The sequence below is a fragment of the Tenrec ecaudatus genome, chromosome X (assembly GCF_050624435.1).
Source record: "Tenrec ecaudatus isolate mTenEca1 chromosome X, mTenEca1.hap1, whole genome shotgun sequence".
Lineage (NCBI taxonomy): Eukaryota > Metazoa > Chordata > Mammalia > Afrosoricida > Tenrecidae > Tenrec > Tenrec ecaudatus.
This window is the reverse complement of record NC_134548.1, coordinates 132,191,671-132,480,028: the sequence shown is the minus strand read 5'-3', so window position 1 is coordinate 132,480,028 and position 288,358 is coordinate 132,191,671. Positions and strand designations below refer to the sequence as shown.

The window sequence follows — 288,358 nt, the reverse complement described above, 5'->3', positions numbered from 1 at the left end:
AATGATTAACTCCAAATGTAACCTCTAACCTTTCAGTTGTCAATACAACCCAGTCCCCCTATATCACCTCAGATTTAGGAAGGCATCAATCTCTTACCTGTGTCTATGCATTTGCCAGGTGGGCTATTTCTGACAAATGAACTCAACTTGTAATTGAGACAGACCTGGACCATGTGCATTGGCCTGAAGTTGACCCCTTGTGGTTGATGACTTCTTCACAGATGGCTAAGACCTAGCTCAAAACGCCCAGGCACCAAACTCAAATCCTGACACATGCAATTGCTTATTATTAGGATCCATAGAAACACATTCTCAGCCATGTACAGCCAACCTCCTTAACCAACTCTGTGAAATTACGCTTTGTCTCTCCTAACGCCATTTACATCTCCCACATAAACCTTTAGCTAGATCAGGCTCTAAAACTGCTGCTCCATTTCACAGTTCCCTGACCCAGAGACTCCTGGTCTACCAGCTGAGTGAGCTCACCAGACACCTAAGCTCCCTCTCTCATTTCTTCTCTCGCTTGTTCCCATGGAGAAATCTGGGGTTCCCTCTCTGACAAGGATGGCCTCACACAGGTTGTCACTTTTGCAGCTTTCACTGCACCACACTCCGAGTCCTCAGGTGGTGACAAAGGTTAAGTGGTAGGCTACTGTAGAAAGACTGGTGGTCCAAGTATACCCAGACGCAATGCAAACGAATAGGCCTGGTGGTGGGTCAGGACAGACTGTAGAAATCTGATTGTTTTCATTTCTTATTTATATACATCCTGTTTTATGGTGAATTGAAGTAGCCTTGGTGGTGCACTGGTTACAGCACTTGACAACTAACATACATGTCAACATGGAATTCACCAGCAGCTCAACAGACTTTTTGGAAACAGTGTGTTTGAAGAAGGCAATGGTGGATCACAGCTAGATGCTTAACCCCTCACGTCACCAGGACTAGATTGTAACCTGGAAATACCCTGAGGGGCCCTGGTGCTCTCGCACAAAGGGTCAGTTTGCACTGTAAAGCACTCCGCGGCAGTGGGTTCAGTTTGCGTTCAGACAATTTACCCGAGAAGATCCCCCTGGGTCCTGGCGCATCTGCTTTGTGGTTTGAAGTCTGGGTGGTAAGCATGGCGGCCTGGGGGCAGAGAAATTAGGGGACCCTGTCCATGGGACCATGGAGGGACTCCCTCCCGCCCTTGCTCCCGGAAGGCACCATCTCACGCTTCCGCTGAGCGGCAGGTTGGAGCCCCCGTCCTGTACTTGCGCGCTCCCACCAGCCCCTTCTCTGTGCCTGTAGCATTCCGAGTCACGGTGCCCTCAATGGACAGACGGGGCGCGGCTGCCCCCATTGAATTCCAGGGCTGTGATTCTGTCCCAACGCTGACTGCCACACCAGTTTTCCACAAAGAAAAAGAAACCCCCACCCCCACCCTACTAAACCAGAAGCAGGGAGGATGGAAACAGTGAGCTCCCTGGACCCAGAACCTGTGTGAGGACATGGCAGCAGGCACGCCGGCTCCGCAGGGAGCCCAGCAGCAGGGTCCCCTGTATTGGGGCAGCCTCAGACACCCGACCTTCCAGGCTGAAGGAGCCTCCAGGGCTCACCCTAGGTGAGCAACAGGGCAGGTCCACACCCCGAGGGAACTAAAGTGTTTTCATGGAGTGTTTGACTTGATGGTTAAAGACTCAGCTGAGAACCTCGTCGTTGGCAGCTCAATCCTCCATAGCGGGCGCACAAAATCAAGACTGATCTGCTCTGGTAAAGAAAGAAAACTAGCACAGTCTTCTACGGGAATCCGACGCGCTGCATCCCTGTACGGGGTTTCTGTGATTGTTTATCTTTATGCGGTCAGACAGGGTCACCGACGGTTCACTTAGCCCGTCAGGCTTGGCTCACAACTCCAAACTATAAGCAAACCTATAGGTTCACTCTGGAGCAGAAACAACCAGAGAGCGCTACTCCAATTATGGTAACTTCGTGTTTCTCCTTTGAGGCAACTCCAGGCTGTTTTCCAAACCTGTCTGTTCCACTTTGCATTCCTCCCAGCCTCGCACGAAACGTCCTGGCTCAGAACACGTTCTGCCCAACCTCCAGTGACTGGTCTGTTCACTTACAACCCCGAGTGGATGGGAGAGGCCGTTGGGGATTGTGGGATAAAGGCTCAATTTGGCAGACTTTCCTGCTTACTAGGATCCACAGACGTCTGGGGATCTACTGCCAAAAACCCCCAAACCCAAACCGAATGGCAGTCATTGAGTCAGTTCAGAAACATAGCATCCCTATCAGGGCAATGTAGGAGTGCGCCTTAGGGTTTCAGAGACTGCAATGCTTCATAGAGAAAAAGAGCTGGTGCGTTTGTACGAAGGAAATGGCGATTAACTGCCACCGTCTTAGCCTACTGCGCTGCCCGTACAGGATCCCACCCTAGAAATACACCATGGGCCATTTGAATCTGGTAGATGGGGTCACGATGAGTTGGAACGGACACGATGGCAGTTGATTTGGAATCTCTCTGGGAGCGAATCACCATGCCTTTCTCCTGTGCGTCTCTTTTTTGCTTTGAAGTGGTGGTGGGGGCGGGGGGGGGGGAGCATGGAGCCCTGGACAGAGAGAAGTTTGGGGACCTAGTTAGAGGGCCTCACGCTCCGACTCAACACAGGAGGACATGATCCCGCCCTCCCTGTGTCCCAGACACACCTACCTCACAGGTTAGCTAAGCTGCAAGTTGGAGCCATTTCTCTGCACACACACACACACACACACACACACACACACACACAAGATGCTTTTCATACTTCCAGCAAAGCTTCCTAGAAGCCTGTGGTCACATGTTTCCTCCATGTGGCCAAAGAAATGCCACCCACCTTCATGAGAAGTGGTGAGAATAGAAATCGTGTGCTCTAACCCAGAGCCTCTGTGACGGGCGGCAGCAGACACACAGGGTTCCAGAGTTACAGGCCGGGATGCTTGCCTTAGTACAGTCTCAGTGACACCCACTCCCAACTCGATGGAGCCTCTAGAACTCACCCAGCTTGGTCTTCTAGGTGAGTCCATACCTCGTGGAACCCAAACATTTTCATGGAGCATTTGATTTGGTCAAGGCTAGGCTAACAACCTAAACATTGGCAGCTGGAACCCCATGGTGTGGTGGAAGGAAAGAAGGAAGGAAGGAAGGAGGGAAGGAAGGAAGACTCAGTCAATTCTGACTCATATCGAGCCTAAATCGGATTTCTGGGACTGTGAATCTTTGTGGAGTCCCACAGGGTCACCTCTCCCAGCCCAGTGACTTGGGTTTGAACTATCGATCATTCCATTAGCACCGCAAGCTTGTCCCTCAGCACCAACAACACATACAGCCACTTTTCTTACTCTCCCCCCACCCACGGGCAGGCATGCACAAGTTCAAACATGGATTTTCACTCTTTCTAGCACTGGTATCCCTTAGCAAGGCTGTTTCAAAAACAAACACTAATCGCCATGTGCCTTGGTGTCTTGAGCTCCATGTCTTTGGCTCCATGGAAATTAAAGTAGACTCACGGGCTCTCATCTTTTGAAAGTAGAGTGCCAGGCCCGTCTTCTGAAGGACTTCGGAGTGGATTGGACTGCTACTAATTTTGTTTGGCAGTAAAGTGCATAACCATGTGCTTCATCGTGCATACCACCGAGGAGCATCCAGGGCGCTGATTCCAATCACAACCCAGACCCACTGATGGCGAGTGCATTCAGAGTCACAGCGACCTTGTTGGTTTTCTGACACTCATTCTGGATGGGAGCAGATAGCCTCAGTGCTCTCCCTGAGAGACTTGCTGTGGACATGGGGATTGGCGTCCTGATACTGCCACCTTGGGCTTCCCTCCCTAAAGGAAGACTTTTCTCCTTGCTGTGGCAGAGTGATGGCGAGGCTCACTGGGACAGGGAAACATTCAAATCAGGACAGGACCTGGACTACATGCGATGGCTCTTTCGGTACACGCATGTGGCTCTGAACTAAAATGGAAAATGTAAATAAAATCATCATAGTTTCATGTAAAGGATATCATTCAGATAATGGGCATTCAATGATTTGTAAAATTATATTTATAGCTGTTTAATAATTTTTAAATGATTATGAGGGACAAGATTGTGTCTTTTGTCTCAAAGTTTGTGGACCCCTAGTTAACCTATTGAAACCCCAACTGAAGTTCTGAGGAAAAGGAGTGATTTTGAAAATGTCCAGGCCCTGGAGTGAGGGGCAGTTTCACCACAGGCCTGTCTGTCTGTCCATCTGGGAATGTGTTTACCTGTCCAGGAAGGCAGTTGAAAATCCAAGAACCTGGTCTCCCTGAGGTCTTTTTACATGTTGGTAATGTGGGGTAGAGAGGGGCAGCCCTGAGTTAAAATGCCTGGAATCCTTTGGAGTGTCAGCCTGAAACATTGCTAAAAGATTGACGTTGTGGAGGAGATAGGGGGAAGTTTTCCCACCATTGGAAATTACTCCTTTAAAAAGCAACAAACAAAGGAATGTTTTTAGTGGACATTTCCCTCCAACCTCATGGTTAGCATCCTAGCGCCTAAACCACAGCACCGCCAAGGCTCCGTAGGAGATCCATAGAGCAGCTCCCGTCTGTCTGTCCAGTAAGTTCACTGGGGGTCAGAATCAATTTGAAAGTGCACAGCAATGACAGTACCTTTTTGTTTCCTTTGAGGACTCGCTGGACTGGTTTCCAAACGTGGCTGGGTCATTTCACATTCCTTCCTGCCCTGTATGAAATGCCTGGCTTCTGCACTGTGATTGGTAGGTTTATTATGCCAACCTGGCCAATAAGAACGTGTGGGATTAATAAGGTTGCAGTTTGATTGGAAGCAAAAAGATAAATTGATCGGCAAGCCCAGACTAACTCTTTCTTGCTCTCTGGTGACCAGACCAAGTGTGGCTGTCTTAGCTATTTCTCTGCCTCCACTTTCAAACGACACTACCTGTGGGACACCCAACCCATGGACCCTGTGGCTAGAACTAGAGGTTCCTTTGACATCTCTTTCACCACACTGTTGCTGTATATATCACTTGAGCTGGGGACTATCGAATATTGTCATCTGGTTGATTCTTGGTGACCCACTCTGCTATTTGCTGCCTATGGCCAGGCTGCCTGTAGCTAGACTGCCTGCATTGCTCTATGGAAGACTCAGCTGTCTGCTTCCTTGACCTTGGTCCCAGCAGCCCTCATGAGTTGAAGGACTTCCAGTACATTAACTGTTTCATGGAAGTGAGTTGAACTGTGTCCTCTGTACTGCTGTGTGGAATAATTAGCTGTTATATTCCTTAGTGCTGTATGTATCTATCAATATATATATATATATATATTTAAAATCATAAGTGTCCTGGTTTTGTTTCTGTAGAGAAGCCTGTCTAATACAGTTGATACAGGAGTGGTTCTAGAGAAACAAGATCATAAATATAGGCTTCTTAAATTGGCTCTCCAGCCTGATTAGGCTTAAAAACACAGAAAATATGATCTCTACTCCTAAAGGCATGGATACATCTGGCACTCTTACTAGAGGGGGTGGTGTTAATCCATGGTGTGAAGTAGCAAAGCTAATATCCACAACATCACCACCAATAGATGAAGTCCTGGCTCTGGGTCATCATGTTTGATATATTCCAGAAGTTTTTTCAGGATGAGAGGTATAGGGAAGCTCGTTGGCTGGCCTTCCTTACAATAGAAATGTGATCAAGGAAAGGGATAATCTCAGAACCTTAGGAGCACATCTCAAGTGCTGAATAACAGACCTAAAAGCTTGTGCATGTGCTGCAAAGGAGAGTCTTCTGTCCTCTAGTAATAGAGCTGACATTGCTGAAAACCAAATCCAGAGTCTCATCATACAAGTAGCTGATTTACAGCGTCAGCTGAATAGAAGGTCTATAATAGTGTCTGATATTAAAGTAAGGGCATTAATCATAAAGAATTGGCACCTGGAAACATGGGATGGGAACATATGGGCTGATGATCCAGAAGAGGATGACATTGAGCCTCTAGAGAAGATTGAGCGACCGCAGTACCACGTGAGGGAATTAATCCACTATCAGTAAAACAACCCACACCTGAGCAGATTAACCAAACAGTTCAAGCTGAAATGCCAGGTGGGGCTGCATCTGTAGCATTGCTTGAGGGAGATGCCTTAAAAGATATTGCTAAGAGCCCCCAGAAAACACCCTCCCCACCCACTATTTCCTCTAGACTTGTAACTAGAATTAAGTCTCAGAAATTTCCTAAAGGTGAGGTTGAGATGAGGATTCACTAAGAAGTGCGCTATACTCATACAAATCTGCTCGAGTTTTCTAATACGTATAAGAAGAAGCCTAAAAAATTATCCCCTGGGAATGGTTACTAAGGGTGTGGAATACTGGTGCAAGTAATGTAACATTACACCAGTGTGAGTTTCTTCATATGGTGCCCCTAAGCACAGATTCTTCCTTTAATGTCTCAGCAAGAGGGGTTAAGAGAGGATCTAATTGCTTATATGATCGGTTCACTGAAGCATGGACTGCCAGATGGCCTAGATTAGACCAATTTGTGGTACCTCACTTAGCTTGGTACACTGTAGCAGAAGGCTTCCAAAAGCTTAGGAAAATTTATATGTTGGAATGGATCTATCGGGATAATCCCATAGACCCCAAAAGGGAGTGTGCCAAGAACATACCTTTCACCACAACCATAAGGAACAAGTTTGTGAAGTGGGCCCCAGCATCTCTGAAGACTCCTTTGATTGCTATTTTATGTACACCAGGATTAAAAGTGGGAACTGCCTTAAGTGAACTCCAACATTTGCCTACAATGGGGTTGGTTGGGGCCCACAGTGGTAGAAGGCAGGTGTCAGCACTGAATCAACAGAGACAGGGTGGACATGGTTATCGTAACGGACAGCAATTCCGTAGTAATCAAAACAACCTGTTTCATGTGGACTTATGGCATTGGCTACTTAGCCACGCTGTCCCTTAGGAGTGAAATGCACGGGAAACCTACTGAATATTTACATGATCTATATAGGTGAAAGAATGCTAGATCAGGTGAACTTCAGAATAGAGAGTCACTACCACTCAATCAATTACCAGACCTGGGCCATTTTACAGACCCACAGTCCCTTGATTGAGGGGGAGGTCGGGTTCCTTTGAAGAAGGACCCTGCTACATCACTGAAGATTTATACTGTTAGTCTTTCTTCTAGCCTTCCCCAAAAGGACCTGCAGCCTTCCACAAGAGTGACTGTTCATTGGGGGCAAGGAAATAATAAATATTTGAGGGGGATTACTGGACACTGGCTCTGAACTGACACTAATTTCAGGAGGCCCAAAGTGTTTTGAAGGCCCACCAGTCAGAGTGGGGGCTTATGGAGGTCAAGTTGTCTATGAGTTTTTAGCTCAGGTACGCCTCACAGTGGGTTCCGTGGGTCCCCGAACCCATCCTGTCATTTCCCCAGTTTCAGAATGCATCATTGGAATAGACATACTTAGTAACTGGCAGAGCCCCCATATTGGATCCCTGAAATGTGGAATAAGGGTTATTATGATAAGAAATGCCAAGTGGACACCATTAGAACTGCCATTGACAAGAAAAATAGTTAACCAAAAGCAATACTGCATTCCTGGAGGGAATGCAGAGATCAGTGCCACCATCAAAGACTTGAAGGATGCAGGGGTGGTGATTCCTACCACATACCTGTTTAACTCACCTCTCTGGCCTGTAAAAATAAGGACAGGTGGATCCTGGAGAATGACTGTGGATTATCATAAACTTAACCAGGTGGTGATTCCAATTGCAGCTGCCATTCCAGATGTGATTTCATTGCTTAAGCAAATTACAACTTCTGGTACTTGGTATGCAGCTATTGATCTTGCTAATGTCTTCTTCTCAATACTAATCTCAAAGGACCACCAGAAGCACTTTGCCTTCAGCTGGGAGGAGCAATAATACATTTTCACAACTGTCCCCCAAGGGTACATCAGACACTTGGTCACTGGACTCAGCTCAGGGCAGAGACCCCACCATGACCACCGGTGGTGAAACCAGATTACCAGGCCAATAGAGCTTCTAGAACCCACTGGACATTGTCTACATCATGTGGCCATTCCTAGTGTGATCTAAATGTATGTTCAAGCTGCTTTTTGACTTAATGGTCAAGTGCTTGTCTTGTAACCTAAGTGTTGGCAACTAGAACACACAAGGACTAGCATGTGGGAGAGCTAAGGCTGGTGACCTGCTCCTGTAATGATTCAAGTCCCCCCCCACCCCTAAAAGAAACCAAAAAGAAAACCAACCCACTGCCATCCAGCTTATTCGGACTCAAATTGACACTATTATAGGGTTTCTGAGACTGTCAATCTTAAGGGAGCACACAACATCCTCTCTCCGCAGCTGAGTGGCAAGTGCGTTTACCTCTGGCCAAAGTTATCCCACAGCTACAAGAAAGACTCAAACCACATCTCCTATGGCCATGCATATATGTATACATGAACATATGTACTTAATAAACTTCAACTCTTTCTAACGAGTGTCCATTAACAGAGAATATTCTTTAAAAAACAGATAAAATCAGTTGCCATAGAGACTACATGGACTCATGGTGACTTCAAGTGTTTCAGAATAGAGTTGCCCAGATATCGACTTAGGGTTGTTCTGTACTGCATAGGGTTTTAATAGTTTCGTGGGGTTTCAGTGCTTGCCATTTTTTGGAAGTAGACTGCCAGGCCTTTCTTCTGCAGCACCTCTGCTTTAATTTGAACTGCTAATCTTTGGTTATTAGTCAAGTGTATGACCATTGGGTTGATGATGTGTGCTACCTGGGCCTGCTAGGGAAGAAGTGAACCCTCTCTAAAGGAATACTTCTGTCCTCTCTGACACTGAGGCTTACTCTGAGCTGCTGCTCTGTTACTGAGTTCTCTGTCTGACCCAGATATTCCTGGCCTTGCTGTTAAATGACCTCACTAGACCATCATAAACTCCCTCTCCAATTTCTCCTCCTCTGAGATGTCCTTGTCCTAATCCCCTGCTATACTCCACCCCTCTCTCTGGAAGAGCTGTGAATGCAAAGGGTTTCACTCCTCATTCAAGCCAGTCTGAACACTGAAACCAAACCAAATCTAACTAACTCCTCAGCCTCCCAAACGCACAGACATAGAGTTCATTCTGACTCATAGTGCCTCTGTAGGTCAGAGTACAATTGCTCCTTAGGGTTTCACAGACTGTACATCTTAGGAGTAGACTGCATCACCTGAACAGTGGCCGATGGGTTGTAAATGCTGACCTAGGAGTTAGCAGTCCAAGACTTAAGCAATTCCACCTCCAGGGCTCCTTATTCAAAGCAAGCATTGCCTAATGAAATGTGTGTGTGACTGCCTCTGGTGGTCCTACCCTTCCTACATTAATCTGAAAATTCTTGACCTTATCGTAAATGGTCTTTCATAACAGGCTTTATTACTTAGCATAATGTTTTCTAGATTCATCCATTTTTTTGTTGTTGTTCATAGGTACCATGGAGTTGATTCCAGCCCATAGGGACCCTGTGCACAACAGAAAGGAAAACTGCCAGGTCCTGAGTCATCCTCACAATTGTTCGAGCCCATTGTTGTAGCCATGATGTCAGTCCATCTTGTGAGGGTTTTCCGCTTCCGTGCTACCCCTCTCCATTACCAAGCATGGTGTCCTTCTCCAAGACCTGGAGACAAAGTTTTGCCACACTTGGCCTAAAGAGCATTCTGGTTATCCATCTTCTGGGACAGATTTGTTTGTTCTTTTGGCAATCCATAATACTTTCAATATTCTTTACCAGCACCATAATTCAAATGTATCAATTCTTCTTAGGGTTTCCTTATGCAAAATTCACATTTCCCATGCATATGAAGTGATATAAATACCATGACTTGAATGATCTCCGTGTTTTTCAACACTCTAAAGAAGTCTTGTGCTGCAGATTTACCCAAAGCAATGTGCCCATTAATCTCTTGGCTGCTGCATCCATGAGCATTGATTGTGGATCTAAGCAAGGCAAAGTCCTTGACAACTTCAATCTTTTCTCCATTTATCATGTTATTAACTATTGGTTTAGCTGTGAGAATTTGGTTCTTCACATTGAGTTGTAATCCAAACTGAATGCTGGAATCTTAGATCTTCATCAGCAAGTGCTTCCTTTCTTTCTCACTTTCAGGAGGTGAGATGTTGTCTTCTACATAGCACAGGATTTCAGTAAACCTTCCTCCAATTCTTATTTTACAATCTTCTTTATAAAATCCAGCTTCTACATGGCAGTGCAGCAACGCACAAAATTATCCATTTTGGATCCTTGTATATTAAAGAGAAGGACTCTGTAAAGGAAATTAAAAGAACAATAGCATTTACAATAAATATTCAAAAGATGAAATACTTAGGAATGAATCTACCCCCCAAAACAATAAATTATGAAACACTTCTACAACAAATAAAACATGCACAAATGTAAGACTATCCCATGCCTACAGGCTTGAAGACAATACAGTGAAAATATCCATATTACTTAAAGCACTCTATAAATGTAAAGGAAATTCTGATACAAATCCAGGCGCAATTCTTAAAAGATATGAAGAAAAGAAAAACTAATCACCAATTGCATATGAAAAGGAAAGAAACTCAGGATATAGAAAACACTTAAAAAAAATCAAGTACAAAGCAGCAGATTGTTCATGTCCAGATTTCAAATCCTATTATACAGTCATGATAATTAAAACAGCTTAGTATTGGGACAAAAATTATATATACAACAGTGGCTCAAAACCTAGAAATCCAATCAAGCATCAACCAAACCAAACCCACTGCCTTCAAATCTATGCAGACACATAGGGGACCCTGTAGGTGAGTGTAGAAATGCCCTGTGGGTTTCTACCCACAGGACGAGTAAGCCTCTTCTTTTTTTATTTTAATTTTTTTAATTAAAACATTTTTAGGGGCTCATACAACTCTCATCACAATCCATACATATACATACATCAATTGTATAAAGCACATCTGTACATTCTTTGCCCTAATCATTTTCTTTTCTTTTCTTTTTTTAAATTTTATTAGGGGCTCATACAACTCTTATCACAATCCATTCATATACATACATCAACTGTATAAAGCACATCTGTACATTCTTTGCCCTAATCATTTTCTTTTTTTTTCCTCCTCTTTTCTTTTTTACATTTTATTAGGGGCGCATACAGCTCTTATCACAATCCATACATATACATATATCAATTGTATAAAGCACATCCATACATTCCCTGCCCCAATCATTCTCAAAGCATTTGCTCTCCACTTAAGCCCTTTGCATCAGGTCCTCTTTTTTCCCCTCCCTACCCGCTCCCTCATTCCTCATGTGCCCCTGGTAATTTATACATCGTTATTTTTTCATATCTTGCCCTATCCAGAGTCTCCCTTCCTCCCCTTCTCTGCCGTCCATCTCCCAGGGAGGAGGTCACATGTGAATCCTTGTAATAAGTTCCCCCTTTCCAACCCACTCACCCTCCACTCTCCCAGCATCGCCCCTCACACCCTTGGTCCTGAAGGTATCATCCACCCTGGATTCCCTGTGCCTCCAGCCCCCATATGCACCAGTGTACAACCTCTGCCCTATCCAGTCCTGCAAGGTAGAATTCGGATCATGGTAGTTGGGGGGAGGAAGCGTCCAGGATCTGGGGGAAAGCTGTGTTCTTCATCGGTACTACCTCGCACCCTGACTGACCCATCTCCTCTCTTAAACCCCTCTATGAGGGGATCTCCAGTGGCTGACACTTGGGCCTTGGGTCTCCACTCTGCACTTCCCCCTTCATTCAATATGGTATATATATATACATATATCTTCTTTTTTTTATTTTTTGCATGATGCCTTATACCTGGTCCCTTTGGCACCTCGTGATCTCACTGGCTGGTGTGCTTCTTCCATGTGGGCTTTTTTTGCTTCTGAGCTAGATGGCCGCTTGTTCACCTTCAAGCCTTTAAGACCCCAGACACTATCGCCTTGGATAGCCAGTCACCATCCGCTTTCTTCGCCACATTTTCTTATGCACCCATTTGTCTTCAGCGATCCTATCATGGAGGTATGCACAAATGATATGATTTTGTGTTCTTTGATGCCTGATAACTGATCCCTTCGGGACCACTGGATCACACAACCTGGTGTGTTCTTCGATGTGGCTTTGTTGCCTCTGAGCTAGATGGCCGCGTGTTCATCTTCAAGCCTTTAAGACCCCAGTCACTATCTCTTTTGATAGCCGGGCACCATCAGCTTTCTTCACCATATTTATTGGTTCACCCACTTTGGCTTCAGCAGTTGTGTCGGGAGAGTGAGCATCATAGAGTTCCAATTTAATAAAAGAAAGTATTCATGCATTGAGGGAGTGTTTGAGTAGAGGCCCAAGGTCCTTCCGCCACCTTAATACTTAACCTATAAATATAGACACATAGATCTATTTCCACATCCTCATGTATATATTTGCATGTATATGCCTTTGTCTAGACCTCCATAAATGCCCTTTGACTCCTAGCTCTTTCCTCCATCTCCCTTGACTTTCCTCCTGCCCTACTACCATGCTCCGTCACCACCTCGGCTACAGCTATACCTCTTCTCTACGCAACCTTACCCTTGATCATTCCCCACCAGGCCTGCCACTCCCCCCTCTCTACCATTTTGGGTCCCATGTTGTTCCCTTGTCCCTGTGTTTGTTGACACCCCTCCCTTACCCCCTTACCCCACCCCCACCCTAAATCCCCCCCGGAACTGTCGGTCTGATTGTTTTTCCTCCAGATAGTTCATCCAGCCTGTCCTATTCAGACAGACCTGTGGAGACACTAACATGCACGAAAACAAGACAGAGGAAAACAAAGCAACAGCATACAACCAGACAACAAAAACAAACCACTGACAAAGAATAAAACAAAACACTTCACAAAATAAAAGCTTGTAGTTAGTTCAGGGATCGTTTGCTGGCCCTTAGGAGCGTTTTCCAGTCCAGTCTGTTGGAGCACCACGCCCTGGCCCCAAAGTCCACTTTCAGCATTCCCTGGGGACCTTGCCACTCTATTCCCTTGCTCTTCGGCTGCACTCCCCCAGTGCTTTGTCTCGGTGTGGTGGGATCAGGTCAGGTTCAATTCCCACAGTGTCTCCGGTGCTGTCCCCTGTATCGCCCTTAGTCACTGAGGGGCATCATGTCTCATAGTAGGGCCAGCCATGTTGTTCTCTCTGTGGACTGGCTGCTCTACTCAGGAACATCATCCTTACGGCCTGGTGGGCCAGGCTGTGTTCCACTCTCTCCTCCTGCCCCTTCATCTGATCCCATGTGCTCTGATCAGACATGTCCATCTCCCGGAGCTGCAGAGTCAATGTCGTTCTTTGGAACAAATTCTTTTCGGGGGAGGGGCAGGAATCCACTTAATTTATGGTACTGGGCCAGCCTCCCAGACCTCTCCACTGGTTCCCTACTCCATGCTGGGATATTGCATTCACACCTTGCGGCACTGGGTTGAAGTCTGGTCCCACTTTCCCTGTGGAGATATAAACAATACCCTCCCCTTGGGTGGATTAGTGCCCCATGCCCCCACTCCCCCTTTCTTCCTTATATTCATCCTTTTGTTTTCCTTTCCCCCCTCCTCCCCAGTTGTCTACCATGTGCATCCCTGCTTTTGGTCTGGTCTCTGCCATACTACACAGTCTTCACCCCAAAAATGTTTTTGTACAGTAGCTTTTTCCCTTATGCTTTTTTAAAAATTCTTACCTCTGCAGGCTCAGGTTGTACTTGTCCTTTTGTGCCTGACTTACTTCGCTTAGCATGATTTCCTCCAGTTCTTCCCATGCAGCTATGTGCCTCATACGTTCATCACTGCTTTTTAGTGATGCGTAGTACTCCATTGTATGTATATACCACAGGTTTATAATCCAATCGTCAGTTGATGGAAATTTGGGTTGCTTCCAACTCCTTGCAATTGTGAACTGTGCCTCAATGATCATTGGAGCACAGATGTCTGTGCTTGGTTTCTTTCTTGCCTCTTCTGGGTATATGCCCTGTAGGGGGATTGCTGGGTCATATGGTAACTCTATTTCCATCTGTTTTAGGTATCGCCAGATGATTGATTTCCATAGTGGCTATACGTACTTACAGGCCCACCAGAAGTGGATTATAGTTCCTGTCTCCCCACAGCCCCTCCAACACTTGTTGCTTTCTGATTTTTTGAATTGGGCTACCTGTGAGAGTGTCAGGTGGTACCTCATTGTTGTTTTAATTTGCATTTCTCTATGGCTAAAGATCGGGAACATTTTCTCATATGTTTGTTGGCCATTCGGATTTCTGCCCCTATGAAACTTCTTTTGAGGTCCTTTGCCCACCTTTCAAGTGGGCTCTTGGTTTTTTTCTTTTTGGAAGCTAGCAGAGTATTGTAGATTTTAGCAATAAGGCCTTTGTCTGATGTGTCATTGCTAAAGATGTTTTCCCAGTCTGTGGACTCTCTTATTACTCTCTTGGTGAATTCTTTAAATGTATACAAGTGTTTTATCTTCAGTATATCCCATTTGTCAATTTGTGCTTCCTCTGTGTTTGTGTCCTTCCCTATTTCTGATAGCCTGTGTATTCCCTGCTCCAAAGTTCTCAAATTGGTCCCAATTCCCTCATTGATGGCCCTAATAGTTTGGGGTTTAACTTCAAGGTCTGTGATCCACCTTGAGTTTATTCTTGTGCATGGTGTGAGATAAGAGTCTTGCTTCATTTTTCTGCATGTTGATATCCATTTTTTTCCAGCACCAGTTGTTAAAGAGGGCATCGGCTTCCCATTTGATATTTTTTGGGGCCCTTATCAAAGATCAGCTGAGTGTATGCTGATGCTTTTATTTCTGGGTTTTCAGTTCTTTTCCATTGGTCTGAGTATCTGTCATTGTACCAATACCATGCAGTTTTGAGAACTGTGTAAGCCTCTTCTTATGCAAATCAAATGGTGATTTCAAACTGCAGACCTTCTAGATAACAGCCCAATGCATAACCACTATGCCATCAAGCACCTACAGACACCTGATTTTTTAATAAAAGGCAAAAAGAAAACCCACATTAAGTGGGGAAGAGATCACCTCTTCAACAAATGATGCTGGAAAAAATTGTAACTCCAACTTCAAAACAATGAAAAAAGGCCCATACCTCACTCAAGATGGATTAAAGACCTAAATGCAAACCCTAGAACCATAAGATCATCAGTGAAAAAACGGGGACAAAGCTAAGGGCCTGATACAAAGCATAAATACACTACTAAGAATGATGGGAACCACCTGCCCTGGAAGAGAGAAAATTGAAGACTAGGCCTTCTGAAAAGATGAGATTTCTGCACATCCAAAGACTTCATCAAAAGACTAAAAATAACCCACAGACTGGGAAAATATTTGGCAGTGATTCATCAGATAGAGGACTAATATAAAAAAATCTGTAGAAAACTATAACGCCTTGAGAAAAAGAGCACAAATGCCCAATAAAAAACATGGGCACAAAGCATGAAGTTAATTTACTAAAGATGACATCCAGGTGGTCAATGCTCACATGGGAAAAAAAGATGCTAATAATCATTAGCTAGTAATAAAATACAATTTTACAAGGATGAAATATCACATCACACTGACTCTCTTAGCAAAATTCAGGAAAACAGAAAATAATAAATGCGGGAGAGAATGTGGAGAGATTAAGTTGCTCATATTTTGTTGTTGGAATTGGAGCACGGTTTTACAGCCACTGTGGAAAATAGTATAAACCCAAACAAACCAAACTCACTGCCATTGAATTCATGTCTACTCACAAGATCCCTGGTGGCATAGTGCTTCCGTGCTGGGCTGGGATCCACAAGGTGAGCAGTTCAAAGCCACCACCCAGTCCACAAGAGAAAGATGGGGCTTTCCACTCCCTTGAAGATTTATAATCTCACAAACTCACAATCTCAGAGACCTGTCCTGCTGGGTCTCCATGATAAGGAAAGCAGTATGGAACTTCTTTGAACAAATGTAGAAATATTTTAAGATGCTTCAATGTCTCTTATTGTGATACAGCAGACTAAAATACAGAACAAAACACGAACAGATGTATGCACACCTATGTCTACACCAGAAATTTCTATAATAGCAAAAAGATGTAAATAATCAAAAGCCCATCTAGAGGAATGGATAAACTCTGGTATATGTAAACAATAGATTATTATGTGTCGACAACAACAAAAAAGACAAATCTGTCAAACACCTTACAATATGGATAAAATTGGAGGTCATTATGCTCAGCAAAGTAGGACAATCTCATAAATATAGATAAAATATGAAATATAAATTAAAAATTAAAAACGGGCTTTCACACCACAGTAAATGACTTGAAGACTAAGAGCAGGCTAGTGGGGGACAGGGAGGAGAGGAGAGAGGTTGAGTGAAGAACGAAGAAAGAGAAGATAGAATCCTATACACGGGAAGTTTACTGGAATACTGTCACTGTTCTGATGTGATCAGCTGTCCCACTACATATGTTATGTTTTCCTTTGTATGTGTTAGATTTCACAAGTAAATGGAAAATAATAAGTTTTTTAAAGAGAGAGAACCGTAACAGCTTAGAAACACTTCAAATCCCTTCCCTATCTGATCTAAACACAGATCTGAGTGGGTATGAAAAGAGGAAAAGTAAAATTGAAACTGACTCAGATACTCTTGTGACACAGAAGCTAATTTCAAATCCATAATATAAAAAAAGAAATATTCTATATCCTTTTATAAAACTTTGTATTGTAAATTAGGTGAATTTAAGATCAGATTATCGATATTACATGGAACAATTCATAGATATTATATCCCAACTCATTCATTGCAATCCCGTAAGGTAATGCCACTTATATCATTCCCTTATGTGCTTACTGTTTCCGTGCCTCCTCCTTTCCTAACCCTTGGAGGAAATGACATGGGTGTCACATCTGAGCGCCTCTGACTTCAGTAAACAGAAGGGGAATCCAGCTCCACACCAGCTCAAAGCCAATTGTCACAAGGCACAGGACACACTTGCTTCTATTCTTGACTCTCTTTGGACAGCAACCACGGCACTCTACTTCTCTGAAGGGATACATACTCCACTGCAACAGCTACAGAGAATTTACAGACTATTTGGGTCATCATGAGGTTTATTAAAGAGGGTAATGTGTTACCACAAGTCAGGATCAGAAAACATTGAGGAGACAGTCTTTTGTCCATAGTCGTGTCTCTTTGTGGCCAAAGGCCAAATCTCCCTCTGCAGTCTCCCAGCCACGTGGTCCCTTAGCCTCAGCTTTGCTGTGGGGGACTAGAAGCCCTCATCCCTCACTGCTTCATGATCCAGGCATGTTGGCCCCTAACTTTCTGTCTTGCGGCTCCTCTCATATCTCTGCGACCTCAGCCACTTCACACAGGGACTTCCAAGGCACTCCTTGGTGTCTCGTATATCTTGCTTGCTAAGGAGATCTCTGTTCGTTTTCCTGAAATGCCTGTCTTAAAATTTGGGGAATGGAAAACAGACCACACTGAGTTAAAGTCCTCTACAGTTGATTTGCATGGCCCCATCCACTCATTGTGGGGCCAAGATGGCATAGTGGGTTAGAAGTTGGGCTGCTAACCTTAAAGTCAGCAGATCAAAAGTGCGGCAGTTCTACCCTGTCTTCTAAGGTCTCTAAGAATCAGAATTCGTTAGATGATGGCGAGTCTTTTGTTTTCCCCAATCATTTAGTAGGAGTTATTGAGAAATGGCTAGAAGATTCATAAGGCATAATTGATTGCTTCACCAAACCCTCTGAACTTTGTTCTTAAGTAAAATATGCCTTCTTAGTCTTTAATTTTTTAAAAAATAAATCATTTGATTCGGCACTCTTACAGATCTTATAACAATCCATACTATTTAGCATAGAGTTTAGTTCGAGTTCTAGTCCTAAAGGGTGAATAAGGGCCATTTCCCTGGGTGGTACACCAGCCTCTGTACATAAGCCTGGTCTCTTGGACAACTTTGAGTTCTATTCTACATTTGTATCTTTCTCTATGTAGGATTCTGTCATCAGATCATCTTCAGAGAAGCTGGGAGTGAGAACTGGGCACCATGCAGATCTTCTGGCCTCAGGATTGTGGAGACCCATGTTCATTTTTTTCATTAACCCATTAGACTTATTCTTTCTATTTGTCTTTTAACTTACATCACACATCTTGCCTATAAAACCAATAATAGTGACTTAAATGGCTCCTGATGAGTTTTTAAGGCCCCAGTCATAACTCACCCAAGAGGAATGTTGAACATTGTCATATTGATCTGTTATGTGAATTGATCTTCGTGTCCCTGAAATAATCTCTTAATATCCCAGGTACAAAGTGTTTGGGTAGGTCTAAAAAGTTTCCATAACTTTGGCCCAAGTATGTTCCACTCTAAGACCAATTTCATGAATGTATTTGTAAACAGCTAAATAGACATATACTCATATCCTTTATCAAATATTTGTATATTTGTGGGGATATGACCACTCTTCCTCCCACACCTCCTCTGAGTATCTAGCCTAGTATCTACTCAAATATAACCACTCTTCAGAATAAAAATGGAACAGTATTTGATTTTGATACCTTTAACGCTTATTAACCTTCCAGTGTCTTCCCTTGCCTCCATCTGTTTCTGGCCACCTCCTTCTTAGTGAGTATTGCCTTCCCTATAACTGTTACATGTGTTTGAAGCCCAAGATAATTATCTCTTTATCAATAAAAGCTGCATAGACAGTGAAACCTGGGAGATTCAAACATTGATGTCACTTCTAGGGTTTCTGGAACTGGTAAGATTTCCACCTCAGACAGGTGCAGATCCAAAACCTCTGGCTTGTTTTCATGGAGATATTTGAGTTTTCCTTCTCTGAGAGGTTTTTCCCAGCACAGGTTGCAGATTCAGTAAGTGGTACTGTACCATGCTCCTATGCCCTGGGTGGTGCCTATGGTTAAGTGCTGCGCTAAAACTAAAAGTTGGCACTACAAAGCAACCCAGAGGCACGGCAGAAGAAAGGGCAGGGACTCTGCTTCAAGAAAGTCACAGACACTGAAACACAATGGGGTGGTGTTCTATTCTTACAGATGAGGTTGTCATGAATCTAAATAGACGGAATGGTAGCTGGCTTGCCTGTTTAGTTTGGATTCTTCAGTATAGATCAAGATACATGACAATGTGAAGGAACACTGGTGGTGTTCTGGCTATGTGTTGGTCTGCTTAACACAGGGTCTGTGGGTTAGCCAGAGAAATATGAGAGTATCTGCTTTCATAAAGATTTACAGCCTTGAATTTTGGGAAGATGGCGACAGAGTGACACATACCAGAGGGACTCCGCAGAATTCAGCTCAGGAGAGTAGCTTAGAGGGAAATTCAATGCTGCTAGAACACAGGAGGAGCATCATAAAGATAAGCAGGCACAGACACGTAGGGTTTTGAGGGGTTGGAGGCTTTAGGCTTACCTCAGTGGAAGGCAGCTGGGGCTTGACCTTGGGCCCGCCACTGTCTCTGCCAGAGCTGGGACCTATTTGAACCCGTAGGGGAGCTTGGTACAAACCCAGCCACAGTTTGCCCCCACCTGCCTTGGGGCAGGGACTGGACCCTTGAAGCTCCACAGGCATGGATTGGGGTTCAGCTACATAGTTGCTTCTATTTCCATCTCTGCTCTCTGTCCCCCAGAAATCATGGAGGTCTGTGCAGGGGCTTTTTCTTGGCACAGCCACAGCTTGCCACTGCCACCTTGGGGTGGGCACTAAACCCTCACAGCTTGGTAGCAAGGATCAGGGTTCAACTACATTGTTGCTTTTGTTTCCATCTCTCCTCTCTGTCACTCCACGGTCATGGAGAGCTGCGCAGGGGCTTTTTCTGGGCTCAGCTGTGCCTTGCCGCCACCTCCTCGGGGCAGGGACTAAATCCTTGCAGCTCAATGGGCAGGGATCGGTGTTAAGGAGTTGCGCCCAACATAGACCACTGACCCACAAGCAGTTGTGAAGTAACAAAGCACAAAACTTTATTACAGAAAGACAAAAAGACAAATCCGGATTGGGGCTACAGCATGGCCACGCAGGGCCCAACACTGCAGCGTCCGGCCAAATTTTTCTTTCCCTTTTATACACTTAAAACCAGCAAGGCGAGCGGGTAGAGCAAGGAATGGGAAAGGGTGTTTACTCAAGATAACAGGGATGCGGGCAGTTCAGCACGTCCTGCTCAGCTTATCTTGGACCAGATGATTTTGCAAAACTTCTTGCTCACATTTACGAGTAGATAGTTGTAAGGTCACAGTGACTTGCTTTTCCAAGATAACATACCTCTCTGAGAATGGGGGTGGCACTTAAGCTTTTCAAAATGGAGTAACTTAAGACAAATTACTTTATTCTATTAAGCCGTAACAATCGGGACTCACCTACATTGTTGCTTTTGTTTCCCTCTTCTCTATATCCTCACACAGTCTAAGCTGTCTTACTTGTAAATTTTTTTCTCCTCTTTGTCTCTTTCCTGTTTTCTCACACTCCACTGCTGACCTCCAGACCACTCCCCTTAGCCTAGGGCATTTACGTCTGCACCACACCCAGCTAGTTGAGCTCCTCCTTGTGCAGCTAGCCTGAGATCCAGATACATGGAGAAGGAAATCTTCTCAGACAAGGAAAAAGTCAAAGAATACGTTAGAAGAAATCCAGCCCTACAAAAGACCCTTCCCAACCCAGTATGGCAGAAGAACAACACTCACCAAGCATAAATAAGAGGCTGCCACATAGAACAACCTCACCCAGAGGGCAACAATGAGAAAACAGACTCCAAGATAGCATTGACTTAAGGATGGAAAAAACCCAAAAATGGTACACACACATGCACAACAAGCTAATGAGAAAGGAAACTAGGAAAACACCCAACAAAAAGGTATAAGATGACATCACAGAGTCCGCAGATGGAGATAATAACCCTGAATATCGTTGGCCTGAACTCAGGCATTAAAAGACTGAGACTAGCAGACTGACTTAGAAAACACAACCCATCACTCTGCTGCCTACAGGAGACACATCTCAAGGCTATACATATCAGTTAAGACCACAAAAGAGGAGATAAAAAAGATGGTACCCTTCACAATAGTCAAACACAAATGGAAATATCTAGGGATATACCTGACTAAAAGAACAAAAGATCTATATGGGGAAAACTACAGAACACTATTACAAGAAACCAAGAGTGACCTCAATAAATGGAAGAATATCCCTTGTTCATGGATTGGAAGACTCAATATAGTCAAGATGTCAGTTCTGCCAAAGGCACTATATAAGGTTAATGCAGTTCTGATACAATTGCCCTCATCTTTCTTCAAAAATGTAAAAACTGATTAACAACTTCTTATGGATTGGGAAGAAACCAAGAATTAGCAGAGAATTCCTCAAGAAAATGGACACAATGGGAGGGCTTGCTTTACTTGACTTTAGTACATACTATACAGCCACAGTTGTCAAAACCGCATGGTATTGGTAAAATGCCAGATACTCAGACCAATGTAAAAGAGCTGAAAACCAAGAAATAAAATCATCAGCATACAGACATCTGATCTTTGATAAGGGCCCCCAAAATATATCAAATGGGAAGGAGATGCCCTCTTTAACAAGTGGTGCTGGAAAAAAAGGATATCAACATGCAGAAAAATGAAGCAAGCCCCTTATATCACTCCATGCACAAGAATAAACTCAAGGTGGATCACAGACCTTGAAGTTAAACCCCAAACTATTAGGGCCATCAATGAGGGAATTGGGACCAACTTGAGAACTCTGGCAAGGGAATACATAGGCTATCAGAAATAGGGAAGGACACAAACACAGAGTAGGCACAAATTGACAAATGGGAAATATTGAAGATAAAACACCTGTGTACATCGAAAGAACTCACCAAGAGAGTAATAAGAGAGTCCACAGACTGGGAAAACATCTTTAGAAAACACATCAGACAAAGGCCTTATTACTAAAATCTACATTACTCTCTAGCTTCAAAAAAGAAAAGAACTAATTGCCCACCTGAGAGGTGGGCAAAGGACCTCAAAAGAAGTTTCACAGGGGCAGAAATCCGAACGGCCAACAAACATATGAGAAAATGTTCCCGATCTTTAGCCATAAGAGAAATGCAAATTAAATCAACAATGAAGAGCTACCTTGCACCCTCAAAAATAGCCCAATTCAAAAAAACAGAAAGCAACAAGTGTTGGAGGGGCTGTGGGGAGACAGGAACTCTCATCCACTGCTGGTGGACTTGCAAGTATGTACGACCACTATGGAAATCGATCTCGTGATATCTAAAACAGATGGAAATCGAGTTAACATATGACCCAGCCATCCCTCTACTGGCCATGTATACCCAGAAGAGGCAAGAAACAAACCAAGGCTAGACATCTGTGCTCCAATGTTTATTGTGACACAGTTCACAATTGCAAGGATTTGGAACCAACCCAAATTCCTGTCAACTGATGATTGAATTAAAAAATCGTGGTATGTACATACAATGGAGTACTACGCATCGCTAAAACCCAGTGATGAACATATGAAGCATGTCGCTGCATGAGAAGAACTGGAGGAAATCATGCTAAGTGAATTAAGTCAAGCACAAAGGAACATGTACAACATGAGTCTGCTGAGGTAAGCTTTAAAAAAAATTTCAAAAGGGGCATAGGGAAAAAGCTACCGTATACAAACGTTTATGGGGTGAGGACCATGTAATATGGTAGAGACCAGACCAAATACAGGGTACACATGGTAGACAACTAAAAAGGATGTGGGGAAAGGGAAAAATAATAATAAAAATGGGTAATGGGGGCACAGGGCACTAACCCACCCAAGAGGAGGCTATTGTTTATATCTCCACAGGGACAGAGGGACCAGATTTCAACCCGGTGCTCCAAGGTGTGAATGAAACAGGCTGACCTGGAGTAGGGAACCAGTGGAGAGGTCTGGGGGTCGGCCCCAATCCCAAATATTAAGTGGACACCTGCCCCTCCCCGCAGAAGAATTTATTTCAAAAGTCGGCATTGAATCTACAGCGCCAGGAGAGGGACCTATCTGATCAGAGCACACGGTAGCAGATGAAGGGGGAGGAGGAGAGAGTAGAGAAAATCCTGGCCCACCAGGCCTTGAGGACGATGATCCCTATTAGAGCAGCCACTCCACAGAGAGGACCACATGGCCATCCCCACTATGTGACATGACACCCCTGACTGACCCATAGCCCTACAGGGCACAACACAGGGGACACAGTGTGGGAATTTCACCAGATCTGATCCTGCCACACTGAGCCAAAACACTAAGGGGGTGCAACAGAACAGCAAGGGAATGGAGTGGCGAGGTATCCAGGGTATGCTGATGGTGGATTTGGGGGCCAGGGCGTGGTGCTCCAACAGACTACACTGGAAAACACTCCTAAAGGCCAGCAAATGATCCTTAAATTAACTACAAGCTTTTCTTTCTTGTTGTGTTTTATTTTTTTGTGATTGGTTTGTTGTATATTGTTGCTTGATTTTGCTGTCTTCATTTTGTGCGTGTTCTTATCTCCGCAGGTCAGTCTAAATAAGATAGGCTGGAAAAACAATCGGGAGGAGAAAACAACAGAACCGACAGTTCTGGGGAAACATGGGAGAGGGGAAGGTGTGGGGAAACGAAGTGGTGTTAACAAACTCAGGGACTAGGGAACAACAAGTGATCCAACTTGGTGGTAAGGAGTATGTGGGAGACCTGGTAGGGCATGATCATGGGTAATGTAACAAAGAGGAATTGCTGAAACCCTGGTGGGGACTGAGCATGATAGTGGGACAGGAAGAAAGTCAAGGGAAATAAAGGAAACAGCTGGGAGGCTAAGAGCATTTATAGAGGTTTAGCTAAAGTCATGCACATTTTCAAATATATTTATATGTGAGGGTGGGGAATTAGATCTATGTCCATACATTTATAGGTTTAGTATTAAGGTAACAGAAGGACATTGGGCCTCCATTCAAGTACTCCCTCAACGCAAGACAACATTCTTCTATTAAATTGACATTCTATGATGCCCACCTTCCCGACACAACTGCTAAAGACAAAGTGGGTGAATAAGCAAATATGGTGAAGAAAGTTGATGGTGCCCGGCTATCAAAAGATATAGAGTCTGGGGTCTTAAAGGCTTGAAGGTAAACAACCGGCCATTTAGCTCAGAAGCAACAAAGCCCACATGGAAGAAGCACACCAGCCTGTGCTATCACTAGGTGTCAAAGGGATCAGGTATCAGGCATCATCAGAACAAAAAAATCTTACCATAGTGAATGAGTGAGGGAGTGCCGAGTAGAGACCCAAAGCCCATTTGTAGGCCACTGGAGATCCCTTGCAGAAGGGTCTCAGGGAGGAAATGAGCCAGTCAGGGTGCGATTTAGCAAAGATGAAAAATATAACTTTCCTCTAGTTCCTAAATGCTCCCCCCTGCCACTCCCCCCACATTATCATGATCCGAATCCTCCTTTGCAAGTCTGGCTAAACCAGAGGATGTACACTGGTACAGATAGGAACTGGAAACACAGGGAATCCATGGTGGATGATCCCTTCAGGACCAGTGGTGGGAGTGGCAATACTGGGAGGGTAGAGGGAGGGTGTGTTGGAAAGGGGGAACCGATTTCAAGGATCTACATGTGACCTCCTCCCTAGAGGATGGAGAACAGAAAAGTGAGTGCAGGAAGACATCAGACAGGGCAATATATGACAAAATAATAATTTATAAATTTTCAAGGGTTCATGAGGGAGGGGGGAGCGGGGGTGAGAGAGGGAAAAATGAGGACCTGATGCTAGGGGCTTAAGTGGAGAGCAAATGTTTTGAGAATGATGAGGGCAATGAATGTACAAATGTGCTTTACACAACTGATGTATGTGTGGATTGTGATAAAGTTGTATGAGCCCCTAATAAAATGATTTAATATAAAAGGTTTACAGTCTTGAGTAAAAGACAGCCTCTTCAAGAAATCATGTGGGACATATAGGTTTCCATATGCAGTAGAATGAAACAAGACACATACCTTTCCTATGCACAAAAACAAACTCAAGATGGATTAAAAACCAAAAAGTTAACCCCAAAGCTCTCAGGATTATCAGTGCGAAGGCTCAAACAGACTTCTGGATCCTATTGCAGAGCATCCATAGAATACCAAGTATAATGGAGGAGGCACACACGGCAGAAGAGAAGACTGTCGATTGGGAAATGCTGAAATTACATCACTTATGCTCATCAAAAGACTTCATCAGGAGAGTGAAAAGAGAGTGCACAGATTGAGGGGGGAAATTTTTTTACCAATGACACATCAGACAAAGGGCTAATTACCAAAATATACAGAACTCTAGAGTAGCTCAATAAGAAAGTAACAAGAGACTCAATAAAGAAATGGGAAAAGGACATGAACTGAAGAGTTCACTAAAACTAAAGTATAAATGGCTAACAAATGTATGAAAAATGCTCATGATCACTAGCCATCAGGGAGATGCAAAATAAAACCACAATGAGATATCACTTTACACCTACAATGCTAGGCCACATCACAACAACTGAGAGCAACAAATGCTGGAGAGGATGTAGAGAGATTGGTACTCATACACAATACTGGTGGACTTGTAAATACACACTGCCATTGTGGAAAATGATATGGCAATACTTAAAGCAACTGGAAATTGAAATCCACTAAGATCCAGCAATGCCACTGCTAGGCATAAACCCTAGGGAAATAAGAGCTACACCTTGAGTGGAGGTGTGCTCCCCCATGTTCATAGCAGCATGGTTCACAATACTGAGAAACTGGAAGCAGCCCAGATTCCCAATTGTGGAAGAATGGATAAAGAAACTATGGTAAATACACACAGTGGAATACTATGCATCCCTTAAAAAACAGCGATGGAAGCATGAAACACTGCATGACATGGAAAGACTTATTATGCTGATGTGGGAAACAGAAAGATTTCTCCCAAGTAGTCTCCCCCAAATATATGTTAGACTTAGGACACTGCTTGCAGCTAATGGTAAATGAGTGTCAAGTTACCTCTCTGAAGGCAGTCAGCTGCCAGACTACTGTATGGTCCCACTACAAGAGGGGCCCACCCCTGCTGTTAAGGACAATGGGCTACTTCTCCCTAAAGGCTTGCAGTCATTGATTTGTTTCCTGTAGGTGGGGTTTACACCCTACTGATAATGGTTTCTATAGGGAGCCAGAGAACAGGTCAAACTGGTTCAGTGATATCCAAAATTAAGGTATCTCTCTGAATCTAGGATCCATCCTTGTCACATATATACCCCAATCCCCCCCTTCCTATTGCATGTATTTCCCTAGATTGTCCCGCTCCCATTACTGTATAACCATAGCACAACCCTTTCCTGTGACATATGTCTTCACCTGTAATTAGGGGACTTGCGCGTCCCTACAGAACATAAAAGCCTTGATTAGCATTAAATATCTCTCTCTCTCTCCACGTGGACCAAGTGAGGCTGAGGTGGGCATGCTACCATGAAATGTGTCTGACTCCATTATTTCAATCTCTCTTCTATCTCTCATGCTTTCCATGACTTTACTATAATCTTTACTTATTATCGCTGTACATTTGCACCTACCAGACTCGTGATGATCTGTGGGGGCCCTTTTCCCCACATGCTGAGTGAAATAAGTCAATCCCCAAAGGATAAGTATTGAGTCCGCTACTGTAAGAAGAAACACCAACTAAACAAATCTTAAGAACCATTTCCCAGACAAAAGGAGAGAAGATTACCTCCCGGCCATGAACCATACAACATGTCCCTTTTGCGCACTCACAAGAGCCAATGTGAAGGAGCAGACCCACATTGTCTGGGGTCACTCCTTCAAGATGGGTAATCGGGAAATGACCATCCACTTGCAACTATACAGCACCGACACAAGGCTGGGGTTGTGGGAAACAGAAAGATTTCTCCCAAGTTGTCTCCCCCAAATATATGTTAGACTTAGGACACTGCTTGCAGCTAATGGTAAATGCGTGCCAAGTTACCTCTCTGAAGTCAGTCAGCTGCCAGACTACTGTCTGGTCCCACCACAACAGGGGCCCTCTCTCTGCTGTTAAGGACAATGGGCTTCTCCCTAAGGGCTTGTGACCATTAGTAGGTGGGGTTTACACCCTACTAATAAAGGTTGCTATAGTGAGTCAGCAAACAGGTCAAACTGGCTCAGTGACATCCAAAGATAGGCTGCCATCATGAATCTAGGATCCACCATCTAGTCACATGTGTACCCCCATACCTCCCCTTCCTATTGCATGGATACCACTAGATCACCCCCTTCCATTACTGTATTATTATAGGTACAATTGTGCCTACCGTACCCATACCCTGACATGGGGCAAATCAATGCCTGCCCCCACAGAAATGGAAAGAGAAGTTTTCTGGAAATTCAAGCCAGGACCAGGAGAGGGGACCATCTATCTTGTGGAAGAGACACTGATCGTTGTTGGTGAGTATGGTGGGTGATTGGGGAGAACCTATCACATAGTGGAAAGGGATGCTAAACAATGTATATAGAGAATCTAGGAAGGCAATGGACCAGACTTTAGACCATGGGTAGACACTACCAATTTGTTTCCATCCAACCTTCTGTGAACCACAGCATGGACTAAGCACCATGATGATAATGTAAGATGACCTGACAGGCAGCATAGCATAATGCAGGGGTTCCACCAGAAGGACTTAACATAGAGGCCCTGCTAAATGAACTGAACTTTACCTCAAACCTGCTAGCACCCTGGGGCTGAGGGCTGGGGTACTTGGATGAGTGAGGAAGCAGAGTGGCTACCCCAGTAATGTGGAAGTGTTGGTTATGGGACCTTGGAAGGAACCATGGGCTCGGTAGGTGTCCAATTGAAAGGGACCCATGATCACCAAATATGTAGTATCTCAACGCCCACTTTGCAGTGACACAACAGGTGGTAATCTGTTGAGCAGGGATCTTTACTTGAAAGAATTGATCCAGAAAGGTCCCCCTGCCATCAACCCCCATACTTAGGGTCAACAGAGACCAATCTAATGAGAGATCAAGCTGTGTGGAACCAAAACTCGTGGGTTGCAGGTCACGATGGAACTGTACTCACATAGACTCCTCATACTGATAAGTGTTTGGAGTGCTGGGTCATGGGGAAATTGATGATGACAATAGTGCAATCAACTGGTACCCCAAGGGGGGTGATTGACACTGTTGTACTTCTTTTTTATATTGGGTTTTGCTTTCCTCCTTGTAGCTTGTTTTTGTTTGTTTATGTTTTGCTTCATTTCTTTTGGGGTGTGTGTTCTGTTTGTTTGATTGCTGATTGGTTTGTGGATGCTATTGATGCAGTTAGTCTAATAGGGTTGTGATTGTGTCATATTATGACCATCAAAGTAATTCTGCAAAGTAAACGTGTAAACTCCATGGACAAGCAGGTGGAGACTGGGCTCCTACTTAACCCTGGCCCTAATTCACGAACACTTAGTTCTGATAACATGGTCCTGCTCAATACTCACCTTTTTGCAATGATCACTGAAGAAAAGCGTGATACAGAAAAATGCGGTAAAGAAAATAGATGGTTCTCAGCTATCAAACAGAGTAGTGTCTTGGGTCTTAAAGGCTTGTATTAAAAAAGCAGCCATCTCAGCAAGGAGTCAACTAAGTCCACACAGAAGAAGCACACCAAGTTATGTGATCAATTACAAAATGACAATGATAAAATTCAATTATGGCAAAGTGAAATGTGTCAGAGCTAAATTTATGAACACCAATGTGTAGAAGGCTATGGAAGACAGTGAGAGCCCAAAATCAATCTGCAGAATATTTAGTCAGACTGAGCTTTAACGACAGGTAAGAGTACCGTCATCCTTACTATCAGGCAGAGGCCACTGTAATCTTTATTATGCTGGATCAAACTCCATACTTGGCCAGTTGACCTCCCTATATACCCAACCTGAATTTGGTCTGAGTGCAAGTATTTCTTACTTGTTCCATGACAGAATCTTATTCCCTATTGTGGTAGTTACACAATCTGATGTCAATTTGAGGATTCAGTGTGAAGGGGTGGAGTCTAGCCTGTCAATCAGGCAGTAGTTTGAACACCTCATTTGGAGGTGCTAAAGAGATACCGTAAATAGCTTGCTGGAAGCAGAACACAAGCTCACTCCCTGTGAGATATCCCTGTGGAGAAGACACATAGAAAGAGTCTGATGGAGCCAGACCACTGAAGCCAGCCGGAGAAGCCACGTGGAGACCCCTGCTGTGCTGAGATTCTTACAACCCCACTGGATCCACAAGACTACCCACCCACTGGCCCGTGATATTCCTGCATTTTGGCATCATTGCATGTGTTTTGTGTCTGAAGAGGACTTTGCAGATTGGTATCGGACATATGGGCTAATATCAGACTTATGAGCTTGATCTGGACTTGGCTGGGATGTTTTCTTAGTGCACAATTACTCTTTATATAAAGCTCTTTCTTATACATATATGAGTGTCTATGAATTTGTTTCTCTAGTCTACCCAGACTAACATAACTCTGTTTTTTTTAATATTGATGAGAGTCTTTTCTTTTAAACTGATTATTTGTATTTTGATCTTTCTAATATTGTTATTTTATTCTTACCACCTTATTTCATGTGGGCCTGCTTTGCTAAGCTCCCGAGCTGCTAACTCTTGGTAACCCGCCCTGCTGTTTGCTGCCTGTGGGCCGACACTGCCTGCATTGCACAAGGGAAGACTCAGCTGTCTACTTCTTTGATCTTGGACTGAGCAGCCCTGCGAGTTGAAAGACTCTCAGTATATTAACTGTTCCATGGAAATGAGTTGAACGGAGCCCTCTTTAACTGCTGTGTGGACTAATTTGCTGCTATATTCCTTCATGTTGTGTGTGTATATATATATATATACAACATGAAGTAATATAACATCATATATATATAAAGTGTCTTAACATAGGACTATGAAGTCTGACCATACATCACTGTGATAGAATGTGGGCTTCATGGTTTCATCAAGGAAGAATAGATACATGTCTTAACTACAGTGAAACTTAGTTTCCATAATAAAAAAGAAAAATGTAAATCTGGCAGCTACAGAATACACTATGTGCATTTATAATAGTTATTTATATATTTTAGTGTCAACATTTTAAAATTAAACATTTTACATCCACACGTGGTGTGGAGTCTTGTCGTGAAGGTGTGTGTAATTTAGAGTCCATTTGGTTTTGCCTCTAAGAAAACTGGGCTTGTTTTTATAATAGTGAGATGCTCTGCCACATTCTACCTTGCATAAATCTTCATTCTACCACATTGTAACTGACCCAGAAGGTATTTTTTGGTCATGTTGGCAATGCTTGTCATTTCATGTGAAATAAGTGCAAATCACTCATATTCCGCTTACACCAGTCATTCCCCATTAATACAAATTGCTGAATGGCATTTGCCAGGACCTATGGTTGACACTCAATGACACTCAGTGGACTCCAGAACCATGGGGAGATGGGAAAAGTCCCTTTCCCAACAAAAAAGGATGTGCTTTGAATTTTATTTATTGGGGCTATGACCCTTAACCATCGTGTGTGAGATCTGCAGAAGGTTGTCTTAAAGCTTAAATGCAAATGTGGATGTCTGGGTTATCTGTTGACCAGACTTATCATAGATTTTTCTCCTTAGCAGGGATGGCATTTGCTGAATATGGAATAATCCTACACACTTTGGCAGAGGGAATAATAACTTTTTTGAAGTTTTCACTTATCTTAAAACTGTACAAAAGGAGTGATGTTGGTCATGCTGTCAAGGGTGGCATGAGAAAATGATTGGTAAAAATTCTGTCCCTCTTGTTGATTGGGGTCCTCATAGGATATAAATGATTTTTGTGATTCTGTAAATAATACTATTTGGAACCATACAGGGTCTTTTTAATGGCTCATACTAAGAAATTGATGGCCTGGCATGAGGGTGGACGAGCCTCTCCTTGACCTTGTCTTTTGTTTCCATCTCTGGGACCTGAGTAGAGGGACTTGTGGAAATTGCTCACCTTCCGTGTATATCTTTACACTTAATGAAACTCATTACGTAATCTCTTGTGTACGAATGCCAAAAAAAAGCCTTATATTTAAGTCCTGTCTGGGAGTGTGGCTGCCAGTACAGCTGTCTCGACCTTGGGAAGAAGGCCCCTTTACTAATGTGTTAAGTATTGCAGAAACAGTTGGAAAGACATAAACGGTTTATTGGAATGTTAATGGTTACCATTGTAGAGTTAGTAGCAATTGCCCCTACTGTTATAGCAGGAACTGCACTGCAGGAGTCCATCAAAATGAACATTTTTGTTCAGTAGAGGCAAAAGGATTCGAATGTAATGTGAAATATTCGAGCAGAGTAGACGGTGAACTAAATGTAAAAGTTGCTGAGTTAAAACAAACAGTGAAATGGATGGGAGACCAACTTACTGATTTGAAAAAAAATGCCATTGAAATGTTATTGAAATATATGTATTATACCACACTCATAAAAATCAAAGCAGATATGAATGGAACTGAATTAGAGATCATTTAAATAATGTAGCATTGACCATTGAGTCATTGCAAAAAGAAATCTTTAAATCTTATGGTGAAACACTTAAGAATGATCCTGCTGAGATTTTGATTTCACAGGCTGCTGAGGACTTATCTGAGTTGGAGTCACACAGCTTGGGGCAGGGCCTAGTGAAAAGCATAGGTTCATCTGTAATTGCATTAATAGTTGTACTGTTTATTATTTCCCCAGGATTTCAAGTCCTCTGGAAGAGATTAAGTCAAGTGGAGGTCAAACAAGCAGCATATATCAATTTAACTCTGTTTAGAAAACAACATATTAAAGGGGAAAGACTCTAAATTGAGTTTGTTGTTCAAAACATCATGATAAATGAATTGCATTTAATAATACTTAGCTGAATTATTTATTGTGTATATGCTTTCACTGTACCTTATGTGTAAACTTTTATGAAGATAATGTTTTTCTTTTGGATATGCGTATCCCATTAATAAGCAGATGGACTTTGGGTTTCTACTTAACTCTAGCCTCAATACAAAAAATGGTTTGTTTTGATAATATAGCCATTCATAGTATTTGCCTTCTCGAATTGATAATTAAAAATAGGGTGCATAAACAAATGTGGTGAAGAATCAGTTATATGTTAACAGTCCTTGCTTACTTCTTTTGGGCTGTATTACCCTACAGTGAAGCTCTCCTTAAGTTTTTATAATTTACAAACCGGAAAGCAGCCAAAATGACCTATTCCTCTCTGCTAAATAATTTCTAATGTGTCCACAGGATAAAAAACCATGAAATCTTTAAAACTCATAATATCAAGCAAAACCTAGAGATACAGGAAAAATGCTCAATATGCATTTGTTGTAAAAGGTAAGATTGGGAAACAATTTATAATGGCCATATAGTTTCTTGAATAGATTCCTTCTCTTTTCATCATGTGCCATGTAAAGAAGAGAAGATAAATGTCTATTTGTTCACCTTGGCTGTCTGAGTAATGTGAAAATATGTGACTTGTGTTTTCTTCTCTGTATCAAATTTTATCATGAATATAGACTTGCCTTTATTATAAAAACAAATACCCAGAAGAATAATGTCTGCATCTGTAACTGCAAAATAAACTGAGCAATTAATTGTTTTGCGTGACATTGAATCAATTCTAACTCATAGCATCCAAGGTAACGGCGAAGAGATGCTCCTTAGAGCTGTAATTTTTCTCAGGGAGCAAATCACTTGTCTTTTCATCGCAGGAAGAACTACCCACAGCATTCAGCTCACAGCGGGTGCATTCTCTTTTTTTGACACGAGATGGCAACACAGTGCAAGCAGTATTTTCCAACTATGTTTGCTGTTCTGTGGGCTTGTGTTGCTGACTTGTGGACATACAGGAGAATGCATCATGGTGATGGTTAGAAAAAATAATCCGTTTAAATGGTTCCAGACCATCTAATGGCATCTAGTTGGTTCAGATTCATGTATTAGTCAGCAAAATTAAATAGGTCTCTTCTACTGAGGTTCAAGGGAACCATTTATGCAGTGTGTTTTAAAGAGCATGATCTTTAAGTAAATCAGTGGAGCAAGGAGTTAGACATTTCCTTCAAAATTTTAGCATCAATGTTGTGAGATACGGATTAATAATTAATAATTTTCTGGTGAAATATATATCAGTAATATTTGCTGAGAGGACATATTTATGCGTGGTCTTGTTGTAAACCCGCAATGAGTTAGCTTATTTGGACGAAAGGAATCACACTAAGATTATTTACATTAACAGAAGTGCTTTAGTTAAGCTAGTATCATAAGTAATTGAGGTACAAATAGATTAAACTCATCCAGCAGAGCAGCTGGTCATTTGGAATTGCTCACCTTACAGTGAGCAGTCCAGCACATATCAAGTGGGTGTATCTATCCCCTCCCATGGCACAATATTTTTCTTGCAAGCAGTATAATTAAAATGCATTGATTTTTCATTTATCTTCTTTATTATTATTTAATTTACTATTTAAAATGGTCACCTTTCATGTGCAAATGAGTTCATTAAAAATACCATTTTCTAAGGCAGCTATACCAATGATCTCCAGTGCTCATCACTGCTGTGGGAACCGCTGCCTGGCCTCTGCTGTGTTCTTGCCTGAGAGTAATTCCGCTCAGCATCGCTAGGAGTCTATACCAAGCAGGGACACCACCCCGCTACTTTGAGGCAGGGTTGGAACTCCTCTAGCCCCACAGTCAGGCAATCAGAGCTGAGCTATCTCCTTACTTTCTATTCTTTTTCTTCTCTCTTATTCTCTCTCCATTCTCTCTTTCCCACCTCAGTCTGTCTCAGTGGGCTTTTTATTTTGGTTTTGTTTTTCTTTCTTTTTTCTTCTTCTCTCCCTCTCTTTCCTTTCACACACCACTGCTGATTTCCCGGCCACTACCCTTTGCCTAGGGCAACTCCACCCAAACAGCAGGGGAAACTTCAGACTGACCTCTGTGGGAGCACTGTACATGGTACAAGGCAGCTACAACAGCCCTCTACAGTACCCCATGCTGCTTAGGGAAACTCCATCTGACCTCCATGGTGATCTTGCCAACTATGAAAATTACACCCAGCACCCATGAAACCCTGTACCAAAAGGGCACACCAAACTGCCACCTTGGGCAAGCGTTTAAGCCACTGTGGCCCCACTTTCAGGTGATCAGGGATCAGCTATCTCTTAATCTTTATATTTTTCTCCTTTCTTTTCTCTGTCCCACCACAGCCAGTCTCATCCAACATAGCTGTGTCTTTTCTTTCCTTTTTATTGTTTTCTTCTCTTTTTTCTTTTCTGTTTCTCTCCTCTCCATCTCTTACTTCCACATGCATCCTACCCTTTAAGGCAACTCCTCCCATCCAGTGGGGAGAGATCCAGCATGCCCCCCTGTGGCAGTGCTACATAATTATCTATCTATTTTTTCTTTCTTTGCTTCTTTCCCCTTTCCTTCACTTTTCCTCTTCTTCTAACTCATCTGTCTCTCCTGTAACTGTCTCAGGAGGCTCAGTTTTTCTTTTGCGTTGTTTTCTTTTTTGTTTCCTTGTTTTGTCTTTGCTTGTGTGTGTCAGTTTGGATTTTTATATTTTTGCTCTTTTCTTTGTTTTTTCCTTTCTCTCTTTTTTGTCTCTTCACCCTCTCTTTCATTTCCCAAGCAAATACTGACTTCCATTTCACTCCCTTCCAATTAGGGCAATTCTGATGGCCCAGTTGGGGGAAGTCCTTCCCGAATTTGTTGACTTTACATGCAGCTGGAGAAATGTCCGCCCTCCACTACACCCCAAACGGCTGGGGGGTGGTCTCCCTTTCAAATTGCTGGGAGAACTCCTGACTGTACCCCAAGACCCTACAAGTGACTGGGGGGGGCTCCTTCCCTCCATCTGTGGTGCATATGCCCAACCTCCATGGAAATCTTTCTGACTAGTGTAATTCTGCCTGCCAACAATGGTTCTCTACAAAAAGGAGGTCCTACAGGTCCTCCTTGGAACTCCAGTTTCAGAGGCAAACACCACATGCCATCCAAAGTACTCCAAGTCCCGTGAGACACACCACTACAGCTACATGGGAGATCAGCCAGTGAAACGCCATCCCCAGCTTAAAAAATGAAACTCCGGCAATCATTCAGAATGATAAAAGAACACCAGCCAGACTGAATCCCAGGAAGTCAACAAGACAGATAAGAGTTAAGTTATTCAACTATGAGTAAAAGGAGAAAATCATAAGAGCAGCTAGGGAAAAACAAATAGTCACTTATAAAGGTACACAAATAAGAATATTTTCAGTCCTATCAGTGGCCATGATGAAGAGGAGAGAGTAGAATAACATATTCCAAAAATGGAAGGAAAATAACACAAACCCAAGAATACTATATCTGGCCAAATTATCTATTACGATATATGGAGAAATAAGATTCTTCACAGAAAAGGAAAAACTCAAAGAATGTATAAAAAGAAACCGAGCCCTACAAAAGATCCTTGTCGAACCAGTATGGGCAGAAGATCAATACTTGCCGAGCACAAATAAGAAACCGTCACATAGAACAACTCCACTCAAAGGGGGAGAAAGAGAAAACAACCTCCAAGATAGTACTAGCTCAATAGTGGAAAGAAGGCATGAATGAACTACACACTCACAAAACACAAACTGATAAGATAGGTAGGTAGGAAAACACCCACACAAAAGGTACAAATTGACATCACAGAGTCCAAAGAGGGAGGTAACACCAAATATCAATGGACTGAACTCAGGCATTAAAAGGCACAGGCTAGCAGACTGGCTTAGAAAGCATAATCCATCAATCTGCTGCCTATGGGAGACAAATCTCAAGTTTACAGACAAAAAAAGGCAGAGAATTAAAAGCTGGAGAAAATATATACCAAGAAAATGGCAATTAGAAAAAAGCAGGGGTAATAATCTTAATCTCTGACAACAGTGAACTGAAGGTACAAGCCATAACAAGAGAGAAGGAGAGTCATTATATAATGCTCAAAGGAACAATAGAACAAGAAAAAATGAGCATAATAAATATATATGTACCCAATGAGGGACATGTAGAATTCATAAATCAAACTCCAAAAGAGGAAAAAGGAAATCACAAACTCAACCTTATAGTGGGTGACTTTAATACACCTGTCTGAAAAAGACAGATCACCGGGAAAGAATTGAATAAGGAGACTACAGGTGTAAACAGCACAATTGTACAATTTGACATGATAGATATTTTCAGAGCTTTCCATGAAAATGTAGAAAAATTCATTCTTTTTAAGTCCACATGGCACATACTCGAAAATAGACCGCATGCAGGGATACAAGTCAAACCTGCGTAAATTCAAGCACACAGAGATTATATAGATTCACTCTCTGACCACTATGCCATAAGGCTGGAAATCAACAAAAGGACGCAGAAGAAAACAAAGGCAAACAATTGGAGGTTGAGTAACTCTCTATAGAAAAAGGAGTGGGTGTAGGCCCAGATCAAAGATGAAATCAGAGAGTTACTAGAATCCAATGAAAATGAAAATACTATGTACCCAACCTTTGGAACACAGCAAAGGCTTTTATCAGAGGAAGTCTGATAGCGATACATGCATGCATGAAAAAAGAAGAGAGACATAGGATTGATATGCTGGCACAAAATGCACAGCAACTAGAGCAGAATCAACAGAACAATCCTACTAATAGCAAAAGGAAAGATTTAATAAAAATCAGGGCTGAGATACAGGAGAGGGAAAACAAGAAAACTATGGGAAAAATAACAGAGCTAAAAGTTGGTTCTTTGAAAGAATTAATTAATAGAATTCGTAGACCGCTGGCAGTCCTAACCAAAGAAAGGAAGGAACAAATTTCAATAACAAAGATGAGGGATGAAACAGGAGGCATTACAACAGACCTAATGAAATAAAAAGGATAATTACATAGTACTACGAAGGCTTGTATTCTAAAGAATTCAACAACTTGGAAGAAATGGACAAATTCTTGGAAAAACAATCCCTCCCTAGACTACCCCAATTGGACGTCAAAAGACCTCAATAGACCCATAGCAATAGAAGACATAGACAAGGTTATCAATGGTTTATCAACAAAAAAATCCCCTGGGCCACAGGGCTTCACAGGAGAAATCTACCAAGCATTCAGGGAAGAACTGACACAATGCCACACAAACTCTTCCAGAACATAAAGAAAGAGAGAAAACTCCCAAACTCTTTATATGAAGTTGGTATAACTTTAATAACTAAAGTGGGAAAGGACTCCACAAGAACTGAGAACTACAGACCAATATCCCTAATGACCATTGATGCAAAAATCCTTAACAAAATACTGGCCAATAGAATACAAAAGCATATAAAACAAATAATTCACCATGACCAAGTGAGATTCGTACCAGTGATTCAGGGATGGTACAACATACGATAGAACATTGCATCATTCGCCACAATGACATGAAAAATTAGAAGAATCAAATGATAAAATTGATAGATTCAGAAAAAGCACTGGACAACATCCAACATCAATTCCTATTTAAGACACTCAAGAATATACGAATGGAAGGAAAATTCCTCAATATAATACAAGCTATATATGAAAAACCAACAGCCAATGTGGTAATCAATGGAGAAAAATGAACACAATTCCACTGAAAAAGGGCACCAAACAAGGATGCCCTTTGTCCCTACTCCTATTTAACATCGTACTGGATGTCCTAGATAACAACATACGACAAAGAAAAGACATCAAAGGTATTCATCTGGGTTAGGAAGAGGCAAAACTATTGTTATTCGCAGAGGATATGATTTTATGTATTGAAAATCCCTAAAATTCCATAAGTGGGGTGTTGGAAGCGATCGAGGAATATGGCAGAGTGGCAGGATACAAGGTCAACACACAGAAATCTATCGGACTATTATACATATCAGACAAGATCACAGAAGAGGTGATTAAAAAGGTAGTACTTTTTACAATAGCCAAGCACAAAGTGAAATATCTAGGGATATACCTGACTGAAAAACAAAAGATTTGTGCGAGGTAAACTACAGAATACTGTTACAAAAAAACAACAACCAGAGTGACCTCAACAAATGGAAGAATATGCCATGCAAGAATATGCCATGCTCATGGATTGGAAGACTCAATATATGCGCCAAGACATGAATATAGTAAAGACGTCAGTTCTCGCCCAATGCACTATATAAGTTTAATGTTACCCAATATGAATACCATCATCCTTCTGGAAAGAGTTGGAAAAACTGATTGCCAACTTCATATGTAAAGGGAAGAAGCCCAGAATTAGTGGAGAACTCAAGAAGAAGGACACATTGGGAAGGTTTGTCCTACCTGACTTTAGCACCTATTATACAGCCACAGTGGTCAAAACAAACAACTGATTTTTGATAAAGGCCCCCAAAATATTACATGGGAAGAGGATGCCCACATCAACAAGGGTGCTCAAAAAATGGATATCTACATGCACACAAAAAAACCCCAACAAAAAACGAAGCCCTAAATTCACTCCATAAACAAGAATAAACTCAAGGTGGATCACAGACCTTGAGGTAAAACCCCAAACTATTAGGGCCATTAATGAGGAAATTGGGACAAACCATAAAACCTTGCCACAGGGAATAAATAGACTATCAGAAATAGGGAAGAATACAAAAGCAAAGGAGTCACAAATTGACAAGTGGGATATACTGAAGATAAAACACCAGTGTTCATCGAAATAATGCACCAAGAGAGTAATAAGAGAGCCCACAGACTGGGAAAACATCTTTAGCAATGACACATAAGACAGAGACCTTATTACTAAAATCTACAAGACTTTACAAACTTACAATAAGAAAAAAACTAACTGCCCACTACTGAGGTGGGCAAAGGACCTGAATACAAGTGTCACAGGGGTAAAAATCCGAATGACCAATTAACATGAGAAAATATTCCCGATTATTACCCATAAGATAAATGCAAAGTAAAACAATTATGAGATACTACCTAACACCCTCAAAAATAGCCCAATTCACAAAATCAGAAAGTAACAAGTATTGGAGGGGCTGTGATGAGATAGGAACTCTCATCCACTACTGATGGACCTGTAGGTATGTACAGCCATTATGGAAATCGATTTGGTGGTATGTAAAACAGATGGAAATTGAGCTACCACATGACCAACAATCCCCCTACTGAGCATATACCCAGAAGAGGCAAGAAACAAATCACAGTCAGACATCTGTGCTCCAATGTTCATCTCGGCACAGTTCACAATTACAAGGAGTTGGAATCAACCCAAATTTCCAACAACAGATGAATGGATCAAAAAACTGTGGTACATCCATACAATGGAGTACTACACATCCCTAAAAAGCAGCAATTAACGCATGAAGCTCATGGCTGCATAGGAAGAACTGGAGGAGATCATGATAAGTGAAGTAAGCCAAGCATAAAAGGACAAGTACAACATGAGTCCACTGAGGTAAGCTTAATAAAAATGGGGCATAGGGGAAATGATACTGTATACATACATTCCTGGGGTGAGGTCTAGCCACTAGGGCAGGGACCAAACCCAATCCAGGGTCCATACTGCAGCCAATTAAATAGGAGGGGGAAACAAAGAGACCAAAAAAGACATGGGTCTGGAGGGGGGCACTAACTCACACAGGGGAGGGTATTGTTTATATCTCCACAGGAGAGTGAGAGAGAGACCAGGCTTCAACTCGATGCACCAAGATGTGAATACAACATGACAGCATGACCAGGGAACCAATAGAGAGGTCTGTTGGGCCGGCGCCAATCCTAACTATGTGGGGACCCTCCAACCCCCGCCCCCCAAGAAGAATGCACTGCAGTGGACAGCACCGAAGCTATATCTTGGGGAGAGGAGCACATCTGATTAGAGCACACAGGAGAAATGAAGATTGATGGAGAGAGAGGGGAACTCATCCTGGTCAATCAAGTCTCATGGACGATATTCCTGCTCAGAGCAGACAATGCACAGAGAGGACCATAGGGTCGGCCCCACCTGAGACATGATGTCCCTCACTAAACCATAATGCTGCGGGGGACAACACTGGAAGCAGTGAGGAAACTGTGCACAATCTGACCTCTTCACACTGGGGCGAAATACTAAGGGCATACAACAGAGCAGCAAGGGGAGCCAAGTAATGAAATCCTGGCGGATTATAAAGAATAGACTTTAGAGACAGCGCGTGGAATCCCATCAGACTGGACTGGAATACACTTGTAAAGATCTACAAAACAGACCTGGAACTATTTATAGGCTTTTCCTTTTTGTCAGTGGCTTTCTTCTGTTGTTAATTTTTGGGTTTTTTTAAAATTTGTTGTTATTGCTGTGTTGTTCTTGACTTTCTTTGGTGTTTTGGTTGGCTTTCCCTGATTTTGCGCTTACCACTGTCTCTGCATGTATCTCTAGATAAGATAGGCAGGATAAACAATTCAAAGATGAAAATAACAGGTCCAATGATTCCAGGGGGATATGGGAGAAGGGGAGGTGGGAGAAAGGAAGGGGTGAGCAGACAAAACCAGGGAACAACAAATGAACTAAAATCAATGGAAAGAAGGATGTAGGATGCCTAGTGGGACTTAATCAAGGACAATGGAGTAGTGAGGAATTACTAAACCAGAATGAAGGCTGTACATGATGGTGGAAAAGTATAAGAAAATAGAGGCAAGAACCAGGAGGCAAAGGACACTTATAGAGGTCTAACTACAAGGATGTGCATATTTAAATATATTTTTATATAAGGAGAGGGTAATAGATCTATGTACTTATAGTTATAAGCTAAGAATTAAAGTAGCAGATGGACATTGGGCCTTTACTCAAGTAGTCCCTCAAAGCAAGAACACTTTATTCTAATAACCTGGCATTCCATGAAGCTCACCTTCCCAACACGATAGCTGAAGACAAAGCAGGTGCATAAGGAAATGTGTTGAAGAAAGCTGACGGTTCCTGGCTATCAAAAGATATAGCATCTGGGGTGTTAAAGGGTTAAAGATAAACAAGTGGTCATCTAGTTGAGAAGCAACAAAGCCCACATGGAAGAAGCACACCAGCCTGTGTGAGCATCAGGTGTTGATAGGATCGGGTATCAACGACCCAGAACAAAAATCATATCATTGTGAATGAGAAGTGCGGAGTGGAGACCCAAAGCCTATTTGTATGCAACTGGACACCCCCCTCACAGAATGGTCATCGGGAGTAGACGACCAGTCAGGGGGCAGTATACCACCGATGAAGCATACAGCTTTCCTCTAGTTCTTTAATGCTTCCTCCTCCCCATTATCATGATCCCAATTCTACCTTACAAATAGGGCTAGACCCTAGATTGTACACTGCTACAGATAAGAGCTGGAAACACAGGGATTCCAGGACAGATAAAGTCCTCAGGACCAATAATGAGAATAGCAATACCAGGAGGGTAGGGGAAAGGTGGAAGGAGAAATGGTGAACTGATCACAATGATATACATATAACCTTCTCCCTGGGGGATGGACAACAGAAACATGTGTGAAGGGAGGTATTAGTTAATGTAAGACATAATAAATGATGATAATTTATAAATTATCAAGGGTTTGTGAGGGAGGGAGGGTGAGGGAGGGATGGGAAAAATGAGGAACTGATACCAAGGGCTCAAGTAGAAAGAAAATGTTTTGAAAATGATGATGGCAACAAATGTACAATTTTGCTTGACACAATGGATGGATGTATGGACTGTGATAAGAGTTGTCTGAGCCCCAATAAAATGATTTAAAAAAATAGTCAATTGAAAACAAAGCAAAAAAAGAAAAGACCATTTCCTTGGGCAGGGAAACCTAGTCCTCAAAGTGGCTTCCGTGCTTTTCAACACTAAGAGCATTTGCGTTTTTTTGTTTCATTAGACAGACTTTATTGCATCAAAGTATCACAGATGAGTCGAAAGTAATCATTCTAGACTGTAGCTGGACAACTTTTAGATCTTACCAGCTTGCTGACCTGTCTCATTTTGAGAACCACAGATACCATCCCAACATTTTTGGATATGCTTGTTTTTCACTGTCGTGGCTTGCTGAATTAAAGCAACAGAATTTTAAAAAAGCATTTTATTGGAGCTCATATAACTCATCACAATCCACACATATATCAGTTGTGTAAAGCACACTTATACATTCATTACCTTCATCATTCTTAAAATTTGCTTTCTGCCTGGGAGGAATCAGATCACTTTCCACCATCCCCTCCCTCTCTGTTCCCTCCTCCCTCACGAACCCTTGACAATTCACAAACTACCATTTTATCCTATTTTACACTGCCCAGCGTCTCCCTTCACCCAACCCTCTGCTGCCCATCCCTCAGGGAGGAGGTTATATGCAGATCCTTGTGATTGGTTACCCCTTTCTATGTCCCCTTCCCTCCTGGTATCGCCACTTGCCGTTTATAACTCAAAACAGTGCCATGTCCAGTACACCTTTGGTAAAGGGCCAAAGACTAGTACGTTGTGGAAATGAACCAGAGTAAAGCAACTGAATGTTATACAACCTCAATGTCATTTCCTTCAAGAATCAACTTATCTTTCTGGACTTGAGAAAAGAAATCATCAACACCTGCCCTCATGCAAGCTCCCTGGATGTATTTTTCCCCCAAGAAGTTATATATTTCAAGAAGAGATCTGTTCTCCTGCACAACCGCGTTGATGGGGAAGTAGGCATCTACAGACCTCCTCTAGTATTTGGAGCCCAGTGTCACACCCCTGATTATGTTCTGTATGTGACTAAAGGTGGTCAGGACCATAGTCACTTCCTTTATATTTACCCACCAGGAAGCCTCTTATTTTTTTTCCCAAGGAGACTGAGTTCTTCGTTGATACGACTGAGGTCCTTCTGCAGAGTTCCTCTTGGACCTTTCACAAAAACTGTGTGCCTTTTCAGAGAAATGTCAACATTCTCTGAGATGTTGACCATCTGGTGGTTGCAAAAAATGTTCTTCACAGTCAAAGCAGATGCATCAAAGGGCAAAACTAAACAGATTTTGTACAGCAAATTTGCCCAGTGCAACATGTCATTTGATCTCTTGACTCCTGCTTTCATGAATATTAATTGTGGATCAAAGGAAGATCAATTCTTTTACCACTTAAATCTTTTCTCCATTTATTATGATGTTACCTACTGACCCAATTGTGAGGATTCTGGCTTTCTATACATTAATTACAATCAATACTGAAGGCTGCAGTCACTGATTTTCATCACCAAGTGTTTGTGTCCCCCGCGCATCCAGGTTAGGAATAGGCCTTCCTCCAGTCCTGATGCTGTGTTCTCCTTCACATCGTCCAGATTCTCCAATGATCTGCTCAGTTTCCAGACTGAATCAGTATGATGAGTGGATACAACACTGACCTTTCCTGCTTCTAAACCATGCATTCTTATTACCTTCTTCAGCTAGAAAGACTGACTCTTGATCCATGTGCAGCTTCTGCATGAGCACCAGGAAGTGTTCTGTAATTTGTATTCTTCTCAATGCCAGCCATAGTTTGTTATGATCCACACCATCAAATGCCTTTTCATGGTCCATAAAACAAAAGGAAACATTTTGTTGGTATTTCTGATTACAGATAAACTCCACCTGATGTCAGGAATAATACCCCTTGTTCCATGCCCTCTTCTGAATCCAGCTTGAATTTCTGGCATCTCCCTCTGTACTACTGGAACTATTGTTGAATGATATTCAGCAAGATTTTACTTGCATGGGATACTAATGATATTGTTTGGTAACTGCTACATCAGTTTGGGACAACTTTCTTTGCAATGGGTACAGACATGGATCTCTTCCAGTTAGTGGCCTGGTAGCTGTCTTACAAATTTCTTACCATAAAGCTTGATCAGCTGGTTGAAATATTTCAGTTGGTATTCTGTCAACTCAAAGAGAATTGCTTTTTGCCAATGACTTCAGTGTTGCTTGGACTTCTTCCTTCAGTGCCCTTGGTTCTTGATTATACAATTTCCCTTGACATGATTGAATGTCTAACAGTTCTTTTTGGTACAGTTACTCTGTGTATTCCTTCTATCTTCTTTTGATGTTTCACGCAGTATTCAATATTTTCCCATATAATCTTTCAATATGCCAACTGCAAGTTAGAATTTTTCTTCATCTCTTTCAACTTGATATATGCTGAGTATGTTGCTCCATTTGGGCTTTCCAATCCAAGGCTTTGAACATTCTGTTCTAAAATTTTGCCTTCTGGAGCTGCCCTTTGAAATGTTCTGTTCAGCTCTTTGATTTCTTCATGCTTTCCTCTTGCGTTAGCTGCTCTTCAATAAAGAGCAAGTGTCATTTTGATCTTTTCTTTCTTCCCTATCTTTAAAATGGTCTTTTGCTTTCTTCATGTGTGCTGTCCTTGATGTCATCCCATCATCAAAGCTCATGGAAGCAACAGTCAAGAAATCAAAAGACATAGCACATTGGGCAAAAATCCTGCAGATGTCTTTAAAGTGCTGAAGAGCAAAGATGTCAGTTTGAAGCTCCCTTGAGCCTTCCTTGCACAAACCTTAGAATTTTCAATCGCCTCATACACAGGTGAAAGTTGCAAAATGAATAGGGAAAGCCAAAGAAGAATTGGTGAATTTGGATTATGGTGCTGGGAAATAGTGCTGATGGTCTGAAGAACAAACAAATCTGTCTTGGAAAAAAGTATAACCAGAAATCTCCTGGATGAGAAAGTGGCAAGGCTTCCTCTCAAACCCTTTGGACAGGTTGCCAGGATAGAGCAGTCACAGGAGAAGGATCTCATCCCTGGTCAAGTGGAAGGGCAGGGGAAACATGGAAGACCCTCACCAGAGGGACTGTCACAGTGAATACAACGGGCTCAAAAGCAGCAACTCTGGTGAGGATGATGCAGGACCTGGCAGTGTTTCCTTCCGTTGTTCAGTATTAGGCAGAACCAGATTGATGGCACTTAACAAGAAGAAGGATTTTTGACACAGGATTGGAAGTCTATAAAACCACTTTTAATCTTTCTCAAAATCACCCACTGGTAGGAGTTTGGGTGATTTTCATTTCTTCTCCATTATGTATATTTCTATGCATTCTGCCTAATTGTATTACTTAGTAAGAAGAAAAATGCAAATCACCGCTAACCTCCTCTTTCCTTCCTCTTTCTCCTTGGTCTCTGTACATTTGCCCTTTGTCTCTTTCTTTTATTCCTTTCGCCTTTCTTTCTTTTAAAAAATGCAATTTTTCCCATATGGAAAATGGGAATGACACATGAGTTCACCTGATAATAACTCTTATCTAATGCCATTTTATAAATACGCACCCACTTTCCTTGTAATGGAGCAGCTAGCCCGGTAAATAATATGTTTACATCTACATTTGTGTTTATTTTTCTTTGCAACAATCTGGCCTTGAAGTCCTATCTCCATGCATTACTGTATAACATTTGTGAACTACAAAACAAATAGTACAGAGGAGAGCCATAGATTAACATTCACCATTGCGAAATCCATTTGTTAACAATGCATGCACATAAAAATAAAATACAATTTTAGAAAACCATCTTAACCACCACTTTCTGCACAGGCTTTGCCTTCATAAGACTTCCAATTACACATGATCTTCTCCAATCAGGAGGGAGGACCAGCACCCAGCATAGCATCATCAGCAGTCTATATTTACAGAATAACAAATATGCCACCATTTTGCTAGACATTTTTGAAATCAATTGTCCTGATTTCCCAAACTGATTTATACAAATGGGTAGCAGCTGAATCAAATACTGCCAATCAAAAAAAGCTCTGGATCTGGCATATCAACGATATGAATAAATGATTCACAGATGTCCTGGGCCGCTGCATTACTTGTCATCACAGTCATGGGCACTCAGTCTTGGCCATGAAGGCTCATATCATTTTGAAACAAATTTCAGACATCATTATGACTGCATAAGTTAAGAGGACAGTATTAAATAATAAAGGCAACTTTACTAAACATAATCACATTACGTTTTCATACACACATTTCTCTAATATTGTCAACTTGTGTTAAGATTTCTAACCACCCCAAATTTCATAATGATTTTTCCTCTCTGGAAATTGGTATATAGTTTGTGTATCATAAATTCTTCGTATTACAGTACACAGTTTCATGGCTTTAGGTACATTCACCAAGTTGTGCATCCATCACCACTCTCTAATTTTAGCACATTTTAATCAAACTAAGAAGAATTGTGGAGACCTGGTGACATAATGGTTATATGTTGGGCTGCAATCTGCAAGGTTAGCAGTTCAAAACCAATAGCCTCTCTGAGGAGGAAAGACAGGGCTTCCTAGTCCCATAAAGAATTACAGTCTCAGAAACCCACAGAAATGGATAGTGAGTTTGAGGTGTTTTTTGTTGTTTGTTTTTTAAATAAAAAGTTTAGTCACTGGCTCAACTGGTCACTCTATGTTTAGCTATTTGAGAAACTGTCAGGCTGGTTTCCAAAGCAACTACATCCTTTTACATTCCTCCGAGGGTAAATCAGAAATGTGTTTACACATGTCTCTGCACTCAATGGGCAGGTGCACACAAGTTCTCCCAGTAATGTGCCTGTGTTACTCCCACTATTGTACCTGGGGAAAAGAGTATGGCCAAACAGCGTCTTCTGCAACAATCTGATAGGCCATTTCAATTCAAGACAGTGATCAACTAATGATGGTTTTGTGGTATTTCAAAGGAGCCATCTTGATAGATTTTCTCAGAGGACATAGGATGACCATGAGGGCTTATTATAGAAAGAAGTTCTAAGAAAACTAAATATTGAATTGTTGAGAACATGGCCAGGAATGTTGTACCCAGGATCACCACCCCCACCCCGCCCCCAGTCATGGCAATGCACTTGCATTGCATTGGGATAGAGATTCCAATCACCAACTGACTGGTTTGTAGTCAAGGACAATGATGACCACCAATCACACTCCTGCACACACACACACACACACACACACACACACAACAACGGTAATTGGGAGAAATTGCCACAAGAGCAGAAAATGTGGTTCAGGTTATGCAAGAAGAGAAACTCGGTTGGAAGGCTTAGAGGAACACAATTGCAATCCTATCAGCTCTTAGGGGCAACATGCGGGCTTGGGAGTCATAGGGTTCCTGAGTTTGACTGGAATTTACCTAGAAAATATTGTAGACATTTGACCATATTATTGACAAGGGTTTTATATTAGAGCTTAAATTCTAAAGTGCTTGGTTTGGGGAAGGTGGAAGGTTACAGCAATAACTCTTACTTCATTTTGAATCTTGTTATAAGTTCAACTTTTATTTGCATGCATTCTGACCCTTAGCCAGCTGTGCTAAATTTTTTACCTTCAGACACAGTGTGCTGGTAAGATAGCCAGCTAAGGGCATGTTCTACAGCTGACACATGCTAGTTGGATATTAAAACAGACAGATGGCATTGGGATGAGGTGGTGCATTCTTTAAAGATTTTTTTTTAAATTTTGATATTCTTATTCTACCTATGTCCATATTGTTTCATTGTAACTTAAGTAGTACACCTTCACCTAGGATTGTAAAAGGCATGCAATTTGAGAGATTTTGTTTTGTGATGTTTATCTTCAGTATTAAAGAGAGAAAAATATTAATGCGCATCAGCCTATCTTAGTTTTAAAGCCAGTGTAGTTGTGTAATTTTGTAACCAGTAGTGCTGAACCGCAGGAATCTATAAATGTACTGTAAAATAAAATGCAGATTGATTCCCTAAAAAAAAAAAGGAGAGCTAGCATCCAAGGTAAGGACCGTTTTTTTGTTTGTTTTTTTTTTGCTCAAAGGACTTGCCTAGGTGTGCCCTTAATGTTTACAATTGAAGTACATGCTCCTAATGAACATGAGTCACACCTCTGTCGTCAAGTAGCCAAGTATTGAAAGGCAAACTTTGCTAAACTAAAATTTGGTACCGTTGTAGAAAAGAATCCACTTATTCTGTGAAAATGGATTTTTTTTTTAAACAATTTATTAGGGGCTCATACAACTCTTATCACAGTCCATGCATATACATACATCAATTGTATAAAGCACATCTGTACATTCTTTGCCCTAATCATTTTCTCTTGTTTTCTCCTCTTTTCTTTTTTTTTTTTTACATTTTTTTTTCTTCTTTTACATGAAAATGGATTTTAAGAGAATTTATTCAGAAGAAGACTGACAACACTCATTTATAGGAAGGTATTAGTCTGTTCGTGAGAACTCATGACTTCAACTAAAATTTTCACCCAGATGAATATAGTTCATGAAACAAAGTTATTACAACACAGTCATTTGTTTGGCTTATCTTTGATTGCGGTAACAACTCAGATGGTTCAAGGGTAGGGAGTGCAGTTCTATTGGTGGTTGGATATATAGAATTACAATCATTGGTTCCTGGAACAAATTACAGGGCTCTCAATAATAGTTTTATAGCTTTCAGATGGGATCTGTTCTATGAAAAATAAAACAAACCCAGCCATCAAGTTGATGCCAACTTACAGCGACCCCATAGGACAGGATAGAACTTCCCCTGTGGGTTTCTGACACTGTAACTCTTCATGGGATTAGAAAGCCCTGTCTTTCTTCCATGGAATGCCTGGTGATTTCAAACTTCCGACCTTTCAATTAGCAGCCCAATGCATAAGCACTATACGCCACCAGAGTCCCCCATCTAGGAGAAAATAAAATAGCCCAAATTGAAACATTTTTATAGATCTGCTTATTGCAATGTTTTTTAACTTAGTCTCATATTTGCATTTTTAATTGCTTTTTGTTGTTCATCATTTTACTGGGGCTCTTACAGATGTCATAACATTCTGTAATTCATTTAGATCATAAATACTTGTACAATTGCTACTGCAATCATTTTCAAAACATTTTCTTTCCCCTTGACTCTTTGATATCAGCTTCCCCTTATCCCCTCCCTCCACCACCCTGGACCCCAGGAACCCTTGTTGTTATTATTATATATTATTATTATTCTATTATTTTATATATATCCATATCTTACCCCATCCCATGTACCCATTCACCTACAATTCTGTTATTGCTCAAGCAGAGTTATACAGCCATTATTGCTATCAGCTCCCCCATATTCCCCTTACCCCCACCCACCTGTCTTCTGATATTCATTACTCCCATTGCTGTTTCTCAAGGGTCATGCATCCTGGCCTTCCTGCATCTAATAATCTTAATTATACATATGGACATATGTTGATCTAACAGTATTAATGATGTAAAACCCAAGCCTTAATAGTAAGGGAAGGAATATTAAAGAACTAAAGCATAGTTATGTGTTTTATCAGTGCTAAACCATACCCTGAATTCCTCACCCCCCCTTCCCCATATGGCCCTTCTGTGACTTGCAGGTGGGCTTTGGATCTCTACTTTGTCTTCATGCCTTCACATCATTTTGATTGCTTATTTTTGAACTTCTGATACCTATCCCCACTGACACCTCATGATCACACAGGCTGGTGTGCTTTTTACATATGGGCTTTGTTGATTCCCTGCTTGATGGTCACTTGTTTGACTACAAGCCTTTAAGACCCCAGAATATATATATATATATATATATATATATATATATATATATATATATATATATATATACCATTAGCTTTCTTCACCATTATTTGCTTATGCATCTATTATGTCTTCAGCAATTGTGTGAGGAAGGTGAGTATCATACAGTGCCACATTGTTAGAACAAATCGCTCTTGTACTTATGTGAGATTTTAGTAGTGACCCAAAGTCCATATGCTTCCTTATTGTATTTACATATATAGAAAAATACACCTATATTTGTATATATACATATCCATATTTATACCTATATATAATTTTACTTCCTTTTTATTTCTTCCTGCCCCGCTATCATGTTTACCCATTATTAATCTCTTGGTACATTTTGATTGATTAAATATTACAGGAACACTACATCCTCCTCGCCGTCCATTTTATAACCCTTGCTATTCCCCTGTATAGGTTATTTTTGGCTCCCTACTCATTTCCCTTTCCACTCCTCAGCCCCCGCTGCCCAAGGTTGGTCTCTATGGGGTTGCTTATCCTGCCTGTCTTATTTAGATAGACACCAAGGGAAAAAAAAGAAAGGAAGAGACAGACAGAGAGAAGGATCATATAAATCGTTCCAAATCTAACTGGTATCCTGACCCAGTGTAAATGAATAACTCTCTGTTAAAAAGTGAGCAGGGCCTGTTATAATCCTTCCACCTAATCCCCTTTTCTTTCAGGCAAACCTTCTTATTAAGTCTTAAACAGAGTATAGACAAAGGCAAATCACATGCATGAAGGAGACCGTGGACTCAACAGAGCACGACCACCTACATAGGACATAGAGAACAGAGGAAATCTAGTTGGTAAGGAATGTAAGTCCAAATCATCATCTGGAAGATTTGTTGAAGATCTTTTATACTTTCCCTAAGATTTTTGCCATTGTGAAACATGAGATACTAGCAATAGCCCACCGGAAGGCTAGGATAGATTTTTTTGCTTGAAACTACCTTCATTAGAGAATGTAAAGAAGTTGATTAAGGTTGTATCAAATTGGCAATATAATTGGTTATTTCTCTTATAATGGAATATGTATTTTGAATGGCATGTTTAATGTTAGCAGCTCTACTAAGAAAAAAGATTATTAAAAAGAGGAACACATGTTAGGGTGTTCTTTTGTTTGTTGCCTTTTTAGGGACTCTTGTTTTGTTCCTTTCTCACCCATTTCTTTTTTATTCTGTGTAAATTATTTAATCATGAAGGCTTTCCCTATCAGAGTGGATATTTGAGAGGATGCCTAGTTATTCTAACGTTCACTGATTGGTAATTTTTTAGCTGTTTAAACAAGGGCAATGCCCAAGTATAGGGATGATTAGCCCTACATAAGACTACATCTTCTTAGCAGTGTAAATAATGTTATCTGCAGCAATCTGAGTTTGAAGTTCAATCTCACCACTTCTGTGCCTCACATTTCTGAAGATAATAAAGAGGAAATAGAGAAGAAAAGCTGTTGAAGAGTTGATGAGGAAAGAAAAGCTAAAAATTTTAGAGCCAAATAACATTCGCCATTTTGAGGTCTAGTTTTTCTAATGGAAACAACACATACACATAAAAAATTCTACATAATGACTCATGGGTTTAGAAAGTCATTTTAGCTGTCAGTTTGTGTACATACTTTACCCTTTTAAGACTTCCAATTACAAATCATCCTCTCCCCTCACGAAGACCAGGACCCAGCATATCATCAACACACAATATTTAAAGAATGAACAAAAATACCTCCATTTTATCAGAAGTGATTAACCTCTATGGTCATGCTTTCCCCAAACTGATTTATCTAGAGATCTGTCCCATTCAAGGTGTGAATAAGTGAGTCAGAAATGTCCTGGGTAGCTGGGTTATCTGTCACAGTCATGGGCACTCAGCCTTGGGCATGAAGGCTCATATTATTTTGAATCAAAGTTCAGGAATCATTATGATTCATATGTACAGCTTAGCTATGAGGTCCACTATACAAAAATTATCTATTTGCCTTTTCACACCTAGAGCAAACTAACCTATCCTTTAATATTGCCCATTAGCATTCAGACTTCTAATCACCTCAAATGTCCTAATTGTTTCCCCACTCTTGGTATTTGAAAGCATACAATTCAATGCTTTGGGGTACACACATAGATCTCATCCAGTAGGATGGAAATAGTAGCTCTTAAAGTAATTTTGTTCTGCTTCATACAGCTTTTGAATTTTCCCTATGTTGTGAAGTGATATTTTTACATGGTTATTGTGCTTTTCGTCATATATGTACAATTATATTATTTTATCTTATAAAGCCTAGCCTAGTTGATGCAATTCACTCATAAAAATTGTGAGAATTATCATCTTCCATTTTTATTGGGTCTTTTTCATTTAACCACTATTTTGTCAGCTTGTTGTATTGTGGTGGTGTGTGTGTTGCTGTGATGCTGGAAGCTCTGTCGCTGGTATTTCAGGTGCTACCAGCATCACCCAAATTGAACAGGTGTCAGTGGAGCTTCCAGACTAAGAACAGACAAACAAAAAGTACTTGGTTGCCCACTTCAGAGTAAGGAGTTCTGAAAACCTCACACATAGCTTTGAAACAGTCAGATAATGAAGGCCTAATGAATGGAAGGACAGCATTGTCAGAGACAGTGCCAGAGGATGAGCCCCTCAGGTCCCAGGTCTGAGGGCACTCAAAATATGACTGAAGAGGAGCTGATTTCTCAGAGTAGAGTCGATCATGATGACAGGAGTGGTGTAAAGCCTGTGTGGCATTAAAGAACAGCAACAACAGACATACAGTAGGTTTATCCAGAAACTTGGGATTTGGACAGAGTAAATACATTATTAATCTAACCTGCCAGGGCACCTGACAACAGTTTCACCATTGGGAGGTGGATTTCTTGGTGTGCTTTTTTTTATTGTAGAAATGAATAACAATTTTAAACAGCTTATGCATATAAAATCTGGTTTGGTTTTCAATTCTCCTGGTCTAATTTTTTTGTACTGGCCTTTGCGTGTTGCCTCCAAAGTTATTTTGCCTTTCTAAATAATTACTTTATCTTCTTCACAGTGTTGCTCAAAATAGATGACCTGTCGAGCTCTGTGTCTTTGTGGCAGGACTCTGAGTAGTTTGGGAACTACTCAGGGGGTTTGGGAACGACAACCATTCTTTTTAATGGGTAACTAATTTTTGCTTACAAGAAACACTTTGTGAGTTCAGCTCATATAGAGTGCTTTCTCTTTCTTTACTTTTGTTAAATTTTTTTCCTGGTAACTGTCCATTCTTTGGAAGGGAATTAATGGTTGTAAATTTAAAAAAAATATGTAGGTGTGTGTTTTTATCTAATTAAATTTCTGACCTGCAGGTCAGGAGAACACCTGAATGGTTTCAATTTAAGTGGAACTCCCCTCCTATTTTTCTGCATCGTACTGAGAGGGTTAATAATCAGCCTAAATAACCACCCTCTAAAGTGTCTGTCTCCTCCTTCTGTGTGGAATGTGATCTCATTTTTATTTGGTTAATTCTCAAGTTATCTTTGAGTCACATTTTTTGGCTGCTCAGTGGCTCTGACCTTCTGTGCAAGATTTTTCTTCCTCGGCAAAATGCTTTCTCCACACTTGGTTGCTCAAGGTGTTCTCTGTCATAACTCTGGTTCTGCCTGTACCACAGGATCTCTTTGTAAAGTGAAAAATTATCTGTTGTGGCTCCAAGCCCCTCCTGTTTACTGTAGCTTCTTTGGAAAAAATTTCCTTCTGTCTTGCTTAAATCAGTCTGCTGTGGCCTCATCTTCCCCTGCAGACAATGGCCATTGCCACTCCTCACCCTGGAAAGCAAATAGCAGTCACAGACACTGACTGCCTGCTCTCACCTGTAAAGGGCAGAAAGCATCAGCAGACACTAGCTCTGTGCCCTGCTAAACCCTGGTAAAGTCTCTGCTCTTCTTGCTAAACGAGCAGATCTCAACCTGTGGGTCGCGACCCCTTCGGGGGTCGAATGACCCTTTCACAATGGTCACCTGATTCTTAACAGTAGCAAAATTACAGTTATGAAGTAGCAACAAAAATATTTTATGATTGGGGAGGGCCAGTACAATATGAGGAACTGGATTAAAGGGTCATAGCATTAGGAAGGTTGAGAACCACTGCTCTAAACTCTTTGTCCCACTTGAAATGCCTGCTAGCAAATAATGATTGTGCTTCTCACAGCAAAGGAGCATAGTTGTATTTGCCACAAGGCCCCAAAATCTGTGTTGAGCCACAGCAAGGAAGGGGGTAGGGGCATGAAAGGAAACAGAAATTATTTATTTATTTATTCAGAATGAACAGATATTGTTCAAAGGGTTTATAATGTCTGGAGAAACAAGCAAGAGATTGTGACCTGAACAGTGGTAGCAGCCTTAAAAGAAGCAGGTCAGACCCCTCAGAAACCTATAAATCCAGACAGTAAGGGCTCAGATTCAGAACAGATGACCCTTAAGAAGGTATTAGTGCACATAAGGAAGAAAAACATTGAAAATAATAATTATTATTATAATAAAACATCAAAACCACTGCTCAATCAAGGAAAAAGTTGTGTTTCTATATCAACAGATAATTTCCAAAAATGTATACATTTCTCCTTGGTGTGTCTTAAGCAGGTTGTCTCTAGAGATTCCTAAAAGGACAGTCTCAGAGACCTAATCATTTCTCCTAAGACTCTTGAACACATATTTTTGGCCAAGTTGGCAGTTCTTGTTATTTCTTCTAAAGTAAGTGCAGATCACTCTTATTGGGTTTACATTCCTCATAAAAAATATTAAATAGCATTTTCTAGGACATGTGGTTTCCACCAATGACTCTCAGTGAACTCAGTGACCATAGGAAGATGGAAAAAAGTTGCTTTTTCAACAAGAAAGTATATGCCTTGAACTTTATTTCGGTTATAACTCTCATGCTTTGTGTGTGAAATCTGCAAAATGTTGTCTTGAGGCTGAAATGCAAGTGTAAAATGTCTTGGTTATCTGTTAATCGCACTAATTACACATTTTTCTCCTTAGCAGAAGTAAGTTTTGCTAAACATAAAAATAATACTGTACAGCTTGGCAAAGACAAGAAATTTTATAAAGTTTTCACTTATGAAACTGTACAAAAAGTGGCATTAATTATGCTGTCAAGGGTCACATTAAATACATATATTTGGGTCCTCATAAAAAATAATTAATTGGGAGGACTTCCAGCAAGATGGCAACGGAGTAACACCTACCAGAGGGACTCAGCAGAATTCAACCCACGAGAGTTGCTCAGAGGGAAATTCAACACTGCTGGAACGCAGAAGGAGCATCTTAAAGATAAGTAGGTGCAGATCGAGGGGTTTTGTGGGGCTGGAGGCTTTTGGTTTATCTCAGTGGAAGCCAGCTGGGGCTTGACCTTGGCCCCGCCACTGTATCTGCAGGAGCTGGCACCATTTGCAACCTGTAGGGCAGCTTGGTTTCAATGCAGCCACAGTTTGCCACCACCTGCCTTGGGGCAGGGACTGGACCTTTGCAGCTCCTTGGGCAGGGATCAGGGCTCAGCTACATTGTTGGCATTGTTTCCATCTCCCTTCTGTCCCCACCTCCACCTTGGAGGGATGTTTAGGGGCCTCTTCTCAACACAGCCACAGCTTGCCACCTCAGAGCAGGGACTAAACCCTTGCAGCTCCACTGTCAGGCATTGGGACTCAGCTACATTGTTGCTTTGTTTCCATCTCTTCACTATATCCCCCCTCCCCTGCCCCTCACTGGCTCAGCAGGCTTACTTTTTAACATTTTCCCCTCCTCTTTCTCTCTTTCTTGGTCTCTCACACACTACTACTAACCTTCAGACCACTCCCCTTAGCCTAGGGAATTTACGCCTGAGCCACACCCAGCTAGGTGAGCTATCCCGAGGCTGGGAAAGAACCTGCGGTCCTGCACCAGGAGAAACTCTGATCAACATCTTACAGGGGAATTCTTGCCTGTGTACATGGAGTCCTAAGGTAGTTCAGCCAATGTTGCTCAACATTCCAAGCTGCTGCAGGAACTTCTGCCCGACCTCCACAACACCAAAGCAAATGTTTTGAGAAAGATGAGGACAAGAAATGTACAAATGTGCTTTACACAACTGATGCATGTATGGATTGTGATAGTTGTTGTATGAGCCCCTAATAAAATGATTTTAAAAAACAAAAACACTGATTATGGAGCCATCAAAAATAATAATTAATTGGGTTTAATTGGGGTCCTCATAAAAACTGGTCTAAAAGTTTAAATGCAACTATTTGCAATTATGTAAACAATGTTATTTTGGAATTATGCAGAATATCCATATTGGGCTAACTAAGAAAAAAATTTGCTTGTACTACTCAGCCAGAGGTCAGATAAGGTCACATTGTTACTCCATTATTTTCTGGAAAGAACATAAAAAGTAAAATTTTTAATTCATAAATGTAATCTTTGGTTAATCCTGTCTAAGATGGCAAAAATAAATATAATAACTGAAAATGATAAGCTAAGGGGGCAAAAGGTTCCCTTAAACTTCTCTCTTACAGAGACCATGCTGCTTAATCAAAATAGGTGACAGAAGTCTCTTCCTGACTTAATGTAGTCAGGGACCTGAGGCCATATTTATTGTTAATAAAATAGTTTAAATAAATAAGAACTAAAATCAAATAAATAAAAATTATGTTTGATTATTTAAAAATTAAGTTTAGGATCTAGCTTTACTAAGTTTATACAGTTTTATTCTGATTATTTTTATTAATATAGTAATTGATGAAAATAAGGAATAAAAATTAAAAATAAAGGGTTTGTAGGCCTACTTGCTTTCAGCCAACAATTTGAATCTTTAAAATGGATATAGGACACGCCTGCAAAGAAGGTTCTGAAAAGGTAAGCCCCACCCAATGCTTTTGAGTGCTCTGGGCATTTACAGACACTGGCAAAGATTGCTGTTGGCAGAAGAAAAAGGAACTCTTTGGGATTTTAAATTTTAGATTAGTCATTTGTGCCTAACACTGAAAAAAATTTAAAGTCATGAAGGAAATCTCCTCTCTGGGACTGAACAGTAAAGGGAGCCTGTAGGCAGCCTGAAATGCTTGCTAGGTAACCACCTGGGTTCACTTGTTGCATGAAAGCTGAAATAAATGCAGCAATAAGAAAAAGGGTCCAGTCTTTTCACTAAGACCCGTGAACCTGGTTCACAGGAACTATGGAAGAAGATGAAAGCAGGTTGGCTTATCTGAAGCTCATGGCCTAGACCAAGGGGACTAAGCTTGTTGAAAATTTGTGACTGGACTCATGGGCAAAAGTAAGGCAACTAATGGGTGTCCTGGTGGGGCCAAGTGAGGCAGCCCATATTAACTTGACCTGAACCCCACCCGATGATGTATGGTCTGTCCTCATTTGATTTTGCTTATGGAGGCAGACTCACAACGTTCCAATCTGAATGAAGATTCTTCACATCAAAAATATGTTTGTCTCCTCAGAGTACTAGGTTAATATAAGTGGACAGCATAGAAATTAGATGCCCAAAATTTGTAGAATAAAGGCTTACAAAGTTTTATAGATGAAAAGATATACTTTTGTTTTGTGCACTTATAAAATATGATTTTAAATAAAGGTGGTACATTTCACACTGTATGCATTTTAGCTTTATCTTATTAGAATAATTGTCCTTGTTTTGAAAATTGTGTGTGGCTAAAAAGTTGTGTAGATGCGTCAAGTTAACCTGACATCAACTCCTTCATTGTTCAAAGGACACCTGCAGCCAAAGATTCTTAACCATAATTTGTTTAAGTCCCTGCAAACCTTATAGATTGTCTAGCACTGAGTGCACAAATTTTTTAGGAAGGCAGTACCCTAGCCGACCTGTGCATCCATTCCAACCTGATGACTGTGTCCTAATAAAGAGGTTCATGCTCACTGGGCTTACATCAAGTTGAAAACAGCCCTTTACCATCATGCTCACAACTCCGACCATGGTCAAGGTGAAGAGATTTTTTGCTAGAGCTCACCACTTGCAAGTGGTGACACCAAAAATGAAAGAGTGACTCACTTATGGCCCAAATGCAGAAGGAAAGGCTCATTCTTCTGGAAAAAAAACCCTGAAACTAAGAATATCTCAGGTTTCTTTATGTAGTTATATTAGCTTAGGTTTTCTGGATACTGTAATCGAACTATTAAAATGTGTTACAATAGGTCACAAGTTCATTTCAAGCTTTTCTGAAAACATGGTTTTCTTGCTCTTTTGACCTTACCATCTGCTTGTCCACTATATGCTTAGCAAGTAGGTGTTACCGGTTCCCCTGCCCCTGGTATCTCTGCACTCATTACGCAGAGTCATGACTTGAAAGGTCTCTCCAGTATACTTAATGTAAATATTAATGGATTGAAAGCCATCATCTTAATATTGTCAGAACAAATTAAGTCCTTAGCAGAAATAGTCTTGCAGAATAAACAAGGTCTGAATTTGTTATTCCTTAATTTCTGGTCTGGCTGGTCCCCTATTCTTATTAATACTGAAACTTTCAATTGAACCATTATTAATGCATTACTCAAGTTCATCCTGAACTGAATAGGGATTGTTAAACTTATTATATTAAAAACTCAATATACAGCCTAATCCAGAAAAAGTTGCTGATGAATCTACGAGAAAAACAGCAGGGAATGAGACAGACTAGCACTAGCCACTGTAATGCCATCTTGTTGACTGTTGAATGATCTGCCTCCTTCCCCCTCTCATCTCAGAAAATCCCACTAGTGATTGATTTTAGAATGCAGGCTTATATTCTCAAGAGAAAAATATTATAATTAATAATATCGTTTCTTTTGGTGTTGTAACCAGGATATTATTATCTTTGTTTTATTAACCATGATGTTATCATCAATGCTGTACTCTGTAACACTCACTAACTCTAAAGTATAATAACATTAATTTTGCCTTCTACTTCTGTCCATACTTGCTTAAGTCCTAGACAAATAAATGAGTTTTTACCTTTAAAGATGGACTGAAATGTCCACTTGGGGACTGCAGTCAAAGAATCGCCTTTAGTTCTAGCAGTCCAGTTATAAGATAAGAAATACTATTCTAAATTATCAAGACATTATAGTGGCTGTCAACTATTTGAACCCACAACACAGGGAAAGGGGATATTGGAAATGGGAGTGCCCCTGTAAAGATGAGGTGGGACAGGGAAGGAAAGGAAAGGAAAAGACACCTTGTCCTTAGAGGAAGATGATTGACTGGGCCAGGATCTTTCCATTTTGGCCTCCAGGAGTTCCTGGTACATACCCGGGGGGTGGGGGGGGGGAGGGGGCTAGCGTATCACCTTTTTAGTGGACACAGGAACAGAAAAATCCGTTTAAAAGAAGTCACTGGGCCCAGTAACAAGGTCCACTATTAGAATTCTGGGGGCTACTGGAGAAGTCCAGGAATATCCGATTGTCACTGAGAGACTTGTGAATTTGGGCCACAAATGAGTCACTCATTTACTTTTGGTGTTACACAATTGCCTGTACCCCTTGTTGGGACAAGACGTATTGCATAAATTGGGAGCCACCATCTCCCTCCATCCTGTAGAGCAAACTGGGGGGAAACAAACAAGGGAACAAACTGTTCTCCAATTGGCTACAACTGTTCACCTGGCCAGAGAATATACTTCATGAAAAAGCAACTCCCACCACAAGCCCACAGTTGCACTCTTTGATTACAGAATGCTCAGGGGTTTGGGCTGAGCTGAATCCTTCTGGTTTGTCAATCCACCAACCCCTGTTGGTAGTGAGCTCACTCACCAGAGCCACTCCCATCTAAGTAAAACTATACATCATGGGACAAGTGGCCCAACAAGGCATTGCACCTCACGTTTGACAGTTGCTGGATGTGGGAATACTTATTCCTGGAAAATCTGACTGGAATATCCCATTGTTGCCAGTCCAAAAGCCCAGGACAAATGACTATATTCCTGTCTGATATCTAAGGGAGATAAATAAGATGGTGGAGACCATTCTTCCCACAGTCCCAAACTCCTGCACATTACTCAGCCTGCTGCCCCACTGAACATTAGACTTACACGGTTTTAGACTTGAAAGATGTTTTTTTTTCAGTATTCACTTGGCACCTGTGAGTCAGGGCATGTTTGCCTTTGAATGAACTCAACCATCAGACAAAGTTATCCAGTTGGCTTGGACCCATTGTCCTCAGATTTTTTAAAACTCCTTAACACTTTTTGAAGAGGCTCCCCAGGAAGACCTAAAATCCTTCCAAATGGCCCACCCTAACTGCACATTGTTACAGTATGCAGATGTCCTACTGCTTGCTGTCTCAGATCACAAGCCATTTCTAACAGCCACCAAGGACCTTCTATCACAGCCTCAAGAATTGGGATATTGTGTGTCATGTAAGAAGGCCCAGGTATATCCAACCCATGCCACTTATATGGAGTACATATTGGAAGAAGGAAAAGAACATTGTCACAAGCCTGAAAGTGATCCATTTTAGACCTACCTGTACCAAAGACCAAAAGACAGGTGCGGGAATCCCTAGGTACAGGTGGGTATTGTCGCCTGTGGATACCCAGTTTTGCTTAAATATCCAGACCTCTCTATGAGGTGACTAAAGGAAATGAGCTCCTCCAGTGGACAGATAAAAAACTGGAACCCTTTAATTAATTAATTATAGGCAAATCTTATTTCTGCACCTGCTTTGGTTCTACCTTGATATTACCAGGCCCTTCCAGCTATTTGTGCATGAAAACCGGGGTGTGGCTCAGGGGGTGCTGACCCAGCAGCTGGGACCTTGGAAGAGACCAGCGGCAAGTCTGTCCAAGAGATTGGATACAGTAGCTTCAGGTTGGTCTGCATGCCTATGAGTCACAGCAGCCATGACAATTGTCATCAAAGAAGCTGGTAAACTCACAATGGGACAAGATCTGCTTATCACTGCACCACGTACTGTTGAGGCATTGCTATGGGATGTCAGTGACCGATGGATGTCAAACGTACGCTTGGCAGAATACCAAAGCCTGCTATTGGACCACCCTAGGATTAGCTTTTCAGCTCCAAAGAACTTGAGCCCTGCCGCCTTGCAGCCAGATGATGACCATATAAGCCATCCCTTTCAATAGTGTGAAGGTGTCTTGGAGTTAACTATGAACCCATAGTCAATATGAAGGAAACCAGTTCGACAGATGGCAGCAGCTTTATCACTGATGGGACTCGCAGAGCAGAAGCTGCCATCTCCATGAGTCAGGAAGTCATTTGGACTCAGGTCCTTCCTGCAGGGACCTTTGATTCAGATGCAACACTTCATACCCAAGCCCAATTATAGAAAGGGAATTGGTAACAGCAAGTGGAAAACATATGAAGAATATTCTGGTAGTTACATACTCTGGTATCAATTTGGGATGTGAGAGGATTAAGAATGAAGGCGTGGAGTCTATTCTTTCAATCAGATCATAGCCAATGACACCTCTGTGTGGGCATGGCCTTCTCCTGAGATTTCTGTGAATTCCTGGATTTCCTCCTTGAGGCGGGAGACAGACTTTCTACTGACACAAGGCTAACTCCCTGGGTGATATTGCAGCTGACATGACACATGGAACTACACTAGTTCCCTGAGCTGGAGAAGCTGCATGGACCTACCCTGATGCAGTCCTGGGTGCTGTAGAAGCCAGGTGGAGATCCCTGTCAGTGCTGAGATATTTACAACACCACTGGACCCAGAAGACCTCCATCCCACTATCCTCTGATCTTCCTGCATTTGTCATCACTGCATGTGTTTCATGAGTCAGAAGAGGACTTTATTGATTGGTATGTAACATATGGGCTAATATTGGACTTATGGACTTTATCTGGACTGGACTGTGATGTTTCCTCAATTTTTAACTGCTCTTGTATATAAAGCTCTTCCATATTCACATATGAGTCTCTATCAATTTGCTTCTGTAGTCTACCGAGACTAACACAAAGAGCCAAGAAATTTTGCAGTTAATAGAGGCCCTGTGGATTCCTAAGAAGGTGGCCACTATACAGTCATGGACATCAGAAGGGGGATAGCTTCAGTGTAGTGTGTAACTGCTTGGCTAACAAAACAGCTAGGGGGGTGGCCTTGGGTCCGGTCTGCCAATATCCATCCTTCCCACATTGATGTTGCTGAGCCCCAGATTACCTGGTCATCCAACTTAAATGAAAGAAGAAGGAAAAAGAAAAAACAGCGCTAAGGGGGCAACCAAAAAACCCTCTGGATAGTGATCATTGCCTGATGGGTGACTATGGGTGCCGTACACTCTCGGACAGCCCTTATTACAGAGCCTCCACTCAGTGACACCGCAGGGAGAAAGAAAAATGAAAGCCTCATGCCACCCCGGTTTGCCATTACTGATTGAACCGGTTTGTCACAAGGCACTGCTTCCAGCTGCCGAGCCTGTGCCCAGGTGAATGCCAAATGACAAAATGACTTCTGGGGAATCAGAGAAAAGGGATTGATCCCAGGAGAAAGGTGGCAAGTTGATTTCACTGAGGTAAATCCTCTGGCACAAGGAAATAAATACTTGTTGGTTTTTATACATACTTTCCCAAGATGGATTCAGGCATTTGAGACCTGGCAGTAAATGACCCTAGCAGTGGCTAAAAAAATTGTTGCATGAAATTATCCCCAATTATGGGTTTCCATTAGCCATTGGAACAGATAATGGTCCTAGATTTGTGGATCAGATTGCCCATGTCCTGGACAGAGCCCTAGGAATAAAATGGAAGCTACATTGAGCACACAAACCTCAGAGCTATGGCCAGGTATAGAGAATGAATAGGACTCTAAAAACTACTTTCATGAATCTTATTATTGAAACAGGGATGTAATAATCATCACCAGCCTCCCACCTATGCTCAGCATTCTATCATTCCAAGGATTAAATGGGGAACACCACTGGAAATGGAAAAAACTTGCACCGTATCTTTAAAACTGTTTATACTGTAAGACCATAATGAAGAAACATAACAGCTTCTCACTTCCCTTCTTTTCAAAAACCCCAGAGTTCAGTGGACAATCCTCTGGTGAGATTCAGCCCTTCTGCAGGAGGAGAGGAAGGACAAGAGTCAGAGAAGACAAGAGTCAGTGAGCTTTGTTGAACACGCAGTGTGGAAATAGGGTGAGGGGTGGGAACCCAGGGGTTGGGTACTCATGAGTAAGCAGCATTTTAATATATTTCTGGGCTTGAGCTAAATTTGGATCCTGAATGTTTAGTAGTCGTAAGAGTTATGAAGTTTCTTTATTTTCTTTTCATGATAAGATTCCATTAAATAAAATTACCACTAGGTCTTATAATGAACTGCAGAAGAGAAAGTGTTTTTCCTCTAGAAAACATAGTGAACTTGGTCGACAGGATACCAGTAGCTAAGGCTCATTGTGGCAATGCCCATACTGGCTTCAAGAGGTGGAGGAAAGCAATGGAATACGGAACTCTTCATCTCAACTATCCTAGTAGGAGATGTTCTAGAGACAAAACAGGAAATCCCATACCAAGAGACTCTTTCATTTTTGGAAGTGGCCTGGAATTGAACTAAACAAAAGTGTATTGGGGTTACACAGCTAAACTCTATCCTACAATAAATCCTCTTGAAAAGGACTATCCAGTGTTCTTGAGACAATGGATGTATGTATGGATTGTGATAAGAGTTGTATGAGTCCCCAATAAGATGATTTAATAAAAGGAGTAACTTTTTCCTTAGGGTACCTCAACTACTTCTTTATATATTTATTTCATTAGGGTTTAAAAGGAAAAACAAGAAAAAGGAGTGGATAATGTGCACTGTATCTCTCCATTGCTGATGGGGATTTCCAGTTTCCTCAGTAACTGATGCCCAGTATTTCTAGATTGTTGACAAATGTACTAACCCTGCAGCTGTCCTCTTTTTTAGAAATTCCTGCCTTCCATGCACCATTGCCCTATTCTCAAGTCCTTCCAGAAATACCAGTGTCTGTTCTAGGGGTGATGAGATCTCATAAGATAGAAATCCTACTTATCACAAGATAGAAATCCTGCTCAACAGTCTAACCAGTCCTTTTGGAAAACTTTAAAATATATATTTATTTAAGTTTACATTGGTTTAAATTAAAACTTTATTATGCTAGGAACCATTCAATATACCATGAATGTCCTAATGTCAATGCTTTGTGTCAACTGACATTTCCTGCCACATTTTCAGAGACTTAATTAAATTGTTATTTGCTGATTTTCGTGGATCTTACATGGCATGGCTAAGACTGGTCTCTGTTGGACGAGAAGGAAAACAACAGAAATTATCTTGCTATGTTTCTATTTCCCATATATCTGAAGTGAAACAAGCATACTCTACAAAGAAAAGCATTAACACATCAGCAAATATTATCATCATCTACAAGATAAGTAATAGTTGATAAAATCCCAACTTACAAAGAATAATTTAAGTCAGATTATAATAGTATGCTCTGGTATACATAAGTAAATATACACAAAACAACTTCCAAGCTTGTCAGATGACATCTTTACCCATTTATTTTTTATGACTACATCACCACCAGAAAATGACACTTTATCATTCTAGCCAAATATATTTGAAATACAATTGCCAATGCAAATGATACATTGTGCTGTGTAACATGTATACACAAATCTTTGGCATTATCATTAGTACTAAAAAAAAGATCCATCCTTTATTGTGAGGTACCAGTCCCCACAATTGAACAGGACCAAGGGGCAGTTGTGCAATCGAGGGGTAAGATTAAAGAGACATCAGACAAGATAAAGTATGCAAGCGCTCCCCTCCCGGAAGGCCATGATCTCAGCAGCCAGGTTTGTACAGAGAGAGAAATATTTCCAATCACGCTTATATACATTTCCAGGGACATGCAAGCCCCCCTGATTACATCATAACTGGCAAGGGGTTGTAGCATAGGCATACATGCAGTAGGAAGGGAATGAGCTAGGGTTGTACATGCAATAGAATGGGGAGGCACTAGGGGTACACATGTGACAAGATGGGCAGACCCTAGATTCAATATGGCAGGCTAAGCACGGTCCTGCTTGAGTTGGCTTGACCTAGTCTTTGGGTTCTCCTTCAGGGGAGAAATCCACGATCCTATGAACAGGGAGTAGGCCCTACTTAGGGTGGGACAGACTATAGATGGCTGATAACCTGCAGGGAGAAAACTTTTAAGCAGTTGACCTTCAAGTGTATGGTCAATGACTATGTGTTCTTAGGTTGGCATATATTATGGGGGGACAACATGGGGGGGAATTTTCTGTATCCTACAAATCCCCCTTTTATTTTATATGTTAAATTCAAAAGAGCTATGAGGGCAACATGGTTATTTTCTATTCATTGAAAGTTGCCAAGGCAAAAGTAATGACAATAATAATGCAGCCAAGCCAAAAATTTGAGCTAAGGCAATTATTTTGAATCCAAGCTCAAGGAGTAACCCCTATCACCACTTCCATGCCACGCACACACAGACCATTCACTATTAGTGGAAGGTTTGAGAGGGGTTAGATGACACAGCAGGAAGAGAGAACGTAAAAAGGGATGTCTTCTATAGTTAAAGCTGCTGGTTACATAGCAATCAGCCATGTGCTCATAAGAGGTAATTTTAAGATAGCACTATAACAGGAGGGTATAGTCAGGAACAATATTATGAGAATGTGATTGAGATTCACCTGCAACTCACAAGGATAAAGGCCTTTCTCCACCCCCAGAAACCCAGCCTGACAGGCTTTTTAGTATATGAGAACAAAGGATTCATCCGTATACACTCTCTTTCTGTTCTCGGCTCCCCACCAAAAAATCCCTTTTGTTTTATGTATAAATCTCAAAGAGCCATTGAGAATACATGATTTTCTTTCCTATGCCTTAGATTTCTCATAGAAGCAGCATGTAACTGCTGAGTGTTACGGCTTAATAGAATAAAATAATTTGTCTTAAGTTACTCCATTTTGAAAAGCTTAAGTGCCACCCCCATTCTCAGAGAGGTATGTTATCTTGGAAAAGCAAGTCACTGTGACCTTACAACTATCTACTCGTAAATGTGAGCAAGAAGTTTTGCAAGATCATCTGGTCCAAGATAAGCTGAGCAGGATGTGCCGAACTACCCACATCCCTGTTATCTTGTGTAAACACCCTTTCCCATTCCTTGCTCTACCCCCTCGCCTTGCTGGTTTTAAGGGTATAAAAGGGAAAGAAAAATTTGGCCGGACGCTGCAGTGTTGGACCCTGCGTGGCCATGCTGTAGCCCCAATCCGGATTTGTCTTTTTGTCTTTCTGTAATAAAGTTTTGCTTTGTTACTTCACAACTGCTTGTGGGTCAGTGGTCTATGTTGGGCACAACTCCGTAACACTGAGTATCAAAATTATGCTAACGAACAACAGTCAGACTAGAATTTAAGCTATGTGAAATACTTTGAACCCAAGCATGGGGGATCCAGCCTCTCTATGCTATCCACCAATTGTTTAATCACCTCACAGCTAGGGGATGCCTTAAATCTATCTTTGAATGTATAGAAAATATCCTTTGTTAGCCGATTAACAGCTAACGAAATGTTTCCCTTAAACCTCAGCCAATAGTTTATAATTAAGGCCCAATCCTGTAAGGTTAAATAAAATCTGCAACATTTTAACATCAAATGATATTGAAAGTCCATAATCTGATCTTCTAGTAAATGAATAGTCTGTTGTGGTAGTCCAAGCATTTTTTCATAAAAACGTTCCTTTATAATAGACTTTTAGAGTGTCTCTGTGGTAATGTCAGCAATGGTGGGAATAATTGGTTATCATGATGGTAGAAATTGCCAATCTCATGAGTTTGCGAGGTCTTCTTGACGTTTTTGGTAACTTCAGCCACAGGACAGGGGTCTCTGGGCTGTTTCCTTAACTCTCAGGTCACAGCATCAGCTTCCTTTCTTCTGGGTCTTATTGGCTGAAGAGAACTCCACCTATCTCCTTTGCCTGTAAAAACATAAACAAATACCCCTCCCTGTGGGCTGTTAGCAAGCTGGAAACAGAATCATGTTAAGATTGGGTGGGTTCTTCATCTTTTCCTTGTGCTTCATCTTTTTCCAAACATGGTTGCATCCTCCTAAGGGGAGTCCATCAGTTTTCTCCTACAAAAATATAAGTCAATAGCCCTTCTTCTAGGTCAGTTCTCAATCTGTGTGTCACAACCCCTTTGGGGGTTGAACAACTATCTCACAGGGCCACTTAAGACCATAGAAAAACACACATTTTTGATGGCCTTAGGAACCTAGATACTACTCCTCTATCCTTCTCCAGGCGGGTCCTCCCACATGCACATATGCCCACATACGAGTACCTGGTATGATGACATCATTGTGCTAACCCCATGACATACACCATGTACAAATACAGGTGTATGTGTGAGGGTTGGCACCAAAATGTACTTATGGGGACCAGTCATACATGTGTAGAGAGCAGCTACAGTGTAGAGAGCAGGTGTTGTACAGAAAGCAGCCACTGTGTTGAAAGCAGCAGTATTGCAGGTAAAACAACACTTCATGGATTAAAATGACTGGGTAAATGTAAAATCATATACTGTAAAATCAGCAACTACTGCAAAAAATCTGTATACTGGGAACTTAATCTGGATGCTGATAGGACTTTTTATATTCAGCTGTGGTTGATGTGAATACTGCCCCCTTGTGATAGTAACAAGTATGTAAACAACCAACACAGAATGGTAAATCATAGAAAACGTTAATGAACTACATTGACTGAACTATGCCATTTATCATCTTCTGTATTATTAAAGCTATTGTCATATGTTATTTTCATTAGCAAACCATCCCAATGGATCATGTAGAGAAGAATGTTAAGAAAAGAAATTACAGTGATGATTTTTTTTATAGTATGGTTTTACAGCAGGAATTGAGAAACCGCAATGTGTTATGTGTTACGAAGTTCTATCAGTCGAATCTATGAAACGAACAAAGTAAAACATCATTTTGAAAGTAAGCATCCGAGCTTTGCCAGCAAGGATACTATTTTAGAAGCAAAGCTGATGGACTTAAGAAAGCCAGACTTGACACTGGTAGCAAGTACCACAAACAAAACATAGAAGCCATTGAAGCTTCATATTTGGGGGCACTCATAATCATCAGAGGTATGAAACCTAACAACATGAAGAATAGTTGACTTGTCTGCTGATATTCTTGATCAGGTAATCTGGGAAATTAAATCTGCTCCATTTCCAATATTGAGCATCCAGCTTGATGAATCTACAGATGTTGTAAACTGCTCACAGTTACTGGTTTATATGAGGTATATTCATGATGGCGACTTTAAAGAGGAGTTTCTTATTTGCAAACCTCTTGAAAGGACAACTACTGCATGTGTTGTATTTGGCACAGTTGGTTCATTTCTGAAAGAGCATAAGAATTTTTGCAAAAAGGTTTGTAGTGTTTGCAGAGATGGTGCTCCAGCTATGCTAGGATGTTGATCTGGATTTCAACGTTTGGTACTGAATGAGTCACCAAAAAACATCAGCACTCACTGTATGATTCATCAACAAATATTAGCAAGGAAGACACTGTCATAAGAGTTACAAGAAGTAATGAAAAGCATCATAAGTTCTGTCAATTTTGTAAAGGCGAGCACTTTAAACAGTCTACTGTTTTCACAACTTTGCAATAAGTTGGATGTGCGGAATAATGCTCTGCTATTTCAAACTGAAGTGAGATTGTTGTTGAAAGGAAAGTTTGAAACGTGTTTTTGAGCTTTGTGCTGAACTCAAAACATTTTTAAATCAGAAAGCAAGACAAAAGTTTGAAGCACTTTTCAAAGATCAAGGTGAACTTCAGAAAATAGCTTTCTTGGTTGCCATCTTTGCCATCTTGAATGAGTTAAATTTATCACTGGAAGGAACAAATGCAAAATGCCTCAATTTGTCTGAAAAGATGCGATCATTCCAAATGAAACTTCAGCTTTGGCAATAAAATAATCGGATGAAAATAAAAGTTACATGTTGCCTACCTTATCTGATTTCTTTGAGGAACATGATCTTGAACCACACAAAAGGATTACGATGATAATGTCTGTGAAAGAACACTTGCACATGCTTGCAGATGAAATTTCATTGTACTTTCCAAATGTGCCTGACACCGCTTTTGCACTTGCCAGAAATCCACTCACAGTCAAAGTTGAAGATGTTCCTGAGACTGCAAAGAGGCGTTCATTGAATTTATTAACAAAGATGCTGTGAGAACCGATTTCTCTACTATGCCAGTTACAAAATTCTGGACCAAGTGTTTGCAGTCATATGCCTTCTTCTTCCATTTCCAACAACATATCTTTGTGAAACAGGGTTTTCCAGCTTGTTGGTTATCAAGTCTAAATACAGAAGTAGACTTGTTGTGGAAGATGATCTTCATTGTGCTCTTGCAAAGACTGCCCTGAGAATTTCTGATCTGGTGAGAAAGAAGCTATCTCAACCACTGTACTGATGTTGGCTTTTTATGCATACTGTCATATAGTTTACTGTTGTTATATTAAGACTGTTACCTATGCTACACCATGCTTCAAGACACAATTTCATTTATTTGTAATTAGAAATAAATATTTCACAATAGGTAATTATATATTGTTTCTGTGATTAATCACTATTCTGTAATTACATTTAATTTGTAACAATGAAAATACATCCTGAAAATCAGATATTTACATTATGATTCATAACAGTAGCAAACTGACAGTTATGAAGTAGCAGCAAAAATAATTTTATGGTTGGGGGTCTTGGTCGTGGCATTAGGAAGGTTGAAAACCACTGCTCTATATCATTAGTGGACCTGGATTCCAAACTCAATTTCCACCTTCCTAGGACTTCTTAAGATCAACTTTTATTCTGTAGAGGTGAAAATGTGCTTATCTACCCAAATTTTGTTACAAAATATAGTAAGGAGAACATTTTTTTAGTTAAAATGACTAAGTCAAGTTTGTCACACATAGAATTTCTCTTCCTCTTTCCCTTCTGTTTTAACAATGTAGATTTCAAGGCACTGCAAGCAATCTCAGTTAACTTGCTTAATTTTGAACCAGTAAAACTCATTAGATAAACTTCATTGTTATGTAAATTTCAGTTCCTTGCTCTCAGAGAATCAAGAGAGATCATTAACACAGGATAATTTTAAACACTGAAAAAGTTCTTAATAAATGTGTCCAGCTGTTTTTTAACTAATTTATCAAACACACATATTTTCCTCTAAGTTTACCAGTAATGTTACAGGCTCGATTAAGCTATATTGTCCTTCAGGATTTTTACACTGTAGGATTTTATAATCTTGCAATATTCCGTGTTAGTTAACGTCTCTTATTCCCTCCATGCTGGATTTGGGTGAAGTTAGTGGGAAGATCTTGGGCCCTCTGTGATGCCCTAAGGAAGTGGCCCCCTACCCATACTTGAAAAATCTTTCCCCTTCAAATTCTAATTCTATGTGGGAGCACTGTTGTTTCCCCACAACAGAATTCCGAAAGTCCCCTTGATTTTTAGGGTAGTCAGACTTCTTAGATGCTTTTTCTTATAGGAATAAACTTCATCTCTAGAAATGCAAGAAAACAAAAATTGACTTAAGAGAGCTTCCTTCTTTATAATCCATGGAATATCAGATTTAATCTCTGCCTAATTTCTTCTTCATAATCATGATTAATCACTCTAGTGACAATCAGAACATTTTGAGAATTTAGTTTGGACCTTTCTAATAAATGCCCTATCCTTCTTTCAGGTAGTGGCCCCAAATACCATTTGTGATAGGTACGTTTATTGTGCCGACCTGGCCAATATGAACATGTGGACTTAATAAGGTCCCAGTTTGATTGGAGGGCAAGGAAATAAATGGCTCGAGCAAGCCTTACCTCTCTCTCTCTGGCTCTCTGGTGATCAGACCAGTGTGAGGCTGCTACTTCTCAGCCTCAACTTGTGAGCTACACTACTTGTGGGACTGCCCACCTGTGGATCGTGTCGCTAGAGCTTGAGGTTCCTTTGAGACCTGCTTCACCAGGCTTGTGGTGTATACTTCACTTGAGCTCAGGACTGTCAGACTTTGTTGTCTTGTTGACTGTTTGTGACCCGTCCTCCAGTTTGCTGCCTGTGGCCAGAATGCCTGCATTGCTCTATGGAAGACTCAGCTGTCTGCTTCATTGACCTTGGACCCAGGGGCCCTCATTAACTATTCTACAAAGTGAGTTGAACTGAGCCCTCCATACTGCTGTGTGGACTAGTTAGCTGTTATATTCCTTCATACTGTATATAGCTATATATATATATATGAAATCATAACTTCCCTGGTTCTGTTTCTCTAGAGAACCCTGTCTAACACACCATTCTTAATAATTTCTGGTTTAATTACAGTTTTTTGGCTTTTCTTAACACCTCTGAATAACTCCAGTATCAATTTGAATTCCTTGAGTATGTAGATTAAATTTCCCTGATAACAGCTCTATTACTCTTTCAAGCAGAGGCTCCTGCTTCTTGGTATCAACAGACTGCTGTGAGGGCTTCTGAGCCTTTTCTTGGTTAGTTAAACTTACTGCAGCAAGAACAGAGGCTGGGCTTTTGCAAATTTTGCTAAGTCTCATCTGCTGTGAGGCTGGGTGGTACCTGTGATTGTGGTCCAAGGATTCCTCTGCTAGGTTAGGCAGGAGTCTTGTCTCCCTTGCTCTGCTGCATCAGACTTGGATCATGGTCCATTCTCAATTTCCCTGCTGGGAAGCTTTTGCTAATGGAAATGCCTTACTGCTGAATTTTGAGTGACCTTCAGTCCACCAGATTCTGTATTGCAAGAAGTCTGAAAGAGACGCATGCTTTAGTCAATGTATTCCAATCTGTGGGGATTAGACATTCAACCTCAGCTAGAGAGCTAATCATGCTGACTTCAAAAGGGGGTCTAGTCCATAGCTTGCCACTGCCTATTTGATGTCCTTTATACTTCCCCTTTATATTTTAAAGGGGAAGCTACCATGCTGTCATTCTTGATTTCCCTGAGGATTGTCTGCATTTGGTGGCCTTTCTATTACGTGAACAGGAAAAGCTACCCTGGGTTCCACATCTTCTTTGGCAATAGCTCCCTCTATCTGGGAAAGCAAAAGTGCCTTACTATACTTTGCCTCTATTTTCTACATTGGTTTTCTCAACTGATAGATCTCTAAACTTCACTTCCCGAAACTCATCATCTGTGTTACCTCTCTTAGGTTCAATTTCCTTGTGGCTAATCCCCTCATCTCTACCTCCTGCACTGGCTTGCTTTATTGTTTTATGATCCCTAGGCTTTTCTGCACAAAATTCCAGCAGGGCAACAGATGCTTTTACTATGATGTCCTCCTCTGATTCAGGCTTAGTTTTCTCAGATCTGTGTAAAATATTCTCATCTGTCTGATACATTTTTTGGTTAAGTTTTGCTTGCTTCTGTAATATTGGATAGTTTATTTCAGGCCTTTCCTTACAATGATGTTCCTCTTTCTGCTCTGTCTGCAGAGATTCTAAAACCGTCTTAACTTGAGCCCACAGAGACCACATCTGTGTATGCTTTTTTAAGTTTACAATGACTTTCTCCCAGGTCTCTAGATTGAAAGTTTCTTTCTCAGGGAACCAAGGATTATGCGTTTTTATGACTCGTAGAAAACCTTGCATCGTTCTGTTACTTTTACACTCTGTTTTATCAGTAGGTGGATGAGTATAATACCGTAAATTACAGGTTTACTTTTACTCTGCCCCATTGTCATCTTTAAAATTCTTATTCTATTAATATTATTATTTCTACTACTTATCTGCCAATCCCCCAACTGGATCCTCACTTCAAACCATTTCCCAGATTCATTCCACATCCGATGGTGTTATATAACCATTGCACGGGGAAGTTTCTCCTCTGGGAGACCTTCTCTTGGTCGCTGTTTGGGTGTCAAATGTGGGGTACCAGCCCCTACAATCAAATAGGTCCAAGGGGTGGTTGTGTAATTGAGGGGTAAAATAAAAGAGACATCAGACAAGATAAAGCATGCAAAGGCCAATGTTTCAGCAGCCAGGTCCGTGCACAGAGTATATATTTCAAATCATGACTTATATACATTTTGGGGAACGTGCAAGCCACCCTGATTACATTGTAACTGGGAAGGGGTTGTACCATAGTTATGCATGCAATAGGAGGGGGATGAGCTAGGGTTGTACATGCAGTAGAATAGGGAGGCACTAGGGGTACACATGTGACAAGATGACCCTACATTCAACATTGCAGCCTAACCTTGGTCCTTCTTGAGTTGGCTTGACCTTGTCTTTGGGCAATCCTTCAGGGGAGAAATCCACTATACTTATGAGGAGGGAGTGGGCCCTCCTTAGGGTGGGACAGACAATAGAGTTTCATTGCTCTTGATGGCTGATAACCCTCATCGAGATAACCTTTAAGCAGTTGACCTCCACGTGTATGGTCAATGATCATGTGTTTTTAGGTTTGGCATATATTATGGGGGGACAACCTGGGGAGAAACCTTTCTGTATCCCATACTTTATGTACCTAAAAAATGGGGCAAGTGCAATATTTTTTCTAATCGCATTAAAGCACTTTCTATTACTGAAAAATCACAAACATTCAAAAGGAGGGAGGATTGAGGATTATGTCATACCATGTATCCATCACCCACCAGATTCTACAATGATCAATTCTTTACCATTCTTACTTAAGCTCCTACTCCCAACAGGCTGCCCCTGGTCTTCCTACCTCCTGTCCCCCATATTTCCTGTATTTTTTTAAAAAATCAAATCTTCAACATCATAGATTTCCATTAGTAAATATTTCAGTATATGTGGCAGTTACATAATATGTTGTCAATTTGTGACTTCAGAGTTAAGGGGTGGGGCTTAGCCTGGAGGCAGAAGGTAGGACACAGGTTCACACGCTGTGAAACATTCCTGCAGAAAAGGCAGATGGAGCTACGCTAGAGTACTGGAGCTAAAGGAGTCACGCGGAGGCTCCTGCCAGCGTTGAGATCCTTCCACTGCCACTGGATCCACCAGACTCTCCACCCACTGGCCTGTGATCTTCCTGAATTTGGCTTTATTACATGTGTTTCATGAGTCTGAAGAGGACTTTAGAGATTGGTGTCAGATAAATGGGCTAATTTCAGACTTATGGACTTGATCTGGACTTGGCTGCAATGTTTCTTAATGTAAAATTACTCTTTATATAAAGCTATTTCCTACACAAACAAGAGTGTCATGAGTTTGTTTCTCTGGTATACCCAGACTAACACAGTATAATTAACAGGTTATCGGTACATTTTTAAAATTTCAAAAACAGCTATTTACTCTGCTGATATTTTCCATACAACTTTGAAAAACTTTAATCAAAGATGTATTTATTGATTGTCTTTTCTTAAAGTCTAACATGCACTTCACTTTCCTATAGATGTATAGTGTTTTTGCAAACATGCTTTATTACTTCAGTATAAATCTTTGCTTAAAGCATTGAATCATGACGTAAAATAACTCAGTATACTGTATATGACAAACTTCTCACCTCTAAACTAGGCTTTTCTCCAAGGGCTTTGGAATCCAGATGTGTATACTTATGTACATAAATGAAGGTGCTCAAAAAAGTTCATGGAAAACGTCCATTATCTTTACATTCTATTTTCCTATAAACCTTTTGATTACCCTGCATATATATATATATATATATGCATTTATGCAGACACACACATAGAGGCAGTCCCTGGGTTACCAAACTTCTGGAAAACGTTTACCTGTCTTTTGTTTTGGGGGGAAATTCAACCTTTAAAATTTTTTGTTTCCATTTTCTCTTCATGAACATCAGAGCCTACAAGTGGTGAGCGGAAAAGAGTTACAATCTAAGACAAGGGAACAGCTCTTGTTCTAGATGCACCTGTAACATCTGTCAAGATGGGCTGCCTTTGAAATGGAAAATGATATCAGGTGCTTACTGGAGGCTGATGCACCTCTTCTAACCTATCAGTTAGAGTTAGAGCTGCCACTGTTTATGAACCAACACTGCAGAGGTTAGGGGGTGTGCCAGGGGGGCTGCATAGCTAAAGTGATCTCCCTGAGAAGAAAGAAAATCTATTGCCTAGGGGATCAAATGACACGGCATGGGACTCCCTGTCTTTTAGTGTTATGTAACTTCACTCACTTTGAAAAGACTGGACTAATTTCGACTCACAATAAGTTCTTCAACACAATCACCTTCAGTTGCTACATGTGCAGCTTTTAAGTCATTAAAAAGACTTTCTGTGCATAAATCTCTAAAATGTAAAGCTAAATAATAATTGTATGCATTTGTTCTGACTCACCTACACATTCCACTGAATGGCTTAAAGACTAAGTGAGGATCTCATTTGTAACATGGAGACTGCCTGTATATATATGCCCATTTCTGAGGTGGGTTGTAAAATGACACCATTCAACAACAACCAAGTTCACATTTTAAATTCCAATTATGCAAGCTACTCTTTAATCCAACCGCTGCTCTGAATAAGTGATTTGGGATGACACTTCTAGCTTTCCAGATCACATAGACTCCTGCTGGGCTGCAAGATGGACTATTATCAGCGAGTCTTCTGTAATATCAGAAATATTTCCACTACATGGTTGTCTCCTATCTATCTGTGAAAAGCATCTATGCCAGCCTTTATGTGTTCTAGACTACCAAATTATAAATCAATTTAAGAATCCCCTCTATTCTTAGCTACGAAGATGGGGGGTGGGGGGAAGGGCAATATTTGGATAGTAAGCTCATTAATAAGAAGGTCAATCTTGTTTCATCTATATACTCCTCTGTCATCCCTCTCCCTGATATATCTACTATATTAAATTAATGTTAAAGATACGGTTCAATCTGAAATTATCATCATCAGCAAAGCTTTTTATCTACTTTGTGGAAATTCTCTTGCATGAATTATCTTGTTCTTCATATCAGTCCTGAAGACTGAAGAAGGACAGCTGCTGCATTTTTATTTCATAATTAGAGCTTCTAGTGAACTTGGAATTTTATGCAAGATAATGTTTGTGTCTATATTTTCTGCAGAGAGAAGTAAAAGCCTTTGCTTGCTAATCAAAGGGTTTTGGGAACCAAATTTTTTTGAACTCCTACTTTAGAGAAAAGAGATGAATAATTCTATACCATTGCACCCCCACCCACCACTTTTGCCTTTTATTATAAATTATGAATGTGTGACATAATTTACTATACACAATGCGTGCCCCTATAATTGAGACGTGGTAGGTCCTCACTTGCTGTATAAAAATGCTAAACTTGTGGTTAAACAGTGGATTAAAAATGGGATCATACTATTACTCCAATGACCTATGGAAGGTAGAGGGAGGCAGGACAAAACACTCAAAAGCCTTAGACTGGATAATCTGATATTTAAAGATTTTTAAAATTCATCACAAGATGAATTTTATATCTTCCATAGCTTAATGAGCTCTAAATTTTCCTAATTATATTTTTAAATTCCCACAGAACTATTGGGATTCCTATTAAGTGATATTACTGCATTTAATAAAAACATGCTTTCAACGGATTTTTTAATGTCTGACCTGGGACATGCTTGCCTACTTCCATGCACTTCATTTTCGTTATTTCTTGATCTTGAGATAAAACAGGCAAGCCATTGTTATTGGAAATGTTAAAATAATCTGGAGGCTTCAGTTTCAGAAAATATGAGATGGTAAAATAAACAGTAAAACAAGCTGTAATACAATAGATGCCATGTCTGGTAGAAAGACTCTTTTAATTCTATTATGTATACTTTATTTTTTAAAAACACATCTACTTGAGATTATAAGAAAGAAAAATATAACTGCCGCTACCTTTCCATTTATTAAAATAAAACAAACAAACAAACAAACAAACCCTCTACTCTGGTAGCGCCCCTGACCCCAGTAAACCCTTTTCTAAAAGTTACTTGTAGCCATCATAAAGTAAGCCAACGATTTAGTCATCCAAGTGAGCTAGAACCAACCTTTCAAGGCTCTGGAGGAGTAGACCATGTGGCAGAAGTACGGGGGGGGCGGGGGGTGGCAGCGCACTTTTATCTCGCTCTTTCTAATTGTTTTCAAAGGTACTGAATATTGACAGGGTTTGAGGAAGACAAAACGTTAATTGTGGAGAACAAACATGTGAGAACAAAAGTCAGATAGCTGTTTTCCTTTGAACTAAGCTAGCGGTAACTTTCACACCCCCTTCTTGTCCCCCCTCCCCCGCCCCCCGCAGTTTCGAGTGACTTCGTCCTTAGAAAAGACCAGGATGTTCTCCCAGAAGGCACTGCGTTTCCGGTCTCTCCTCAACCGCTTCCTGAGGCGGAAAGGTGGGCTTCTCGCAGTCTCCTCAGGTCGGCGGCCTTTTCCACCAAAAAGCCAGCATCTCCTTGCAACCAAAGAGCTAGGAGGCTCCTTCCATCGCCGCACTCCCCCACCAGCCGCCCCCTGCGGGACAGCTCGCTCAAAGGTCTGTAAAACGCGTGCCAAAGCCCCTCCAGGCCGCGGTCTTGACTCTTGCTCCGCCTTCGCGCAGCCATTTTGTTGGCGGCTTCACGCCAGGGGCCGGTCTCTACCTCAGGGAGGGAGACATGTTGCCGGCGGGCAGAATGGGTGGGGGAGACAGAGGGGGGAGTAAGAAATCGCCAGTAAAAGACGTTTCGAGGTCGACTCTGTCTGGTTTATCGTCTGAGGAGTTTAATAAGGCTTGGCTAACGCTCAAAGAGGCCCATGAAAAGGAGCTGGGCACTTTGCAGGGGCAGCTAACCTCTCTGAGGAGACAGCAGGTGGCAGATAGAAGGCGCGCTGACACCCATGCCAGAGTGCGGGAGTTGACCCGGCAGCAGCAGGTCCTCAACGACACGATTGACACCTTGCGCATACAGTTAAACACCAGAACTTGTGATCGCTGTACCAGTAACGAGGAGAGCAAGCGGAGCCTGCAGCAAGAATTTTATCTTGTTCAACAACGGAATCTTAAGTTTATTGCGGATCTCACAGAAGAAAGGAATAAATTAAGAGAGGAAAATAAAAGACTCTCTGCAAAACTGAATCAAGATTCCAAACGGTCTTGCCTTTCTAATACTGACACTAACGACGATTTCATTACTAATTTTCAAAAGCCTGGCTCAGGTTTTAGTACCAGAGACCCAACAACGCAACCGCGAAAGAAGCTGCTTGAGAAACCTTTGACCCAATTGCCCGCCAAGCTGCCCGTGGAACCGCAGGCACCAGCACAGAGTGACTTGTCTAAATCACCAGTCTTCCCGGGACAGCTGCCCAGCTCAGATTTGTCAACTCCCTTGAGTCAGGATATCTCAGTGGTGCCAGAGACTTCCTTTGAGAAAATCTCAAGTGACACTGGGATGTCGTCAGTTATTTCTTTAAAAGGGCCACTTCCCAGGAAAAAGTGGTTTCAAGTTCCACTTTCTTGCTCAAGTCCTGCTAAAAGCAAGGTTGACCTTCCAGTAACGAAATGTGATACGACTTCTATACAAAAGGACTCAAAGAATGATCAGTTTTGGTTCCGCTTTGGTTTTGGCGGTCCTAGCACTTCCTCAGAAAAAAACAGAGATTATTTAGTATCTGAAACTTCAGAGGAAAACATGCCTCGTTATAAAGGACCCACAGCAAAGCCTTCACAGGCCAAGGAAAAGCTCCCTTTAGACTGTACTTTAAAGGCTAGGGGGGGAAGACCAATGTCTGCTACTGCTCCGAATGACACTAGATTCACAGCGAAAGATACCAGTATCCACAAAGCTCACAATGAGCCACCTGCTTTGACCCAAGCTACTGAACCTAAGGCTGATGATACTGACAGCTCTTTAGGGCAGTCCACAGTGAAGAGAAAAGTCAAAATCTTGTCAACTAGAAAGAGAAAGTAACTTTTCCTCAGCATTGCTCATTGAGGGAAAAATGGGGTTCTTTTTTAAGAGTACATCTTTCCTGTGTCGTCAGATAAAGAACCCTGGCCTCTTGGTTTCCTTTTCAATATTAAAAAAACCTTTATAAGTGAGGCAAATGACTGAGACTTTGAAACACAGAAGAAAAACAACCATTCTTCAGGATCCTTAACCTTCCACATAAAACTGTAAAACGTGACCATCCTTTTTTTGCTGATATCCATGCTGCTACTGTTTATGAGCCAATTTAAAAAAAGGCCAAGAGGGATGTGGACTTATATGACACAACCTTTGAACCCTTATAGGTTGATTTAAACAGATTTACTAGGAAAGACAAAAAAAGAAGGTATCTATTGAATAAATACCCAGAAACTCACTTTGCTCAGAAAATAAATGACTGCATTTACCATAAAGATAACTGTATACATATATCATAGAGGACTTTAGACTTACAAAGGATAAAAAGCAGTTTGGAGAGACTATACATGTTGTTGAAAATGTGCATTAAAAAAAACACAAGGAAGAAAAACCTAATTTAACAAAGACCAAATATATGGCAGAGTACTGCTACTGAGGAAACAGTCATCCTTTAAATGTGGAGGAAGAGCTATCCAGTTCTCAAGTTTTAAGAAACTAAAGATCTATGGTTTCATAGATCATAACATAAAAATGAGCAGCCAATGACTTGTCACTGGTTTGCAATGTATGTGTGTATGCTGTAGTGTGTGTGCGCGTGCGCGTGCGCTTGCATGAAGGGGAGAAGGAGAGGCAAGCTAGTTACCAATGCCTCTCCATCCTTCGTACTTTCTTCTTTCTCCCCTTCATCCATCTTTCCCTGAACATTTCTAATTTCTTCTCTTCTTCATCCTTCTGTCTCTGAACATTTCTATTTTTATTTACTTTGGTGTGGGGGAGGGTGCAGAAACCCAGGATTGAGCCACATATTTATTTTTTTACACGTCTTTTGGGTTATTTTTTCTTTTTAAAAACATCCTTCTATCTCTCAACATTTCTTATTATTTTATTTTTTGGTGCCCAAATCCAGGATTGAACTATTTTTTTAAAATGTGTCTCTTGGGTATTTTTCTTTTTAGAAACAAATTGATAATTTCTCTGAACATTGCTATCTATCTATCTCTCTATTTATTTATTTATAGTGCCAAAATTCAGGTTTGAACCAGCTATTTATTTTCTTAGATGTGTATGTTGGGACTTTTGCTTTTTAAAAACAAATGTATCCTTCTTTTTTGAACATTACAATTTTTTTCTATTGTCCAAACCCAGGATTGAATCACCTATTTATTTTTTAGGTGTGCTTCTTGGGTCTTCTTTTAAGAACAAGTTTGGTGATAGAATTCATATACCAAAATGCAATTGATTTTAATTGGTACATAATTCAATCATCTATTACTATATTCACAAAAGTTATGAAACCATTACACAACAGTTTAATTTTAGAATATTTTCATCACCTCAAAAAGAATCCTTGCTACACATTAGCAGCTTCTCTCCATATTCCCTATTTTTAATCTTATGGAATGAGAAAAGCTGAATTGCGCCTGTAGTTGCTATTTAATCTTCTGGAATGAACATCACCAGGGTTGAAAATTGTCTCCGTTGACTTACTACTTTCTCAAAACATGGAGACCTCTTACCCAAATGGCAGTATAATCTTTGATTGTACTCAGTATTGCACTTTCTTGGAATCTAAAGACTATGTACTAGCTGGCTAATAATTTAATTTTTATCTAGCAAAATAGCTATGAACTTGAATTTTTTAAAGATTTTTACAAATGAGACTATTTGTTTTATTGCATTCATGTATTTTAGAATGCATGGCCAAGCTGGCTAATAATTTTTATCTATCAAAATAGCTATGAACTTGAAATTTTAGATTTTACAAATGAGATTATTTGTTTTATTGCATTCATGTATTTTAAAATGCATGGTCTAGCTGACTAATAATTTTTATCTAGTAAAACAGCTATGAACTTGAATTATTTTTTAGATTTTTACAAATGAAATTATTTGTTTTATTGCATTAATGTATTTTAGAATGCATGGCCAAGCCGGGTAATAATTTTTATCTATCAAAATAGCTAAGAAATTGAATTTTTTTAGATTTTACAAGTGAGATTATTTGTTTTATTGCATTCACGTATTTTAGAATGCATGGCAAAGCTGGCTAATAATTTAATTTTTATCTAGTAAAACAACTATGAACTTGAATTATTTTTTAGATTTTTACAAATGAGATTATTTGTTTTATTGCATTTATGTATTTTAGAATGCATGGTCTAGCTGGCTAATAATTTAATTTTTATCTAGCAAAATAGCTAAGAACTTTAATTTTTTAGATTTTTACAAATGAGATTTAAAGTAGACAGTGTTTACTAAATATAGAAATTTAAAATTTTATTTTAATTTTTCTGATTTAATTTTTTGCCATATACATAGATCAATTGTTTACATTAACTAGAACAAAACAACAAAATGTATAAAAACCCTCAAAAAACAAAGCTAAAAAATATATATAAAAACAAAGAACAATAAAATTTTTTTTTTGATGCTTGAAGAACCCAGGTGTTTTGTTTTAGTTTTTTTTGGTCATTCTTACACATGTATTTTTTTAGCAAAAGAATCAAGAAAAGGAAGCACATAGGAGGATGTATTTAACTACATGTGGTCTTTGGGAATAAGAAAACATTCCATCATGATGTAAAGGACATGGTAATACCATTAAATGATATGTGTCTTCATAGAGTACACTGAGAAGAAGCTTGATTGCTCAGTACCACCAGCTACTGGTTACTCTACCCTTAGAGCAACCTTTCAAATATTTTTATTCTGCTTTTCAAAATTCTGGGTCCAATAAAATTTTTAAAAAAATAATCCTGTGTCTGGTTTCCTTATGTTTTCATTTTTCATTGAATGCATAACACATTTTGTATTGTGAAAGTGTTTAACATTTTCTAAGCTACTGCCTCATTTTAAAATTAATTTGTAAATTTACTTTAAAATGATTTCAGAGAATGAACCCAGTTCAGACAGAAACAAACCTAAGTTACAATACAGGACTACTTTAAATCAGGGTCCAAGACATTTTTCTGATGTATATTCTACAGACTAAAGTCCCAAATTCATAGTGGCCCTATAGGTGACCAGATTTTAACAATGGTAAAGCGGGACACCATTGATAAAACTCATATCCTGGCGAAATAGCCACATGGCAGTCGAAACTGTATACCTAACTTGTGCATTCTTTCAAAAAATCAGGACTTTTAAAAAACGCCACGAGATGTGGGGAAAATTGTTTAAAATTGGGACGTCTGGTCACCTTACTATAGGACAGATTAGAACTGCCACTCAGGATTTCCTAGGCTGTATTTTTACAGAAGTAGACTGACTAATCTGTCCCACAGGGCAGCTGGTGGGTTTGAATAACTTACCAGTTACTCAACAGTCCAGCACTACTGTGCTGAAGGGATGTTAAGCCTACTGTGCTGTATACTTAACACTGATGGATACACTGATGGAACATAACTTATCCTCCAGTTCAGTGGTTCTCAACCTTCCTAATGCCTCGGCCCTTTAATATAGTTCCTCATGTTGTAACACCCCAACCATAAAATTATTGTAGTTGATACTTCATAACTGTAAATTTGCTACTATTATGAATTGGGAAACACCCATGAAAGGGTTGTTCAACCCCCAAAGGGTTCGTGACTCACAGGTTGAGACCCACTACACTAGTTCTTTAATATTTACTCCCCTCACTATTAAGGTTTTTGTTCTACTTCAATCTTTTTAGACATGGGTGTGGTCATTTGTACAATTAAAATGGTTTGATGTATGAAGCCAAGATAAGATAACCCTTGACAAACAGTAAGGGGGGTAATGATTCCCTGAGGGTATGGGAAAATAATGGTGGGGGTAGAGCTGATAGTAATGAGGACTGCATAATGCCACAAGGGGAATGAAAAACAGAATTTTAGATGAACGGATATATTGGATGGTGTTAGACATGGAAGACAGGAATATATAACAACAGGGGTTTATTGGGTGGGGGAGGGTGGCGAAGGGATGGGACAAAGGGAAGCTGATATTAAAGAGTTCAAGAAGAAAGAAATTGTTCTAAAGTTGATGGTGGCAGCAATTGTAAAATTATGCTTGAACTAATTGAATTATGAATACTCAACATCATAAGAGCTCACAATAAAATGATAAAAAAGAAAAAGTACTATGCTACCAGGGCACCTAATTTTATATATAATTATGGTCAAATAGTCACTTCATGAACCTGAGAATCTAAAAACTAAATATCTACAGGCTTTTGATTTACTACTGACCCATCCTGTTAAACTGGAATGCACTACTTCTTTTAGAACCCTATTGGATCTGTAATATAAAAGCAAGACACTTTTATAAAATAATACAAAATTGAACCCCAACCAACCTGTTGAGTTAATTCTAATTCATAGCAACTCTATTAACTGCAGTTTTCTATAGCCTAAACTTAGTGACTACTAAATTTATAATTAGTTTTTCTGGGGAATATTGTAAGTTTAAATCTAAATTTTGTGTTAGCCTTAGAACGAAATTGGCTGAATCTTTGTTTTTACTGCCTCATATCACTGAGAATTATCTTGGGGACCTTCAACACTATCATTCTGTTCCATTCCTGTATGCCCTATGTTGAACTACTAAGAGCTTTAAGTAATCAACCTGGCTAGGTAAAATAGCTTTTATATGGATCAAAAATGTAAGACACATCTACATTACATGTAGAAAACCTTTCTAGGGAGTAAATTTCTTATCATTTGTCAAATTCTAACCTCTAAATCATAGGTCTAAAATGGACTTAATAGAATAATAAGCTAATCACACTAGGGAAGACAGTAAAAAAACTACCTGCTACCATTTAATAAATTCCAACTCAGAGTAACACAGTACAGCATTTCCAAGGCTTTGGTTCTTTACAGGAGCAAACAGCCTCATCTTTCTCTTGTGGAGAGACGACTGGTGGGTTTGAACTATGGACATTAAGTTAACAGTCTAACACTTAACCAAGAGTGCCAACTGAGTTCCTGCCAAGATAAAAAGGAAATGCTTAATATATATGGGATACATTTTACATATCTAGGCCTGATAACCAGGGAATAGAGAGGCATATTTGCCTAAAATCAAAGACGTTTATAGCCTAACATATAACTACATGTATTCTATATATTTCATTTCTTATATTGCCCTGATCAGGAAATCCCGTTGCTCCTTCTGGGATGAGGGAACCTCATGAATCTTCCCTCTTAATTCCATGTTCATTGTCAAATGATCCATAAACTAGAAAAAAGTCAAGTCCTTGTTAACAGGAGGCGTCATCAAAATTGTTATTTTTTTAAAAGATACACAAAACCTGCATGAATTAAATGAGGATGAAATTAACTTTAAAGTTTATCTTAGGGATTAAGTTTTGGCCATCAGAAATGTGAAGATTCTATATCCAAATGTCATCTAAAGCGCAGTAACATCTAAAACACACTTGGCTCTATTTGAAATTCCCCATAAGTTATAAAGATAGCCATATAATTCAAGAGATTATTTTACAGACAAGGAAACTTGGGCCCAAGATAGAGACGCATCTTACCCAAAAATGGCAACAGAAAAGAGGATTTGACATCAGGGTTTTTCTCATTACTTTCTATCTTACTATGTACCAAGCTACACTTTATATCAAGCTTAATAAAAAAATGTGGTACCAGGTGTCAGCCAGAGTTTAGTTAACTTTAATGGAGATCACCCTAACTATATTCTTTACTATGAAATATTTGACCAAATATTGCAGGCTAATTTGTAAGTTGATAATTTTTGTATGGCCCCAAAATGATGTTATAAATAGCCAAATAGCCCCTGGACTAGATGGATTTTTCAGTCAAAAGAGGAGTATCTCCAGCTATAAAATTTTGTTTTAAAAAGAGTATCTCCAGCAACCTTCTAGAGACCTAGAGCTGAGGCTCTAGATGCAGAGGTTCTCAACCTGTGGGTCGCGACCCCTTTGGTGTCTGAACGACCCTTTCACAAGGGTCACTCAATTCATAACAGTAGCAAAATTCCAGTTATGAAGCAGCAAAGAAATAATTTTATGGTTGGGGTCACTACAACATGAGGATTGTAGTTAAGGTTTGCAGCATTAGGAAGGTTGAGAGCCACTGATCTACAGAGTAGGTAATGCGTTTGCTGGTTTTCAAGACCATCATCAGGGGAGAATTGCCCTTTCCCATGTTTATATTCAAACTACCTTAAACTCACCTCGAGGAAGCTAGCCAAACTATAGTTGTCATATCTGGATTCAACATGAATTTACGCATAGCAATTGATCACATGAGGAGCTATTGTAAGCAGCAGCCAATGCAAAACATGCTGCTAAGCTTCAGGGAATCTTTTGACTCTGGGAACCTGAAATTAAATAGACAGGGGAGAAAAAAACTGAGTTCCTAAAGGTGTCAATTCACACTCTGGGTTCTTTTTAGATCACATAAATCTTTTGCCTTTTACTAAAGGTGTCAATTAATTGCTATTTGAATTTTCAAATAGATTCCACATGTAAATATGGGTTTTAACTGGCGTATACTCTTTCTCCCAAGTTAACAATAGCATCACTAATTCAATATACACTTTACTTTAGATGACAGCCATTGTCTGAACCACTAATCATCTAATGGACTAAAAGAATAAGCACAACCAAGTCATTCCATCCTAACTGAAATACGATGTTGCTAGGACACAGATTTATCCCAAGTTTTCATTCTTTTTTTTTCTCTTGACACAAGAGCCTGCATGCATTTCAATTTCAGCACATCCATTCTATGAATATTCTCACACAAAAGACAAATGTTGAGTTTTTTCTCTATTTCCTTTTTCATTTGCCAAGTCTTAGCTTTATGATGCCTAGAACTAAGAAAATGTCTATCTTGTGCCTTCAAGACAATTTGAAAAATTATATAAGCATATAAACCACAGTTGAGCAGATCTGTTGCATTAAGTGCTTTTTAACTATGTACACGACACAGAGCTTTCTAAGACAAAAGGTTCTTTCTGATCTGACACTTGTTCTTCTTGCCAGTGGATTTTACCCCAGACATACTTAACTCACAAGAAAAAGGCAAAACTTCAAAGGTTTTATGTGGCAAAAAATTCTAGGAAAAAATCTGAGAGGAGCTTGTGCAGATCAGACTGAAAACTATTAACTGTTAGACTCGAGATTTATGCAACTCATGTACTTTTTTAAACAATAAGTTACATGGAAAATTCTAGGGCCTAAGAGTCCTTAGCTATAAGAGGAATTTGTATTATCATGGCTATCTGTATGATTAGTTTTGTTTGTCTCTGCCAAGAATTTTTGAGTCTTTACTCAATTGTGTTCTCTTCCAACAAGTATGTGGACATAGACTCTGCAATAATTTCAAAGGAAAACCATGAATACTAAAAGAAACAAATAAACAAATTATTTATTAGTTATCCAAATCTTTGAAGCTCAGAGAAGTTTGACAACTCAAGCTGGATCTTGTTCCTGAACTTTCATAGCTCTTTAAAAGGGAGGCCAATTCATGATCAATGCACTACAGAATGTATCATTTGTGATGAGAGATGTAAGAGCCCCCAATACAAAGATTTAATAAAAAATGTACCACAGAATATTTCCTCAAATTGCTTTGGAGAATTCTCATAACTCAGATTAATGTACCAGGGACATCCTATGAGACTCTCTGCCCTCATAGGGAGGGGTATTTTATCACTGACATTGTTTAGCATTGTCTGTACATGATGATGATAGAGATAAGACCAATTTTCAGTTGATTCTGTGGTTGTTTTAAAAATAGACATAAAACTACAGCCAACGAACTTTATTACCATCTGTACTCTGAATTTGTAGGCCTGGGAGAAAATTAATGATTCACATTATTAAGTTCCCCAAACTTAAAAAGAAAAACACCCCTCAAACTCACTGCCACTGTGTCAATTCCAATGCATAGTGAAAGTACAGGCAGGGTACAACTGCCCCTATGGGTTTCTGAGATTAATTTCTTTTGGGGGGGTTGTTTTGTTTTCAAATTAATTTTACTGGGGGGCTCTTACAAATCTTAGCACAGCCCATTATTCAGTAGTATGAAACACAGTTGGACATGTGTTGCCATCCACATTTCTAAGACCATTTCTTTCTACTTGACCCCTTGGTGTCAGTTCTTCTTTCCCCTCCCTCTTTAGGGAGTAGAAAGCCTCATAGTCGCACACATGGTCAACATGAGGGCAAACCTGAAGAGTGGGGGTGTTTGACACCATAGTGAGATTTGAAGGGTACAGGGATGCCTCAAGCAGATACTAAGATACCTGAAATTCTACCATTAATGACCGAAATGATAAAAAGCATGACAATAACCAGAACTACCACTTATAAAGTGCCTACTATATTGCCAGAAACTGTGTGAAGTGCTTTCCTTATATTGAAGGACAGAAAAATGGATCAGTTGTTGGTGCTTGCATGCCATTGAGTCAATGTCAACTCACAGTGACCCTGTATGACTGAGAAGAGAGAACTACCCCATCGGGTCTCCTAGGCTGTAAACTTTTACAAAGCCAGGTGGCCAGGTCATTTCTCCTGCAGAGCCCGTGGTAGGTTCCAACTGCTGATCTTTTGGCTAGCAGCCCCATGTTTACACACTAGGCCACCAGGGCTCCTTTGAAGGCTCAAAAAGGAACCAAAACACCTCATTTGGTATCAAGGCAATTCTGAGTCATGGTGATCCTATAGGACAAGGTAGAAATGTCCCTGTTCGTCTCTGAGACGGTAACTCTTTACAGAATTAGAAAGCCTTATCTTTCTCCCTCAAAGCAGTTGGAAGTTTTGAACTGCTGACCTTGTGGTTAGCAGTCCAACATGTAGCCACTATTACACCACCAGGGAGAGGCTAAATAACTGGCCTGAGGTCACAGACCTAGAATGTGGTAGATCCAAGATTCTAACCCAGGCCTATTGAATCCAATGTTTTTATTTTGTTTTTTTTATTTTTAGTTTTCTAAAATTCTTTAAATTTATTTTTTAATTAAATAATTTTATTAGGGGCTCTTACATCTCTTATTATAATCCACACATTGCTGAAGACAAAATGGGTGCATAGGCAAATGTGGTAAAGGAAGTTGTTGATGCCCGGCTATCAAAAGATATAGCATCTGGGGTCTTAAATGCTTCAAGATAAACAATTGGCCATCTAACTGAGAAGCAACAAACCACATGGAAGAAGCACACCAGCCTGTGTGATCATGAGGTATCGATGGGATCAGGTATCGGGTGTCAAAGACCCAGAACAAAAAATCATCAATATGAATTAGGGGAAGTGCAGATTGGTGACCCAAAGCCAATCTGCAGACAATTGGACATCCCCTCACAGGAGGGTCACAAGGAAGAGGTTAGTCAGTCAGGGTGCAGTATAGCACTGATAAAACATACAACTTTCCACTAGTTCTTTATTGCTTTCCTCCCCTCCCCCCAATATCGTGACCTCAATTCTACCTTACAAATCAGATCCAAAATTCTTTCTACTGCACATCTAAGTGGGAGCAGGAGTTGTGCTGTGGAGGGTGGTTTAAGCTATGTGGAGCACATGAGGAGAAAGGCTGTGTGGGAACAAAGTGGTGGGCAGAGAGAGAGGGGCTTAAGACAATGATAAAAGACTAGAATTAAACTGGGAGGGCATTTCACAAGTATGGCTCTGGTGGCTAGCGTTTCCAACCATGTTTTGCTTCTGTACCCTTAGTAGCTTGTTTATCGCAAGAAAATCTGCAAACTGTTTCAGGATTGAGATCGTTGAAGTGGCTAGGGCTTGGTGGATCAGCTAGGCCTGAGGAGCCCTGGGTTTTTCTGGTCAGAAACTATACTGCAACCAAAGAAAATGAACCATAAAACCCAAGTTGCACATGAAAGAAATGGCTGACAGCACAAGCTTACTTTACTCCTCACCAACCTTTATGAAGGATCTTAGGTAGTTATCCAAGCCTTCTTTGTGGCACTTTGATACAATATGCAGGAGAACCTTGAAACTACATTGACAAATATTAAATGGTCACACAATGATTATCCCCACCGAACTGTTCAATACATCAGAGCGTCATTCTAAACCTAGGATCTAATGTCACCTGCGTATTACAAGGGAAGTTGCTGTCTAAAGTGGTAATTGCAGTGTGGGTCTGAGGGCCTTGTGAAAATGATCTGGTTCAAAAGGTGACCTGAATTTGGCCACCCAGATGGTTCACCTCCTTTCTACAGCTCTGTGTACACTGCAAGTATGGTCGCGGCTACTAGGCGCTAAAAGACTTTGAGTCAAGGAAGTAGGGCAATCCCCTCTGGTGAGAAAAGAAGGCAACGGATAGCAATAAAAGGAAAAGCATGCCAACAGGTGGGGGCTGGGGACAGAGGGGAAGGGAGAGAACATGACCGGTATCATGAGATGGACTAAATTTGGAGGCAAATGTAAAAGTCATAGATGGTCTTAAAGCTAAGAGACTAAGCAATGATACTCAAAGGTAAGTGGGTACCACAATCTTCCATAGAGCACCACAATCCTCTAGATTTCTAGGCCCCACACCCAGAGTTTCTGATTTTGTAGGTCTGATTAAAATTGTTAATAGGTTCCCCAAACTTACTAAAAAGTCATGGCCATTGAGTCAATTCCCACTCACGGAGACCTTTGGGGGTAGGACCAGACTGCCCAGTGAGTTTCCAAGATAGTAATTCTTTAAGGGAATAGAAAGGCTCATCTTTCTCCCTCGAGAGCTGGTGGCTTTGAATTGCTGACCTTGTGGTTAGCAGTCCAACACGTCACCCATGACACCACCAAGGCTCACAGATAATAAAGGTACCTGGTGTTACTGGTGCGGCTTGGCTGAGAGCCACACTCAGAGAGCCAAAGAACCAGTGCAGGTGGGGGAGCTCAACTGTGGCTCTCAAGTGGTAGGTGGTTTTTTTGATATGTACATGTGGCTCAAGAGAAATTGAAAAAATGTTTACTGGCTCTCACTGGTCTAAGGTCAACGCAATTGCATTATGGAATCATGTGGGAACTTCAGAGGGTGGGTGTGACAAAAAACCCAATGCACCAAGTTCCACCCTAAAAGACTCTAATTTAATTAGTATAAAATACAGTCTGGGCATATAATCATTTTATAAAACTCCCCTAGTGATTGCACTATGTAGCAAACTTTTGAGAACACTTGGTTGAAAAAAATGCATTAAGTCCATCCAATAGCTTGTGGTACCATCTTTCTCAGGGGCTACAAACAACCCCAGATCTAGGAAGCATCAAATAACTTAGACAAAGCAGAAATTCAATTTTTAATTCTGTGCTTATCCTTTGGAAGTTAAATGTCTACGTAAAAGGGAGGAAACGCAAAAGAAAACCCAATTTGCTTCCATGCAATAACATGAACTCACATGGTGTAGTTGATGGGAACATCATCTTCCTGGGTTATGTTTGTGAGAACTCAGAAAAGTTGCATAAGAATTAGAGGTAGTAACCATATCATGACTTGGATCTCCATGGCATGTAAACACTAAAATAAGTCAGCATTAGTTATGAAAACAAACAGAAATATGATCATTTGCAAATGTGAAACAGAAGCAAAAATTAAGTAATGGAAAATCTATTCATTAGAATATACTTCAATGAGCCTTGAGCTTGATGGGGACAGGGGAGCCAGTTTCATTCAGTACTTAGCCACACCTCTCTGTTTGTCTCAGATTTTACTAGTTCCTTATCTATTTACTTAAATACTTTACTGAAGTTAACAAATACAACGGGAATAAAACAGGTTTTGGAGTACAAGGTTATTAATGACCAGATGAGTTCCTAACCCAATCTTTACATCAACTGTATGTTTAAGTCAGAAGGGGTGCAATAAGTCTTTAGTTAGCCTTTGATTCATGCAGGAAAAGGCTCAAAGTGTTTTCAGTGATCAAAAAACTGCATGGGCAGCAAGTGCAGGTGATTGTGAAGAGGAAATTGCTGCAAGAAGGGATTGGCTCAGTGTTTTCAAAGTGAGGGCAAATTTACATAATATTAAAGGGAAAGTAGGGGAGGAAGGCTTCACAAAGTTCATGGGAAAATAGGATGGAAAAAACATCATGGAAGCCCCCTTAGAGTAACTGTCTCCAAATCAGACATTCGTAACCCAAGAACTTAGGGTTGATATAAAAAGTCCCTGGGTCAGAAGGAGTAGACATGTGGAAGTAGCAGAGACTAGCCAACTCACCTCCAGCAGTCAGTGTATTTTCCGGAAGGGATGTGGGCCATCAGTGAATTTGGTGACATCATCTACAAAATGGAGGCAGCTCTTCCTTCTCAAATCATCATAATGCATTGTTTCAAAATGTAAACTCTGTCTCTCCTGATCCAAAACCACACTCACTGCCACCGAGTCAATGTTGACGCATAACAACCTTAAAGGATAGTAGAATTGCCCCTGTGAGTTTCCTTTAGTCTAACTCTTGATGGGAGTAGAAAGCCTTGTCTTTTCTCCAGTGGAACTGGCTGATGGTTTCCAACTGTTAACCTAATGGTTAATAGTTCAACATGTAACCACTATGCTACCAGGGGTACTGACAGGTATATGATTATCATCAAAAAGGAGACGTGTGTTCATATATGTGAAAGTACGTAGACATGTTAAAGATAGAAAAAGATTAAAATAGGCCTGTCTTTTCTTTCCTTCTCACCTATTCAATTAATCAGCCAGCCAGCCAACCAAATCTTGTCCTTCAGCCGTTCCTACACTACTTTGGACAATCTTTCAGACTATTGCCCCATCTTCCAGCCACTCCCAGGACCCCATCCTCTCTGTCCTCTTCAGCCCAACAGTGATTTTGGTGCAGCTTCTCTGCAGTGGGATACAAGGAGCCAGACACCCAACTCAAGGAACTGTCTACCCTGGGAACATCCCCTTCCTCTTGCCCCCCCCATCCATCCCTCCCTCTCTCCCTGCCATCACATCTTTTCAGGGTCCTCTAATCTATAATCTAATAGAGTTCTAGGAGAGCTCTCTGTACAGGTGCTCTCTGCTTCCTATACAGCACTTCTCATGTCCACATGCATCTTCCTGAAACACTGGCTACATTAGAGCACCTCCTGCCAAGATGGTTTGCTGTCCCAATGATCTATGGCAGTGATTCTTGACTTGGGGAGGGGATGGGGTTTGCCCCCATCCCATTCTTGGGGACATTTGGCAATGTCTGGAGACATTTTTGGTTATCAAAATGGGGGCAGGGGCACAAAGCTGCTGGGATGCTTCTAAACTTCCCACCATGTTGCCCAGTGTTAATTGTGCTAAGGTTGAGAAACTCTGACCAACAAAGTATATCAAGTCCATGTTATTGAAGACATGCCCAACCTATTTAGCCGTAACCTCTTTATTCTTCACAAGGCCAAACTAGTGTCTTCAGTGTTCCTTAAATATGAGGCATTCTCCTTTGTTCATGGTCAAGCCAACTCCTAACATCCCTTCCAAGTCAAGTTCAAATCCCCCTTCTCAGGGAATCAGTCATCCATTCAACCAACAATGTTGTGCTCAATTAACTGCTAATGTGTCAGGCACATTAAAAAGACATGGCCTCCTGCCATCAAGCAGTTCACAATTTAAAAAGGAAAAAAGATAGGGAATTAAAACAAACATCAGGAAAAGGGACCATCATGCTAGCTACACAATTCACTATGGAAGAACCAACTGAGTCTACCAGTGAGTAGTGGATGTGGGATAAGGCTCGGGGGAGGAGAAAGAGGAGAGGCTAAGTAGGAGAATGCCAGGTGGACAAGAGAAATAGGCATGCCACATAGAATCATCCTCTCTGCTATATTAGTTTATTCTAGAACAGTGCAGCCAGTGGGTTCTTTTGAAAATGCAAATCAGATAATGCCATTTCCCCCTTGTTCAAAGTAAACCAAACCAACCAAAACCACCACCAACAACAACTGTCGAGGGCTTCCCATGCCTACATGACCCTATTTGCCTCCTCAGACTCATCTCCTGCCACCTCCACCCTGCCACTGTGTTCTAGCTAAATAGTCGGTTTAGCCCTTCCAACACACTCTGTCCATTACCATCGCTAGGTGTGTGCACCAGCTTCAGTACTGTTCGCTGTTCAGTACTGCCTTCCTCACACAAGTTTATTTTCAGCTTGAAGTGTCTTCTCCTCAGATAAGCCTTCCTTGACACCTCTATCTAGAATATACTCCGGGTTGGATGAGAGCCCAATTAGTATGTTTGTTTCTTCACAGCACTCAGCTCTATCAGATATTCCTTGTTGGTCTATTATCTCTTTTAAAAATTATTTATTTAATTTAAAAAAAATAATTAATTTTTCTATTGAAAAGATCATTTTATTGGGGACTCTTATAAATCTGTCATAATCCATGCATTGCTTGCATCAGGTGAATTTGTACATATGTTGCCTTCCTTCTTCTCTAGACATTTACTTTCTATTGAGTCCCTGGTATTAGCTCCTTTCTTTTTTCCCCTCCCTCCCCACCCACCGACTCCCATAACCCCTTGATAGAGTGTACATTGTTATTCTTTTCATATTTCACATGAACCACTCTTTTCTGTTTTCCCTATGTTTTCTGTTGTTATTCCCTATGGAGAGGGGTGTATGGTTATATATCACAGGGAAAGGATGAGTCAACCAGGACACAGTAAAACATCAATGAGTTTCCTCTCCCCTTCACTACCATGACCCCAGTGCTTTTTCTCAATTCAGACTAGACCAGAACATGTGCACAAGTAAAGAGATGGTAGCTCATGACACACAGAATCCAGGAACAGGAGTGGGAATAGTGATACCAGAAGGCTAAGGGTAAGAGGGGGAGAGGAAAGATAAAAGATCTATTATCTCTTGATCTATTATCTCTTAATGACTAGAGAAGAGGTGTTGACTCAAAACTTCCCATTATATTCCTAGCACCCAGAACAAATGACTTACCTATAGGAAGTGTTCAATACGACTCCTTGGAGAATGACTGACTAAATTAATAAAATAAGGAACCAACACATCAATTGAGGACAGGAGTTTTCTATGCTATAGTGGTTCCTCAGGTCACCGGGCCCCTCGCATTGAGTCCACATCATACATTTGGCCCTTTAAGCACACATTGCATTGGAATGTTGTTTGGGTTGTTCTTATATGTCCATTACACTTATGTATGTCCTGTCTCTCCAGTTAGGCCATAACCCTAAGATATTCTTTTCCTCAAGCAGCTAAGAAAATAGTGAAAACATAAGACTCAAGAAATCGATGTCAAATGAACGGATGGAGCAGTATCAAAGCCAGACATGCACAGCACCGTGCTCACATTGTCTTTGCAGTTCAAAATTCAGGATAACTTTGCTTCCTACCCAAGATCTGTGTTTGCCTTCAGAGAGGAATGACTCCTTTTATCCTCTCACGTATATATTGATGGTTTAGGACTGATCTGTCCAAGAAGAGAGCCGATAGCCCTGTGCGGTTGCCAAAAGTTTAACAACTTCAAATGAAATCCAATGTAAAAACGGGGTTCCTCAGCTGCATTAACCACATTGCGAGTACTCCAGAGGCAGCAGGGCGCTTGTGGCTATCACACTGAAGAGCACTGGTGGAAGGCAATGGTTCTCCAACTCAGCTGTATTATGGAATCACTTGGAAAACTTCCAATTACATTGGTATATAGTCTGAGAATGTAGTCATTTATTACCTCCAGTAGCTCTACGGTGCATCAACCTTTATGAACCCTCGGTTGAGGGAAGATACACCAAGTCTACCCTATGGCTTGTGGTACCATGTATCCCAGGGGATACAATGTCCCCAGTCTGAGAAGCATCAAAGAACTGAGAGAGAACAAAGTTTTGGTAGAATGAGCATGGGACTAGAGATCCAGAGACATGTCGCAGGCTCAGTTCAGCTTTCTATTAACCAGCAAGTCACATCTCTGAGCTTCAATGGCCTCTTCTGTTTAAAAAAATCTCTAGAATCTCTCCCAGCACTAAGTCCACTGAACCAAAACAACCAAATTCGCTGCCACCGAGTCGCTACTGATGCACAGAGATCCTGAAGGACAGAGTGAGACTTGCTCTAGCTCCATAGGTTTCAGAACCTGTCAATCAGGAGCACACAGCCTCATCTTTCTCTCATGAAGTGCAGACCAAAAGGTTAGCAGTCCAATACTTATCCCATAGCTTGCCATCAGGATTCCTTTTGCCAGGCAAAACTTGGCTACATCTAGAACTGTTGTGGCATTTCACTCTCTGCCACTAGGGGGCAAGCGCAGGTAATTCAACTCTCAGAAATTCCACACTCTTAAAAACGCCAATTATCACAACTCTGAGTACTTGTTTCTCCAGTTTACCAGTATAAAAAATGATGTTCGGAGGAAAGGTCAAGATGGCACCCAGGTGAGCGGCATATACTGAGCGCTTTTGGCGGGACAGTCCCGAATTTTAACAATTTTTTCCCGTATCTCGGGGTGTTTTTAAAAAGTCCCAATTTTTGGAAAGAATGAAAGCGGGACACCAGCGGGACACCATTGATAAAACTCATATCCTGGCGAAATAGCCACATGGCAGGTGAAAACCGTACACCCTAGCTTGTCATGTATTCTTTCCAAAAATCGTGACTTTTTTAAAACGCCGGGGACGCGGGAAAAATTGTTCAAAATCAGTTAGTCTGGTCACCTTATCTTGCATACAAAGCAGGTTCAGTGTCCAGGTAGCCGAGTGGAAGGATTCTGGTGAGTGAGAGATCACCCTGGGAAACAGCCGACCCCCACCCCACACACCTGTCCCGAGCTGGAGCCCCAGAAATCTGGGATCTGATCCTTGTGAGATCTCAGCTCACCAGGCTGAGCAACCCCAGCGCAGCGATTGATCCATCCCACCCCCAGGCCGGGTCTCCAGGCCAGGAGGTACTTGGTTGCCCCTCGGAGACAGCGCAGCTGTGGCGGGACCCCTGCAGCAGCTGCCCACTCGTGGTGATCCACTGTACAGAAGTTTCCCCTTCCTGCAGTTCCCCTCTCCCCACATGGCAGCGATCTGCCTCCGGGCTCGGGTGCCTCCTTCCATTCACCCAGGACCCCGGTAACTGACCTGCAATCTACCTGCACTGGGGAAGATCCACCCCCTTTGCTGCTGGGACCTCGCCAGCCACTGGCGCCCCTACCTGCCCACCTGCTCCTGCCAGCTTCGCTCCAGCTCCCATCCTGGGAGGCCTCCTTATGGCGCACTCTCTGAGCCTGCAGCCTGGGGCACAAACCGCTGGCATGCTCGCTGCCGAGGCCCATACTGCTCTACTCACCTCCCTGTGTTTCTGCCGGAGCCACGCCGCCGGCAGCCCCGAGCGCTAAGCCTGCCCGCCCCAGCCCATTCCTGCCAGTGCAGAAGGCGAGTGCCACTGCCCTGTGTTTCCCGCTAGAATCACTTCTGTCGGCTCCTGGAAGGGTCCACGCCACTGCAGTGCCCTGTGGCGTTCACAGTGCCAGCGGTGGAAGGATAAGAGTTCTTGCTTACTAAGGAGGCTAGTGCCCCACCCTGCATTTCTGCCAGAGCCGTTTCCGACCCCAGACACTGTGGTACTTATGGTGTCCCCAGCCCCAGCAGCCCCAAAAGCCTTCCTGCCCCCAACCTGTTCCTGGTGATGCGGAGCGGAGGCTAGAGCCTCCACCTGGCTTTTCCTGCCTGAGCCGCTTCTCCCCGCCTCTTGGGCCTGCTCATGCCACTGCAGCATCCCTTGCTGCCCAAGCCCTTTCCGGTCAGTGCAGAAGGCTGCCGCTGCGATGTGCTTCCTGCCTGCACAGCTTCTGCCTATGTGCTCAGCACTCCAGGCCTGCAGGGAACCTGGGGCAGTGCATGCTCAATCTGAAGAACATTCATTCTCCTCACTTAGCCTTGCTTAAGAGCCGTAGATCAACACCACCTCCCGTGGCAAAGAGGCCTCCTCCACCTTTGCCTTCTATTAGGCATCTTTAAAAATTGGAGGGAAAGGGGGAAAATATTTTTTTCTTACTTTTTTTCTTTTGGTTAGTGGAAGGACATTAAAGGTATCGAAATATGAGAGGATGAGGTGAAACTACAGCTATTTGCACACGACATGCTCCTGTACACTGAAAATCCTGAAAGTTTCACCACAGGAGGACTTACAGCGATAGAGCAATATGGAAGAGTGGCTACAAGATCAACAAGAGTGGATAGGTAGGTTTGCAATATACATAAGACAGGACTATGGAAGAGGAGATCAAAAAGGCAGTACCCTTCACAGTAGCCAAGAACAAACTGAAATACCTAGGAATATATTTAACAGAAAACCTAAAAGACCTATACAAGGAAAATTACATGACCTACTACAGGATATCAAAAGCAACATCCACACATCCCATGATTAGAAGACTCAACATAGTACAGATGTCTATCTTACCCAAAGCACTTTATAAGTTTAACGCTATTCTGATTCAAATATCAACAACCTTCTTCAAATAATTGGAAAACTGACCACCAATTTCATTTAGAGAGGGAAGAAGCCCAGAATTATCAGGAACCCATCTAGAAGGACAAAGTCGGAGGACTCACTTTACCTGATTTTAATACCTACTCCACAGCTACAGTGATCAAAACAGTGTGGTACAGGCACAATGACAGATACTCAGACCAGTGGGAAAAAATAGAAAGCCCAGAAATAACACCATCAGTATCTAGACAACTAATCTTCAATAAGGGTCTCAAAAGCATCAAGTGGGAAGCGGACGCCCTTTGTAACAAGTCATGCAGGAAACTATGGGTTTCCACATGTAAAAAAATTGAAACTAAGATATTTACCTCACCCCATGCACATGAACCAATTCAAGGTGGATCACAGACCTAGAAGTAAAACCCCCAAACATTAGGCCCATCAAGGAAGAAATCAGGACTAGCCTAAGATCCTTGGCCCAGGGAATTCATAGGCTCACTTCAATAATGAAAGGTACACACTTAGGTGATCTGGAAATCGACAAATTGGATTTAATAAGAAATAAAACACCCGTGTGCCTCAAAAGACTTCATCAAGAGGGTAATAAGGCAACTCATAGACTGGGAGAGGATTTTTAGTAATGACACACCAAAGGGCTCATTACTAAAATCTACAACACCCTGATGGCCTACAAAAAGAGAAAAAAAGTTAACACCCTAAGGAAGTGGGCAAAAGAACTGAAAAGAACTTTCACTAGGGAGGAGACCTATATGGCCAACAAGCATATGAGAAAGTGTTCCCGTTCATTAGCCATAAGAGAAATGCAAATTAAAACAACCATGAGATACCACCTAACACCCTTGAGGTTCGCCCAAATCAGAAAATCAAAAAGCATCAAATGTTGGAGGGGGTGTGATAAAATAGGAACCCTCCTCCACTGTTAGTGGTCGTGTAAATTTGTACAGCCATTGTGGAAAGCAATCTGGTGATACTTAAAGAAAATAGAAATTGATCTACCTTATGACCAACCATCCCTCTACAGGGCATATACCCACAGGAGGTAAGAAATCATGATCAGTCATCTGCATTCCAATGTTTATTGCAGCACAATTCACAATAGCAAAGACAGCCCAAGTTTCCATCGATGGATGAGTACATTAGTAAACTCTGGCACATACACACAATGGAGTACTATACAGCACCAAAAAGCACGGACGATCACATGAAACACATCATTTCATGGGAAGAATTGGAAGGAATCATGTTAAGCAAGGTAAGCCCATCTCAAAAGGACAAGTAGAACATGAGTCCCATGAGATAAGTAAAACCAGCACAGCAGGAATAGAAGAAAAGACACTTATCTCCCAATACATGGGTGGAAAAATAAGCAGTCAGGGGGAGGTCAGACCAAACCCAGAGAGGTACATGAGGGTCCAATATAAAGAATGGAAAAGGGAGAAGGAGGAGGGGAAATGGGGGTGGGGAGAAACTGAGATGATGACATGGGGGGAATAGGGCACTAACCAACCCAGGGGGAGAGTACTGGTTGTGTCCCCACAGAATTGGAATGTGCATACAGACCCCACCATTAAGCGCCAAACCAGGAGGGCAACGTAACACATGGAAGAAACCATAAAAAGACTGGACTATAGGGCTGGCCCCAACCAGAGCCAACCTGACCCCCACCTTGGAAGAGTGTGCCGCAGAGAACGACGCTAGACCTTCTGGTCGGGGAAAGGAACTGACCTACCATACCCAGACGGAAGACGGCACAAATGAAGAGGGAAGAAGAGAGTGGAGCACATCCTGGCCTACCAAGCCTTAAGGATGATATCCGCGCTCAGAGCAGCCAGTGCACAAAGAGAACCATATAGCCGGCTCCACTATGAGACACGACATCCCACACTGACCCATAGCCCTATAGGGAAAAACACTGGAGACACCATGTGGGAATTGCATCTGATCTGACCCCACCACACTGAGGCAAAACACTAAGGGTGTGCAACAGAACAGCGCAAGGAAATCCTGAGGGAGTACCAAAAATTGACTTTGGGACCAGGGTGTGGCACCCCATTAGACTCATTCGGAAAACACTCCTAAAGGTCAACAAACAGACCTTGAACTATTTACAGGCTTTTCTTTTCCTTTTTTTTGTCATTGGTTTTGTTGTTTTGTTTTCTTGCTTTGTTTTGCTCTGCCTTGTTTTTATGTGCATATTATTTTCGTTGCAGGCCTATCTTGATAAGATAGGCTTGATAAACAATCCGGAGGTGAAAAAGACGGGACTGATGGTTCCAGTGAGGCATGGGAGAGGGGGAAAGAGGGGGAAAGGAAGTGGTGTTAACCAACCCAGGGACAAGGGAACAACAAGTGGTCCAAATTCAGTGGCAAGAAAGGTTTAAGAGTCCTGGTAGAGCTTGATCAAGGGCAATGTAACCTAGAGAAATTACTGAAACCCAAAGGAAGGCTGAGCATGATAGTGGGACAAGTGGAAAGTAAAAGGAAATAGAGGGAAGAACTAGGAAGCAAAGGGCATTTATACAGGTCTAATTTCAGGCATGTACGCATGTAAATATATTTATAGATGATGATGGAGAAATAGATCTATGTGCATATTTTTATGGGTTGAGTATTAAGGTAGCAGATGGACATTGGCCCTATACTCAAGTACTCTCTCGATGCAACAAAACACACAACTTTTCCTCTAATTCTTAAGTGCTCCCCCACCCCACTATCATGATCCCAATTCTATCTTACAAATCTGGCTAGACCAGAGGATATACACTGGTACAGATGGGAACTGGAAGCACAGGAAATCCAGGACAGATGATTCCTTTAGTACTCCTCTCAGTGCTATTTTGCCTAACTCAGCGTGTCCTTCATCACATTTATGTATCTCCTGCCATATCATCATTAAAGAGTGCTAGTGACACTGTAGGTGAGGCACCAGGTTGCTAACACCATAGTCAGCAATTCAAACCCGAGGGAGAAAGAGGAGAGTCTCCATTCCTATGAAGATGGACAGTCATGCAAACCCTATACAGGGTCCCTGTGGTGAGTTGGAATCGAATCCATGGCAATGGTTTCGGTTTGGGTTTACAACCTATCACATTTAGTCCTCTATCTGGTAACCGTTTATCTGCTCTCACAAGAAAAGTATGAACCTTGACTGGAGGGGCATTGGATGGCCCTCTCCTCCAGTATGTCCCCTGTGCTTAGAACATGGCTTGGCCCATAAGAGATACTCAATAAATGTGACTTGAATGAATGGATGATAACAATATGGTAGATACCCTCTCTTTTATCCTCACAACCACCCTATCAAAAACATACTGCCAATAAGTCGATTCCAATGTCTAGAGACCTATGGGACACAGAAGAACTGCCCGGGTGGGTCTGCAAGGCTGTCCATCTTTACAGGAGTAGAAAACCTCATGGGCTCCCACGGAGTGGCTGTTGCTTTCGCACTTCTGACTTTGTAGCGAGCAGGCCAAAAAAAATAAAAGGAATGAGCAGGGCCAGGATTAATTCAAGAGCTAGTAAGTGACAGATCTGGGGACAGAAACTCAGTTTATGATGTCAGCACATAGACGTTTTGTCTTAGGCTAGACAACCTTCCTGGGAGTGGGGCGGTGGGGCGGGGACTGAACCAGTAACAGCGTGGGTCTGAAGGAAAATGCTGGAGAGGCTTCCTTCAAACTCTGAATTCCTCAGACTTGCCATGGCTACGCTATGACGGGCACAGAAGAGAGCCTCCATCAGCGAGGTGCTCCGATATGCACCTCAGTGTTGGCACTCACTGCCATCAAGTTGACACCCACTCACAGCAACCCTATAGGACAGGGTAGAACTGCCCCTGTGGGTTTCCAGGACTCTAATTCTTTCTGGGAGTAAAGCCTCTCTTACTCCTGAGGAGTGGCTGGTCAGTTTCAAACAGCTGTCCTTGAGGATTGCTGCCCACGGTGTAACGTACACCACGAGGGCTCTTTCAGTCTTGGCACAGAGGGAATGCGATTAGTCTTAGGTTCCCAATGGGAGTTCTGGTGCCATAGTGGGTTACACAGTGAGTTGCTAATCACAAGACCAACGGTTCGATTCTACAAATTGCTCTGAGAGAAACATATGAGGCTTTCTTCTCCCATCAAGATTTTCACCCTTAGAAACCCCCAGGGGCAGTTGTACTTTATCCTATTAGGTTGTTATGAATCAGAATAGATGCAAGGTCAGTAAGGTTGGATTTTTTGTTTTGTTTAAGATTCTCTGTGTCAATTCTGACTAAAAAAACCCTAACTGCCATAGAAAGCCTCCTCTTTCTCCCATAGAACAAGCAGATGGTTCTGAACTGGTGACGTTGCAGTCAGCAGCCCTGCATGTAACCTACTGCACCATCTGATTCAGTGACCCTGCAAGATAAGGTAAAGCTGCCCCATGGGATTTCTGAGGCTGTAATCTTTAAGGAAGATAACACCCTATCTTTCTTCTGCAACGTAACCGGTGGGTTTGAACCACTGACCACTTAACCACTGTGCCTCCAGGAGCTCCTGAAATTCCCTTAACCAAAAATCTTGCTGCCATCACGTCAATTCAGTCGTTGGCTATTGGAATGACCCTGTGGATAACTCTTTATGGGGACAGAAAGTCTCATCTTTCTTCTGAGGAGCGGCTGGAGGGTTCGAACTTCTGGTACCGTTGATAAAATATGGTATTCCTTATTACTCTCCCTGATGCAACAGGCAGGAAACATGTCTCTGTTTGTCTTCAGCGTTTGATAAACTTTCACTCATGGGCCCAGGAGCCATTTCACATTCTATCCCCAGCATAAGGGAGTTGGTCTCTCTTGGCCCTTTTCCCACCGCACACGCCACTGTTACTGGGCAGTCAGCAGGAAGAGAAAAGGCTGGGAAAGTACATTTCTGGAACCAAAATAAAAGCTTTTTTTTTTTTTTTTACCTTGAGCCTATCCCGCCTGAATTTCTTTTTTTTTTAAATCATTTTATTAGGGGCTCATACAATTCTTATCACAATCCATACATCCATCCATTGTATAAAGCACATTTGTATATTCATTGCCCTCATCATTCTCAAAACATTTACTCTTCACTTAAGCCCCTGGCATCAGGGCCTCGTTTATTACCCTCCCTCCCTGCTCCCCCATCCCTCATGAACCCTTGATAATTTATAAATTTTTATTTTTTCATATCATGCCCTGTCCAGCTTCTCCCGTCACCCACTTTTCTGTTGTCCGTCCCCCAGGGAGGAGGTCACATGTAGATCCTTGTAATCGGTTCCCGCTTTCCAACCCACCCTCCCTCTACCCTCTCAGTATCGCCACTCACACGACTGGTCTTGAAGGGATCATCCACCCTGGATTCCCTGTGTTTCCAGTTCCTATCTGTACCAGTATACATGCTCTGGTCTAGCCAGACTAGCAAGGTAGAATTGGGATCATGATAGTAGGGGGTGGGGGGAGGAAGCATTTAGGAACTAGAGGAAAGTTGTATTTTGCGTCATTGCTACATCGCACCCTGACTGGCTCATCTCCTCCACCAGGCTCTTCTGTAAGGGGATCTCCAGTGGCCTACAAATGGGCTTTGGGTCTCCACTCTGCACTCCCCCCCCCTCATTCCCTATGGTAAGATTCTTTTGTTCTGATGATGCCTGATCCCTTCGACACCTCATGATCATACAGGCTGGTGTGCTTCTTCCATGTGGGCTTTGTTGCTTCTGACCTATATGGCCCCCTTGTTTACCTTCAAGCCTTTAAGACCCCAGACACTATATCTTTTGATAGTCGGGCACCATAAGCTTTCTTCACCACATTTGCTTATTCACCCGCTTTGTCGTCAGCGGTTGTGTCGGGAAGGTGAGCATTATGGAATGCCAATTTAATAGAAGAAAGTAATCCTGCATTGAGGGAGTACTTGAGTGGAGGCCCAATGTCCTTCTGCTACCTTAATACTAAACCTATAAATATATGCACATGGGAGAGGGGGAGGTAGGGCGAAAGGTAGTGGTGTCAACAAACCCAGGGACAAGGGAACAACAAGTGATCTAAATCGGTGGTGAGGAGGGTGTAGGAGGCCTGGCAGGGCATGATCAAGGGTAATGTAACCAAGGGGAATTGCTGAAACCCTGGTGGGGACTGAGAATGATAGTGGGACAGGAGGGAAGTTAAGGGAAATAGAGGAAAGAGCTGGGAGGCAAAACACATTAATATAGGTCTAGATAAAGATATGTACATATGCAAATATATTTATATATGAGGATGGGGAAATAGATCTATGTGCTTTTATTTAATAGAATCATTTTTATGACATGTGTGAAAATATGAGGTGGATGTCTGGCTCTCACACATTTTCGTCCTAATGCGGCCACTCTGCCGACTGCTTCTACACAGCTGCCCGATGGAAAAAGTGCACGATCCAAACTGCTCTCTGGAGGACACACAGGCAGGTGGATTTTCAAGCACAGGGTTGATTTTTGTTCCCCCACCCCCACCCCCCGACCCACCGGCCTCAAAAACGTGGCAACAGAAACCCGTGAAAAGCAGACCATTTCCCGAAAGCTGCTGCTCATTTACCTTTAAATATTTAATGAGCTCCCCTGCCACTTCCTTCGAACCGGACTGGACCAGCTGGCAGTGACGGAAGAACTTGTGTACATGCAGGTCCTGGAACACAGATGGAAACAGCCATGGCACGTTTGATTCATCACCTCGGAACTCAGGCTCTTCACCATCCCCCACCTCCCACAGCTGCCAAGCCTCTCTCTCCAGGTTTTCCAAGGCCCGGACTCAGCACTGGCGGCTAACAATGGACCCACATTTTAAAGCGGCAAGCCCAGGTGGTTTTGGTATGGACCTAAGCACACCAGGTAGGCTACACTTGATGCCCAAGAAGTCAAACAGGCATTTAAGTCCTTTCATTTGCTTAACATCTTCGATGAAGTTGGGCTGCTTCTGTATGTTAATGAAATGAGCCAGCAGGAGCATGGGAAGGACAGGGGAAGCAAAGCAGCAGCAGGGAGTGAGGGAAAGGTAGAGGGACTCGGCGCTTGGTGCGCAATTAGAACACAGCTGCTCCCTGGGGACTCCAGCTATCCTATACAGCCTCTCCAGCCACAGGAATCAAAACAATGAAGTCGGGATTTTGCCCTGGTTTCCTCAGATGATTTACCTGTGGGACCCTGGGCGAGTCACCGAAACTGCCGGAGCCTCCGCTTCATCCATCTTTAAAATAGCAACCAAACTTTTGTGATTTGAGAATTAAATTTTAGGTCTTGTCTCATAAAGGTACCTCGGTGGCACTGCAGTTTAGGCATTGGGCAGAACTAACAAAGTGGTGGGCAGTTCAAATTCGCCAGTAGTTCCTCGGGAGAAATATGAGGCTGTCTGCTCCTATAGAGAGATTCACAGTCTGGGAAACCCTAAGGAGCAGCTCTACTCTGTCCTACAGGCTTGCTGTGCATTGGGATCGACTCAATGGCCCAGGATTTGGATGTGGGTATTACTAATAGCAATACTAATCTTAATTCAAAATGAGAGGTCACAACTCCTTTAGGGTTGTGGGAATCAAATACAGTCTACGTACTTTAATCAAGAATAGACTTGAGTGGCGGCATAGCGGCTATGCACAAGGTTGTCAGTTCAAAAACACGTCGCTCTACAGAAGAAAAATGAAGTATTCTATTAAGTTTATGGACTGCAGTCTCGGAAGCCTACAGGGATAGTCCTACCATGTCCTAAAGGGTTGTTCTGAGTTGGAATGGACCCATGTCAGTCGCACTCTTAAGGTTGACCCATTCAGAGAATCCAACTTACTTGAGTGTAAATGGTAGACTCTAATTGGCTTCTAACCTTTAACAAAGGCTTTGCGCCATCTACCCACTTAATCTCCACGTTGGATTGCTGTGAACAGAAGACAGAGGCATGCGTTTCTATAATAAAGTAATGGATACATACACATCATATAGCACCTATACACATCTCAGCTTCCCTGCACCCTGGAAATAAACATGCTAGTTTCACTTGAAGGACATTATTGTAGACCGTGACTCGCATTTAGAGCATCTCCTAAAACCATTTTAAAGCACCAAACTTTTGCCTAGCGAGACTTTTGTAAATTATAAGTAAAATAAATTCACCAATAAGCAAATACAAAGCACCACCACATATAATCCACGCCATGTTTTAAAAAAATTATTAGAACCGACAGGTTAAATTTCACATACTCAGAGTGTTTTGAACATTTTCTAAACATCTTATTTTCTTAACATCCTCTTCGTGTGGGCCACACTTTGTGTGGCATTATCCCCAATGGAGAGGCGCCCAGGTGATGCTGCGGGTTACTTGAAAGGCACCCATTGCTCCATCAAGATTTAGTCTCAGAAACCCTTAAGGAGCAGTTCTATGCTGTCCTGTCAGGTCTCAATGACTCGGACTCAACTAGATGGCTGCGAGAGATCCCTAATAGAAGAAGCCCGGTGAGGCACAATGGTGAAGTGCTTGGCTTCTACCTGAAAGGCTAGTGGCTCAAACCCACCAGTTTCTCTGAGGAAGCAAAACGCTGGTGAGCTGCTCCCGTTCAGCCCTTTGTCCGATAGGATCACAAGGAATCTGGGTGGACTCAATGACACATAACAGCTCCAAAGATAAACTCGACCAACAAAATTCCATTTTCCAACATTATAAGCAGTATTTCCCTACCTTTCTTGAGTTGGCATCATTCAAATGCAAGTAGGCTGGGGGGCAGATTGGCCGAAACCAGCAGGAGCTGCTCAAATGTAATGATCCTTCCATCCTTCAGCAAAGGCATCCAGGCAAATCCCACTGCCAAACCAAGAATCAAAAGATACAGCTGAGACAATTAGCTCCACAAGCATCTGATTGGCAGTGGAGCAGGGCAAGCTGGTGAGATTTCCAGGGTTCTGGATGTGGGAGAGCTCGGGGGTTAGGGAAAGAAGGAGGACTGGGACTGTTTCTGAATCCAAGCCTGGCGACTCAGAACTACACACTATATTTCCTTGACTATAAAAATCGGTCAAGAATGTGCAGTTATCCCATGAGATCCCAATGTGAGATCAGTATATGAAAACATTTTAAAAGGACATCAAGAGCATTATCTTTACAGTTTGAAGGTGATATGTGTTTTGGGTTTTTTTTAATCTTTTAAAAGTTCAGGTCTCTCTCGTGTATCTTTATATTCAGGGTGCAATGTGTATTATATTTATTTCAAAAATGGCCTCAGTGAGCAAATACAATGTTCCTGAATTTCCTATTGTGGCATCAGGGTACAGAGAGACAAAAAATGGAGAAACTGAGTCAAGGTTGCATTCCACATTGATCCACAGCAATAGGCACAAATACTTCTAAAAAATCATTTTTATTGGGGGCTCTTATCACAATCCATACATAAATCCTTTGTGTCAAGCACATTTGTACATATGTTGCCATCATCATTCTCAAAACATTTTCTTTCTACTTGGGCCCTTGGTATCAGCTCCTCATTTTTCCTCTCCCTTTCCACCCTCCCTCCGTCATGAACCGTTGATAATTTATAAATTATTATTTTTTCTTATTTTAAACTGACCGATGTCTCCCTTCACCCAATTTTCTGTTGTCCATCCCCCAGGGAGGAGGTTATATATAGATCATTATAATTGGTTCCCCCTCCCCCTCACCTTCCCGGCCCCTCCTGGTATCACTACTCTCATTATTGGTCCTAAGGGGTTTATCTGTCCTGGATCCCCTGTGTTTCCAGCTTTTATCTGTACCAGTGTACATTCTCTGGTCTAGCCGGATTTGTAAGGTAGAATTGGGATCATGATAGTGTGTTGGGGGAGGGGGAAGGAAGCATTAAAGAACTAGAGGAAAGTTGTATGTTTCATTGGTGCTATACTGTACCCTGACTGGCTGGGGATGTCCAGTTGCCTAAAGATAGGCTTTGGGTCGCCTCTCAGCACTCCCTCTCATTCATAATGATATAGGTTTTAGCTCTGGGTTTTTGATGCCTGATACCTGATCCCATTGACACTTCATGATCACACAGGCTGCTGTGCTTCTTCCATGTGGGCTTTGTTGCTTCTCAGCTGGATGGCCACTTGTTTATCTTCAAGTCTTTAAGACCCCAGATGCTATATCTTTTGATAGTTGGGCTCCATCAGCTTTCTCTGCCACATTTGCTTGTGTACCTGCTTTGTCTTCAGTGATCGTATCGGGAAGGTGAGCATTATGGAATGCCAGTGTAATAGAACAAAGTGTTCTTGCATTGAGGGAGTGCTTGAGTGGAGGCCCAATGCCATCTGCTACCTTAATACTTAACCTATAAATATATGCACATAGATCTATTTTCCCATCATTGTATATAAATTTACATATATACATGCCTGTATTTAGACCTTTAAAAATGTCCTTAGCCTCCTAGTTCTTTCCTCTATTTCCTTTTACCTTTCTCTTGTCCCATTATCATGTTCAGCTTTCATTTGGGTTACAGTAATTCCTCTCGGTTACATTGCCTTTGATCAAGCCATATCAGGCATCCTACACCCTCCTTGCCATCGATTTTGGATAACTTGTTGTTCCCTTGTTCCTGGGGTAGTTAACACCCACTTACTTTCCCCCGCCTCCCTCTCTCCCATGTTCCCCCGGAAGTGTTGATTTCATGGTTTCCTCCTCAAGATTGTATATCCTGCCTATCTTATCTAGATAGACCTGCAGAGATAATAATATGCACAAAAAACAAGACAGAGCAAAACAAAGCTCAATAGAAAACAACAACAAAAAAGGACAGGAAAAAAGAGAAGCCTGTAAATAGTTCAAGGTCAGTTTGGTGACTTTTAGGGGTGTTTTCTGGTCAAGTCTGATGGGCTGCCACTCCCTGGTCCCAAAGTTTGTTTGTGGTATTACCTGGGGACTTGGTTGCTCTGTTCCCCTTGCTGTTCTGTTGCACAGCCTTAGTGTTTCATCTCAGTGTGGTGATATCAGGGGCAATTCCCACACTGTGTCTCCAGTGTTGTCTTCTGAATCCCTGTGTTTCCGTGAGGGACATCATGATTTGTAGTGAGTCCCTCCCTATGGTCCTCTCTGTGCTTTGGCTGCTCTGAGCGGTAATATCATCCTCAGGGCTTGGTGGGCCAGGGTGTGTTCCACTCTCTCTTTCTCCCCCTTCATTTGCTTCCATGTGCTCTGATCAGACATATCCTTCTCCCTGAGCTGTAGCTTCAGTGCTTTCCTCTGAAGTGAATTCTTCGCAGTGAGGGGGGCCTGTCCACGGAGTTGGGATATGAGCTGGCCCTTCAGACCTCTCTATTGGCTCCCTGCTTCATGCCGGTCGGTATGTTGCATTTATGTCTTGGGGCACCAGGATGAAGTCTGTTCCCTCTTTCCCTGTAGAGATATAAACAACACCCTTCCCTTCCCACTACCCATGTCTTTTTTTTCTTCCCCCTCTCCTTTTTAGTGGGCTAACATATGTATCCATAGATTTGATCTGACCCCTGCCATGCTACCTGCACCTCACCCCAGGAATGTATAAAGTAGCTTTTTCCTTATGGCCCCTTTGCATTTTTAAGCCTATCTCAGTGCACTCATGTTGTACTTGTCCTTTTGTACTTGACTTACTTCTCTTAGCATTGTTTCCTTCAGTTCTTCCCATGTGGCGATGTGCTTCATGCATTCATCACTGCCTTTTTAAGGATGCATAGGACTACATTGTATGTATGTACCACAGTTTTTTAACCGATTCATCTGCTGATGGAAATTTTAGTTGTTTCCAACTCCTTGCAGTTGTGAACTGCTCCAAGATGAACATTGGAGCACAGATGTCTGGCCGTGCTTTGTTTCTTGCTTCTTCTGGGTATATGCCCAGTAGGGGGATTGCTGGGTCATATGGTAGCTCGATTTCCATCTGTTTTAGAAATCGCCAAATTGATTTCCATAGCAGCTGTACATACCTACAGGTCCACTAGCAGTGGATGATGGTGCCTATCTCCCCACAGCCCCTCCAACACTTGTTGCTTTCTGATTTTTTTAATTGGGCTATCTTTGAGGTTCTTAGGTGGTATCTCATTATTGTTTTAACTTGCATTTCTCTTATGGCTAATGATCGGGAACATTTCCTCATATGTTTATTGGCCATTTGAATTTCTACCCTGGTGAAACCTCTGCTCAGACCCTTTTCCTCAGTGAGCAATTAGTTGTTTTTTTCTTCTTTCTGGAAGCTAGGAGAATATTGTAGATTTTAATAATAAGGCCTTTGTGTGATATGTCATTGCTAGAGATGTTTTCCCAGTCGTGGGCTTTATTATTACTCTCAATTCTTTCAATGTACACAGGTGTTTTATCTTCAGGATATCCCACTTGTCAATTTGTAACTCATCTGTATTTGTGTCCTTCCCTATTTCTGATAGCCTATGTATTCCCTGGGCCAAAGTTTTCAGGTTTGTCCTAATTTCCTCATTGATGGCCCTAAGAGTTTGGGGTTTACCTCAAGACTATGATCCACCTTGAGTTTATTCTTGTGCATGGAGTGAGATAAGAGTCTTGCATCATGTTTTCTGCAGGTCAATATCCATTTTTTCCAGCATCACTTGTTGAAGAGGGCCTCTGCTTCCCATTTGATATTTTGGGGGGCCCTTGTGAAAGATCAGTTATCTGTATGCTGATGTTTTTATTTCTGGGTTTTCAATTATTTTCCAATCTTCTTAGTATCTGTCATTATACCAATACTATGCAGTTTTTACCACTGTGGCTGTATAATATGTGCTAAATTCATGTAAAGCAAGCTCTCTCACTGTCCTTCTTGAGTAGTTCTCTTCTAATTCTGGGCTTCTTCCCTCTCCATATGAAGTTGTTAATCAGTTTTCCCATTTGTTTGAAGAAGGATGATGGCAATTGTATTGGGATAGCATTAAACTTATATAGTGCCTTAGGCATAACTGACATCTTGACTATATTGAGTCTTCTAATCCATGAGCATGGCATTTTCTTCCATTTGTTGAGGTCATTATTGGTTTCTTGTAATAGGGTTCTGTAGTTTTCCTCATACAAGTCTTTTGTTCTTTTAATCAGGTATATCCCTACATGTTTCAATTTGTGCTTGGCTATTGTGGCTTTTTTGATCTCTTCTGTGGCCTTGCCTGAGGTGTATAACAGTCCAATGGACTTCTGTTTGTTGATCTTATATCCTGCCACTCTGCCATATTCCTCTATTGCTTCCAGTACTCCCCTCGTGGAGCTTTTGGGATTTTCCATATATAAAAATCATATCATCTGTGAATAATGATATTTTCACCTCTACTTTTCCCCAGATGAGAGAGTTAAAGTTTACTGTGCCAACCTGTCCAATAAACACATGTAGGATTAATTGAATGGTGGGGAGATAAATGACTTAGTGAGGTTTGCCTTTCTAGTTCTCGGGTCTCTTGCTCTCTGATGGTCAGACCAGGGTGCAGCTGCCTTAGCCATTTCCATGCTTCAGCCAGCAAGGCTCACTTCCTGCAAGACATCCCTGAAGAGAAGCTACATGGACCTACCCTGATGTAGTCCTGGGTGCTGGAGCAGCTGCGTGGAGACCCCTTCCAGTGCTGAGATGCTTACATGCTCACTGATCCAGCTTTCCTCCTACAGTTGGCATCATTATTTGTGTTTTGTGAGATTGAGGAGGACTTTTTTGATTGGTGTCAGACATATGGGCTAATGTTTGACTTATGGGCTTAGGCAGCACTGGGTAGGGATTTTTTTTAATGTACACATTCCCTTTATACCTAAAACTCTCTCTTATATACATATGAGTTTCTGTCGATTTGTTTCCTCAGTTTACCCAGGTGAATACACTTGATGTCTTCTTTTGGCCTTATGCTGTTAGCTAAAGCCTGCAGTCTGGTTTCAAATAAGAGTGGGGACAAGGAGCATCCTTGTCTGGTCTTCTCTTTCAGTGGGATTGTTTTCATTTTTTTCCTTTTATTACCACATTGACTGTTGGTTTTTCATATATAGCTTGTATTATATTGAGGAATTTCCCTTCCATTCCTATCTACTTAAGTGTCTTAAAGAGGAATTTGTATTGGATGTTGTTGAATGTCTTTTCCGCATCTATCAGCATTATCATGTGGTTATTATAGTTTTTCATGTCAATGTGGAGAATGATACTAATGGTCTTTCATATGTTGGACTATCCCTGCATCCCTGGTATGAATGCCTTTTGGTCATGGTGAATTATTTGTTTTACCTACTTTTGTATTCTATTGGCCAGTATTTTGTTAAGGATTTTTATATCTAGGGATATCGGTCTGTAGTTCTCGATTCTTGCAGGATTCTTTCCCGCTTTTGGTATCAGAGTTATACTGGGTTCATAGAAAGGATTCAGAAGATTCCTGTCTTTTTCTATGTTCTGGAAGAGTTTGTGTAGGACTGGTGTCAGTTCTTCCCTGAATTCTTGATAGAATTCTCCTATGAAGCCATCTGGTCCAGGGGATTTTTTTTTCCATTGGTAATCCCTCGATAACCTTGTCTATTTCTTCTATTGCTATTGGTCTGTTGAGATTCTTGACATCCACTGGGGAGAGACTAGGGAGGGATTATTTTCCCAAGGCACAAATACTTTCGTAGGGGCAAGAGTTTTCCGGATTATCCAGGACAGAGGCCATAGTAAGAGACTGAAGGCAGAGGCATTGTGTTTATGACTTGAATCCACTGAAAGCTTTTCCCCTAAGAGCCTCTCTGCTTTCTCCTGGACAACTCACCATTTGTGAGTCGTCCGTGTTGCTCAAGTTTAGTGGTGTTAGTAATTGCATTATACTAATACTCTGGGTTGCAAGTATTTATAACTCAGCTCCAAAAAACCTTCTCTGGACTGAACTTTTGCATCTGAGAGAGAGGGTGTTGGCTGAAGAGCATTTTTTATAGCTACTGCTTTCTGATTCTTTTTGTGCATGCATAAGAGTATGCACGTAGAAGCGTGTGTGTGCATGCATGAGTGGCATGCACTTTTATTATGAACAAAAAAGTCAACACAAATCTAGTTAGAATGTTTTCCTTAATGTGTTTCATTTGGAAAATGCTTTAATTCTTAAAAGAAGACTAAAATGTTGGGCTCGACAAGATGACTAAATGGCTTGCACAGGAGCAGACTGACCCATGCCTGAAGGGCATCTTTACTAATGAGACTGCAGAAATGTTCACCCAGGCATTGGCGTTGATTACCAAAAAGAGAAAGAAAAAGAGCAGGAAAGTAGAATGAGCAGAACCATGCAAAAGGGCCCTGTCAGAGCCCCAAAACTAAAACACTGACAAATGAGAAAAACAAAGGGTTTCCTGCCCAGAAAACAGGAAAATGAAAGGAAAAGAAATGTTTTAATCCTTAGGACATATTTTCCTCTGTACAGGTTTTTTTTTAATTAGGAGATATGATTCACATACACTAATATAATTCACCCATTTCAAGTGTCCACATTCAGGGCTTTTCATATGATCACAAGTTGTGCATCTGTCACCATCTAATTCCAGAGCTTCTTCACCACCACCACACCCACACACAAATTTAAAATACAAATTGTATCTATTAAGTCACTTCCCACTTCTCATTTCCCTTTCTCCTCAGCCTTGGCAATCACTAATAAACTTTCTTCCTCTACGGGATGGTTGTGGCACTATTTTTGCACTGAGAACACATCAGAGCATGGCCAAGTGGGCCACTTAGTGAAAACTCACCCAGAGTCCTTTGAAGCTGTAAAGGCTTCCAACAGCAAGCACACCATCTGGCTCAAAGATGAGAAGGCACAACTTGGACAGTGAAGTTATGGGTGGCACACAGAGTCACTGTCCCATACTCCAAAGCACCTTGCCCTCTTCTGTCTAGCCTTGGGACCAGACCACCTGTAATTCATCCCACAGGTGGTGGACTGTCATGAGCACTCATGGTTTGGTGGTTTTTCCTCTGTGCCCCCCCCCCCCAACACACGCAGCTACACATCCCTGCCATAAAACAACCTGCATTTCTATGGGACACAGAACAGGACCACAATTTCAACTACGCAGAGAGGGAAATCCCTAAATTCTAAGCCTAGTGTCTTCTAGGTATCGGCACTCGGATGTCTCCTTTGGCCCTCCCATGCAAGATCAGCCCCAAACCTCTCATCCTGCCACTGGCAACAGAAATCTCTTTTTGCCAATCATCAAGTTTTGAAACATCTGTGAAAAATGAATCAACTCTCTAAGGACCATCACCTTTTCCAGGTTCATCAACTTTCTGTCCTTGGCTGCTACTGCCACAGTGTGGGCCTTTCTTTCTTCGACCCCTGAAACAGATCCCTAGCTGCTGTTTCCTCATCAGTCTTTCCTTGCTCCAGTGTTCTTTCCTCATTATCTGTGTGACTTGATGGATTTTCCTTCAGAGAAGCTCTGACTGGTGTTTGTAACCCTTCGATAGTTCCCTTAAGAGCTAACAGAATCCAATCCAGCCTGGCATTCAAGGCCTTGTGCAATTCTACTCCTCTTTTTCAACCTGATGTCCCAGGATTCCTGTTTCAAGCACCCTGGGCTCCAGCTGTATGTATTTAACTTTTGATGCTCCCTGTACCTAACTTGCATGGCCTAGGGGTTAAGTGCGTGGCTGCTCATTGACAAGTGGGCAGTTCAAACTCACCAGCCACTCCATTGGAGAATGATGTGGAAGTCTAGGTCCCAAAAGATTTAGAGTCTCAGAGGAGCAATTTGACTCTGTTCAATAAAGGTGACTGAGAGTCAGAATTGACTCAACAGCATGAGTTCAGTTGAATACATAGCCCTTATCACTCGTTGTTCAAGAGGTTATTTAATCCTGGAAGCCCCTACCTTTCTACCATTATTTCATTATCAAACTCTACCCACCCTTTATGCCTCATGCTGCGACCCTTTAATACAGTACCTCATGTTGTGGTGACCCCCAAACCATACAATTATTTTCCCTGCTACTTCATAACTGTAATTTTGCTACTGTTATGAATCTGGCCACCCCTATGAAAGGGTAGTTCTATACCCCAATGGGGCTGTGACACACACGTTGAAAGCTGCTGCTTTAAGGCCTAGCACAAACACCAGTTCCTCTACAAGCCTTCCCCAATTCTGGATGACACTTCCTATCACCAGCTGAAAACACTTCATTTCTGAATTCATAGGACAGCATTTGGTTATCATTATCTACCTACCCCTGTAGCTAACTACACCTTTCCTTCTACAGATCAATACCCTAGCCTGTTTGTTGTTATTAATTTTGTTGTTAGGGACTATTGAGTCGGTTCAGACTCATAGCAAGCCTATGTACAGCAAAACAAAACACTGCTCTGTCCGGCACCATCCTATAATACAAGTTGTTTCTGCAGGCGTCACTTCCACTCGTCGGTCACAGCCTCACTGCAGATATTGGGGTTTCCTGTGCCTCTGTATGCACCACAGTGCCTACAACAATGTCTTGCACATCATAACCATGGGCACGAGTGGATGAGCGAATTCAAGACTGATGCAGGTGCACCTGGTTCCAAATCCCAGCGCATGCTGATGCTTACAATACATCACAAGCTATCTTCACGGGGCCACCTGTGATCTCTCACAGATGCTTCCCTCATAGGTTTACTTACAGCAGTGTTTCACAAAGTGGGTGCTACTACCCCTGGTGGCCACTGGAAAAACCCCAGGGGGTGAGTTGACCCTGGATTATGGGCTATAGTACAAAAGTTTGCATTACTGCTGGTTTCCTACCACCCCTAAAAAGGAAGCGGTAGGCCAAATAAATTTGGGAATCTAAGATAAAACCTAAGGAGCCCTGGTGGTGAAGTGGGTTGCACATTGAGCAGCTAACCCCAAGGTCAGCAGTTCGAAACTACCAGTAAATTCTGGAGAAAGATGGGGCTTTCTAATCCTGTAGGGAGTTGTACAGTCTCAGAAACTCACAGGAGCAGTTCGACCCTGTGGCTTTGAGTTAGAATCAACTCGACAACAATGAGTGAGATTGTGAGGAAGGGAGTGAGGTAGCTGATAAAGCCATGTTTCATGGGGCGGAGACTGTGCCTAATCAGGTTTGTTACAGCTTGCCTCTTGTCATTAAAACCAGCCAGTTCTTAACATCCCTCAGGCTAACAGATGTCCCTAGCTCTGGGCTCACATCCCTATTCCTCATTGAGCACAAATGGAAAATCCCAGTTTCAGGGCTACGAAAAATCACACGGAAGGAATCACATTGTGATATGTTTCTCCATGGAACAGCGGCTGTCCCGTTTATTGTTTACAGTAGTCTCGGCACACCAGCAAGTACATGCACAGGCAGTAAATTTTCTCTCACCTATGTACTTTCTTGTTTATTAGCTGTCACTCCTTCTAGATTTTATACTCTGTACATTTAGAACACCTACTAGGTACTCAGCGTCTGCCCATTAAATATTATTCCATTACTGAAAGAAGAGATAGAAATTCCTTTGCAATGGGCATCCATGAAAATCTATTGGCAAGTGCTATTCCTACTTGAAATATGTCGTGGTGGCTCACCAAAATCCCAACCAGTATGAGATAGTTGTCACTATAATGATTTCCGGATATCCAATAGATGTACAAAAGCACCTGCTGTTTTAATTTGCATTCCCCTGCTCATGAAAAGGATGGTGCCTTTCTTTTCCCCTCCTCAAATATTTGTGAGTATTATCAGGGAATGTCTTTCCTGCACACTTTGCTGAGGCATGCTCACATCAATCACCCTATATTATATTCCAAATGGCATCTGATAAAACCAACTGAATCAAGTCACTTCTGTTCCCTACATAGTCACCATGTAAAACATCAAGCAAAATATTCAAAAGATAAAAACTCAAGGTTCAAGCCCGACACTTAAGGTTCACGTGAAACCCGCAACTTCTTACTTGATAAATCCACAGGAACACATTCCACAGTGATGTTCAGCTGCCCAGGAATAACCTGTAATTTGGTCTTCTCTGGCCTAGGTGGACAAGAAGAATATTGTAGAAGTTAAAAATTTTAAAGTGGGACTATTAAATATATGACTTAATCTACTGTCCAGATTTAAAATGTTAAGAACCGGTTTCTCTGATATATGAATCACATGTATCAGTGGAAGAAACAATTCACCTCTTCCTTTCGTCTAAGTGCCCAAACTCCACTTCTCATATTCTGAGAGCAACTTGAGAAAATCTTGATTACAAAGCTTGCAGGGCTGGCTCCCGCCACTGAGGTGCCCTGCGGTGTTCCCAGCAATGGCGGCCAACAATGCTACGCCTTCCAGCCCCAGCCCCTTCCAGCCAAGGCAGGAGGCTGGCGCCACTGCCCTACGTTTCCAGTCGAAACTGCTTCTGTCCACTTCCTGGACAGCCCGTGCCACTACAGCATCCTGAAGAGCATTTCTAGCATGGCGGCAGCCCTGAACACTAAGCATTGCTTCCCCAACCCATTTCGCCCAGCGTAAGAGGCTCCCTGTTGCGGTGCACTTCCTGCCACAGTAGCTTCTGCCTAAAAGCTCAGAACTTCAGGCTTGCCAGGGGGTGGGGCGTTGCATGCTTGATCGGCAGGCCATACATTCCTCACACATAGCCTGGCTTCAGAGCCCTAGATCAGCACCACCTTCTGTGGCAAAGAGGTCTCCTCCACCTTTGCCTTCTATAAAGCATCTTTAAAAATGGAGGGAAAATTTTTTTTCTTTAATTAATCAAGATACAAGGCTGCTAAGCATGCTCCGACAGACCAGATCAAAGCCTCCAGGGGCATCCATATAGGCTCCAAACCCCACTCAAGTCACTGAAACTCCTCACCACAGTTGGCCACTGAACCATCGAGGAACTCTGCCTACACAGCAGTCTGACCTATCTCTATAGTAGGTCACAGGCATCCTCTGAAAGCATCCTTCATAGTAACACAGAGAAAGACCTAAACGGCCCCTAGTCTCCCAGAAACATGGGACCTACAAAAGATCAAGGCAAAATCAACAGACCACATTACTCTCAACAAAAAATCAGAGAGACAAAATATAGTAGCAGAATTAATGACGCTCATAGAAGTATCAGACATGGATCTGTCACAGAAAAATTCTTCAGAAGTATGCTTGAAGTGATATAGGATCTGAGGGAAGCAATACATTATAATCATGCAATGACAGAGGTGATAAAGTTCACAATAGAAGGGATAAAGTCAACAATAGAGGGGATGAAGTCCACAAGAGAGGGGATGAAATCTACGCACCAGAGGATAGCACTAAAGCTGCAGCTCAGGGAGAGGGATATGTCTGATCAGAGCACATGGGAGAAAATGAAGGGGGAACAAGAGAGAGTGGAGCACATCCTGGCCCACCAAGCCTTGGAGATGATTTTCCCTCTCAGAGCAGCCAATCCACAGAGAAGACCATATGACTGGCCCCACTATGAGACACGATCTCCCTCACTGACCCATAACCCTACGGGGGAGAACACGCTAGATCAGATCCCATTACACCGAGGCAAAAAACTAAGGGTGTCCAGCAGAACAGCAAGGAGAACAGAGCAACGAAGTCCCCAGGGAATACCAAAAATAGACTTTGGGACCAGGTCTTGGCACCACATCAGATTCAACCAGAAAACACTCCTAAAGGCCAAAAAACAGTACTTGAACTAACTACAAGCTTTTATTTTTGTTGTTGTGTTGTGGGTTTTTTTGTTTTGTTTTGTCATTGGCTTGTTGTTATTTTGTTTTCTTTTGTTGCTTGGTTTTGCTCGGTCTTGTTTTTATGCATGTTATTATCTCCGCAGGTCTGTCTAAATAAGATAGGCTGGATGAACAATCTGGAGGAGAAAACAATGGGATGACAGTTCCGGTGTGACATGGGAAAGGGGGAGGTGGGGGGAAGTAAGTGGTGTTAACAACCCAGGGACAAGGGAACAAGTGATCCAAATCAGTGGTGAGAAGGTTGTAGGAGGCCTGGTACGCCGTGATCAAGGGTAATGCAACCAAGAGGAATTACTGTAACTCAAATGAAAGCTGAGCATGAGAATGGGGCAAAAGGAAAGTAAAAGGAAATAGAGGAAAGAGCTAGGAGGCAAAGAGCATTTATAGAGGTCTAAATAAAGGCATGCTCATATGTAAATATATTTATATATGACAATGGGGAAATAGACTTATGTGCATATATTTTTAGGTTTAGTATTAAGGTAGCAGATGGACATTGGGCCTCCACTCAAGTACTCCCTCAATGCAAGAACACTTTGCTCTATTAAACTGGCAAACCATGCTGCTCACTTTCCCAACACAATCACTGAAGACAAAGTAGGTGCATAAGCAAATGTGGTGAAAAAAGCTGATGGAGCTTGGCTATCCAAAGATATAGCATCTAGGGTCTTAAAGACTTGAAGGTAAACAAGCAGCCATCTAGCCGAGAAACAACAAAGCCCACATGGAAAAAGCACACCAGCCTGTGTATGATCATGAGGTGTCGAAGGGATGAGGTATCAGGCATCAAAGAACAAAAAAATCATATCATTGTGAATGAGGGGGAGTGCGGAGTGGGGACCCAAATCCTATCTGTAGGCAACTGGACATCCCCTTAGGGAGGTGACGAGCCAGTCAGGGTGCAGGGTAGCAACGATGAAACGTACAACTTTCGTCTAGTTCTTAAATGCTTCCTCCCCACCCAATTTCATGATCCCAATTCTGCCTTACAAATTTGGCTAGACCAGAGGATGTACACTGCTAACGATAGGGACTGGAAACACAGGGAATTCAGGCCAGATTATCCCTTAAGGATCAGTGGTGAGAGTGGCAATACCAGGAGGGTGGAGAGAGGGTAGAGTAGAGAATCTGCATAAACCTCCTTCCTGGGGGACCCACAACAGAAAAGTCAGTGAAGGGAGACGGACAGTGTAAGATATGACATAATAATAGTTTATAAATTATCAAGGCTTCATGAGGGAGGGGATAGTGTGGAGGGAGGGGGGAAATGAAGAGCTGATGCCAGGGGCTTACGTGGAGAGCAAATGTTTTGGAATGATGAGGGTAACGAAAGTACAAATGTGCTTTATACAATTGATGTATGTATGGAATGTGATAAGAGTTGTCTGAGCCCCTATTAAATTATTTTTAAAAGGGGGAGGACTGACCTCCAAATTGGGGGGAAAATAGCTAAAAATAAAAAAAGAAAGAAATCCACACACCAAAGAGAAATACAGGTGCCAACGGATGAGGTAGGAGAAGCCACATACAAGGTTACAGAATTTGTGATTAGGCTTGAAGAGGCAGAGAACTGTATCAGTGATCTCAAAGACACACAAACAGACCTCAGCATGTGAGAGACCGTCAAATAGGAAAATTAAAGAAGCAGAAGATAACCTGAGATCAACCATAGATGCTATGAAGATGAATATGATTTCAATATCTTGTGTACTAGAGCAGAACTTGCCACACAAGTTGACAGCCAAGAGAGCAAAGGAATTTCACCTTAATGAGTGAGAATCAGGCACTCATACAGGAAGCAGAAAGGACATCAACTAGATTAAACCCCAAGAAGAACTCACCAACTTCGAGGAAAAAGAGAAAAATTTTAGAGCATCAAGAGAAAGGAAGACAGTCACATTCAAAGGAGCTCACGTAAGAATATGCTCAGACATATCATCAGACACCTTGAAGAGGAGAAGAGAGTGGAGCAACAAGAATCCTTTGCCCTGCCAAATTAACCATTAATATCAATGGGGAGATAAGGATCTTCCAGGACAAGGAAAAACTCAAAGAATATGCTGCAAGACACCCAACTCTGCTGCGGAAGATACTGGCTGACTCATTATGGCCAGATGATCAACCTCCACCAAGCACAAGCAGGATACAATCATATAGCCCATCTCCATCCAAAAGCCAACGTGCCAACAACAATTACCAAGATAACCGGGTCTCAGAGGGAAAAGAAGACAAGATAGAAACTCCCCACAAAAACACAGCACACTGATATGAAGGGAGATAGGAAAATACCCAAAACACAAGATATGATATGACCGTAATTAATTCACAGATTGTGATGATAACTATGAATGCCAATGGCCTCAATTTGCACATTAAAAGCAAAAGGCTTGAGGACTGCCTCAGAAAACATAACCCAACAATCTGTTGCCTGCAAGAGACACATCTTAAGTGCACAGATAAGAGACACATCTTTGTCCTGTCCCACAGGAACTTCAACACAGATCCTGGAGGAGGGAGTGGGAATTTGGGGGACAGGAGACACGGAGAATGGAGACAAGACAATAGCCTGATTAAGTCTCGTTTATTGAGTAAAAAGCTACAGCTTATATGGGGAAGAAAGGAGGGCGCAGGATGCAGGTACTTATCTAAAGAACATCACACCTTGTTTGCTTAAGCTTTACAGGCTGGGTACTTTCTGGGAATGCTGACCACAAAACAGAATCGTACAGACAGATAGAAACTTCTTTATCTATGTCTGGCAAGCTAAGTATGTCAAACACAGCTGCAGTGCTCTGTCACATAGGCTGGGGTGGAAGAATACCCAGAGTTCAGGCTAATAAATTCCAAGTAATGGCCGGGCCTCATGGCTCGGAACAGGTCTTAATACATTCGAAGTAATGGCCTGGCCTCATGGCTCGGGACACATCTTAAGTGCACAGACTAAACTAAGAATAAAAGGCAGGCAAAAAGTATACCAGGTAAATGGAAACGTTAAAAACCAGGGTTGGCAATCCTAATCTCCGACAAAATGGACCTCAAGGCTCAAATCACAAAACGAGACAAGGAGGGGCACTATATAATGCTCAAAGGTTCAGGACACCAGAACCAGTTAACATATTGAATATTTATGCCCCCAAGAACAGAGTGGCAAATTTCATTATTAAAAAGATGCAAAAATAAATCACAGATTCAACAATCATAGTAGATGGCTTTAATACTCCATTATCAGAGAAAGACAGATCACTGGGAAAGAAGCTCAGCAGAGAGGCTATAGAGTTAAACAATGTAATTAGGCAACTGTGCCTGGCAGACATTTATTGAGTTTTTCCAACCAAACACACAAAGAATTTCATTCTTCTCAAGCCATGTGGCTCATTTTCAAGAATAGACCACATGCTGGGACACAAGCCTGAGTAAATTCAAGCATACAGAGATTATTTAGATGTCTTTCTCAGACACTAGAGAAGTGGAACCAATATCTAGGAGAAATTAGAGATCCTGTGAGTATTAGAGCAACACCTAGCTAGTGGAGAAGAAACTCTAAGAAGTGGAAGAAGGGGGAAAGTGATGGCAGGGCAGGAGGAGGCTAAAGGAAACAGAGGCAATCTCTAGGTAGCAAAGGCATAGATAGGGGGATTAACAGAGGTGTGCACTTACGTAAATACATTAATCCATAACAACACTCGTATTGGCCTATGTACATATATTTATAAGGCAATGAACTGAAGCTGCAGTCAGGTCTTGAGCCTTGGTTCATACCTTACCTCAATACAATAACACTTTGCTCTAAGAAATTGGAATTCTGTGATGCTCTCATACACCCACCCCTTACAGGATCGCTGAAGACAAAATAGGTGCATAAGCAGATGTGGTGAAGACAGAGGAAGGTGCCCAGATATTTAAAGACATAGTGTTTGGGGTCTTAAAGGCTTGAAGTTAAATAAGCGGCCATCCAACAGTGAAGCAACAAGCCCACATGGAAGAAGCACACCAGCCGGTATGATCCTGAGGTGTCATGGAGACCGGGCAACGGGCATCAGAAGACTCACAACAAACAGACAAACAAACAAAAATGCATTGGTGAGAATGGAAAGGGGTTGGAGCAGAGACCCAAAGCCCATCTATGGACAATGGAGCATTCCTCCACAGAAGGGTTGCAAGGAGGGGGTGAGTCAATCAGGGTGCAGTAGAGCATGAATGGGCCACACAATATACTTCTGTTTCCTGGAGGCCTCTTCACCCTCCGCTGTCACGACCTCAGTGCCACTTCCCAATCTAGACTAGAAGGAAGCCTGTACATAAGTATAGGCAAGAGATAAAACTCACAACACATGGAACCCAGGAGCAGGAATGGGAATAGAGATACCAAAAGGGTATGGGGAAGGTAGGGAGAGGGGGGGAAGGAGTGAGGCGCTGATCGCAATGAATGGCACATAACCACACACCCCAGTCAGGGGAAAGAACGACAGAAACCAGAGGGGAAGGGAGACGGAGGTCAGAGTGAGATTTGAAAATGATTAACAATCTATAATCTATCAGGAGGCCATGAGGGTTGGGGGGGGAGGGAAAAAAGGAGGAGCTGATCCCAAGGGCTCAATGGAAAGTAAATGTTTAGAAAAGAATGATGGAATATTTGTACAAATATGTCGGATACAATTGGTTTATGGTTTGTAACAAGCCCCCAATAAAATGATTTTAAGAAGAAAGAAAGGAAGCTTGCTGCTGTCTTGCTTATACAAAGGTGAAAATCTCCTGTCCAGATACAGAGAACCTTGACTATCTTTGAAGATGGGTCTACAACAGCAACAGAAAGCATGACCTCAGCCAATTCTGAAATAGGGGGCAGATTGTACAGAAACCACTATCATGTCTGGGTTTCTGGAGGGAAAAACAAAATACCAAATGCTTGAACAAATAAGCTCTGCTTTTAAAAGTAATCTAAGTAAGTGGTGTTGGTTGGCATGTTAAGTGGAGCCAAAGAAAATATCGCCAAAGCAAGACGTATGAAGAAATGAGAGGGTCTTTGATACACAGAAAATCCCCAATGAAATAAATCTTATACCCGAAGGGTCCCAAAGGTTGGACAGAAACATGCTGTTGACTGCTGGTCAGGGTCACAGCCCCCAAACGTCACATCTGAGTGTGAAGGGTCAGGATTCTCTTTGTACTGACCTGGCAGCCCAAGCAAAGGGCATTCGGTATTGTCCAAGCCGGCTGCACACTTGCTTCACTGTCCTGTGCACCTTCTGGGCCGTCTGAGATCAGAAACAAGAAGAAAGATTCCTATGTGCCCGTACTGCCATGAACCCATACAGAGAAAACAGTCCCCCAATTTACTGATACAAAAAATCCACGTTCTAGAAAGTCAGAGAAATAAAGAAATAACCACACATAAAGCACAACATGTAATCACTACCAAGTTTCCACTACCCGAGTATTTCTTTAAGGCTTGGTGTTTTCTTGTGAACAAAGTCTTCCTTGTCAGTGTATCCCATGGGCAAATGGGGCTGATTTGCACGACAGACATTTACTAGGAATGTTTTAGGTCATTTTCACACATATTCAGTTTGACATCCCGGGCAAACCCTCGTCATTCTTGGGAGCAGTTGTTCTGGATACAGTTGGTCTCGTTACTGCCTGTTATAAAATGCCAAGTGACTAAAGAGCCCATGGAGGTTACTCTCCCGTGGGCAGGACATGAGTTGGCAAAGCCACTGAGAGATGACCTGCCAACGGAGTCGACAGGGGCTGGGAAATGCTGGCGGGCAGCTTCTAAGGATGCCGAAAGCTGGAGGCTTCTGTCTACATTGTGAAGATGTTTTTGAGTGCCCCCCAAACTAATCACATGTCTCCTCAGCAGCTTCCTCTTCACAGACACTACTTGGACACATGGCAAAATGCCATGTACAACAGATTTGCTCTAGTGGAGCGCACAGTAGCTGGGACGGGGCTAATGGACCACATCATGCCAGTTTGCTTGGTTATAAAATAGGGGGGGCAGGGATGGATCCATAGAGCTTCCAAACGTTTACCTGTGGAGTCCACAGTACCGAAATCTGGATGCTTGCTGAAGGGTCGCCAGTGCTTATACTTTAGTACGTAAGGCTATAAAACACAACCGCTAAAAATAAAAAAGAACAACAAAAAACAAACAAAACAACAAGAAGCAACCTCTACTATTTAATGGGCTAATATTTCCTGTCAGAAAAGAGAAATGGTAACTTTCAAAATTAGGAAGGGCTAAAACATCAGAGGAAAGGGCAGCCCTACTAACTGGGTACATTCAATTTGATGACACACTTGCTAGCGTGTCTTTTACTAGTGACACGGGTCAGTCCAGGTAAAAGCTGGCATCTGAGAACCTCAGGATTGGATCAGCTCTCTACCGTCCAAGCTCTTGAAGGATGGGAAAGTGGCTAGTGACCAGGATTCGGTGTCAACAAGCAGATGTCTCTTAGCCTTGAGAAGCAGAAACCAGATTGTCACATAAACAAAACAGAAGATGAAACAAACAAGACATAGTTACTCTGTAGCATACATCCTTGTCTTGTATGCAACCTTTTCAGGAGAAAGTGTGCTCAGCATTTAGCTTTGTCTCCCCCCTCAAGGATCCTGGACCGTGTAATTTGAAAATATGCAGAAAGCACACATGCTGTCTTCACTGAGCGTGCAGTGGGAACACCTTCGCAGGGTCAAAGCTCTTGATATATGGCTCCACGTTGGGCTGATGTGGCTCTGCAGCACCTTGTTAACTCGAGCCACTAGAACAATTTCAGGATGTGGATTCATCACTGAGACAATAATCTGGGAACAAGATTGAAAAAAAATAAACAACAACAAAAAAAAGGTTTCCAAGAGACTTGGGAAAAATTGCATTTCACCACAGACATGCAATTGGTTTGGTTAATGGCTCCCAGCAGTGTGGAGTATAAACCCCAAGTCCAAATTTGTTGCTGCCACTTCTGGGGACTCCATGTGTCGCGGAGTATCACCATGCCGTGCGATTTTCTAAAGGGTTGACTGCAATGATGACACCTAACCCTAGATCTACCATGACTGTTAGTTGCTAGAGCAAGATCTCTGATGTATGGTGAGCTGATACATGGGGGCTTTCATAGAGTTTGTGGGAAACTTCCAGGCTTTTAAAAATTATATTTTTATCTCTCAAATTTTTGAAGCCCCCTCATATGTAGCATGATGACACACTGCACAGGCATGGGCCATGCTCACAACTGTTGGCATGATGGAAGGCACTGTTGCAGCTCCGTGATATTTAAAGACTTTATTTCAAAAGACAGCATTAAATCTGCAGTTCCGGGAGAGGGACATATCTGATCAGAGCATATGGGTGCTGATGAAGGGGGAGGATAAGAGAGTGGAGCACATCCTGGCCCACCAGGCCTTGAGGATGATGACCCCAATTAGAGCATCCAGTCCACAGAGAACACCACATGGCCAGCCCCACTATGAGCCATGACACCCCTCACTGACCCATAGCTCTACAGAGGACAACACGAGAGACACAGTGTGGGAATTGCACCCAATCTGATCCCGCCACACCGAGGCAAAAAACTAAGGGGGTGCAACACAACAGCAATGGAATGGAGCGACACAGTCCGCAAGGAATGCTGAGGTTGGGCTTTGGGGCCAGAGCGTGGGGCCCCAACATACTGGACCGGAAAACACTCCTAAAGGCCAACAAATGATCCTTGAACTAACAACAAGCTTTTCTTTCTTGTTGTGTTGTGTTTTGTTGTCATTGGTTTGTTGTTGTTTTGTTGTATATTGCTGCTTGGTTTTGTTCTGTCTTGTTTTTGTGCATGTTATTATCTCTGCAGGTCTGTCTAAATAAGATAGGCTGGATGAACAATCTGGAGGAGAAAACAATGGTACTGACAGTTCTAGGGGGACGTTGGAGAAGGGGAGGTGGGGGGGAAGGTAGTAGTGTTAACAAACCCAGGTACAAGGGAACAACAAGTGATCCAAATAGGTGGCGAGGAGGGTGTGGGATGCCTGGTAGGGCATGATCAAGGGTAATGTAACCAAGATGAATTGCTGAAACCCAGGAGGGAACTGAGCATGATAGTTGGACAGGAGGAAAGCCAAGGGAAATAGAGGAAAGACCTGGGAGACAAAGGGAATTTATAGAGGTCTAGATAAAGACATGTATATATGCAAATATATTTATACATGAGGATGGGAAAATAGACCTATGTGCATATATTTATAGGTTTAGTATTAAAGCAGCAGAAGGACATTGGGCCTGCACTCAAGTACTCCCTCAATACAAGAATACTTTATTAAATTGGCATTCTATGATGCTCAACTTCCCGACAAAACCACTGAAGAAAAAGTGGGGGCATAAGCAAATGTGGTGAAGAAAGCTGATGGTGCCCGGCTATCAAAAGGTATAACATCTGGGGTCTTAAATGCTTGAAGGTAAACAAATGACCATCTAGCTCAGAAGCAACAAAGCCCACATGGAGGTAGCACTCCAGCCTGTGCGATTGCGATAGTTTATTGTGCCAGCCTGGCCGATAAACACAAGTAGGATTAATTGAAGGACGGAGGGATAAATGGCTGGGTGAGCCTCGCCTTGCTTGTTCTGTGCCTCAATTTAAAGGGGTACACTACCTGTGGGATGTCTAGCCTGTGGACTGTTTCGCTGTAAGTTTAGGTCCCTCCAATCCCACAGGATTGGAATGTTCGTCTCTGGAGCTGGGGACCGACAGTTGGTGACAGTTGATGAGCTGCCTTGCTGTTTGCTGCCTGGGTAGATATAGCCCAGCTCCCTCTACAGAAAGGGACTGGCAACTGTAGGCTCTCAAGACTTAAAGGACTGCTAGTGTCTCACTGCTTTATAATTTAACTGTTAATTTCTTGTATTATCTATCAGTATATAATTTCACGGTTCATTTCTTGTATTATATATCTACCTTTATAAATATATTTATATATAATTACTAGCAATCTGGTCTTGTCTCTCTAGAGAACCCTGTCCAACACATTTTGGTATCAGGAGTGCTTCCAGAGAAATAAACCATAAATATGGGTTTCTTAAATTGGCTTTCCAACCTGATTAGTCTTGATGTGGATACGTCTGCTACCCTTACTCATCCATGGTGTGAAATAGCAAAGATAATACCTAAAGTAGCACCACCGGTAGATGACATGCTGAATAAAGGAGATGCTCTAGGTGACCGTATGTTTGATATTTTCCAGGAGCTTTGTGATAATGACAACTATAGGGAAACTGGTTGGCTGGTCCTTCGTACAATGGAAAGTGTGATTAAGGAGAGGGATGATCTCAGAGCCTCAAAAGAACGCCTCAGGTGCAGACTAACAGATTGGAAAACTTCCATCTGTGCTACAAAGGAGAGCCTTCTCTCCTCTAGTAAAAGAGCTGACATTGCTGAGAACCAGGTCCAGAGTCTCATTATACGAGTGGCTGAATTACAATGGCAGCTGAATTGCAGATCTAGAGTAGTGTATGAAACCAAAGTAAGGGCATTAATTGGGAAAAGTTGGGACCCTGAAACATGGGATGGGAACATATGGGCTGATGATCCAGAAGAAGAGGATATTGAGCCCTTAGAAACACCCGAGCAGATTAGCCAAACTATTCAAGTTGATATGCCAGATGGGGCTGCATCAGTAGCATTACCTGATGAAGATGCCTCGCAAGATATTGCTGAAAGCACCCAGGAAACACCCTCACCACCCATTATTTCCACTAGACCTGTCACTAAAATTAAGTCTCAGAAACCTCCTAAAGGTGAGGTTGAGAGGATTATCCAAGAAGAAGTGCGCTACACACATAAAGACCTGCTCGAGTTCTCAAATACGTACAAGCAAAAGCCTGGAGAATATCCCTGGGAATGGTTACTAAGGGTGTGGGATACTGGTGCACGAAATGTAATATTAGACTGGTCTGAGTTTCTGGATATGGGACTCCTAAGCACAGACTCTTCTTTCAATGTCTCTGCGAGACAAGCTAAAAAAGGATCGAATTCTTTATTTGGTTGGTTCAACGAAGCATGGACCGCCAGATGGCCTACAGTAGACCAACTTGAAGTACCTGACCTACCTTGGTACACTGTAGAGGAAGGCATCCAAAAGCTTAGGGAAATTGGTATGTTAGAATGGATCTATCAAGATATTCCCATAGACCCAAAAAAGGGGGTGTCCTGAGGACATACCCTTTACCACAACCATAAGGAACAAGTGTGTGAAGTGGGCCCCAGCATCTCTTAAGACTCCTGTAATTGCTATTTTATGTGCACCAGGATTAACAGTGGGCACTGCCCTAAGCGAACTCTGACATTTGCCCACAATGGGGCTGATTGGTCCCCGTGATGGTAGAGGGCAGGCGTCAGCACTGAATCAACAGAGACAGGGTGGGCGTGGTTATAACAGACAACAAGTTTTCATTAATAATCAAAGCAACCTGTCTCGTGTGGAATTATGGCATTGGCTACTTAGCCACGGTGTCCCTAAGAATGAAATAGATGGGAAGCCTACTAAATATTTACGTGATCTGTACAGGCAAAAGAATGGTAGATCAGGTGAACAGCAAAATAGACAGTCACGATCGCTCAATCAATTCCCAGACCTGAGCCAGTTTACAGACCCACAACCCCTTGAATGAAGGGGAGGCTGGGTTCCTTGAAAGGAGGACCCTGCTACATCACTGAAGGTTTATACTGTTAGTCTTTCTTCTAGCCTTCCCCAAAGGGAACTGCGGCCTTTCACAAGAGTGACTGTTCATTGGGGGAAAGGAAATAATCAAACTTTTCGGGGATTACTAGACACCAGCTCAGAACTGACACTAATCCCAGGAGACCCAAAATGTTTCGAAGGCCCACCAATCAGAGTGAGGGAGGTCAAGTTATCAATGGAGTTTTAGCTCAAGTACGCCTCACTGTGGGTCCAGTGGGCCCCCGGACCCCTCCTGTGGTTATTTCCCCAGTTCCAGAATACATCATTGGAACAGACATACTTAGTAACTAGCAGAACCCCCATATCAGATCCCTAAAATGTGGAAAAGGGGCTACCATGGTAGAAAAGGCCAAGTGGACACCATTAGAATTGCCATCACCTAGGAAAATAGTAAACCCAAAGCAGTACCGCATTCCTGGAGGGATTGCAGAGATCAGTGCCACCATCAAAGACTTGAAGGATGCAGGGGTGGTGATTCCTACTACATCCCCATTTAATTCACCAATTTGGCCTGTAAAGAAGACAGATGGATCATGGAGAATGACAGTGGATTATCGTAAACTTAACCAGGTGGTGACTCCAATTGCAGCTGCTATCCCAGATGTGATTACATTGCTTGAGCAAATTAATACTTCTCCTGGTACATGGTGTGCAGCTATTGATCTGGCTAATGCCTTCTTCTCAATACCAGTCTCAAAGGATCACCAGAAGCAGTTTGCCTTCACCTGGCAGGGGCAACAATATACTTTCACAACTCTCCCCCAGGGATACATCAACTCTTCTGCCCTGTGCCTTAATTTAGACCGAAGGGACCTTGACCACCTGTCTATTCCACAAAATGTCACATTGGTCCATTATATTGATGACATTATGCTGATTGGACCCACTAAGGAGGATGTATCAAAGACTCTAGATTCATTGGTACAATATCTGCGTACAAGGGGTTGGGAAATTAACCCAACAAAGATTCAGGTACCCTCCACATCAGTAAAATTTCTAGGGGTCCAGTGGTGTGGGGAATGTCGAGATATTCCTACTAAAGTGAAGGATAAGCGATTACATTTAGCGCCCTCCGATGACTAATAAAGAGGCACAATGCCTAGTGGACCTCTTCGGATTTTGGAGCAACATATTCCTCACTTGGGTGTTCTACTTCGACCTATTTATCAAGTGACATGAAAAGCCTCCATTTTTTAGTGGGGACCAGAACAAGAAAAGGCTCTTCAACAAGTTCAGGCTGCTGTGCAAGCTGCTTTGCCACTGGGACCATATGATCCAGCTGACCCAATGGTGCTAGAGGTGTCAGTTGTAGATAAAGATGCAGTGTGGAGGTCTTTGGCAGACCCCTATTGGTGAATCACAGCATAGACCATTGGGATTTTGGAGTAAAGTCTTGCCATCCTCTGAAAACAACTACTAGCCCTTTGAAAAAGAGCTGTTGGCCTGTTACTGGGCCTTGGTGGAGACTGAACGCCTCACCATGGGCCACCAAGTCACCATGAGGCCTGAATTACCTATCATGAACTGGGTATTGTCTGACCCACGTAATCATAAAGATGGACGTGCGCAGCAACACTCCATTGTTAGATGGAAGTGGTATATACGAGATCGGGCCAAAGCAGGACCTGAAGGAACAAGTAAGCTACATGAAGAAGTGGCCCAAATGCCCACAGTCTCCACTCCTGTCACATTGCCTCCTTTCTCTCAGTCTGCACTTATAGCCTCCTGGGGAGTTCCTTACCATACTTTAAGTGAAGACCAAAAAAGTCATGCTTGGTTTACGGATGGCTCTGCACGATATGCAGGTGCCACTCGTAAACGGGCAGCAGCAGCACTACAGCCCCTTTCTGGGATCTCCCTAAAGGACAGTGGTGAAGGGAAATCTTCCCAATGGGCAGAACTTTGAGCAGTGCACCTGGCCGTTCAGTTTGCATATAAGGAAAAATGGCCAGATGTGAGACTATATACTGATTCATGGGTTGTGGCTAATGGCTTGGCTGGATGATCAGGGAATTGGAAGGACCATGATTGGAAAATTGGTGACAAGGAGGTGTGGGGAAGATGTATGTGGATAGACATCTCAGAATGGGTCAGGAAAGTAAAGTTAATTGTATCTCACGTGAACGCTCACCAAAGGATTACCTCTGAAGGGGAGGATTTTAATAATCAAGTGTATAAGATGACACGCGCTGTGGAGACTGGTCCTCCTCTTTCCTCTGCCACTCCTGTTATCGCCCAAAGGGCACATGAACAAAGTGGACATGGCGGCAGGGATGGAGGTTATGCATGGGCACAGCAACATGGACTTCCACTCACCAAGGCTGACTTGGCCACTGCCACTGCTGAGTGTCCCATTTGCCAGCAACAGAAACCAACATTAAGTGCAAGATATGGGACAATTTCTTGGGGAGATCAATCAGCAACTTGGTGGCAGGTTGATTACATAGGACCACTTCCATCATGGAGAGGACAGCATTTTGTTCTTACTGGAATAGACACCTGCTCTGGATATGGATTTGCCTTCCCTGCACGTGATGCTTCTGCCAAAACTACTATTTGTGGACTTACAGAATGCCTCATCCACCGGCATGGCATCCCACATAGCATTGCTTCAGATCAAGGAACTTACTTTACAGCAAATACAGTGCGGCAATGGGCCCATTCCCATGGAATCCACTGGTCGTGTCATGTTCCTCATCATCCTGAACCTGCCAGCTTGATAGAACGATGGAATGGGCTCCTAAAGACACAATTATGGTGCCCACTAGGTGTCAACAACTTCCGGGGCTGGGGCAATGTTCTCTAGGAAGCTGTATACGCTGTAAACCAGCGGCCAATATATGGTGCTGTGTCTCAAATAGCCAGAATTCATGGGTCCAGGAACCAAGGGGTGGAAGCTGGAGTGGCACCACTCACTATCACTCCTAGTGATCCTCTTGCAGCATTTTTGCTTCCTGTCCCAGCAACCCTCTGTTCCTCAGGCCTGGAGGTCCTGGTCCCGAAGAAAGGAACTCTCCCACCTGGAAACACAGCACGGATTCCACTGAACTGGCAGCTGAGAAAGCCCCCTGGGCACTTTGGACTTCTCATGCCTTTGGATCAACAGGTCAGGAAGAGTGTCACCGTACTAAGTGGGGTGATTTATCCTTACTACCAAGGAGAAATTGGACTGGTACTACATAATGGAGGTAAAGAAGAATATGTCTGGAATCCAGGAGATCCCATAGGCCGACTCTTAGTGTTACCATGCCCTGTTATTAAAGTAAATGGTAAGTTACAGCAACCCAATCCTAACAGGACTTATAATGACCCAGACCCCTCAGGAATGAAGGTCTGGGTCACCCCGCCAGGCCAAAAACCACAGCCAGCTGAGGTGCTTCCTGAGGGCAAATGTAATACAGAATGGGTAGCTGTAGAAGGTAGTTCTATCTATCAATTACGACCACGTGATCAATTGCAAAAGCGAGGCTTGTAATTGTCAATGTATTTTCTTTTTATGTGATTATTGCATATATTTCCTTTGTTCAAGTATGATATATCAGATTTAATTGGACTCAGTGTGTTTTCATTTATATGTATGATAGATGATTGATGATAAGTATAAGTGTGTTTTCATTAATATCTGGAAATTATATAAGTATATATGGGTAAAGAATTGTGTACAGGTGCCAGGTTGGCAAGGGGTGGATTGTGATAGTTTATTGTACCAGCTTGGCCAATAAACACAAGTAGGATTAATTGAAGGGCGGAGGGATAAATGGCTCAGTGAGCCTCACCTTGCTTGTTCTGTGCCTCAATTTAAAGGGGTACACTACTTGTGGGATGTCTAGCCTGTGGACTGTGTCGCTGTAAGTTGAGGTCCCTTTAAGCCAACATGATTGGAATGTTCATCTCTGGAGCTGGGGACCGACAGTTGGTGACAGTTGGTGAACTGCCTTGCTGTTTGCTGCCTGGGTATATATAACCCAGCTCTCTTTACAGAAGGGGACTGGCAACTGGCGTCTCTCAAGACTTAAAGGACTGCTAGTGTCTCACTGCTTTATAATTTAACTGTTAATTTCTTGTATTATCTATCGGTATATAATTTAACGGTTCATTCCTTGTATTATATATCTATCTTTATAAATATATTTATATATAATTACTAGCAATCTGGTCTTGTCTCTCTAGAGAACCCTGTCCAACACAGCGATCATGAGGTGTTGAAGGGATCAGGTATTAGGCATCATCAAAACAAAAAAATAACTCAGTGAATTAGGGGGTGAGTGTGGAGTGGAGACCCAAAGCCCATTTGTAGGCCACTGGAGATCCTCTTGCAGAGGGGTTTCGTGGAGGAGACAAGTGAGACAGGGTGCGATATAGCAACAATTAAAAATACAACTTTCCTCTAGTTCCTACATGCTCCCTCTCCCCCCCCCCCCCCGCCACCCACTATCATGATTCCAATTCTACCTTGCAAGTCTGGCTAGATCAGAGTATGGACACTGGTACAGATAGGAACCAGAAACACAGGGAATCCAGGGCAGATGATCCCTTCAGGACCAGTGGTGTGAGTGGTGATACTGGGAATGTAGAGGGAGGGTGGGTTGAAAAAGGGGGCCTGATTCCAAGGATTTACATGTGATCTCCTCCTTGGGGGATGGACAACAGAAAAGTGGGTGAAGGGAGACGTGAGACAGGTCAAGATATGACAAAACAATAATTTATAAAGTATCAAGGGTTCATGAGGGAGGGGGGAGCGGGGGTGAGAGAGGGAAAAATGAGGACCTGATGCGAGGGGCTTAATTGGAGAGCAAATGTTTTGAGAATGATGAGGGCAATGAATGTACAAATGTGCTTTACACAATGGATGTATGTGTGGATTGCGATCAGAGTTGTATGAGCCCCTAATAAAACGATTAAATAAATAGAGAAAGTGGTTAAACCCTCAATACAAGAACTCACGTGCAGTGCCCCTAAAATTTGATATTAGAGAGCAAAGCCTCCGGGAATCTACACCTCAGTCACTACAGCTGTAGTCTAACCAATTACTATTTGATTGGGGAAATGTGAGTTCAGCAAGGAAGCCCTGGAAGTATGTCTTAGAATTCTAATTCAAAACTCTCCTTCCCTTGAACGGTACTTAGGACACCTCTGCTCCAATACTCAAAAGTTGAGGAAACACTATTTCCTATCCTGCTGACACGACGGTTACAAGTTTGAGTCTACCCACAGGTGCCTCAGTAAAAAGCTTGGCAATCTACTTCGTAGCAGATTCGCCCTTCATACTCTGAAGGAGTACCTGTCCTATGACACAAAGGTGCAGTGGAAACACAGAACTTTCTGGTTTGTAAAACAAAGGTTTGATAGGTCAATGTGATCAAAAGCGCCCCGAGAAAGGGCTAACCTTCAAATTTCAAAAGCAGTCAGCCTTTGTCAACGCTTTTGAGAATGACATTTATGATCCGCACGGTGGTGCCAATAGTGACTTCCCTGAGATGCTAACAAGAAAGTGAGCCTTTGAGTTCACAGATTGGGGCGTCTGAAGAAAGGCCAGGTAAAGTAAGGCCAAAAATCCAGAGAAGGATTCTGTTGTGACTCTCAGACAGATAAAACATGACTCTGTTAGAATAAGGGTTACCAATTAGAGTCCACATGGAAGCGTGTCAGATGAAAGTCCTGGCAAGCTACTAACAGAATTTAAACCATGGGAAGACCAATGCAGTGCAGGTCTATTTTGATACACTAAAGAGCCTTGCAAACCTTCAAACTGCTAGGTTGCTAACATACAGGTACAACTCTGAAGCCACTGCGAGGCACCTTGAAGAAAAGGCGGCGAATAGATTTTCTTACAAAAGAACCTTTATATAAAACCACAGAGGACATTTCTCCTCTGACACACGGGTGGTGGGAACAGTTACCTCTGACCTGGGAACTTGAAGATGAATTAAGTCAGTCAATGCAGAGGTGCCTCAGAAGGAATGCCTGGCCATCCAGCAAATTACAAAAGGTTATCCCTTGACGGCCCCATGATGCACAGTTCTCTTCTGACACAAGGTGGGGTTTCAAACAGGCCACTCGCTGGGCACTGAACATACAGGTAAGAAGGTTGTGTCCCACTAAAACAACTCCGAAGAAAGGGCTGGTAATCTATTTCCAACCCCCCCCCCCAAAAAAAAAAAGACAGACATAAATTATTAGGGAGCAGAATTCTCCTCAGCTGAACAGAGGTGGTGTAAATTGTTACCTGGACAGACCATTGGGGAAAAAAAACTCACCAATTTTAATCCAGAGCATTGCCTCAGGAGTAAAACCTAGCAATGTAAAGTCAAGAAGTCAGCCCTGGAAACCCGACAGAGAAGAGATCTCTTCTGAGGAACAGGTATGGGGCAAACAGTTATTTGCCTAGTCAGCTCAAAAAGAGGTTAGAATGTTTAGTCCACTCACAGGTGCATCAGAATGAAGGTCTGCCAATGTACTTCCAGGAGCCTTGAAAACCAAGTGGAGCACAGGTGTTTTGCAATCAATTATTCCCTAGTCCATGATGTACACAGGTATGAAGTTTGAATCAACTCAGCGATGCCTCAGAAGAAAGGCCTGAAAACCCACTTCCAAAATATCTGTCCTTGAATAACCATCAGAATCCTCTTCTGATACACAGACGTGTCCAATCAGCTAATCTGCTACTCCCGTAACTAAATGGTTACACATTTGAGTCCAATCAGAGGCACCATAGAAGAAACATCTGGCAATCAAATTCCCTCAGAAGAGACTTAGAAATCTACTTCCAAAAAATTTGCCTTTCAATCCACAAGAAAATACTTCTCCTTTGGTACACAGGAGAGCTGTAAACAGCTCTCCGTGAAGGTAAAAGTTAGAGGTTTTGGTCCACTCCCATGTGCCTCGAAGAAAGGGCTGGCACTTTCCTTCGAGACAGTCAGCCCTGGAAAACCCGACAGAGAAGAGGTCTCTTCAGATCACAGGGATGCCATAGTTACTTACCTAGTGGGCTAGACCAGAGGGGAGAAGTGTGAGGCCTTCAAGTGAGGTCTCAAATCATTTCTTATAATGAAAAACCTTTGTGGTATCATTTTTACAATGACCTTGCCAACCATAGCTGGAGAAAAATTCTGCAGTATGTATTTCACTGTTCATTAAAGAAGCTCTCTGCCCCAAGATCCATGCCAAAGCTGAAATTCCTATTAAAGTATTTCCTGAATACATTGAATTAGTCTACTTTTATTTCACACTGTACTTGGTGCATATTGGGTATCTTTTATGCACACCTTCAATGCCGTCTTTATGAGGAAGTTTTAGTAACAGGAAAAACTTACATGTGAAATCAAAATTCATTAAATAATACAATGTGCACAAGCAAATTTTAATGTTAACCTCATGGAAACTTCACACTTCCTACATAGGTACATGTACCAATACACACATGCAAATATACAAGGAAAAATCAATTCCAAAATGTTTGTGGTAGTGAATGCTGAATGACAGAACACCATTGAGAAAAAATGAACTTTGGTTTTCCAATTGTCCTCAATTCTATTGAATTAATTGGATATCTGAGTCCCGAAAATTCCCCTTCAATATGAAGGCAAGGGATTGCAGCTCAGATTTATTTTCTGCCATGACACACCTTGAAGCACCCTTCTCCCACCAGACAGGAAAACCAAACGGTGGGTCCTCAGTCCTCAAGGTCTGATTCAGGCCAACAGGTGCCTAGTGTCAAACAACTCCACCAGTCAGTGCTCTGGGAGAGAACCTGTGGGTACGATGGGAGGGAAGCTTAGGCATCAGCTCCCCTTAGCTCTCCAAGGTTTCTCAGATCTGGAGGTGCAAAGCGATGAAGATGGCGTCTCACCAGGCTAAGTTGTTCCAGGAAACAGTTGGTGGAAATTCGCAACGCAAAAATGTCTTTTTCACTCCATCTGCTAAAGTGAGGGGAGAAGATACCGTTTTCCAGGCGAGCAAAGCCATCACAATGAGTGCACCCTCTATCTCCTTAGACCAAAGAGTCAGCTTCTCCTGGAGGGCTGGGGTCGGGTACAGACTAACACCTCGGGTTACTAAACCCAAGGTCACTGTTGAAACCCACCTGTGCTCCAAGGGAGAAAGGTCAGGCTGGCTGTCTCTATAAAGATTGACAGCCTTGGGCCGGCAGTGGGTTTGCATTTCATCTTCAGTATGTGTCCCCTGTGGCTGATGTGAGGCCAAGTATCTGCCGTTCTCATCAACCCAGGTCCTTTCTAGAACTTACACAGCCAGGACGATGCCCAGAATTAGCCGCATATTAACTAATCCATGTTCCCTAGCTTGGTGAAGGTGGGGTCCAGATACATCAAGCCTTCTCTGCCTCCAGAAAAGACTGGAAGGGGACGATGGCTTCCTGCAAGGATGGTTAAGGGACCACCAGGCATTGGTTTTAAGCCCCTGCCTCCTCGTCCCTCTCAGAACATACTTCAGCAGGACACCCACTCTTTCAAGCTTCCACCAAGCAATGTCCAGCTCAGGGCACTGGATTGCCTCCCTCCCACTTACATGGGTCTGCTGTCCCACCACCCCCATACCCCAGCCCCTCACGACTTCCAGGCCTGTTATATGCACCCAGGTCACTGCAGTTTCCCTCACGCCATGGACCAAGACACTACTGAGGATGGCACACTGGACACACCAGCATGCCAGTCCAGGCACAGCACGGGGGAGAGTCTCTTTCAAAGGATACAAGTTGAAATTTTGGTTTGCTGGATCTTCAGAAGAGGGCGCTGCGTCACCAACCAGGCTTGGTGCAGCCTAGGCCCGCACTTGTCGTGCGCTCAGTCTCGCCAGCAAGAAGGACGCGCCACAACAGTATTCTTCCACAGGCGTTTAATGCAGGTTTGATTTGCAGATGCGGAAAAAGACCCCGAAGCCCCAAACTACTGCTGCTTATATGCGCTCTATGGGGACGTGCTGTGCATTGATTGGTGCGTTCGCCAGAACCCTTATTAGCATACTCCAGGGTGGAGTTATGACTACGTCATCTAAGCAGTGCGCATGCTCTAAGTGGTTGTTTACCACTTAACTGGGCCACCGCCCTGACTGCCCGGCGCCATCTTGTAATGGCGGCGAGAGCTGCGTCTTCCCACATCTCCTCCTTTCTTATTTATTTTAGGCCTAATCCATCGATCCACCCCGGAGCCTCCAGCAGCCCCAGGAGATCAAGATGGATATAAGAACCCAAATCTGGTCACCCTGATGTGTGCAATGAGCAGAGCTCCGCATGGTGCAAGGGCTGGCCAAGATCCAATTTCTGTCACTCTTCCCAGTGCAATGGGGTCTTCCCCTTGGGGTGCAAGAGCTGACAACTTATGGGGGTTAGTTTTCTTTTAACAAAGAAAGCCAAAGATCATGGGAACCCAAGACACATTCATTTCCTTCTGAGTTCTCTATTCGACTTTATTCCTGTCGACATTGTTTGTGTGCCTTTTAATTCTTATCCAGTTAACTGTGACCAACATTTCTCTGTACAGTCACAGCCTCCCTCCACCTGCGACCACAAATTGGGGGTGTCTTCTCTCACCCCAGATTCTGAAGCTACACTGAGACCTGAGACCTGAAACTCAACAGGAGTCTCCTGTGAAAGCTTTGAATGGTTTGCCACTTTGCCAGGATGCACTCTTACCACTTCCCCATTGCACCTGCTTAACTGAACCTTCTGTTTGCTTGGTATCTGCAGTTTCTGCCTCCCACAACTTCCAACAACTTTTCAAGGTCTAGAGGGTTCATCATACATAATCTCTCTCTCTCTCAACTTTCTTCTGGTTTGTCAGGGCTTTCACGCTGAAACCCATGCCCCAGAAGAAAGTGGATGGAGTAGACGGCTTTTAGGTGGGGTGTCCCCACCAGATGTCTGACTCTTCTGGACAACAAATGAACAGTCTAAATGCGTTTATCACACCTGTTTATCCAGCTTCATTGTGAAATGGTTCATGGTTTTCCTCCCGATTAAAAAACAACAACAACTGTATTGTAGAATAACAGAACACCCTCGGACATCATGTGAATCGTGACACAAAGTGCCCCTGCATAGGGTCTATGAGACGAGGCGGTCGATCTTTCTTCCTCACAGCAGCTGATTCACTTTGTCCCATTGGCCTAGAGGGTAGCAGTGGAGCACGTATGTAAAGAGGCACCAGCACACCATTGGTTTAAAGTTTGTGGCTTGAGTTAATTTCTGGCCTTTTGGCCTAACTCTTTGGATCTGTGGGAATATAACTATGCCAGCATCACACTTGAGCAAAAGATAAGCCGGTAAATGTTGCAGCAGGACCTAGCCAGTGCGCTGCCAAAGCTCCAACCTAAATACAAAGAGGTGCATTCCGACACATATGGGTGGTGTACACAGACAACTCGCTCGGTGGCTCATTGAACGGTTAGACATGTCATGAGAATTCTTTGAAAACTCTCACAAGAATATTCTGGAAATCAATATGCAAAGAGCAAGCTACAGAAAGTCCTATGAAGGATAAGATTTCTTCGGAGCACACGAGTGTTGCACTTAGGTAGCTAGGCTGGGGCCGTAAACCATAGAAACTAGCGTTCACCAAGAGGTGTCCCAGAAGAAAGGCCTAGCAATTTTCTTTAAAAAAAAAAAACAACAACAAAAATAGTCAACAGGCAATGAGAATATTAGAACCTCTCCCACAACAGGGAGCATTTCCCCTGTAGCATCTTACAGGTGAGGGGCGCACTGAGAGGCCCAAATGCCTGATTAGAGAGGGGAAATTTCGCACCATGCCTTTTCCAAAGCTTTCCCAAACAAGCGTGCCGCTGCTGCAAACACTCACCTGTGCCTCAGGAAAGACACAGCTGGCAATTGCCATCTACCAAATCAGCCCTTGCAAAGCCTCCAGGGAAGAGATCTCTTCGCACACGCAGGGTGGGGGGTGGGGTGGGGGGGGTCATAGCTAGTTCCCTGGCCTGCTAAAACTGAGGGGAGAAGTTTGAGTCCACTCAGAGAGGTTTTTAAACAATTTCTTGCAATGCAGGATCTTTGTAGTACCAGTTTGGAAAATTATTTTATATAATCATTTCATTTCGGGATCGTACTGCTCTGATCACAACGCGTCCGTCCATTGTGTCAAGCACATGTGTACATAGGTTGCCATGGCCGTGTAAACCACAGATGTAGAAAAACTCTCCAGTAGGTCCTTTAATGTTCATTAAAGGAGCTTTCTGCCCCGCCCTCCATGCCCCAAACGGAAGTTCCTCCTTACGTCTTTCCTGAAGACACTAAATTATTCTACTTTATTACACAGGGCCCTTGGAGCCTATGGCATATCTTTTATGCACACCGCCAAAACCTCTCCCCGAGGAAGTCTAGTGGCATGAGAAACCTCTATGGGAAATAAAAGTCCACGTGCAAATCCAATGTGCGCAAGGACATTTTAATTTTAAGCTCCTGCCAACATAACACGTTATGCAGAGATGCGTACAGTAATACATACAAGCCAATATGCAAAGGAAAATCAATTCCAAAATGTTTGCAGTGGTGAATGCTGAGAAGAAATGAACTTTACATCTAAATGGTCCTCGATTCTATTGTGGCAATTGGAAAACTGAGTCCCAGAACCTCCCTTCACATTTCAGGACAAAATGTTGCGGCTCAGTTTGATTTTCTGCAGTGACAACCGTTGAAGCGCCCTCTTCCCCCCAAACAAGAAAACCAGAGGTGGCGTCCTCAGTGCTCAAGGTCTAACTCAGGCAAGCAGGCTGAGAGTGACAAATGATTCAAGCAAGCAGTGCTCTGGGAAGGAAACACTGGGCACGATGGGGAGGAAGCTTAGGCATCAGCCCCCCTCTGCCCTTCGGGGTTTCTCAGACCTGGAGGTGCCAGGCTGTCAAGATGGTGTTTCACCAGGCTAAGTTGTTCCAGGAAACAGTTGGTGGAAATTCGCAACGCAAAAATGTCTTCTTCACTCCATCTGCTAAAGTGAGGGGAGAAGATACCGTTTTCCAGGCGAGCAAAGCCATCCCAGTGAGTGCACCCACTATCTCCTTAGACCACAGAGTCAGCTTCTCCTGGAGGGCTGGGGTCGGGTACAGACTAACACCTCAGGTTACTAAACCCAAGGTCACTGTTGAAGTCCACCTGTGCTCAAAGGAAAAAAAGTCAGGCTGGCTGTCTCCTTATGGATTGACAGCCTTGGGCCGGCAGTGGGTTTGCATTTTACCTCAAAAAGGGGCTCCCTGTGGCTGATATAGGCCAAGTACTTGCCACCCTCATCAACCCAGGCACCTTCGAGAACTTACACCGTCAGGACGCTGCCATGAAGCGTCAACTGCATATCAATCTCCTCTTGGCAGCTTGGTGAGGCGACGGTCAGGATATGTAGAGCATCCTCTGCCTCCAGAGCAGACCGGAATGGAACAGCGATTGTGCTGCAAGGATGTGCTTAAGGGACCATCAGACACTGGGTTTGAGCCCCAGCCCCCTCATTCCTCTCAGCACCGGCTTCAGCGGGAAACCCCCTCCTTCTGGCCTCCACCTAGCAACGCCCAGCTCCAACCGGCCTAGACTGCCTCCCTGTCCTTTACCACCACCCCTGTACGCCAGCCCCTCCGCCCTCCAAGCCTCTTAGATGTCCCCATATCCCTGCAGTTCGCCGCACCCCATGGCCCAAGGCCCCCTCAGACTGCCACACTAGACACACAGGACCCGGTGGGGACGCGTTGGGGGGGACGCGAGTTTCCCTTCCAAAGGATACAATTCGAGATTTCGGTTTGCTGGACCTCCAGGTGCAGGCACCGCATCTCCGACCGGCTCTGGGGCAGCCTGGGGCTGCACTGCCCCAGAAGCGGGAGGGCCGGCTGTGCCCACGGCCTCTTCACCACTAGGGCGCTCGGGATTGCCAGGTACCACCAGGCCTCCGAGGGCAGCCGGGTGCTCCTGAGGGCCACTGCCAGGGCTACCAGAGTCATCCGGATGGGTAGCCCTGGAGCTGCTTGCATCTTGGGCTACCTCAGGGCCCCTGGGCTCCACTTGCTGGCTCCCACGGGCCCCATCCTGGCCTGAATGCCCGCAGGCGACAGCAAGGCTGCCTTGGCCTCTGAGGCCTTCACGGCCACCTTGGTCATCGTTACCCTCGGCTCCACTGTGACCACGCTGGCTCTCAGGTTGGCGGGTACCTCGGCCGCCATTCCAGTCGCTGGCTGAATCCCGGGCCCCTTCACGTTCTCCGCCACTTGAGGCCCACATGGTGCCTCCTGGCCCTGCGACTCTCTGCTCTGAGCGCACGGGAAGCCGCTGATCCCTTCCGGGATCTTGTAAACTCCGCCCCTCAGCCAGGATTGGACCCCAGTGCGCATGCTCTGACAGCCAGGAGTCACATGATGCTGCCCTTCTCAAAGACATTGGCTGCATCCCGGAAATGCTCCTTCCCCCAGCCCTCCCCCCGAGCGCGGCCTGGGCTCCCAGTGCGCATGTGCACAGCGCCCCCCTGTGGCCGCTTCGGGGCGTGCCAGCAGAGCCCCCACCGAAGTCCCAGCCGCTAGCAGGTGCAGAGCCGCACTCTGTCGCTGGAGCGCCCGGGCCACCTGTCAGCCCCGGGTGCCGTGCGTAAACACGGCGTGTGCTTATGCATGCATTGAAATTCTGAGTCACAAATTATTCACGAAAATGTTGTCTTTCTCATAGGTAGTATGGGAATGATTAATTTCCTATGTTCATTAAAATGGCAGGGGACAATAAGTTCTCAATGGTTTCTTGTTCTTCTCTTGGATTTTCAGGGCGAGCAAACACAGGGCCCAGCCTCTATTGTGTGAGGTCATTATTTCTCCTGTTATGGCCCGGGCATGTCTCCATCTGATTTCCTCCTTCACTCATCACCCATCTTGCTTCAGTAATCTTTACCAGTCCTTGTCAAGTAAGGGGATGGGCAGTCCATCATTGGAACCCAAGACAAATTCATTTCCTTCTGATTTCTCTATTCGACTTTATTCCTGTCGACTTTGTTTGCGTGCCTTTTAATTCTTATCCAGTTAAATGTGACCAACATTTCTCTGTACAGTCACAGCCTCCCTCTACCTGCCCCCACAAATTGGGAGTGTCTTCTCTCACCCCAGATTCTGAAGCTACACTGATACCTGAGACCTGAAACTCAACAGGACTCGCCTGTGAAAGCTTTGAATGGTTTCCCACTTTGCCAGGATGCACTCTTACCACTTCCCCATTGCACCTGCTTAACTGAACCTTCTGTTTGCTTGGTCTCTGCAGTTTCTGCCTCCCACAACTTCCAACAACTTTTCAAGGTCTAGAGGGTTCATCATACATAATCTCTCTCTCAACTTTCTTCTGGTTGTCAGGGCTTTCACGCTGAAACCCATGCCCCAGAAGAAAGTGGATGGAGTAGGCGGCTTTTAGGTGGGGTGTCCTCACCAGATGTCTGACTCTTCTGGACAACAACTGAACAGTCTAAATGCGTTTATCACACCTGTTTATCCAGCTTCATTGTGAAATGGTTCATGGTTTTCCTCCATATTAAAAAACAACAACAACTTTATTGTAGAATAACAGAACACCCTCGGACATCATGTGAATCGTGACACAAAGTGCCCCTGCATAGGGTCTATGAGACGAGGAGGTCGATCTTTCTTCCTCACAGCAGCTGATTCACTTTGTCCCATTGGCCTAGAGGGTAGCAGTGGAGCACGTATGTAAAGAGGCACCAGCACACCATTGGTTTAAAGTTTGTGGCTTGAGTTAATTTCTGGCCTTTTGGCCTAACTCTTTGGATCTGTGGGAATATAACTATGCCAGCATCACACTTGAGCAAAAGATAAGCCGGTAAATGTTGCAGCAGGACCTAGCCAGTGCGCTGCCAAAGCTCCAACCTAAATACAAAGAGGTGCATTCCGGCACATATGGGTGGTGTACACAGACAACTCGCTCGGTGGCTCATTGAACGGTTAGACATGTCATGAGAATTCTTTGAAAACTCTCACAAGAATATTCTGGAAATCAGTATACAAAGAGCAAGCTACAGAAAGTCCTATGAAGGATAAGATTTCTTCGGAGCACACGAGTGTTGCACTTAGGTAGCTAGGCAGGGGCCGTAAACCATAGAAACTAGCATTCACCAAGAGGTGTCCCAGAAGAAAGGCCTAGCAATTTTCTTTAAAAAAAAACGACAACAAAAATAGTCAACAGGCAATGAGAATAATAGAACATCTCCCACAACAGGGAGCATTTCCCCTGTAGCATCTTACAGGTGAGGGGCGCACTGAGAGGCCCAAATGCCTGATTAGAGAGGGGAAATTTCGCACCATGCCTTTTCCAAAGCTTTCCCAAACAAGCGTGCCGCTGCTGCAAACACTCACCTGTGCCTCAGAAAAGACACAGCTGGCAATTGCCATCTACCAAATCAGCCCTTGCAAAGCCTCCAGGGAAGAGATCTCTTCGCACACGCAGGGTGGGGGGTGGGGTGGGGGGGGTCATAGCTAGTTCCCTGGCCTGCTAAAACTGAGGGGAGAAGTTTGAGTCCACTCAGAGAGGTTTTTATACAATTTCTTGCAATGCAGGATCTTTGTAGTACCAGTTTGGAAAATTATTTTATATAATCATTTCATTTCGGGATCGTACTGCTCTGATCACAACGCGTCCGTCCATTGTGTCAAGCACATGTGTACATAGGTTGCCATGGCCGTGTAAACCACAGATGTAGAAAAACTCTCCAGTAGGTCCTTTAATGTTCATTAAAGGAGCTTTCTGCCCCGCCCTCCATGCCCCAAACGGAAGTTCCTCCTTACGTCTTTCCTGAAGACACTAAATTATTCTACTTTATTACACAGGGCCCTTGGAGCCTATGGCATATCTTTTATGCACACCGCCAAAACCTCTCCCCGAGGAAGTCTAGTGGCATGAGAAACCTCTACGGGAAATAAAAGTCCACGAGCAAATCCAATGTGCGCAAGGACATTTTAATTTTAAGCTCCTGCCAACATAACACGTTATGCAGAGATGCGTACAGTAATACATACAAGCCAATATGCAAAGGAAAATCAATTCCAAAATGTTTGCAGTGGCGAATGCTGAGAAGAAATGAACTTTACATCTAAATGGTCCTCGATTCTATTGTAGCAATTGGAAAACTGAGTCCCAGAACCTCCCTTCACATTTCAGGACAAAATGTTGCGGCTCAGTTTGATTTTCTGCAGTGACAACCGTTGAAGCGCCCTCTTCCCCCCAAACAAGAAAACCAGAGGCGGGGTCCTCAGTGCTCAAGGTCTAACTCAGGCAAGCAGGCTGAGAGTGACAAATGATTCAAGCAAGCAGTGCTCTGGGAAGGAAACACTGGGCACGATGGGGAGGAAGCTTAGGCATCAGCCCCCCTCTGCCCTTCGGGGTTTCTCAGACCTGGAGGTGCCAGGCTGTCAAGATGGCGTTTCACCAGGCTAAGTTGTTCCAGGAAACAGTTGGTGGAAATTCGCAACGCAAAAATGTCTTCTTCACTCCATCTGCTAAAGTGAGGGGAGAAGATACCGTTTTCCAGGCGAGCAAAGCCATCCCAGTGAGTGCACCCACTATCTCCTTAGACCACAGAGTCAGCTTCTCCTGGAGGGCTGGGGTCGGGTACAGACTAACACCTCGGGTTACTAAACCCAAGGTCACTGTTGAAGTCCACCTGTGCTCCAAGGGAAAAAAAGTCAGGCTGGCTGTCTCCTTATGGATTGACAGCCTTGGGCCGGCAGTGGGTTTGCATTTTACCTCAAAAAGGGGCTCCCTGTGGCTGATATAGGCCAAGTACTTGCCACCCTCATCAACCCAGGCCCCTTCGAGAACTTACGCCGTCAGGACGCTGCCATGAAGCGTCAACTGCATATCAATCTCCTCTTGGCAGCTTGGTGAGGCGACGGTCAGGATATGTAGAGCATCCTCTGCCTCCAGAGCAGACCGGAATGGAACAGCGATTGTGCTGCAAGGATGTGCTTAAGGGACCATCAGACACTGGGTTTGAGCCCCAGCCCCCTCATTCCTCTCAGCACCGGCTTCAGCGGGAAACCCCCTCCTTCTGGCCTCCACCTAGCAACGCCCAGCTCCAACCGGCCTAGACTGCCTCCCTGTCCCTTACCACCACCCCTGTACGCCAGCCCCTCCGCCCTCCAAGCCTCTTAGATGTCCCCATATCCCTGCAGTTCGCCGCACCCCATGGCCCAAGGCCCCCTCAGACTGCCACACTAGACACACAGGACCCGGTGGGGACGCGTTGGGGGGGACGCGAGTTTCCCTTCCAAAGGATACAATTCGAGATTTCGGTTTGCTGGACCTCCAGGTGCAGGCACCGCATCTCCGACCGGCTCTGGGGCAGCCTGGGGCTGCACTGCCCCAGAAGCGGGAGGGCCGGCTGTGCCCACGACCTCTTCACCACTAGGGCGCTCGGGATTGCCAGGTACCACCAGGCCTCCGAGGGCAGCCGGGTGCTCCTGAGGGCCACTGCCAGGGCTACCAGAGTCATCCGGATGGGGACCCCTGGAGCTGCTTGCATCTTGGGCTACCTCAGGGCCCCTGGGCTCCACTTGCTGGCTCCCACGGGCCCCATCCTGGCCTGAATGCCCGCAGGCGACAGCAAGGCTGCCTTGGCCTCTGAGGCCTTCACGGCCACCTTGGACATCGTTACCCTCGGCTCCACTGTGACCATGTTGGCTCTCAGGTTGGCGGGTACCTCGGCCGCCATTCCCGTCGCTGGCTGAATCCCGGGCCCCTTCACGTTCTCCGCCACCTGAGGCCCACATGGTGCCTCCTGGACCTGCGAGTCTCTGCTCTGAGCGCACGGGAAGCCGCTGATCCCTTCAGGGATCTTGTAAGCTCCGCCCCTCACCCAGGATTGGACCCCAGTGCGCATGCTCTGACAGCCAGGAGTCACATGATGCTGCCCTTCTCAAAGACATTGGCTGCATCCCGGAAATGCTCCTTCCCCCAGCCCTCCCCCCGAGCGCGGCCTGGGCTCCCAGTGCGCATGTGCACAGCGCCCCCCTGTGGCCGCTTCGGGGCGTGCCAGCAGAGCCCCCACCGAAGTCCCAGCCGCTAGCAGGTGCAGAGCCGCACTCTGTCGCTGGAGCGCCCGGGCCACCTGTCAGCCCCGGGTGCCGTGCGTAAACACGGCGTGTGCTTATGCATGCATTGAATTTCTGAGTCACAAATTATTCACGAAAATGTTGTCTTTCTCATAGGTAGTATGGGAATGATTAATTTCCTATGTTCATTAAAATGGCAGGGGACAATAAGTTCTCAATGGTTTCTTGTTCTTCTCTTGGATTTTCAGGGCGAGCAAACACAGGGCCCAGCCTCTATTGTGTGAGGTCATTATTTCTCCTGTTATGGCCCGGGCATGTCTCCATCTGATTTCCTCCTTCACTCATCACCCATCTTGCTTCAGTAATCTTTACCAGTCCTTGTCAAGTAAGGGGATGGGCAGTCCATCATTGGAACCCAAGACAAATTCATTTCCTTCTGAGTTCTCTATTCGACTTTATTCCTGTCGACTTTGTTTGCGTGCCTTTTAATTCTTATCCAGTTAAATGTGACCAACATTTCTCTGTACAGTCACAGCCTCCCTCTACCTGCCCCCACAAATTGGGAGTGTCTTCTCTCACCCCAGATTCTGAAGCTACACTGATACCTGAGACCTGAAACTCAACAGGACTCTCCTGTGAAAGCTTTGAATGGTTTCCCACTTTGCCAGGATGCACTCTTACCACTTCCCCATTGCACCTGCTTAACTGAACCTTCTGTTTGCTTGGTCTCTGCAGTTTCTGCCTCCCACAACTTCCAACAACTTTTCAAGGTCTAGAGGGTTCATCATACATAATCTCTCTCTCAACTTTCTTCTGGTTGTCAGGGCTTTCACGCTGAAACCCATGCCCCAGAAGAAAGTGGATGGAGTAGGCGGCTTTTAGGTGGGGTGTCCTCACCAGATGTCTGACTCTTCTGGACAACAACTGAACAGTCTAAATGCGTTTATCACACCTGTTTATCCAGCTTCATTGTGAAATGGTTCATGGTTTTCCTCCCGATTAAAAAACAACAACAACTGTATTGTAGAATAACAGAACACCCTCGGACATCATGTGAATCGTGACACAAAGTGCCCCTGCATAGGGTCTATGAGACGAGGCGGTCGATCTTTCTTCCTCACAGCAGCTGATTCACTTTGTCCCATTGGCCTAGAGGGTAGCAGTGGAGCACGTATGTAAAGAGGCACCAGCACACCATTGGTTTAAAGTTTGTGGCTTGAGTTAATTTCTGGCCTTTTGGCCTAACTCTTTGGATCTGTGGGAATATAACTATGCCAGCATCACACTTGAGCAAAAGATAAGCCGGTAAACGTTGCAGCAGGACCTAGCCAGTGCGCTGCCAAAGCTCCAACCTAAATACAAAGAGGTGCATTCCGGCACATATGGGTGGTGTACACAGACAACTCGCTCGGTGGCTCATTGAACGGTTAGACATGTCATGAGAATTCTTTGAAAACTCTCACAAGAATATTCTGGAAATCAGTATACAAAGAGCAAGCTACAGAAAGTCCTATGAAGGATAAGATTTCTTCAGAGCACATGAGTGTTGCACTTAGGTAGCTAGGCTGGGGCCGTAAACCATAGAAACTAGCGTTCACCAAGAGGTGTCCCAGAAGAAAGGCCTAGCAATTTTCTTTAAAAAAAAACAACAACAAAAATAGTCAACAGGCAATGAGAATAATAGAACATCTCCCACAACAGGGAGCATTTCCCCTGTAGCATCTTACAGGTGAGGGGCGCACTGAGAGGCCCAAATGCCTGATTAGAGAGGGGAAATTTCGCACCATGCCTTTTCCAAAGCTTTCCCAAAAAAGCGTGCCGCTGCTGCAAACACTCACCTGTGCCTCAGAAAAGACACAGCTGGCAATTGCCATCTACCAAATCAGCCCTTGCAAAGCCTCCAGGGAAGAGATCTCTTCACACACGCAGGGGGTGGGGGGGCATAGCTAGTTCCCTGGCCTGCTAAAACTGAGGGGAGAAGTTTGAGTCCACTCAGAGAGGTTTTTAAACAATTTCTTGCAATGCAGGATCTTTGTAGTACCAGTTTGGAAAATTATTTTATATAATCATTTCATTTCGGGATCGTACTGCTCTGATCACAACGCGTCCGTCCATTGTGTCAAGCACATGTGTACATAGGTTGCCATGGCCGTGTAAACCACAGATGTAGAAAAACTCTCCAGTAGGTCCTTTAATGTTCATTAAAGGAGCTTTCTGCCCCGCCCTCCATGCCCCAAACGGAAGTTCCTCCTTACGTCTTTCCTGAAGACACTAAATTATTCTACTTTATTACACAGGGCCCTTGGAGCCTATGGCATATCTTTTATGCACACCGCCAAAACCTCTCCCCGAGGAAGTCTAGTGGCATGAGAAACCTCTACGGGAAATAAAAGTCCACGAGCAAATCCAATGTGCGCAAGGACATTTTAATTTTAAGCTCCTGCCAACATAACACGTTATGCAGAGATGCGTACAGTAATACATACAAGCCAATATGCAAAGGAAAATCAATTCCAAAATGTTTGCAGTGGCGAATGCTGAGAAGAAATGAACTTTACATCTAAATGGTCCTCGATTCTATTGTAGCAATTGGAAAACTGAGTCCCAGAACCTCCCTTCACATTTCAGGACAAAATGTTGCGGCTCAGTTTGATTTTCTGCAGTGACAACCGTTGAAGCGCCCTCTTCCCCCCAAACAAGAAAACCAGAGGCGGGGTCCTCAGTGCTCAAGGTCTAACTCAGGCAAGCAGGCTGAGAGTGACAAATGATTCAAGCAAGCAGTGCTCTGGGAAGGAAACACTGGGCACGATGGGGAGGAAGCTTAGGCATCAGCCCCCCTCTGCCCTTCGGGGTTTCTCAGACCTGGAGGTGCCAGGCTGTCAAGATGGCGTTTCACCAGGCTAAGTTGTTCCAGGAAACAGTTGGTGGAAATTCGCAACGCAAAAATGTCTTCTTCACTCCATCTGCTAAAGTGAGGGGAGAAGATACCGTTTTCCAGGCGAGCAAAGCCATCCCAGTGAGTGCACCCACTATCTCCTTAGACCACAGAGTCAGCTTCTCCTGGAGGGCTGGGGTCGGGTACAGACTAACACCTCGGGTTACTAAACCCAAGGTCACTGTTGAAGTCCACCTGTGCTCCAAGGGAAAAAAAGTCAGGCTGGCTGTCTCCTTATGGATTGACAGCCTTGGGCCGGCAGTGGGTTTGCATTTTACCTCAAAAAGGGGCTCCCTGTGGCTGATATAGGCCAAGTACTTGCCACCCTCATCAACCCAGGCCCCTTCGAGAACTTACGCCGTCAGGACGCTGCCATGAAGCGTCAACTGCATATCAATCTCCTCTTGGCAGCTTGGTGAGGCGACGGTCAGGATATGTAGAGCATCCTCTGCCTCCAGAGCAGACCGGAATGGAACAGCGATTGTGCTGCAAGGATGTGCTTAAGGGACCATCAGACACTGGGTTTGAGCCCCAGCCCCCTCATTCCTCTCAGCACCGGCTTCAGCGGGAAACCCCCTCCTTCTGGCCTCCACCTAGCAACGCCCAGCTCCAACCGGCCTAGACTGCCTCCCTGTCCCTTACCACCACCCCTGTACGCCAGCCCCTCCGCCCTCCAAGCCTCTTAGATGTCCCCATATCCCTGCAGTTCGCCGCACCCCATGGCCCAAGGCCCCCTCAGACTGCCACACTAGACACACAGGACCCGGTGGGGACGCGTTGGGGGGGACGCGAGTTTCCCTTCCAAAGGATACAATTCGAGATTTCGGTTTGCTGGACCTCCAGGTGCAGGCACCGCATCTCCGACCGGCTCTGGGGCAGCCTGGGGCTGCACTGCCCCAGAAGCGGGAGGGCCGGCTGTGCCCACGACCTCTTCACCACTAGGGCGCTCGGGATTGCCAGGTACCACCAGGCCTCCGAGGGCAGCCGGGTGCTCCTGAGGGCCACTGCCAGGGCTACCAGAGTCATCCGGATGGGGACCCCTGGAGCTGCTTGCATCTTGGGCTACCTCAGGGCCCCTGGGCTCCACTTGCTGGCTCCCACGGGCCCCATCCTGGCCTGAATGCCCGCAGGCGACAGCAAGGCTGCCTTGGCCTCTGAGGCCTTCACGGCCACCTTGGACATCGTTACCCTCGGCTCCACTGTGACCATGTTGGCTCTCAGGTTGGCGGGTACCTCGGCCGCCATTCCCGTCGCTGGCTGAATCCCGGGCCCCTTCACGTTCTCCGCCACCTGAGGCCCACATGGTGCCTCCTGGACCTGCGAGTCTCTGCTCTGAGCGCACGGGAAGCCGCTGATCCCTTCAGGGATCTTGTAAGCTCCGCCCCTCACCCAGGATTGGACCCCAGTGCGCATGCTCTGACAGCCAGGAGTCACATGATGCTGCCCTTCTCAAAGACATTGGCTGCATCCCGGAAATGCTCCTTCCCCCAGCCCTCCCCCCGAGCGCGGCCTGGGCTCCCAGTGCGCATGTGCACAGCGCCCCCCTGTGGCCGCTTCGGGGCGTGCCAGCAGAGCCCCCACCGAAGTCCCAGCCGCTAGCAGGTGCAGAGCCGCACTCTGTCGCTGGAGCGCCCGGGCCACCTGTCAGCCCCGGGTGCCGTGCGTAAACACGGCGTGTGCTTATGCATGCATTGAATTTCTGAGTCACAAATTATTCACGAAAATGTTGTCTTTCTCATAGGTAGTATGGGAATGATTAATTTCCTATGTTCATTAAAATGGCAGGGGACAATAAGTTCTCAATGGTTTCTTGTTCTTCTCTTGGATTTTCAGGGCGAGCAAACACAGGGCCCAGCCTCTATTGTGTGAGGTCATTATTTCTCCTGTTATGGCCCGGGCATGTCTCCATCTGATTTCCTCCTTCACTCATCACCCATCTTGCTTCAGTAATCTTTACCAGTCCTTGTCAAGTAAGGGGATGGGCAGTCCATCATTGGAACCCAAGACAAATTCATTTCCTTCTGAGTTCTCTATTCGACTTTATTCCTGTCGACTTTGTTTGCGTGCCTTTTAATTCTTATCCAGTTAAATGTGACCAACATTTCTCTGTACAGTCACAGCCTCCCTCTACCTGCCCCCACAAATTGGGAGTGTCTTCTCTCACCCCAGATTCTGAAGCTACACTGATACCTGAGACCTGAAACTCAACAGGACTCTCCTGTGAAAGCTTTGAATGGTTTCCCACTTTGCCAGGATGCACTCTTACCACTTCCCCATTGCACCTGCTTAACTGAACCTTCTGTTTGCTTGGTCTCTGCAGTTTCTGCCTCCCACAACTTCCAACAACTTTTCAAGGTCTAGAGGGTTCATCATACATAATCTCTCTCTCAACTTTCTTCTGGTTGTCAGGGCTTTCACGCTGAAACCCATGCCCCAGAAGAAAGTGGATGGAGTAGGCGGCTTTTAGGTGGGGTGTCCTCACCAGATGTCTGACTCTTCTGGACAACAACTGAACAGTCTAAATGCGTTTATCACACCTGTTTATCCAGCTTCATTGTGAAATGGTTCATGGTTTTCCTCCCGATTAAAAAACAACAACAACTGTATTGTAGAATAACAGAACACCCTCGGACATCATGTGAATCGTGACACAAAGTGCCCCTGCATAGGGTCTATGAGACGAGGCGGTCGATCTTTCTTCCTCACAGCAGCTGATTCACTTTGTCCCATTGGCCTAGAGGGTAGCAGTGGAGCACGTATGTAAAGAGGCACCAGCACACCATTGGTTTAAAGTTTGTGGCTTGAGTTAATTTCTGGCCTTTTGGCCTAACTCTTTGGATCTGTGGGAATATAACTATGCCAGCATCACACTTGAGCAAAAGATAAGCCGGTAAACGTTGCAGCAGGACCTAGCCAGTGCGCTGCCAAAGCTCCAACCTAAATACAAAGAGGTGCATTCCGGCACATATGGGTGGTGTACACAGACAACTCGCTCGGTGGCTCATTGAACGGTTAGACATGTCATGAGAATTCTTTGAAAACTCTCACAAGAATATTCTGGAAATCAGTATACAAAGAGCAAGCTACAGAAAGTCCTATGAAGGATAAGATTTCTTCAGAGCACATGAGTGTTGCACTTAGGTAGCTAGGCTGGGGCCGTAAACCATAGAAACTAGCGTTCACCAAGAGGTGTCCCAGAAGAAAGGCCTAGCAATTTTCTTTAAAAAAAAACAACAACAAAAATAGTCAACAGGCAATGAGAATAATAGAACATCTCCCACAACAGGGAGCATTTCCCCTGTAGCATCTTACAGGTGAGGGGCGCACTGAGAGGCCCAAATGCCTGATTAGAGAGGGGAAATTTCGCACCATGCCTTTTCCAAAGCTTTCCCAAAAAAGCGTGCCGCTGCTGCAAACACTCACCTGTGCCTCAGAAAAGACACAGCTGGCAATTGCCATCTACCAAATCAGCCCTTGCAAAGCCTCCAGGGAAGAGATCTCTTCACACACGCAGGGGGTGGGGGGGCATAGCTAGTTCCCTGGCCTGCTAAAACTGAGGGGAGAAGTTTGAGTCCACTCAGAGAGGTTTTTAAACAATTTCTTGCAATGCAGGATCTTTGTAGTACCAGTTTGGAAAATTATTTTATATAATCATTTCATTTCGGGATCGTACTGCTCTGATCACAACGCGTCCGTCCATTGTGTCAAGCACATGTGTACATAGGTTGCCATGGCCGTGTAAACCACAGATGTAGAAAAACTCTCCAGTAGGTCCTTTAATGTTCATTAAAGGAGCTTTCTGCCCCGCCCTCCATGCCCCAAACGGAAGTTCCTCCTTACGTCTTTCCTGAAGACACTAAATTATTCTACTTTATTACACAGGGCCCTTGGAGCCTATGGCATATCTTTTATGCACACCGCCAAAACCTCTCCCCGAGGAAGTCTAGTGGCATGAGAAACCTCTACGGGAAATAAAAGTCCACGAGCAAATCCAATGTGCGCAAGGACATTTTAATTTTAAGCTCCTGCCAACATAACACGTTATGCAGAGATGCGTACAGTAATACATACAAGCCAATATGCAAAGGAAAATCAATTCCAAAATGTTTGCAGTGGCGAATGCTGAGAAGAAATGAACTTTACATCTAAATGGTCCTCGATTCTATTGTAGCAATTGGAAAACTGAGTCCCAGAACCTCCCTTCACATTTCAGGACAAAATGTTGCGGCTCAGTTTGATTTTCTGCAGTGACAACCGTTGAAGCGCCCTCTTCCCCCCAAACAAGAAAACCAGAGGCGGGGTCCTCAGTGCTCAAGGTCTAACTCAGGCAAGCAGGCTGAGAGTGACAAATGATTCAAGCAAGCAGTGCTCTGGGAAGGAAACACTGGGCACGATGGGGAGGAAGCTTAGGCATCAGCCCCCCTCTGCCCTTCGGGGTTTCTCAGACCTGGAGGTGCCAGGCTGTCAAGATGGCGTTTCACCAGGCTAAGTTGTTCCAGGAAACAGTTGGTGGAAATTCGCAACGCAAAAATGTCTTCTTCACTCCATCTGCTAAAGTGAGGGGAGAAGATACCGTTTTCCAGGCGAGCAAAGCCATCCCAGTGAGTGCACCCACTATCTCCTTAGACCACAGAGTCAGCTTCTCCTGGAGGGCTGGGGTCGGGTACAGACTAACACCTCGGGTTACTAAACCCAAGGTCACTGTTGAAGTCCACCTGTGCTCCAAGGGAAAAAAAGTCAGGCTGGCTGTCTCCTTATGGATTGACAGCCTTGGGCCGGCAGTGGGTTTGCATTTTACCTCAAAAAGGGGCTCCCTGTGGCTGATATAGGCCAAGTACTTGCCACCCTCATCAACCCAGGCCCCTTCGAGAACTTACGCCGTCAGGACGCTGCCATGAAGCGTCAACTGCATATCAATCTCCTCTTGGCAGCTTGGTGAGGCGACGGTCAGGATATGTAGAGCATCCTCTGCCTCCAGAGCAGACCGGAATGGAACAGCGATTGTGCTGCAAGGATGTGCTTAAGGGACCATCAGACACTGGGTTTGAGCCCCAGCCCCCTCATTCCTCTCAGCACCGGCTTCAGCGGGAAACCCCCTCCTTCTGGCCTCCACCTAGCAACGCCCAGCTCCAACCGGCCTAGACTGCCTCCCTGTCCCTTACCACCACCCCTGTACGCCAGCCCCTCCGCCCTCCAAGCCTCTTAGATGTCCCCATATCCCTGCAGTTCGCCGCACCCCATGGCCCAAGGCCCCCTCAGACTGCCACACTAGACACACAGGACCCGGTGGGGACGCGTTGGGGGGGACGCGAGTTTCCCTTCCAAAGGATACAATTCGAGATTTCGGTTTGCTGGACCTCCAGGTGCAGGCACCGCATCTCCGACCGGCTCTGGGGCAGCCTGGGGCTGCACTGCCCCAGAAGCGGGAGGGCCGGCTGTGCCCACGACCTCTTCACCACTAGGGCGCTCGGGATTGCCAGGTACCACCAGGCCTCCGAGGGCAGCCGGGTGCTCCTGAGGGCCACTGCCAGGGCTACCAGAGTCATCCGGATGGGGACCCCTGGAGCTGCTTGCATCTTGGGCTACCTCAGGGCCCCTGGGCTCCACTTGCTGGCTCCCACGGGCCCCATCCTGGCCTGAATGCCCGCAGGCGACAGCAAGGCTGCCTTGGCCTCTGAGGCCTTCACGGCCACCTTGGACATCGTTACCCTCGGCTCCACTGTGACCATGTTGGCTCTCAAGTTGGCGGGTACCTCGGCCGCCATTCCCGTCGCTGGCTGAATCCCGGGCCCCTTCACGTTCTCCGCCACCTGAGGCCCACATGGTGCCTCCTGGACCTGCGAGTCTCTGCTCTGAGCGCACGGGAAGCCGCTGATCCCTTCCGGGATCTTGTAAGCTCCGCCCCTCAGCCAGGATTGGACCCCAGTGCGCATGCTCTGACAGCCAGGAGTCACATGATGCTGCCCTTCTCAAAGACATTGGCTGCATCCCGGAAATGCTCCTTCCCCCAGCCCTCCCCCCGAGCGCGGCCTGGGCTCCCAGTGCGCATGTGCACAGCGCCCCCCTGTGGCCGCTTCGGGGCGTGCCAGCAGAGCCCCCACCGAAGTCCCAGCCGCTAGCAGGTGCAGAGCCGCACTCTGTCGCTGGAGCGCCCGGGCCACCTGTCAGCCCCGGGTGCCGTGCGTAAACACGGCGTGTGCTTATGCATGCATTGAAATTCTGAGTCACAAATTATTCACGAAAATGTTGTCTTTCTCATAGGTAGTATGGGAATGATTAATTTCCTATGTTCATTAAAATGGCAGGGGACAATAAGTTCTCAATGGTTTCTTGTTCTTCTCTTGGATTTTCAGGGCGAGCAAACACAGGGCCCAGCCTCTATTGTGTGAGGTCATTATTTCTCCTGTTATGGCCCGGGCATGTCTCCATCTGATTTCCTCCTTCACTCATCACCCATCTTGCTTCAGTAATCTTTACCAGTCCTTGTCAAGTAAGGGGATGGGCAGTCCATCATTGGAACCCAAGACAAATTCATTTCCTTCTGAGTTCTCTATTCGACTTTATTCCTGTCGACTTTGTTTGCGTGCCTTTTAATTCTTATCCAGTTAAATGTGACCAACATTTCTCTGTACAGTCACAGCCTCCCTCTACCTGCCCCCACAAATTGGGAGTGTCTTCTCTCACCCCAGATTCTGAAGCTACACTGATACCTGAGACCTGAAACTCAACAGGACTCTCCTGTGAAAGCTTTGAATGGTTTCCCACTTTGCCAGGATGCACTCTTACCACTTCCCCATTGCACCTGCTTAACTGAACCTTCTGTTTGCTTGGTCTCTGCAGTTTCTGCCTCCCACAACTTCCAACAACTTTTCAAGGTCTAGAGGGTTCATCATACATAATCTCTCTCTCAACTTTCTTCTGGTTGTCAGGGCTTTCACGCTGAAACCCATGCCCCAGAAGAAAGTGGATGGAGTAGGCGGCTTTTAGGTGGGGTGTCCTCACCAGATGTCTGACTCTTCTGGACAACAACTGAACAGTCTAAATGCGTTTATCACACCTGTTTATCCAGCTTCATTGTGAAATGGTTCATGGTTTTCCTCCCGATTAAAAAACAACAACAACTTTATTGTAGAATAACAGAACACCCTCGGACATCATGTGAATCGTGACACAAAGTGCCCCTGCATAGGGTCTATGAGACGAGGAGGTCGATCTTTCTTCCTCACAGCAGCTGATTCACTTTGTCCCATTGGCCTAGAGGGTAGCAGTGGAGCACGTATGTAAAGAGGCACCAGCACACCATTGGTTTAAAGTTTGTGGCTTGAGTTAATTTCTGGCCTTTTGGCCTAACTCTTTGGATCTGTGGGAATATAACTATGCCAGCATCACACTTGAGCAAAAGATAAGCCGGTAAATGTTGCAGCAGGACCTAGCCAGTGCGCTGCCAAAGCTCCAACCTAAATACAAAGAGGTGCATTCCGGCACATATGGGTGGTGTACACAGACAACTCGCTCGGTGGCTCATTGAACGGTTAGACATGTCATGAGAATTCTTTGAAAACTCTCACAAGAATATTCTGGAAATCAGTATACAAAGAGCAAGCTACAGAAAGTCCTATGAAGGATAAGATTTCTTCGGAGCACACGAGTGTTGCACTTAGGTAGCTAGGCAGGGGCCGTAAACCATAGAAACTAGCGTTCACCAAGAGGTGTCCCAGAAGAAAGGCCTAGCAATTTTCTTTAAAAAAAAACGACAACAAAAATAGTCAACAGGCAATGAGAATAATAGAACATCTCCCACAACAGGGAGCATTTCCCCTGTAGCATCTTACAGGTGAGGGGCGCACTGAGAGGCCCAAATGCCTGATTAGAGAGGGGAAATTTCGCACCATGCCTTTTCCAAAGCTTTCCCAAACAAGCGTGCCGCTGCTGCAAACACTCACCTGTGCCTCAGAAAAGACACAGCTGGCAATTGCCATCTACCAAATCAGCCCTTGCAAAGCCTCCAGGGAAGAGATCTCTTCGCACACGCAGGGTGGGGGGTGGGGTGGGGGGGGTCATAGCTAGTTCCCTGGCCTGCTAAAACTGAGGGGAGAAGTTTGAGTCCACTCAGAGAGGTTTTTAAACAATTTCTTGCAATGCAGGATCTTTGTAGTACCAGTTTGGAAAATTATTTTATATAATCATTTCATTTCGGGATCGTACTGCTCTGATCACAACGCGTCCGTCCATTGTGTCAAGCACATGTGTACATAGGTTGCCATGGCCGTGTAAACCACAGATGTAGAAAAACTCTCCAGTAGGTCCTTTAATGTTCATTAAAGGAGCTTTCTGCCCCGCCCTCCATGCCCCAAACGGAAGTTCCTCCTTACGTCTTTCCTGAAGACACTAAATTATTCTACTTTATTACACAGGGCCCTTGGAGCCTATGGCATATCTTTTATGCACACCGCCAAAACCTCTCCCCGAGGAAGTCTAGTGGCATGAGAAACCTCTACGGGAAATAAAAGTCCACGAGCAAATCCAATGTGCGCAAGGACATTTTAATTTTAAGCTCCTGCCAACATAACACGTTATGCAGAGATGCGTACAGTAATACATACAAGCCAATATGCAAAGGAAAATCAATTCCAAAATGTTTGCAGTGGCGAATGCTGAGAAGAAATGAACTTTACATCTAAATGGTCCTCGATTCTATTGTAGCAATTGGAAAACTGAGTCCCAGAACCTCCCTTCACATTTCAGGACAAAATGTTGCGGCTCAGTTTGATTTTCTGCAGTGACAACCGTTGAAGCGCCCTCTTCCCCCCAAACAAGAAAACCAGAGGCGGGGTCCTCAGTGCTCAAGGTCTAACTCAGGCAAGCAGGCTGAGAGTGACAAATGATTCAAGCAAGCAGTGCTCTGGGAAGGAAACACTGGGCACGATGGGGAGGAAGCTTAGGCATCAGCCCCCCTCTGCCCTTCGGGGTTTCTCAGACCTGGAGGTGCCAGGCTGTCAAGATGGCGTTTCACCAGGCTAAGTTGTTCCAGGAAACAGTTGGTGGAAATTCGCAACGCAAAAATGTCTTCTTCACTCCATCTGCTAAAGTGAGGGGAGAAGATACCGTTTTCCAGGCGAGCAAAGCCATCCCAGTGAGTGCACCCACTATCTCCTTAGACCACAGAGTCAGCTTCTCCTGGAGGGCTGGGGTCGGGTACAGACTAACACCTCGGGTTACTAAACCCAAGGTCACTGTTGAAGTCCACCTGTGCTCCAAGGGAAAAAAAGTCAGGCTGGCTGTCTCCTTATGGATTGACAGCCTTGGGCCGGCAGTGGGTTTGCATTTTACCTCAAAAAGGGGCTCCCTGTGGCTGATATAGGCCAAGTACTTGCCACCCTCATCAACCCAGGCCCCTTCGAGAACTTACGCCGTCAGGACGCTGCCATGAAGCGTCAACTGCATATCAATCTCCTCTTGGCAGCTTGGTGAGGCGACGGTCAGGATATGTAGAGCATCCTCTGCCTCCAGAGCAGACCGGAATGGAACAGCGATTGTGCTGCAAGGATGTGCTTAAGGGACCATCAGACACTGGGTTTGAGCCCCAGCCCCCTCATTCCTCTCAGCACCGGCTTCAGCGGGAAACCCCCTCCTTCTGGCCTCCACCTAGCAACGCCCAGCTCCAACCGGCCTAGACTGCCTCCCTGTCCCTTACCACCACCCCTGTACGCCAGCCCCTCCGCCCTCCAAGCCTCTTAGATGTCCCCATATCCCTGCAGTTCGCCGCACCCCATGGCCCAAGGCCCCCTCAGACTGCCACACTAGACACACAGGACCCGGTGGGGACGCGTTGGGGGGGACGCGAGTTTCCCTTCCAAAGGATACAATTCGAGATTTCGGTTTGCTGGACCTCCAGGTGCAGGCACCGCATCTCCGACCGGCTCTGGGGCAGCCTGGGGCTGCACTGCCCCAGAAGCGGGAGGGCCGGCTGTGCCCACGACCTCTTCACCACTAGGGCGCTCGGGATTGCCAGGTACCACCAGGCCTCCGAGGGCAGCCGGGTGCTCCTGAGGGCCACTGCCAGGGCTACCAGAGTCATCCGGATGGGGACCCCTGGAGCTGCTTGCATCTTGGGCTACCTCAGGGCCCCTGGGCTCCACTTGCTGGCTCCCACGGGCCCCATCCTGGCCTGAATGCCCGCAGGCGACAGCAAGGCTGCCTTGGCCTCTGAGGCCTTCACGGCCACCTTGGACATCGTTACCCTCGGCTCCACTGTGACCATGTTGGCTCTCAGGTTGGCGGGTACCTCGGCCGCCATTCCCGTCGCTGGCTGAATCCCGGGCCCCTTCACGTTCTCCGCCACCTGAGGCCCACATGGTGCCTCCTGGACCTGCGAGTCTCTGCTCTGAGCGCACGGGAAGCCGCTGATCCCTTCCGGGATCTTGTAAGCTCCGCCCCTCAGCCAGGATTGGACCCCAGTGCGCATGCTCTGACAGCCAGGAGTCACATGATGCTGCCCTTCTCAAAGACATTGGCTGCATCCCGGAAATGCTCCTTCCCCCAGCCCTCCCCCCGAGCGCGGCCTGGGCTCCCAGTGCGCATGTGCACAGCGCCCCCCTGTGGCCGCTTCGGGGCGTGCCAGCAGAGCCCCCACCGAAGTCCCAGCCGCTAGCAGGTGCAGAGCGGCACACTGTCGCTGGAGCGCCCGGGCCACCTGTCAGCCCCGGGTGCCGTGCGTAAACACGGCGTGTGCTTATGCATGCATTGAAATTCTGAGTCACAAATTATTCACGAAAATGTTGTCTTTCTCATAGGTAGTATGGGAATGATTAATTTCCTATGTTCATTAAAATGGCAGGGGACAATAAGTTCTCAATGGTTTCTTGTTCTTCTCTTGGATTTTCAGGGCGAGCAAACACAGGGCCCAGCCTCTATTGTGTGAGGTCATTATTTCTCCTGTTATGGCCCGGGCATGTCTCCATCTGATTTCCTCCTTCACTCATCACCCATCTTGCTTCAGTAATCTTTACCAGTCCTTGTCAAGTAAGGGGATGGGCAGTCCATCATTGGAACCCAAGACAAATTCATTTCCTTCTGAGTTCTCTATTCGACTTTATTCCTGTCGACTTTGTTTGCGTGCCTTTTAATTCTTATCCAGTTAAATGTGACCAACATTTCTCTGTACAGTCACAGCCTCCCTCTACCTGCCCCCACAAATTGGGAGTGTCTTCTCTCACCCCAGATTCTGAAGCTACACTGATACCTGAGACCTGAAACTCAACAGGACTCTCCTGTGAAAGCTTTGAATGGTTTCCCACTTTGCCAGGATGCACTCTTACCACTTCCCCATTGCACCTGCTTAACTGAACCTTCTGTTTGCTTGGTCTCTGCAGTTTCTGCCTCCCACAACTTCCAACAACTTTTCAAGGTCTAGAGGGTTCATCATACATAATCTCTCTCTCAACTTTCTTCTGGTTGTCAGGGCTTTCACGCTGAAACCCATGCCCCAGAAGAAAGTGGATGGAGTAGACGGCTTTTAGGTTGGGTGTCCTCACCAGATGTCTGACTCTTCTGGACAACAACTGAACAGTCTAAATGCGTTTATCACACCTGTTTATCCAGCTTCATTGTGAAATGGTTCATGGTTTTCCTCCCGATTAAAAAACAACAACAACTTTATTGTAGAATAACAGAACACCCTCGGACATCATGTGAATCGTGACACAAAGTGCCCCTGCATAGGGTCTATGAGACGAGGAGGTCGATCTTTCTTCCTCACAGCAGCTGATTCACTTTGTCCCATTGGCCTAGAGGGTAGCAGTGGAGCACGTATGTAAAGAGGCACCAGCACACCATTGGTTTAAAGTTTGTGGCTTGAGTTAATTTCTGGCCTTTTGGCCTAACTCTTTGGATCTGTGGGAATATAACTATGCCAGCATCACACTTGAGCAAAAGATAAGCCGGTAAATGTTGCAGCAGGACCTAGCCAGTGCGCTGCCAAAGCTCCAACCTAAATACAAAGAGGTGCATTCCGGCACATATGGGTGGTGTACACAGACAACTCGCTCGGTGGCTCATTGAACGGTTAGACATGTCATGAGAATTCTTTGAAAACTCTCACAAGAATATTCTGGAAATCAGTATACAAAGAGCAAGCTACAGAAAGTCCTATGAAGGATAAGATTTCTTCGGAGCACACGAGTGTTGCACTTAGGTAGCTAGGCAGGGGCCGTAAACCATAGAAACTAGCGTTCACCAAGAGGTGTCCCAGAAGAAAGGCCTAGCAATTTTCTTTAAAAAAAAACGACAACAAAAATAGTCAACAGGCAATGAGAATAATAGAACATCTCCCACAACAGGGAGCATTTCCCCTGTAGCATCTTACAGGTGAGGGGCGCACTGAGAGGCCCAAATGCCTGATTAGAGAGGGGAAATTTCGCACCATGCCTTTTCCAAAGCTTTCCCAAACAAGCGTGCCGCTGCTGCAAACACTCACCTGTGCCTCAGAAAAGACACAGCTGGCAATTGCCATCTACCAAATCAGCCCTTGCAAAGCCTCCAGGGAAGAGATCTCTTCGCACACGCAGGGTGGGGGGTGGGGTGGGGGGGGGTCATAGCTAGTTCCCTGGCCTGCTAAAACTGAGGGGAGAAGTTTGAGTCCACTCAGAGAGGTTTTTAAACAATTTCTTGCAATGCAGGATCTTTGTAGTACCAGTTTGGAAAATTATTTTATATAATCATTTCATTTCGGGATCGTACTGCTCTGATCACAACGCGTCCGTCCATTGTGTCAAGCACATGTGTACATAGGTTGCCATGGCCGTGTAAACCACAGATGTAGAAAAACTCTCCAGTAGGTCCTTTAATGTTCATTAAAGGAGCTTTCTGCCCCGCCCTCCATGCCCCAAACGGAAGTTCCTCCTTACGTCTTTCCTGAAGACACTAAATTATTCTACTTTATTACACAGGGCCCTTGGAGCCTATGGCATATCTTTTATGCACACCGCCAAAACCTCTCCCCGAGGAAGTCTAGTGGCATGAGAAACCTCTACGGGAAATAAAAGTCCACGAGCAAATCCAATGTGCGCAAGGACATTTTAATTTTAAGCTCCTGCCAACATAACACGTTATGCAGAGATGCGTACAGTAATACATACAAGCCAATATGCAAAGGAAAATCAATTCCAAAATGTTTGCAGTGGCGAATGCTGAGAAGAAATGAACTTTACATCTAAATGGTCCTCGATTCTATTGTAGCAATTGGAAAACTGAGTCCCAGAACCTCCCTTCACATTTCAGGACAAAATGTTGCGGCTCAGTTTGATTTTCTGCAGTGACAACCGTTGAAGCGCCCTCTTCCCCCCAAACAAGAAAACCAGAGGCGGGGTCCTCAGTGCTCAAGGTCTAACTCAGGCAAGCAGGCTGAGAGTGACAAATGATTCAAGCAAGCAGTGCTCTGGGAAGGAAACACTGGGCACGATGGGGAGGAAGCTTAGGCATCAGCCCCCCTCTGCCCTTCGGGGTTTCTCAGACCTGGAGGTGCCAGGCTGTCAAGATGGCGTTTCACCAGGCTAAGTTGTTCCAGGAAACAGTTGGTGGAAATTCGCAACGCAAAAATGTCTTCTTCACTCCATCTGCTAAAGTGAGGGGAGAAGATACCGTTTTCCAGGCGAGCAAAGCCATCCCAGTGAGTGCACCCACTATCTCCTTAGACCACAGAGTCAGCTTCTCCTGGAGGGCTGGGGTCGGGTACAGACTAACACCTCGGGTTACTAAACCCAAGGTCACTGTTGAAGTCCACCTGTGCTCCAAGGGAAAAAAAGTCAGGCTGGCTGTCTCCTTATGGATTGACAGCCTTGGGCCGGCAGTGGGTTTGCATTTTACCTCAAAAAGGGGCTCCCTGTGGCTGATATAGGCCAAGTACTTGCCACCCTCATCAACCCAGGCCCCTTCGAGAACTTACGCCGTCAGGACGCTGCCATGAAGCGTCAACTGCATATCAATCTCCTCTTGGCAGCTTGGTGAGGCGACGGTCAGGATATGTAGAGCATCCTCTGCCTCCAGAGCAGACCGGAATGGAACAGCGATTGTGCTGCAAGGATGTGCTTAAGGGACCATCAGACACTGGGTTTGAGCCCCAGCCCCCTCATTCCTCTCAGCACCGGCTTCAGCGGGAAACCCCCTCCTTCTGGCCTCCACCTAGCAACGCCCAGCTCCAACCGGCCTAGACTGCCTCCCTGTCCCTTACCACCACCCCTGTACGCCAGCCCCTCCGCCCTCCAAGCCTCTTAGATGTCCCCATATCCCTGCAGTTCGCCGCACCCCATGGCCCAAGGCCCCCTCAGACTGCCACACTAGACACACAGGACCCGGTGGGGACGCGTTGGGGGGGACGCGAGTTTCCCTTCCAAAGGATACAATTCGAGATTTCGGTTTGCTGGACCTCCAGGTGCAGGCACCGCATCTCCGACCGGCTCTGGGGCAGCCTGGGGCTGCACTGCCCCAGAAGCGGGAGGGCCGGCTGTGCCCACGACCTCTTCACCACTAGGGCGCTCGGGATTGCCAGGTACCACCAGGCCTCCGAGGGCAGCCGGGTGCTCCTGAGGGCCACTGCCAGGGCTACCAGAGTCATCCGGATGGGGACCCCTGGAGCTGCTTGCATCTTGGGCTACCTCAGGGCCCCTGGGCTCCACTTGCTGGCTCCCACGGGCCCCATCCTGGCCTGAATGCCCGCAGGCGACAGCAAGGCTGCCTTGGCCTCTGAGGCCTTCACGGCCACCTTGGACATCGTTACCCTCGGCTCCACTGTGACCATGTTGGCTCTCAGGTTGGCGGGTACCTCGGCCGCCATTCCCGTCGCTGGCTGAATCCCGGGCCCCTTCACGTTCTCCGCCACCTGAGGCCCACATGGTGCCTCCTGGACCTGCGAGTCTCTGCTCTGAGCGCACGGGAAGCCGCTGATCCCTTCCGGGATCTTGTAAGCTCCGCCCCTCAGCCAGGATTGGACCCCAGTGCGCATGCTCTGACAGCCAGGAGTCACATGATGCTGCCCTTCTCAAAGACATTGGCTGCATCCCGGAAATGCTCCTTCCCCCAGCCCTCCCCCCGAGCGCGGCCTGGGCTCCCAGTGCGCATGTGCACAGCGCCCCCCTGTGGCCGCTTCGGGGCGTGCCAGCAGAGCCCCCACCGAAGTCCCAGCCGCTAGCAGGTGCAGAGCCGCACTCTGTCGCTGGAGCGCCCGGGCCACCTGTCAGCCCCGGGTGCCGTGCGTAAACACGGCGTGTGCTTATGCATGCATTGAAATTCTGAGTCACAAATTATTCACGAAAATGTTGTCTTTCTCATAGGTAGTATGGGAATGATTAATTTCCTATGTTCATTAAAATGGCAGGGGACAATAAGTTCTCAATGGTTTCTTGTTCTTCTCTTGGATTTTCAGGGCGAGCAAACACAGGGCCCAGCCTCTATTGTGTGAGGTCATTATTTCTCCTGTTATGGCCCGGGCATGTCTCCATCTGATTTCCTCCTTCACTCATCACCCATCTTGCTTCAGTAATCTTTACCAGTCCTTGTCAAGTAAGGGGATGGGCAGTCCATCATTGGAACCCAAGACAAATTCATTTCCTTCTGAGTTCTCTATTCGACTTTATTCCTGTCGACTTTGTTTGCGTGCCTTTTAATTCTTATCCAGTTAAATGTGACCAACATTTCTCTGTACAGTCACAGCCTCCCTCTACCTGCCCCCACAAATTGGGAGTGTCTTCTCTCACCCCAGATTCTGAAGCTACACTGATACCTGAGACCTGAAACTCAACAGGACTCTCCTGTGAAAGCTTTGAATGGTTTCCCACTTTGCCAGGATGCACTCTTACCACTTCCCCATTGCACCTGCTTAACTGAACCTTCTGTTTGCTTGGTCTCTGCAGTTTCTGCCTCCCACAACTTCCAACAACTTTTCAAGGTCTAGAGGGTTCATCATACATAATCTCTCTCTCAACTTTCTTCTGGTTGTCAGGGCTTTCACGCTGAAACCCATGCCCCAGAAGAAAGTGGATGGAGTAGGCGGCTTTTAGGTGGGGTGTCCTCACCAGATGTCTGACTCTTCTGGACAACAACTGAACAGTCTAAATGCGTTTATCACACCTGTTTATCCAGCTTCATTGTGAAATGGTTCATGGTTTTCCTCCCGATTAAAAAACAACAACAACTGTATTGTAGAATAACAGAACACCCTCGGACATCATGTGAATCGTGACACAAAGTGCCCCTGCATAGGGTCTATGAGACGAGGCGGTCGATCTTTCTTCCTCACAGCAGCTGATTCACTTTGTCCCATTGGCCTAGAGGGTAGCAGTGGAGCACGTATGTAAAGAGGCACCAGCACACCATTGGTTTAAAGTTTGTGGCTTGAGTTAATTTCTGGCCTTTTGGCCTAACTCTTTGGATCTGTGGGAATATAACTATGCCAGCATCACACTTGAGCAAAAGATAAGCCGGTAAATGTTGCAGCAGGACCTAGCCAGTGCGCTGCCAAAGCTCCAACCTAAATACAAAGAGGTGCATTCCGGCACATATGGGTGGTGTACACAGACAACTCGCTCGGTGGCTCATTGAACGGTTAGACATGTCATGAGAATTCTTTGAAAACTCTCACAAGAATATTCTGGAAATCAGTATACAAAGAGCAAGCTACAGAAAGTCCTATGAAGGATAAGATTTCTTCAGAGCACATGAGTGTTGCACTTAGGTAGCTAGGCTGGGGCCGTAAACCATAGAAACTAGCGTTCACCAAGAGGTGTCCCAGAAGAAAGGCCTAGCAATTTTCTTTAAAAAAAAACAACAACAAAAATAGTCAACAGGCAATGAGAATAATAGAACATCTCCCACAACAGGGAGCATTTCCCCTGTAGCATCTTACAGGTGAGGGGCGCACTGAGAGGCCCAAATGCCTGATTAGAGAGGGGAAATTTCGCACCATGCCTTTTCCAAAGCTTTCCCAAAAAAGCGTGCCGCTGCTGCAAACACTCACCTGTGCCTCAGAAAAGACACAGCTGGCAATTGCCATCTACCAAATCAGCCCTTGCAAAGCCTCCAGGGAAGAGATCTCTTCACACACGCAGGGGGTGGGGGGGCATAGCTAGTTCCCTGGCCTGCTAAAACTGAGGGGAGAAGTTTGAGTCCACTCAGAGAGGTTTTTAAACAATTTCTTGCAATGCAGGATCTTTGTAGTACCAGTTTGGAAAATTATTTTATATAATCATTTCATTTCGGGATCGTACTGCTCTGATCACAACGCGTCCGTCCATTGTGTCAAGCACATGTGTACATAGGTTGCCATGGCCGTGTAAACCACAGATGTAGAAAAACTCTCCAGTAGGTCCTTTAATGTTCATTAAAGGAGCTTTCTGCCCCGCCCTCCATGCCCCAAACGGAAGTTCCTCCTTACGTCTTTCCTGAAGACACTAAATTATTCTACTTTATTACACAGGGCCCTTGGAGCCTATGGCATATCTTTTATGCACACCGCCAAAACCTCTCCCCGAGGAAGTCTAGTGGCATGAGAAACCTCTACGGGAAATAAAAGTCCACGAGCAAATCCAATGTGCGCAAGGACATTTTAATTTTAAGCTCCTGCCAACATAACACGTTATGCAGAGATGCGTACAGTAATACATACAAGCCAATATGCAAAGGAAAATCAATTCCAAAATGTTTGCAGTGGCGAATGCTGAGAAGAAATGAACTTTACATCTAAATGGTCCTCGATTCTATTGTAGCAATTGGAAAACTGAGTCCCAGAACCTCCCTTCACATTTCAGGACAAAATGTTGCGGCTCAGTTTGATTTTCTGCAGTGACAACCGTTGAAGCGCCCTCTTCCCCCCAAACAAGAAAACCAGAGGCGGGGTCCTCAGTGCTCAAGGTCTAACTCAGGCAAGCAGGCTGAGAGTGACAAATGATTCAAGCAAGCAGTGCTCTGGGAAGGAAACACTGGGCACGATGGGGAGGAAGCTTAGGCATCAGCCCCCCTCTGCCCTTCGGGGTTTCTCAGACCTGGAGGTGCCAGGCTGTCAAGATGGCGTTTCACCAGGCTAAGTTGTTCCAGGAAACAGTTGGTGGAAATTCGCAACGCAAAAATGTCTTCTTCACTCCATCTGCTAAAGTGAGGGGAGAAGATACCGTTTTCCAGGCGAGCAAAGCCATCCCAGTGAGTGCACCCACTATCTCCTTAGACCACAGAGTCAGCTTCTCCTGGAGGGCTGGGGTCGGGTACAGACTAACACCTCGGGTTACTAAACCCAAGGTCACTGTTGAAGTCCACCTGTGCTCCAAGGGAAAAAAAGTCAGGCTGGCTGTCTCCTTATGGATTGACAGCCTTGGGCCGGCAGTGGGTTTGCATTTTACCTCAAAAAGGGGCTCCCTGTGGCTGATATAGGCCAAGTACTTGCCACCCTCATCAACCCAGGCCCCTTCGAGAACTTACGCCGTCAGGACGCTGCCATGAAGCGTCAACTGCATATCAATCTCCTCTTGGCAGCTTGGTGAGGCGACGGTCAGGATATGTAGAGCATCCTCTGCCTCCAGAGCAGACCGGAATGGAACAGCGATTGTGCTGCAAGGATGTGCTTAAGGGACCATCAGACACTGGGTTTGAGCCCCAGCCCCCTCATTCCTCTCAGCACCGGCTTCAGCGGGAAACCCCCTCCTTCTGGCCTCCACCTAGCAACGCCCAGCTCCAACCGGCCTAGACTGCCTCCCTGTCCCTTACCACCACCCCTGTACGCCAGCCCCTCCGCCCTCCAAGCCTCTTAGATGTCCCCATATCCCTGCAGTTCGCCGCACCCCATGGCCCAAGGCCCCCTCAGACTGCCACACTAGACACACAGGACCCGGTGGGGACGCGTTGGGGGGGACGCGAGTTTCCCTTCCAAAGGATACAATTCGAGATTTCGGTTTGCTGGACCTCCAGGTGCAGGCACCGCATCTCCGACCGGCTCTGGGGCAGCCTGGGGCTGCACTGCCCCAGAAGCGGGAGGGCCGGCTGTGCCCACGACCTCTTCACCACTAGGGCGCTCGGGATTGCCAGGTACCACCAGGCCTCCGAGGGCAGCCGGGTGCTCCTGAGGGCCACTGCCAGGGCTACCAGAGTCATCCGGATGGGGACCCCTGGAGCTGCTTGCATCTTGGGCTACCTCAGGGCCCCTGGGCTCCACTTGCTGGCTCCCACGGGCCCCATCCTGGCCTGAATGCCCGCAGGCGACAGCAAGGCTGCCTTGGCCTCTGAGGCCTTCACGGCCACCTTGGACATCGTTACCCTCGGCTCCACTGTGACCATGTTGGCTCTCAAGTTGGCGGGTACCTCGGCCGCCATTCCCGTCGCTGGCTGAATCCCGGGCCCCTTCACGTTCTCCGCCACCTGAGGCCCACATGGTGCCTCCTGGACCTGCGAGTCTCTGCTCTGAGCGCACGGGAAGCCGCTGATCCCTTCCGGGATCTTGTAAGCTCCGCCCCTCAGCCAGGATTGGACCCCAGTGCGCATGCTCTGACAGCCAGGAGTCACATGATGCTGCCCTTCTCAAAGACATTGGCTGCATCCCGGAAATGCTCCTTCCCCCAGCCCTCCCCCCGAGCGCGGCCTGGGCTCCCAGTGCGCATGTGCACAGCGCCCCCCTGTGGCCGCTTCGGGGCGTGCCAGCAGAGCCCCCACCGAAGTCCCAGCCGCTAGCAGGTGCAGAGCCGCACTCTGTCGCTGGAGCGCCCGGGCCACCTGTCAGCCCCGGGTGCCGTGCGTAAACACGGCGTGTGCTTATGCATGCATTGAAATTCTGAGTCACAAATTATTCACGAAAATGTTGTCTTTCTCATAGGTAGTATGGGAATGATTAATTTCCTATGTTCATTAAAATGGCAGGGGACAATAAGTTCTCAATGGTTTCTTGTTCTTCTCTTGGATTTTCAGGGCGAGCAAACACAGGGCCCAGCCTCTATTGTGTGAGGTCATTATTTCTCCTGTTATGGCCCGGGCATGTCTCCATCTGATTTCCTCCTTCACTCATCACCCATCTTGCTTCAGTAATCTTTACCAGTCCTTGTCAAGTAAGGGGATGGGCAGTCCATCATTGGAACCCAAGACAAATTCATTTCCTTCTGAGTTCTCTATTCGACTTTATTCCTGTCGACTTTGTTTGCGTGCCTTTTAATTCTTATCCAGTTAAATGTGACCAACATTTCTCTGTACAGTCACAGCCTCCCTCTACCTGCCCCCACAAATTGGGAGTGTCTTCTCTCACCCCAGATTCTGAAGCTACACTGATACCTGAGACCTGAAACTCAACAGGACTCTCCTGTGAAAGCTTTGAATGGTTTCCCACTTTGCCAGGATGCACTCTTACCACTTCCCCATTGCACCTGCTTAACTGAACCTTCTGTTTGCTTGGTCTCTGCAGTTTCTGCCTCCCACAACTTCCAACAACTTTTCAAGGTCTAGAGGGTTCATCATACATAATCTCTCTCTCAACTTTCTTCTGGTTGTCAGGGCTTTCACGCTGAAACCCATGCCCCAGAAGAAAGTGGATGGAGTAGGCGGCTTTTAGGTGGGGTGTCCTCACCAGATGTCTGACTCTTCTGGACAACAACTGAACAGTCTAAATGCGTTTATCACACCTGTTTATCCAGCTTCATTGTGAAATGGTTCATGGTTTTCCTCCCGATTAAAAAACAACAACAACTTTATTGTAGAATAACAGAACACCCTCGGACATCATGTGAATCGTGACACAAAGTGCCCCTGCATAGGGTCTATGAGACGAGGAGGTCGATCTTTCTTCCTCACAGCAGCTGATTCACTTTGTCCCATTGGCCTAGAGGGTAGCAGTGGAGCACGTATGTAAAGAGGCACCAGCACACCATTGGTTTAAAGTTTGTGGCTTGAGTTAATTTCTGGCCTTTTGGCCTAACTCTTTGGATCTGTGGGAATATAACTATGCCAGCATCACACTTGAGCAAAAGATAAGCCGGTAAATGTTGCAGCAGGACCTAGCCAGTGCGCTGCCAAAGCTCCAACCTAAATACAAAGAGGTGCATTCCGGCACATATGGGTGGTGTACACAGACAACTCGCTCGGTGGCTCATTGAACGGTTAGACATGTCATGAGAATTCTTTGAAAACTCTCACAAGAATATTCTGGAAATCAGTATACAAAGAGCAAGCTACAGAAAGTCCTATGAAGGATAAGATTTCTTCGGAGCACACGAGTGTTGCACTTAGGTAGCTAGGCAGGGGCCGTAAACCATAGAAACTAGCGTTCACCAAGAGGTGTCCCAGAAGAAAGGCCTAGCAATTTTCTTTAAAAAAAAACGACAACAAAAATAGTCAACAGGCAATGAGAATAATAGAACATCTCCCACAACAGGGAGCATTTCCCCTGTAGCATCTTACAGGTGAGGGGCGCACTGAGAGGCCCAAATGCCTGATTAGAGAGGGGAAATTTCGCACCATGCCTTTTCCAAAGCTTTCCCAAACAAGCGTGCCGCTGCTGCAAACACTCACCTGTGCCTCAGAAAAGACACAGCTGGCAATTGCCATCTACCAAATCAGCCCTTGCAAAGCCTCCAGGGAAGAGATCTCTTCGCACACGCAGGGTGGGGGGTGGGGTGGGGGGGGTCATAGCTAGTTCCCTGGCCTGCTAAAACTGAGGGGAGAAGTTTGAGTCCACTCAGAGAGGTTTTTAAACAATTTCTTGCAATGCAGGATCTTTGTAGTACCAGTTTGGAAAATTATTTTATATAATCATTTCATTTCGGGATCGTACTGCTCTGATCACAACGCGTCCGTCCATTGTGTCAAGCACATGTGTACATAGGTTGCCATGGCCGTGTAAACCACAGATGTAGAAAAACTCTCCAGTAGGTCCTTTAATGTTCATTAAAGGAGCTTTCTGCCCCGCCCTCCATGCCCCAAACGGAAGTTCCTCCTTACGTCTTTCCTGAAGACACTAAATTATTCTACTTTATTACACAGGGCCCTTGGAGCCTATGGCATATCTTTTATGCACACCGCCAAAACCTCTCCCCGAGGAAGTCTAGTGGCATGAGAAACCTCTACGGGAAATAAAAGTCCACGAGCAAATCCAATGTGCGCAAGGACATTTTAATTTTAAGCTCCTGCCAACATAACACGTTATGCAGAGATGCGTACAGTAATACATACAAGCCAATATGCAAAGGAAAATCAATTCCAAAATGTTTGCAGTGGCGAATGCTGAGAAGAAATGAACTTTACATCTAAATGGTCCTCGATTCTATTGTAGCAATTGGAAAACTGAGTCCCAGAACCTCCCTTCACATTTCAGGACAAAATGTTGCGGCTCAGTTTGATTTTCTGCAGTGACAACCGTTGAAGCGCCCTCTTCCCCCCAAACAAGAAAACCAGAGGCGGGGTCCTCAGTGCTCAAGGTCTAACTCAGGCAAGCAGGCTGAGAGTGACAAATGATTCAAGCAAGCAGTGCTCTGGGAAGGAAACACTGGGCACGATGGGGAGGAAGCTTAGGCATCAGCCCCCCTCTGCCCTTCGGGGTTTCTCAGACCTGGAGGTGCCAGGCTGTCAAGATGGCGTTTCACCAGGCTAAGTTGTTCCAGGAAACAGTTGGTGGAAATTCGCAACGCAAAAATGTCTTCTTCACTCCATCTGCTAAAGTGAGGGGAGAAGATACCGTTTTCCAGGCGAGCAAAGCCATCCCAGTGAGTGCACCCACTATCTCCTTAGACCACAGAGTCAGCTTCTCCTGGAGGGCTGGGGTCGGGTACAGACTAACACCTCGGGTTACTAAACCCAAGGTCACTGTTGAAGTCCACCTGTGCTCCAAGGGAAAAAAAGTCAGGCTGGCTGTCTCCTTATGGATTGACAGCCTTGGGCCGGCAGTGGGTTTGCATTTTACCTCAAAAAGGGGCTCCCTGTGGCTGATATAGGCCAAGTACTTGCCACCCTCATCAACCCAGGCCCCTTCGAGAACTTACGCCGTCAGGACGCTGCCATGAAGCGTCAACTGCATATCAATCTCCTCTTGGCAGCTTGGTGAGGCGACGGTCAGGATATGTAGAGCATCCTCTGCCTCCAGAGCAGACCGGAATGGAACAGCGATTGTGCTGCAAGGATGTGCTTAAGGGACCATCAGACACTGGGTTTGAGCCCCAGCCCCCTCATTCCTCTCAGCACCGGCTTCAGCGGGAAACCCCCTCCTTCTGGCCTCCACCTAGCAACGCCCAGCTCCAACCGGCCTAGACTGCCTCCCTGTCCCTTACCACCACCCCTGTACGCCAGCCCCTCCGCCCTCCAAGCCTCTTAGATGTCCCCATATCCCTGCAGTTCGCCGCACCCCATGGCCCAAGGCCCCCTCAGACTGCCACACTAGACACACAGGACCCGGTGGGGACGCGTTGGGGGGGACGCGAGTTTCCCTTCCAAAGGATACAATTCGAGATTTCGGTTTGCTGGACCTCCAGGTGCAGGCACCGCATCTCCGACCGGCTCTGGGGCAGCCTGGGGCTGCACTGCCCCAGAAGCGGGAGGGCCGGCTGTGCCCACGACCTCTTCACCACTAGGGCGCTCGGGATTGCCAGGTACCACCAGGCCTCCGAGGGCAGCCGGGTGCTCCTGAGGGCCACTGCCAGGGCTACCAGAGTCATCCGGATGGGGACCCCTGGAGCTGCTTGCATCTTGGGCTACCTCAGGGCCCCTGGGCTCCACTTGCTGGCTCCCACGGGCCCCATCCTGGCCTGAATGCCCGCAGGCGACAGCAAGGCTGCCTTGGCCTCTGAGGCCTTCACGGCCACCTTGGACATCGTTACCCTCGGCTCCACTGTGACCATGTTGGCTCTCAGGTTGGCGGGTACCTCGGCCGCCATTCCCGTCGCTGGCTGAATCCCGGGCCCCTTCACGTTCTCCGCCACCTGAGGCCCACATGGTGCCTCCTGGACCTGCGAGTCTCTGCTCTGAGCGCACGGGAAGCCGCTGATCCCTTCCGGGATCTTGTAAGCTCCGCCCCTCAGCCAGGATTGGACCCCAGTGCGCATGCTCTGACAGCCAGGAGTCACATGATGCTGCCCTTCTCAAAGACATTGGCTGCATCCCGGAAATGCTCCTTCCCCCAGCCCTCCCCCCGAGCGCGGCCTGGGCTCCCAGTGCGCATGTGCACAGCGCCCCCCTGTGGCCGCTTCGGGGCGTGCCAGCAGAGCCCCCACCGAAGTCCCAGCCGCTAGCAGGTGCAGAGCCGCACACTGTCGCTGGAGCGCCCGGGCCACCTGTCAGCCCCGGGTGCCGTGCGTAAACACGGCGTGTGCTTATGCATGCATTGAAATTCTGAGTCACAAATTATTCACGAAAATGTTGTCTTTCTCATAGGTAGTATGGGAATGATTAATTTCCTATGTTCATTAAAATGGCAGGGGACAATAAGTTCTCAATGGTTTCTTGTTCTTCTCTTGGATTTTCAGGGCGAGCAAACACAGGGCCCAGCCTCTATTGTGTGAGGTCATTATTTCTCCTGTTATGGCCCGGGCATGTCTCCATCTGATTTCCTCCTTCACTCATCACCCATCTTGCTTCAGTAATCTTTACCAGTCCTTGTCAAGTAAGGGGATGGGCAGTCCATCATTGGAACCCAAGACAAATTCATTTCCTTCTGAGTTCTCTATTCGACTTTATTCCTGTCGACTTTGTTTGCGTGCCTTTTAATTCTTATCCAGTTAAATGTGACCAACATTTCTCTGTACAGTCACAGCCTCCCTCTACCTGCCCCCACAAATTGGGAGTGTCTTCTCTCACCCCAGATTCTGAAGCTACACTGATACCTGAGACCTGAAACTCAACAGGACTCTCCTGTGAAAGCTTTGAATGGTTTCCCACTTTGCCAGGATGCACTCTTACCACTTCCCCATTGCACCTGCTTAACTGAACCTTCTGTTTGCTTGGTCTCTGCAGTTTCTGCCTCCCACAACTTCCAACAACTTTTCAAGGTCTAGAGGGTTCATCATACATAATCTCTCTCTCAACTTTCTTCTGGTTGTCAGGGCTTTCACGCTGAAACCCATGCCCCAGAAGAAAGTGGATGGAGTAGACGGCTTTTAGGTTGGGTGTCCTCACCAGATGTCTGACTCTTCTGGACAACAACTGAACAGTCTAAATGCGTTTATCACACCTGTTTATCCAGCTTCATTGTGAAATGGTTCATGGTTTTCCTCCCGATTAAAAAACAACAACAACTTTATTGTAGAATAACAGAACACCCTCGGACATCATGTGAATCGTGACACAAAGTGCCCCTGCATAGGGTCTATGAGACGAGGAGGTCGATCTTTCTTCCTCACAGCAGCTGATTCACTTTGTCCCATTGGCCTAGAGGGTAGCAGTGGAGCACGTATGTAAAGAGGCACCAGCACACCATTGGTTTAAAGTTTGTGGCTTGAGTTAATTTCTGGCCTTTTGGCCTAACTCTTTGGATCTGTGGGAATATAACTATGCCAGCATCACACTTGAGCAAAAGATAAGCCGGTAAATGTTGCAGCAGGACCTAGCCAGTGCGCTGCCAAAGCTCCAACCTAAATACAAAGAGGTGCATTCCGGCACATATGGGTGGTGTACACAGACAACTCGCTCGGTGGCTCATTGAACGGTTAGACATGTCATGAGAATTCTTTGAAAACTCTCACAAGAATATTCTGGAAATCAGTATACAAAGAGCAAGCTACAGAAAGTCCTATGAAGGATAAGATTTCTTCGGAGCACACGAGTGTTGCACTTAGGTAGCTAGGCAGGGGCCGTAAACCATAGAAACTAGCGTTCACCAAGAGGTGTCCCAGAAGAAAGGCCTAGCAATTTTCTTTTAAAAAAAACGACAACAAAAATTGTCAACAGGCAATGAGAATAATAGAACATCTCCCACAACAGGGAGCATTTCCCCTGTAGCATCTTACAGGTGAGGGGCGCACTGAGAGGCCCAAATGCCTGATTAGAGAGGGGAAATTTCGCACCATGCCTTTTCCAAAGCTTTCCCAAACAAGCGTGCCGCTGCTGCAAACACTCACCTGTGCCTCAGAAAAGACACAGCTGGCAATTGCCATCTACCAAATCAGCCCTTGCAAAGCCTCCAGGGAAGAGATCTCTTCGCACACGCAGGGTGGGGGGTGGGGTGGGGGGGGTCATAGCTAGTTCCCTGGCCTGCTAAAACTGAGGGGAGAAGTTTGAGTCCACTCAGAGAGGTTTTTAAACAATTTCTTGCAATGCAGGATCTTTGTAGTACCAGTTTGGAAAATTATTTTATATAATCATTTCATTTCGGGATCGTACTGCTCTGATCACAACGCGTCCGTCCATTGTGTCAAGCACATGTGTACATAGGTTGCCATGGCCGTGTAAACCACAGATGTAGAAAAACTCTCCAGTAGGTCCTTTAATGTTCATTAAAGGAGCTTTCTGCCCCGCCCTCCATGCCCCAAACGGAAGTTCCTCCTTACGTCTTTCCTGAAGACACTAAATTATTCTACTTTATTACACAGGGCCCTTGGAGCCTATGGCATATCTTTTATGCACACCGCCAAAACCTCTCCCCGAGGAAGTCTAGTGGCATGAGAAACCTCTACGGGAAATAAAAGTCCACGAGCAAATCCAATGTGCGCAAGGACATTTTAATTTTAAGCTCCTGCCAACATAACACGTTATGCAGAGATGCGTACAGTAATACATACAAGCCAATATGCAAAGGAAAATCAATTCCAAAATGTTTGCAGTGGCGAATGCTGAGAAGAAATGAACTTTACATCTAAATGGTCCTCGATTCTATTGTAGCAATTGGAAAACTGAGTCCCAGAACCTCCCTTCACATTTCAGGACAAAATGTTGCGGCTCAGTTTGATTTTCTGCAGTGACAACCGTTGAAGCGCCCTCTTCCCCCCAAACAAGAAAACCAGAGGCGGGGTCCTCAGTGCTCAAGGTCTAACTCAGGCAAGCAGGCTGAGAGTGACAAATGATTCAAGCAAGCAGTGCTCTGGGAAGGAAACACTGGGCACGATGGGGAGGAAGCTTAGGCATCAGCCCCCCTCTGCCCTTCGGGGTTTCTCAGACCTGGAGGTGCCAGGCTGTCAAGATGGCGTTTCACCAGGCTAAGTTGTTCCAGGAAACAGTTGGTGGAAATTCGCAACGCAAAAATGTCTTCTTCACTCCATCTGCTAAAGTGAGGGGAGAAGATACCGTTTTCCAGGCGAGCAAAGCCATCCCAGTGAGTGCACCCACTATCTCCTTAGACCACAGAGTCAGCTTCTCCTGGAGGGCTGGGGTCGGGTACAGACTAACACCTCGGGTTACTAAACCCAAGGTCACTGTTGAAGTCCACCTGTGCTCCAAGGGAAAAAAAGTCAGGCTGGCTGTCTCCTTATGGATTGACAGCCTTGGGCCGGCAGTGGGTTTGCATTTTACCTCAAAAAGGGGCTCCCTGTGGCTGATATAGGCCAAGTACTTGCCACCCTCATCAACCCAGGCCCCTTCGAGAACTTACGCCGTCAGGACGCTGCCATGAAGCGTCAACTGCATATCAATCTCCTCTTGGCAGCTTGGTGAGGCGACGGTCAGGATATGTAGAGCATCCTCTGCCTCCAGAGCAGACCGGAATGGAACAGCGATTGTGCTGCAAGGATGTGCTTAAGGGACCATCAGACACTGGGTTTGAGCCCCAGCCCCCTCATTCCTCTCAGCACCGGCTTCAGCGGGAAACCCCCTCCTTCTGGCCTCCACCTAGCAACGCCCAGCTCCAACCGGCCTAGACTGCCTCCCTGTCCCTTACCACCACCCCTGTACGCCAGCCCCTCCGCCCTCCAAGCCTCTTAGATGTCCCCATATCCCTGCAGTTCGCCGCACCCCATGGCCCAAGGCCCCCTCAGACTGCCACACTAGACACACAGGACCCGGTGGGGACGCGTTGGGGGGGACGCGAGTTTCCCTTCCAAAGGATACAATTCGAGATTTCGGTTTGCTGGACCTCCAGGTGCAGGCACCGCATCTCCGACCGGCTCTGGGGCAGCCTGGGGCTGCACTGCCCCAGAAGCGGGAGGGCCGGCTGTGCCCACGACCTCTTCACCACTAGGGCGCTCGGGATTGCCAGGTACCACCAGGCCTCCGAGGGCAGCCGGGTGCTCCTGAGGGCCACTGCCAGGGCTACCAGAGTCATCCGGATGGGGACCCCTGGAGCTGCTTGCATCTTGGGCTACCTCAGGGCCCCTGGGCTCCACTTGCTGGCTCCCACGGGCCCCATCCTGGCCTGAATGCCCGCAGGCGACAGCAAGGCTGCCTTGGCCTCTGAGGCCTTCACGGCCACCTTGGACATCGTTACCCTCGGCTCCACTGTGACCATGTTGGCTCTCAGGTTGGCGGGTACCTCGGCCGCCATTCCCGTCGCTGGCTGAATCCCGGGCCCCTTCACGTTCTCCGCCACCTGAGGCCCACATGGTGCCTCCTGGACCTGCGAGTCTCTGCTCTGAGCGCACGGGAAGCCGCTGATCCCTTCCGGGATCTTGTAAGCTCCGCCCCTCAGCCAGGATTGGACCCCAGTGCGCATGCTCTGACAGCCAGGAGTCACATGATGCTGCCCTTCTCAAAGACATTGGCTGCATCCCGGAAATGCTCCTTCCCCCAGCCCTCCCCCCGAGCGCGGCCTGGGCTCCCAGTGCGCATGTGCACAGCGCCCCCCTGTGGCCGCTTCGGGGCGTGCCAGCAGAGCCCCCACCGAAGTCCCAGCCGCTAGCAGGTGCAGAGCGGCACACTGTCGCTGGAGCGCCCGGGCCACCTGTCAGCCCCGGGTGCCGTGCGTAAACACGGCGTGTGCTTATGCATGCATTGAAATTCTGAGTCACAAATTATTCACGAAAATGTTGTCTTTCTCATAGGTAGTATGGGAATGATTAATTTCCTATGTTCATTAAAATGGCAGGGGACAATAAGTTCTCAATGGTTTCTTGTTCTTCTCTTGGATTTTCAGGGCGAGCAAACACAGGGCCCAGCCTCTATTGTGTGAGGTCATTATTTCTCCTGTTATGGCCCGGGCATGTCTCCATCTGATTTCCTCCTTCACTCATCACCCATCTTGCTTCAGTAATCTTTACCAGTCCTTGTCAAGTAAGGGGATGGGCAGTCCATCATTGGAACCCAAGACAAATTCATTTCCTTCTGAGTTCTCTATTCGACTTTATTCCTGTCGACTTTGTTTGCGTGCCTTTTAATTCTTATCCAGTTAAATGTGACCAACATTTCTCTGTACAGTCACAGCCTCCCTCTACCTGCCCCCACAAATTGGGAGTGTCTTCTCTCACCCCAGATTCTGAAGCTACACTGATACCTGAGACCTGAAACTCAACAGGACTCTCCTGTGAAAGCTTTGAATGGTTTCCCACTTTGCCAGGATGCACTCTTACCACTTCCCCATTGCACCTGCTTAACTGAACCTTCTGTTTGCTTGGTCTCTGCAGTTTCTGCCTCCCACAACTTCCAACAACTTTTCAAGGTCTAGAGGGTTCATCATACATAATCTCTCTCTCAACTTTCTTCTGGTTGTCAGGGCTTTCACGCTGAAACCCATGCCCCAGAAGAAAGTGGATGGAGTAGACGGCTTTTAGGTTGGGTGTCCTCACCAGATGTCTGACTCTTCTGGACAACAACTGAACAGTCTAAATGCGTTTATCACACCTGTTTATCCAGCTTCATTGTGAAATGGTTCATGGTTTTCCTCCCGATTAAAAAACAACAACAACTTTATTGTAGAATAACAGAACACCCTCGGACATCATGTGAATCGTGACACAAAGTGCCCCTGCATAGGGTCTATGAGACGAGGAGGTCGATCTTTCTTCCTCACAGCAGCTGATTCACTTTGTCCCATTGGCCTAGAGGGTAGCAGTGGAGCACGTATGTAAAGAGGCACCAGCACACCATTGGTTTAAAGTTTGTGGCTTGAGTTAATTTCTGGCCTTTTGGCCTAACTCTTTGGATCTGTGGGAATATAACTATGCCAGCATCACACTTGAGCAAAAGATAAGCCGGTAAATGTTGCAGCAGGACCTAGCCAGTGCGCTGCCAAAGCTCCAACCTAAATACAAAGAGGTGCATTCCGGCACATATGGGTGGTGTACACAGACAACTCGCTCGGTGGCTCATTGAACGGTTAGACATGTCATGAGAATTCTTTGAAAACTCTCACAAGAATATTCTGGAAATCAGTATACAAAGAGCAAGCTACAGAAAGTCCTATGAAGGATAAGATTTCTTCGGAGCACACGAGTGTTGCACTTAGGTAGCTAGGCAGGGGCCGTAAACCATAGAAACTAGCGTTCACCAAGAGGTGTCCCAGAAGAAAGGCCTAGCAATTTTCTTTAAAAAAAAACGACAACAAAAATAGTCAACAGGCAATGAGAATAATAGAACATCTCCCACAACAGGGAGCATTTCCCCTGTAGCATCTTACAGGTGAGGGGCGCACTGAGAGGCCCAAATGCCTGATTAGAGAGGGGAAATTTCGCACCATGCCTTTTCCAAAGCTTTCCCAAACAAGCGTGCCGCTGCTGCAAACACTCACCTGTGCCTCAGAAAAGACACAGCTGGCAATTGCCATCTACCAAATCAGCCCTTGCAAAGCCTCCAGGGAAGAGATCTCTTCGCACACGCAGGGTGGGGGGTGGGGTGGGGGGGGGTCATAGCTAGTTCCCTGGCCTGCTAAAACTGAGGGGAGAAGTTTGAGTCCACTCAGAGAGGTTTTTAAACAATTTCTTGCAATGCAGGATCTTTGTAGTACCAGTTTGGAAAATTATTTTATATAATCATTTCATTTCGGGATCGTACTGCTCTGATCACAACGCGTCCGTCCATTGTGTCAAGCACATGTGTACATAGGTTGCCATGGCCGTGTAAACCACAGATGTAGAAAAACTCTCCAGTAGGTCCTTTAATGTTCATTAAAGGAGCTTTCTGCCCCGCCCTCCATGCCCCAAACGGAAGTTCCTCCTTACGTCTTTCCTGAAGACACTAAATTATTCTACTTTATTACACAGGGCCCTTGGAGCCTATGGCATATCTTTTATGCACACCGCCAAAACCTCTCCCCGAGGAAGTCTAGTGGCATGAGAAACCTCTACGGGAAATAAAAGTCCACGAGCAAATCCAATGTGCGCAAGGACATTTTAATTTTAAGCTCCTGCCAACATAACACGTTATGCAGAGATGCGTACAGTAATACATACAAGCCAATATGCAAAGGAAAATCAATTCCAAAATGTTTGCAGTGGCGAATGCTGAGAAGAAATGAACTTTACATCTAAATGGTCCTCGATTCTATTGTAGCAATTGGAAAACTGAGTCCCAGAACCTCCCTTCACATTTCAGGACAAAATGTTGCGGCTCAGTTTGATTTTCTGCAGTGACAACCGTTGAAGCGCCCTCTTCCCCCCAAACAAGAAAACCAGAGGCGGGGTCCTCAGTGCTCAAGGTCTAACTCAGGCAAGCAGGCTGAGAGTGACAAATGATTCAAGCAAGCAGTGCTCTGGGAAGGAAACACTGGGCACGATGGGGAGGAAGCTTAGGCATCAGCCCCCCTCTGCCCTTCGGGGTTTCTCAGACCTGGAGGTGCCAGGCTGTCAAGATGGCGTTTCACCAGGCTAAGTTGTTCCAGGAAACAGTTGGTGGAAATTCGCAACGCAAAAATGTCTTCTTCACTCCATCTGCTAAAGTGAGGGGAGAAGATACCGTTTTCCAGGCGAGCAAAGCCATCCCAGTGAGTGCACCCACTATCTCCTTAGACCACAGAGTCAGCTTCTCCTGGAGGGCTGGGGTCGGGTACAGACTAACACCTCGGGTTACTAAACCCAAGGTCACTGTTGAAGTCCACCTGTGCTCCAAGGGAAAAAAAGTCAGGCTGGCTGTCTCCTTATGGATTGACAGCCTTGGGCCGGCAGTGGGTTTGCATTTTACCTCAAAAAGGGGCTCCCTGTGGCTGATATAGGCCAAGTACTTGCCACCCTCATCAACCCAGGCCCCTTCGAGAACTTACGCCGTCAGGACGCTGCCATGAAGCGTCAACTGCATATCAATCTCCTCTTGGCAGCTTGGTGAGGCGACGGTCAGGATATGTAGAGCATCCTCTGCCTCCAGAGCAGACCGGAATGGAACAGCGATTGTGCTGCAAGGATGTGCTTAAGGGACCATCAGACACTGGGTTTGAGCCCCAGCCCCCTCATTCCTCTCAGCACCGGCTTCAGCGGGAAACCCCCTCCTTCTGGCCTCCACCTAGCAACGCCCAGCTCCAACCGGCCTAGACTGCCTCCCTGTCCCTTACCACCACCCCTGTACGCCAGCCCCTCCGCCCTCCAAGCCTCTTAGATGTCCCCATATCCCTGCAGTTCGCCGCACCCCATGGCCCAAGGCCCCCTCAGACTGCCACACTAGACACACAGGACCCGGTGGGGACGCGTTGGGGGGGACGCGAGTTTCCCTTCCAAAGGATACAATTCGAGATTTCGGTTTGCTGGACCTCCAGGTGCAGGCACCGCATCTCCGACCGGCTCTGGGGCAGCCTGGGGCTGCACTGCCCCAGAAGCGGGAGGGCCGGCTGTGCCCACGACCTCTTCACCACTAGGGCGCTCGGGATTGCCAGGTACCACCAGGCCTCCGAGGGCAGCCGGGTGCTCCTGAGGGCCACTGCCAGGGCTACCAGAGTCATCCGGATGGGGACCCCTGGAGCTGCTTGCATCTTGGGCTACCTCAGGGCCCCTGGGCTCCACTTGCTGGCTCCCACGGGCCCCATCCTGGCCTGAATGCCCGCAGGCGACAGCAAGGCTGCCTTGGCCTCTGAGGCCTTCACGGCCACCTTGGACATCGTTACCCTCGGCTCCACTGTGACCATGTTGGCTCTCAGGTTGGCGGGTACCTCGGCCGCCATTCCCGTCGCTGGCTGAATCCCGGGCCCCTTCACGTTCTCCGCCACCTGAGGCCCACATGGTGCCTCCTGGACCTGCGAGTCTCTGCTCTGAGCGCACGGGAAGCCGCTGATCCCTTCCGGGATCTTGTAAGCTCCGCCCCTCAGCCAGGATTGGACCCCAGTGCGCATGCTCTGACAGCCAGGAGTCACATGATGCTGCCCTTCTCAAAGACATTGGCTGCATCCCGGAAATGCTCCTTCCCCCAGCCCTCCCCCCGAGCGCGGCCTGGGCTCCCAGTGCGCATGTGCACAGCGCCCCCCTGTGGCCGCTTCGGGGCGTGCCAGCAGAGCCCCCACCGAAGTCCCAGCCGCTAGCAGGTGCAGAGCCGCACACTGTCGCTGGAGCGCCCGGGCCACCTGTCAGCCCCGGGTGCCGTGCGTAAACACGGCGTGTGCTTATGCATGCATTGAAATTCTGAGTCACAAATTATTCACGAAAATGTTGTCTTTCTCATAGGTAGTATGGGAATGATTAATTTCCTATGTTCATTAAAATGGCAGGGGACAATAAGTTCTCAATGGTTTCTTGTTCTTCTCTTGGATTTTCAGGGCGAGCAAACACAGGGCCCAGCCTCTATTGTGTGAGGTCATTATTTCTCCTGTTATGGCCCGGGCATGTCTCCATCTGATTTCCTCCTTCACTCATCACCCATCTTGCTTCAGTAATCTTTACCAGTCCTTGTCAAGTAAGGGGATGGGCAGTCCATCATTGGAACCCAAGACAAATTCATTTCCTTCTGAGTTCTCTATTCGACTTTATTCCTGTCGACTTTGTTTGCGTGCCTTTTAATTCTTATCCAGTTAAATGTGACCAACATTTCTCTGTACAGTCACAGCCTCCCTCTACCTGCCCCCACAAATTGGGAGTGTCTTCTCTCACCCCAGATTCTGAAGCTACACTGATACCTGAGACCTGAAACTCAACAGGAGTCTCCTGTGAAAGCTTTGAATGGTTTCCCACTTTGCCAGGATGCACTCTTACCACTTCCCCATTGCACCTGCTTAACTGAACCTTCTGTTTGCTTGGTCTCTGCAGTTTCTGCCTCCCACAACTTCCAACAACTTTTCAAGGTCTAGAGGGTTCATCATACATAATCTCTCTCTCAACTTTCTTCTGGTTGTCAGGGCTTTCACGCTGAAACCCATGCCCCAGAAGAAAGTGGATGGAGTAGGCGGCTTTTAGGTGGGGTGTCCTCACCAGATGTCTGACTCTTCTGGACAACAACTGAACAGTCTAAATGCGTTTATCACACCTGTTTATCCAGCTTCATTGTGAAATGGTTCATGGTTTTCCTCCATATTAAAAAACAACAACAACTTTATTGTAGAATAACAGAACACCCTCGGACATCATGTGAATCGTGACACAAAGTGCCCCTGCATAGGGTCTATGAGACGAGGAGGTCGATCTTTCTTCCTCACAGCAGCTGATTCACTTTGTCCCATTGGCCTAGAGGGTAGCAGTGGAGCACGTATGTAAAGAGGCACCAGCACACCATTGGTTTAAAGTTTGTGGCTTGAGTTAATTTCTGGCCTTTTGGCCTAACTCTTTGGATCTGTGGGAATATAACTATGCCAGCATCACACTTGAGCAAAAGATAAGCCGGTAAATGTTGCAGCAGGACCTAGCCAGTGCGCTGCCAAAGCTCCAACCTAAATACAAAGAGGTGCATTCCGGCACATATGGGTGGTGTACACAGACAACTCGCTCGGTGGCTCATTGAACGGTTAGACATGTCATGAGAATTCTTTGAAAACTCTCACAAGAATATTCTGGAAATCAGTATACAAAGAGCAAGCTACAGAAAGTCCTATGAAGGATAAGATTTCTTCGGAGCACACGAGTGTTGCACTTAGGTAGCTAGGCAGGGGCCGTAAACCATAGAAACTAGCGTTCACCAAGAGGTGTCCCAGAAGAAAGGCCTAGCAATTTTCTTTAAAAAAAAACGACAACAAAAATAGTCAACAGGCAATGAGAATAATAGAACATCTCCCACAACAGGGAGCATTTCCCCTGTAGCATCTTACAGGTGAGGGGCGCACTGAGAGGCCCAAATGCCTGATTAGAGAGGGGAAATTTCGCACCATGCCTTTTCCAAAGCTTTCCCAAACAAGCGTGCCGCTGCTGCAAACACTCACCTGTGCCTCAGAAAAGACACAGCTGGCAATTGCCATCTACCAAATCAGCCCTTGCAAAGCCTCCAGGGAAGAGATCTCTTCGCACACGCAGGGTGGGGGGTGGGGTGGGGGGGGGTCATAGCTAGTTCCCTGGCCTGCTAAAACTGAGGGGAGAAGTTTGAGTCCACTCAGAGAGGTTTTTAAACAATTTCTTGCAATGCAGGATCTTTGTAGTACCAGTTTGGAAAATTATTTTATATAATCATTTCATTTCGGGATCGTACTGCTCTGATCACAACGCGTCCGTCCATTGTGTCAAGCACATGTGTACATAGGTTGCCATGGCCGTGTAAACCACAGATGTAGAAAAACTCTCCAGTAGGTCCTTTAATGTTCATTAAAGGAGCTTTCTGCCCCGCCCTCCATGCCCCAAACGGAAGTTCCTCCTTACGTCTTTCCTGAAGACACTAAATTATTCTACTTTATTACACAGGGCCCTTGGAGCCTATGGCATATCTTTTATGCACACCGCCAAAACCTCTCCCCGAGGAAGTCTAGTGGCATGAGAAACCTCTACGGGAAATAAAAGTCCACGAGCAAATCCAATGTGCGCAAGGACATTTTAATTTTAAGCTCCTGCCAACATAACACGTTATGCAGAGATGCGTACAGTAATACATACAAGCCAATATGCAAAGGAAAATCAATTCCAAAATGTTTGCAGTGGCGAATGCTGAGAAGAAATGAACTTTACATCTAAATGGTCCTCGATTCTATTGTAGCAATTGGAAAACTGTGTCCCAGAACCTCCCTTCATATTTCAGGACAAAATGTTGTGACCAGCACTCCTTTGGTTTATTATTTGTCGCTGGAGTTAATTTCTGCCTTTTGGCCTAACTCTTTGGATCTGTGGGTATAAAACTCTGCCAGCATCACACTTAAGCAAAAGATATGCCGGCAAATGTTGCAGCAGAACTTTGACCGGGAGCCGCAAAGCTCAAGGGTGATTCATTATAGTACAGGGAGCACCATGGCTGATTCCTATGGGTAGTTGATGCAAGTACAGAATATCAGAAAGATTCTGACTTGTGTTTCATTAACTATTCAAATGCATTGAGTTGTGTGCATCTTGAACAACCGTGGCAAAAATAGCCATGATTCTGTGTTTTGGGCAATGTAGTACCACAGATCTGAGAAAATCAATGCTTGTCTTTCTCTGAGCCGGTCATTGCTTCCCAACAGAAGAGCTACAGCATCCAGAAATCCAGATGGCCAAACCAGGTGCTTCTCCCAGAGTCTCCTAGGTTCTGGAGTCTCCCAGAGTCTTCTAGAGTGCTGGGCCAACATTTTCTGAGGAATAGAAGTCAGAGATAATACCTATAGTACTTCAAGAGGCAGTTCACCTCCTTCTCAAGTCCAAAGGGCATGGTTGTGCTTTTCGGATTTCCAGGAAGAGGAGACATCACCTCCAGGATTTCAAAGGGCATAGTCATCAGCAGGATAGTGGTGGAAAGGCTTCAGCTATCTGATCTCATGGACTCCAGAGATCTGGAATATCACTCCCTGAGCTCCATGAGAGGAACCAAAGAATAGGGAGTTGCAGCGACTAGGGTGACCACATTGAGTACCACAAAATTCAGAGACCATTTGGGGTCATCACAGAAGGGTTCATGACCTCCTAGTGAGTAGCAGGCCTACCTATTCATTTAAGCCAACACTACGGCCACGATTTTCTGGAAACTATCTCCGTGAGTGTCCTAGGTTGTCACTGAACCCTTCTGAAAACCATTTGATTAAGCTATAGCCTCCTGGTTCCAGAGGGAACTGCATCATGGGTAATAGAGAGGGCCAGTGCACCCCGATTCCAGACGGCAGGGACAAGCTGAAGTTATTTCCCAGAGATGATGACAGTGCCACCTGGTCGGGAATCACTTTGTGAGTTTCAGAAGAGCAGCGCCACTCCCCCTTGTGTCAAGAGGGTAGGCCCCCTGTGTCTTATATCCCATGGTTTTTCACTTTCTTTAGGCTCTTAAATGAGGTTGCCTTGGGGGAGTTGCCTCAGCCCAAGTGGGTAAGGAATGGACCTTTGGTCCCCAATAGTCACAGACTATATGACTTGTGCTGGACTCGTCCCTCCCCTCAGAACAGGCATCATCGCCCCTCCCCACCACTTCTCAGTTAAGGGTTGCAGCTACTGTAACTCCACATACAAGTGCATAGAGGGGTTTTAATCTGCTAACAAGCCTCCTAAGCAAACAAAGGCCTTCTACACTCTGGTCCCATGGGCCACCAAGTCTTCTCAGGTAAACCAACATTCCTCAATGTACACAACACCCATAGCAAGATTCCTACTTGAAGACCCTCAGTTCTCTTCTGGTCAGCAAGTCCAGGACAGACACATGATCCCTGGGTCCCAAGAACACTTTAGCTCTAACAAAGGCTCACAACTCCCAACACTCCCAGCAGACTCCCCAGCCAAGAGCACTGAACCCAGTTTCCCTGTGAGTCCGCAAGCCCACTGTAGTAGCCTTCCCTTGTGATCCAATAGCACAGCACAGCAGCTACCCTCACCAGTCTCCCAATTCTGCATGCATTCAAGTTCATAGGCCAACATGCCGCCTGTACCTGCCCCCTGAAGGAGGTAGTGGGGGTTCAAAAGACTATGTTTTCCATACAATTTAAGCAACTGACCAATTTCGTTCAAGACCATTGTGCCAGGAATCCCCACAGCAATCCAGGAACCAAGGTCCGTATGGATGACACAGGACACACATTTATCCGAACCATGCATTGATCAGTCAATTATTATTTTAATGTCAACCTTAAGATTTATTCCTTTAAAAAGAGCATTCGTCATGTACACATTTCAATTTTTGTGAGTCACTACAAGATAGAGTAATTTGCACAATTTCAACAAAAGTTTTATTTCAATGGTTGCAGATGCAAAGTCTCAGCCTTCAGAGTGTATTTCAGCATCAAGGCCACCGGCGCCACCTGCTCCGGGGACAGCAAGTCCCTTTAACTTTATTGACAGGCGCTCAAAATGTCGAAGCCCATCTGCAGGGTACCAGAAAAGGGCAAACAGATCTTTGACCCTGTGTGGAAGCATGCAGGCGAGATCAGGTCTCTGGCTCTGTGACTCCCTGAGCCCACAGCATCTGCACACACACAAGCCCAAAGCCCATCAAGCTGCCATAACCTTATAGGCCTTCCGTTTCTCCAGCTTCCACTGGTGGCTACAGCTCAGTATCGCACCATGGTGTAGGAAGCTCTGAGAATCCACATCCAAGACTCAGGAGCAGGATATCTTCTTCACCAGAGTGATGGGTATGATGACCAGATGGCTACTTGTATATATAATAAAAAGTGGATTAATCCTATTGGGTGGAATTTTTACACCCGATTTGCATAAAATCAACCAGCCCACCTGGACTACACTGGCCATCCCCTTACAGGTGGCATTGTCTGCAAGTATTTGCTTATAAGTGCCCCCTACTGGTAAGTGTCAGCTCCAGAAGCCCCTCAGTGAGCTTCTCCCAAAGCCTCAACTTATAACGCCCCTACAGGACAGAGGAGAACTAGCATACAAATCTAACTAGACTCAAAATCCAAAGCGCAAGGGACAGGATGCTGCTACTCTTGTGATTTTCATAAACTGTAACTCTTCATAGGAGTAGAAAGGCACATCTTTTCTATTGACATTTTTCCCTGTTTTAACTTGTTGTTAGGATTTTTTTTTCTTTCCTTTTTTGAGCGTGTGTGTGTGTGTGTGTGTGTGTGTGTGTGTTTTGCTCTTGGATTGGTGCTTTTTGTTTCTTCACTGTATGAAATTTGGAATAGGTAACTGTGTAGAGTCAGTAACTGGATTAATGATTACCTAGGGACATGGCAGGAGAGGGACAGGGAAATTGGGGGCTCACAATGAGTATGAGAAACATGAAAATGTTCTAAAATAGATTGTGGCAATGATTGTGCAACCCTTCTTAATATGACTGAACAATTGAATTGTATCTCAGGCCTCCTGGGTTTCAGAAGACCAGTTTCCTGCCGGGTTGAAGGAAGGGGTGCAGGACAATCCATTGTGAGTTCTAGAATAAGGGGAGGCAGACTCTTGTGTTTCCAAGCGGGGCCCATCACAACCCAAACTAGGGTGGGGTAGGATCAAACCCTTCTGATTTCAGGCTTGGGGGGACCAGCGTCCCAGATTCTACCGGCAGGGCCGAGGGATAGGGATATTAGGTCAGTGGTTCCAGAGAGAGTTGCCCCAATCCACCAAAGGACTAGAGGGCATACTATGCTTTGTTGACTGACAAGAGGCAGGCACCCAATTACTCTGGAACAGTTGGGGTTGCTACGCACACATGAACTCCAAACAGGTGTGTCCAGACTCCTAGGTTCCAGAGGGCGGGACCATATTTAAGCTGATGAAGGGAGGGAAGGGTGGAGCCCCCCTGTGCTCAAAGAGGGGAGACACAGGTTTCTCAGTTCCAGAGGGCACACCGCCACTACCCTTTGAAACAGAGGCTAATATATCCTGCTCTCTAAGAGATGGGATCAAAGGCAACTGAGTGCCAAAGGGTGCAGCCACCATTTCCCTAGGGAATAGAAAAGTGGAGCTAAATCTTTCTCATTTCTATGCTGCAGAGACACCACTCTCTGGGTTTTAAAGGACACGGGCACCTGCTGAGTCACAGAAGGCCAGATTTGCTAGGGAGACTCTCCCCTACAGGCTGAGAACTGTCTCATCTCAACTCCCTCTCAGGTTCAGGCTCCTCTTGTCCCACTCCTGACAGGCTCCTCACATGTCTCTCTGGACAGGATTCCTCGCATATCCTCAGGACAGGTTCTTCTCCCCCAATTCTTACAGGCCCCTCTCATCCCATTCAGGACAGGCCTCTTCTCAAAGTCTACCCCTCTCACTCAGTGTGTGGCTCATTTAACTCGACCAAGAGCCTAGTGTACACTAATCTAAGAACCAGCTGCTGCCCAAAGACTTTCAGCTTTACGACTCACTGGACTCCAGAGAACTAGGATACCAGTCCCTGGGCTTCAGGGAAGGGATCACTTCTTGTGCTCCAGAGGGCAGGCCATGACATCACCTCTTACATGCAAGGGCCAGACCACTATCTTGTGGATTTCTGAAGCAGGATGCTATTGATGTAGGTTTGTAGTTGCCTCATACCACCCTGCTCCAGGAGGCATAAAGTTCCTTTAGCTCTGTTGATATGTCTCCCAGCCACCCAAGTCCACCAGCAGGTGCACAAGCAAGGGCAATTAGGCCTCTGGCAGTGTAAATCAGCTAACTCACAGCAGATGCCTCAGTCCATGAATGGGAAGGCCATCACACCATCTTTTGTAATAATTTTTCTTAGTTCTTCGGCCTCCACTCAAATGTTACAGCTTTCGCTGCCACTGTCAGTGTTTCCTTCTGTCGAGATCAAATCCCTATGGATCAGAAACCGTTCAATGATACCTAACAACAGCAACAAAACATGATGCTTTATGTTCTGAAAAGCCTTCAAGTCAGTTCTGACCCACAGGTACCCTATGCACAACAGAAGGAACCGTTCCTGGTCCTCGGTATCCTCACAGTTCTTCCTATGGTTGCGCCCATTGTTACAGACAGTGTGTTGCTCCATCTGGTGCAGGGTTTTCCTTTCTTTTTTTTTCCTTTCTCTATACTTCTCTTTTACCTAATGTGATGTCCTTCTCCAGAGACTGTTCTCTCCTGATAACATGTCCAAAGAACACGACCAAATGTGGCGATCGTCATCTACCAGGATAATCCTGGCTGTCATTCTTCCTAGACAGATTTCTTTGTGTATGGGGAAGTCCATGGTCCTGTTAATCCTCTTGTCCAATACCACAAATCAAATATTTGGTTTCTCCTTCAGTCTTCTTTATTCCATGTCCAATTTCTAATGCTTCTGAGGCAGTTGAAAATGACATGGCATGGGTCAGTCGTACCTTGGTTCACAAAGGAACATCCTTGCCATCTAACACTCTGAAGAGTTCTCCCCTGCAACACATTTATCCGGTGCCATGCATCCATTGATCTCTTGACTGCTACTCCCATGACCACTGACTGTGGTTCCAAACAAGACGGAATACAGTTTCCATTTAGCTGGCGTTACCTTTTGTTCCACTTGTGAGGGTTTGGGGCTTTGTAACATTGACAATGAGTTGAACCGTTCAATCATTTATCTTCCTCAGCAAAAGCCTTCCTCATTTTCAGTAATCAAAGTTCTTTGTAAACCTTCCTACAATCGTGATGCCACATTCTTCTTCATATAATACACTTTCTCTGAATATTTGCTCAGCATACAGATTGAAGAAGTCCTAAATATAGAACCCTTTCATCCACCTTTTATGATTTTCAACCATGCAGTGTTGCCTTGTTCTGTTCGATTGCCTTTTGATCCATCCATATACAGGTTCCTCATGAACACAATGACGTGTCTGAAATTCCCATTTTATGAAGCCTTGATATGGCTTGTAATAATTCACACAGTCCAATGCGTTTGCATAATCAATAAAGCACAAGTAAATAACTTTCTGTTGTTCTCTGCTTGCATCCCAGATCAATTTGACAGAAGCAGTGTTGTACTCCCTTTACTGAATCCAGCCTGATGTTTGGCACCTCTTTTGTCAATGTTCTGTTGCAACTTTTGCGGGGTGATTATTTGCTGAAGTGTGATTCTGCCACAATCAGACAGAGCAATAGAAAGAGAAGAAAAATCTAGAAGTTAACGCACTCTACTTAGTATAGAGAGAAAAAAGAGAAGAAGGCTCTTTGCACTGTGGGATTAGTATTAGGCATCCAGCCTCAAGATCACTGTGGGATTAGCATTAGGCATCTAGCCTCGAGACCACCATTGAACAATTCACCACCAGCTGCTGCGAGGGATAGAGTGACACTCTCTGAAACCCCCTACACAGGGTCACTATGAGTGAAGATTCACTTGATGATAGTGGGGTTTTGGTGTTCTACAACAAAGTTGATGTTCAAATTCTGGAGCAGAAAAATGAATTATTTAATCACAAACTGAGTAAACCGGTGTGAAAAATTCACTACTCTCATTCACATATTGCCCAGAAGAATCCAAGGTCTGGTGTACACAATCCACCCACAAGTCCTATACTTGAGCCACTTGCTTCCCGGCCATGGGTTTCAAACTGGAATCACAGGACCACAAGAAGACAGTAGATTGAGAAAACTTATGATAAAACCAGAAAACTTCCAAAAGAACTTTGAAACTGTGTGAGGCAGAAAATGATGAGAGAAGGGAAATGGATCTTTCCACTAGAAATGAGCAATGGGAAATTGGTGCCACAGCCCCCTGGCAAAGGGGGAAGGAAACATTCACAACGTTTACACAAGGGCCACAGTGAGTTCCAGCTCTCTTGCCTCTCTCTGTATTTTCACATTCTTGGGTGAGAGACAAAAGATCTTCTTAAAAATTTTTAGGGACAAGGCAGAGGAAGACAGAGGATGCACAGGGAAATGCTGGTGAATTAACTGGGTGAGAATTAAAAGAGATTACAACAAACTTGTAGTAAATAAAGCCAAACAGAGATACAGCAGGAAATAGATTACTGCCTTGCATAGAAAAACAGCTAATATCTTTCCTAGACAAGGACTCTTAAAGAGCACTAAAGAAACAGGCAGAGGACTTCTTGGAAAATGGCAATGGAGTAACACATACCAGAGGGATTCTGCAGAATTCAGCCCAGGAGAGTTGCTTAGAGGGAAAGTCAACATGGCCGGAATGCAGGAGTGTTGAAGGCCATCAAGACTCAACCTTAAAATGGCTGAGAAAACTCATCACCTATGTGTCAATGTTTGCTGATTTCTTCTGTGACCTTATGTTTTGAACAGACTGTCAAGGACAAGAAAATATGCAAGGTCTGGGAAAAACAGGTGGTTTAATTTTCTCAAGGACGTCTGGCTTGGCAGAAGATAGAGTTACTACATGTATCAAATGTGCTTGCTTAACAATGAGATAATTAACCCACGGTTGTTTCTGCATGGATATAAGGAGTGTGTAGAATAACCTCGAGTGCTTCCGTCCATCAGACTGTTGCCCTCCCAATACTTTCTGCCTCTCTTTTTTTCCCTCAGTCCTCACTCCCCCTTTCAGGACTGTTCAACTTCTCGGCTGGCTCCGACATAGGAAGAGCATCATAAAGATAAGTAGGCACAGACCCAAGGGGTTTTGAGGGGCTGGGGGCTTTGCGTTTACCTCAGTGGAGGCCTGCTGGGGCTTGACATGGGCCCCGCCACTGTCTCTGCCAGAGTTGGGACAATTTGGAGCCCTTAGGGGGACTTGGTCTCAACACAGCTTCTCGCTGTCTACTTGGGCATGGAATAAACCCTTTCAGCTCCACGGGCAGGGATCGGGGTTCAGCTATATTGTTTTTGTTTCCATATTTTCTCTCTATCACTCCACAATCTTGGAGGGCTGCACAGGGGCATTTTCTCAACACAGCCACAGCTTGCCACCACCTCTTTGGGCGGGGACTGAGCCCTTGCAGCTCCCAGGCTGGGATCAGGACTCAGCTACATTGTTGTGTTTGTTTCCATCTCTTCACTACATCCCCTCACAGTCTCAGTGGGCTTACTTTTTAATTTTTCCCCTCTTTGTCTCTTTCTTGTTCTCTCACACACCACTGATAACCTCCAGACTACTGCCCTTAGCCTAGGGCATTTAGGCCTGCACCCCACCCAGCTAGATGAGCTCCACCCTGTGTAGCTAGCTGGAGACTTGAGAAAACCCTGCTGACCTCCATCAGGTGATACACTGCTCAACTTCTTATCGGGGAATTCTTGCTTCTGTTCCTGGGGTCCTAAAGTAGCTCGGCCAACACTGGTCACCATTCCAAGCTGCTGCAAGAACTTCTGCCCAACTTCCGCAACACCAAAGCAGGCAGCCTGCCAGCCTTATGGGTCACTCCCCTGAGAGAGAAGTCAAAGGAGGATAAAGTGGTAGGTTAATTCCATAGTGAAATAAACTATTGGCAGTTCGAAGAAGAACTCCTACAAGTCTCCCAGAGAGAGCCAGTGCTCTTTGACTCCCTGGAAAATGGCACCTGACTCCTCTAAAACAACGCAACACAGTCATCAGCACCCATGACCTCAATGAAAAAATGAGAGAAACAAAAGGCAATGGCAGATGTCCTGAACATAATGACATGCATAGAAGAAGTAGACATTGAGGTGCCACAGAAAGAAATTTTCAGAATGCTACTTGGAGTCATACAGGATATGAGGGAACCAATAGAGAAAAGGGATGAAATGATGGAGCAGATAAAGGCCATACACCAAAGGGAAATACAGGAGCTTAAGGAGGAGCTAACAAAAAGCAGTAGCAGAAACACGGACCCTGAGAATGGACTGGAGGAAGCAGAGAACCGCATCAGTGACTTGGAGGACAGCCAAGCAGACTTTAACAAGCTCGAACAAAAATCTTATAAGATCATCAGAGAAGCTGAAGAAAACCCAAAATCTATGTCTGATGATATGAAGTGAAACAACATTAGAATTATAGGCTTACCAGAGGAGGACACAATAAAGAAGTCATCTGCAACAATAGTGAGAGAATTCTTGGAGGAAAACTTCCCCAACTTAATGAATGAAAACCAGGCAACCACTCAGGAGACTGAAAGAACACCAGCTATACTGAATCCCAAGAAGTCACCAAGGCACATAATAGTTATAGTATCCAACTTTGAGGAAAAGGACACAATTATGAGAACAGCTAGGGAAAAACAAGCAATCACATATAAAGGTTCCCAAATAAGAATATGCTCACCCAGAGGGCAACAAAGAAAACAGACCCCAAGATAGCATTGGCTTAAGAATGGAAGAAGTCAATGCCCGCTTAGGTAAGCTTTAAAAAAATGCAAAAGGGCAATAGGGAAAAATCTACTGTATACAAACACTTCTGGGGTGAGGACCAGGTAATATGACAGGGAGCAGGCCAAATACAGGGATACACATGGTAGACAACTAAAAAGGAGGTGGGGAAAGGGAAAATAATAATAATAAGAAGAAAGAAATGGGTAGCAGGGGCACAGGGCACTAACCCACCCAAGGGGAGGGTATTGTGTGTGTCTCCACAGGGAAAGAGGGACCAGATTTCAACCCGATGCTCCAAGATGTGAATGCAACATGCCAGCATGGAATAATGAACCAGTGGAGAGGTCTGGGGGGGTCGGCCCCAACATAAACTACTAAGTGGACACCTGCCCCTTCCCTCAGAAGAATTTATTTCAAAAGACAGCACTGAATCTACAGCTCTGGAAGATGGACATATCAGATCGGAGCACACAGGAGCAGATGAAGGGGGAGGAGGAGAGAGTGGAGCACATCGTGTCCCACCAGGCCGTGGGGACGATGTTCCCAGTAGGAGCGGCCAGTCCACGGAGAAGACCACATGGCTGGCCCCACTGTGATACATGACTTCACTAACTGACCCGTGTCCCTATAGGGGACAGCACCAGAGACTCTGGGAATTGCATCCAGTTTGATCCCGCCACACCGAGGCAAAAGATTAAGGGGGTCTAGCAGAACAGCAAGGGAACAGAGTAGCGAGGTCCTCAGGGAATGCTGAAGGTGGACTTTGGGGCCAGGGCGTGGTGCTCCAACAGAGTGAACTAGAAAACACTCCTAAAGGCCAACAAACAATTCTTGAACTCACTACAAGCTTTCTTCCTTGTGTTTTTTTCCCATTGGTTTGTAGTTGTTTTGTGTATATTGTTGCTTGGTTTTGCTCTGTCTTAGTTTTGTGCATGTTGTAATCTCCACAGTCTGTCTAAATAAAATAGGCTAAACAATCTGGAAGAGAAAACAACGGGGCCAACAGTTCTGGAGGGACATGGGAGAGGGGGAGGTGGGGGAAAGGTAGTGGTATTAACAAACCCAGGGACAAGGGAACAAGTGATCCAAATAAGTAGTGGGGAGGGTGTGGGAGGCCTGGTAGGGCATGATCAAGGGTAATGTAACCAAGAGGAATTGCAGAAACCCTGGTGGGGATTGAGCATGATAGTGGGACAGGAGGAATATCTAAGGAAATAGAGGAAAGAGCTGGGAGGCAAAGGGCATTTGTAGAGGTCTAGATAAAGACATGTATTTATGCAAATATATTTATTTATGAGGATGGGGAAATAGATATATGTGCATATATTTATAGATTTAGTATTAAGGTAGCAGAGGGACATTGGGCCTCCACTCAAGCACTGCCTCAATGCAATAATATTTTCTTCTATTAATTTGGCATTCTATGATGCTCACTTTCCAGAAACAACCACTGAAGACAAAGAGGGTGAACAAGCAAATGTGGTGAAGAAAGCTCATGGTGCACTCTTATCAAAAGACATAGCATCTGGGGTCTTAAAGGCTTGAAGGTAAACAAGCGGCCATCTAGCTCAGAAGGCACAAAGCCCAAATGAAAGAAGCACACCAGCCTGAGCAATCACAAGATGTCGAAGGGATCAGGTAAAAGGCATCATCAAAAAAAAATCTTCCCATAGTGAATGGGAGTGGGGTGGGGAGTGCAGAGTGGAGACCCAAAGCCCATTTGTAGACCACTGGACATCAGCTTATAGAAGGCTCTCTGGTAGGAGACGAGCTAGTCAGGGTGCGATGTAGCAGCAATAAAAAATAGAACTTTCCTCTAGTTCCTAAATGCTTCCTCCCCCAGCCCACCACTATCATTATCCCAATCCTACCTTGCAAGTCTGGCTTGACCAGAGATTCTACACTGGTACAGATAGGAACTGGAAACACAGGGAATCTGGGGAAAATGATCCCCTCAGGTCCAGTGGTGTGAGTGGTGATACTGGGACTGCATAGGGAGGGTGGGTTGGAAATGGGGAACCGATTTCAAGGATCTACATGTGACCTCCTCCCTGGGGTACAGAAAACAGAATAGTGGGTGAAGGGAGATGTCGGGCAGGTCAAGGTATGACAAAATTATAATTTATAAATTATCAAGGGTTCATGAGGGAGGGAGGGGAAATGAGGACCTGATGCCAGGGCCTTAAGTGGAGAGCAAATATTTTGAGAAAGATGAGGGCAATGAATGTACAAATGTGCTTTACACAGTTGATGTATGGATGGATTGTGATAAGAGTTGTATGAGCCCCTATTAAAACAATTTTTAAAAATCAGACAAAAAGAAACATAGGCATTCAACCAAAGATAAAACCAGATGGAGACCAGCAGAGACAATTGATAATAGAAATACAGATCTAAACATATTCAATAAAGAATAAACTGTATGTCTAAACTAACTAAAATCCAAAGACATGAAGAATAACACCTTTAGACTTTATCATCCTTAATTATATAAGCAAATATCTAAAACTCCTAATTCTCATTCCACTAATGATAATAAGAATTAGAGTTTCATTTTCTGTAATACTTTGCAAAGTTTCATATAATGTACAAGTGATTGTCCCCAGAAAGAGAAGGTTCCTTTGTGGGTTGTTTCTCTTAGCTTAGATTAGAACTTCTATAAAGTTAAGAGAAAGCTTGTAGATCAGAGTGGTGTGGATAGGACTCGGGACTCACCGAGGTTTAATCTGAATGTCTCAGACCCCTCCTTAGGCTGCGTGCTCCAACCTTCCTATCTTCTGGGTCCCCAAGATGACATCTGCTGGTTCAAGGGTCATGCCAGGTTGGTGTGTAACAAGGGCAGAGCTTGTAGATGCAGGGCCTCATTCATGCAGGCAAGGCATTTGGGGAATTCACGAAAGGGGAGGGCCTGCGAAGCAGCACGTGTGTCAGCTGGACTGCTTACAGGGTGTGAAGAAAAAGTCTTTTTTTAAATAAATATTTTTATTGGGGCTCATACAACTCTTATCACAATCCATATATACATCAATTGAGCAAAGCACCCTTATACATTCATTGCACTCATCATTCTCAAAATTCGCTTTCCAGTTGGGTTCCTGGAATCAGCTCGGTTTCCATTTTTTTCCTCCCCCTCCCCCTCCCTCCCCGCTCCACCCTTCCCCCTGCTCCTTTGATAGTTTATAATTATTTTATCTTACACTGCCCGGCGTCTCATTTTTAGTGGGTGCTGTTATTTTTGCATGACATTAAAAACAGAACAATTATTTCAATCAGTACCTGCAGGACATTCCCCTGCCCCTCCCCTGGCCCACCCCAAACTGTCCAAAAAAATGCAGCACTGCAACCCCAGAGGCTGGGGTGGAGTCTAAAGCTACAGGTGGTAAGGATAAAAGAAGAGAGCTGGACTGCTGGGATCTGGGCTCCAATTTACATGGCACTTCCTTACCCTGGGTTCAGGGTGCTCAGGTCACTGACATCTGAGTCCTGAGCAACGCCCATCAGGAGATGTGGGACCCAGGCCCTGGGGCCAAGGCTGACAGCTCTTTGAGACACAAGGGCATGGTGTGCTCCTATGCAGGGCCCTCCAGGCCACCCTCCCTGAGTGCAGGATCAGAGAGGGTGGAGGGGGTTCTGAGGAAAGCCACAGACCCCGTCAGCATCCAGGTCCAGGGGTCCCTAACCCTAACCTAGAAGGGATCAGAAGTTGCCTGTTGGTTCTGAGCAGTGATGTGAAGTCTGAGGAGAAGCCATGTGCTCTGGGAGGTGTTGACCCGGTGGGTTGGGCCTGAATGTAGGTGGATCAGGACATGGCCAGCAGGATCCGCAGAGCCAGGGTGGCCCTCAGCAGCCCACAGAACAAAGCAACATGGAAGGCTCGGAGTCATGCAGACCGGGATGGTGCCAGGAGGAGCACTCACAGTGCTCCGTGGCTATGAGGGTTCCCTAGACCTGAGTAACTGCAGCTGGAGCCATCAGGGTGCCTCTGCTGACGTTGGTGCTGGTTCCTATTTGGTATGAAACCGGGGAGGTTTCTGGTGAAAACCTGGATGACCACAATGGCTAGGAGGCACTGACTATTGCCACCCCTCTGGCTCTTCGGGTGGTGCAAGCACAGGATGCACCTGGGGCTTATGAATACGTGGTGCCCACTCCTGGAAGTCAAAAATACCAATACTCGTGTGGTAACCCTTACAAGGGAAGACTCTAACCCCTGCTCAAACTTGTACCCCCGCGTGTGGGTCTCCAGTAGGACCGTCTCAAGGAAACAATGTGAGAACTTGGTTGCAGGGAAGGACAGCGAGTTGTGTAGATCGTGCAGGGTGGAGGTGGTGTGAGAGGGCATGAAGGGTCTCCTGAGAGGGATAAGGGGACTGGGACACACCAGAGCCCAGTGGTCCCTAAATCACCACCCTGCAGCACTCTCAACATCACATTCGAGTCCCTCCTGGGGCCAGAGAATGTTCCATGTATGCAGAACCAAAATTTCCAGATCAAACGGACATTGATTAATAAGGAGGTGAGAGTTCAGGGCAGCAGTTCTCCCTGTGTAAGTTCTAGAAGGAGCCTGGTTGGATGTGGGTCCAGAGGTGCTTGGGCTCATGCCAGTCACAGGAGCACTGTACTGGAGGCAAAATTCAAACCCACTGTTATTCAAAGGCTGTCAGTCTTTGGGAGGACAGACACTAAGAACTATCTCCCATTTTGGGCTGGTGGCTGTGAGCAGTGACCTTTCGTTTGGGGCTTTCTACTCTTGCGAAGAGGTACAGTTTTCGAAACAAACAGGCGCACAGCTGCCATGTCCCACAGGATCTCTATGTCAGCACCTACTTGTTCGCAAAGAGATTCTTACTTTATTTGCTGGTTTACTGTGTTAGGTGCATACTGTGATGAGTATGATTCTAATGACCCAGTATTTTTGGACTTAGATTCAAAAGCTTTTCTTGTGAGTCACCTCTGAATGGATTCAACTTCCTAATCTCTGTCATTGAAAATATCCACGGGTTGAGAAGGGCGTCAAGAGAGAATCCAGGTACTCATGTGCCCAGCTCCACATTTGCCAGTGCGAGTATCAATAGTTCGTCATTACCTTTCAGCAATTGAAGAGACGCTGGGATATATACTTGTGACAGAACCAGATCCCCAGAGCACAACCTACAGGGCACGCTGGTTTTTGCAACATTCAACTCCTCTTGTATATAAAGTTCTGTCTTATACACATGTGATTGTCTATGGATTTGTTCCTCTAGTCTACCCAGACTAACACAGTCCTTCATCCCGAGAGAACTTGTGGTCAAATTTGGTTTAATTTTTTTTTCTTGGAAATTTTCTTGATGTAAAATTCACATAACGTACACTTTCACAGCTAAGTCCCATTGATAAAGGGTATTTCATACACCATCATAATCTGGCTTTGTGCTCCCTCCCACCTTTCGTACTCATTGTGTGCTCCCCCATTCCCCTCACCCTTTCCGCCTTCCTCCCTGATGCATCATTGTCTCAGGTATTGGCTCTGTGCATCCACGCCTTCTGGGATTCAGAAGCTGGGGAACTGAACAGAAACAGGAAGAAGAAAATAATAATGAAAACATTTAAAAATAAAAATAGAGTGTAAGAAAGAAAAGACAACCAACTCTTCTTCTCTCTTTTTTTTAAAGCTAGAGACGAAATTTCAGTCGTGGAGAAAGTGAGAAATATTTAAACCTAGAACAAATTCAGGTTAGGGGAAGAGGGAGGTCAGGTGATCAAGTCTTATATTATACAGGGGTTCAAACCACCATGAGCAGGTTTACAATAATCTCTGTTATTTAGTAGAGCTGTTGGAATCCCTTGCCTGTGGATAGTGGAGATTTTACACAGAGTTCATTGGAATACATACTCTGTGGATGGGTGTTGAGTTCACAATGTCATCTATCGCCATCTACAAATCTGGTGTTCACAATTTAAGCTCTGATACATTTCCCTTAATCATACAGAAATTTTGTTATCATCATCTTTGGATCACACAGTCTGATGTGTTTCTTCCATGAGTACATATTTGATGCCTCAGTATAATGGCTGTGTGCTTTCTTTTTTAAACTTTTTTTTACAAATTTATTTAGTAACAGGTTTATTTTAACTCATTTTACTGGGTATCATACAACTCTTATCACCATCCATCTATCTATCTATTTTTTCAAGAATATTTGTACATTTGTTGCCCTCATCAGTCTCAAAACATTTGCTCTCCTCTAAAGACCCTGGCATCAGTTCATCATTTTCCCCCTCTCTCCTTGTTACCCCCTCCCTCATGAACCCTTGATAATTTATAATGTATTCTTTTGTCATATCTTAAACTGTCCAATGCCTCCTTTCCCCCACCTTTCTGTTGTCTATCCCCATGGGAAGAAGTTATATGTTGATCCTTGCAATTGGCTCCCTCTCTACCCCACCCGCCCCCACCCTCCAGGTATCGCCACTCACACCACTGGGATCATCCGTCCTGGATTCCCCGTTTTTACAGTTCAGGTCCGTACCAATGTACATCCTCTGGTCTAGCCAGGTTTTTAAGGTAAAATTGGGATCATGATAGTGGGGCCAGGGGTAAGAAGCATTTAGGAACTAGAGGAAAGTTGTAAGTTCCATCATTGCTACATTGCACCCTATCTGGTCTCCTTCCTGAGAACCTTCCACAAGAGAATGTCCAATTGCCTACAGATGGGCTTTGGGTCTCCACTCTGCACTCCCCCTCATTCACAATGATATGATTTTTAGTTCTGTGGATGCCTGATGCCTGATGCCTTCAGCACCTCGTGATTGCACAGGCCTGTGGATATAATAACATTCACAAAAACTAAACAGAGCAAAACCAAGCAGGAAAAGAAAACAAAACAGTAGCAAAAACAAGCCAATGACAAAACAAAACACAAAAACAAGAAAGAAAATCTTGTAGTTAGTTCAAGGATTGTTTTCTGGCCTTTAGGAGTGTTTTCCAGGCAGGTCTGTTGGGGCACTAAACCCAGGCCCTAAAGTCTATTTTTGATGTTCCCTGGGAACCTCCTTGCTCTGTTCCCCTTGCTGTTCTGTACCATGCACTTAGTGTTTGGCCTCAGCATGGTGGGATCAGATGGGGCAGAATTCCCACACTGTGTCTACAGTCTTGTCCCCATAGGGCTAAGGGTCAGTGAGGGATGTCATGTCTCATAGTGGGGTCGGCCATGTGGTCTTCCCTGTAGATTCGCTGCTCTGAGTGGGAATATTGTCCTCAAGGCTTGGTGGGACAGTATGTGCTCCACTCTCTCTTCCTCCCACTTCATTTGCTCCTGTATGATCTGATCAGACATGTCTCTCTCCCAGAGCTACAGATTCAGTGCTGTCCTCTGAAATAAATTCTTCTGGGGGGAAGGGTATGTGTTCACATTGTTGGGATTGGGGGAAGCTCCTCAGACCTCTCCACAACCCTCAGACCTGTTCCTGTATCATTTTTTTTATGAGGGAAAGCCTTTGTTTCTCTGATTTAAACCTGTCATATTAATGTAAGGGAAGAATTTTGGTACTAAATATATATTTTCCTATTATTGACTCATCATAAAATTGAAAAAGTATGCTCAGAGGATACAACCCTGCCCGATGCTTTTCATGATTTTAAACCATGCTGTATTCCCTCGTTCTCTTCAAATACATGCCTTTTTATCCATATACAAGTTCTGACTAAGCACCATTAAGTGCTGTGTAATTCTCATTCTTCGCAAGGTTAGGCATAGTTTTCCATGAACCACGCAGTGCCATCCAAGCTCTGAGCCTGTTGAAACCACCATGCACAGTTGAGAAGGCATAAAAACTCTTGTGGTTCAATGTGAGTATACATACAGTATAATTCAGATAAAACCCAAATATAAGGTCATGCATTTCTCAGTTTCTTTGCTTTTTCAGCAATGAGACTTGTAATGAGGAGGTACATGTTTTTATGCAACTTTTTAAAAACTTACATTATGATTTAGGGGGAGATTTCCAGAGAAAATAACGAGTTTTACATTCAACAATTTATGCACATTTTGCATCAACTCATTAATTTCAGTCTCCTCAATGAACATCCCTTACCCCCTTTCCAATGTCTTTGGGATGCTGAGGGCAACAAATGTACAAATGTGCTTGACATACACTACATGGATGTATGCATTGTGATACAGTTGTAAGAGCCCCCGATAAAATGATTTTAAAAAAGAAAGAGACCATAAAATCTACCATAAAAAAGGAACAAGGAATGGAAACAGAAGATAAATTCTTTTTTTTGTCTTTTTTTTTACATTTTTTAAAACAATTTATTGGGGCTCATACAATTCTTATCACATACATACATCATATACATACATTCTTATCATATACATACATCAATTGTATAAAGCACATCTGTACAGTCTTTGCCCTAATCATTTATTTCTCCTTTCTTCTTTTACATTTTATTAGGGACTCAAACAACTCTTACCACAATCCATACATATACATACATCAATTGTATAAAGCACATCCATACATTCCCTGCCCCAATCATTCTCAAGGCATTTGCTCTCCACTTAAGCCCCTTGCATCAGGTCCTCTTTCCCCCCCCCCATTCCCCTCTCCCTCATATGCCCTTGGTAATTTATACCTCGTTATTTTGTCATATCTTGCCCTATCCGGAGTCTCCCTTCCCCCCTTCTCTGCTGTCCCTCTCCCAGGGAAGAGGTCACATGTGGATCCTTGTAATCAGTTCCCCCTTTCCAACCCACTCACCCTCCACTCTCCCAGCATCGTCCCTCACACCCTTGGTCCTGAAGGTATCATCCACCCTGGATTCCCTGTACCTCCAGCCCTCATATGTACCAGTGTACAGCCTCTGTCCTATCCAGCCCTGCAAGCTAGAATTCGGATTGTGGTAGTTGTGGGGAGGAAGCATCCAGGATCTAGGGGAAAGCTGTGTTCTTCATCGGTACTACCTCGCACCCTAATTAACCCATCTCCTCTCCTAAACCCCTCTATGAGGGGATCTCCATTGGCCGACACTTGAGCCTTGGGTCTCCACTCTGCACTTCCCCCTTCATTTAATATGGTATATATATACATATATACATAGACACACATATACACATACATATACACACTTATATCTTTTTTTTTGTGCATGATGCCTTATACCTGGTCCCTTGGCACCTCGTGATCGCACTGGCCGGTGTGCTTCTTCCATGTGGGCTTTTTTGCTTCTGAGCTAGATGGCCGCTTGTTCACCTTCAAGCCTTTAAGACCCCAGACACTATCTCTTTTGACAGCCGGGCATCATCAGCTTTCTTCACCACATTTGCTTATGCACCCATTTGTCTTCAGCGATCCTATCATGGAGGTGTGCAGTCAATGATATGTTTTTTTGTTCTTTGATGCCTGGTAACTGATCCCTTCGGGACCACTCGATCACACAGGCTGTTGTGTTCTTCCATGTGGACTTTGTTGCTTCTGAGCTAGATGGCCACTTGTTTATCTTCAAGCCTTTAAGACCCCAGTCACTATCTCTTTTGATAGCCGGGCACCATCAGCTTTCTTCACCACATTTACTTGTTCACCCACTTTGGCTCCAGCCGTTGTGTCGGGAGAGTGAGCATCATAGAGTTCCAATTTAATAAAAGAAGGTATTCATGCATTGAGGGAGTGTTTGAGTAGAGGCCCAAGGTCCTTCCACCACCTAAATACTTGACCTATAAATATAGACACATAGATCTATTTCCCCATCCTCCTATATATATTTGCATGTACATGTCTTTGTCTAGACCTCCATGAATGCCCTTTGACTCCTAGCTCTTTCCTCCATCTCCCTTGACTTTCCTCCTGCCCTACTACCATGCTTCGTCGTCACCTGGGCTAGAGTATACCTCTTCTCTAAGCAACCTTACCCTTGATCATTTCCCACCAGGCCTGCCACTCCCCCTTCTCTACCATTTGGGATCCCATGTTTTTCCCTTGTCCCTGGGTTTGTTAACACCACTTCCTTATCCCCCCTACCCCCCCACCCCAAGTCCCCCCGGAACTGTCGGTCCCGTTGTTTTTCCTCAAGATAGTTCATCCAGCCTGTCCTATTCAGACAGACCTGAGAAGTTAAATTCTTTATAGGGGCGGGGGAGAACCATTAAAAATGTGTTTTCCAGTGAAGTCATGATCCTTTTTGTCCTGATTTTCACAGTCCTCCTCATTTTCATTATCATCTTGGTCATTCTCCGCCAGCTTCTTTCTTCTAGTTCTCTGAAAACAACAAGTCTCTGTCGCTCTGTGTGTGTCTTCTTTAAAATTCTGGATTCTGTTCTGTTTTTGCCAACTCCTTTCCATATGTTTCTCCATCTGAATAGAATTGTCACCTGCCGATTTAACCTAGATTCTTGGTAGTTCATCCATGAAAGGACAGACCGGAGGTTGTCCCTTAATGGTAGTTGTTATTCCCTCATTCCTAAGATTTAGTTTCTTAAACATTTTTATTGGAACATAAATATCAGGTGATTCAATGTTTCAGTTATATCAAGGTGGGTTGCACAACTCTTCCCACAATCCACTTTAGGACATTGTCTTCTTTCTTGAACCCTTGTTATTAGCTTACATTCCCCCCACCCTCCAACACCATACCCCAAAGCACCTGTTCATCCAGTTTCTGTCTCAACTGATTGGAGTACCCTGGTTTTCATATACCAAAAAAAACATGCACGAACAAAGAAACAGAAAAGGTAATGACAGGAACAAAATAAAGTAGAGGGGGAAAATCAGCTGAAGAGAAAAAAATATTCAAAAAGTAGAGCAAGTTTAAATTTGGTCCATATGACCCAATTGATAAGGTGCTACATGCTAACCGAACTACTTCTGCCATAACAGCCGTTCAAACGCACTCTCCATGACAGCACCCATAGACACATCCCTGGTCTGGGTTCAGAAGACATTTGTTAGAGGGTTCATCTATGTATGGGACCTGAGAATGCATTTTCTACACTTCCACGGTCATTCCCAGATTCTACACACCATGTCTTCACAATTTATGCTCTGATACCATTTCTTCTTCAGATTTGCATTATATGATTTATGATCCATGGATCACACTGGCTGGTGTGTTTATTCCATGTGGACATAGTTGACACTTCACTTACATACTGCATCCTTGAAGAGAAGCCTCTGTGACCCCAGATGCTATCTTTTCTCATACCTAGGCACCATCTAGTTTCTTCACTTTGCTCTAGTAATTTCTTCAGTGATTTCCCCATTAGATCAAAGATCAAACAAGGCCATGACATAAGAACTCATTGTTCTTTGATTGGGGCTAGAACAAAGTGCCAGGTCAAGATTCATTCCTATATCCAGGGTTTATATATGTCTCTAGTTCCCCTTAAATATATCAGTGTGATTTTATGTTAGAGAGTTATTAACTATCAGGAAAATCTACTGAGAGTACCAATGACTTAATCCATGGTATAGAATTTAAAACTCACTTTTAACACTAGATTGGACAGTATAAGCTGGCTACCAACCACAGTACACGAATTATTGACTACTAGAGCCTAATTCTTTATCCTAACTAACCTAGTTATTTCAATAACGATGAAGACACTAACAGAGAGAATCCACCATCAAAATTAGTCAACTACAAAATTTATACAAAGAAGATAACACCTACAAAATTCTCATGAACATAATCAATTTCTCCACCAGAAGAAAGCACTGACTCTTCAAAACACAATCAGTTCTCCCAACATTATTCTCCGTAAATAAACAGAACGTCAACAGACCTCTAAAACTCATGCACTGTGCTCCTAAATCCGTGATATGAGACAGCCAAGCCTCCGATAAGTACTTCATCAGTGGCTACAGCTACAGTCCAACCAGGTTCTACTAATATGCCTCTAAATACATAGAACATGTAATTAGGGCTACAAAAGCTCCCTCCAAATTTAGTACAATTCCACACCTCAGGCTACCACTACAAATTAAGCACAAAGCATGATAAATAGGGAAAAGATTAGAAATAAGACCAAAACAACAAATTACAAACACTTTTATCACAAATCTAGATATATCAGAATTCTTATACTGACTTACAGCATAACCAAGGATATGAAAAACCACCTTATTTCAACTGCAAGAACTTTTTCTGACATTCCCTAAACCCACTCCCTCATTTAAATGATCAATTCGATATTATTGACATTGCTGTCTAACCCATTATCTCAGTGTAATAAAACTTAGATAACTGCCTGGAGGTTGCTTTACACTACAGATCATATTGTTGTTATCATAGCTCTAGAGTACATTGCGTCCAAATTAACTAAGTTGTCATGGGTCACACATTTTTGCCCATATGTAAATTCCTGCTAAATCATCTGTCATCTCCACTTAAATGAAGGTTGAATTCTTTTTATCTGCTGATTCACGTCAGACAAGGAATTTGCCACTCTTACCAATTAACGTGGAGAAACATGAAATATTTGGTTGGAAATAATGTTTGTAGTTACAGTAATTGATTTTATACAATATGTCCTTCAATGAGGACAAATATTTTTGGAGGTACCTCAGTAATTTCAAATCTCTTTCCAAATATCTCTTATATTAGAACAGATTGATGAGAATGAATAGGAGTTTCTCTGTTGATAAAGCCTCACTTACTCTATTTCCCACTTTTCCCTTTATTCTTTAAATTATTTTCACGGGTTTAGCCATAGTCCACCTCCTTTTCTCTAGGAAACAGGTTTCAATAACCCAGCAGAATAGATTTCAGACTCTGAAAAAATATCCATTGCCCCTAACAAACACTCTTAAAGATCTCCGAGGATTGTGCAGTGAGTGCTCATGGCAGAGGGATGGCTCCTTGGGCTGCCATCTTAACGCTCAGCCTTGAAAACCACCAGCAGCCATTCTGTGGGAGAAAAGTTCAGGCTTTCAACTCCCATAAAGAATCAGTCTCAGAAACGCACTGAGGCAGTCTACCCTGTCCTAACAGGGTGACTTGTGAGTCGGCCTCAACTCTATGCTAGGGAAGTTGGTTTAGTTTTTGAGGAATGTCCGGATGAATGTTTCCTAAAAGAGCTCATCTTCCTGCTCCTGATATTAGGTGACTCAGGAACATGTCCCACCACCTGCTGAATACACCAACACACACAAAACCTGTAGAATACTTTCTCTCGGCATACACTGTTTTACAATCTCTTCCCAATGTTCTTTGTGTCATTTGAGTCCCTGTGGACTCCCTTCTCATCCTAGGAATTTTCCAAACCTCCAAAACCCATTTTGAATTTCAGCAGCAGAATTTGAACGTACCCCAACACAAACTGGAGGTGGTAAACCTGTAGAACATACTTCAATCATCATTGGACAATTAGTTTCAGTCTTCTATTTAGCCATCATTCCATATCATTTTCAGACCAGTGATGAGGGCCTTTGGAAATAACCTGTTACCAGGACGAATCTGCGTGGTATCATTAATATAATGGTCCTGCGCACCATAGAAATCCTCAAGTGTTTCACTGTTCAGAAAGAAACTATCTGCCCCACGGTCACACTCAGAGCTGGTATTTTTATTAAAGAATCCTGAATACATTCAATTAGCCTACTTTCATTCACTGTGGCTTTTTGCATATTGTACCTATGCAAGTCCATGGTAATGTAATGTAAGCATATATTTAAACCTTTTTTTAGGAAGTTTTAGCAACAGGAAAGGCTAACATGTAAAGTATAAACTCAGGGGAAAATCTAATGTGCAGAAGAAAATTTTAGTTAACCTTGTGAAAACTGTATGTTTCCTACATACATGAATGCACTAATGCAAAGGCGCAGGTATGTGATGGAAAGCAATTCTAAATATTTGCAGTCCTGAATGCCAGAACAAAATCAAGAAGAAAAAAATTCCATTTTTTAAATTCACCTCCATTTTATTGAATGAATTGAAAATCTGAGTCCCAGAAACTCCCCTCCAACAACAGTGTGAGGGGTGCCTCTCATCTTTATTTTCTGCAGTGACAAAACAGTGAAGCCCCTTCCTCCCCCAGCAACAAGAAAACCAAAGCTCTGGGCCCACAGAGCTCTAGGGTTAGGCCCCTCTTAGCAAACTGCTCCAGAGCATTCAGTGCCCCGGGAAGGATCCACGGGCTGAGATGGGAGCGAATCTTAGGTGTTGCCCCTCCTTGACCTTCTGGTAGCTCGCGCATGCAGAGACAAAGGGGCAGGGATCCTGTGCATCACCAGGTCAAGTTGTTCCAGGAAAGGGTTGGTGGAAGTTCGTAGGAGAAGAGGGTCTTCCTCAGTCCATCTGCTAAAGAGAGGGGAAAGGGCAACACATTCCAGATGGGCAATGTCATCCATGTCCAGTGTACCCCATTCCTTCCTTAGGCCAAAGAGTCTGGTTCCCCTTGTGGGGTAGAGATGAACGCCTGGCATTGCTAAATAACAGGGCATTGTGCAGATCCACCAGTGCTCCACGGGAGAAAGGTCAAGCTGTCTGACGCACTAAAAACATACAACCTTAAGATAGGAGGGGGTTTGCATTTTGTGTCCACCACAACGCCCTTGGGACTGATATTCGCCCAAGCACCTGCCTCCCACGCCCACGCCGGCTCCCCCCCGAAACTTACACATTTATGACACTGCCCTGAATCGAGACTTCCCTATTAACCCCTGGGGCAGCGTTCCGGGTAGTTCGCGTCACGATACGTCGAACGTACTCTGCTACCAGGGGGGACTCTAATTGTGCGTTCAGAGTGCTGTAGGTACGTGGTTAAGGTATCACTAGATACTGACTTTCTGCCCCAGGCTCCTTGTCATCTAAGGACAACCTGAAGCAACGCATGCCCTCTGCACAGCCCCTCTCCACCAAGCCATGTCCCTTGACCTTTTCCCTCCCCCTTTCACTGGGTTACCGCATCACCACCACCCCATCCCCACCCCACGCCCAAATACCACACTGCCCATCTCCTGCCATCCAGCCAGACCTGCCCGCTCACAAGTCTGTCCTCAGCACCCCAGTTTTCACACTGTCTCCCTCCTTGAGACGGTCATAGGAGACACCCCTCACCCCGCTGTCACCATCCCGGTCTGGGCAGGGATAAAATCTGTCCTTGAAAAGGATACCACACCAGCATTCGGTTTTCTGGGGCTCCGGGTGCAGGCACCACTTCTTCAGGCGGCCCACGCGGCCCGGGTTCGTCCTCGGCCGGCACCAACCGCGGAGCTGGGGAGGCAGAGATGGTCAGTGGCTCCTGGACACTCTGACGACCTGAGTTTTCACCCGCGACCCCGCCCACACCCTCACCACAGCCAACGTGGGCCCCGCCCCCCACCCCCGCCATCCACAGCAAGTCCACCCGATGGCTACAGCTATGGCCACGCAGGTCTAGGGGACGCCCCCGGCCACTGAGAGCACCGTGAGGGCGCCCCCTGGCGCCATCTTGTCCCGCACGGCCTCGAGCGCCATCAGGGCTTCTGTGGCCTCCGGGGCCCTCAGGACCCCTCTACTCACCGGGGTCATCAGCTCTTCCATCACTGGACTGGCCCTCAGGGCCAGGCGGACCTCCTACCCCTGCTCCGTCTGAGCTTCCCCCACCGGCGCCTTCCCCTGTGGCCGACATGTCTGCTCCTCAGCCCTCAACTGCGCTCAGTGAGCACGGAAGCCAGTGCCCTCATCCGGGACCTTGTCAGCACGCCCCCGAGCCGACCAACCCAGTGCGCATGCGTGAACCCCCACGTGAGGACTTCCTGCTCAAAGAGAGGGCTCCAAACCCGGAAAGGCCCCAGGGCTAGCTCTGCCCCACAGCGCCCTCTGTGGTCTCCAGGCGCCTGTGCAGAGCGCCGCCTGTTGCTGCATCCAGGCGCACCAGTGCATCCTCACCAGAAAGCCGACTTGTGTCTTGGCGCAGAGGCCAACCTGCTCCCATTATGCCGGGTGAAGCCACAGAGCGCCTGAGCCACCACGTTTCTGCAAGATCTAGTGTCTACACCCGTGCCTTCCCAGGGTTAAATGCAGTACCACCCAAGGGCAGGCCTGCCCTGGTTTAGGCATCTCATAGTCAGCTCTGAATATGGCAGGGGAGGAATCCCTGGGACGGGATGTTTGGGGCTGTCCCCAGAGCCCACACCGCTATCCCTGGTGAAACAAGCAGTGAAGACAGGGTGGAGGTCCCTGTAGGCGAGGCCACCATGTCCTTCTGTCCCAAAGCACTGTAGGCCCTGACCCAGCTGTTGGAACCCTCCCTCGCCCCCACCAACCACCTAGAAAAATAGCTCAATTTGGACATCAGCAGAACTGACCACCCTGGCCTCAGGGTCAGAGAGTGTCATGTGACAGGGGTCTCCTGAGCTCAATTGGCCAGCTCTCACCAGCAATTCCTGTTAGGTAGCAGAACAGGAAATAGGGATTGACCGTCTACATGCTAAGGCCTCCATACCCCCTTTACAGGAAGTTGGAAGCCGATACAAGCTAGAAGACATACACAAAATCAGACCTTTGGGACAGGAAGCCAGTATTCATGGGCGAGCCCCAATCTAGGGCAGGTGGGCTTAACTGAGTCAATGGGGTCAACCAGTACTATCGCAGCGGAGGGCCCTGAAAAGCCTCCTTTTTTTCCAGCTGCTCCTCGGCTGACCTGTGGTTTCTCTGAACTCTGGTGTGGGTGTGAAAGTTCCCTGAGGGTGCGTTTGTAAAACCTGAAACTTCCTGTATCCTTTATAAAAACTCACTTGGGTCACAAACCAGGCTTCAGTGTGAATATTTGCTCTTGCGAAGTCATGGATGGAGGTATTTCTCACCTGAGGGATCTCACACTCCCTTTCTGTATCCTTACCACTCCCTCCCCTAGGCTTGGTCCCTGGCTCCAGGTTGTGAGCAACCGCTCTTGGGGAGTTTTGCATCTCCCAGGTGGGGAGGTGAGCAGGGCCAGGCAGTGTTTCCTTCTGTTCTGATCAAGTCCCTGTGGATCAGAAATGGCACAAGGACATCTAACAGCAACAACCAAGTAGAAGCGTGATGCTTGTTGTTGTGAGGTGTCATGAACCACAGGAACTACATGCACAGCAGAATGAAACTTCTGGTCCTCAGATATCCTCACACTTGTTCTTAAGTGTGAGCTCATTGTTGCGATAATCAGGAAGGTGCGAAATGAGTCCAAGTTTAATTCCTGTTAGACGAAGGAGAGTGAAATAGGTGAGTTTTCAATTTCCTATAGTAGACACATTTTGTGGAAACCCAACCACCATTACAGGAGAGAATGTCTTTGGAGAAGGGAGAAGAATCACTGAAGGGCATCATAGAAGAGAAAAGGTTTCACATAGAATCCTACTCCCACACCCCTCAGATGGTGCCACAGATCCATAAAAAGTCCAGTGTCCTGAGTGCTTTTTAAAAGCAGGTGGCAAAAGGGACTTCCCATTTATCAGGAAAAGGAAAGGCTCGAAACTCTATTCTTTCCTCCAGCCGTGGTATAAACTGTTCCATGACGATCAACAAAACCATCTTTTGATAGAAACCCCTTCATGGGGGGCCGAGGGAGGGCCAACTTAAAGGGACCCGACATCAGACTCAAGAGAACCTGGATAGATTGTTGGTCATGGTAGGGAGTGGCAGGGGCTGAAGATCAGAGATAACCAATTGCTGCTTCATGTCCATCATGCGTCCCCATGGGAGAGAATCCCCTGCCTAGGATGGGTCTCTCTCTATTCCTCACAAGGGCTGACAGCTGTCTCCTGGGAAAAGAGTTCCCAGAATAGAGAATCCATCGGTATTCTTCCAAACAGCATGGCTGTTGACTAGAGGAACACAGGCTGACTGCCACCTCGCTCTTTCGTTCTTCATTCAGCTGTGGGTATTACATGGACATCTGGGGGTAAAGCGCCTCCCTTTGAGAAGTTCATTGTTGGATGTTCTTAGGTCATCAGTCCTCAACCTGTGAGTTGTGACCCTTTTGGGGGTCAACCGATCCTTCCACAGGGGTCGCCAAATTAATAAGGGTAGCAAATTTACAGTTATGAAGTAGCACTAAAAATAATTTTATAGTTGGTGTCACCAAAGCATGAGGAACTGTCTTAAAGGTTCGTGGCAATAGGAAGGTTGAGAACCACAGTCTTAGGTGGCTATGACATACTGACTGGTGGACTTGATGGTTGTGACATTTCTTATGTGTATGCATCTGAAGAGATGCTTCCACTTTTGGGGCAATCCCTGATTTGATAATAAAGTAAAAGAATGGATACATTTTGGCATTCAGAGCAAACAGATCTTTGAATTCCCTTGAAATTCAGGATCCTGTCATGTTCTGCGATTATCATACTGAATGTTCTTTCCAATCACTGGTGTGCAAACAACAGGCCAAATTTATCTTTATTTATATGTACCCATCTTTCTATCTCTACAGAGAGAGGGGTGGACAGGCAACTGGAGAGGGAGGGAGAGAAAGAGCTATAAAGAGGAAAGAAGTGGTGTTCAAGTTAATTCAAAACCTGGGATGACAAATATGGACAACACTACATCCCAACATTTTGGTGTCCAGTTATTGGGCAGGGGCCTATGCATGGGATGAGAGGACCAGGTAAATGGTTTCTGTCACACACCTGACTGGTGGTTGTTCTGCTCAGAATAACAGTTACAGGTGATGTCTTGAACATGCTCTCCTTAAATGCTTCTCCTCTAGAAAGATGTATGTAAGCTGGAAACAAAAACAACATCAGGGTTACCTTATTGCGTCCCTGCAATAAGGTTACTTTTTATGGAATGGAAATTCGAGTGAGAAAAGAACATATATTGTGCATTCTGTGGACAGAAATTCTGTCTCTAAACCTTTTTGTGTGAATGCATTACTCATGGCCTCCACTTTGACCATTCTCTGTGTCATGTTCATTTTGACAGGTATGTGTTTATAAATGGATCTAAAAATAACATTGAATATAGGTATCGAAACTTTTCTAGGGAAGTCAATGGCTGTGGACATGAGTGATCTTTGCCAGTCTGACATCTGCCATTTCTTCCATCAATGTGAGCATGTGTGAGTGTGCATGAGGAAATGTGTGTGTGTGTGTGTGTGTGTTTTATGGGGTGTGGAAAGGCATTCTTGGGGCAGGCCAACAGGTCCTGCTTTGGGGAGACTAAAGGGTCTGAGTCGCCTGTTGTTCCTTCTTCCTTTGTCCGTGTCCTCAGATGACATTGTAGCATGAAGACAGCTTAATTGAATGCAGAGACAACCAATCCTGCATCAGCATGCCACACAGATTAAAACACAATCACGCAGGGGGCGGAACTTCTTCCTGGTCACCCCTCCCATGGACTGTGTTTACTAATGTGAGGGGCGTGAAGAAATGTGGGCATGGCCGGGCATGTGTGTGAGCATGGCAGGTCAATGAAGGGCTTGGGAGTCCCCAGGTATGGCTTTGGGAGGGAGTTGGTATGGACGTGACAAGGATCTGACCGGCCTGATCTTGGCCAACTGGCAGGTGTGGCCATGGCCTAGCCTGTGGTTCGCTAGCTTGGGCATGGCAGTTGTAGGGTATCCTTGAGCTTGGGCACCTCATCACTGGGCATGGGTGTGGGCATGCTTTGGCATAGGCATCTTGTGGCCGGTGCCTCAGTGGGCGAGGTCATTCTCTGTGTGGGCTCAGCAGGGTGTAGGTTTGGACGTGTCAGCACATCACTGGCCTTGGCTTCTCATAGTTGAAGCATCATGGAGGGTTCCCTTGAAGCTCAGGTGTGGAGGGGGACCAGACAGGAAAGGGGGAGGTGGCTTCCTCATTCAGGACATATGTCAGTTGACCAACGGTTCCTGGTCGGTTGTCCCCTAATGATAGGATAAAGACCTAGGTGGAAGGTCAGTCTCCATGGCCAAGTGGCCGTATGTCTGCATTGTGTGTCTCTGTTCCTGCAGACTTCTCTCTGGCCTCCTCAGGAGCAGCCCCGAGCCCCCATGGTGTCCTTTTAGGGCATGGATCTGCCCGCTTTTAGGCAGCAGGATCCTGTCTGAGACTGGACCTCAAACTCATGCTCTCCAGAGTGTACTCAGGGGTGCCAAGCATCCCTTAAGGTCCCTCTCTGCTATGAAAAGTCACCAATCGGTATACTAACATGCCTGAATCTGCAAGGTTTCAGCAATTGGTGTTTTCAGTGAGAAACTGATTGGAATTATGGCACCTACCTGAAGAAAGGGCACAGGGAGGCTGTGAGGCACCCAGTGAAGGGTCAGGATGCAGAAGTCTGTGACACAGGACATACTAAATGTCCCATTCACTCTGAGGCGGACAGGAAGTGAGATAGTGTCAGGGTAATTCAACCTCCAACAATCGTGGTGGGTCAGTAGGCGCAACTGTCTGGTGATAATACATAAAGATTACAACCAAGTTATAGAGAATAAGGGAGGTATGAGGGAATAAAAAGGAGTCAGGCACATTTTATGGTAGCAAACTCACCTCAGCCCCTCTTGGTGGTCCACGTGGAGGTGGGAGATGAGAGGAGAGATAAAATAAATTTTACAAGGTTTATATACACTTAGTGGTGTGCAAGCCCCCCTGATTATAGGTAACCACATAGGTCAAAGGAAGTGGTTGTACAATAGGCATTATAGCAATGGGAGGGGGGTGAATTAGGGGTGAGCACGCCATAGGAAGAGGAGGGACTAGGAGTAGGCATGTGACATGGAAAGCTTTCAAGGAAAAATTAGTGACAACGTTAATGTAGCCAAGTCAAAAACTCAATCTTATGGCAAACGTTTTGAATCCAGGCTCAGAGGGATAAAGCCTCCCCCAGCCCATCTACTATTGGGGGAATGTATGAGAGGGGTTGGATGCCAGGGCAGGAAGAGATAGGACAAATAGGAATATCTGCTTCTGTAGTTTAAGCTGCTAGCTACACAGCAATCAGCTCTGTGCTTTTAAGAGATCACTTTAAGTTAGCGCTATGTTGGTGGGTATAGTGGGGACTATATTATGAGAATGTGATTGTGACTCATCTCCAACTCAAAGGGGTGAAGGCCTCCCTCCACCCCAGAAACCCAGCCTGCCTGGCTTCTTAGTAGGAGAATACAGGATTTATCCTTATATACTCTGTTCCTGTTCTCTCCTTCACATAACAGTTGTTTTATGTTTAAACTTCAAAAGAGTTGGTGAGCCTACATGATTTTCTTTCACACGCTTTAGCTTTCTATAGGAGCAGCACAAGATGGCAAGCATCAAAATTACGATGCACAGCAGACAGACTAGAACTTAAGCTATGTGAAATACTTTGCAGCCAAGCACATGGGATCCGGCCTCTCTCTCTCTATGCCATGCACCTGTTTTTTAATCACCCCAGAGCTAGGGGATGCCTTAAGTCCATCCTTGAATGTATAGAAAATATCCTTTTAGCTGAATCACATCTAATGAACTGTCTCCCTGAAACCCTTGGAAATGTTTCCAAATCCAATCCCAATTATGTAAGGTTACATGTTATCTATATGACATAACATCTGCAACATTCTAATCTAATTTAACATTGAATGATATTGTAAGACAATAATCTAATCTTCTAGTAAAAGAACAGTCTTTTGTAATAGTCCCGTTCCTATTGTATAAAATGATCAGTCATGATAGAGTCCCAGAGTGTCACTTTGACAGCATCAATAATGGTCGAAATGTCTCAACAGGCAAGAATTGGAAATATCAGAAATCTGCGATATCTTCTTGGTCCTTTAGATGACTTCAGTAACAGGACAGAGGGCTCTGGGCTGTTCTCTTAACTCTCAGGTCACAGCATCAGCTGCCTTTCTTCTGGGCCTTGCTGGCTATAGAGAAATCCCTGTATCTCCTTTGCCTGTGAAAACAAAAAAAACCCAAATACTCCCTCTCTTCAGGCTGTCAGCAACAGCCACAGCTTGCCACTGCATACAGGTGGGGACTAAACTCTTGAAGCTCCAAGGGCAGGGATCGGGGTTCAGCTATATTGTTGCTTTTGTTTACATCTCTGCTCTCTGTCCCCCCATGGTCTTTGAGGCTTGTGCAGGAGCTATTTCTGGACTCAGCTGTGGCTTGCTGCCACTGTCTCAGGCAGCTCCACGGGCGGGGAGTGGGTCTCAGCTACATAGTTGCTTTTGTTTCCGCTCTTCCCCATATTCCCGCACAGTCTAAACCGTCTTACTTTTTAAGTGTTTTCTCATCATTGTCTCTTTCCTGCTCTCTGACACTCCACTGCTGACCTCCAGACCACTCCCCTTAGCCTAGGGTATTTATGACTGCACCACACCCAGCTAGGTGAACTCCACCCTGTATAGCTAGCCCACGGTTAGGGAAAGTCCTGCTTTACCTCCAGGGGCTACTCTGCCCAATTTCTCACTCGGGAATTCTTGACTGTGTACCTGGGAGCATAAGGCAGCTCAACCAACACTCATCAACAGTCCAGGCTGTTGTAGGACCCTCTGACCAACCTCCGCAACACCAAAGCAGGCAACCCATCTGCCTTCTGTGGAAGTCGCCTGATAGGGAAGCCACAGAAGGATAAAGTGGTAGGTTAATCCTATAGTAAAATCAGCTGTTAGCTATTCGAAGAAGCACTCCTACAAGTCTCGCAGAGAGTTCCAGTGCCCTTCAACTCCCTGGAAAATGGCATCTGGCTCCTCTAAAACAACGCAAACAGCCATCAACCCCAACGACTTCAATGAAAAAACACGAGATACAAAAGGCAATGGCAGAAGATGTCCTGAACATAACAATAAAACATAGAAGAAGCTGACATTAAGTTGTCACAGAAAGAAATTTTCAGAATGTTGCTTGGAGTCATACAGGATATGAAGGAAACAATACAGAAAAAGGATGAAATGATAGAGGAGATAAAGGCCATACACCAAAGGGAAATACAGGAGATTAGAGAGGAGATAACAAAAGCCAGCAGCAGAAACACAGACTTTGAGAATCGACTGTAGGAAGCAGGAAACCACATCAGTGACTTGGAGGACAGCCAAGCAGACTTTAACAAACGCGAACAAAAATCCAATAAGATCATCAGAGAAGCTGAAGAAAATCTAAGAGCTATGTCTGATGCTATGAAGCAGAACAACTTTAGAATCATTAGCTTACCGGAGGAAGACACAACAAAGAAGTCATCTGGAACAATAGTGAGAGAATTCTTGGAGGAAAACTTCCCTAGCTTAATGACTGAAAACCAGACAAACATTCAGGAGACTGAAAGAATACCAACTAGACTTGATCCCAAGAAAAAGTCACCAAGGCACATAATAGTTAAACTATTCAACTTTGAGGAAAAGGAGACAATTATGAGAGCAGCTAGGGAAAAACAAGCAATCACACATAAAGAGTCCCAAATAAGAATATGCTCAGACCTATCAGCAGAAGCTGTGAAGAAGAGGAGAAAGTGCAGTAACATATTCCAAAAATTGAAGGAAAACAATGCAAATCCAAGGATATTCTACCTAGCAAAATTATCAGTCAAGACAGATGGAGAACGAAGAGTCTTCCCAGACAAGGAAAAAAATCAAAGAATATGTTAGAAGAAACCCAGCTCTACAAAAGATTCTTGCTGACTCAGTATGGGTAGAAAACCCAAACTCACCAAGCATAAAATAAGAGACTGCCACATAGAACAACCTCACCCAGAGGGCAACATATAGTAAACATATCCCAAGATAGCATTGGCTTAAAGATGGAAAGATGTCGAGAATAATACAGACACACATATGCACAACACACTAATGAGAAAGGAAATTAGGAAACTCCCAACACAAAATGTATAAGATGACATCACAGAGTTCACAGATGGAGATAATAACCCTGAATATCAATGACCTGAATTCAGGTATTAAAAGACTGAGACTAGCAGACTGGCTTAGAAAACAACTCATCAATCAGCTGCCTACAGGAGATACACGTCAAGGCTACAGACAAAAATAGACTGAGAATCAAAGACTGGCAAAAGTTATACCAAGCAAACAGCAATTCAAAAACAGCAAGGATGCAATCCTAATCTTGGATAAAATTGGCCTCAAAGTACAAACCATAAAAAGAGATAAGGAGGGACACTATATAATTCTCAAGGGAACGGCAGACAAAGAACCAGTAAGCATTGCAAGCATATATTCCCTGAATGAGAAACCTGCTGAATACGTCAACCAAACACTGCAAAAGATTTAAAAAAGGAATCACAGCCACAACAATTATAGCGGGTGACTTCAACACACAACTCTCTGAGAAAGATAGATCACAGGGAACGAACTCAACAAGGATGCTAGAGATCTAAATACTATATTTAGCCAATTTGACCTAATAGATATTTACAGAGCTTTTCATCCAAATACAAAAAATTCCCATACTTTTCAAGCCCACATGGCACATATTAGAAGATAGACCACAGATTGGGGCATAAGGCAAATCTACATAAATTTAAGCACATTGAAATCATACATACCTTTCTCTCTGACCACTGTGCCATAAGGCTAGAAATCAACAAAAGGAAGACAAAGAAAACAAGAGCAAACAATTGGAGAATGAATAACTGTCTACTGCAAAAGTAGTGCATACTGTCACAGTTCAGAGAAAAAATTAAGAAATTGCTAGAAACCAATGAATATGAGCACACAACATACCAAAACATATGGGACACAGCAAAGGCAGTCATCAGATGAAGTTTCATAGCAATATATGCACCTGACAAAGGAAGATAAACTCATGACTGATATGCTGGCACATAATTTACAACTAGAGCAGAGTCAACAGGACAATACTACAAATAGCAAAAGAAAAGAAATTATAAAAATCATGCCTGAGATTCAAGAGAGGGAAAATAAGAAAACTCTGGAAAAAATTAATACTGCTAAAAATTGGTTCTTTGAAAGGATTAACAGAATCGATAGAGCACTGGCAAACCGAACCAAAGAAAGGAGGTAACAAATTTCAATAGCAAGAATAAGGGATGAAAGAGAGGACATTACAACAGACCCTAATGAAATCAAAATGATAGTTACACAGTACTACAAAGGATTGTACTCCAATGAATTCAACAATTTGGAAGACATGGACAAATTCTTGGAAAAACAATCCCTCCCTATACTATCCTCGGTGCATGTCAAGAATCTCAACAGATTTATAGCAATAGAAGAAATAGACAAGGTTATCAAGGGATTACCAACAAAACATCCCCTGGACCAGATGGCTTCACTGGAGAATTCTACCAAGCATTTAGGGACAAACTAATTCCAATCCTACACAAACTTTTCCAGAACATAGAAAAAGATGACAAACTCCTGAACTCCTTCTATGAAGCTAGTATAACTCTGATACGACTACCAGTCAAGGATGCCACAAGAATTGAGAACTAAAGACAAATATCCCTAATGAACATCGATGCAAAAATCCTTAACAAAATACTAGTCAACAGAATACAAAAGTATATAAAAGAAATAATTCACCCTGACCAAGTGGGATTCATTCCAGGGATGCAAGGATGGTTCAACATATGAAAGACCATTAGTATAATTCGTCACATTGACACGAAAAACTATAAGAACCACATGATAATATCAATAGGTGCAGAAAAAGCATTTGACAACATCCAACACCAATTCCTGTTTAAGACACTTGAGAAGATAGGAATGGAAGGAAAGTTCCTCATGACAATAAAAGCTATATATGAAAAACCAACAGCCATCATGGTAGTCAATAGAGAAAAAACTAATACAATCCCACTGAAAAGGGGCACCAGACAAGGATGCCTCTTGTCCCCACTCTTTTTTAACATAGTGCTGGAGGTTTTATCTAACAGCATACAGCAAAGAAGAGATATTAGTGGTGTTCGTCTGGAGAAGGAAGAGATGAAACTATAATTATTTGCAGATTATATGTTTTTTTATATGGAAAATCCCAAAAGTTCCACAAGGGGAGTACTGGAAGCAATTGAGAGGTTTGGCAGAGTGGCAGGAAACAAGATCCAGAAGTCCTTCAGACTGTTATGCACATCGGATAAGACTACAGAAGAAGAGATTAAAAAGGTGGTACCCTTCACAATAGGCAAATACAAATAGAAATATCTAGTGTTATACCTAACTAAACGAACAAAAGATCTAGATGGGGAAAACTACAGAACACTATTACAAGAAACCAAGAGTGACCTCAAAAAATGGAAGAAAATACCATGGTCATGGATTGGAAGACTCAATATATTCAAGATGTCAATTCTGCCAAAGGCACTATATAAGTTTAATGCAATCCCGAAACAATTACCCTCATCTTTCTTGAAAGAAATGGAAAAACTGATTATCAACTTCATATGGAGAGGGAAGAAGCCCAGAATTAGCAGAGAACTCCTCAAGAAGAAGGACACAGTGGGAGGGCTTCCTTTACCTGGCTTTAGCCCATACCATATAGCCACAGTTGTCAAAACTGTATGGTATTGGTACAATGACAGATACTCAGACCAATGGAAAAGAACTGAAAACCCAGAAATAAAATCATCAGCATACAGACAACTGATCTATGATAAGGGCCCCAAAAATATCAAATGGGAAGCAGATGCCCTATTTAACAAGTGGTACTTGAAAAAAATAGATATTTACCTGCAGAAAAATGAAGCAAGATCCTTATCTCACTTCATGCACAAGAAAAAACTCATGGTGGATCACAGACTTTGAAATTAAACCCCTATCTATTAGGGCCATCAATGAGGGAATTGGGACTAACTTTAGGACTTTGGCACAGGGAATACATAGGCTATCAGAAATAGGGAAGGACACAAATGCAGAGGAAGCACAAAATGACAAATTGGATATACTGAGTATAAATCACTGTGTACATTGTAATAATTCACCAAGAGAGTAATAAGAGAGTCCACGGTCTGGGAAAACATCTTTAGAAATGATATATCAGAGAAAGGCCTTATTACTAAAATCTACAATACTCTGCTAGCTTTCAAAAAGAAAAAAAACCTAATTGCCCCTTGAGAAGTGGGCGAAGGAGTTGAACGGAAGTTTTAAAGGGGCAGAAATCCGAATGGCCAACAAACATGAGGAAATGTTCCCGATCTTTATCCATAAGAGAAATGCAAATTAAAACACCAATGAGGTACCACCTAACACCCTCAAAGGTAGCCCAATTCAAAAAATCAGAAAGCAACAAATGTTGGAAGGGCTGAGGGGAGACAGGAATTCTCATCCACTTCTCGTGGACTTGTATGTACGACCACTATGGAAATCGTTCTGGAGATATCTAAAACATATGGCAATTGAGTTACCATATGACCCAGCCATCCCCTTACTGGACATAGACCCAGAAGAGGCAAGAAATAAACCAAGGCCAGACATCTGTGCTCTAATGTTCATTGCGACACAGTTCACAATTGCAAGGAGTTGGAAGCAACCTAAATTTCCATCAACTGACGATGAGATTAACAAACTGTGGTATATACATACAATGGAGTACTACGCATCGCTAAAAAGCATTGATGAAAGTATGAAGCACATTGCGGTATGGGAAGAACTGGAGGAAATCATGCTAAGCGAAGTAAGTCAGGCACAAAATTACAAGTGCAACAGGAGTCCGCTGAGGTAAGCGTTAAACAAAGAATGCAAAAGGGGCATAGGGAAAAATCTACTTATACAAACAATCTTGGGGTGAGGACAGTGTAGTATGGCAGCAACCAGATCAAATGCAGGGATGCACATGGTAGACAACTGGGGGGAGGTGGGGAAAGGAACCAGAATGATGAAAATAAGGAAGAAAAGGGAAGTGGGGTCATGGGGCACTAACCCACCCAAGGGGAGGGTATTGTTTATATCTCCACAGGGAAAGAGGGATCAGACTTCAACCCAGTGCTCCAAGATGTGAATGCAACATGCCGGCATGGAGTAGGGAACCACTGGAGAGGTCTGGGGGGCTGGCCCCAGTCCCAAACACTAAGTGGACGCTGCCCCTCCCCCGAGATGAATTTATTTCAAAGGACGACATTGAGTCTGCCGCTCCAGGAGAGGGTCATATCTGATCAGAGCACACAGGGGCAGATGAAGGGGTAGGAAGAGAGAGTGGAGCACATCCTGGCCCACCAGGCCTAGAGAATGATGACCCCAATTAGAGCAGCCAGTCCACAGAGAGGACTACATGGCCAGCCCCACTATGAGACATGACATCCCTCACTGACCCATTGCCCTGCGGGGGATAACACCAGAGACAGTGTGGGAATTGCTCCTGATCTAATCCTGCCACACTGAGACAAAGCACTGGGGGTGTGCAGCGGAACAGCAAGGGAATGGAGTGGCAAGTTACCCAGGGAATGCTGAAGGTGGACTTTCGGGCCAGGATGTGGTGCCCCAACAGATTGGACTGGAAAACACTCTTAAAAGCCAACAAATGATCCTTGAACTAACTACAAGCTTTTCTTTTTTGTTGTGTTATGTTTTGTTTTTTTTGTCAGTGGGTTGTAGTTGTTGTCTTGTTGTGTATTGTTGCTTTGTTTGACTCTGTCTTGTTTTTGTTCCATGTTATTATCTCAGCAGGTCTGTCTAAATGAGATAGGCTGTATGAACAATCTGGAGGAGAAAAAAATGGGACCGACCCTTCTGGAGGGACATGGGATAGGGGGAGGTGGGGGGAAAGGAAGTGGTGTTAACAAACCCTGGCACAAGGAAACAACAAGTGATCCAAATTGTTGGTGAGGTGGATGTGGGAGGCATGGTAAGGCATGATCAAGGGTAATGTAACCAAGATGAATTGCTGAAACCAAGGTGGAGACTGAGCATGATAGTGGGACAGGAAGAAAGTCAAGGGAAATAGAGGAAAGTGCTGGGAGGCAAAGGACATTTATAGAGGTCTAGATAAAGACATGTACATATGCAAATATATTTAAATATTAGGATGTGGAAAGAGATCTATGTGCCTATATTTATAGGTTTAGTATTAAGGTAGCAGAAGAACATTGGGTCTCCGCTCAAATACTCCCTCAATGCAAGATTATTTTCTTCTATTAAATTGGCATTCTATGATGCTTACCTTCCCGATACAACCACTGAAGACAGCAGATAAATAAGCAAGTGTGGTGAAGAAAGCTGATGGTGCCCGACTATCAAAAGATATAGCATCTGGTCTCTTAAAAGCTTGAATGTAAACAAGCAGTCATCTTGCTCAGAAGCAACAAAGCCCACATGGAAGAACACACCATCCTGTGTGATCATGAGGTGCCAAAGGGATCAGTTATCAGGCATCAAAGAACAAAAAATCATATCATCGTGTGCACACCTCCATGATACGATCACTGAAGACAAATGGGTGCATAAGCAAATGTGGCGAAGAAAGCTGATGGTCCCAGCTATGAAAAAGGTATAGCATCTGGTGTATTAAAGACTTGAAGGTAAATAAGCAGCCATCTATCTCAGAAGCCACAAAGCCCACATGGAAGAAGCACAGCAGCCTGTGCGATCACAAGTTGTCAAAGGGATCAGGTATAAGTCATCATCAGAAAAAAAATCTTACCATAGTGAATGAGGGGGGAGATGCAGAGTGGAGACCCAAAGCTCATTTGTCAGCCACTGGAGATCCCCTTGCAGAGGGGTCTAGAGGAGGAGTGGAGCCAGTCAAGGTGCGATGTAGCAACAATGAAAAATACAACTTTCCTCTAGCTCCTAAATGCTTCTTCTTCCCCCACCCTCACTATCATGATCTGAATCCTACCTTGAAAGTCTTGCTAGACCAGAGGATGTACACTGGTACAGATAGGAACTGGAAACACGGGAAATCCAGGGCAGATGATCCCCTCAGGACCAGTGGTGTGAGTGGCGATACTGCGACGGCATAGGGAGGGATAGGTTAGAAAGGGGGAACCGATTTCATGGATCTACATGTGACCTCCTCCCTTGGGGACGGAAAACAGAAAAGTGGGAGGAGGGAGACATCGGACAGGGCAAGATATGACAAAATAATAATTTATAAATTATCAAGGGCCTATGAGGGAGGGGGAGCGGGGAGGGAGGGGAAAATGAGGACCTGATGAGGGGGGCTTAAGTGGAGAACAAATGTTTTGAGAATGATGAGGGCAGTGAATGTACAGATGTGCTTTACACAATTGACGTATGTATGGATTGTGATAAGAGTTGTATGATCCCCTAATTAACGATTAAAAAAAGAAAGTAAAAAAAAACCCAACAGCAACACTTTACTGCCATCGATTCAATTCTGATTCATAATAAACTGATCCTTTGGGTTTCTGAAGCTCTACTCTTTATACAAGCAGAAAGCCTAATTTTTCTCCCCTTGAGTGGCTGCTGTGCTTGAACTACTAACCTTGTGGTTACCAGCCTAATGTGTAACCCACTACACTATTAGGGCTCGTATCTTGCAACTGAAGGCTTTAATTGATTCTTCAGTTCTTTCAGCTTGAAAAATGCTGAATGTGTCCTTGACTTTTGATTTTCTATTTGCAGGGTTTTACATATTTTTATTATCCTAGTTTGTCTTCTCAAGATTCTCTTTGAAATTCCATGTTCAAGTTTGACATCATCCCCACCCCCAATTTTCCTTAGCTGCTTTACTTTGAGGAGCAAGTTTCAGAGTTTCTTCTGACATCAAATTTTATCTTTTGTTCATTCCTGTTTTTTAAATGACCTTATGTTTTGTTCATGTATGATGTTCTTCATGTCATTTCACAGCTCATCATCTCACAAAGTCAGGGGAAAACGGCAGAACAAATGAACAATTGTTCGTAAATAACAAGCTGAACTTTGAAAGTGAAAGAAATAAAAATAAATCCACACGCACCAAAGAATGACCTTGAATATGTTTTCCCTGAATTTAGAGGCAATCTCAAAAACAGATTAGACACATTGAGAACTAATGATATTTCAGAGGAAATTTTAAAATAAATGCAACAAAATAAGCATCATAAACAAAACAAATATGTAAATATCAGGCTAGGTATTTAGATCAAGAATCATAAACAAAACTAATCAAGCATCATAAACAAAACTAATATATAAATATCAGACTAGGTAAAACATCTATAAGACATATAATGAGAAAAAAAGCTTAATATATGAAAGCATTTTCAAACTTGAGCCCTTAGGGTACAGTGGTTATGCATTGGGCTACTAACAAATCCCACAGTTGGAAGCCATGAGGCGCTCTGCAGGAGAAAGATGGGGCTTTCTACTCTCCTAATGAGTTTCACTCTCAGGAACGCTCAGGGGAAGTTCGATCTCATCTTACAGGTTCACTATGATTAGGTGTAGACTGGATGGCAATGAGTTTCATTTCTGCTTTTTTGGTAAAACTCGAGGATGGAAACGTGAAATCCCAATCAGCTAAATGGGTAATTGTTAGGGATAGGCAATTTACCAAAGAGAAAATACCAATAGCTTTCAAGATAAAACCAAGTATGAGTAGTCACCAAATAATTGAAAATAGAGGGTTACCTGTGTCACCTGCAAATCACCACTTCCGTGACAAGAAATCAGAATTTCATTTGCTGGTGTTAAGAAAGCCAATTCCACTAAGTGAACTGGGCTTGACCTCAAACTCACCTGTAGTCCTTGGAATTTAGCCTGAAACTCCACAGTGTGAGAAGAGGTAGATGACTGCCATCTGAAGGGTACAGCACTGGTAGTCATTAGACTGTGGTTCAGATCTCTTGCCTTGAAGGTGCCCACTAATTGGTGGGGCGGGACTACCACATATTTATTACTGTAATGCCCTCCTTGCTTTTGGATGATATGTATTAGTCTTCTAGGGGTGGTTCTGCCACTGTCAATAACTATTATTAACAGTTTTTCCCTATCACCACCTCCCATTGTTAGGGTAAATAGTGTCCAGTCACTTGAGATCCATGTGTACAAGTCAGTATGCCATGTATTGTGAATCACAGCTGGTTTAGATTCATGTAGTTTCCTTTTCTCAACAGTGTTTTAAATTCTATGACATTGGCTAAATTAAGGGCACTATCAACAGAATTACTTTATGTCCCAGGGAGATGACTGATAATGGTCTCTTGCATAAAATTCCAATGTTGTCTCTAAGGTGATCCAGAAACTTATATAAACCATATATCCTTGAGTGGATTTGGGCTCACATTTAATTATAGCCCGAAGCTAAGAACAATGAATTATTATGAAATGGCTCTGTTTTGAGGGTCTTCCTCTAGAAAGAGATCACTGAAGATAGGGGTGCTATAGCAAAGTGTGGTGAAGAAACTACATGGTGTCTGGCTATTAGAAAGGATATTGTCTTGGTCCTTAAAAGCTTGTTTTCAATCAAGCAGCCATCGAAGTGATCCATCAACTGAGTTCTTATGGAAGAAACACACCAGCCTGTGTGATCCAAGGGATTGCAAATGCCATCGTTCAAGTCTGAAGAAGGGAATAGTATTAGAGGTTAAACTGTGAGCATCTGGTTTGCAGCAGGCTATGGATGACAGTGGAAACCCAAAATCCATTTGCAGGTTCTACACATACATTATCCCTTTGATAAGTCCCCTCTAATTCAAGAAGAGAGGTGTGAGTAGGCTTGCCAGCAAACAATTGTTGTTAGGTGCCATCTAGTTGGTTCTGACCCATAGTGACCTTGCGCACAACAGAACAAAAGACTGCCCAATCCTGGACATCTTCACAATTGTTCCTATGCTTGCACCCATTTTGGAAGCTGCTCTGTCAATGCATATCCTTGAGGGCCTTCCTCTTTTTCTGCTGCCCCTGTACTTTAACAAACATGACTCCTTCTCCATGGACTGGTGTCTCCTCCTATCAGAGACCATTTTAAAGATGATTATGGTAGATCTAGTTAAGTTACAAGTAGGTTAAAAGTTAATACCTTTTCATTTGATCTCCCTTTTACCCATTTTGAAGTTATTCTACTTTTGAATATTTTAAAATTTCTTTTCGATTGAGAATTTCCTCTGTTTATTGTATTATTGTCATTAGTTTTTTCCCAGTAGTTCAACAGTTTTATATGTTTTGTAGAGCTGCTTGAAAACCATTATGAATTGCGGATTAAGAATTTAAATGCAAAGTTCAACTTGCTGCTATCTCATGCAGACTTAAATGCATCTGACTTTGCAATCTCTATAAAATGCGAAAACTTTATTTGATATCACGCACAAATCATACTGAAACTCTTTTCGTTAATTAAGAGACAATATTTGAACAGCGAATGTTAATTAGAAAAAAAGAGCTAAGAGCAACCAGGTACAGTGGCCATTGCTACTTGTCTTCCACCCTGGCATTTAAACAAGCTCATGAAGGCAAATTGAATTAGAGGCATTGTACTCTGTTCCATGAGGCAGTGGGGAGACTTCCAGGTATTGAAATATATTCATATAACCAGATATATAAATCTAAACATAAAAGCAATCTATATAAGATTGCATTCACAAACTTTGTGAAAAATTAAAAGTTACCAATTCGACCTAGCCTTAAAAGCCCAATTACACCTTTGGGAAAAGCAGTTAAAACACTTTCTGAACAGAAATTTCTATCAGAATTTTAAATGCTTGATCATAGTCATCTAAGCACAGACAATATTTAATTTGATGTAAGGCTGTCAAGTAAATCATATATCACTCATTTACAATCAGGTTTCTGGTGTGTGAGATCAATTTAAATATGGTACACATAAGGAAATATTTCTACTTTATAATAACTAATAATCATTAGCAGCTTTCTTTTTTTATGAAAAGAAACATTTATTTAAAGAAAAAAAATCCCAAAATTATTTGCTGAAAAAACCCTGCATTTTTTGTGATTACATTTATTGGAAGGGTGGGTACAAAATTAAACTGTCATTTGGTTTGGGGTGGCAGACTGACTTATTTCAGGAAAGGACGAATCCTTGGTTACTTCTGAGCATCAAAGCTTATATAGGTTTCTCTTCAGAATACAGCCTCCATTCAGGAGGCTCCTCTTTTCCCCTCTGAACAGATGCTGGGTTTCAGCCAACTCTGAGCGGAGGGACAACTAGCACAACACCGTCACCCCGCACAAAGAGCATTGGAATATTCCGTTTTGTTGATTTATATATCTCTTCATACGTTTCTTCATCAATTTCTATAGTAGTCACAGTTTCTTCCACATCTCCCAGTATCATATTTAAATGCTGATCATAAGCATGCAATCTTCCTTGAAGCTCCCGGTCATTTCGCATTTTCCCATAAATGCGTTCATCCAGGCTGAGCCTAATGAGATCCAGAGGCTCCTCTACTGTGTTGGTAGTTTGTTGCTGGTCCACATCGTCCGCCATGCTTCAAATGCCCATTAGTAGCTTTCTTGTGCTAAGCTATCAGTTCTGCCCGCTCTCTCTTCTTCTTAATGCCAGAAAGGACTTTTTGTTGTTGTTGTTCCAAGTATGTACTTTTGGGATTCTCCAAATATTCCATCAACATGTCCTCTCCCCAGATGATACCTCTCCTCTTAGTGGCAACCGTGTACATTAATGCAGGGGTTGACTCCGCCCAAACAAACCATGCAGATTTGGCTCAGTCTTGTGTTTGCCCCACACACACCACATACCATCCTTTCCACACTGTGGCACCAGGCATACTTTTCAACAAAAAACATCTTCTTATCCTTCCTGACCCAGGAGCCATCTGGCAATGACAGACGCAAAGCCTTTGTGAAAGCATACGGATTATAAATGGACTATAAATAGACATGCTCGGTATTATAAGCAATTAACAAGATCAAAAGAAATCTCCCACGGAACTATATCTCCTCACACCCACTTGTGTGTCTCTTAGCAAAGAGAAAACAACAAATGCAGGCAAGGATCTGGAGACATTGTTGCCGTGTGTAACTTGCATACCAGCCAGCAATTCCGCTCCTAGGTATGTATCCAAGAGAATGGGGCCCAGAGTTACCTGTGCACAGCACGTCCACTGTAGCACCATTCACCATAGCCTAAAGGTGGCCACAACTCAAGTGTCCACCAACAGATGGATGGATAAACACCATGTGGAGCACATCTCCCCAAACCCCAACCCCGCTGTCTACTTGATTCTGACCCAGAGCGTGCCAGCAGGACAGAGTGGGATGTCTGAGACTGTAAATCTTTTCCCAACAGACCACCCCACCGTGCTCCTGCAGAGTGAGACTGCTGGGCTTCAACCGTCCACCTTTGAGTTAGCAGCTTGGTACTTCACCCAGTTTGCCTGCCAACATAGCTCCCCCTCCCCCTGCTTGCCCCCCAAACAGTAAAGTATGACAAAGCTATAAATAAAAAAGCCATAAGGACAAAAGACGCCACAGCTGACCGAGGGGTACCCTGAGCTTTTGTACGTTGATGAGGTGTAATAATCAGGAGCAGGAGATGGTTGCACAACAGGAACCGTGTGATCAATGGCACTGAATTTTACACGCAGAAAGTTTTGAGTCAGAGAAAGTCTTGTTGTGTATATTTTTGTCACAATGTCTGTTCACATTAGGGCACATCTCGGCAGAGGCATGTCATTGGAGATCCTGAAGTGGTGTTATATGCCTTTCAGCGCTCTTGTATATGAAAGCCAGGGGTGATGAACCTATGGGGAAGGCAAGCAGAATAAGGGTTTTTGGTGGTGGTGGGGTCCTCAGTGTGGGTAGTAGGTAAGGGAGAGGACGATGTCAAGGAGTCCAGGAAGAAAGAGCATGTTTGGAAATTGATCGTGGTAGCAATTATACAATTCTGTCATTGAACTATGAAAAGATATATGTCTGGATTCCCGATTAATTATTAAAACTGAAAAAGTAAAAGCGGGAAAATTAAAAGGGAGAAATAAAGACAGCAATAATCATGTGTACAAGGAAGAAGAAATCTACAAGGAAGAAGAAATCGTCACTAAATCAATTGTGGTGATTAATGATTGCACACCCCTTCTTGATAAGACCCAAATACTGCACATTATGGGATGCGAAGGAAGTGCCAAAAAACTGTTACAAACAAGAGAGAGAGAGAGAGAGAGAGAGAGAGAGAGAGAGAGAGAGAGAGAGAGAGAGAGAGAGAGAGAGAGAGAGAGATGGAGTTTTGATACAGGATGCCACGTGGGTGATCCTTGATGAGGAGGTGAGGAGCGAAGGAGACACCACACCCCAAAGGATCCACAAAGCCCGTGTCTAGTTAACATGTAAGATATCTGCAGCAGGAAAGTGTCTGATGCCAGAGGGGTCACCGCGAGTGGGGCTCACCTGGAGAGCAACTCTCACCAAGCCCTGGGCTCTTTGGATGGGCACTGGGGGCTGCCTGGCAGCCAGGAAGGCTTGGTGTCTGCCCAAGGTTGTGGGTCCGTGGGGAGGGCCACCTGTACTGCCCCTGGCCTGAGAACCTGGCTCTACATCCTGTTGCTGAAACCCTGGGACTGAACGCACAGGGCTGTACTGGGGAGCTCCAGGGGTAGTCTTGGAGGTTCCCTAGCTGGCCATGCAGGGCTGTGCACTGCTGCTGGATACCCCGGGGTTGGGGATTAGGGGTGGGTGTGGGGGTGCTGGGCAGGAAGAGAGGGAGATGAGGTGGAAGGTGCCTGTGTGTGGAGAGATTGGAACCAGCACCCCTCACCTTTCTCCAGCTAAGGAGTTCCCCTGGTGTAGCTGGGATAATAGCCCACTGACTGCACCTCCCCAGGCACCACAGGGAGGCATTGCATGGGGGATGGTGACCTGCAGGCCTCCAGAAGAGGAAGCCAATTCACTTCTGTTGAGGAAGCTGCTCAGAGGGGGGCGCATCCTGCCCTCAGGCTCTGCCACTATCACTTGTTACCATGGAGGCCCCAAGCACCCTGCAAGAAGACAGCCAGGGTGGGTTTGGTGGTGTGTTTGCATTTCAGAGGAGGACAGTGCCCCCCTCCGCCCACACAACTTTTGATCACTTACTTGTGGCCAGGCACCTCCAGAGTCCCTGTCAGCTATGGTTTGGGGGTGAAATCCCTGGGGGCTCCTTGGACTGAGGGCAGGCCAGCAGAAGAGGGTGGAGGAGAAGGGAGAGGGCAGGAGTTGGGGGCATAACGAGTGAGTGCAGTGGAGAGCAGGGAGGTTAGAGAGCACCAGGAACAGAGAGGGGAAGGCTGTTTACAGCAGGCAGGGGTGAGATGTCTGTCAGACATGTCAGGGAAGAGCCCTGTGTGGGAAAGGACACCAGGGAGGTCTGTAGGTGCCCTAGGCCAGGAGGGGACAACTGCTGCAGCTGTTGCCAAGGGAACTGCTGCAGCTACATTCTGGAAGCAGTTAGAAAGGCATTGGGAAGGATTGAGATCCTTGGGGAGCAGAAGAGACACCACCCCCTCTGGTGCAGAAGTCCCGTGGTGGAAGGGTTTTGGTTCCCATGGCTTTTGACCACTCCCGGTGAGCCTGACAGGCTGCATGGCAAAGGTGCTGGAACTAGGCCATTGGAATTGGGGTTCTTGAGGGGGTGGGACTGACCCCGTGGAATTATGGTTCCACAGGGTGTGGGTGTAAGCTGTTGGAATTATGGTCCCAGGGGGGTGGGGGTAGGCCTGTACAATTGGGGTTCTGGGGGGTTTGGGACTAGGGCTGTGGATTTGAGGTTCTTAAGGGGATGGGACTTGGCTTTTGTCCACTCCCCGTGAACCTGGAAGGCTGTATGGCAAAGGTGCTAGAACTAGGCCGGTGGAATTGGGGTTCTGGAGTGGGTGGGACTGACCTGGTGGAATTGAGATTCCGGAGGATGTGGGTGTAGGCCCTTGGAATTGGGGTCCATGAGGGGGTTGGTGTAGGGAAGTGGAATTGGGGTTCAGGCGGGTTTGGGATTAGGGCAATGGAACTGGGATTCCGGAGGGTGTGGGTGTAGGCCGTTGGAAGTGGGGTTCCTAAGGGGGTTGGACTGGGCCAGTGGAATTGTGGTTCAGGAGGGGATGGAAGGAAGGCAGTGGAATTGGGGTTCTGCATGAGTCGTGCAGGTGCCCTGGTGGCACAATGTCTCTGCTTCTGGCTGCTGAAGAAAAGGTCGGGTTTGGAAGCCCCCAGCTGCCCTGCAGGGGACAGGATCACAAGGTCTCGGGCTCCAGTGGACAGACGTCAGAGAGCCCCAGAAACCCTGTCCCAGAGGATCACTTTCCACACGAGGGCAGGAAGCTTGGCATGGCTTTCCTGACTGGACTTTGGACGACATGGCTATGGGTTCAGCATAAAATGGGGCGATCAGTTCCCTGAATACTGGCTAGGCCTCAACGGGGTTCCTGGTCCTTGTTCGGCAACGGTGGGACGAAGAAAGATGGGCGGGGAGGCTCCAGCAGTGCTGGGAGGCCTCTTTGCCAGACTCCCCCATGTGCTTGCTATCCGTGGGACCCCCCAGGAGGGGTCAGCTCCGGCCCCCAAACCCCCACAGCACAGCGGGGGTCCCTGCTTCTAGACCACAGAAAGCACCACGGCCTTCCCCTCTTGGGCCCTGGGTTCCTGCTCTGAGGAGCAAGCGTCACCGAAGGTGCTGTCCAGGAGGAGCCGGGCTGGCACAAGGCCCACTCTCAGGCCCCTACTACCCGCTGCAAACCAAGCCGTCATCTGTGGGAAAAAGCCCCCAGGCATTCTGGAGAAGGGGCGGGCCCTATCCTGGCCACGTGTCCTGGGAGCTTAAGGGGCTGGGACTGCCTACAGCTGGCAGCAGCCCTGGAGCTTGGAGAGTATGGCGCTTTGAGGGCCAGGGGCTAGCAGGGTGCCTGGTGGGCATCAGAGCAAAGATAAGAGGTAGGTCGTGGTGGGGAGGCCGAGGGGCTCTTGGGCCTGCAGGTCTGCAACCCTTGGAGCCCACGGGGCAGGGCCACCACCCTGCGCCTGGATCCTCAAAACCGCTACGCCTCCAAAGTCACCGACCCACCCAGTCTTCTAGCAGGCATATTGCCCTGGATGGAACTTCCAAGGGTGTAAATCTGTACAGAGGAGGAGCTTCTGGGTAAACCGTTCGCTGCTCAACCTACTGTGCCACCAGGGCAAGAGACAATCACTAACATGGAGTCAACTCTGACAGATAGTGACCCCATAGGTTTGGGTAGAACTGCCCCCCAGCAGTGCTTCTGTAACTCTTCAGGGAGCCCAAACCCCATCTTTCTCTAGAAGAGTAGCTGGCGGTTTCAAACGGCTGCTGTTTCTGGTATCAGCCCAAGGGGTAGGAACTATGACACTACCAGAGCGCCAGCCCAGGACCCCAGAAGCAGCCACTCTGTAGTGGGTGGGGTCCTGTGCCTTGTGATGTAGACACAGGCCCAAGGTGACCTGAGACACAGCTAAGTGGGAAAGTCAGGCAGGTAGGGCACTGGCAGTCCTCAGAGGCCCTGGGTCAGGGGTGTACAAGCTGAAGGCCACATTCAAAAGATCCAGTCAGCACTGGAATTGACCATGAGCCCAACTTCTTTCCATTGTTAACATGCTCAATTTCCCTCAAATCCCCTGAGATCAGAATTCTAAAAGAGGTGTGTTCAGTGGTCAGGGACAAAGGTGGGGCAAGTGCCTTAGATGTGTGTGGCTCTCCTGCTGGGGTTGAGTGGCCCACAGCCGTGGACCCGCGGGTAAATCAGCGTTCCTGTGTGCCAAGGGGAAATGCACGTGGAGAGTCCATTACCACCGGGCCCTCTGAGAAGAAATGCTGATCAGTCTGACGTGGCACAGGGGAAGGAGGGCAGGGAGGGGTGGTCTGGGCCGGGAGGAGGCGCAAAACTCATGACTCAACTACACGGAGATGATGATCACAGGACTGGCCAGGGACTGCTGCTCATGAGCCTTCCAACCTGTCTCCATTCTGTGCCGGTCTTTCCACACACAAGAACTCCGTGTCACAGACCTGAGTGTCATTACCAGTATTCTAATGGGGAGGGGGAGGGGAGGGAGGGAAGCAGAGAGGGAGAAGGAAGAGGAGGAGGAGAGAGACAAAGAGGGAGACAGAGATGGAGAGAGACAGAGGTGTGTTGTTTCAGGGCCTGTGGAGAGAGAGGTGCTGTCGTAGGATCTTTTGAGAATTCCACCCAGGTCCTTTTCCTCCTGATGTGCGCTCTGTTGCCACGCTTTCCCTTCATAGGCACTGGAGTCGGTCTGGAACAGAAGCGAGCTGACCAGTAGCTCCCCTTGCAATGTCCTGAAGGCTCTTTCTACATCCTGCGTGGTGCTCTGAGCTGTGGCGGAGGCTTCTGCTCCTGCTTTCATTCCCCGGACAGCATTTAATACCAAACCCTGCTCCATGCCAGGCAGTGTCAGGCTCCAAGGGCACCACGGTGAGCACAAACCCATAGGGCCGCTCACCTGGCAGCATCTGCAGGCCACTGAGGGGAAGCGGCACTCCACAGATAGGCACAGAGCTCAGCTTGTGATCATGGCTGTGTTGTGCTGAGGTCCTCTGTGGTGCTGCTTTCCAGCAGACCCAGAAAGGGAGCAAACACAAGGTCCTGTTCGCTTCCTGTCTTCAGAATGGAAGAACATGACACCTTGGCCGTGGCCTTCCTAATCACCGTGGGGAGTCCCCTGCTTTTCATGTGTGGGCTGAAAATTTGCCAATGCCAATTCTTCCTTCCAGGTGGATTTCTATTTCCTCAGGTGGACATTCCTCAAGCACGTCTCAGCTCCCGGCCCTCTGCCCCGTTCGCCGCCTCTCAGGACCCACACACTCGGTCTCAGGCCCACTTGGTCCACTGCAGTTTTCCCTCATGCTTCCACCGGGCGTGGGAGGGGGACTTTGGCTCCGCCTGGAGCTCCATAGGGTCCCCCAAATCTGAGTGAACACACAGGCACAGAGGATACACATGTAAAGCAAGGGATTGGCTTTCTTTTGTTCATTCGTTAAGCAGCCCCTTCCCATGCAGAAAGATCTACTCCTGACAAAGTCATGGTGGCTGTCTGTCCCACAAGGTTTATGCCATAACGAACTGGAAAGGGGTGTTTTACCTAGTTGTGGGAGCAGAAAAAGACATGCTTACCCTAAAACATTCAGTGGGCTATTCCTCAAGAGATGTTGGCCATGCAGAAATCCGAAGGATGTCCCTCTGGTCCCTCCTCTGCTAGCTCTTCCCAGGCACTTCTCACGGCCCGGCCCTGGCACCTGCTTCCCTCGAGAACCCTTCTCCAACTCATTCACCATTACACACTTTACTCTTCAATGTCTGCCTGTGTCACGGATGGCAAGCGCTAGAGGAGGGTGGGTGCCATCACCCCACAGAGGCACAGGAGAGCTTTGCCACGTGCGTCCTGCAGACAGAGGCCATAGGATGGGTGTATTGGATAGGGTTCTCTAGAAGGACAAGCCAGATTGCTAGTAATTATATATAAATTTATTTATAAAGATAGATAGATATAATTCAATAAATGAACCATTAAATTATATACAGATAGATAATATAAGAAATTAACAATTAAATTATAAAGCAGTGAGACACTAGCAGTCCTTTAAGGCTTGAGAGCAGCCAGTTGCCAGTTCCCTACTGTAGAGAGCTGGGCTATATATATCCAGGCAGCAAACAGCAAGGCAGGTCCCCAACTGTCATCAACTGTTGGTCCCCAGCTCCAGAGATGAACATTCCAATTTTGTGGGCTTAAAGAGACCTCAATTTACAGTGACACAGTCCACAGGCTAGGCATCCCACAGGTAGTGTACCCCTTTAAACTGAGGCACAGAACAACCAAGGTGAGGCTCACCGAGCCATTTATCCCTCTGCCCTTCAGTTAATCCTACTTGTGTTTATCGGCCAGGCTGGCACAATAAACTATAGCAGATGGGTATGCAGAATCAGGCGGCTGTGGGGAAGCACTGTGCTGTGAAGTCCAGGGGCAGCCGTCCAAGGGGTCATCAGGAAAATGGGGCAGGACAAGGTAAAGAAAGACCCTGGCCTGTGTCCTCTTGGGAGAGGGATCCCGGGAAGGCTTTCAAACTGCAGCTTGCCAACAAAGTTTTCTCTTTTGAAGGCTCTGCTTGGTGGTCAGGTGGGATACATACCAAACCAGTGAGGGAAAAGGCATATACTTGAAAACGTGTATGGTACTCCCCTTGGGGATGCGGAGGGGCAGATAGCCCTGGAACAACGCAGAGGAGCTGCCAAAGCAAATACCTACACTTTTTCCTGGCCCATGGGTTATATATAGTACCAAATATTGTAGTTGCCAGGGGCAGGATAGGGGTAGTGTTGCATAATTTTTTTTTGCTCTGAAAAGACGGTGCAAGCCTAAGGTCAAGGAAACCAAATTGTGTCTGCTCCAAGGTACTGGGCCCAGGGAAGAATGGGGTGCATTATGGCTACTGAAAGAGTATGGAACTGCCAGGGTTGTTCATTACTGGATTGGCATACACAGGAGAGGAAGGGCATCGAGGGTCATGACAGACCCCTCTAGAGGCTGTCAGGCTAATTCTTTACCCGCCACACACTGTGTTGGCACTCCTGATGTAAGGACAGTTGAAACAGGCTCAAGGACTTCAAGGCAGGGAGACTAACGGCCTTTGCAGCCAAGAGAGGTGGATAAGAGATTCCTACATTTTCCCTATTGGTGATGGGACTGCACCCAAGCAGAAGGAGCTGCGTCCAGGGCACCCTGTGGAGTTCCCGCATGGGGTCTCAACAATGCAGCCTCTGGAGCATGTCATGTGCCCCAAGATCCAGGGAAAAACAGTCCCAGCATTCCAGGGTGGCCGGCCTGGGTTCCTGAGATAATCCACATGCCCTATTTCAATGTTGTCCAGTTGCTGCATGTCTTTAGAGACACTCCTCACCAGGAATTCCGAAAGTTTCCTCAGCCACTCTTCCCTAGAACAGACATACAATGATATTCCCCCAAACCTGACCGTTCCCTCTCCCCTCTCCTGCGATGCGAGACTGCAACCAGTTACTGGAGTGGAAATCCTCCTTTCCCCCTTCTTGGCTGCTGCCCCAAGGACGTTCCAATCCACTTACGGGATCAAGTCGGTAACTGAATGGAGGGTTGTTATCTGCCCATTTGTCAAGGGAGGTTTGATTCGATTTCACAAATGAATAACCAGAAAGAGCACTCTGAGTTCAGAGTTCCCGAGCCACTTCTCAAGGGGGGGGGGGCAATCTTCCTTGTGGACCATCTCCCAAGAGGTTGCACTCCTCCCTGAGGGAAGCAATGCCACCAGCTCTTGAGAGAAGAAGAAGAGCCTGCGGCCTCAGGCACAGCACTTGCAGTGTGCTCTAAGACGACGCCCAGGTATGGGTTTGAGTGGCACAGGGACCAAGGAAGGACACTGGGAAACATCCACAAGAGTCACTGGCCTTGTCAAGAAAGTCCAGCAATGTACACCCCCATCGCCCAACCACGCACAGAATGGTTTTGTAGGCCGCCATGATGTGGCAGCGGAGCTCACAGGAGACTCGGCCTGCCCTCATGGAGCTGCTCATGGCGCAGTGGTCACTGTCCATGAGCTGGGGGAATAGGGGACCACAACCAGGTGTCTTCAACAACACAAAGGGATTCGTTCACAGTTCTGGAAGCCAGAAGCCAGAAATCAGGGTGTTCACAGGCCTGCCCTTCCTCTCAGAGCTCGAGGGAAAATCTGTCATCATCTCCCTCCCTTCGGATGGCTCCGTGCATTCCTCAGTAGCACCTTTCCAATCTCTGCCTCAACCCGCACATGGCTTCCTCCCTTCTGTCTGTCTCCTCTGTGCACCTCAGATAAAGAGAGTTGTCACTAGATTGGGGGCCTGCCTAGATGACCTGAGATACCTCTGAGCCACAGATCCCTCACATGCGAACACCTCCCAGGTTCCTTCAGCAAATATGGTCACATTGATAGGATCTGGGTGTGAAGTCGTGGGCACCTTTCCACCATCTCCATACCCCTGGCCTGAGATTCCACACACCACGTAGCCTGCTGGCCGCCTTCCTGAGGGTGAGGCCTGGATGCCTGTCAGATGCTGCCCTCTGGCACTGAGGAAGGCCTGGACACCCTCTAAAAGCTTCCTCAGTCTCATGACCTACACAGAGATGTGCTTCACCATGAATAACTTGATGTGAATGAGGACTGGAGCGAGCATGATGTTCTTCCATCACTCAGTGCCCTCACGGGCGATCTCTGTGTGACTTCTCTGATGACAAGGAGACCCGAGTTCACCTCGACTACTATTAACATGATCATGTTTTAGGTGAAGGTTTAGCCAGCAAATTAGATCCGCATTGAGCAGTTCACATGCACACCATTCTGTGATGCTGGTGCTGACCCCACATATGTCTGTACTCACCACCTGTCCAGCCCACCTACCCTGTTTCTACTCCTCCAATTGTCTTGACCTGCCTGTCTCCTCATCCTTGTTTGGGGGTAAATAGATCTTCTAGTTGATTATGTAAAGGAGCACATTCCTCACGGGCGCTATGTATTTGACAGTTGTGAGGATGGCATGGAGGTGGTTTCTGACCTCCGCCTATTTGTTACGGTAACTGTACCTCTTCCCAAGAGTAGAAAGCCCCAAATGAAAGGTCACTGCTCATAGCCACTGGCCCAACATGGAAGGTAGTTCAAGTTGTCTGTCCTCCCAAAGACTCACATCCTTCGGAGAGCCATAGGTTTGGATTTTGCCTCCACTACAGCGCCCCTGTGACTGACATGAGCCCAAGCACCTCCGGACCAAGGTCCACCCAGGTTCCTTCTAGAACTTACACAGGGAGAACTGCTGCCCTGAACTCCAAGAACCCTATTAATCAATGTTCGTTTGATCTGGAAATGTGGGTTCTGCATACATGGAACATTCTCTGGCCCCAGGGGGGACTCAAATGGGATGTTGAGAGTGCTGCAGGGTGGTGATTTAGGGACCACTGGGCTCTGGTGTGTCCCAGTCCCCTTATCCCTCTCAGGAGACCCTTCATGCCCTCTCACACCACCTCCACCCTGCACTATCTACACAGCTCGCTGTCCTTCCCTGAAACCAAGTTCTCACATTGTTTCCTTGAGACGGTCCTAATGGAGACCCACATGCCTGGGTACGAGTTTGAGCAGGGGCGAGAGTCTGCCCTTGTAAAGGGTACCATATGAGTACTGGTATGCTTCGTTCTTAGGTGCGGACACCACATCTTCATCAGGCCCAGGTGCATCCTGTGCCTGTAGCACCCAAGGAGCCAGAGGGCCGGAGACGGTCAGTGCCTCCTAGCCATGGTGGCCAACCGGGATTTCAACAGAACCCTGCTCAGCTTCGTCCCCGGGGTCAACTTGGGCACCAGCACTAAAATCAGCAGGGGCACCCTGATGGCTCCAGCTGCTGTTACTCAGGTTTAGGGAACCCTCATAGCCACGGAGCACTGTGAGTGCTCCTCCTGGCACCATTCGGGCCCACATGACTCTGAGAGCCTTCAGGGCTGCTTTGTTCTCTGGGCTGCTCAGGGCCACCCTGGCTCTGTGGACCTTGCTGGGCATGTTCTGAACCGCCTACATTCTGAACCGCCACCAGGGCCAAACCTCCCAGAACACATGGCTTCTCCTCAGGCTTCAGATCACTGCTCAGAACCAATAGGCAACTTTTGATTCCTTCTGGGACCCTGTAGGCCTTGACCCCCAGGCAACCACCCCTTGCCCACAAAGGTTACGTGACTCCTTCTGGATCAAAGGTTTGGGCTCCAACCCAGGTAAAGCTACATCTGCCAGCTGAGCTCCTCAGCGCCTCCTGTGACTCTCAGTGCGCCTCGCGTGTGCAGAGCACCATGGCCACTTACATAATTGCCAGCAGGCCAAGCTGTGTGGGTGGTGGCAGGAGTCTGACTTTCCCCTATAACGCAAGTAGGGGCCACTGAGCAATTGAGCCACCTCCTGAGGTGGCCCTGGAGGTTCTAGTGGCCCTAGGGAACCCACCGTGCCTTCCCATGTCTCAAGGCAACACCCCCAGAAGGAACAAGCCGGTCTTCCTGTGAAGATCTAGCGGTCAGCTCAAAAAGAGCAAGAGAGGGACCCCTGGACTTGGATGCTCATGGGTTCTGTGGCTGTCCTCAGAATCCCCTCAACCCTCTCTGGTCCTGCACTCAGGGTGGGTGCCCTGGAGGGCCTTGCATAGGAGCACACCCTGCCCTTCTGTCTCAACGTGCTAGCAGCCTTGAACCCAGGGCCTGGGTCCTGCATCTCCTGATGGGCAGAACAGGACAATCCCCTCCACTAACAGATGTCGGGGTTGGGGGTACGGGAGTGCAGTGGGGTGGAGGACTACCTGGGTTGGATACAAATGTCAGCATCTGCGCAGTCCGGACAACTGGATAGGATGGGAGTAGAGTACCCCCACTATCACACCTTCTCACCTGAGCTTCAGGACCACATGCCATCATGCTTCGACTATGATATACCATGGCCGGTAACATCCTGACATGCCCACACCTGCACACTGCCATGCCCACGCCTGGGGAAGATCGCGAGGCACAGTCCATGGCTGCCAATGCCAAACCATGCCCACACCAATGCACCGTGATGAGGTGTCCTAGCTCAAAGTTGCCCTACAGTGGTCATGCCCAAGAGCGAATTCCCAGGCCAGACGAACCCACATCAGGCCATGCCCACCACAGGCCCTGCTGGGTGCCCAAGAACAAGCTGATCAGATCCCTTACCCGTCCATACCAAATCCCTACAAAGGCCATGTCTGGGGACTCCCAAGCCTTCATTGGCCTGTCATGCTCACACACATGCCCGGCCATGCCCACTCGTGGTCATGCCCCTCACAGTAGTCAACACAGTGTATAGGAGGGGCAGCCAGGGAGAAGTTCAGTCCCCTGTTTCATTGTGTTTTAGTCCGGGTGGCAGGCTCATGCAGGATTGGTTGTCTCTGCATTCAATACAGCTACCTTCATGCAGCAATGTCATCTGAGGACACAGGCCAAGGAAGAAGGAACAACAGTTGACTCAGCCATTTCAGTCTCCCCAAAGCAGAACCTGCTGGCCTGCCCCAAGAATACCTTCCCAAACCTGTAGCACACACATACACCCAACACACACCTACACTTCCTCATGCACACTCACACACGCTGACATTGATGGAAGAAATGGCAGATGTCAGACTGACATAGATCACTCATGCCCACTGCCATTGCCCTCCCTGGAAACATGTCAATATTTACAATGAATGAAATTTCCAGATCCATTTTTACACACATACCTCTCATAAATGAACATGAGAAAGTAGTCAAAGTGGAGGCCATCAGTAATGTATTCACCCAGGATGGTTTACAGACAAAATTTCAGCCCACAGAATGCACAATACACGTTCTTTTCAGACCTGAATTTCCATTGCATACAATGTAACCACTGGGGACATGATAGAGTAACCGTCAAGTTGCTTTGGTGTCCAATTTGTATGCATCTTTCCCGATGAGAAGCACTTAAAGGGAGTATGTGCAAGACATCACCTGTAACTGTTTTCTGACCAGAATGTCCACCCATCAAGTGTATGACAGCTGAATAGGTGCCATGCATAGGCCCCTGTCAATAACTGGACACCAAAATGATGTGATGTAGTGTTGTCCACACTGGTCATCCCAGGTTTGGAATTAAACTGAAGAACACCTTTTGTCTGTTTATAGTTTTCTATCTATCTCCCTCCCTGTCCTTCTCCCTGTTCCCCTCCATCTCTTCTGTCTCTCTCTCTCTCTCTCTCTCTCTCTCTCTCTCTCTCTCTCTCTCTCTCTCTCTCTGGAGAGATAGAAAGGTATGTCAATATAAATCAAGATAAATATGGCCTGTGGTTTGCATACGAGAGATTGGAGAGAACATTCACTATGATAAGCACAGAACAGAGAATGTCATGGTGCTGAATTTCAAGGTAATTCCCAGGTCTGAGTGCTCTGAGTGCCAAAGTGAATCCATTATCTTACTTTATCATCAAATCAGGCATTGCCTGAAGAGTGGAAACATCTAGTCTGATGCATACACACAAGAAATGTCAAAACCATCAAGTCCACCAGCCAGTATGTCATAACCACCGAAGATAGTGGTTCTGAACCTTCCTAATGCCGTGACCCTTTCAGGCAGTTCTTCATATTTTGGTGACTCCAACCATACAATTATTTTCGTTGCTTGTTCATTACTGTAATTTTGCTACACTTATGAATTAGGTGACACAACCAAGTTCCACTGAGTAGTCTGTTTACTTGTAAGCCAAAAAGCACATGGTAGGCAGAAAGAGAGCCACACTTCACTACATTCATATTGTGTTTGCAAACAATTATATGGGCAACAGATCCAGCTGAACCCTTCCTGAAGTCAAAACCTGCTTTCTCGGGGCCATCAGGCCATAGAATCCATTGGAGCGAATTTCACTTAATCTTTGGGAAAAATTAAGATATATATGATGCAATGCTCATTCTAGTATACAGAAGGTTGAATGACCCGTTTTAAATTTCTGTTGCTGAAAAACAGATCAACCTAATCATTAGGGACTTTAAAAACACACACAGAACCATTTCTTCTTTTGCACAGTACTGGGATGCTCAAATGTGGGAAAGGGGTGAGCTGGGCAGTTGCTGTGCCCCACCTGGTGCTGACTGGACTCACTAATGCTGTCATAAGCATCGTTGGCTGTTAGGTGGTTGTCAGGGTCTTCCGCAGTGTAATCTCTCCCAGAACACAAAATTACCTTGCTTGTAGGCGTTAGAAATCAAGAAAACCTATTTTTTGTGAATGTGTTCTGTGTGATTCATCCCTGTAATTTCAGAAAATACTTTGAGAGTAGATGTGGCATGCTTTCTTACTTTCTGTCTGTGTTGTTTCACAGGGAAGTACAGTGCCACCTTCCACTGATTGTGCTTGCTACCTTTGAGGACTGATGTAGATTCACGAAGGCCAAAAGCTACATGTCAACCGTCTCCATAGCGAAAAGTGAACAAACAGGGCTAGGGAACAAAGTCGCCCTTACTGCCTACCGAAGGGCTGACAGCTGCCTGCATAGGATCTCGTCTCTCTCTCCCGCTCAGTCTCTCAGTCTCTGTCTCTTTCTGTCTCTCTCTCTCTCTCAGTCTCTCTGTCTCCGTCTCTCTCTCTCTCTCTCTCTCTCTCTCTCACACACACACACACACACACACACACACACACACACACACACACGGGTACAGGCATACTTGAGGGGTCAGAATTCATAAGGAGCCTTTCAGAGCATAGGCGTCGAGGGTCCGGTGGGTGACAACGTGGCGTCGCAGGAGCTCTGCGTCACACAGCGCGGGCGTCGCTGGTCCTGTGCGTCACCGCGTGGGCGTGGTCATGATTCCCGGATGTTGAAGTACGTCATCGTGGCAATTCCGCACTTGTCTTAGGTGAGAGATTGGGATCCGTGAGGCCCGGGCGGGTGTGTCCCTCAGGGGAGGAGACTGGGACGGCGGGGTCACCTGGGTGCCCGTCGGGGGTGTGTGGTGGATGTTGTCCAGGAGCGGGGTCCCGCAGTGACCTTAAGGGGCCTCTTCCCTGCAGGGAGCCGTGTCTCTGACAGGAGGGAGGACGGACTGGGCCTTGAGGGTCAGGTGGCGGAGGGGCAGGACTGGGTAGGATCAGGAAGGGCAGGGGGAGGGCAGGGGGCAGGGGGGGCAGAGGGGAAGGAGGGATCAGGGGGCTGGGGGGGAAGCGGTCAGGGGGGGCAGGGGTGAGTGAGGGGGCGGGTGCACATGGCAAGGGGGCGGCATCCACGGCTGCTTTTGTTCTCACGGTGTGTAAGGTGATGTTTGCGTGTCCATTGGTCACCTGGCGATAATTTCTTGTGATTTTCCCTTCCTCTTACTGTTCCTCCCCGCCCACCCTCCACCCCCCGACAGGGAGAGTCCAGCCACTAAGCCATCTGTGTTTTCTATCACAAATAGAGTGGAATCCAGTGCTCCCCTGCGGAGAGACAATGGAGAAACCAGCAATTCATCAGGTGAAGACGTGCGTTGGGGGAACCTGTGACCCACCTCAGCTGCGTCCTAATGGTTCTGAGGACGATGGGACAGAAGGTACAGTGGCTCGAGCCTCTGGGCACAGAGGACTCACTTTGCTGTTTCTCCTGGACTACAGTCTTGTGCAGGCAAAAGTTCCCAAAGCCCTCGGGCCAAGGGTCTCACTCAGGCACAGACCCCCAGTGAAAGGGACACAGGTAGAAAAGGACAGATCGGACCCTCAGAGTTTCTGACACAGACTCTTCAATGGAGTAGAAAGCCCCGTGGGTCTCCTGCTGACCTTCTGAGGAACATCGCGCCTCTGAACCAGGGCCTTGAAGCCACCTGGGCTCCTAAACTGAGGATTGCACTCCAGGACAAAGAGTTCCCCTGGACGAAGGGGGGGGGCAGTATAATCTGAGAGGGCGGGACATTGGCAAGATCCTGGGAAGAATGCTGTGAAAGGCAGCGGAGGGAAAGCTCTGATGTGCACAGTCCTGCAACAGGCAGCTCTTTGAAAACAGATAAATACAGGGTTGTCTTTCTTCTAGTCTGTGAAGAAAACTCTCCACTGACTGATCATCCTGAGAGGAAACGGCCACTGACAGGAGCTGACAACAGAGATGTTGGGTAATGTGTCCCAAAAATGCCTTCCCTCGGGCCCCGACTATCCAGGAGGCTGCTCTGGTCTTTGTAGCAATTCCTGTTCCTATCCCACTTGGCCTCAGATATTCCTACCCTTCATTAGAATGAGTCTCGTCATTTTTTTCATAGGGAGGAAGCTCAGAATATTCTGGAACATTTTGAAGGTAAGTTTTAGATATAGGCATTTGAGCCTAATTGTTTCATGCACTTTCTCTTAAAAACCAATGTCACAGAGCTGCCCACTAGGAACGTGACCCCGTGGGTTGCATAGGTGGATGCTGGAAGGGTAGCCCCTCCCAGCTACTGAAAACTAAGTACCCACAGCGTCAGAGTCACACGCTTAGCAAGGCATTGCTAGAAGCATCCAACACTGGGAAAAAAGTGAGTCATGCAGGTGGTCCAGTTTCCAAGTAAGCAGCTCCCGAGAGCTACCCGTAAAGGATCCTTGGAATAGTGTTATTGACTTCTGGTACAATTAGTTCTGTGCTCTTTCTCTCTTTCAGCAAAAGATAGTATAAAGGATCCCCAAATAGATTATTTTCCAATGTATTTTTACACTTTATATTAATGGGTTTTTCTACCCTGCTTCAGGAACATTTTAAGGAATGAAGTTTTGTGTTTTATATAATGGTTTATGACAATATTTCATGTTTATGTGCCTTCTGATGTAGAGGGTATTTTATGAAATGGGAAAAATAACTCCATTAAGCCACTTTCGTAATGGGAAGTGATTCTTTCCTTGTGATCCATTAAATATAAGGTATGTATAATAGATGTTCTCCCCCGTCATTTTTTCTTTTTATCATTCCTATTTTAAAATGTGTCTCATGAGGAAAGTGAGAATTGTGAAACTAGTTACTAAAAGTGTTCTCAGAGAAATAAAAAGGGAATAAATGACATTTTTGTGATACCTGGTATAAATTAAAAATGTGTTTCTTGTCTTGGTGGCCCCAAATTATGTAGATTGATTTGGATATATGAAATTTAAGCAATTTTAAATGAAGCAGAATTGAATTTGGTCTTCAATGTAGGTGACATTACAGAGACTCAAATGGCAAAGAAGAGAAAATTGGAAAGCATTAACGAAACTTGTGTTGAAAACACTAACCAGAAAATGGGTCATATTATGGAGACACAAGAGCAACGGTAAGGTTGTTCCTGATTTTCTACAGCTTCGACGCGTGTCATTTCTTATTGTCTATGGTAATAAATCGCTGTGAACTAATAATGGTGTTCTACTGTCTGAAATCTCCATTTTAAAAAAATCAATGTCATCGAGTCCCTTCTGAACCATGACAGATTTGACCTGGTGTCATGCTTACGCAATCAGGAGCGAGAGAAAATACCAGCTGCTGAAAGCCACCAGGCGTTCTGTGGGAGAAAGATCAGCCTTTCTTCTCCTGTAAACAGCTGTGATCTCAGAAAACACAGGGGGTGCTTCTACCCTTCTCTGTAGGATTGTTATCAGTCGGCATCAACTCCATGGAAGTGACTCTGGTTTTGTGCATGTGTGTGAGTTTCTGAGGCTATAAATCTTCATGGAACCAGAAAGCCTCCCCTTTCTCCCCCTATTAGCCGGTGCAGTGAAAGGGCCATGTGTTGAGTTAGCTGCCCAACTCAGACCCCACCAGGGGTGAAATGGGCTTGATTATTCTCTGAGCCAAACAGTCCTTTAGGGTTATCGCCTCTCTACACTCATATAACTGGATGTATATCTGAGAATTCAGCAAGTGCTATCTCTTCTCCAATCCAGTGTAATATACCAAGGTTTATTTTATTCATTCTAGAAATACACTAATGGAGTGAAAGTTAAAAGTCATCGGCCATTAAGAGCATGACAATTAACTGTATGCAACTGGGGTAAAAATTGCATTCTCTGAACCATTGATGCTTTTCTGCTGCTTTGAGTAATACATCCTTTTGTATAGTTCATGCTGCCAGAGTGGACCCAAAGTGAAGTGAAATATTTCTGTCTATAAAACTTACAAAATGATTAAGCATAGTAAGCAAATTGGATCTGTGTAGCCCATCAGAGTTTTTATGTTTCTCAGGAAACGTAAATGAAAATAACACTGCTTGGTGAGAGATAAGATCATTTGTTCTGAAAAAAATTATCCCTCCAGTGAAACATTCTTACTTTTCAAGACAAGAGCAATAGGGAACAAGACTTACATTGGGCGTCAGGGAATGACTCCTTTTTCATCGGTGTGTCATTGAAGCTGCTGGTATTTCCCATCTTCCTAGGCAGTATACATGCGAGGGTTTTGCTTTGAGTGTGTTGTGTGATTCACAGAGTTCTGACATCAGACAGGGCTCCTTAATTTGTGTTACAGGCTGAAGCTTACTCAGGAATAGTTGCAGCAGATTTTGATATTGTCTCAGCAGTTTCACATGGATGTGAGGAAAACTGAGAAAGAAAAAAAGAAACTAGAGGTGGGTTTCCATCTTCGCTTTATACATAATCGCCAAGAGTCAAGTAAGAAGGAATGGAGAGAGGGCCTTATGTGTGCGGTAGATGCACGGGTCTATCTGCCTCTGGGGTCCGTCTCAATGAGGGTCTTTGTCCCTTTGAACACACTCAGCTTTACCAAGTGTGATGTCCTTTTCCAGATACTCTGCTAGGCCACAAAATTCTGCACAAAACAAAACAAACAAACAAAAAAAGGATTTAGTTCTGCTGTGACTTGCTATCCCAGGTGTGCCATGTGCTCTGCAGAGTTTTCCCTTCCGGGGTGTTGTTTTTTTGCTTTTTTTAATTTGGATGTATTGGTCCAAATCTTTGTTCCAGGGCACATCTGGTAGCCTTTCAATTTGCAGTCAAGTACATTAATACGGATTCCCTGGTCTCCATAGGTGGAGCATATTCTTCATAGGTGGGGTGCCTGATCCAGATGACAGAAATGTGCTAAAGTAGGAGAGAGAAAACAGAGATTTTGAGAAAGCATTCCAAGAGACTGTGGCTGCAAAGCCAGCTGCATAGGGGTGGACACTGTTGACTCATTTACCTTCACAACCCTCTCTCCGTCCTTTGGACTCTCTGTCTATGTGGGAAGCCAGGCAGCCTCTTGCCATCATTGCCATGGCAACAGATGAGCAGCCTCAGAGGAGGAAGGCAGCCTTGTCAACTTCTCTCTGGAAAAGTCTCTGTGTTCCAGCTTGTACAGTGCACCCCTGTCTGAATGAGTCCCAGTGTTCAGGCCACAATATGTGCTGATTGGGAAGATTTGGGTCCTCCACCTGTCCTTGGGGAAATGGAAGTTGACCCAGCTACACCACATACCAGATAGTCCATAGCTCCACAAATACTCTGCTCTTTCCTTCCTGAATTGCTTGTCACTTTGCCACACATCTCTGAACCCTGAGAGCAAAGCTATTGCTCACATTAAGAAAAACAAAATAGGGGCTGTCTATTTAGCTCAGCTTTGGAAAGGATAAGTCGAGGGGCTTGTGTGATATCCCAGGGGACCTATTGAGTGGTCTGCTGGATATGTGAGCTGCAATCAACGGAGCAGGATAAAAACTGGGCAACGATTGGCATCCGGATAGCATTTCATTCATGACCCTGAATGGACTCACAGTAGTGTCATCAAAGAAAGGTCCAGGAGAGGAGTAGGGACTGATTCCGGCCACCATTGCCATCAAGGCAATGTCACCTCACAGCAACCCTATGGGGCGGAATGTCCATTCAGGTGTCCTGCCCTGTAAATCTTTATGGTTGCAGAAAGCCTCCGCTTTCTCCCACAGCCCCGCCAGTGGGACAGAGAGTACAAGAATGACCGTGCCGGTAGGTGTGGAGCCGGATTAGTGGACGTGGTCTTTGGGTTCCTTTTATTTAACGATACAAATAAGGTAGAGGGTTATATGTAAGGATCCACCCTGATGTGAACCCAGTGTCCTCGAGTCTGTTTCCTCTCAGAGAGACTCTGCACAGGACTCCATGGATGCTGATCCCGACAGGAGCCCATAGACTCCCCTCTCCCAAGGAAAGGCAGGGACTTTGAACCACTGAACTTTGTGGATAGCAGTCCAGCATGTCCTCACAGGGCCTGCAGGGCTAACGCTAGTGGAGGAGAGCTTGCCTTGAGCACTCAGAGTAGGCCCAAAAGAGTTTTCTCAGTGTGGGCCTTTGCCTGGGGGGAGAGATACCATTGCTACTGTTAAAGGAATTGATTTTGGTGTGTTTTCTTTTTAATTTAAATGCAGTGAAGTGGGTTTAATACAGCCTAAAATATTGCCGCGTGTTATGTATTTCTAGATCATCTTGAGACAGCACCAAAATCTTCTTAAACAAGCCAGAAGTCTTCTAATCTACAAACAGCAAGTTTTCAAAGATCTTTATCAGCAGTTCGTCAAGGTCGGTTGTATTTCATAGCACAGTACATTCTTGTAAAACAGATTGTCTGTGGTAGTAGGAAGGTTTTTTTTTTAATTCATGAGAGAAAATATTCTCTTAATGTATCTTACTTTCCTCACCATTGTCCACTTTAATTGTTCCTGGTGTCACTTAAGTGTTACATGCAAGGCCCTCAATTGAATTAAACCCCTGGCTTAGGGGTCATTGTCCCCCTTCCTACATGACTCCGCCCCTCAGAATTGCCTCCATGGCAGTGAATTCTCTGCAGAGGAGTTGCTCTCTCAGATCTCACTGGGCATGCTCATCCACGTGGTGCCTCTGCTCTCCCCTGAGAAAACTTTTCACTCTCTCTCCACCTGCAAACACCTTCGTGTCTGTTGACTCTGTCACAACCAGTGTGCCTTCCCTCCACCGAGCTGCTGCACGTTGAGGTTCCATGCTCTTTATAATATGGTCTGTGGTTGTTGCTAATGTGCTTCTTCTGATTAGATGAAGGATGAGACAGTAAGTTACTCATTTTATAACTATCGCCCTCAGAGCGCTTCACCCACAGCTTTTTACGTAGCAAGGACAAGATCACCATCTGATGACAGAGAAGCAAAATTCTGAAAGAAAAATGTCCTTTTTGTCAATGATCACTTTGTACCTGTCATGTAACTGCAGTAAGTGGATTTCTGGTCACAGTAAGTAGGTGACAGTGTGGGTTTGAGGACGCTGGTGAGAGTGTTCATGTGTATGGTATATCTTGAGATCGGACCTCACCCTTCTCGTGGCTTCCACGTGACCTACACAGCTCAGTTACCCATGGATTCCTGCACAGTGCAACACTGTTGGGCTGCCTTTGTTAGGATCAATCATCTCTTTGTAATGCCAGTGTGGGTTACTCTGGCGTCTGTTAGAATTTAGAAGGGTTCTTGTTTGTTTGTTTGCTTTTACAAAATCAATGAAATATTTATTAAACAAAATTGTGCAGTGTTTTCTCAGAAAAACATAAACACATATACATATATATACCATTTCTCTAACCTTTCCTCAAGGAATTCATTTCTCTCTGATTTATACCATAACAGAATACCATTTTCGCATACTTTGGGGGATTCAAATTTAGTTTAATTTTCTCTGCCTTTTAAAAAAATCCATTTTTGGGAGCTCTCTCACACTTTACAACAATCCATAATTCAATTACATCAAGCAATTACTGCCCCCCACCATCTGTAAATTATATTCTTTCCTTTTGAACTCTCTGATAGCAGCTCCCATTGTTGCTCTCCCTCCACCCACACCCTACCCCACAGGGACCCTTAGTATTATCTTATTCATTTATTTATTTTCTTGCCAGATCGTACCCGATCCAATGTACCCCTTCACCTACAGTTCTGTTATTCGCCATCCCCGAGTCGTACTTTAGGTTCTTACTTGCAAATTAAAAAAAAAAAGTTGGAAATCTCCAAATCTGGCAGAACAGGGAGAGCTTTCTTATTGAAGCAAGCCTTTTGTTGCAGAGCTTGGAGGACAATGAGAAGAACCAAGTCGTTGTTTCTACTGATGCAGAGAGAAGTTCAAAATAAGTGATTTCATTTCAAAGAAAACTCTGAAGCGATTATGTAAGTAGTAGATAGGTGAAAGCAAAAGATAAGAATTAGTGCCAACATTATTTTATTTGCAGAAATGTGTAAAACACATATCAAAGTATCAAATACATATTTCCTTTCTCCTTTCATTGTTACAGGGCCAGCCAGGAAAGAGGCGCTAATCATAATCTGTCTTCTTACCATGATTAGTTGACAACTCTGAAACATGCTTCAACCTATGTAGGCTGATGCAGTCCTTCAATGACATGACAGAAATTTTACCCCCTGGTTTAAGTGAGTGTGTCTTGTTATCATTTCCTTGTTTGTTAAGCATAAGGCTTCCCTTCGGTTGACCCCACAAATATGCCTCCACAGCTCTATGCGTGTGTGTGTATGCAAAGTCATCTATGATTTGATTGGTTTGTTTTAAAGCAGTAGGAAATTAAAATGCATTGTTCCATCAACTTTATCCTCGAATGAACATTGTACATTTTGGGGAATTTCTGTGTCTTTTTCCCTAAGACTCACTGAAATACTTTTCCGTTTGATTCTATGGCCTGATGGCCCAAATAAACGTAGTTTTATGTCAGGAAGGCTTCAGCTGGATCTGCTGCTCATATAAATTTTTAGCTAATGTGATAGGAATGGAGTAAACTTTTGCACTCTTTTTACCTTTCCTCAAATTTTGGGAATTACATATAAACAGTCTAATCTGTGGAAGCTGGTTGTAAGCAGTATACCCTTTCTGGTTCAGGTTTTCGCAAGAGTTTGTTCACGTGGGTGTTTGTATCTGTGTTGCATTTTGTGACTTCCCACAATGGATATACTCATTTAGCCTACACAATGCCACCCATTTCCATCAATGTCTGAATCATAGCAAACTTAGAGGCCAGAGACGAACTGGCCACTAGGGTGTCCAAATCAGTAAGTCCTTGCAGAATCCAACTCACTCATCTCCATAGCTTATAGCAAGTCATGGTTTCCAATCACAGACTGTTTGATTAGCAGACAAGCATTTAGGCACTCTGCCACTCACACAAAAAGACAAATCCTCTGCCCTCAAGTCAATTCCACCTTATAGCACCCATCTAGGACAGCGTAGAACTGTCTCCGTAGATTCCTGAGGTGGAAGTCCACCTTTTCATGAGTAGACAGCATCATCTAACTTTATCCATAAACAGTTGTAGATGTACAGCTACCAGAAGCCAATATCGAGTTTGGTGATTAAACCCTGACTAGATACTTTCCTGCTGATATTAGAACCAGGAGCGGCATGCCTTACACCTTAACATGGCCCTGTATGAACCAGTAGTGTAAAACAAACATAAAAATGAGAGCGAAATCATTTTTTAAAATAAATGAGAAACCCTTCCAAATAAACACAGATGTATATATATATATAAAGTTAAAAAAACTAACATAATGTATCAAAATGACATCTACAGTGACACTTGGAAGATGTAATATAATATCGCTTTTTGTATTACAAACAGCAAAAATAGGGTCACTTGGCTAATAGGCAAATAGTGTGTTCTTAGATGTGAAAGGTCAATACCATAGTCAGTTCTCCTTAAGTAAATTTATAAATTTAAAAGAATCATCATAAAATAATCATGAGATACCCCCCCCCCCCCGATCACTCAGAGTTACATAAATGTATCATTCATTCTACTTAGGGAAACCATTTCTGCAAAATTCCCTTCAGTGGAAACACTAGAAAAACAATCCATGAAAACAAACAACAAGAAAGTCAGCGCCTCTTCTGATACTGTTTTGCTCCCATCCGACCTGCCTCTTGTCTGTGGGCCTGGTCCATTGGTCAGGGTGGGGGAAATTTCATGGTACATTGTCACTCTAATGCAACGTGCAGAGACCCCCATAGAAGGCCATTGGGCAATAGTCATCAAGATTAAACTTTGAAACAGTAAATTCTTGTGGAGGACTCAGACTGTGTCATGGGATTTGATGGCTCAGACCCACCATGAACCAATTCCAAACTCAGGGAAACACTGGCTTCTTTTCCTTGCAAAAAGACTGGCAGCAACTTAGATGCTCAGCAGCACAAAGAGCCATTCAACCGACTCACTGCCAGCGGGTCCATACGGACTCAGTGCAACCCTATAGCACTGGGTAGAACTGCCCTTGTGACTTCCCCAAACCCTACCCGTGACAGCAGAGTAGAAAGCGCCGACTGCCTCCCGAGGAGCAGCTGGTGGTTGTAATTTGCGGGCCTCTGATGGCTGCCCGATGTAGAACGACTCTGCCACCAGGGCTCCTTTCCTCAACACACGATTGGTTAAATGACTTCTAGTGGATATAACTCCTCAGCACATGCCATTGTGTGAACAAAGTCCCAAATCAACAAACACTTCTACAATGGTGCACTGTGAACCAGAATGGAAATTCAGTGTCAGAGGTGGGGGAAGGGAAGAGATGCCTGTCTCAGAGAAGAGGATTTCACTCTCACAGGCACTTAAACCAGGTGGGACTACCTAGTACTGCAAAATGTGCTTCACCTTACTTATGCAGACCCCCAGGAAACGTGTAGAGCATCTTTTGTTCCTGCCGGGTACCTTTGTCCAAGTTGCTATGGAGTCCTTGGTGACCCAGGCTGCATGCTTATGGACTACAGGACGTTGTACTCAGGTCCTTCTGAGGTGCACAACATCTCCCATTGGTCACACCAGGGAGATCTGATATGGAAACCCCACTAAGGGCCTGGGTTTTACCTTAAACACACAGGTAGCAAATGAAAAGATCTGAAAAACTCACTTGGACTAAGTCTGCATCGTCCCAGTGTGAGAAGCAGGAGAATGCTGTCCTAAGGTTATGGCACTCAGAGTCTTTGGGCTTGGGTTCAAAGTTCTGGCTTTGAGGGCGCCCTACAAAAGGCAGCTCAAGGCTCCCCTAGAAGAGGACAAAGCAGCAGCTGCACCATGATGCCGTTGCTGAACAGTTAAGTTGCTCCCATCTTCTTTCCTCTAGCAAATGATGTTCTTCGAATTGTGGCAGGAGAGGCTTTTTATTAAGATAAACTGCAAGAGGTGGTTTCACTGACTTAGTTACTGTTGTTGTAGCATCCCTCATCCCACTTCACCTTTTCTAGACAGCACAAACTCCATTTCTCTCTCTCTCTCTCTCTCTCTCTCTCTCTCTCTCTCTCTCTCTCTCTCTCTCTCTCTCTCTCTCTCTCTGTGTGTGTGTGTGTGTGTGTGTGTTTGAGTGAAGTGAGTTGTATAAAGGTTAGAAGCAGTTTCAGGTTTTACAGTAAATGGAACACAAGCCAGTTCAGGGCCATTTGACTTGGGTTTTTCAGCCAGGCAACGATGAACTGTATGTCTGAGCTGCTGGGAGAGAACTGGGTTTTCAGGCCATCCCCTTCTGCACCCCAGTAGTTGGGTGGCATGGTTGATGGTACTGGTTGACCCCATTGGCTGAAGCAAATTCACAGGACCTGGATGGGCCAATCCACATGCCGCGCCCACCCCTATGGCTGGCTAGGCTCGCCTGATTCCCTGCAGCATGTTCCTGCAGGGGCACCTGCATAGAGAGGGACAACTCCCTATCTGGGTCCCAAACTGTATCTTTAGCCCACCATGCTCCCCATGGAATTGATGGCAAGGCCCTAACTCTGCGCTCTTTTCTCCAGCCCCATCCAGGCTGCATGTGAAACGATTCTTGCGTGGGTAATACCTTGATTCTGGGCTTCACACCAGATTGAGTTGACACCGACGCCTAGTCTAACCCAAGTGGGTTTTCTCAAAGGACGGGAGAAGTTTCAGATCTCAAAAGAGTACATGTTGTTTAGGGAAGCGTGAAGCCGTGCTGGGACCCAGAACTGAATAGGGACAACCTCATGGGACTGCGCTCCTGCACGTGGTGATCTGCAGCCTGAGAGAAAGTGGCAGGGCCAAATGTGTGCAGAATGGGTAAAAGGGAGGAGAGAATCCTCTCCGAATTGCCATTGACCAGGAGCGCGGTCCAAGAGCCCAAACTCTATTTGCAAAGTGAAATTCGTCACCAAAGAGAAAATAGAGCTGAATCTCATGGGTGGAAAACTAACACTGAGGCATATATGATGAGGACTAGATTCCCCAATTTATAGCAGAGAGAATCTGGAAAGCTAGCATTCCCTGGTAGGAAAACCTCCACCTTGGTGAGTCAGAGATAAGTCCAAGTACATCATCCTGCTTTCAATATTGTTCCCAGTGATTACCCCTAAGCAGCTGTACTGCCTTAAAGTGAGCACAGGGTTGATTTTGGGTCCCTACAGGAACAGACACCCTGTTGCTACCTCTTCTCGCCCTGTCACCCTGCCCCACTCACACCTTCCCTCAATGCAGGTCTGAGGGTTCCTCACCTGTGAGCTCAGGAGCTGATTGTTAATGACACCCACCTTGTGACTTATGTAATGATTGAATATGCATGTCTTTGGCTACCTGTAAATATCCCATAATAGTAAAGACAGCCTCTCTTCTCTCCGACTTCCACGTGGACCACCAAGAGGGCCTGAGGTGATCATACAACCATACCATGTGTCTGACTCTTCCATTTAATCTCTCTCGTTTCGTTCCTATTCTATTTGGCTGTACTGTGACATTCATGTCATAACCGTCCAACTGTGCCTACTGACCCTTCGGTTGTCAGAGGTGCTCTCCTCTGGCACTCATGCAAGTGCAGGAGCTTGGCAGAAGGCCACTGGTGCAGAGCACATCCGGACTTCTGGACGCAGCCCCTACCCCTGAGGGTAGGTGTGCGGTGGGACACCCCGGCCCTGGAAGGCACGCAACTAGGGAACACAGAGCCCAGTTGTTTTGGGGTTTAATCTCTGGCAAAGCGCACTTGGGGAACCGAGGGGATGCCGCGGGTGACGGTGCCTTATCTGCGTTCCTTGCGCAGGGGCTTGTGGGCAAGGTGCGGTGGGGTTCACAGCAAGGCCTACTGGGTGGTGGCGAGCTTGTCCGGGCAGCGGAGGATGTTCAGTAGCAGGAGGTCAGGTGCTGGGTGGACAGGCGCCTGTAGAGATAAAGGGCTCCATAAGTGCTCATTGCCCCCACTGTCCATCCCTGTGGATGCGCCCAGCACTCTCAATTTCACCAGGGTGCCAAAAACCTCGAACTCCACATGCACGGGCACCTTAGGGGTGGTCTCAGCGCCCAGGACCTCGCCGGCCAGTCCAGGCCTCCTGTGAGGAGCGGAAGGGCGCCCTAAGGGTGCTGCGGCTGGTTAAGGGCCATCGGGCGCGGAAGGCCTACCCCACCCTCCCCTCCAAACATCAGCCCCCTTTTCCCCTGGTAGGATACTGGCACTGCAGCTGGGGCGCTGGCGGGTTGGCGTCTGAGGGCCCCACCTGGAGCCCCGTCGGGCCGTAGCCAGGTCGCGCTCCGGGAACCAGAGGGGCTGCCCGCCTGGGCCCCTGGTCTCTGAGGCCGAGGCAGGTGGCTCGCGGGCACCCTCGGAGTCGCCAGAGCCCATGGCTCCATGCGCCCTGCTGTCTGGCTCGGGCTGGTCCAAGTCCTCGCTGGGGGACTCTCCTTCGGAGCCCCTCGCCGCCATCTGAGCTCACCAAAGGTTCACGGGAGACTGAGGCACTCTCAGTGGCTCTGCCCCGTGTTCACAGGTCTCTGCGCCTACGCACATAGACCCCATCGGGTTAAGACCACGCAATGCTTTCCCGCCAGGCAGCCCCACTGCGAGGTGGAAGAGATTGAGACGCCTCCGGAAGGTCCCCGGCCCCCACAGCAGCCCTGGGGTCTCCCAGTGTACCCACCCAAACAGACCCCCTGGGCAGACGGCCAGCTGCAGACAGGGGAGGTGCGCGGAAAGCGGTACCTAATGAGGCTCCACCTCCCAGTGGTCACGTAGGCCCCCGTGGGCCTGCGCATGCGCACCTCCTCAGTCCAGAGTCACCGGGCCATGTCCCACCCTGGCTGCCCAGCCCAGCCCAGCCCACGGGAAGGGAAGACCACGTAGTGTTTGAAGGCGCTGGAAACCCCATTCCTGAGGATTCCTGGGACCCCAGTGAGCCTGCGCAAACAGTCGTTCACAGAACACTGGTTCTGAGGACCAGTGTGTGTGACGGTGGCCAGCCAGGCCTCAGGATGCTAAAAGACTGTGCCCAGGGCAGCCTGGTTAGGGATCTCCTTGGCTTGGGCGCCTCTGCACTGGGCCGTCATGCCCTCTGGGGTCCCACGTTTTCACATATGGGGCGGGGGAGAGACACGACAAATGTAGCACTAAGACCTGCTATTTTCCAGAGAGGCTCCTGCTTCTACCCATGCAGCTCCTCTGTCTGGTGTGGGACGTCATTTGGGGCATGTGGGTGGGGCATTATTGGGGCAAAGGGGAAGGGACGCCTTCCTGTTTAGGAAGGAAACTGCTCAGAGATCCCAGAAAGGCTCACTGCCATTCATTGGATTCCAAATCGCAGTGGAGATGTAGAACAGAGTACAACTGACCCCATGAGTTTACGAACTCTCTGCATGAGCAGAAACCCACATCTTTTGCCAAAGGAGCGGTTGGTGGATTTGAACTGCTGACCTGTGATTTGGGTAAACTACTAGGCACCAGGGCTGCTTGTTCAGTGGTTGTTGATCTACAGTTCAGGTTGCTTTGAACAAGTTACTGGTCTGGCATAATTCTATCATGTGATCTCCGCCTTCATTTCTATCACCTAGTCCACATTTTCAAACTACTGTTCCTTTTCATTTGTTTTCAATTTCTGAATTCCAATCAGCAATAATGATCTTATTTTTATAGCATATGCCTTTTTGCAACTACACAAAAGGCCATTATACACGTGGACTTCTCCGGATGGCATACTCAAATATCCAATTCACTACATCTCTAGGAAGACACGTTCGACATAGCTGAATATGAGTAGCTAACGGCAGGCCAGGGGCTCACTGTGGTACAGATCATCAATTGCTCATACATAATTTCATGTAGAAGCTGATGACAATTAAAACAAGCCCATGAGAGCCAAAATATGCCCTTGAGTATATGCCACATGAATTTTTGGATCATCGCAAGAACAGATTTGATTCAGTGAACACTAAAGACAGAAATCCTGATAAGCTAAGGGAAGAACATCATTCATGGAGAAAGCAAAGGTCATTAGAAAGGCAGGATAAGTTGATGTCAGGAAAGACTCTGAAGTGTGCTCTTAAACATGCAGCAGCTAAAGCAAATGGAAGAAATTATGAAGTCAAGAAGCTGAGTACCTAATTTCAAATGGCAGCTTGAGAATATAAAGTCTACTATTATAATGGTTTGGAGTTAGAATACCAAAAAGGAAAAATACTTTCAGTACAGCTTTAGCTGAAAGAACTGAGGGGAAAAAAATCAAGCCCAAGTTGCCAACTTGAATGATTCTATGGGGAAAATGTTGAGTAAAGTGGGAAGTATCATGATGCAGTTGTATAACTAGAACAAGGGAATGTTGCATCATTAAAATCAGGAAAGTTGGTAAACAAGTGGCCATCCAGCCCCGAAGCAACATAGCCCACATAGAAGAAGTGCATTAGCCTGTGTGATCACGAGGTGTCGAAGGGATCAGATATCATGTATCAAAGAACAAAAAATCAAATCATTGTGAATGAGGGGGAGAGGAAATTGAGGACTCAAGAACCTACTGTAGGCAACTGGACATCCCCTTACAGAAGGGTCATGGAGAGTAGACGAGCCAGTCAGGGTTCAGTGTAGCAACAATGAAACATACAACTTTCCTCTAGTTCCTGAATGCCTCCTCCCCCACCACCCGTTATCATGATCCCAATTGTACCTTACAAATCCAGCTAGACTAGAGGATGTACACTGGTACAGATAGGAAGTGGAAACACAGGGAATAGAGGAAAGATGATCCCTTCAGGACCAGTGCTGAGAGTGGTGATCCCGGGAGGGTGAAGAGAGGGTGGGGTGGAAAGTGGGAACCGAATACAAGGATCTACATATAACCTCCTCCTTGAGGGATGGACAACAGAAAAGTAGGTGAAGGGAGACATCACACAGTGTTAGATATGACAAAATAATAATTTATAAATTATCAAGGGTTCATGATATAGGAGGTGTGGGAAGGGATGGGACAAATAGGGAACTAATACCAAGATCTCAAGTAGAAAGCAAGTGGTTTGAGAATGATGATGGCAACAAGTGTACAAATGTGCTTGAAACAATGGATGGATGGATAGTGTGTGCTAAGAGTTGTATGAGCCCCATTATAATAATTAATAAAATAAAATCAGGAAAGATATGTATCAGGGTCAAATGATTTCACCATACTTATGCAATCTCTATGGTGAGCAAGTCATTAGAGAAACTGGATTTACGTGAAGAAGACTGTTGGCCTCAGAGTTGGATGAAGGCTTGTTAACAACCTGCAATGTGAACATGACACACTGTGCTTGCTTAAAGTGAGGAATACTTGAAGCATATGCTGGTGAAGATCAAGAACTCCAGCCTACAGTGTGGATTACAACTCAATGTAAAGACCAGAATCCCCACAACTGGTTCAATTGGTAACTTCAGGATAAATGGAGAAAAAAATGAAGTTGACAAGGATCTTGTCTTGCTTGGATTCACAATCAATGCACATAGAATGGGCAGACAAGAGATCAAATGACAAGATCAGGAGCTCCCCCAGCTGGGTGCAGTGCAGGCTTAATTGCCCTAGGACAGTGGTTCTCAACCTTCCTAATACCTTGACCCTTTCATGCAGTTCCTCACATTGTGGTCACTGCCCAATCAGAAAATTATTTTGTTGCTACTTCATAACTGTCATTTTGTTACTGTTATGAATTGGGCGGCCACTGTGAAAGGGTTGGGTTGTTGTAGTCACAAAGGGGTCACGAGCCACAGGTTGAGAATGGTTGCCCTAGGTGCAGAGGAGGGGCTTGGAAGCTGGCAGTGTCCTGTGAGCAAAAAGAGAGGAGAAACCCAAAACAGAAACAGACTGTGGGGGGGGGGGGGGAGAGAAGAGAGAGAAACAAAAGTAAAGATAAGAGCTGAGCCCTGATTGCCTGACTGTGAGGCTAGGCATTTAAACCCTGTCCTTTATGGGGGCTGGCCAAAGGATCCAAGATCTGGAAGAGAAGGTGGGAGGGTTAAGGTTAAGCCTTAGTTTGCCTCCACTGTTGTAAGTCAAAAGCCCACAGGTCCTCAAAACCTAGTGGATCTGTACCTACTATGATACTCCTCCTGTGACTGAGCAGTGTGGAATTTTCCTCTCAGTGAGTTTCCTGTGTTGATTTCTATGGAGTCCTTCTGGTGTGTGTTACTCAGTCTCCATCTTCCCAAGTATTTTCTCTACTTTCTTTTTGATTAGAGTTTTTATCATTTTTATTTTGTCATTCTTTTTGAAAATTAATTAATTTTTGTTCTTTTTTATGATGTTTTGTAGTTGATACACCCATCTCACCATTCCATATTTCATGCAGGTCAAGTAGAATTATACAATTGCTACCACTTTCAGTTTCCAAACATTCTTTTTCTATATGGTTTCCCTTTTACCCCCACCCCCCCACCATGACTGTGCCCCACTCCTCCTGAACACCTTACTCTACTTGATGTCCTTACAGGTTCATCAATGCTGTCTCATATACTGAAAAATGAAAAAGCATTTAAAAGAGCTTCAAGAGGGTGACTCCATTGACATAATTCCTCTTAGTTACACTCTAATATGAACAAGCAAAAACCAAACAAAGAAATGCAAACCAAAAATATAGACAAGGTTGGATCCCAGATCGGGTCCAGCCTGCATCACAGGGGGGAGCTACTGACAAAGTTTTAATTGTTCAAGTCAGATTTAGGTCTTTGATCTTCTATACTCCTCTCTCCCAAGCACTCTGTTTTGTGATCACCGTCAATTTTACATAGGGGGATTTCTCTGGAGGCTTATTTCCTATGTAGTTCCACAAATTCATCGTGGGCTCCCACTGTCATCCATTGCTTTCTACACACTGGATTCTCACAACTTGGGCTCTGATCCTGATCCCCCACTCGATTTCAGATTGTATATTTTGATATTCTTGTTGCCTTTCTGTTGTTTGCTTTGTAATGTTTCTCTGTATATGCAATCCAGGATAGGAAAATGGCTGCAGAGGGTGAGAGGGACGTGGCGAGCTAATGAGGATTGCAAGAAGGAAGAAAATGCTATAAAAATGGTTGTGGTGATGATTGTACAACTCTTTTCGATGGGATCTACTATGCAATTTTGTGGTATGTGAATTATATGCCAATAAAATTGTTGGGGAAAAAGAGAGATCTTGAGATAGGCTGTGTAAATATAAACATTTTTTAAAATTTGAAAACAACAGCAAAAGCCATCTCCTCACCGCAGTAGAGGGGACCGCTGCGAGAAGCCGGACCATGTTTGGACACAAATTGGCAGCCCGCGACTACCACAACCCTTCTGGCTTCTACTGCAGAGATGAAACAGAATTTAGACATTTTATTGTGTGGCTTAAAGACCAGAAAATCAGACAGGACAAGATGGAAGACAGAGGGAATTTAGGAAACATCGCCAGCAGCGATTGGCCCAAGTTCTTAGTAAGAGGTCAACACTGAGCCACACATGGATATAGAGCTGAGACAAAGAACGCGAGGTTAAGAACGCATTTCTTAGGGTAGGGAAAGAGCTTCTGGGAGGAAAGGGAGAGCAGAGACAGGGGTATCTTGAGCTCCTGTGTGGGTTCTGAGACCCACAGAGTTAGGTCAGGGAAATAGCTCCAGTCGGTGTGTCAGTGGGATATTTGTAGGATTTGGGTCAGTGAGGTGAAGAGAGCAGCTGGTGCTCATGCCAATAAGAAGGGAGGCTTCCTGGTGTGCAGATGCAGAGACTGAGTCCTTCACAGAGCAGCGTCTGGGAAGGTGGGGGAAGAGGCTGCACACTTCAGCTCTGACCTTGAGAGGCGGGGTGGGTGAGGGGCTGTGTGGACCCTGTCCAGAGAAATAAGCTCCTTGGAATGCTGGAGGCAGGGACTGCACAGTCCAGCCGATCACCTGTCTTTCTGAGAGGCTGGGGGCAGGGGCTGCATGGTCCAGACTCGGCCAAAACACTTAGAAAACGATCTCAAAGATGTTAACTGTCCTTTCAAGATCCAAGATCAACAAGAAGCAATTGACTGGCTTCTTGGCTTAGCTGTTTAATTTGAATATGGAGCTAATGCTGAAAAATACAAGTACCCAGTTCCTGATAATGTAAAAAAAGTGCTGAGAATGCAATAAAAATGCAGATCCCCTGGTCACCTTGGAAGCAAATAATCCTGATTTCAAGGCTGGTGTAATGGCCTTGTCTAACATGGTAATAACCTAAAGGCAATATGAATTTTGGTTCAGGAGCACCTGAAGCGGGAGGCAGTTGCTTAAGCTCATCAAACAAAAGAGGGCTTGCCTGTTGCTTTAGGCAAGCACAGTCTTGGTTTTGACACAGGAGAGGCAGTCTTAATGAAGCCGTGCAGATTCTGCAATTGCTGCATATACAAGAGCTCAGAGAACTACAGACAAAATCAATGCAGCCATCGTCACTGTTCAGTCGATTATGGCAGATCCCAAGACGGAGCACAGACTGGGCACAGTTGGAAGGTGACCGCTTCAGCTTCTCCCCTACTGAGCACAGTTGGCGGCCATTGCACACTTCTGCTAGGTGCCTGCAAATCAAATGTCACATTGTTGAGGGACACATCACAGAAAATAGACTATGATCTGGATATTGGCCCCATAGCTTTTTTTTTTCCTTACTAAAGTTTGGGCAAGTTAAAAATAGAAAACAACAACAAATCCCTGCCGATTTCTTATTCTTCCAAAATAAATAGTGGACTGAGTGGCTACAAACAAAAAAGGAGTAAAAGTCTTTAGTGCTAAACAAATTCAGAGAGAGAGAGAGAGAGAGAGAGAGAGAGAGAGAGCGAGAGAGAGAGAGAGAGAAATCGAATGATTCTTCGCATTGGGTCAATGTGCTGCACCGGATCTCTTTTAATTATTGGAAAGCAGGAGAGTTACCTTGAGGACTAAGGTGATCCCGACGCCAAACATGGTATTTTCCATTGCTTCCTATGCATGTGAAAGTCAGACATTGCCTAAGGAAGACCGAAGAACCAATGCATTTGGATTATGATTCTGCAGAGAAGCTTGAACGTACCAAGGACAACCAAATCAACAAACAAATCTGTCTTGGAAGAAGTACAGCCAGAATGTTCCTTGGAAGTGAGGATTGTGCGACGTCCTCTTACAAACTCTGGACGTGTTTTGAGGAGAGGCCAGTCCCTGGTGATGTCCACCATACTTGGTAACGAAGAGGGCTGCGAAAGGGTAGAATGACTTGGAAAAAGTGGACTGACACAGTGACTGCAACGATGGACTCACACATGGGGAAATTTCAAGAATGACCCGGGACCAAGCAGCGTTTTTTTCTGTTGTACACAGGGTCAATGATGTGCGCTAACTGATGTTACCTAACAAAAACACCACGCTAGCTCCGAGGGATGTCTCCACCCACATCCTCCCTGAGTGGCCTACTGGCATGCCATGCGCCCTTAGGACTGTGAATAACAACCTTCATTATTGCAATCTGGTGCTTTTTGAATCCAGTGTGACTTTCCGTCCCAGATTATATATGAGTGCATACCCTTGGCTGTGAGGTCTTGGTGCCTGCCTCCTCACAAGTTGAGTGACACGTGGGTAGCAATGAAATACACCCAGCATTCCAGTAGAGTTCAAAGTCATCAGGACAATGTCCCAGTTTCCTGTCTTTGGCAGAGACGGTATTGTTGAGTGAATAAAATGAAGGAATGGGAAAGGAGGTAGAAAGAGAAACTAGTTCAGTATTTCCAAAGAAAACTTAACAGCAGGAGTGTGTTACAGAATACTCCTCACATTTCATTCTCTGTATCCCTGTATGTGAATCGTTCTCAATGAAAGTGTATTCACATGTGTTTCCACTTGCCAGTCAGTTTCTCATCCTGTGGTGACTTGTGTGTTGCTGTGATGTTGGAGGCTATGTCGCTGGTGTTTCAAATACCAGTCGGGTCACAAGTTTCAGCAAAGCTTCCAGACAAAGAAGAGACTATGAAGAAGGAATAGGCTGTGCACTTCTGAGGAAGTAGCCACTGGAAACCTTATATATAAGAACGGACCATTGTCACATACTGAGAATCTCATGACTACCACTGGAGCATTGTCAGACACAATGCCAGTACAGAGCCCTTTGGGTGGGTGAGCGGTAAACTGAGGCATGAGGACAAACAGAGAGAAAAAGGTAAGAGGCTGTCACAGCTCTTTATTAGAAAAGAAGTTCCCTGACGAGGTTCCGTGTTCTATCAAGTAGCTCAGGGAAGTCCAGCCCAGTGAGGAGAGTGCTGAGTTTTTAAAGGAGGGGCCGATGAGGGTCCCTTTGGGGCTGGAACTGCTGGGGATTTTCCACTGCTGGCATGTCCTCCCTGAGTCTAATTGTCCACCTGCTGCAGGTGGGGAGGAAAGACGGTTATTCTTGGAGCCGGTTCCGTGAATAGTCCGTCAGCTTCGTTTCCTGGAAGGTGCAGGGAGAATGGTGGAGGCCCGGACAGCCTGACCCAACAATGGGAAGTCACTCAAAATATGACTAAGGAAGAACAACCTTCTCAAAGTACAGTCAACTATAAAACGTGGTAGGGGTCAGCTTTGGGGACCTCTGTTTGCTGGCGAGGCTTGACTCAAAGTTAGAGGAAACAGTGGGGAATATCTATTAATAATTGGACTTGGAGTGGACAAAGAATGGATGTAGGAGAATAGGAAGTTATCACAAATGAAATGGAAAGAGTCAAGTTCAGTATCCTGGCCCATTAGTGAGCTAAAATGGACTTGTGTTGGCCATTTTGAATCAGACAAGCATATAGTTTATGATGTTGACAATGACAATTTAAAGAAGAGTGTCTTCCCATTCATCTTAAAAAAGACATTTCAAGATCTAGTGTGAATTATAATGCCATCTGTAATCGTATAATATGAGGGGCACCCAAAACAAAAATGCCACAAACAAACAGAAAACAATGGAGAAAAGCTCTGCTGGGCGCAGCACTCTGAGTATACATGTTTCCCGCTAGACGAGCATCCAGCAACTCACCCTGAGGTAGTGTACCCAGAGGCGACACCTTAGGAGACACTTCCCTTTCCATTCATTTCCTTGATCGTCATGAAACAGCCGCTTTCTTGCTTCTGAGATGACTCATCTTATACCAAGAGGGACGGCCCAGGTGGCAAGTGGCTACGTTAGAGTTCCAAGTTTTTACAATCACAGTAAACTGGGTTAACATTCACAATTAAATCATAGGATTCACTCAGCACCTCTAGCCCCACATTCTCTAGCTCACCTCCACCAGGAAAAGAGGAAATGCACCCAGTCCGCATGCTCCTACCTACTTGTTTGTCTGCAGTCAGGAAGGCGATGCCTAAGACAGCCATACCAAGTAACACACTGCCGCACAATAGGTCCATCTATCATTTGGCTAAGAGGTGAACTTTAGCCCTTGAGTTCACATCAAAAGCTTTCCTGCCTTGGCTGCAATAGTGAACTTTCAGTCCAATCTGAACAATCCAGTGTATGGTAAGAGTTACTCTGCTCAGGCCGTTCATAGGGTTTGCCTGCATTGAGAATTCCTGACGTCCAAAGTCCTCTGATGGCTCCCTACAGGTTGTGCCACTCTGCACAGTTGTGGGGGCTGTGGGAGCACTAACGTCTGCGCACTCTCTTCTGGGCTGCTGGAAGTCGCTGCTGCCCCTTCAAGTTCACCCTCAGGCCAGTGTGCTTTCTGCAGGTTTGGCAAGCTCAGATTCTTCTGGTGTGTGTCGAAGTGGGGGTGGGGGGAGGGTCCTGGGCAAGGCAGATATGGGCTGGGGGCTGCTCGATGACCTCTGCCACTGAGACCCATTTTGGACCTCTGGACTCCAAAATTATCAAGTGGAAAATGTGTGGCCTGAAATCTCTCCATTTGTTATACTACCTTATAGTGACCACAGACCCTAAACCCACCAACTGAGCCCTTCGGCCTAACATGTACCCTGGGAGCCTGGGGGTTTGCCATGTTGGGTATGTTCTCTCTTCCTCTGCATCACCCACCCCAATCCGATGCCTTGGAGCCCATTCTAGGAGCACATTGTAGGGCACACAACTGTTTCCTGATAGGGTTTAATTTTTCACAGGCCTTACTCCTAAGGAACAGCTGGCGGGTTCTAACCACCGACGGTTTGCTCAGCCTCTGCAGGAGCCTGGAAATGGCGCAACCAAGCCAGCACGGGTCACTTATGTGGCTGCTTGCTTGTATATCTGTCCAGGCCACCAGAATGTAAGTGCCAGGACTTGAGGGACAGACCTCACACTTACCAGTGTGGCACTTGGTTTCTTCAAGGGAGAGCCAAAAAACAGAAAGGCGGGACAAAGCCCACTGAGTACCTTTGTACTAAACTTCCTCGATGACTCACATGTAGCAGAACAGAATTGTACTGCTTCACTGTTTACTGTGAAGTCTACTCCCCACAGTCAAACCGCTAATGACATCTAACCGTTGGCACTTGTTGGCTTGTTCTAATGTGGGGCTTGTGGGTTACTGTGATGCTGGAAACCAAGGCACTGGTATGTCAAATTCGAGCAAGGTCACCCAAAGTGAACAGCTATCTTTGGAACTGCCAGACCATGAAGCGTCTAGGAAGAAAGTGCTGGCTACTCATTTAAGAGGAAGGAGGCACTGAAAAATCTTATGCAGAGCATAGAAAAATGTCATATCCTGACAGCTTAATGAATGGTAGCCCGGCATGGTCGGAGACAGTTTGGAAGGATGGGCCTGTCTGGAAGGAACGTATTCAAGATGTGACAGATGATGAGCTCCTTTCTCAAAGTAGAGTCAACCATGTTGACGTGAATGTAACAAAGCCTGTGAAAATGGGCTGTTCATCACGTCATTTGCTGATGGGCACAGCTGCAAACATCTACTAATCAAATGAACTGGAACTGTACAAAGCCGACTCTACGATATTGGTTGTTATCACAAATGAAATGGAACATGTATAGATGGACATCTGAAGAGTTAGTGAGCTGAAAATGACAGTCATTGGCCATTGTTGATCAGAAAATCATAGGATGTACTAAGCAGGGAATAACACAATCGAGAAGAATAGTGCTGCTTTTATAGTCAAACTAGGACATTGTTCAATCAGTCATGCAGTACAATGCAGTCCGACATGGAGTGATGTCTCTCTGCATAGAAGGAAATCAAATCACCACATAGAAAATTCAAATTCATGAGCCAACCATGAAAGCTAGTGTTGCCGACATTATAGAACTCTACCAAGATCTTCAGTCAGAAAGCAATGAAAATGCATTGATGATTGATAATGATTCGAATGTAACAGTTGGAAGCAAAGAGGAAGAAACAATACTTGGAAATTATGGCCTTGGTGACACAAATGCAGCGGGGGAATGCATGATAAAACTTTGCAGAAACATTTATTTGCTCATATCAAATACTTTTTCATCAACAACACAAAGGCAATTATCCGCGTGGATTTCTCCAGATGCAGTCGGAATAAATTGCTGAATCTTTGGAAAAACACATGTAAAGGGTTAAAAACAGCTGCTAGCACCAGGCCAGGGGCCAACTGTGGAAGAGACCAGTCATCACTGCTATGCAGGTGGAAGAAAATGAAAACTTGTCCACAAGAGCCAAAACACCACCTAGATAACAGCCCACTTGGTTTGAGGACATCTCCAGAATAGATTTGCTGCACTTATCCCTAATGTTGGAAGAGCTGATGAGCAGTGGGATGACATCAAGACCAACACTCGTGAAGAAAGGAAAGGTTCTTTAACAAGGCAGGAATGAGAGAAAAGACCAAAGTGGATGCCACAGGAGACTCTGGAGCACGCTAGTAAATCGAGACAAGCTAAGGCACATGGAAGAAATGAAATCAAAGACCTGAACAGAAAATTTCAAAGGGTGGTTTGAGAACAACCGGTAAAATATTAGAAAGAAATGTGCAAAGACCTAGAGTTACAAAACCGAAAGGGAAGAACACACCCAGCACATGGTACATATCTTTATCTTGCAAGAACTCTAAAAACACTTCAAACCTTGACTTGCCATATTGAAAGATTTTTGGGGGAAAAAATTGAGTGATGCAAGCAGCATCACAGGAAGATGGATGAACGCACAGACAATGTCCAACAGAACTAGCCGACATTCCACCATTTCAGGAGATAGCTCCTGAGCGAGAACCAATAATGCTCAAGGAAGAAGTGCTTAGGAGCACAATAAGTGTGTAAGTGAAATACAAGGCTCCAGGTATTGTTGGAATAACAACAGAAATGTTTCCAGAAGTTGATGAAGCATGGGAAGTACTCCCTGGTCTACACTCGGAAATTTGAAATAGAGCTACTTAACCAACTGACTGGAAGAGATCCAGGTTTGCACCCAATCCAAAGAAAAGTGACCTAGTAGAATGCTCAAGTTATTAAATTAAAAACACAGATATTGCCATCATATGTAAGAAAAATTTTGCCAAAGATCTTTCAACATAGGTTGCAGCAGTTGATTGGTAAGGGACTAGCCAGAGGTTCATGGATCCTGCCTCAAATTGGGGAATACCAGAAAGATGTTTACTTTTTTTCATGGACTATGCTAAGCCATTAGATTGTGTGTATCACAACTTACTGTGGACAGCCATGACAAAAATTAGACTTCTAGAACTCATCATTGTGCTCATGCTGAACTTGAACAAGGATCAGAAGGCAGCTGCTGTGCGAACAGAACAAGGAAACACTGTATGGTTTAGAATCAGGAAAGGTGTGTGTCAGGGATGTATTTCTCACCCGACTTACTCAAAGTGTATGCTGAGAAAATCATCGGGGAAGCTGGGCTCTAAGAAGCACCATGAGACATTAGGATTGGAGGAAGGCTTATTAGCAACCTGAGATTTGAAGGTGACACAACCTTGTTGGCTGAACTTGGAAGGGCTTGAAGCAAATACTGGGGCAGATTTACCATCTGTGGGACAACTCTGAGCCTGTAGGTCTTCTCTTCTTTACTCAGTTGGTTCTTCTGTAAATTGGGATGCAAGTGAGTGTGTTTGTACCCCAGACAGAGGATTGGTGCAGTGCCTGGCCTCTGGAATACATCGTATCTCAGAAAAGCCTTCAGTATGGATTACCGTGGCACGTAAATAATACCCAAGTCTTCACAACTGACCGAGAAATGCAGTCAGGATGAAAGGAGAATAGATTAATGATATCAAGCATTTGGACTCCTTCAGATCCACAATAGATGCCATGGACACCAGTCAAGTCATAAAATGGGTGCCTTGCATTGGGTAAATCTACTCCCACGAGACTTCAGAGCACTGAAAAGCAAGGAATTTATTTTGGGGACCAAGGTCCATTTTATTTCCAATGGCCTTATACGCTTGGGAAAGGTGGACATTGAATATGGAAACCAGAATGAATGATGCGCTCAAATGGTGGTGCTGATGAAGAATATTGAAAGTACCACGGATTGCCAAAAGACAAACAAAACTGTCTTAGACGAAGTGCAGCCAGCATGCTGGTGAGAACCAAGAAGGGCGAGAGTCTGTCCTGTAAACTTCAGACAGGTCATCATGTCCGGGGCCTGAAGATGGGCAGCATGGTTGGGACACATAGAGGGACAGTGACAGAGAGGAAGGCCCTGAGTGGGAAAAACTGACACAGCAGCTGCAACAATGGGTTCAAGCACTGGAACCACTGGGAGGATGGCGCAGGACCAGACAGTATTTGGATCTGTTTTCAGAACCGATTATTCAAGGGCACCTGTGCACCACCACCACAGAAAGCTTTGCTCCGTGTTTAGAGCTTGTTTTACACTTTTGATTTGCCAAATCTATAGTTACTAGTTCTGTAGCAAACACTGAAAGCAAGGTAATTCCACTTTTGTACTTTTCTCCCAGTAATGCCCTGATGGAATAGGAATCACATCTATTGGCGTGAGGCCATCTATGCTTTCAATAGAAGCACCGTCTCCTCTTGTTTCTTAGTTACAGCGTAGCACTGACAGGACTGCTCTACACTGGTCTTTGTTCACATAATGACATGTGCTGAAGATCACTTCCTGGTGGTGCACAGAGAGTTCTATCAACTAGAGGTCTTTTAGCCAATCCTGTGTTGAAGAAAGGAGCCCTGGTGACAAAGTCTTTCTGCATCGGGCAGCCATCAGAGAGGCCTGCAAATTGAAACCACCAGCTGCTCCTTGGAAGACAGTCAGAGCTTTCTACTCTGCTGTCACGGGTAGGGTTTGGGGAAGTGACAAGGGCAGTTCTACCCGGTCCTATAGAGTTGCAGTGAGACGGCAGTGACCTGATGGCAGTGAGTTGGTTGACTTGTTGGTTGTGTTGATTGGCATCTACGTTGCTGCCAGTCTTTTGCAAAGTCAATTGGGCAGTGTTTCCTGGTGTTGGGAATTGGTTCATGATGGGTCTGAGTCATCAACTCCCATGACTCACTCTGAGTCCACCACAAGAATTTATTGTTTCAAAGTTTAATCTTGATGACTATTGCCCAATGGCCTTCCATGGGGGTCTCTGCACGCTGCATTAGAGTGACAATGTACCATGAGATTTCCTCCACCCTGACAAATGGACCAGGCCAACAGGCAAGAGGCAGGTCTGATGGGAGCAAAACAGTATCAGAGGAGGCGCTGACTTTTTTATTCTTTGTTTTCATGGATTGTTTTTCTAGTGTTGCCACTGAAGGGAATTTTGAAGAAATGTTTTCCCTAAGTAGAATGAATGATATATTTATGTAACTCTGAGTGATGGGGGGGTATCTCATGATTATTTTATGATGATTCTTTTAAATTTATAAATTTTGTTAAGTAGAACTGACTATGATGATTCTTTTAAATTTACTTAAGTAGAACTGACTACGGTATTGACCTTTCACATCTATGAACACACTCTTTGCTTATTAGCCAAGTGATACTATTTTGGGTGTTTGCAATACAAAACGGGATATTGTAATACATCTTCCAAGTGTCACTGTAGATGTCATTTTGATACATTTTGTTAGTTTTTCTCTAACTTTATATATATATATCTGTGTCTATTTGGAAGGGTTTCTCATTTAAAAAAAATTATTTCGCTCTCATTTTTATGTTTGTTTTACACTACTGGTTCATACAGGGCCAGGTTAAGGCGTAAGGAATGCCGCTCCTGGTTCTAATATGAGAAAGGAAAGTGTCTAGTCAGGGTTTAATCATCAACCTCGATGTTGGCTTCTGGTAGATGTGGGTCTATACCTATTTATGCAAAGTTAGATGACACTGTCTACTCATGTAAACATGGATTTCGACCTCAGGAATCTACAGAGACAGTTCTACTCTGTGCTAGATGGTTGCTGTAAGTCGGAATTGACTTGAGGGCAGAACATTTTTTTGTGTGTGTGAGTGGCAGAGTGCCTAAAGTGCTTCTCTCCCAATCAAACAGTCTGTGATTGGAACCCATGACTTGCTATGAGCTAGGGAGATGAGGGAGTTGGCTTCTGCAAGAATTTACTGTTTGGGAAACCCTAGTGGCCAGTTCTACTCTGTCCTTTAAGTTTGCTATGAGTCAGGCATTGATGGAAATGGCTGGCAGTGTGTAGGCTAAATGAGTATATCCATTGTGGGAAGTCACAAATTGCAACAGTGATAAAAACACCCATGTGGACAAACTACTCCTAAAATCTAAACTAGAAAGGGTATATTGCTTACAACCAGTTTCCACAAATTAGACTGTTTATGTGTAATCCCCCAAATTTGAGGTAAGGTAAAAAGAGTGCAAAAGTTTACTACATTCCTATCACATTAGCTAAAAATTTATATGAGCAGCAGATCCAGCTGAAGCCTTCCTGAGATAAAACTACGTTTATTTGGGCCATCAGGCCATAGCATCAAATGGGAAAGTATTTCACTCTTAGGGAAAAGACACAGAAATTCCCCAAAATGGACAATGTTCATTCAAGGATAAATTTGGTGGAACAATGCATATTAATTTCCTATTGATTTAAATCCAATCAAATCATGGATGACTTTGAATACACACACGCACGCATAGATAGAGCTGTGCAGGCATATTTGTGGGGTTAACCAAGGGGAAGTCTTATGCTTAACAAGGAAATGATAACAAGACACACTCATTTAAACCAGGGGGTAGAAACCACTGTCACCTTAATTAAGACTGCATAAGGCTACATAGATTGACATGTATGATTCAGAGTTGTCAAATAATCATGGTAAGAAGACAGTTTTGGATTAGTGCCTCTTTACTTGATGGCCCTGTAACAATGAAAAGGAAATGAAATATCTGATACTGTGACATGTGTTTTACACATTTCTGCAAATAAAGTATTCTTGGCCCTAATTGTTAGTTTTGACTATTACATGTCTACTACTTACATATTCCATGCAGATTTTTCTTTGAAACGAAATCACTTATTTTTTAAATTCTCTGTGTGCATCAGAAAAACCATGGACTTGCTTCTTCTCATTGTCCTCCAAGCTCTAAAACAAAAAGTTTCAGAGCCAATCAGAAAGCCCTCCCTTTTCTGCCGGATTTGTCAATTTCCAACATTTATTTGATTGTTAATTTGCAAATAAGGACCGAAAGCAATGATCACAGTATAGCAGCACTCCTTGGGGACGAATAACAGAATTGTATGTGAAGGTATACATTGCATGGTGTAAGATATAGCAATAAAATAAATAAAGAAATAACGTAACATAATAATATGGCTCCCTGGGTGTTGGGTGTGGGGGAGGGAAGGGATCGAGGGGAGCTGCCATCAGAGAGTTCAAGAAGAAAGGAAATATTTTAAACATGGTGGTGGCAGCAATTGCTTGATCTAATTGAATTGTGGATTGTTGTAAAGCCTGCAAGAGCTCCCAAAAAAGGATGTTTTTTTAAAAAGGGGAGAAAGGAAATTCAAATTGAGTCCCCAAAATGATGCATAATGTGGTGTCGTGATATGGTATAAGCACAGAGAACTGAATTCTTTGAGGAAAGGCTAGAGAAATGGGATATAAATGTGTATATATGTATATGCATATATACACACATTTTTGAGAAACAACTTCACAATTTTGTTTACTAAATTTTTCATTGCTTTTAAAAATATATTCTAATTTCTAACAGACACAAGAATATCATGCACTGGCATTACAAAAGAGATGATAGATCCTACTACACACAGCCCAACAGTGTTACACTGTGCAAGAAACTATGGTTAACTGAGCTGTTTAGGTCAACTGGAAGCCACGAGAAATGTGAAGTCCGATCTCAAGATATACCATACACTTGAAACACTCTCACCAGGGTTCTCAAACCCACACTGTCACCTGCTTATTGTGACCAACAGTCCCTTTAGCCAAGTTCTATGACAGGAGCAAAGTGATGATTGACATAGAGGTTCCAGCTGTGCAAAGGAAATTTTTCTTTCAGAATTTTGCTTCTCTTTCATCAGATGGTGATCTCATCCCTGCTACATAAAGAGCACTGGGTCAAGCGCTCTGAAGGCGATAGTTATAAAATGAGTAACTTACTGTCTCATCCTTCATCCAATCGGAAGAAGCACATTAGCAACAACCACAGACCATTTTATAAAGAGCATGGAACCTCAACTTGCAGCAGCTCAGTGGAGGGAAGGCACACTGCTTGTGACAGAGTCAATAGACACTAAGGTGCTAAGGTGTTTGCAGGTGGAGAGAGAGTGAAAAGTCTTCTCAGTGAAGAGCAGAGGCACCACATGGATGAGCATGCCCAGTGAGATCTGAGAGAGCAACTCCTCTGCAGAGAATTCACTGCCATGGAGGCAATTCTGAGGGGCAGAGTCACACAGGAAGGGGGTAAGGACTCCTAAGCCTGGGGTTAATTCAATTGAGGGCCTTGCATTTAACACTTTAGTGACACCAGGAACAATTAAAGTGGAAAATGGTGAAGAAAGTAAGATGCATTAAGAGAATATTTTCTCTCATGAATTAAAAAAAAAAACCTTCCTACTACCACAGACAATCTGTTTTACAAGAATGTACTGTGCTATGAAATACAACCGACCTTGACGAACTGCTGATAAAGATCTTTGATTACTTGCTGTCTGTAGATTAGAAGACTTCTGGCTTGTTTAAGAAGATTTTGGTGCTGTCTCAAGATGATCTAGAAATACATAACACATAGCAACAGTTTAGACTGCATTCACCCAACTTCACTGTATTTAAATTTAAAAAGAAATGACATTAAATCAATTCCTTTAACATTAGCAATGGAATCTCTCCCCCAGGCACAGGCCCACACTGAGAAAACTCTTTCGGGCCTACTCTGAGTGCTCAAGGCAAGCTCTCCTCCACTAGCTTTAGCCCTGGGGGCCCTGTGAGGACATGATGGACTGCTATCCACAAAGTTCAGTGGTTCAAAGTCCCTGCCTTTCCTTGGGAGAGGGCAGTCCATGGGCTCCTGTCGGGATCAGCATCCATGGAGTCCTGTGCAGAGTCTCTCTGAGAAGAAACAGACTCGAGGGCAGTGGGTTCACATCAGGGTGGATCCTTACATATAACCCTCTACCTTATTTGTATCGTTAAATAAAAGGAACCCAAAGACCACGTCCACTAATCCAGCTCCACACCTACCAGCACGGTCATTCTTCTACTCTCTGTCCCACTGGCGGGGCTATGGGAGAAAGCAGAGGCTTTCTGCGGCCATGAAGATTTACAGCCCAGGGCACCTGAATGGGCAGTCCGCCCCATAGGGTTGCTGTGAGGTGACATTGCCTTGATGGCAATGGTGGCCGGAATCAGTCCCTACTTCTCTCCTTGACCTTTCTTTGATCACTCTACTGTGAGTCCATTCAGGGTCATGAATGAAATGCTATCCAGATGCCAATCGTTGCCCAGTTTTTATTCTGCTCCGTTGATTGCAGCTCACATATCCAACAGACCACTCAATAGGTCCCCTGGGATATCACACAAGCCCCTCGACTTATCCTTTCCAAAGATGAGCTGAATAGACAGTCCCTATTTTGTTTTCTTAATGTGAGCAATAGCTTTGCTCTCAGGGATCAGAGATGTGTGGAAAAGTGACAAGCAATTCAGGAATTAAAGAGCAGAGTATTCGTGGAGCTATGGACTATCTGGTATGTGGTGTAGCTGGGTCAACTTCCATTTCCCCAAGGACAGGTGGAGGACCCAGATCTTCCCAATCAGCACATATTGTGGCCTGAACACTGGGACTCATTCAGACAGGGGAGCACTGTACAAGCTGGAGCACAGAGACTTTTCCAGAGAGCAGTTGACAAGGCTGCCTTCCTCCTCTGAGGCTGCTCATCTGTTGCCATGCCAATGATGGCAAGAGGCTGCCTGGCTTCCCACATAGACAGAGAGTCCAATAAAGGATGGAGACAGGGTCGTGAAGGTAAATGAGTCACCAGTGTCCACCCCTATGCAGCTGGCTTTGCAGCTACAGTCTCTTGGAATGCTTTCTCAAAATCTCTGTTTTCTCTCGCCTACTTTAGCACATTTCTGTCATCTGGATCAGGCACCCCACCTATGAAGAATATACTCCACCTGTAGAGACCAGAGAATCCATATTAATGTACTTGACTGCAAACTGAAAGGCCACCAGATATGCCCTGGAACAAAGATTTCAACCAATACATCCAAACAAAACCGAGCAAAAAAAAAAAAAATACCCGGGAAGGGAAAACTCTACAGAGCACATGACACACCTGGGGTAGCAAGTCACAGTGGAACTGAGTCCTTTTTTTGTTTGTTTGTTTTGTTTCATCCTGAATTTTGTGGCTTAGACCAGTCTCTGGAAAAGGACAGAGAGACCCGTGTATCTAACGCACGCCTAAAGGCTCTCTCTCCATTCCTTCTTACTTGACACTTGTTGATTATGTATTAAGGGAAGACAGAAACCCACCTCTAGATTTTCTTTTTCTTCCTCAGTTTTCCTCAGATCCATGTGAAACTGCTGAGACAATATCAAAATCCGCTGCAAGTATTCCTGGGTAAGCTTCAGCCTGTAACACAAATTAAGGAGCCCTGTCTGATGTCAGAACTCTGTGAATCACACAACACACTCAAAGCAAACCCTCGCATGTGTACTGCCCAGGAAGATGGGAAATACCAGCAGCTTCAATGACACACCGATGAAAAAGGAGTCATTCCCTGATGCCTAATGTAAGTCTTGTTCCCTATAGGGATGACAGAGAAGCTCTTGTCTTGAAAAGTAAGAATGTTTCACTGGAGGGATAATTTTTTTCAGAACAAATGATCTTATCTCTCACCAAGCAGTGTTATTTTCATTTACGTTTCCTGAGAAACATAAAAACTCTGATGGGCTACACAGATCCAATTTGCTTACTATGCTTAATCATTTTGTAAGTTTTATAGACAGAAATATTTCACTTCACTTTTGGTCCACTCTGGCAACATGAACTATACAAAAGGATGTATTACTCAAAGCAGCAGAAAAGCATCAATGGTTCAGAGTGTGCAATTTTTATCCCAGTTGCATACAGTTAATTGTCATGCTCTTAATGGCCGATGACTTTTAACTTTCACTCCATTAGTGTATTTCTAGAATGAATAAAATAAACCTTGGTATATTACACTGGATTGGAGAAGAGATAGCACTTGCTGAATTCTCAGATATACATCCAGTTATATGAGTGTAGAGAGGCGATAACCCTAAAGGACTGTTTGGCTCAGAGAATAATCAAGCCCATTTCACCCCTGGTGGGGTCTGAGTTGGGCAGCTAACTCAACACATGGCCCTTTCACTGCACCGGCTAATAGGGGGAGAAAGGGGAGGCTTTCTGGTCCCATGAAGATTTATAGCCTCAGAAACTCACACACATGCACAAAACCAGAGTCACTTCCATGGAGTTGATTCCGACTGATAACAATCCTACAGAGAAGGGTAGAAGCACCCACTGTGTTTTCTGAGATCACAGCTGTTTACAGGAGAAGAAAGGCTGATCTTTCTCCCACAGAACGCCTGGTGGCTTTCAGCAGCTGGTATTTTCTCTCGCTCCTGATTGCGTAAGCATGACACCAGGTCAAATCAGTCATGGTTCAGAAGGGACTCGATGACATTGATTTTTTTAAATGGAGACTTCAGACAGTAGAACATCATTATTAGTTCACAGCGATTTATTACCATAGACAATAAGAAATGACACGAGTCGAAGCTGTAGAAAATCAGGAACAACCTTACCGTTGCTCTTGTGTCTCCATAATATGACCCATTTTCTGGTTAGTGTTTTCAACGCAAGTTTCGTTAATGCTTTCCAATTTTCTCATTTTTGCCATTTCAGTCTCTGTAATGTCACCGACATTGAAGAGAAAATTCAATTCTGCTTCATTTAAAATTGCTTAAATTTCATTGATCCAAATTAATCTACATAATTTGGGGCCACCTAGACAAGAAACACATTTTTAATTTTTATACCAGGTATCACAAAAATGTCATTTATTCCCTTTTTATTTCTCTGAGAACACTTTTAGTAACTAGTTTCACAATTCTCACTTTCCTCATGAGACACATCTTAAAATAGGAATGATAAAAAGAAAAAATGACGGGGGAGAACATCTATTATACATACCTTATATTTAATGGAGCACAAGGAAAGAATCACTTCCTATTACGAAAGTGGCTTAAATGAGTTATTTTTCCCATTTCATAAAATACCCTCCACCTCAGAAGGCACATAAACATGAAATATTGTCAGAAATCACTTTATAAAACACAAAAATTCATTCCTTAAAATGTTCCTGAACCTGGGTAAAAAATCCCTTTAATATGTAGTGCAAAAATACATTGGAAAATAATCTATTCGGGGGGCCTTTAAACTATCTTTTGCTGAAAGGGAGAAAAGGCACAGAAGAAATTGTACTGGAAGTCAATAACACTATTCCAAGGATCCTTTACCGGAAGCTCTATGGAGCAGCTTACTTGGAAACTGGACCACCTGCATGACTCACTTTTTTCCCAGTGTTGGATGCTTCTAGCACTGCCTTGCTAAGTGTGTGACTCTGACACTGTGGGTACTTAGTTTTCAGTAGCCGGGAGGGGCTACCCTTCCAGCATCCACCTATGCAACCCATGGGATCACATTCCTAGTGGGCAGCTATGTGACAATGGTTTTTAAGAGAAAGAGCATGAAACAATTAGGCTCAAATGCCTACATCTAAAACTTACTTTCAAAATGTCCCAGAATATTCTCAGCTTCCTCCCTATGAAAAAAATGACGAGACTCATTCTAATGAAGGGTAGGAATATCTGAGGCCACGTGGGATAGGAACAGGAATTGCTACAGAGACCAGAGCAGCCTCCTGGATAGTCGGGGCCCGAGGGAAGGCATTACTTGTGGCACATTACCCCACTTCTCTGTCGTCAGCTCCTGTCAGTGGCCGTTTCCTCTCAGGATGATCAGTCAGTGGAGAGTTTTCTTCACAGACTAGAAGAGAGACAACCCTGTATTCATCTGTTTTCAAAGAGCTGCCTTTTGCAGGACTGTGCACATCAGAGCTTTCCCTCCGCTGCCTTTCACAGCATTCTTCCCAGGATCTTGCCTCTCTCCTGCCCTCTCAGATCATACTGCGCCCCCCCCCCCACTTCGTCCAGGGGAACTCTTTCTCCTGGAGTGCAATCCTCAGCTTAGGAGCCCAGGTGGCTTCAAGGCCCTGGTTCAGAGGCGGGATGCTACCCCAGAAGGTCAGCAGGAGACCCACGGGGCTTTCTACTCCCTTGAAAAGTTAGTGTCAGAAACTCCGAGGGTCCGATTTGTCCTCTTCTACCTGTGTCCCTTTCACTGGGGGTCTGTGCCTGAGTGAGACCCTTGGCCCGAGGGCTTTAGGGCCTTTTGCCTGCACAAGACTGTAGTCCAGGAGAAACAGCAAAGTGAGTCCTCTGTGCCCAGAGGCTCGAGCCACTGTACCTTCTGTCCCATCGTCCTCAGAACCACTGGGACGCAGCTCAGGTGGGTCACAGGTTCCCCCAACACACGTCTTCACCTGATGAATTGCTGGTTTCTCCATCATCTCTCCGCAGGGGAGCACTGGACTCCACTCTATTTGTGATAGAAAACACAGGGGTCGCTCTGTCCTCTTCTCCCTATGTGTCCCAGTCACTGGAGGACAGTGCCTGGCTTTTTGCCCGCACAAGACTGTAGTCGAGGAGAAACAGCAAAGTGAGTCCTATGTGACCAGAGGCTCAAGCCACTTTACCTTCCGTCCCATCGTCCTCAGAACCACTGGGACCTTGGTGAGGTGGGTCACAGGTTCCCCCAACGCACGTCTTCACCTGACGACTTGCTGGTTTCTCCATCGTCTCTCCGCAGGGGAGCACAGGATTCTGCCTTGTCTTGACAAAAGGGACTCCATTTTAAATCTGGTGCCTTCAGCTTGCCTCTTAGATTTCACCTCTCATCGACCTCCCTCTCACTGACCTTCCCCCTCGCCTGCTCAACCCCAAACACCTGGAACAGGCTCATCCCAAAGGCAGAATGCTTTCTGAAGATAAGCACACTGCACTCTCCCCATCCTGGACTTATACATAAAATTACCAAACTCTTCCCTGCTGAAGCCCTGGTGTGCACAGATCCTCCTCAGCTTTGATCCTTCCCAGCTGTGCCTGCCAGCAGGGGTATAAAAACGCAGCCTAAATTCTGAAAGGCAGGAGTTCAAAGGCTCAATTCCCTGAGTTGCTGCATCTGCCCGCAAGCCTCCCAATAAAGCCTGCTTCTAAACTTTGCCAATTGGATCTTTGCTTCTGTTTCACGCCCCCAAAATCCTTAAATTCTTGGTACCGAAACCCGGAATAGGGGTGCGGCACCCACCTCCTTTGGGGGTCCCGAGAACCCCCCTATCTCCCCAAATCTCCAGGACCTTTAGGCGTGGCACCCCGAATAAGCGTGCAGCTCCTTCCTCCTTTGGGGTCCCCTGAGAGCCCCCCTATCTCCTTGCCTTCCACGCTTGGACGTGTTCAAACCAGTCTTTGGCTGCCCTGGTGAGTCTCTCCCTCTTCCACACACTGTCTATCTCAAGCTCACTCCCTTTCCGCTTGGTTTTGGCTTTTGAGCTCCCCTGGAGTCTTCCCACCTGAGAAGAGGGAGAGAGAAGAGGGAGAAGAGGCCGCGCTGGGAATTCTCCTTCCATTGGCCCCAGGGGTCTTGGGGAGTTATTGTTCTTGAGACATCTTGCCAATCCCTCTCTTCATCCTTCATCATTCACTGCCTTCCCAGCCACGACTCACTTGGGGATGCCCGGGTGCCTCCTGCCTGGTCCAGCTCACCAAGAGAGCTGAAACCTTGTCTCTGCTCACTCCCTCTGACTCTCTCCGTGGGCGCCAGGTGCTCCCCCCCACCTCAGACTGGACTAACTCTCAGAGGGTTAGCCTAAAGCTGTTTCACCTGGCTGTGTGTTTCCAATCCACATCTCCGTGGTGTCTGTAAGCTGAATCTCTTTGTCTTCCCCTCCCTCTGACTCTCACCACGGGCTCCGGGCGGTCCAAAATTTTCCCATTGACTCCACTGGGCTGTCTCTTAAAAAATTTCTCTAGCCTGGGGTAAACTCAGACCTTGCGAAAGAAAAAAACTTGTTTTTCTCTCCCAAGTTGCCTAACCCCAATACCAGCTTAACATTGGTCTCTGACTTGCACTTTCAATTTCACAGCTCTACAGGACCTGGACAATTACTGTACAAGGACTGGTAAGGATTCTGAAGTCCCCCATGTGCAGGCTTTTTGGGACTTGCGCTCCCGCCCTGACCTTTGCAGTTATTGCTCCACCCTCCAGATAATGCTAGCCCAATCCAAATCCCCCAAGAAACCTGTTGTTCAGCCTCCTGAGGAACTCGCTGAGCTCCTTAGCACGCTGTTTCCGCCGCCTGACCAGTACCCTCCACCCTCAGCGCTGCCTTACCGGTCATCCGACAGCTCCCCCATATCCTCGCCGGTCAACTGCAAAAGCTCTCCCCTATCCTCTCTGGTAGCTGCTCACACCCATTCCCACAGCCCTCCTACTGCCCTCTGCCCACTGAGGGAAGTTGCAGGCCAGGAGGGACTGGTCCGGGTCCATGTTCCTTTTTTTTTACAGGATTTATCACAAATAGAAACCCGTCTGGGCTCCTTCTCGGCAGATCCCTCTAAGTTTATTAAGGAGTTCACTTATATTTCCAAACGTATGATTTAACCTGGCATGCCATTCAAGTAATCCTTGCTTCCACCCTAACCTCTGAGGAATGCGCAAAGGTGACCAATGCTGGACGCCAGCTAGCAGACAAAGACCACACCCTTGATCCAGACGTCCCCCTGGGGGCGCATGCCATCCCACTAGAGGACCCTGGTTGGAATTACCAGCCCGGCCAGGGGTCTGACCTCCCACATAGAAATCTCATGCTTAGATATCTACTCAGGGGCCTGGAGACAGTCTCCAATAAAGTAGTTAATTACAACAAACTGAGAGAAGTTACGCAAAAGGCAGACGAAAACCGGGCTCTTTTCTTTAACCGCCTCCAGGAGGCGCTCACCAAATATACCGTTTAGACCCAGGGTCTAAGAGCGGGGCTTCTGTTCTAGCTTCCCACTTCATCTCTCAGTCGGCCCTTGATATTAGGAAGAAGCTGAAAAGGGCTGAGGAGGGCCCTGAGACCCCTATAGAGGATCTGGTAAAAATGGAATTTAAAGTCTTTAACGCCCGGGAGGAGACGACTGAGGCCACTCGCCAGGCGAGAGTCCAACAGATGGTTAGCCTCCATTCCCAAACCTTGGTAGCAGCCTTAAGGCCGGCAGGCAATCCTGTCCATCGCCGCACTCCCTAGGGGAATCAGAGCCTACCACCAGGAGTCTGCTTCAAATGTGGCTGCGATGGCCACTGGGCAGAGGCTTGCCCCAACCCCAAGACTCCTACCAAACCATGCCCGCTGTGCAAACGGCCAGGCCACTGGAAGTCGGACTGCCCGACCCTGGCTCTGCCTCAGGCCCCGCAAAGCCGAGGCGCTGAGATCCAGGAAACTCCAGGCACAGAGCTGCAAGGTATGGAGCTGCTGGGATTCATGGACTGAAAAGGCCCTGGCTCCCCGACTCAGGTAACCCTTGCCGAGCCCAGGGTCACGCTCCAGGTAGCAAGTACGGGGGCTACCTATTCCATAATCCCCTGTCACTTGGGCCTTACTTTCCCTTCCCAGATCTCTGTGGTGAGGATTGATGAGTACCCCTCAACACCCAGACAGACCCAACCGCTGTTTTGCACTTTTGGCAAAACTCCGTTTTCGCACACCTTCCTAGTCAATCCCTCCTGCCCGGCCCCGTTGCTAGGCAGAGATATTGTATCCAAGCTAAAGGCTTCTATTTCCTTTTCTAGCCTCCCAACCGCTCCTAACCTCCTAATGCTTATGCTTGATAATCAGGAGCATGCCTCCTTGTTGCCCCCTGTGGTTTCCCGCCTACCAAAAGTGTCGCCAGAGGTATGGGACAACAGCACCCCCTGTGTTGCTTCCAATCACACCCCAGAATTAATCAAATTAAAAAATCCCGAGGTTTACCCCAACCGACCGCAGCTCCCTATTCCTAAAACCCACCAACTAGGCCTAAGGTTACTTTTATTGTAAACAAAACTAAAATTGTTAGACCCAAGCAGAAGTAAGGAAAAGTTAAAGTTTGTGCAAGACCAAATCAAACTGAGCCAGAAAACTGAGTATGCCCCCAAACCAGTAAAGAAAGATAAGGAATGTGATGAAATGTGATGAAGATGTAATAAGGATGTTGAGAGAGATGTGACAGAGTATGTGATAAGGATGCAATAAGGATGTGATGATGTGATGTGATGGAGAAGGTAATAAAGAAGTTGAAATTGTTCTGAGTGATAACGAAATTGAGAATGTTCTAGGTGGTAAGGAAGTTGTGATTGTTCTGGATAAAACTGTTCTAGGTTTGCAATAAAAACAGAAAAAAGCAGGATGATCCCAACCTTGCAAAAAATTCAGCTTAACCAAATGTTCTGCTTCTGTACGCTGCAGCTTTTGGGAGAAACCACAGCTTCAGCAGATAACTGCCTTTTAACTCTTCATTGTTAGCTATAAAATCATAAAAGGGGGAATTATAGAGAATCACTGACTTTTGACTGAAGTGTATTGGTTATTGAAACAAGCTCTGCTTACTCCTGAAAACTCACCATGTAACTTCCCTGTTTGGCCAGGACAGAAACCTAATGGAAAATACCGCTTCATGCAGGATCTCCGCCTAATCAATGCTGCAGTGATCCCCATCACCCCTGTGGTCTCTAACCCCTACACTCTCCTTTCCCAAATCCCTGCAAGCACTACCCACTTTACCTTCCTGCATCTCAAAATGCTTTCTTTACTATTCCTATTCACCCAGAATCCCAGTTCCTATTTGCACTCACGTGACATGATCCTGTTACTGACTTAGCCCAACAACTCTCCCACTCCTAGCTCAGTATGCTTTTTAGCTCCTTACTATGGTTGACACATTTTCAGGGTGGATCAAAGCCTTTCCCAAAGCCTCAGAGAGCGTGGACATAGTCGCCACCCATCTTCTTCAAAACATCATCCCACGGTTTGGCCAGCCAGCTACATTCCACTCAGACAACTGTCCAGCCTTTGTATCCAAGGTACAGCAGGCTGTGCAAGCGTCACTGGGCATCTGCTGGAAGTTACTGGGCATCTTCGGCTGTCCTGGCCTCAACTATTACCTCTTGCTCTTACCCGTTTACGCGCGGCCACTCGGGAGCCGTCGGGCCTTAGTCCATTCGAAATACTCTATGGATGGCCCTTTCTCTTTTCCCTTCTCCCGCTCAGCGATAGCCCCACTTAGCCTCATACCAGCCATTTTTATCCTTGTTGCGCAACCTTCTTAGGCAACACGCTAATTCCTTCATCCCTCAACCTTCTTTAGTCTCCCCCGACCTCAGGAAATCCTTCCACTCAGGGGACGCTGTGCTAATCAAATCTCTAACACCAAAACCTTTACCACCTCGGTGGGAAGGCCCGTACACAGTCGTCCTCACCACACCTTCAGCGGTCAATGTAATGGGTTTACACTCTTGGGTGCACTTGTCCAGAGTAAACCCTGTTGCCAAAACCAACCTTGACCACTAGTGGTCTGCCCAGCCTACTGGCCCTACGTCTCTTTACCTTACTCGTCTTCCAAAACCAGCTAGCTGAGTCCAGTATCACTTCCCCTTTCGCCTGGAGATTGTTTCTTAGGGAAAATTACACCCGTATTCCAAGAGGGAGAATCAGCATGCAGCTTACTGGCCGGGGAAATATCCTTGCAACTGCTGATTCCCCTCCAACCGGGTGAACACCGGGGCGTAATATGCTTTCTCTATGACCAAAACCCCAAGCCGGCTTGTGCCAAGCAATATATAAATGAAAATGTTGGCTGCCCTTCGAGATCTTGCACAATCCATTATGTTGACTCTTACCCTATCAGCAGATCCCACCGGTTTTACTAGTCAGGACCCTTGGGACAGTAGGTGGACTAAGCCGGTCAGAGGCACCTGGTACTTGCAATCATGGGACGCGTATCCTTCCTCCAATATTTTTATGTGGAGGGCCCTGGTACAAGTCCAATCAACCGTCCACCTCATCATTGAAATCCAGGAGCAACAACTCTCCGACCAAATTTCTAGGGTTTCTGATTCCCCTTTCTCCTGGTTAACATTACTACAGCAGGGACTTGCCCTTGCCAATCTTACCGAACCAGGCAGTCTTTCCACCTGTCTTATGTGTGCGGCCCTGGACACACCCGCCCGGGCCTCACCGGTCCCAGTCTCTCACTTGAGACAAGTCCGGAACTGCGGGGATGATGTGCTTCAACATCCGGGAATCATGGCCATGCCCACGCGGTGACGCACAGGACCAGCGACGCCCGCGCTGTGTGACGCAGAGCTCCTGCGACGCCACGTTGTCACCCACCGGACCCTCGACGCCTATGCTCTGAAAGGCTCCTTCGGAAGTCTGACCCCTCAAGTATGCCTGTACCCGTGTGTGTGTGTGTGTGTGTGTGTGTATGTGTGTGTGTGTGTGTGTGTGTGTATGTGTATGTGTGTGTATGAGAGAGAGAGAGAGACTGAGCGGGAGAGAGAGACGAGATCCTATGCAGGCAGCTGTCAGCCCTTCGGTAGGTAGTAACGGTGACTTTGCTCCCAAGCCCTGTTTGAACCTATGAGAAAGGGAAGCAGGACAAGGGTTTTGGGTGTTGTTGTTGTTGTTGTTGTTTTTGGTGGTGGTGGTGGTGGGTGCCCTCAGGGTAGGTGTGAGGTAAGGGAGAGGACGATGTCAAGGATTCCATGAAGAAAGAACATATTTGGAACTTGATCATGGTATCAATTATTATATGATTCTGTGACAGAACTATGAAAAGTTATGGTCTATGTATGGATGACCAATTAATTTTTAAAACTCAAAAAGTAAAAGCGGGAAAATTTAAAGGTAGAAATAAAGATAGCAATAACCATGTGTACAAGGGAGAAAAAATCGTCATGAAAACAATTGTGGTGTTGATCGTACACTTCTTCTTCATAGGACTCAAATTCTGCACGTTATAGTATGTGAATCAAGTGCAAAAGCATTTAAAGAACGAGAGAGAGACAGAGACAGAGACAGAGACAGAAAGAGATGGATTTTTGACGCAGAATGCCACGTGGGTGATCCTTGATGGGGAGCAAAGGAGACACCACACCACAAAGGACCCACAAAGCCCGTGTCTAGTTAACATGTGAGATATCTGCAGCAGGCAAGTGTCTGATGACAAAGGGGTCACCGAGAGTGGGGCTCCACTGGAGGGCAAATCACACCAAACCCTGGGCTGTTTGGATGGGCACTGGGGGCTGCCTGGCAGTTAGGAAGGCTTGGTGTCTGCCCAAGGCTATGGGTCTGTGGGGAGGGCCGACCATGCTCCCCTGGCCTGAGAACCTGACTCTATGTCCTGTTGCTGAAACCCTGGGTCTGAACGCACAGCGCTGTACTTGGGGCTCCAGTGGTAGTCTTGGAGATTCCCTGGCCAGGATCTTGCAGGGCTGTCCACTGCTGTCAGAAAAGCCCACGGTTGCGTTGGGGGTGTGGGCGCAGGCAGGAAGGTGGGGAGAGGAAGTGGCAGGTGACTCTGTGTGGCGGGTGGGACCAGCACCCCTCACCTCTCCGCAGGCCAAGATTTCCTCTGGTGTAGTTGGGACAACAGCCTGCTGGATTCATGTCGCCGGACACCACAGGGAAGCATTGCTTGTGACCTGGTGAATTTCAAGCCTCTTGATGGGGAACCAATTCAATTCTGTTGAGAAAGATGCTCAGAGGGGGCACAACCTGTCCTCAGGCTCTGTCCCTGTCACCTGTTAACACTGAGGACCCAAGAACACTGCAAGAAGACAGCCAGGGCTGGGTTTGCGTTTCAGAGGACAGTGTCCCCTCCCCACACAATACAATTTTGATCACTTATTTTGGGCCAGGCACCTCCAGAGCCCCTGTGAGCTACAGTTTGGGGGTGGAATCACTGGGGGCTCCGTGGACTGAGTGCAGGCCAGCAGAAGAGGGTGGAGGAGAAAGGAGAGGGCAGGAGTTGGGGGCATAATGAGTGAGTGCAATGGAGAGTAGGGAGTTTAGAGAGCACCAGGAACAGAGAAGGGAAAGCTGTTTACAGCAGGCAGGGGTGAGGTGTCTATCAGACAAGCCCTGTGTGGGAAAGGACACTAGGGAGGTCTGTAGGTTCCTGAGGCCAGGAGGAGACAACCTCTGCAGCTGTTGCCAAGGAAACTGCTGCAGCTACAGTCTGGAAGCAGTTAGAAAGGCATTGGGAAGGATTGACATCCTTGGGGATCAGAAGAGACACCACCCTCTCTGGTCGAGGAGAAGTCCAGTGGTGGCAGGGTTTTGGTTCCCATGGCTGTAGTCCACGCGCGGTGAGCCTGACAGGCTACATGGCAAAGGTGCTGGGACTAGGCCATTGGAATTGGGGTTCTTGAGGTGGTGGGACTGACCTCGTGGAATTTTGATTCCGCAGGGTGAGGGTGTAAGCCATTGGAATTATGGTCCTGGGGGGTGGGTGGGTGTAGGCCTGTGCAATTGGGGTTCAGGAGGGTTTGGGACTAGGGCTGTGGATTTGAGCTTCTTAATTGGGTGGGACTTGGCCGGTGGAATTAGGGCTTCGGAGGGGTTGGGACTAGCACAGTGGAATTATGGTTTAGGAGGGTGTGGAGTAGGCCGTGGGAATTGGGGTAGTGGAGGTTTGGGGACTAGGGAGGTGGAATTGAGGTTCTGAATGAGTCGTGCAGGCTCTCTGGTGGCACAGTGTCTCGGCTTCTGGCCCCAGATGAAATGGTCGGGGTTGCAAGCGGCCAGCCGCCCTTCAGGGGACAGGATCATATCCGCGGACTCCAGTGAACAGCCAGCGGATCGCCCTGAACCCTGTCCCAGAGGGTCGCTGTCCACACGAGGGCAGGAGGCTTGGCATGGCTTTCATGACTAGAATCTGGTCGATGTGGCTATGGGTTCAGCTCCAAAAAGGGTGATCAGATCCCTGAACACCGGCTAGGCCTCAACGGGGTTGCTGGTCCTTGTCTGGCAATGGCAGGAGGAAGAAAGGCGGGGTGGGAAGGCTCCAGGAGACTCTGAGTCCGGCGTGGCCAGGCGGGCCAAATGTAGCACTGGGTCTCATAGGCGAGCAGTGCTCGGAGGCCTCTTTGCCGTCCTCCCCAGTGCTTCCTATCCCTGGGAGCCCCTTGGAGGGGTCAGCTCTGGCCCTGAACACCTACGACGAGGGCGTGGTCCTTGCTCCTGGGCCCAGAAAGCACCACTGCCTTCCCCTCTTGGGCCCTGGGTTCCTGCTCTGAGAGCAGGTATCACGGAAGATGCTGTCCAGGAGGAGCAGACAGTGTTGCTCTCAGGAGAAGGAGCAGGAGGAGGAGGAATATGAGTTTGTCACTACCCGTCTCAATCCTGAAGTTTACCTTCCAGGGTCTCCCCCAGGAAGCTCCTGGGAGAGGAGCACTGGCACTTCGATTCCACCCGCCAAGTCCCACCCCCTTAAGAACCCCAAATCCACAGCCCTGCACAAGGCCCACTCTCAGCCCCCTGCTGACCACCCCACCACAAGCAGGGCATCTGTGGGAAAAAGCCCCTGGGTGTTCTGGGGAGGGGGCAGGCCGTATCTTGGACACGCTTCCCGGGAGCATATGGGGCAGGACCAGCTACAGGTGGAAGCAGCCCTGGAGCTTGGAGATTATGGCAATTTGAGGGCCAGAGTCAAGCAGGGTGACTAGTGGGCATCAGAGAAAACACAAGAGGTGGGTCTTGGTGGGAAGGCCGAGGGGCTCTTGGGACTGCAGGTCTGCAACCCTTGGAACCCATGGGTCAGAGCCACCACCCTGTGCCTGGATTCTCAAAACCCCTACCCCTGCAAAGTCACCGACCAACACAGTCTTCTAGCAGGCATATTGCCCTGGATGGGACTTCCAAGTGTATAAATCTGTACGGAGGGGTGGCTTCTGGGTAAACCCTCCGCTGCTCAATCTATTGCGCCACCAGGGCAGGTGCATGGGCTTCAGCTACGTACAGGACCAGCGACGCCGTGCTGTGTGACTCAGAGCTCCTGTGACGCCATGTTGTCACCCACAGGACCCTCGACGCCTATGCTCTGAAAGGCTCCTTTGGAAGTCTGACCCCTACAAGTATGCCTGTACCCG

At 45.1% G+C, this 288,358-nt stretch overlaps 2 pseudogenes; one reads left to right on the top strand and one right to left on the bottom strand.

Moving 5' to 3' along the window:
* Positions 1 to 228,226: 228,226 nt before the first annotated feature.
* On the bottom strand, positions 228,227 to 228,537 carry LOC142434665 (U6 snRNA-associated Sm-like protein LSm3 pseudogene; annotated as a pseudogene).
* Positions 228,538 to 261,000: 32,463 nt separating this feature from the next.
* Positions 261,001 to 262,219, top strand: LOC142434664 (RNA transcription, translation and transport factor protein-like; annotated as a pseudogene).
* The last annotated feature ends 26,139 nt before the right edge of the window (positions 262,220 to 288,358 follow it).